General features: G+C 35.9%; 5 protein-coding genes and 1 long non-coding RNA gene across 8 annotated transcripts; 4 read left to right on the forward strand and 2 right to left on the reverse strand.

The window, feature by feature from the left end:
* The first annotated feature begins 53,424 nt into the window (after positions 1–53,424).
* On the forward strand, positions 53,425–174,422 carry ank3b (ankyrin 3b). Its single transcript, XM_051124506.1, is given in 49 exon segments — positions 53,425–54,012; positions 84,882–84,983; positions 85,631–85,729; positions 86,147–86,245; positions 89,463–89,561; positions 91,367–91,552; positions 91,985–92,008; positions 95,625–95,723; positions 97,666–97,764; positions 98,342–98,440; positions 102,885–103,082; positions 104,005–104,103; positions 104,995–105,093; positions 105,603–105,701; positions 107,562–107,759; positions 114,415–114,513; positions 115,543–115,641; positions 118,761–118,958; positions 119,531–119,629; positions 121,830–121,928; positions 122,062–122,160; positions 124,052–124,147; positions 124,399–124,471; positions 131,657–131,780; positions 138,462–138,564; positions 139,521–139,627; positions 144,326–144,550; positions 148,966–149,120; positions 149,540–149,751; positions 150,869–151,076; positions 151,666–151,762; positions 152,655–152,883; positions 152,997–153,122; positions 153,286–153,408; positions 153,829–153,855; positions 154,410–154,491; positions 155,595–159,070; positions 159,072–161,185; positions 161,187–161,413; positions 163,363–163,437; positions 163,751–163,882; positions 164,078–164,221; positions 165,979–166,651; positions 166,761–166,959; positions 168,639–168,725; positions 169,419–169,502; positions 169,606–169,743; positions 170,414–170,496; positions 173,174–174,422. Coding segments are annotated over 48 exon segments (11,814 nt in total). The 5' UTR covers positions 53,425–53,892; the 3' UTR covers positions 170,480–170,496; positions 173,174–174,422.
* LOC127174200 (uncharacterized) lies at positions 54,028–88,403 on the reverse strand. The gene is made up of 4 exons (XR_007828852.1): positions 88,268–88,403; positions 88,038–88,089; positions 87,827–87,954; positions 54,028–54,190 (listed from the first exon to the last, which is right to left on the reverse strand). It is a non-coding gene; the product is annotated as an uncharacterized LOC127174200 (long non-coding RNA).
* A 2,392-nt stretch (positions 174,423–176,814) lies between the features above and the next one.
* Positions 176,815–195,134, forward strand: ccdc6b (coiled-coil domain containing 6b). Its single transcript, XM_051124517.1, has 9 exons — positions 176,815–177,068; positions 180,257–180,406; positions 183,446–183,574; positions 183,662–183,765; positions 184,018–184,178; positions 185,569–185,725; positions 186,086–186,186; positions 187,936–188,057; positions 192,066–195,134. The coding sequence occupies exons 1-9, from the start codon at positions 176,835–176,837 to the stop codon at positions 192,246–192,248; spliced, it is 1,341 nt and encodes a 446-aa protein (XP_050980474.1). The 5' UTR covers positions 176,815–176,834; the 3' UTR covers positions 192,249–195,134.
* Positions 195,135–198,888: 3,754 nt separating this feature from the next.
* On the forward strand, positions 198,889–207,704 carry slc16a9b (solute carrier family 16 member 9b). 2 transcript variants are annotated; one of them, XM_051124514.1, is made up of 6 exons: positions 198,889–199,574; positions 200,193–200,411; positions 202,041–202,184; positions 202,758–202,853; positions 204,284–205,120; positions 206,508–207,704. In XM_051124514.1, the coding sequence occupies exons 2-6, from the start codon at positions 200,207–200,209 to the stop codon at positions 206,690–206,692; spliced, it is 1,467 nt and encodes a 488-aa protein (XP_050980471.1). In that variant the 5' UTR covers positions 198,889–199,574; positions 200,193–200,206; the 3' UTR covers positions 206,693–207,704. The 2 variants fall into 2 exon arrangements, with proteins under 2 accessions (XP_050980471.1, XP_050980472.1); XM_051124515.1 differs by lacking the exon at positions 198,889–199,574 and adding an exon at positions 199,662–200,033.
* Positions 207,705–231,519: 23,815 nt separating this feature from the next.
* Positions 231,520–248,529, forward strand: fam13c (family with sequence similarity 13 member C). The gene is made up of 10 exons (XM_051124516.1): positions 231,520–232,038; positions 237,148–237,340; positions 238,483–238,624; positions 238,832–238,913; positions 240,721–240,917; positions 241,027–241,110; positions 241,229–241,324; positions 243,028–243,212; positions 246,597–246,698; positions 247,060–248,529. The coding sequence occupies exons 1-10, from the start codon at positions 231,870–231,872 to the stop codon at positions 247,172–247,174; spliced, it is 1,365 nt and encodes a 454-aa protein (XP_050980473.1). The 5' UTR covers positions 231,520–231,869; the 3' UTR covers positions 247,175–248,529.
* On the reverse strand, positions 246,721–284,442 carry phyhiplb (phytanoyl-CoA 2-hydroxylase interacting protein-like b). 2 transcript variants are annotated; one of them, XM_051124519.1, is made up of 5 exons: positions 284,153–284,442; positions 254,708–254,904; positions 254,393–254,567; positions 252,791–252,908; positions 246,721–249,602 (listed from the first exon to the last, which is right to left on the reverse strand). In XM_051124519.1, exons 1-5 carry the CDS (start codon positions 284,256–284,258, stop codon positions 249,065–249,067), a joined length of 1,134 nt encoding a protein of 377 aa, XP_050980476.1. In that variant the 5' UTR covers positions 284,259–284,442; the 3' UTR covers positions 246,721–249,064. The 2 variants fall into 2 exon arrangements, with proteins under 2 accessions (XP_050980476.1, XP_050980477.1); XM_051124520.1 differs by lacking the exon at positions 284,153–284,442 and adding an exon at positions 263,256–263,525.
* Between the last annotated feature and the right edge of the window lie 3,916 nt (positions 284,443–288,358).

Here is a 288,358-nt window from a genome sequence, read left to right on the forward strand (position 1 = left end):
TATTGGCCTGGCTGATTATCGGTGACGATATATAGCATTTTAATGGTTATCGTAATCTGTCATTTTCAAAACTGATTTGCCACTAAAATAATTTAGAAGCATTTAAAGAAAGTTTTTGTCAGAGCCCTTGTTATTCCTAATTTTAACACTAATTTTCATTTTTACACCAGACATATATATTGGTATCGGCCTGGCCGATTATAGGCACTGAAATGAAGCATTTTTATGGTTATCGTAATCTGTCATTTTCAAAACCGATCTGCCGATAAAATAATTTAAAAGCATTTAAAGAAAGTTTTTCTTAGAGCCCTTTATTTTTAATTTTGACATTAATAGTTTTCATTTTTACACCAGACATATATATCAGTTCAAAATATCAGTAATCGGTCTACTTGATCTGTAGGAATCGACATCTGCATTGTCCCTGAAAAACACATATCGGTTGACCCCTAATGTATACTTAATATTCATTCAAATTTTACGTCACTCAGAACCACTGATAGTTAATTAGCATTTAAAACAAAAATGCACATAAAATTAATATGCATTGGATTAATTGCTGCTTATTCAGATGTGAAAACCTGAATTTCCTTGTAAAATTTCTCAGAATATATATCATAATTATTAACGCATTAGTTTGTTTTACAGGCATATGCAATATTTTGGGTACCTTTTCTATTATAAATTTGGTCTCATTCTGTAAGATGCAGTTATCTTATCTGATGACATTTAGAATAATATGTTTTCGCAAATGCAGTGTTGTAAATGTCGATTCATCGCTGATTGATGATTTTATTTATGTTTTAGTTATAGCTGATGTTTCAGTTTGCTTGGAAGAAACAGTGTTTTGTGTTTCAGCAAAACATCAGCACTAACTAATGTGCTCCTAGTTTATGTCTTTATTAAAGTAGCCTAATGACGGGAAATTAAAATGCAATGTTTCCTGTAGACAGCAACGTTAGCCTCAAGAAATTTGCCCAAAATTGCCAGATGCTTTGAAGTGTTTAAAAAAGCGTGTGCAATATTGCTTTCCAATTGTCAAGTCTAATCTCTTTTCCCATAAATCTCCATGCTCCAGTGTGAGCCGCCCAGCCCTCAGAGGTGTGGCCATAATAAGCAGATTAGGGTGTTGATAGTGGAAGCCAAAGGCATGAAGTGGTGGAGCGGCTGGGCTTGATGTGACCTCAGGGGACAGAGGTGCATTTCTGGAGTTCAGCCTACATGTACAGTCATATGAGTACATGGCTAGATGGCTGGCGTGTTATGTCCATAATAGCCATTTTAATTGTGGTAAAAAAAGTCTTTAGATGTCTCAGAATTGCTGTATTTTGTGTGTGCTGATGTGTGTTTTTCCAGCACAGGCAGGGTATTCAGTGACATCACCACTTTAACCGCAGTGACATCATCAACAACATTGAGATATGTTTAATTACTTGCTGTCGCGGCTGATGTCAGGGGTTACTGTACATTATGAGGTTGTGCGTTAAGTAATGCCTGAACTGATGACCTCAGTATCACAACATCATTGTTGAAACTCAAATGTGGTGTCACATTTCTTCCTCTTTGAGAATAGTCCATTGTACAGCGTAAAGCAATACTGGAGTACTGCTGGTCGAAAATAAAGCCATTCTGTTTTAACAATTATGCAGGCTAGTCAAACATTTAGAAACATTAAAGGGTTAATTCACCCAAAAATGAAAATTCTGTAATTTTTTACTAAAATAGTCTGGACTATATTAACAATGTCCTTACTACCTTTCTGAGTCTTGAATGTGGTAGTTGCGTTGCTGTCTGTGCAAGGTCAAAAAGCACTCATTCCATCAAAAATATCTTAATTTGTGTTCTGAAGATGAACAAAGGTCTTTGGAATGACATGAGTAGTAATTAATAACACTGTCCCTTTAAGATATTTTAATGCTTACTTAAATGTAATGCTTTATTTTAATGCTTACCAAGGCTGTATTTATTTGATCAAACATACAGAAAAACTGTAGTTTAGTGAAACATTATTACAATTTAAAAGAACTTTTTTTATTTGAATATATTTTAAAGTGTAATTAAGACCGTGTGTCCACCAAAGCGTTTTTTTCAGAGGCTGGCATATTTTTTCAATTGTTCTCAATGGGAGCGCCGCATTTTTTAAAACGGCAGGAGCATGCTGAGCTCTGAGCATCTTTTTGTGCTGAGCACTGAACGTTCGGGCGTTTTTTTCTAGTCAGCTAACCAATCAGAGTGGAGGAGGGGCGGGACTAAAACCAATCACGCAGCTTGTACTACGACTAAACAACATTGGAGAAGTTAATATTGCTTGTCTCCAAGTATTTATGGCTTTACCAGATGGAAATGCCAGACTACCATATTATTGTTATGAAAAATAATGTTGGGAGAAACATTTTATTTGTGACGCGTCTGCCATATTCAGAGGTGGGTAGTAACGAATTACATTTACTTCGTTACATTTACTTGAGTAAATTTTTGGGGTAACTAGTACTTTTAGAGTATATTTAAAGATAGGTACTTTTACTTTTACTCAAGTACATTTTTAGTGAAAAAACTTTACTTTTACTTCGCTACATTTGATGGCGTTCCTCCGTTACTGACAAAATTGTAATAAATATTATATATATAAAATAATAATTCGTTTACGTGACTTGATCTGAAGTCTCGCGAGACGTTGGAGAGGCTGCTTCGCGAGAGTCTGCTACGCATCTCCGCGTAAGTTCAGCGCGCGTTTAGAAAGATGATGGCTGAAGCAGAGGATGACGTGTGTGAGCTATCGGGGGCAGATCACCCGTGGCCTCAAATCAACTCTATTTTTCCACTTCAAGATGTGAGAAAGAACAGTTTCATAATGCGATGCAGGCTGTGTGCACCAAAAAAAGCGACATCGCTGCGTACAAAAATTCCAGCTCCAACATGAAAAAACATGTAGCGGTAAGTGTCAATAGCCGCTTTTCCACTATCGGGCCGAACCGTTCTCTTCGCTTAACCGTTCCGTTCCGTGCCGATCCGGGCCAGTCAGCACGGATACGGTTTCATTTTCCACTGTGGTGCCGATAACGGAACTCTTTCGAATGTAAATACAAATGCGTCAGTCGTTGCCTTGGTAACGCAATTGTAATATAAACAGAGAAATGATCAGATATTTCTGTTTTTGGGACTTTGTTAAATAACAGAAAAAAGGACACAACTATAAACAACGCAAAAAATAAAATAAACAGAAGGCGACGACAGGTATTACCAACAAATGCTGAGGGGATATGCATGCCAACGGAGACAAACACAGAAGGTAAAACCTTTCTGAAAACTAACACATTTATTGACAGTATTAATGCATGAGCTATGAACGCAGCGTAACAGCTGTTTACTTGGCTATTTGATCATACAGCGCGCTTTCGCTTAGCACACACATTCTATCACGATAGTGGAAAAGCGGCTAATATGATGATGCCTATTTGAACCCTATTAATGGTAATTTGGTAACTATGGGCACTTTGACCTTATAGTACCATATTTCACACACTGTCCGAATGTTTTTCCTCATATGCGCGCTTGTGCAAGCAATGACAAATATCTTGTGAACCTTACAAACAACACACGTTCGTAAAAAACGTTCATTCTAAACGTCTGCATGTTTTCATATCCATTTTCCAAAAATCGAAATAAATTGAAGTGCATACTGTGATGTTATACACAAATTCGTACACTAATGTGCCCATCACAGGACTGAGATAGGCTACTTTACTTCAGCCTATGTTTCATATAAACAAAACAAAGAGACTTTCAAGGAGAGGTGTGTGGAAGCTTTCCAAATAGTTTGAAATTCAAGGTTTTCGCTTCATATCAGTCAGATCAGAAGTAACTAGTAACTAGCTACTTGAGTAGTTTTTCCATCGGATACTTTTTTACTCTTACTCAAGTAACTATTGGGATTGTTACTTTTACTCTTACTTGAGTAAATATTTCCATAAGTACTTTTACTTTTACTTGAGTACAGATTTTGGGTACTCCACCCACCTCTGGCCATTTACTAAAGCATATTTCATATCATAGCAACCACAACATCTTAACAGAAAAAAAACGCTGTGCTCTCAAGAGCTCCCAGCTGGGTGATTTCAGCAGGGCATCTGGTGTGGTGGACATGCAGCCTTATTCCTGATGCAAAGCTGAATTTATTAGTAGCCAATATTGCAGCCGGGGGGTGAAAACTTTTGAACAGAATGGACATTTTTCTTATTTTGCCTAAAAATCATATGTTTTCATTTAGTACTGCCCTTCAGAGGCTGCAGAAGATAGTTCGATGTTTCAGAGCAGACAAAGTAAGTTACATTTTCCCTGATCGTCTAATTCAAAAAGTTTTCACTCCCCGGCTTTTAATGCATGTTTTTTCCTTCTGAAGCATCATAAGTGTTTGAACCTTCTGTAATAGTTGCATGAGTCCTTCAGTTGTCCTTAGTGTGAAAAGATGGATCTCAATATCATGCTGTCATTGTAGGAAAGGGTTAAAATACACAAAAATGCTGGAAAACCAAAGAATTTGTGCAACCTGAAGGATTCTTCTGAAGAACAGCAGGCAGTTTAACTGCTCAGGACAAACAAGGCACTCATCTATCAACTATCACTAAACAAAAAAACACAGCTATGGATCATTCAGTTAACAGCACAGTATTAAGAAGCAAGGGGATGTGAACTTTTGATTAGGGTCATTTTTATAAATTCAACTATTATTTTCTCTTGTGGACTATATGTAAACATCTTTTATGTGAAATATCATATTCAGGTCAGTACTAAATAAATAATAACATTCGTTTTGTATGATCCCTTTTTATTTTGGAAAAATAATTAACATTTAGCAGATTCTGAAAGGGGGCCGTGTAAACTTTTGACCTCAACTGTAGTTCACTAAAAAAACAAAATTGTCATCATTTACTCACCCTTAAGTTGTTCCAAACCTGACTGAATTTCTTTCTTCTGTTTTTCTTCTGTTTTTACAAATTTTATCTACTGTGACTGACAACAAAATCAACAACAACAGCGAAAATTTAAATCACCCTTGTGCTTGAAAATCTAGAAATAGCAAAATTAAATTTAATGACAACAGTGTAAACATTTCTTCATTTTTTCTTAATATATTTAAGTTATTTAGTACAGAAAGTGCAATATGTTTTCTGATGATTTTACTGAACCCCAAATCGGTCGCTGTATACTGTAATATATAAATCTGGCTATGAGATAAAAGCCTAAATGTAATTCATGAAGACATAAGTCATCACTGTGGATTGATGAATGCAAATCATTTAATGTGAAGATAGGCAGTTTGTATGACATATGATTCTCCTCGGCGCCAGCCAGTGAAATCAAATTTTCCCCCCATAGTCTGATCTGATTATATGTGATGCGCCATGTCATATTCTGATATCCTGAGCTGCTGCAAGGACATTTCGAAATCCTGTTGTTCAGTGTTGTGTAATCTCTCTTGCTTAATACAAATTGCAGGTATTAATAACAAAATATACAACAAAATCGATTCATTTTTGAAGCATGGGAACTGACTCTTCTGCCAAACTCCCTCTGGCTGTCTAACTCACTGATTCTTTGGAGTATTTGGTAATTAACTAATGCCATTTCTTTTGCTTCATCAGCCATCTTGGAAGAACTTGTTCACTGAGCTTTTTCAATGAATGATAGAAATTTGGACAAAAATTTAGGCGTAATCTATTTTTGTACTACACTGTAAAAAAATAGTTGTTTCAGCTTAAAATAATTTGTTACCCTGCTGAGTTAAATTTTTTAGTTTAGTCAACTAAAATATTCCAGTTGTCACTTAAATTAACATTAAGTAACTTAAAATTTCAAGTTGACCAAACTAAAATTTTTAAGTCAGTGGGGTACCAAATTATATTAAGTTGAAAGAATTTTTTGAAAGATTTTTTTAACAGTGTAACAACATTTTGCTGTCCAGGTAGTCTAGGCTTGCTAGGTTTCAGAACAGATTTGTGATTTGTTGAACGACATGCCATGGCAAATATCAAAGATTTACTTTTAGTGAGACTTAGTTGGTCAGATTCATTTCAGTTTAGTCAGTTTGAGTACAATTATGGATTTGAATGAACTTGACTTCCAACCTGCAAGTCGTGACCAGTTTTATAATGCATGCCTATGCAATTTGTTATTCAGTTATTTAGTTTCACTTTCATATTTGTATTGTTCTTGTATGTGACACCGCTCTCAAATCGGAAATGCACACATATACCAGTCAAAAGTTTGGAATAATTCCGATATTTTGAATATTTTTTTTTTTTATTTTTTTATCTTTCACTCACCAAAGCTGTATTTATTTGAGCAAAATCACAGGTAGTATGATAATGAGTAAATCCACCTGACGTATTTCTTTCAAATTAGCATTTCTTTCTGGCTACTTTGTATAGGTTTCTGTGTAGGTAGTGGTACTTCTAATTGGGCTGAGGCTGGAATTTAGTGAGTTTGAAGTAAAAGTATTTGATGGTCGTATACTATGTGTCAGGAGCATTCACTTAGTATTATTATCTCATTTTTTAGCGAGACGACTTTTAGCTGGTTTTGCATCTGAACTCTTCATATTTATTCCAATATATATAGTGGAATAAATCAAAGTTAAAATATATTTAAATGTGGCAGGAGGAGAAAACGACAGACACATTGGGCGTGACGTCAGGCCTCAGAGAGGCTTTTATTGAACATAAAATAACCAAAAGTGTGCAAAAAGGGGGAATAAAGTACAAAATAAACAGAGGATCTGGTGTCCTCGTCGTGCTGGGGGTTCTGTGAAGGAGGCGCAGTGTTTGAAAGGGAAGGGTCCAGGTAAGGGGCGGAGTCCGGCGGCCGCATGCACTCCCCTCTCAGGTCCACAGCTCTAGGGACGGCGACTCTGTCCTCTTTGGCTCACGGCACTACTCGGGGGTTTCAACGGCTTTTTCAGCCATCTCACGGGTGTGGTCCGGCAGCTCGTTGCGCCCTTCCTGGACCCATGAGGACACCAGCGTGCATGCACGGGGAAGAGACCAGTCTCCCAAGGACAGGTGCGCTCGGCATTTCAACAGCGGCGGTGATGAGGCTTCATTCACTTCAGGTGTGCCGCCAGACCTGGCTGTTTCGGCGTCCCTCCTCTCCCGTCAGGAGCCTGGTGATGGGCGGCGATTACCGGACGGGGTGACGATGATGAGCAGGGGGAGGCAGCTGACTCTGACTCGTCACTATATATATATATATATATATATATATATATGTATATATAGTGAAAAATAAAACACAATTTGTTGAGTCAGCTTAAAATAATTTGTTACACTGCAGCCTTAAAATTTTAAGTTCAGTCAACGCAAATAAGTTTAGTCAACTTGAAATGTTAAGTTGTACTAAGTGACAACTTAGATATTTGAGTTAACAAAAAATTTGTTTGTTAAACTTAAAAGCTGGGTAAGTAACGCAGCTGCCTTAAATTTTTAATTAAATCAACTCAAATATCACTTAGTACAACTTAACATTTCAAATTGACTTAACTTTTTTTGAGTTGACTGAAAATAAAATTTTAAGGCAGCCGGGTAACAAATTATTTTAAGTTGACTCAAATTGTTTTTTTCCAGACTTGTGACTGATGGTGTAATGATATAATCCACCTGTGCTGCCACCTGTAGACTAGACTGCATACTCCAGGTGATGTTTACTGCCTCTGTTGCATATTTTCAAATTCATAATTAAAGATAATCCTCAGCACAGATATAGTATAATTAAACAGATCAGATATTTCTGATAGGTGTGATGGAAAACAGCCCCTGTGTTCCCAAAAGACTTTGGGAGATGGTGAACTGCAAATGACAGATAGCGGAGACATGTTAAGTCATGCACAGGACATTGGGCTTTTTGCTTATCAGTAGCTTTATTTCAAAAGGATAGGGGCATGTTAAATTGCAGTTACCTTGTCAAAACAAATTACGTGATTAACGGCTTTGTTCGTCACTTTGTGATTCATTCCAGAGCTTTAGCTGCATACACATTTCAAGTACTTGTAGCCTGGTGCAATGTTTCTGGAGTTCAACTCAAATCTGCCTTGGATCTTTTGATTTTTGTTGTGTTTTTTCGTAAGTAATATCAAAAAGCCTGATTTTCATTTCTGTGTAGTGCAGGACTTTGTCAGTTTTAAGCTGCAATGTGACATTCCACATAGAAACGTGTGGAATTTGACATGTGAGCAGCTGCAAACTGCCCAGCATTTCTGTTTTACACACTCTTAAATGTTAAGTAAACCTATGAGCTTGGCACATTCAATATGTTGCTCTAGATATTTTATGGAGTTCAAGGTTTTCCGGAACGATAAGAGGTGTGTACTCAACACTTAACACAGATCACTCGCTCCACACCCTGGAGAAACTGTAGCTGTAAGAAAAGAAAAATCAACAATGAAATCTCAATTGTTGAAGTTTATTTATTTGCTTTTACTCTCCAGTTTTTTTTTTTCCAGGAGATGAGTTCTCAGTATAAACTCAAATATTTCTCACATTTAAAAATATCATTTTCTGAGCTACTTTACACATTCATTTTATAGCTATTTCATTTTATAGCTGTTGGTTCACCAAAACATAAAAATGTAATATATGAATAATTTATTAATTTATTTTTTGTTCATTATTTATATAGTGTAGTCTATTGTAGTTATAAATCACATTATATATTATATCATGTCAATATGTATAAGTCAAAAATAATGATTTTTATATATATATATATACGTTTTCAGTTTTTTAAATTTATTTACGTTCAGTTAATATTTGTTTCAACCAATGAGGCTGGTTTTAGTTTCAGTTTTGATATGATAATAACCGTCATGCAGAGTCATGCAGTTTTGGAACAACACAAGGGTTTTTTGACTTTCGGATGAACTTTATGTTTAATGTCAACAATTGTTTTATTTGTTTGTAGTGAATTTTCAGGTGAAACATTAAGCAATATTTAAATGAAAACATACCATTTTTGTCTACACTGTCTGAAAAAATAAATCAGATTTAATTAGTTGTACAATTGTAGTGAAATGGCTTTTGATTTCTTTGATTTGATTTGATTTATGTGCATGTGTGAACAAATGCATAATGCTGTTCTGTCTTTTGATTTTTGCTATTGAGTGTGTAGCTGCATTTGTTTGCACGGTCTGACAAGTACATTTTACATTGTATGCTCAAAAACTGTAATAGCTGGAAAAATTTGTCAGACAAGCTTTTTGCAAAAGAACTGTTTTAATAATTTTTTGGAGAGCTGCCTTCAGTGATTTGCAAGTTTTTTTTTTGCTTATTTAATAAATTGTCACAGATCTAGCAAGTGATGTAGTTTACGAGAGTATTACATCAAAAATACTTTTCTAGAAAGCAGTTTCATAGGTCAGTAGAACCAAATTCACAGAGTAGTGAGATATACAAAAACACTTCTATAATAAATGAAGACCAAACGGGCAGATTGACAATTTTTGCTCAGAGACATCTGTGCTATAACACACAAATATTCTGGCTGCTTATATACTCTATAAGCAGCCAGAATATGTGTGTGTGTGTGTGTCTGTATTACTTGATTTATACCTACAGTAGCACTGAACATTGACAAGCCTTTTTTGTGCCATTGAAAATCTTTTTTTTTTTTTCATTCATCAGAATATGACATGTCTTTTGTAAGTGTACATGTCAAAAGGATGTTGTTGGTGTAGTGTCTTTTAGCATTTTATTATTTAATGTACCATGTCAAGGTACTATAAGGTACTAAAAAACATCTTGAGATGCCTCCAGTTTATTTGGTTTATCCCGTTGCGCTCTGTCTATCTTGAATGCAAAAACACGTTCTGTGAGAATGACAGTGATTTGAAATGTTATGCATTCAAAACAAGTTTGATCCATGCACATCATCTTTAACATTCTGTTGATTACCACTCAACCCTGAATCTGTGTGCAGTAATGCTCTTACATTGGAAGTCAAGGGTGCAAATGTTCCTGAGATATTATGGGTGCCGTCAAAATGAGAGTCCACACAGTTGATAAAAACATCACAATAATTCACATGTAATCCAAATTAAGTGAAAGGCTGAAGGTTTGTATAAACAAATCCATCATTAACACGTTTTTAACCATTGCTTCTGGCTAAAATAGAAGCCCTTTCTCCATAATATTACTTTATCCAGTAAAAAAAAGTCATCTCGCCTGAACCAGGTGAGAAATATGCACACACTGTGTAAAAAACTATTTGTTGAGTCAACTTAAAATAATTTGTTACCCGGCTGCCTTTAAGTTCAGTCAACTCAAAAAAGTTATGTTGTACTAAGTAACAACTTAGATATTTGAGTTGATTCAACTTAAAATTTTAAGGTAGCTGCACAACAAGCCCAGCTTTTAAGTTTAACAAACAAAATGTTTTGTTTAGTCAACTCAGATAATACTTCAAGTTGACTAAACTTAGAGTTGACTGAACCTAAAATCTGAAGGCAGCAAGGTAACAAATTATTTTAAGTTGATTTAACAAATTGTTTTTTTTTTTTTTTTTTTTTTACAGTGCAGATCAAGCGCTGTTTACAAACAAAAACTGTTTTAAACAAATATATAAAGAAATACGTATTACTTGTGGATTTTATTTTATTTTTTTTCATTCTGACGGCACCCATTCACTGACATTCATCCTTAAAAATAACTTGTGTTCGTGGAATCTTATGTACTAATGTTAAATTGTATTTTTTAACGTGAATAAAACCAGCATTAACATTTTAGGTTCAGAAACACTTTTTAAGTCACCTGACAAGACATTTTTACCATGTAGATACTAGGGATGCACTGATGTTAAAATTGCTGATACCAGTACCAACAAGATAATTATGTTATGACCGATAACTGATAAATGGCCCATATTAAATTTCCATTTTGCCTAAATAATCTAAAATCTGTTATTTTAAATGTGCAAGTGAATTTAGGCATCACAACATTGTAATCTACAATAAGAAAAACGTATGTTCATTTTAAGATTTGCTAAAGATTATATTTAACATTGTATTAAATTATTATTTTTGACTGTCAGATAATGGCAAATCTTATCTACATGTTATCTCTAATAGTATGTTATATTTAATATTAATAATTATAATTACCTGATATGGTAACTCATATTGTGCATCCCTGTTTACTTTGAAACTGTGTGTATTTTAGAGTTTATTCCAGTGGCATTCTCTGCCCTGATGAACTGAAATGATTGTTTGTAGTAACTGTTGGCATTTCACACACTGTCAGTAGAACATAACCTATTTTGAACCTTGAACATTTCTTTCAGCAAATAAAGGCTTATCTCTAATTGCCTGTTTATTATCCTTTCAGCAGTCATTTTATAATAAGATACATGTAATGGAAGCTCATGTCCTATTGGAACGGTATAAGAGGAGGTTAACAGGGTTCAGTAAGTCTGGGTTTTGTCACCTTGTGTTGGGTGTGAAGCTGTGCTTCTGCTGCCAGATTGAATTAAGGGTGAGAAACTGCACTGCAACTACTAGTGAAGCTGCGTGTTACTGAGACTCCTTAGATTTGCTGCTTATTTGCCTCCCTTTTTAATCTTTTATGAATTCACTGACATTGGCAGCTTTGCTTTTCTTTATAGAATACGTACAGTTGATGTCAAAAGTTTACATACACCGTGCAGAATCTGCAAAATGTTAATGATTTTACCAAAGTATTTGGTATTATTTAGTACTGACCTAAATAAGATAGTTTACATAAAAGATGTTGACATATAGTCCACAAGAGAAATAATAGTTGAATTTATAAAAATGACCCTGTTCAAAATTTTACATACACTTGATTCTTAATACTGTTGTTGTATTGTTGTTACCTGAATGATCCACAGTTTTTTTTTTTTTTGTTCAGTGATAGTTGTTCACGAGTCCCTCGTTTGTCCTGAACAGTTAAACTGTGTGCTGTTCTTCAGAAAAAAAAAAATTTAGTGTTTTTTTGTGTATTTGGACTCATATGCAACTATTACACAAGGTTCAAAAGCTCACTGATGCTGCAGAAGGAAATACAACGCATTAAGAGCTGGGGGATGAAAACTTTTGAACAGAATTTTTTTTGAACAGAAAGTTTTTTCTTATTTTGCTTAAATATCATTTTTTTTCATTTAGTACTGCCCTTCAGAAGCTACAGAAGATACTTAATGTTTCCCAGAAAACAAAATAAGTTACATTTAGCCTAATCTTCAAATTCAAAAAGTTTTCACCCCCCAGCTGTTAATGCATTGTTTCCTTTTGAAGTAACAGCGATGGTTGCATATGCGTCCCTCAGTTGTCCACATTGTGAAAAGATGGACCTCAAAATCATACAGTCATTGTTGGAAAAAAAAATGCAAAAAAAAAAAAAATTGTGAGACCTAAAGGATTTTTCTGAAGAACAGCTGGCAGTTTGACTGTTCAGGACAAACAAGGGATTCATGCTATCACTAAATAAACTATCACTAAATAAAAAAACAAAACAGCAGTGGATCATTCATGTAACAACACAGTATTAAGTATCAAGTGCATGTAAACTTTCAAACAGGGTCATTTTTATAAACTCAACTATTATTTTATCTTGTGGACTATATGTAACCATCTTTTATGTGAAATCTCTTATTCAGGTCAGTACTAAATAAAAAATAACATGCATTTTGTATGATCCTTCTTATTTTGGTAAAATAATTAACATTTTGCAGATTCTGCAAGGTTTATGTAAACTTTTGATCTCAACTGTACACACTGTGCAATCAGAAGTAGGTTTTTAAATTCGAAATCACGATGCCTAGTATAATCCAGACACATATTTGATCCTAACAGAAGGATCTCAACATATCCCTGATTTCTGTATAAAGAACAGGATGGTGTTGTTTATGTCATGACACTCATTGGCCAGCAGAGGACAGACTAGAGAAGCTTCTCTTTGATATACCTGTTTTCATTTTAAACCATAATGGACATACAGCTACAAAACCACTCAGCTCTCTACACCGGTTAATATTAATGGAGATGGGGACCACAAACCAGAAAGAGCAGACAGTTGCTGTAGCGCTCTGTTACAAACTCGCTCACACAGAATGAATCCATTGTTATTGGTTCTGAGCACATTTGTGGTATTCGTGAATAGTAAATGGCACTGCACTCAGAGACACAGCTATGAGTAGGTAATTGTACGGCATTGTTCAAATGGTGATTTTTTTTATTGCATTTTGATAATGCAAGTGATGTTGAAGCAAAATGTTGTGTGATATAAACAACCCACAGTGTACTTTCTCTATATCTCCATCCTCCATCCAACTTCTTATCACATGCTGTGCAACTGGAAAGTCAGATCACATGATGCTTTAGCAGCTTCTATGCTGGTTCCTCTCTGGAGGTTGAGTAAGCTCTCCAGTTTATTGTTCTCTGGCCAGAGGCGTTGCACAGACTCTCCGACTAAGCGATTTCCTTCATTTACTACTGCTGTAATACAGCACGGCAGTAGGGGTCTGCAAAGTAAAAATCCCATTTTTTTTCTATACTGAAATTTTACCTTAAAGGAGAAGTCCACTTCCAGAACAACAATTTACAAATAATTTACGCACCCCCTTGTCATCCAAACTGTTCATGTCTTTCTGTCTTCAGTCGTAAAGAAATTATGGTTTTTGAGGAAAGCATTTCAAGATTTTTCTCCATATAATAGACTTGATTGGTGCCCCGATTTTGAACTTCCAAAATGTAGTTTAAATGCAGCTTCAAAGGGCTCTAAACCATCCCAGCCGAGGAAGAAGGGTCTTATCTAGTGAAACGATCTGTCCTTTTTTTCGGAAAATAAAAATGTTTATACTTTTTAAGCACAAAAGCTTGTGTAGCACAGGTTCTGGGATGCGCGTTCACGTACTATTGAATCATGTCGAAAGGTCACGCTGAACGTAGGCGGAACTATAGACCCAGTGTTTACAAAGCGTTAGGTTTCCTAAAACACCAGTGTGAATGTAATGTAGACTGAGACAGTATACCACAAATAAAAAAAAGGGTCAAGTCCCCTTTAAATTTCAATTCACTTTTTTTTTTTTTTACTTAAGTTTTCTTAGTTACTTAAGAACATGGGTTGAGCTCTTAATTTTGAACTCTCAAAGTGCATTGGACAGAATAATTCAACTTTAAAATGCACGAAATGCTTTTTTACAAGTCTTCATTTGTCTCTTTTTTAAAAATATTGCAATAAATATAATATTGTGAACTTCATGTTGAGATATTATCATATTGTGAGATTTTTATATTGTTACATCTCTACAAGGTAGCATTTCTCATTTTTATTTGGTTAAACTTGATGTACTAAAATAACTAAAACAAATAATAAAATAAATATATTGAAAACTATAGACATAAAACTAAAAATGTAACTTTAATAAAATGAAAACAAATACAAACAAAAAAAAAATCTAATAGTGATGCTAAAATAACATACTTGTTACTTGTATACTTGTTGATATTGGATATTTGTTCATGCTTGTTTGTTTATGATATTTTTACATTTTACGTTTAGATTACCTATGCTGGCATCAAGTTAGTCTTTAATATTACTAATAATTTAAAAGAATTGCACCTGTAGAAGAAAATGTATATTTCCAAATTATTTAATACTTTTGATTATATTGAAATTTATTTTACTATTTATTTTTTATATTTAATTAATAATGTATTAATTTATTATTCATGTAAAATTAGTTACACTAAAATTTATTTAAATGTATTTTAATTGTTCTCAAAATATACATTTTTGATATTGTTCATTATAACGTTGTTGGGATTTCTAAATTCACTTGTAGCATTTTCTGTAAATTTCTAAAAGCAAAAATCAATGTTTATTTAGAATTTTATTGTCATTCATTCATGCCAGCTCTTTATTAAAATAAAATATAAAAAATGTTAAATCTATTTTATTTCAGCTAGTTTGCAAGGCAGCATTTTTCATTTTCATTTAGTTGAACTTGATATACTAAGATAAATGTTAAAAAACAAAAAACAAAAAAAAAACAAAACAAACTCAAAACTGACATATAGACATAAAACTTAAAATGCAACTAAAATAAAATTCTAATAGTATCTCTGTGATGCTAAAATAACATTACTGGCTGATATTAGTGGTTTAATTTTTTTAACGTCGATACTGAGTATTTATTCATGCTTGTTCATTTATAACAAATACTAATATTAGTCTTTAATATTACTAATAATTTAATAGAACTTCAACTTTAGAAGAAAATGTATATCTCAAAATGAATATATATATATATTTACTTTTGATTATATTGTTGCAACGCTTAGCATTTAAAACTATCTATTTGTTTTAATTCATATTTAATTAATAATTTAGATTAATGTATTATTTTAAATTATTTACAAAAAAATTATTTAAATATAAATAATTTATATTATTTTTCTCAAAACACAAATCACTTTTAGCATTTGCTGTAAAATTCTAAAAACAAAAATCAATGTTTATTTAAAATTTTATTATCATTCATTTATGACAGCTATCAACCAGAATGTCAGAATAATTTAGGCTTCTGGATATCAGCCAGAATTTGAATATCACTGCATCTTATGTAGTAGTTTTATTTTTGATTACATCATGGTTTACAGCATGGATTACATCATTTCATTACAGCTTTTTATTGAGATTTGAGAAAACGAAAAGGAAAATGACTTGGTGGATGTTCACAGTTGCACTCTTTTGTTACATCTCCACGAGAAGCTGTGCGAAATAAAAGAGATCATCTACTGACCAGTAACCCGACCCCGGTAGGTTTTGTCTGTGAACTCTCCTCATACTGGCATTTCACTAATGGCCACGCTCAGAGCCGGCGGGTGTGCAATTTCTATCAGCAGGCGTTAATCAACCGTTAATTAACCATTTCTTCCAGTCTGTGTTCAGTTCACCCCTCTTATTTGTAAAGGGGGGGTTTCTCCATGGCAATTGCTTCATCTTTGCGCTCCTTCTCCGCCGCCCTCTTTCTCCACTCCCCTCTCTCTCTCTCATTCTCCCTCCCTCTCCATGTTTGGCTGCTAGGGAAGAGCGCGTGTCTCCATCAGCACCATTTAGTCTGTGCGAGGAGCACCAGTGAATCAGTAGACCCAACTGTGTTGGTCAGGGAGAGGTGGGCAGCTGGGTCAGAAGAAGCAGCCCACGGATCTCTCAACCCACTTCAATAAAAGCTCCAGTGATTTCTCCTCCCCCATCTCCCTCACAGTGACCTGTGGCGTGTGTAGGAGCTGGCACCAACCAAACCACCCAAAGCGCTCAAGTGCTGTTTTGGACCGAGTTCTTTGAGTGCGTATTGACAGTCGAGAACAAGAGGGCACCAGGTATTAGAGCGACTCGCTTTTCATGGACTTTTCTGTAGTTCTCATCCCTGCTCTCTCAATGTTGGATTAAATGAAAGGATCTTTTGTATAAGATGAGCGAAGACGCCAAGGAAAAAGGGACCGGAAAGCAAGCGCTACGCAAGAAGAAGGGCAAAAAGGTAACTGGAAAGCTGCTTTAACATATAGATCTTTTCAGTTTGACGCTCGGGGCTTGTTTAAATCCTCCTTTTGTGGCGGTTAATGGTGGTTGTTGATGTTGAAAGCGCTAGACGGAGGTCTGAAGGAAGCTTCTCTTTTGTTCTAGAGCGTCTGAGGGGTGTGTTCAGGGTGGCATGGTTTTGTTTTGAAGGTGTTGTGACAGTACACTTTCAGGGGGAAACCAGCTAGACGCTGATTCTGGAACAGGATCTTCTATTTGTTTGGGTTTGGAGTTTAAAAAGGGGTTAGTTTTGATTATTAAAAAATATACATATTTAAAAAGTCTTGCATATTTCATCTAATTATCTGTATATGCACAACCTAATATTATATTGCTCCATGAAAATGCTGATCTGACCTTTAAAATGACTTTTTGTGTTTGTGCCATATTAAGCTTGAACATTTTTTTAACATTTTATTTATATTTCTGTATTTTTTCAATCACTGGCGTATGAAGATATTAAGACTAGCGTGATGCACTTAAATTTAATTCTGATTCTTTGTATACATACTCTAGACAGATGTTTTTTCTGTCTCTCTCTCTTTCTCTTTCTATCTTTCCCTCCACCCACTCCTTCTATTCTCTGCACGAGCAGTATAATCTGCTTAATTGCAGCCATTCAGATGCATTGGCAGGAGCTGTATCTGAGTCAGCGCTGGGTGGTACTAGCTACGGGTCAGCTCTGCTGGCTTTATAAGTGTTTGCTTTAAATGTTTCTGAGAATTTGAGGAATTCCCTTTTGTCCCATGTAACAGGTGCCAGCCGCTCCTTTCACGTAGTGATTCGAAGGCAGCATTTAGTAAATTAAAAGACATTTTTAATCAGAAGTGAAATGTGTCTGTGTGTGTCTGTTTGCCAGTTGCGCTGATAGCGCCGTCTCTCTTGGTTTCTTTATGGTACCCCAACCTGTTGCTATGCACACTGGGAATGGTAGGAAAATGGCATAAATTATAAGACATGACTGAAAAAATATTTGTATATTTTTAAAGATTCAAATAACAATGTGCTATTGCATATTTACGCAAAATCCAGTGCTTTATTTTATTTTATTTTTTATTTTTTTTGGCAAATGAAAGATAATGCCACAAGATTTTGTTGTTTCAAAAATGTACAGATAATGTGCTCAGCCCCTTGTCATCCAAGATATTAATGTCTTTCTTTCTTCAGTCGTAAAGAAATTATGTTTTTTGAGGAAAACATTTCAGGATTTCTCTCCATATAATGGACTTCTATGGTGCCCCCGAGTTTGAACTTCCAAAATGCAGCTTCAAAGGGCTCTAATCTAGTGAAATGATTGGTTATTTTCTAAAAAAAATTACAATTTATATACTTTTTAACCTTGTCTAGCTCTGCGTGAACTCTGTGTATTCCGGTTCATGACAGTTAGGGTATGTCAAAAAACTCCCATCTCATTTTCTCCTCTGTTTTTAAAATTGCAGTTTTGCCTTTTTTATGTAAAGGGCGTTTGACCATCTTTGCATGTTCACTTTGTAAACACTGGGTCGGTACTTCTGCAGCGATGTAGGATGATTTTAAAGTTGGAGGAGAAAATAAGATGGGAGTTTTTTGACATTCCCTAACCTTCATGAACTGGAATACACAGGGTTCACACAGGGCTGGACAAGGTGAGCGTTTGAGGTTAAAAAGTATATAAATTGTCCTTTTTTTTTAGAAAATAACCATTTGTTTCGCTAGGTAAAACCCTCTTCCTTGGCTGGGATCATTTAGGGTCCTTTGAAGTGGCATTTAAACTGCATTTTGGAAGTTCAAACTCGGGGGCACCATAGAAGTCCACTATATGGAGAAAAATCCTAAAAGGTTTTCCTCAGAAAACATAATTTCTTTACGACTGAAGTAAGAAAGGAATGAACATCTTCGTTTTCGTTTTACTTCATGTTTTCATCAGTCTTACATGCAACTAATGTAAAGCATCTAAAAGGTACATGAATATACACTTTCAACCATGGTATAAAAATGGCATAATTGTTAAAGCTTTAATGGAATAGTGGAGAAATTCTGTCTTCATTTAATCTTAATTTTCTATATATTCTTCTTCTGTTTTTTTGTCCATCCATACAAAATCAAAGTAAGGGGTCTATTACTTTTGAACCCCATTGATTTTCACTGTGTAAAAATGACATTTAATAACAATATTTCCATTTTATTGGTCCTTGAAACTTGGGACTTCACCAAAATTATATTAACACTTACGAATTAACACTTTTTTTTTTTTAATCATCCTAGCCAATATGGTTATCCAGAGTCCTCAGAGCATATGGGGGTTGAATGGGTCTATTTAAGCATTAATTGGTGTTCAGGGCGACACAGAGGGCATGAACCATTGCAGGGCTTTGTCTTGTTTTTGTATTGTTAGAGCTCAATAGAGCAGGAAATCAGACAGCGTGCAGGTTTGTCATAGCTTGTTTTCTGGTTAGACTCGTCTCTGTCAATGACTATTATTTTTTACCACTGATTTGAAGAAACAAAAGATGAGAAACAACAGTTAGAGATGTTTTGTCTTGATAAATGCCTTGCTAGAATACAAATACAACAGCTTCGATAGTTTGAGTAGTGAGCTGAACCTGATCAGGAGAAAATAAAATCACATCTAATATTGTTAGCAGCTGTGCTTTATCAATGTCTGATTGCCAGTTTAATTGTAAGAGATATAGAAAACACTCAGATCAGATTTGCATAATGAGAAAAATTGGATGTGCAATGTAAACAAAGCCTTTGTCACTTTCTTTCTTGCTATCAGTAACTGTACGTCAGATGTAGCGATATCATTTAATTTCAGACAGTCAACATGGCTGGTCGCTCCTCCCCACATGTTGGTGGAAAGAAAATGGCCGTGCGGTACTGATCCAGATCATAATCAGAGAAATAGAGAGAGCTGAAGAGTGTGTTAGATGGGTTGCTAGCTCACGTTATCTACAAGAGATGCTTTGGCGGCCGATGGATTGAGATTTTCGCATGTCATTTCCCGTTCACTGCTCCCGAGTCAAGAAGACCCCAACAGTAAACCATGGGGGGAGTTTTTGGGTCAGTGGCTGTGAATAAGCGTGCGTCTTAGCTTGAGAGCGAGAGAGAGGGAGCGAGAGAGCTGTCTGGACACTTGGGAACCTGAATCATTGGCAGGTGTGTGTAATGGGTGTCGCCATGGCAACCGAAGGCCTGCTGAGGAACGGAGGAAGCTGCCGTTTAGATGACTGAGCTGGGAATCCCTGCTGGTCCCACAAGGAGCGTCTGTTTTTTTTATATTTAGCATTTCCATTGCAAATGTTCGTGGCAGCATCACTGTTGTTTTTGGTGCCTTACTGTAATTTTAATGACTTGTTTATATAATGGATTTGTTTCAAAACCTAGTGAGCTGGCTGGCTGTCTACTCGACAGCTGTTTCCGAAGGCAGAAACCATAACTAAAATTGTACCCTAAATAGTGAACATTTTAGAATGTGCAATGAGCAGCAAAATTTTGCTTTTGGTGAAGCCATCAGTTCATAATATTTCAAACTATACAGTTACGTTTAACATTGTCTATGATGCTATAAAAATTCCACCAATCAGGATGTCATGACATAATCATGCCAGTATACTTATGCTAGCAACTACTATTGTTTCTATGTATAATCAGCCTATTTAAATCAATAGTTTTATAATTGTCATTTGTTTTTATTTTGATTTTTGTCATTCGCAGTGTTTCATTGTAGGATTGTAGTTTTTTTCCCCCTTACAAAAGCCATTAAGTACACACAATTTTTGCTTCAAGTCAAGTCAAGTCACCTTTATTTATATACCGCCTTTAACAATACAGAATTGTGACAAATAAAAGTTTGTAATTGTGTGGTTCACCTCGTAGGTTGGTTTGGTTCATGGCTTGTAATTCTTCAACCGAGACTTTTTAAAAAGAAGAAAATGAATGGAAAAAATACTTGCAGAACCAAAGCCACTGAAAAAAATGTGTTGGCACTAATGAACTCTATGGGTGTGTTTAGATGCAATAATTTTTGTCAGTTGTTTAAAACAATGGAATCCCATTTAATTTTCTATGAACTAAAATTTTTATCTAATTTACATCTTTGTTTACATGGTGTTCAACCTAGTAAAAAAGTAATTGCTGTTTTTGCCTTGACAATAGGGCTGTTAAGCGATTAATTGCGATTAATCGCATGCACAATAAAAGTTTGTGTTTACCCAATATAATGTGTGTGTGTACTGTGTATATTTATTATGTAGATATAAATACACACAGATGCATGTATATATTTAGGAAAAAATGTATATTTATATACAAAATATGTACATATAATATATGTAAATATATATATAGATATACAGATAAATATTTTTAAATTACATACATGTGTGTATTCATACACTAGCAGTCAAAAGTTTTTGAACGAAAGATTTGTAATATTTCTTTTTTTTTTTTAAGTTTCTTCTGCACACTAAGCCTGCATTTATTTGATCCAAAGTACAGCTTTATTTATTTATTTATTTATTTATTTATTTATTTTGGATAAAGAAATTTATAATGTTACAAAAAAAACTCTGTTTCAGATAGATGCTGTTCTTCTGAACTTTCTATTCATCAAAGAAACCTGAAAAAATCTGCTCAGCTGTTTTCAACATAATAATAATAATAATAATAATAATGCTAATAATAATGTTTTTTTGAGCAGCAAATCAGAATATTACAATTATTTTTGAAGGATCATGTGACTGGAGTAATGACGCTAAAATTCAGCTTTGAAATCACAGGAATAAATTACATTTTAAAATAGAATCAAATAGAAAACAGTTGTTTTAAATTGAAAAAAATAATCAAAATTTTGCTGTTTTTGCTGTACTTAAAATACTTAAAAATCTTACTGTTCAAAAACTTTTGACTAGTAGTGTATATACATAATATACACAGTACACAAAAAACACAAACTTTTATTTTGCATGTGATTAACATTTGACAGCCCTACTTGACAACATATCTAAACGTAAAACTGACATATGTCAAGTTTTTTTTTTTTTTGGTAGCAGTAGAATTTAGAAAATATTCAGTGTCCTCCACTGATCAGTTTGTAAGACCTGAGTTGTAAAAAAAACATGCACATTTGAATTACATAAAACATGGAAACACACACATATGGTATTTTTGAATCTGACTGAGAAAATAGTTGCATTTAGGCATTTTTATGCTTTATTATTCTTATTCTCATTCTCATTATTTATCCTTCTGTTAATTGAATTATTTCAGGTCTACACCGTAATTTCAAACCGGATGAAATTTAATTCGGATACAGCTTAGCTGGATTGATTGAGGTGAATAAATGAAGGCTTTCAGTCCAATTGAACCATCAGTCTGGTTATAAACAGATTATTTGAGTGCACGTAAATGTAGCTAGTTTATTACAGAAACGGTGCATCTCATATGTAGTTCACAGGAGACTCCACGCAATTGATTTCAATAGAGTTTGGCCATAGCGCTTAGGCCTTGGCGATACTACCTTAGAATTATGCCAAAAGGAGGAGTCATAGAAGGCAGCAAATTAGCCTTCGCATCAGGAGTGTGCCTTTAATGCCTTAATATCCTGCCTACATAGGGAGCTCAATGGTTTTGGAGCTAATATGTGTCCATTTGGTGCCTGCATTTGTCATTGACACCAGCCCTATAGCCTTCTGTAGTGAACATGCTCAATTTGCTGAGACCAGCATAAGTTTCAAAATATGGCTGAAGACACCTCTGCCACAAGCACTTTACTAATTCATAACCATAAATCTAGTTTTCTCTCTTTGCTCTGTTATTCTGCAGTATGACTGTTTATTATATGTACATAGACACACAAACACATATTAGGCATTCTCCAACTCAGTTTTGAATGACGCACAACCCTGGTGCATGCAACATTCTGTAAAGTGCCAATGGAACATGATAAATCCTTGACCTCAACTCGAGTTACTCTTTCACAGTTATAGGAGCATATGTCAAATCAACACTCTCTTTCAAAACAGCAGAACAAGCTGATAGCTGGGCTTGTCTAGGTTTTGAACCCAGGGCATTTCACACCCAAAGCAAGAATTATAGACCAACAAGCCAACAGGTCTGGCTGCAAATTTTCCCCTTATGCCTTTACGTATTTCAAAAACCACCAATAGCTTTGTCAATGGACTTATTATTATTAAAAAAATATATAATAATAGTAAATGGGACCTTAGAGGAACCAAACAAGAGGTTCTTCATTGTCAAAATGATTTGATTTGGATCACTATTTTGAAATAATATCGTCATTTCTGTGAAATGATCATTATGTCAAGAATGTGGTATAGGGCTACTGTAAACAGGACTGAAAAGAAACCCTTGGGGTTTAATGACTCATACTTCCTGTGAACCTCAACATGACCCTGTGCAAGGTTGACATTTACAGTGTAGTTGAAAGCTAATCTGGATCTTCCACTCTAATTGGAGAATCATTCAGGAAGTGAGCCTTGGCACGTCCCAGCCATCCGGTGATGTGGAAAGCACAAATGCCACACATACTATACAGTCAAAGATGCCTGTTGAAGACTCTCACAACCCAAATTAATCAAGAAGTAAAATGTCTTGAGAACACAGCATACACAAACACTTTCTTGTTAGGCAGTCTCAAATAATTTTATACTTGATCAAATTCAAGCTCAAGACATAATGGAAAATGCAGCGTTATGCCAGCAGACCAAAAGAATGAGTCTCTTTTTATGCTCGCAAATGGTGCTGTGGAGCATCTCTTGCTTTTTGTTCATCCTACAGAGGATGAATCATATTTCAACACTTCGGAAAATGATTTCTAATAGCTGTTCTCTGTAGCTGCCAGGACTTCTGTCTTTTTCTATTCAACATTGACTATAGTGCTTCACATCTGAATACATTTCATGCTTTTAGTCGGATGTCCAGCTTGTATATGTAATATTAGCATAGAATTATAGTGATGCTTTGCATCTGTCGGAAGTCATCCATCTCTGAAAAAGGGTACCAGCTGTAAAGACTCTTCAAAAAGACTTTGTCCCTTTGGAAATAAGATTGATTTTAGAACAGGAGGAAATTAGGGGTTCAAGCATGTAGCGCTGAAACACCTAATTGTTAGAATGCTCACAGATCAGTGATCTCCACATAACTGATCGTGCAGACCAAACCAAAAGTCGTAGGGACTTGAAACTAGGAGGGATGGTAGTACTCACACCGCCTACAACGTAACCAAGGCGGGGGCACTACAGCGATCAAAAGTACGGAATCACTCATAACTACTAAACCGTCTACTTAATCACAGACTCAAGTGTCGTATGTCGTTGGAATCCTTAGCTTATGCCGGATAAAATGCATGACATCAGATTCAATCATAAGCTGGGAGAAATTTTCGGGTATTTCGCATTTTTTAAACAACCTACTTTTGCGAACTGGACCTAGGTTTTTCATCTGATCGAAACCAAACCAGCGCAGAAAGATTCTCTGGAGAGGGAATATCAATAATTATTAAAAAAATAATAATGAGGCACCAAAACGTTCAAAAGGGGCAGGGCCACTTTTAGTAAAATGCCTATAACTCCTGAACGGAATAAGATATCTCTGCCAAACTCAGAACACGTATGTAGGAGCTCAATCTGAATCTCAACATTGTGGAGCTTGGCCACTTCGTGGCGCTAAAAAAAAAAAAAAAAAAACATAAAAATGGCTATAACTACGCAGCCATTTGTCCTATCAACGTGAAAATCTGTATGCACAGTCTTGGTCTGAAGTGCCACAAGTGTCTACAAGGATATTTTGCGCATCTCAAAAAACATGTCCGCCATTGGCCGATGAATTTGAGCACCTGTTAGACAAGGTTAACGGAGACCAATCTGAACGAAACTTGGTGGGCCTGTTCGATTAATGGCCCCAAAGGTCTGAGAGAAATTTAAAAGAAATCGGCCACTGGGGCCGCTTCATCACTGAACAAAGAAATCGTCTGTTCAATGATGAAGAAGGTGTAAAAAAACCTACGTTTGCAAACTAGTCCTAGGTTTTTATCTGGAAAAAAAACACTGCAGTGCAATTCTCTGGACTCCCTAAGCCAATAATTATCAAAAAAATGTTTAAATTTACCCATTGGGAAGCTATAACAGGGACATTTAGCAAAGTGGCCTGTCCAAATTTACCCAAAATCCTATAAAGCCTAAAGGAAAACTCAAAACTACACAAAACATGCTGAGCACATGCAACAGGTGATTCTAAACAACCGTCCAAAGGTTTAAGGGTAATTGAACCACAGCCGCCGCTAGTCATAAACATTAAAAAACATCATATTTCTATTGTAAATTGCCTGGATTTGCCGAAAATGCCTTTTTAATCATTAATTTAGGTGGGTACAGCTTTGCTAAAAAATATGTAATGTCTTTTTCCTTATATGCTTAAATGCCTTAAGCGCTTTAACCTCGGTATTGCTGCTTGCAGCTGTATTTCTTTTTTGAACTTGTCACATCTGACTTTCACACTTGAAACAAGCAGAACGTACAGTGGCAATAAATATGAATTCAGTCATCATTGCTTGGAAATTGTTTAGTGATTCTGCATTTTCAGGCACTAGTCAGGATATTTATTGGTATTTGAATCAGAAATGTAACTTGCTTACAAGGAGAAACTGCTCCAACAATTGCTGTAGGGCCAAGTCAAGAAAATAAAACTAACATCCAAATTCTACATCCAAATGGATTAACTGGTAAAACCACCATTACTGTATAATGGAAACAACATCTACTGTATGCTTCATATTTTGCCAGTGCTATTACATAGAAAAGAAAATTGATATGTGTGTGAGATAATGGGCCAAATGTGTGTGAGATAATCTTGAAACCGTGCTGGTCAAAATGTACTTAAAATATCTTGGCATTTCAAACTATTTGAGTGTAATACATCAACTAATTCAACACTGAAGATTCTTTGCATTTTTTGTCATTTTCTTGTAGTGATTGACCAGGACAACGGTCAGTTGAGTTGAGTTCTTCATGTCTTGAGACTGGAAAATTACCAAACAGTTGTTTGTATCTTGTCCTACCTGGCTGATACAGACAAAGGATGTCTTGATGTTAATCAAAGGCATATGTCATAATCATGATGCAGAAGTGAATTATCTAATGCATTTTCAGACATTACTCCAGAGAGATGATCAATACCCATCATTCAGGGCATTCTTTCAGCTCCTGTGACAATGGAGGTTTCAGCCACAGAATATACAGCGTGTCTTGCTGAGGGAAGTACAGCCAGTCTCTCACTGTGGAGTATATCATAGGCGTCTTTGTCTAGAGTCATGGCTTTCTGAGGAATTATGTTACAAGCAGGATGGCAGGTAAAGACAATGGGGAAAAAAAGTTGTGCCTGGAAAACTTGGCAGTTGGTTACACATTTCCAGCATTTCTGCACCTTCCAGGCAATATTTTGCACTCTTTTGTGCAAAATAACTGTAAAAGATCCCCAACAAACTGGCTTTCCAGATTTTGATCCTGTAATCCTAGTTGGAATGTCCAGCGGCAGGCACAACGGAACTTGGCCTCAAGCGTTCAGTTTCCCAGGCTCTCTGATATCCGAGGAACCTGATACTTTCCTCATAGTTGGGAGACCAGTAAGAGTCTGGATATACTCGAGATACTTGAGAGTTTTAATGCATTCTGGGTTTCCCAGGCTTCTGGAGATGCAGTTTTCATAGCAAAAGTAACAGAAGACTGGTGGAAAACCACCTGAGATATTAACTAGAGGTGATCCAGCCCACCCAAACCATGTATCTGTTTATCTTCTTGTGGTATTGCAAATTGTTTTGCATTTGAATCCCTCCATTTTCTGTTTTAAATTCCTCTAGTTAGCTTGGAATATTTAGTACATATTTCATATTGTTCTCATTGAGGGAATGCTGTGGTAAAATTACATTGATAATATCATCTCTTTAAGCCATAACTTTACATTTGAGAGTATCGAAGTTATTAAGTATCTGGAGCAATATTAATAAAAGTTATTGCATGAGTTATAGTCAGATTGCTCATTTTGTCAAAACATATTGAATTCTGCTGAGGCCAACAGTGTTCCTAATGCTGAATTTGGCCAAGGATCATGGGAACAGAATGAAGCTGCAGTGCTTCTCTGGCCTGATCACTGAGTTAAATCAGCAGGTCCAAATTTCATAACAAATTTCTGCTATAACAGCAAACTTTACTGCCAAATGACAGTGTTCCATGGTTCTTACTCAACTACTTAGATGGTGTAGGACTCATCAAGTATTAGTGACTGTGATAGTTACTTGGTTATTTATTACCAAGTCAGAAATCTTTAAAAGAAACACTGGGTATCAAGACTTATATTGCTTAATAAAATGTAAATGATGTTTTTTACTGAAATATGTAGTAGAAAACCTAAAAAAGATTTACATTATTTAAAAAATCCACGTTTTATACATATTTTGGATTATGAGGGGTGCAATTATGATGTCAAATGTTTGCCTCTGTGAGGTACTGGTGCTACCTGTTGCTAATTTTTACCGCAACTCGAAGTAAAGTACTGATACGGTGCCACATTGTGCAGCTTTTGGTTGTAATTTTCAGTCGAAGGGCAACACGAGAGTGATGTAAGTCTTCATTGCCTTCCTAGTGATAAGGGGAGAAAAGAATGGGATGAATAAAACTTCCTAAAGACCCATGTCTTTGTTCTCTCCACTTTAGCCTTGTTGCCTTTGAGGCTTTTAGTAGACCACAACTACTGAAAGAGCTTACGGATGCCAGTGGATATAAGCGTATTAGGCTTGAACCAAAAACCATACAAGGAGTCTAAATGCCCCTGTATATTGAGTGAAATCCACGCTGCGAAACTTCTTCAGTGGCTGTGGCATCATGCTAAGTGTCAGCATGTTTACATCCAGTCAGGATGGCATCTAACGTTTCTTGTCTCTGCCATTTGTAAGCAACAGGTAGTGCCAGAGTCCTAGAGTCTTTTGGTTTGTTGGCAGGTTGGTTTACATATTCTGGGTGCTTGACAGGGCATTGTTAAATGATTTACTCATTTAACTCATTTACTAAATTTTCGGGTATTTCGCATTTTTTTAAAAACGTACTTTTGCGAACTGGACCTAGGTTTTTCATCTGATCGAAACCAAACCAGCGCAGAAAGATTCTCTGGAGAGGGAATATCAATAATTATTAAAAAAATAATAATTTCTGGATTTCATATTTTGGATTATGAGGGGTGCAATTATGATGTCAAATGTTTGCACTCTGTGAGATACTGGTGCTACCTGTTGCTACTTTTACCGCAACTCGAAGTAAAGTACTGATACGGTGTCACATTGTGCAGCTTTTGGTTGTAATTTTCAGTCGAAGGGCAACACGAGAGTGATGTAAGTCTTCATTGCCTTCCTAGTGATAAGAAGGGGAGAAAAGAATGGGATGAATAAAACTTCCTAAAGACCCATGTCTTTGTTCTCTCCACTTTAGCCTTGTTGCCTTTGAGGCTTTTAGTAGACCACAACTACTGAAAGAGCTTACGGATGCCAATGGATATAAGCGTATTAGGCTTGAACCAAAAACCATACAAGGAGTCTAAATGCCCCTGTATATTGAGTGAAATCCACGCTGCGAAACTTCTTCGGGGGCTGTGGCATCATGCTAAGTGTCAGCATGTTTACATCCAGTCAGGATGGCATCTAGCATTTCTTGTCTCTGCCATTTGTAAGCAACAGGTAGTGCCAGAGTCCTAGAGTCTTTTGGTTTGTTGGCAGGTTGGTTTACATATTCTGGGTGCTTGACAGGGCATTGTTAAATGATTTACTCACAATAACAACAAAACATTGCGCTTTTGTAAAATAATTAAATGCGCTTTCTGCTGTCTCTGTGAACTTGAGAAAGAAACTCAGAAACTCAGTGTAATCTTATTCTACAGACATGAAAAATATATCTATAGAGAGTGAAATGCCCACTTTCAAATAAACCAAATGGAAAACAAATATTATGAGATTATGTATTCCATATAAAACATGCATACAGGCACATGTATGCTGTGGAGATGACGAGTCAGTGTCGCTGACTTAATCTCTTAAAGTCATTGGACACTGAGTCTGAAATTTCCATCCGAAATTTTTGCACGTTAAAAAATAAAGCCTCCCAAACTTTTGTCCGTCATAAAAAAGTTCGGATCAGGTTCGATTTTCTACGTTTTCGCATCCGTATTATGCATTTTGATAGGAAAGGAAAGCGAATATGAAAAAAACGGAAAAAACACCCCCGAAAATTTCTGCCTCAGTGTGCAATGACCTTTAAACCGAAAACAAAGAAAGCACTGGTTTATGAATAAATGATTAAAATGTTAATGCAGCCTCCTTACTGTTTTGCCCTGACACATTCATAATCATTACTTCTGCCGGTGTGCTGTGGCAAGTTTTATGCGTGTGCTCAAGCACCTCCTAGCTATGTAGACAATTAAAGGCTCATTGTTGTGATTTAACCGGTTTATTAATAAACATACGATTAGTTGACTAATGTTTAAAATGAACAACTACTAGTCAACCAGAAAAATATTTAGTCAATGGCAACCCTAGTTAATACAATATGAAATTGTCCCTACAACCTTCTTCTGTCTAGTTATGACTTGGTTTCCTCCTTCAGTGTAAGTCCATAACATGCCAGAAGAAAATTGTTAATCTGATCACTTAGTCTCAGCATGACTCAACATGATTTGAGCAATCATTCATGTCCATAGCACAGATTGTGCAAGATGAGTTATGTGCCAAACGTTAACACTTAGCATTAAGGGTTTGTTCAAATGGCTAACCCTAAATATGAGTAATAATGATAGTGATGCCAGCTTAAGCGAACTACTATGGAGAGTGTCCACATTTTACCCTGTTTGTCCCTGTTTTACCTACTATCTAACATTTATGGGTTTGTGCCGCTGTAAAGGTCAGGGGCTGGACGTCTGGCATTCCCTTCTTCCCTTTTCTGGAAAAATCAAACCATACAACCAAGTGCCATTTTGAAGAAACTCTCTTGAGAACGCTAACAGAGACTGGCACAGCTCTCTTTAGCTGCACATATGTGTGAGTGTGTGTCTGAATGTGAAGACTAGACATGTCTGTCAGACGGCACTGCTTTCACCACAGGTCTCAGCGAGATGCTGTTATCTCTGCTCTCTCTGGCAGAAAATGAGAGGTTTTATTTAGCACTAAAATAAAGTAAATGCCAACAGAGCATTTTTGCAAGTACACTCAAAAGCATTGTTAGGATGCTGACTTAAAACCAGAAAATAATTGCAACTGTAAGGTAATTGTCAACACTTCTGTCTTGATGTTTAACAGTGTTTAATTGGAAATCATACTTTGTTGGTCTACTAAACTTACTATATCACCACTGATTGGTAATGTAACCTCAAACTACTGTCAATGTAAAGCATGTTTATTTATCTTAGCATCAGCATAGCTTGAAGTATACGCACACACACACACACACACACACACAAGATTACTTTCAATCTTAATAGACAACAGCCTTCAAGACACTGAAGCTCCAGGGGGCACCTAACAAAATCAGAAGCCTCTCCATACTAGTAAAGTGCTGTGTCTGTATCTGTGCATGGCCTTTCAAATCAGGCTAATGCTAACTGACTAAGCATTAGTGTGCTGTGCAGTGTGCTGGATGTGCAGAACGAGCCCCACATTGCGTCTACACCATAAAGAAACAAGAAAGCTCTGATATGTTTGTCATGATACCAATTTTGGTTGATATCAATGTAAGTGAAATGTAAAGATTCTCAATACTACAGAAAAAACTAATTTGCTACTGAACACAGTCCTGTTTTATGTATATATTAACAAGTAGAATGTAAACAATGACTAATGTCCAATGTAGCCTTCCAGAATTTCTCAATTTCTCAACATTTTTAAAAAATTCAAAAGAAATGACATGTAAAATAAAAAAAAGACAGTTTGTCAGTTGACAGTTGCATTGTAGACAGCATCACTGATTTTTATGGGTTCTATTGTAATTTGTCGCACAGAGCTGCTTGCATCTGGCGTAGACACGGTGTCAGGGTTATAGATATGGACAGAATGAGTTTGCTCAGAGCGCAGGGCAAAAAATGAAGATGATGCAATGGTGAACAGGAATGCTAGTGAGTCTGAATATGGAAAGTGATTCATTTAAAAACCGCTGCTGACTCACTGAGAAACTTGACTGAGATGTCAGATCATGCTTGCCATCTTGCCAAGAGATCTGAATCCTGTTGAAATTATAACAGATAAACAGTAGAAGTAGTATGGTGTTATTGTATTTGTTTAGTAATTTTGAAAAGAACAGTTCACCCAAAAATGAGCATTCTGTTTTGGTTTAGGCCCTGTTTTTGGTTTACGCTGAAATGCAACCCCGGAGTTTTCAAACTAAAATGGGGTCTACAGTGTTTTCAAAAGTCTCAGTTTTCGAGGGTCAAAAACGCCGGAGTAGTATAAACGACAGGTTTAACCGTAGCAAAAGTTATGCATTTTAAAACAAAAACGCACTAGTGTAAACGTAATCTTACTCACCTTCATGTTCCAAACCTGTATGACCTTGTTTTAAATCTTTCTTTTGTGAAACACAAAATTAGATATTTTGCAGAATGTTCATGCTGCTCTTTTCTATAGAGGGAAAGCATATCTACCAGGGGGTATCTACTTCCAAAAAAAAAAAAAAAAAAAGCCCAATAAATTTATCATAAAAAGTAGTTTTATTAAACCCATGTGCTAAATTTTAAGTCTTCTGAAGTCCTACACTCTTAAAAATAAAGGTGCTTTAAAAGGTTCTTCAAGTGATGCCATAGAAGAACCATTTTTGGTTCCACAAGGAACCATTTAGTCAAAGGTTCTTTAAAGAATACCTGAAGATATCTGAAGAACCAGCTTTCATCACAAAGAACCTTTTGTGAAACAGAAAGGTTCTTCAGATATTTAAGGTTCTTTATGGAACCATTTAGACAAAAAAGGTTTTTTTATGGCATCGTGAAGCACCTTTATTTTTAAAGTGCATGATAGCTTTGTAAGAAAGACAGACTGAACGTTAAGCCATTTTAAAAATCTTTTTTCCTGTAGTAGCATTTATTTCAATATGACACATGAAGCTGAATAAATTATTATGATTTTTTATTTTATTCTGTACATTTTTAAACCATTTTAGCAAATCCTTTTTCTTTTTAACAGCTTTAAAGGAATAGTTCACCCAGACACGCAGACTTTATGAACTGAAATCGTGGGGATTATTGTGATGTTTTTATCAGTTGTTTGGATGTAATTCTGATGGCACCCATTCACTGCAGAGGATCTATTAGTGAGCAAATGATGCTAAATTTCTCCAAATATGTTGCGATGAAGAAAATAACTGCATCTACATCTTGGATGGCCTGAGTGTTTTTCAGCAAATTTTCATTTTAGGTGAACTTTCTCCTTTATTAGAGAGAATTTTATGCACTATTCACAGTACAAGTCCAAACAGCCATACAGGAAACTTAAAACACCTCTATAAAAAGTTTTTGTTCAGTGTGTTTTGTGCCAGCTAAGACCGGTATGCCCTGTGGTGAGCGGGCCGGACCATCGTGTCTCTGGCACTGTTTTGCTGCAATAGCCATTCTGCCTGCTGGAGATGCCCCGTCTGTCCCGGGAACAGCACTCCTCCTGAGCATCTCCGTCACACACCTGCGGGACGGTCACATTCCAAGCCAAGCACACAGATCTAGTTCTTAGTTGAGCTTCTTTTTGGATGCCTCCGAAGAGTTGTATTCACTCTGAATAATGGGAAATGAGTTTAAGTTTTAGAATTTAAACTTAAATTTGAAGTGAAAGCTGTGTCATAAATTACAGTATTTTTCTCAAACAAAGCTATTGTATGATTTCATACGGTTTGGAATATAGTGTGCAAGTCATGATGACTACTTATGTTTTTATGGTGCTTTTATGATGCTTTTTGTATCTTGACAGCCTGTTGTCATTGTATGCTTTGGTTGGAAAAGAACAGAGTGAACATTCTGCTAAACATCTCCTTTTGTGTTCTACAAAACGAAAACAATAAATCACCATAACTTTAGTGTTCATTTTTATTATGTATATTACTCACACTCGGGTTTGGCCACTGTAGCACGGCCTCTCACTAGCATGAGTTAAGTCCTCTCTAAATCCCCAGTTAACTTCCTCCAGGATATATTTTAGTCACAGTTACTGTTATATGTGGGTGTGAGCAGCTCCTTATCTGAGAGCAGTATTAATGTGGGCGATTACATGCGATGTCTAACAAATTGTTATGTGCAAGATCATGTCGGCGTGACACAACACTAATGTATGGACATGGGCTTAAACTTACTTATGCTTTATTTAGGAAATGATATCATCAGTTGTAAGGATTAGTTAGGATTGGGAATAATTCCAGTGTCTGGAGAGCATGTGGAGAGTCTGGAAGACAAAGTGTTAATGCTGCATTTTCAGTGTCCCATTTCCCAGATCAGAGATAATGAAAGAGCCTGGATGGGGCCTGTAAATGTTGGCTGCTAGAGCATCTCTGACTCGACAGCTATTTCCTCCCCTGGCAGCGGCGCTCCCTCGGCCCGTTCGCCATGCACACACACACACACACCCGAGGAGGTAGTTTTCATTTTGCCATTGACCACCAAATACTGCTAAATAACCAATGAGAGCATAAATGTATAGAAAGTACAGCTATAGGTAAAGAAATGTAAAAGCATAATTGTACAGCTATAGATGAAGAAACAACCAAATAAATTTCCTAAACAAAAATAGTTTAATTTAATTGCTGTTGCATTTTTACTACAGTGAGTCTCTGAGGAATATTCAAAGAAGCATCAAAAACAAAACAGTGTGTGTTTATGTGCATACATGGAAGAAAGAGAGTGTGAGAGTATGGGGTGAGATATGGGTCAAACCCGTTCGCACTTCCCTTCTTCCATAACCTCTCCATCGTCTCTTTCTCTTCCTGTCCTGGCACTATAGCTGAGTTATGAACATCTGCCTCTCTCCTCCCTGAAGCTGCCACATGTCGTGTTACCATGACAGCAGAGGTGTCATTGGTTTAATTTACATATTTGTAGCAGTCTTGAGGCTGGATCCACAGGCTGTGATGTTCATGTGAACATGTGGCGTGTTGTTTTGTCGAGGCCTCAGTACAGCTCAATGGAAGTTCGGAATCTGTTGTAGACAGAGTAAGCCACGTAATTTTACCAAGATTAAGGGTTGTTGGTTAGACATACAGCAACAGCAGCAATATATTAAAAGACAACCAAAGTGTGCAAAAATTAGTAACTTGTAAAATCATGTTATGCATCAGTTATTAGGGGCAAAGCTTGCCCTATTGTATCCGTTAGTTTTCTTCTTCTTCTTCTTACACTCTGGGAGTCTATGGCACCCCATAGAACCCCATGAAATTTGGCACACAGATAGAGAACAGTCTCAATATTAACCATAGCAAATTTAGTGTCTCTATCTCAAACTGTGTAGCGCCACCAATAGGCCAACGCTCATGTTTCTGCTAATAAATTTTCCTTAGCTCATGCCAAGCTGAATGCATTCCAAAATGTAAATTTAAAAATTTGCAAAAAATGTACTTATTCAAACTCAAATTTCTATGAAAATTGGCTCAGATCATCGGAAAATGCTGGGAAAAAAAAATCAAAAGCTTTTTATTTACCAAACCGTTTTCATATAGCGTGGTAATAAGTTTTATGAATTTTCATGCAAAAATTCACACGAGGCTATATTTTCGCAATGCTTTAGCGGATTCAGACCAAACTTGGTATGTGTTATACCAAGAATGACCTGAGGGCACAAGCGTAAAAGATATAACATTTTTACATTTTTGTTTATCAATAATCATAAGAGTGATCTCGTTAGATTTGGAGCGGCATACCGAATCAAACGATACCAAATTTTCCAATGTCAGTCATTTTAAATGTTTACCATTTCAAATTTTGTAGTAAAATGCAGTATTTTTTCAAATGCTTCAGCATACTGTTATGTATCTTATAGAACTGCTTGCAGGAAAGTTATTAAATTTGGCACATGGATAGAGGACAGTCTCATCATTAACCACAGCAAATTTGGAGTCACTAACTCAAACTCTGTAGTGCCACCAACAAGCCAAATGTGCACTTATGTTTCTGCTACTAACTTTTGAACTGTAAGGTCTAAAAACAAAATTATTTTTTTCTCTGATTCAAATGCTGAGTCAAATGCATATAATAATGTACATTTCTATTTTTTTTAACTTGTCCTAAAAGGTTTATTATCAGATTATTTTAAGAGACAAAAAAATACATGAGATTATATCTCCGCAATGCTTTAGCGAATTCTGACTAAACTTGGTGAATGTTATAAAAAGCATGACCTGAGAGCACATGAGTAGTTTTGGCACAGTGCCACCTACTGGTCAAAAGGTATATAAAAAATTACATTTCTGCCCATAACTTCTTACAAGTGACCAAAATCTGCTCCTGGAGAGCTACCATACTGTAAAGTTCAACTTCAACTTGTATCCAACATACCTGGACCAGCTAATCAAGATGTTCAAGGCTACTAAATTACAGAAAGGTGTATTGAACCACGGCTGGAACCAAGTTTTCAGAAAGGTATCTTTCCAGGAGAAGGGTTAGAGTAATCTTTGAGTGAGTCATTGAATCATTCATTCAACTGATTTGTTCAAATACACAAAGTCAATAAATCATTTAGTCAGTGAATCATTCACTCAACCAGTTTGTTCAAAACACTGATTCGTTTATGAAAACAATCCTTTGTGCTGTTTATAGCTTTGGTGCCAACATCCCTATTTTCATAGAATTAGAATGATTATTAAAACGTTAAAGTTGTAGTTATCGCCTATAAGAACAATAACTATAACAATATTAGCATCCACACCATTGGATAATAACACATTGTGTATTTCAAGCATGCAGCTGCAATTATGTTGCTTTAAATGCTCAAGCTCTTTTGTAAAGTCAAGTGGATTCTGATTGGCTGGCAGTGTTTTCAGTGTCATAGTAATGCCAACAATATCATTCCTCTGTGTTGTTGTTGTTGTTATAGTTGTGGTGACCTCATGGTGTGTTCACACCAAAAGCAAATTTAATTATTAGATTACACAAATAGAAGTGAATTTGCACTGGGCAGTGCTAATGATGTGACGCAACTGCTGCAAATGCGCAATATATTTTTTTATAAATAAAAAAATTCAATTTGAGCGGAAAAATTTCGCGTTGTTGCACAAGCCAATCAGCAGAGAGCTTACTGACATGTCCGGTTCTATCAGAAAATGCTTTTTATGTTTTTATTTATGCAAATGATGCAATCCCGCATGTAAACTAGAGTAACGCAATGCAAATGTTCACTTTGCGTTTGGTGTGCACACACCATTATATTATATTATATTAGTCTCTGTAGTCTCTGACAAGCTACAATAGAGGTTTTGTCTTTTTACATGAATCTTTAGTGCTGAATCATTAGTTATCATCTTTGGTGTGAATGGCCCTTTAGGAGTTTGTATCCTTAATTATGAGTATCAAACAATACTAATTACTGTCAGTAGCATTATGTTATAAGGCAACCTGGAATTTTAGTCTTAGGTCTTAGCCAGTGATTATAGAAGGCGCTATGTGTTTGTGTGTAGTAGTGTTGCCTGTGGAGTGGTTCACGGTTTGAGTCTGTGTGTGTGTGTACGTGTGTGTGTGTGTGTGTGTGTGCTGTTCTATTTGTAGCTGCTGTGTGCTCATGTCAGTTGCCTAGGAGACCCTTGGCGGAGTCCCAGCAGGGTAGAGGAGCTGACCTCGCCCATGGAGCAGAGATACTGAAAGAGCCGGGCATATCCGTCTAGTGCGCCTGCCTGTCCTTCCGCAACATCCTTCCCCCTCCTGGGAGTTCCCGTTCTGTGACACACACCCAGACACCTGCTCTCCTTGGAGACATGAGAGTGCAGCGCCCCCAGAGCTTGCTTTTACAGGCTAATGCCTGCTTAGCTCCATGTTAAGTTGTTTATCTCCTTATGGTATGTCCTGGTATCATGATAACTCCTCACTCTCCATATGTACACTATAAGTGGGCTGTGTCTGGAATACACACCCTCCGTGTTACACACCAACCTACACACCGCGCTCATCCCACGTGTTATAACACTTCATAGCAAACTCAGTCATGTAAGGGCTTGTGATTAGAGATGGTAAGTCATTTCAAATGGGCTAAATATCAGTAGTGGAGCTTGAAGGCTGTGTTTGTGGTTGGGATTTAGTTTATTAATATATCCAATCAAGCTAATAAGGGACATAGAGCAATTGTTTGTTACTAATTATAGATGCTTATAGTAGATACTTGCTTAATGATGTGAAAAATTACAGTAGTGGTCATCTAATTTGGGAGTTAAATGAATTTTGTTGATACTGGTAAAATGCAGACAATTATAAGATCTACACAAATTTCCTCAATTAAATGAATTTATTTTTATGTTATGTTTATTGTCCAATATTTCCAAGATTTCTTTCCGTGACTGGGTTTTTCTTTGATATCCTCATCTTTCCATTTTCCAGGACAGTGAGTTTTGCATATGCAAGCACTACTCACATTTTCTTCTGAACATGTACAAATCTAGTTACTTTTGCAATTGTGTTTGGTGCAGCTAGGGGTGCAGAAATCGCTTACAGCAGCTTTCAGTTATTCTTCTTTACTGCAGATATAGATCCTTCAATATTGTAGTTGAAAATGGTATGAATAAGCACAAGAAGAATATTTTGCTAGTTTTCCAAGAGAGCATTTGAGAAAGCACTTAGGCTGACACAGCACAGGCTTTATTACTTCAGTGCACATTATGTTCCCAAGCCACAAGGAAACAAATGCAGGTATGACATACCTCTTTTTTCAGAGCGCTGGTGTAGTTTATTTATGGACCATAGATCTGTTAACCATTCACTCTCAGGTTATGTTGAGACTGACTTCACTGTCTCAGAGATATTTTCTTCAAATTCTTTGTTCTCAAAACACATTTGACAGATATTACTGTAGCTTTAAATCTCTGTTGTATCCCAGAGGCATTCTCTATTCAGGCAACCAATACAGTTACAGTGCTTCTGTTTAGGATTGAGTGAGGGAGGAAGTGAGGTAGTAAGCAGTTATTAATGTCATAGTGGCATAAAGGCCTTTGGACTGAAAGCAGAAATCATAAGAGCAGCTTTTGAAATGCTGATGGGCTCAGTGAGGTGTGATGTGAGGGCATGTTACTGTACCTGGGTTGGAGTCTCTAGAGTGAACATGAACTCACAAGTTCTGCTCTGCTGTTTCACTGACTATCTCACTTCCTGAGTGTGTGTCTGAGTGGTTTTTTTTTTTTTTTAATTTCTCGTTCGTTTCGTTTCGTCAAGTCAAATTTATTTATTTTTTAGCATAGTAATTCAGATTACGTTAATATTTTAAAACATTTTAAGATTTGCTGGGGCTCTCTGGAAGTTAGTCTTAATAAGATTAAATGGAGAGCAAATGTAGACTTTTGCTTTTTTTTCAGTATGGAAGCCCATTTCCACCACTGAATAAAAAATAAAAAGGTAATTGCGACTTTTAACTCACAATTCTGACTTTTTTCTCAGAATTGTGAGATTTATACTCACAATTGTAAGTTGTGCACTGCAAAAAATGTTTTTCTTACTTAGATTTTTTGTCTTATTTCTAGCCAAAATATCAGAAAATTAGGATCTATTTCAAGATGAAAACAAGATTATTTTCCTTACCCCACTGGCAGATTATTTTGCTTGCTTCGAGCAAAAACTCACTTAATTTTGACTTGTTTTTTCTGAAAACAAGACAATCATTTTCGCTTTTCTAAAAAATCCTTCTTGATTTAAGAATTTTAAGATATTTTGGCTGGAAACGAGACAAAAAATCTAAGTAAGAAAAGCATTTTTTGCAGTGTGATGTCAGAATTGTGCAACTGGATATAAACTCAATTCTGACTTCTTTTCTCAGAACTTTAGAGTTTATTTAACTTTCAGAGTTTGAATCTCACAATAGTGACTTTTTTTCTCAGTTGTGGAAAAAAGCCAGAATTGCGAGGGAAAAAAATTCTGATTGAAAAACTGCAAGAAAAAAGTCAGAATTGCAAGTCACAAACTCGCAGTTAGGAGAAAAAATGTCAGAATCGCGAATTTTTATCTTGCAATTCTGAATTTACTTTTTGCAATTATGTGTGCATATCAAGCAATTCTGAGAAAAAGTCAGAAATGTGAGAAAAAAATCTGAATTCCAAATTTGTATCATGCAATTCTGAGATAAAAAGTAGCAGTAAGCTTTTTTTTTATTCAATGGCAGAAACAGGCTTCCATATTTCAGAGAAATCTCTGCATACCCAGCATTATTACGAATATGAAATATGAAAGAGCAGTTTTTACCATTAATTACATTAAGATTAGTTTAAAAGAATATAATATAATTTAATATATATAATTTTAAACATTTTAAGACACAACACAGAATTTTAATTTCATTTTAAAAGTATTTTAATAATAAAAATGTAATTGAATAAATGTTTTAATAATTTAAGTTTCTGTTTTTACAATACTACGTGATGCAAGACATTGTGAAATATAATGATGCATTTTTTTACTGTAATTTTAATTAATTATTATTATTATTATTTTTTTAATTTTAATGTTTTTTACCAAAGGTTTTTATTTAGCCAAAAACTGAAACTGAAAATAAAAGTTTATTTAATAATCAAATAAATAATTATTAAATGTATTTAATAATTATCATCCATCAACAGGTTAAATAAAAACATGTAATACAGAAAGAAGGGGTCACGTGTGAGTTAAAGGCTGTCTGGGTGTTGACGTGGACAGAGATGCGAGGTCATGATGGGGTGTTTGATACGTTACGTGAACGGACATGACAGCACTAGAGAGTGTGGGTGACGGCTGACTGCTAACACACACACACGCGCCGCCTGTCCATGTAACAGTCACGCTCCCGCAATACTGTGGCTATAGAAACTAAAGTAATACTGAATATTTAGTACCATAATATATAACTGTAATACCATAGTACTACTATCTGATACTATCATTAATAATTTCCTTTAGACTTCACAAAGCATAGTCGCATATGTGATGAGTTGGTGCATTAGCTGGTTCTAAGGCCCAGAGCACCTACATCAGCAGATTAGCTGACTGTTTCATTCATTTAGCTTTTTAGCTAATCTAGCTGTATTGGGTGTTAGCTCAGCACCAACGCCGGATCACATCTAATTCCATTTTAGCCAGCAATATAAATCTTCGCTTGATAGATCTACTTTGTTACATTGCCTTTGTTAGTGATAGCATATATTTCAACTAGTTTTCTGGAAAGCTGCCACACTGGAAGCTGAAAGAAAAGCAGCTTTAGCCTGTCCACTTTCGTTCTGCAGTTTAATGTCTTTAGATACACATACACATACACATACATTAAATGCTGATGTATGGGGACTGGAGAGTGATTGTGTTATATTTATGGGTATCTTAATTTGTATTCATGAGTTCCTGGACAATAGACTAAAAGCTACTCAGAACAATGGAAAATGGAAAAAATAGATATTTTCAGTATGAGTTCCAGTAAAAATACATAAACATGACTGGAACAAGATGCATTTACTGGAGAAGCAAAGCTTTATGAATTATTACTGGCAAATGTTTTTTTTTTTTTTTTTGAAAGAAAAAAACAAAAACAAAAAACATTCAGTTAAAAAAAAACATTCTCAATTCTCTGAAAACAATGTTTGTTATATAAAAAAACTTTTAATATGTTATGCAGTTTTGCTTAATATGTTTTTTATGGCAAAACAAGAAAAAAATAATGATAAATTAATGTATTTTTAACACACTTATCACAAAATAAGTTATTTTTTAAAATAATTTAAATTTGTTTGAATTTTTATATTTTGTTTTAATTTTAGTTAAAGTTGTAATAATTTAGTTGTTTTAATCGTTTTTATTATTTTAAAAAATTGTTTCTATTCATTTTTATTTCAGCATTAATTTTAGTTATTTTAGTAAATCAAGTTAAATTATTAAATCATTTAAATAAAAATAAGAAATTTTGCCTTGACAACTAGCTGAAATATGCACGCACATATATACGTATAAATATATTAGACTTTTTCCATTTTTAAGTGCTATAAACAGGTCCCCGGTGCATCTACCAACCCAGAAAACGTGAAAAAGAACCCAGTAACTTTGTTTTGGTAAGCCTTTCTCTGCAAGCATGTGAAAAAACAAGGCGCTCAGATTTCGCTCCACTACTGATGTAGGAAGGGAATCTTATTATAATATTAACGCCCCTTATTCTGCATGTTTCCACCCACGGCGCCACTATTTTGTTTTCGCAAACAACAATGGTGTACCAGTTCTAGCACTATGACCTTCACAGACATAACCGACTGCGTTTTTATAACCTGTGTTTTTAACATAAACGTGTGTATTTGACAGTTTAAGCACAGTAAGACATGAAAGAGAACTTAGTTTAGTACTCATCTGCCATGTGACAGCCGCTTTTTGTGTGCATGCATTGAATGTGCACTCAGAAAACCCTGTTTTAGAAGTTTAAATGAATATGGCTTTAAAACACATGATTTCAGCGTAATAGACGTGATAATCAGAATCAAACAGATGTTTTTGTCAGAGTATCTGAGTTACAAGCTATAAACGCACAGCTCTATTCTGGTAAAGGGGGCGGGGAGCAGCAGCTCATTTGCATTTAAAGAGACATCCATGAAAACAGTGTGTTTCTGCTTCTACTCAAAATGGGCATTTTCAATTTCATCTAAAACAACGTTTTTATGGTTTTGGTTTTAGTTAACTCTAATTACGCTGTCTCAGAGAGATCTAGTTGAGACCATCCCAGAATTAGTCACTTAATTTAATCCCATACAGCTGTGCTGTGCTGTTTTAACTGCTGAGGTTTTCCTGCACTGTGATAATATGTCAAATTCAACCTTCCCTTGATTCTGTGCTGAGCTGCCAGTATTGATAACTGCTGTAGTAGCCTTCCGGCATAATTCAGTATTTCGGACTCTTTTCTTTCTTGACAGTCAGGTCTGTCTTTGTGTGACCGATAGCAGTTTGGATCTTGTTATACGCCAAACAGGGTCACCCCTGTTAAGGCACATTGATGGGGGCGTGTTACCATGACAATACCTTGAAGGTCCAGTCGTGTTCTTCCAGTCTTTGTTTGTTTGTCATCGGCACCTCTGTTTGTCCTGATAAAGGAATGTCAGAGATGACAAGCCCCGTCTGAAAAATGAAACAATCAGAAACTTTGCAGACATGTGAAATGACAGGGGTGTCTCCTTGAACACAGCTGAAGGAGGCTGGGAGTGGCCGGCCGTCAGCTGTCTGCCCAATAGAGCACAACAACAGAGCTCCACAAGTGAAAATACCATGTTTTCTTCTTCATAGAAAAAATACATTGTTAGTGCTGATGTACATTTTGTGTGATCCCTCTTATTTTGATAAAATAATTAACATTTTAGCAACACAATAGCATGTTATTTTTTATTAAGTACTGACCTGATTAAGATATTTCACATAAAAGACGTTTACATATAGTCCACAAGAGAAAACAATAGTTGAATTTATAAAAATGACCCTGTTCAAAAGTTTACATACACTTGATTCTTAATACTGTGTTGTTACCTGATTGATCAACAATTTTGTTTAGTGATAGTTGTTCATGAGTCCCTTGTTTGTCCTGAACAGTTAAACTGCCTGCTGTTCTTCAGAAAAGTTCTTCAGGTCCTACAGATTCTTTGGTTTTCAGCATTTTGTCCCTTTCCAACAATGACTGTATGGTTTTGAGTCCCATCTTTTCACACTGAGGACAACTGAGGGACTCATATGCAACTATTACACAAGGTTCGAAGGCTCACTGATGCTTCAGAATGAAAACGATGCATTAAGAGACGGGGATGCAAACTTTTAAACGGAATGAGCATGTGTACATTTTTCTTATTTTGCCTAAATATAATATTTTTTCATTTAGTACTGCCCTTCAGAAGCTACAGAAGATACTAACATGTTTTTCCAGAAGACAAAATAAGTTAAATTTACCCTGATCTTCAAATTCTAAAAGTTAAATTCAACAATTATTTTCTCTTGTGGACTGTATGTAAAAATCCTTTATGTGAAATATATTCAGGTCAGTACTAAATAAAATATAACATGCATTTTCTATGATCCCTCTTATTTTGGTAAAATAATTAACATTTTGCAGATTCAAGGTGTATGTAAACTTTTGACTTTTTTGAAATTTTGAGAGAAATTAGCAAGTATAGCCTTTCCTAGTATGTCACCAGTGTTGAATAGTGAATAAGAATTAAAGCAATCATTATTTTAGTGAAGTTAAATAAAAGCATCAGGCATTATATCATTGGGTTCTGTCTGTGGTCTTAGCCAAGATGCCACTTGGCTAAATTTGATTTACAGAAAAAAATGTTGGATGCCATGTAAAAATTCTTTCAGTGAAATTATTTCAGTGAGCTCAAACCATCTTGAGATGAGATATTGAGCTTTCTACATCCATATAACCAAAATTTGTTGTGGGCCATGACAGATCGCTGTGGTTAACTGAGTTAAAAAAAATTACTGGAGGTAATCACTCAAAAAGTAGGAAAATGAAAAATGGTTAAGCAACCAACTTCTGTTGGACAACTTGAGATGGAATGACCCATAATAAATGTGCATACATAAATGCACATACAAAATCTGACAGATTAGTCACATAAACACAATAGTTATTTTTGTGGTTTTGAAGATAGATACACTATTGGTATGCTGTTCCAGTGCTTTCAATGATAATGTGATCTACTAAAGATCAGGCAAACTTGGCTGATGGTCAAAATTGCTCTTATTCTTAAGTGGCATCTTAAGCTAACGCATGCAACTGAAAGCCTCTTTAATTTCATGCTACAAGACAGTTCAAAACTAAGCTACCACTTAAACAAGGGTCACTGGTTGTGAGAGCAGCAATAGTTCAGACAGCTAGGTTAAGACTGTCACCATCAGTTCTTGTTGGATCTCTTTTGATTTATTTCTTCTGGCAAGCAGAATCTGAGTTTAGAGTCAACGTGAAATGGAAACTGACACTATTACTACCTAATACAGTTCTTCTTGGTCTTATTGTGCACAGTAATCTCAAAAAAAAAAAGTTTGTCTTCATAATCTTAGATTAAAATGTGTTTGCCCTGTCTTAAAAATGACTTATGAGACGTCACCAAGACTGCTTACGTAAGTTTCAACCAGGATGCGTTGACGGTGTTTCAGGAGGTGAACAGTCCTCTGCGATCACATTTATGTTTGTCTCTTTTCTGCAGGAGAAGTCAACTTTTTACAATTCAGTCAATTTTTGATGGATAAAGTCAAGTCCTACTTCTTTTTATTTTTTTTATTTTTGGAAATGCACCACACTATGGGCATGAAATGGGTTGCAACTGCCTTTTCATCTTGACTCTAAACTTGACAGGACTTCAAACACTGGCATATATCTAGTTTACAGTCTACAAAGAGTTGATACACACACACACACACACACACACTCAAACCAATTGGGTTAATGGGCCGGAAGGTCTGTGCAGTCTCTCTGCATGCAGCCATTGAATTTTTTCTTTGCAGGCCATATCCTGGTGTTTTGCTTCCTATGCTTTTGTCCCAGATTGAAAACGAGCGGATAACTCTATTATCGCTGTTAATTTTTCCTCATTACTCATAGTAACAGCTTTGTAAGCTTAATGACTTTTTGTTATTCATGAAGTTTGGAGATTGTTTTATTTCGTGGCATGTTGCTGTGAGATGATGTTCATACTAAGCTTTCTGACAGGCTTTCTTGACCTTTGTTTTACATATTTACACCTACAGAAACATAATCTCATCTAGATAAGTCCCTATCTTTAGCTGCAGTAGTATTTAAACAAGATAACAGCCATGTGAAAGTTTGATACGCCTCATCTACTGTTTAGTGGAAGAAATAAACATTATAGACTGAAGTAACCGGTTCAAGACCAGTTCTTGACATCTGATGGTAGTTGCATCAGCATCAGCCATGAGAGACCTTAAATGCCCTCTCTAACCTTAGCTGAGTCACATAATTTCAAAGAAAAAGCAAAGAAGGTTTAGAGAGTTGTGCAGTTAGTGCTTTTTTATTTGATTCTGGATGACATTTTAATAGAGTTTTGATCGAGTAGATCAACCAGAAAAATTTAATTGTTGCCATTTACTCATTCTTATGTCATCGCCAACCTGCATGACCCACAGAGCTCATACACTATTCTTTATTACATTTTCTGAAGCCATATAATAGCTTTTACTGAGGAGCTAACTGGTGTTATATCATCCTTTTAAAACTTGAGAGCTACAGCAGAAAATTAGAAAAACTAATTTTGGTCATTTTCCCACACAGTGTGGTCATAACATGAGACGTTTTTGAGGTGGGCGACAAATTTGACAGACATATTAATGAAACTGTTAAGGTCATTAAAAATGTTTTTAATGTAACGTCAGATGGAACGTAAGTGGGTCATTCTATAATTGTGGGTAAATCTCATCTCCATGAAGTATATTTTTAATATATTTTCATCAATATAAAGGCCAGATGCTTAATTTTCTAGTACACAATTATATTTTTCCCAATCACACTACTGAAAAAGCCATATCTTTTGTTTAAAAATGATGTTCATATCACATACAACCTGTTATTCAGCTGTCTGATTTTGTAAATTTGCTCATTCTACTCTGCATTTAGGCATGAAAATTACCTCAAATATAAATTAATTTAATAGTTTTCCCTTTAGTTAGATCAGGTTATTAAGACATTGGGACATTTAAGACATAATAAAAGTGTTTATTGTGATAAAAATGATGAAACACTAGAATTTATGTTCTCTCTCTTTCCCCTAATATTGGTTAAACTAGCAAATCTGTGTCAAGAGTGGATTAATTGACTGTCAACAGTGTTACACAAGTATTATTACTGCAAAAGACAATTTAACTAAAACTTATAAAATATATTTCTAAACATACCATATGCTCAGTAGTTCTAGGCTTCCATGTTGAGTATAGGCCCAAAACACTAAAAATGTCAACTAAGTTACCTGTCAACTGTGTTACCCAGTAAAGGAAACATGGTGGACAGTAGCAAACATAGATGGTATTTTATGCACATATTCCTACAGATCACCTTTATACAGCACTTTATACAATATAGATTGTTTCAAAGCAGCTATGTAAGGTCACGTTTGGGTTTTTAGGGAAAAAGGAAAATTTTTTCTTCACATTGTCAAATTCTAAATGCACCCCTAATTATAGAATGACCCAAGTACTGGTTCTCAATTCCCAAACCTAATGCCCGTTTACACATTTTTGACTAAGAATGCTGGTCTGATTTTACATACAGTATAATGAAACCTGGTGAATATGCTGTTTTACTTACACTATGCACTTTTGCTGATGAGGTAACGCGGTGTGAAGTGCTTACTCGGGTGTAGTGCTGATTGATGCTCCTCATTGAGGTGTCTGACTGTCGTCAAGCCAGATAACTTGACTTATGTTGACTTAATCCGTCCAAATTTGAAGCACCAGGCATCTAATGGCTGTCAGAATCCTCCAAGGGCTCATTAATCAAGCCATTCTTTCCATTGTTCACTGTTGTGTGTAAAAAAACAGACTTTGCTGTGATCTTCACTTGATGTGTACTGCAGGACTGGATACTGAATGTGTTTTTTTTAGATCTTTTTTTTTTCATTGTCTAACTTTCAATATATGTTTGTTTCTGTCTGTCTATTTTTAGGTATTTTTTTTTATTAGCAATCACCAATGCATAAAAGAAAATCGTTCCTAATGGACTTTATCGGGTTATTGGTTCCCTCTAGTGATTAAACAGTGGTAATGCATTGAGTCGTGAACGTGTCTCACTTGTAACATAATTGTGACCCTGGACCACAAAACCAGTCTTAAGTCGCTGGGGTATATTTGTAGCAATAGCCAAAAATACATTGTATAGGTCAAAATTATTGATTTTTCTTTTATGCCAAAAATCATTAGGAAATTAAGTAAAGATCATGTTTTATTAAGATATTTAGTAAAATTCCTACTGTAAATATATCAAAACTTAATTTTTGATTAGTAATATGCATTGCTAAGAACTTCATTTGGACAACTTTAAAAGTGATTTTCTCAATATTTTGATTGACTGGTTGTATCTCAGCCAGATATTGCCCTGTCATAACAAACCATACATATGTGGAAAGCTTGTTTATTCAGCTTCCAGATGATATATAAAGCTCAATTTCAAAAAAATTGACCCTTATGACTGGTTTTGTGGTCCAGGGTCACAATTGTAAACGATGTGAAATGTCTTCAACTAAAAGTCAAAGCACTGCTGTAAGCAATTAAATTAACCATAAAAACGATACCTTTTCTTCCCTAAAAGTCACAAATGAAAAGATGACGAATGAAGATATCATTTTTTTTTTAAAGCTGTAGCTACTAGCTACTTTTTTGTCATTAACTCCTTTAAATGAGTCCATTGAGTGTATTTGCAATATAATTGTGTGTTTTATTAATAATTCCCCTGAAAGAATGAATGTGTAAGGACGTAATGTGAAACACATAATGAAGCCATTATTATAAGGAAAATACTAAATATGCACATATGCATACGAAATGTTGTACATATACATATTGTACGTATTCAGAACAATCTCTTATGGTGTATTTAGGCCTAAACTGTCTGTTCAATGTATCAACAACTGAAACAGTCAAATCAGGGCAACATATATTGCTGATGAGTCAGAAAAGCCTGTTACAGCAACACTGTTTTGTGTTAACATTGTTACATAAGCAGTTTCAGTTACATGTTTGGAGCATTTGCTGCCAAAACACCCTTTGTAAATGAAATACTGTGTGCAGTTCTTTTGTTGTTATTGTTCGTCATGTAATGATGTATTTCTCCAGTCGTCCAGTAGAGAGAGCCAGAGGTACAAATGAGTTATTGTATGTCTTTGTCTGTGCTCTAGATCGTTCTCACTTCAAAACACTGATTATTCTAGAATATATCTAGTGGGCGGTGGTTATGCTGCTTAGTGGATTATTAAGGCAGTGACAAGTTATAAATAGCTGTGACAATGAACAGAAAATACAGTATCATTCAATCCATTTGATTACATCAGTCACATAGGTGGAGCTTATCATGTTATGATGATGTCATTGCATTCAGAGAGAATGGCCTCAGTAACCACGGCATGCTTTGTCATGCTGTTACAATAGGTTTATGGGGTGATTATTGCTAGTGCTGTTTTGATCCTGGGATTGGCTGATTTAATTCTAAAAAAACTCAGGCCACTATCGGATAAAGCGGTTTAATAAGACATATATTAAAAAATAAAACTGGTTGAGGGTTTGTAATGATGCAAATGTACTAATATGAATTCTGTATTGTATATCTAATTACACAATTGCCAGTCTAGTCTTTCTGCAGACCTGCGCAGTGTTGTGCAGAAATACCCGGGACATTTTCTATTCAGAGTCTTTCCCAGTCTGACCTACTTTAAATGCAGCTTCAGTAAAATTTGCACAGATATCAGCTGGACTGACGCCTCTGCAGTCTTTAGGTGTTTATCTGTAAATGTCTTACTGTAACAATATTTACTTCATAGCTTCACACTGATATGTGTAAATAAGTGTGATTCTGGAGTGAATATTTGATTGATGTTTTTGATTGTTGCTTAAAATTTAATGAAGGCATCTCGTGGTTCACTGGATAGAGAGTTTTTGGTCATATAATATGTCTGATGATATGCTGTAAAATTCTGGTGGTCGTGTGGTCACAAAGTACATTGTTTAGAGCGTTTGTCATTGTATGAGTTATGTGCGTGTGTTGACATCCGGATGATCAGTGTGCTTTCACAGTAGCAGGTGCTGGATATCGTGACTCATGAACTGTGTAGTCATACATGTTCCAGTGCTCTGGTCTTCTGCTTTCAGGAGCTAATGGTCAATATTTCATCATGAATTATTGAATCTCTTCAAGCGATGTCTGAATGGCCTTCTACTATATCTAAGCCCAACATAAGCTCATTGGAAAGACATGCCTCTACCCACATATCCCGCTACAATTAAAACTAATTTTATGCCTTTTCACACAAACTATAATATAGATTATTTAAAGACTTATTTTTGCACAGTGCCTTGCACAATACTATGCTATGACCTCAAAACACCTTTACTATAGTGTGTTGAATTGTAAAGTAATACATTGTGATGTTTGCATCACATCAACAGCTCCATATATGACTTTTTCTGATATAGTAAACTTGCTTGGTAGCTCACCTGGTACACTTAAAAAAATCTAAACTTGTAGTAAAAAGGAAACAGTCAGTAGTGTTTCCAGTAAATATATCTAAACATTCATAAAACTGAAATTATTTAAGTGTTAAATTAATTAAAGGGGTCATCGGATGCTAAGTTCACTTTTACAAGTTGTTTGAACATTAACGTGTGTTGGCAGTGTATGTACAAATCTACCCTATAATGATAAAAATCCATGCAGTGGTTTTTAATTAATCTGTAAAAATAATATCCCCTTTTTCAAATCAAGCCATTCTCAGATGCCTGTCGTTGTGGCGTCACACCCACAGAGGCCGCTCCCACGATAGTTGATTGACATGAGCTCTTACCTCAGATCAGCTGTAACAGTCCACCCTCTTTGTTTCAATGCAGAAGCAGGGATGTAAATTAGACAAGAATATCTCCAATTGAGCGATTGAGGTGTTGATGCAGTGGATTACGTTTGTTTGTGAAGGGAATATATCTCCCGATCTACTTATATCCGTCTATGTTCGCGCGAATCATTCGTGATCCAGCTTCATTTACAGCAGAAGTGAGTATAAGGTTTTTTTTATGAATCTTTGCGATCACCTTTCCTAATAATGTGCTAGTTACCAAGTTTGTTTGTTTTTATTATTCATTAGAGGCAAAGGATTGTTTTTTTGTCAGTAGTTTTTCCAGTAAATGTATCTAAACATCCATCAAATTAGATTTATTTAGAAGCAAATTAATTACTACATGTTTACAGATAATATGTCATATATTTTGTTTTCTGACTTAATTGTTTCTTTTTATTTCTTGTTTTAAGCATAATTTAAAAAAAAATGAAATCATGTTTTGTAAAATAATGCATTGTGATGTTTGCATCACATCGTCAGCTCCATATATGACTTTTCTGATATAGTAAACTTGCTTGGTAGCTCACCTGGTACAGCATTACATTTGCAGTGTTACTGTATGGAAAAAAAATGATCAAAACAAAGCAAGTGAAAATGGTATGGTTGCTTTAGCAAATGCACTTTTATGCTTGTTTTTATTATCCATTGGATTAAAAGAAAAAGGATTGTTTTTTGTCAGTAGTTTTTTAAAGTAAATACACCTAAACATCCATAAAACAAGATTTAAGAAGCGAATAAATTAATACATGTTTACAGATAATATATAATATATTTAGTTTTTCTGACTTATTTTTTTTTTTCTTGTCTTATGCATAAACATTTAAAAAAAATAAATCATGCCTTGTAAAGTAATACATTTTGACGTTTGCATCACATTATCAGCTCCATATATCATTTTTCTGAGTAAACTTGCTTGGTAGCTCACCTGGTACAGCATTACATTTGCCATGTTACTGTACATAAAAAAAAGATCAAAACTTGTAGTAGGAAGTGAAAATGGTTGCTTCAGCAAATGCATTTTTTTATGTTTGTTTGTTTTTATTATCCGTTAGATTTACATTTGGGTTTTGTGTAGGTGGTACATTCATTTTAAACACGCTAGATCATTAGCCTTTTAGTGACATTCACTGGGCATTTCATTTCCAAACTGCAATATGTACAACAGCCAGAATATATAATTATTTGTAGCTGAATTATTGGATAACAGCTTATTTGATATCAGCTATTTTACAAAAAAAAATATAAATAAATAAATAAATATATATATATATATATATATATATAATGCATTTATTAGGCACATAATAAATTTTAATGCATTTAGACTGTCTCGTCCTGTCTGGCTAGGAGGGTTTTGGCTAGAATAAGATGTAAAGTGGACCAGACTTTATGCTCTTAGTCAGAAATCTGGATAATAAAGTCAGAATTAAGCAGCCAAATCTTTCTCTCCCAGATTTTTTTCTCTGGCCTTTATATCCTATTAAAAGGAATCATTCTTTAGAAACTTGTTAATGTGCTGAAAAGATGTAATTAGGGATTTAATTATTTAAAACACATTTGCATGCAAGCTACATGTAATCTCTTTGTTTTATCTCTTCAACAAGCGGCCTGCTCTAAATCCCTCTTTTAAAGAAACAGATGGAGGAAAATGTGACGGAGATGACATTTGCCCAGCAACACACTGGAATTATGCTCTTAAATGCTGGACCGACTGAGATACACAGTTAATGTGCTTTCACTTGGCGTTGGCTGCTGTGTTTCCGCTTTCTTGCGCTGTTCTCCTCAGCCAATTGCTGCACAGCTCTTTCTCATTCATCCAATCAGAAGAATGCATCCCACCCCATGTCACTTTATTAATATTCAGCGACTGCAGTCCCCCATCATGGGCTCAGGTGGTGCACAGAACAGAGCGGGAACATGTGAACAGTGTGAATACATAGCACACAATGCTCATGTTCATAAAATGACACTATCAGCTATCAGCTGCAGTAAGGCTTCGATCGTGTTTCATATGGTTTTGTTTGTCTTAGAATGAGGTGTAAAGCAACAGTGGGACTCATTGCAGAATGAGTTTCTGTGTTAGTTTCTATGTCAAATCCATTGCTAAGAATTTCATTTGGACAACTTTAAAGACAATTTTCTCAATATTTTGATTTTTTTGCACCCTTAGAATTCAGAATTTCAAATAGTTGTCAAATAGGAGTCCTATCAAACTATACATAATTGAAAAGCTTATTTATTCAGCTTTCAGATGATTTATAAATCAAAAATCAAAAAATAAATAAATATATAGACCCACACTGCAAAAAATATTTTCTTCCTTAGTATATTTGTCTTGTTTTCTAGTATTGTATCTAAAAGTTCTTGAATCGGGATGCATTTACTTGATAAGTAAAATGACTTAAGATTTTATGTCTTGTTTTCTTAAAAAAATATCCAAATTTTGCCTAAAATATCTACCAGTGCGGTAAGAAAAAATAATCTTAATTCTAAGGCTAAACAAGATTATTTTTCTTGCCCCACAGATACTTATGCTTGTTTTTAAGTAAAAACTAAAAATTGGATAATTTTTTCAGTAAACAAGACAATATCTTAAGTCATTTTACTTGTCAAGTAAATGCAACCTTATTTAAATTTTTTTTAGATATTTATACTAGAAATCAAGACAAAAATACTAAGGAAGAGAATCATTTTTAAACATCCATAAAACGAGATTTATTTGAGAAGCAAATTAATTAAGACTTGTTTACAGATAATATATCATATATTTTGTTTTTCTTACTCCATTGAATTTTTTTCTGTTTTAATCATAAAAAATAATTTATGTTTTACAGACGTGTTTTTCTTACTCCATTGAATTTTTTTCTTGTTTTAAGCATAAATTTAAAATGAATTTGTGTTTTACAAATGTGTTTTTCTTACTCCATTGAATTTTTTTTGTTTTAAGCATGAATTTGAAAAATGAATTTATGTTTTATAAATTTTTTTTACTTGATTTAAGCATAAATTAAAAAAAGAATTTGTTTTACAAACGTTAATTAATATACAAACATTCATTAATGTTTGTAATGAGTATTTTTGATGTGCTCTGTTACTTTTTGACGTGTATATATATATATATATATATATATATAAATCCTATTTTAAGTATTAACTTAAATTTATTAGGTATAAATTGTTTATTTACTAAGTATAAACAAATTTTAAAAAGTAAGTAAATAAATAAATTCAGTAAATACATAAATACATTTTTTGCCAGTGTTATTTTATTTTATCTTATTTTATTGCCAGTCTGATGAATGACAGGACATCTTGTTGATTGATTAACTTCTATAGCATTACGATGGGTAGCTCCGCCCACTGTGACATCTCATTGGTTTAAAATCCTGCTCCACACAACTATATAGTTAAACAAAAAAAATCAAATATGTTCTGACTGGATGTGACTACACTGAATATCATTTTCACGACTGATGTAATTGTGGACGACAAAATATCTTGACTGTAAACATGCTGCATTGATTCAAATTAGGACACGGCATTACACTTAAAGGGATAGTTCATCCAAAAATTAAAATTCAATAATCTACTCTCCCTCATCTTTCTTTCTTCTGTCTTAAGACATAAAACAGGCACAGAATTTAAGTCATTATTAATATTATTATTAGAGTCCCTTTTGCTGCTTGAATGCTTTAGATTTATTGTAATTGTACGGAAAAGAGCAGCATGAACATTCTTCAAAATATCTTCTTTTGTGTTCCTTAGAAGAAAGTATGTCACACAGGTTTGAAACAACATGAGGGTGAGTAATTTGCGTTCAAATTTTAATTTATGAATAAATTATTATTTTGAAATAATAGATTTACTTCTCTAAAAACAAGTCAATATCATACACAGTTTTGCATCTCAGGTAAATTGATCTTGTTTTCAGCCTATTTTAACTGGGAAACAAAACCAAGCCAGTGATCATTTCCACATAAAGTAATTTATTGTGCTCCACGGGAAAGCTCAAGACAGCAGTGACGGTTCAATACAGACGTCCCCCTCTTTCCACACACACACGCCTGCGTGTGTATTTGTGTGTGTGTACGCACGCATGTGAGGGCGTGTTAATCCGCACACAGAACCCATCAGCATCAACCCCCCCATTCCTCCCCTCACTTAGACACTTCCAGCTGGTGGCGAAGGATCCGCGCGTAAGATTCTCCATCCCAGCTGCCCTCCACCCATTCTCTTTCTCTCATCCCATCCCTCTCTCCGCTGCGCTCCGTCCCGGCTGACTGCACGGCGGGGATGGGTTCAGGTAGGGCCAGAAGAACCCAGGAAAAGAGGAAAGCACCGTCTCCTTGAACCGTTCACAAATGCAGATTCCCAGCCTCAGCTCTCCGGTGGCTGCTCACAGGAACACATAGACTCTACAGAGGGTGTCTGAGAGAGATTTTTTTGTCTTTGTGCTTCAGAGGAATCTGCTCAGTCTTTATTGACTGAGAGACACTTTATGAAAGGATATCTCACTTGAGCTTTGCATCATGGCACACGCAGCATCCCAGCTGAAGAAAAAAGCAGATTTGGAACTTACAGCTGCCGAGGAAGAGAAGGAGAAGAAGAAGAAGAAGCCCAGAAAAAGGTCCCGGGATCCAAAGAAAAAGGTACCATAGGTCACAGCTCGGAGGGTGGCGTGTTTTGGCGCTGGCATGCAGGTTGGGTGGGATGTCTGGAAGCATCTTGAAGGTCTGGGATGTTACTTTGATGAACATTACAGTTCAGTTTTTGGAAATAAAATAAGGCAAGTGGCTGGCTGTTAGACTGCAGTGATGCTGCCGAGTCCTGTGTGGATAGAAAACGCTTATTTATAGGATGAACATGTGCCTCACAAAGAAGGCGCACACTGAAAATGCAGAATGTACACTTGAACGTTCTCACAGCGTTTCGAGGGCAGATTTTTAGCTTTTTTAACTCTATATTGTTAACACTTCCCTAATGCTTTAAAATCTCACAGTTGTTTATTGAACTTTAACAGGTTTGAAACGCCAGCTCATGTTTTGGCCATACGATAAGAGGTTTTTGTAGATTGAAGTGGCGGTTGTCTTTTTTTTCAGATGCGTGTGGGTGAGTGCGTTTTTGTCTTTGATCCGCGGTGGGATTCGTTCTCCACGCTGATGCGTGACTGGTGTCATTTTTATCGCGGGCTATGCATCCAGACCCCCGGGGGCTCACGAACCTTCTCCCACGGGCTTTATGAAAGATCACCCCCCCCCCTACCCCCGTCCCAGCCAGCTTCAATCCCATTACAAACCCACATCAACCCATCCCATTAGTCACAGTTCAGCGTTCGGCAGCTCGACCTATCTACATACGCATCTGCTTCTGTCTTAGCATCTTAGAATGAACCAAAGAATAGATGAAAATGGTCAGAATACTTGGATATTTGGCATCCCGTCTTTTTGTTTATGAGTTTTGGAGTCGGCTTTGTACATTTCTGTTGATTATTGGTTATGTGTTAAAAGAAAATGCGATTTTAGTCTTTCTGCTTCTAAATTTCATGTTTAATTCAATGCGCAACTTGCATTCGGTGTAAATATTTGTAAACTGTACTAGCATATTTGTACTGTACTGTGAAAATTGAAAGGAAAAGAAATATGTGTAGAGTTAATATCATACATTCCATCTTAAAGTGGCTCAAATAACACCAATGTCCTACCAAAGATGATGAACGGTTTTAATATCAAACAGTGTATCACCTTTGGGTAAAATTTATAGCCAGTTCTGTATGTAACCTGGCAGACAACAGCATATGCATATAGTGTTAACAAGCCAGATTCTTTGGTTTGTCCCTCACGGGACGTTGTGTCGTGATTGAAAACCTCGCTTCACCCTTTTCAAGGACTGAGAGCTTAACTCTCAGTGACCTCTGTCATTCATGTGCGCGTGTGGCTGAAAATCTACACGCTAGAACTTTATACAAGTCATTGAGTCAGAAGAGCTGATTCACATTCTGATGGCCCACAAGGTCACTTCTCATTACAAACTGTTGTGGATGTTGATAACTTGAATAACAAACATAGAAACATGTACTTGTAAATTTATTCTAGTAGACTAGATGAGTTTTGCTAGTTGTACAGAGGGGTCTAAATGTTTTTTTTTTTTTATTAGGTTTTTGCAAAATGTTTATTTTATTTTATTTTATTTTATTTTATTTTATTTTATTTTATTTTATTTTATTTTATTTTATTTTATTTTATTTTATTTTATTTTATTTTATTTTATTTTATTAATTGCTGATAAAAAGCCCAACTGCTTCAGTTGGCCAGCATGAAATCTGTCTTTGCAGAAAATTTTTATTATTATTATTTTTAATTTAATTTAATTTAATTTTACTTAATTTTATTTAATTTTATTTCACATGAAATCTGTCTTTGCAGAAATTTGTATTATTATATTTTACATTTTATTTTATTTTAAATGTAGATTTAAAATGTATTATTTTATTTTATTTCATTCTATTTTTTTATTTATATTATATTTTATTTATTAATTGCTGAAAAAGCCCAACTGCTTCAGGTGACCAGCAAAAAAAATGTTGTTATTATTTATTTTATTAATTGCTATTTTATTTATTTATTTATTTTTTATGTATTTATTTTTGTTATTGCTAAAAAAGCCCAACTGCTTCGGTTGACCAGCATGAAATCTGTCTTTGCAGAAAATTTAATTTTTCTTAATTATTTTATTATTAATTGCTGAAAAAAAATCCCAGCTGCTTCAGGTGGCCAGCATGAAATCTGTCTTTGCAGAAAATGTTATTATTATTATTATTATTATTATTATTACTGTTAATTCAAATTTATTTTATTTTAAACTTCTATTTATTTTATTTTATTATATTTTATTTGTTATTTGCTAAAAAAGCCCAACTGCTTCAGTTGGTCAGCATGAAATCTGTTTTATTTTATTTTATTTTATTTTATTTTATTTTATTTTATTACTGAAAAATCCCAACTGCTTCAGTAGGCCAACATGAAATCTCTCTTTGCAGAAAATATTTTATTTAAATATTACATACAGTATTTAATTTATGGAATATTTAACTTAATAATTTAATTTTACATTGACCTAAATACTGAGTAAATAAATGTTCCAGTTGTGACATTAACAACGGTCAGATTTTCTTACTTTCTTCTCAAATCATGTGGATTCATTATGTTTTATACATCAGCTTGAGTACTGCTAAAAAGAAATTGTAAAATTTGTTAATTTTTAAATTCAGCTTCTTACTCAAATTGTTATGCTGATAATATAATTTGTAATGACAGATTCAGTTTTAAATTAGTAAATAATCCCTTGAAAAAAGTAGAGGGCTGTAGAAGTAGACATAGAAAAGTAGAAGACTTTTGGACCCAACTGTAAGAAACATCAATCATCACATGATTGAAAATTTCTTGAAATATTTTAAACAACAGTGAAACACTTCCAGCTGACCAGAAAAAATCTAATATGACATTCATACTTGTAAAATGTGCTCAAAAACGTCTTAGCACTTTTATGTGCTGTTGTGTTTAGCTTTCCTCACAGGTTTATGAAATTTCCTGAAATTTTAGGAGATTGTAGGCTGTTTTTTTGAGACTTTGCAGAATTTGCAGTGAACCTCTGTGTGGTTCTATAATGGGTGCTGACAGTAAACGTTTGCTCAGGGTATCAATACCTGAGAGGACTCCCAGTATAGCTGTGGTCAAGGAGAGATGCTGCTGGGTTATTGATTGTGTTGAGATGTGTGGTGCTCGTAGAGGAAAACTGTGAGCCAAAGCACTAGTTCTGGACTTGTTTATTGGCCTATTGGGCCGTTTATGGATCTACTTCTAGTGCTCCGTCTGTGTTCAGATACATTGATTAGCAGCGCTGCAGTCTTGATTTCACTACTAACATTTACAGAAAATGTGAGTATTACACATGCAAAAAACACACTGCCATGATATTGGGGTGTTGCTATGCAGTTGCTAAAATAATAAAAGAAAATTTTACTTTTGTGTCTAACCTGTTGTCCGTGTAGTCACAGGGACATGATGTCCTCATGTGCTTCAGGTCTAGGACCTGTCCTGGGACGCTGACATTACTGGAGATGATGAGGACTGTATGCACAAACGCTTTTGGCAGGGTATCCGGTGTCGTGCTCAATGCACGGTTGAGGCACGCAGACAAACCAAAAAGGAAAAATCCATACTCTAGTCTGATGCCTCCTGGCTGTTGGCAGCTCTTTGCTTTCGCCCTCTGCTTGAACGAACGAAAACAAACACTTAGGCAGCTGGACGACTGCCCGTTTGTGTCATAGTCACGTATGAGTTTACTAATTTCTTTATTGTGCATTTAAAGCCCACCTTATTGAAACAACTTGTTTTCAGACACTTCTCCTGTCAGACAAGTAGACATATAATACGCTCTTAAAAATAAAGGTTCTTTGTTGCCATTTGTGGGTTCTATAAAGAACATGCTTATTTATTTTAATACATTTCCAGTAATTTCATTAATTTCCAATTAGTCTGTAATTTTGAACAAATGTTCAATTGTATAATATATAAAATTAAATAAATAATTATATATCATTTTAATTTCACATATAACACTATTGTAATATTATAAACAATTAAATGTTTCATGTTAAGAATAGTTTAAATAATACTTTTATTTAATTGAATAATAGTTTAATTATTATAATAATATTCTAGCAATGCATTTACTATGAAACTCTTTAAAATGGCATTTCCACTGCTGAATTCTCTCAAATTAAATTACTTTAAAAATAAATGGAGATGTGTGGAAACAATACTGCGGTAGTTTCTTTGTTACTTTTCTTTGTTAGTTTCTTGCCACATAGGCTTCCACTGTAAACGCTTTACAGTAAACAGTTTTTGTTTGCTTTTACAATCTGAGGAGCAAATCGAAATTTTACTAATGTAACACTTTAAGCCTCATAATGGATTGCTTCAATTTACATAGAGATTGCAGGAGCGCTTATTTGAATCACTAGATTTCGCCACCAGCACAAAAACATTAACCCCTAGCTGTTAATTAATTTTAGTTGGAGTGTCCTTCACCCCACCCCGTCTCGTTTCCTTCCACCCCCCTGTCTTTACCTCTTTATCTTTTTTGATGTGGGTGGGTTGAGTTCAATATTGCTTCCCGCCATGCATTACTAAATGCACGTTTTAAAGGGGGATGGGGTTTGGACCCCAGATATACACACATGAACACATGCTGCCACCAGCAGCATCATCACCCCCATCTTTTTGAGCAAACATGCCAAGCTGCTTCATTAATCCCCCGTCACTTATTAAGAGCCAACCTCATTTTTCACAGTCTCCACCCTCTTTTGCTTGCATTGTTTGAGGAGAGAGCACCGGGCTCCCTCAGGACCTCCAGCCCCCTCTCCTCTTTTCCCCCTGGAGCTGATGGGATACTTTGTCACCAGATACTGATTATTTTATTTTTTTCTCTCATCCCTTCATTCAGTCTGTAATTGGTGTTGGAAAGGCAATTAAATAGTTCACTCTGAAATTAAAATCCTGAATACAAAGGGAGGTATTTTGAAAATGTTTTTCATAATTACAGCAGCGTTTTAGCGCCACGTTAAAAAATAAAAAATCTAAAATTACGAGATTAAAACCATAATATTTTGAGGATAAAGTCAAAATATTTTGAGAACAAAGTCAAAATTACAAGAATAAAATTTAAATGTTTAAAGAATAAAGTCAAAATGTTTCTAGAATAAAGTCGAAATTATAAGAATAAAGTCAAAATGTTTAGAGAATAAAGTCGAAATTATAAGAATAAAGTCGAAATGTTTAGAGAATAAAGTCGAAATTATAAGAATAAAGTCGAAATGTTTCGAGAATCAAGTCAAAATATTTCGAGAATCAAGTCAAAATTCCGAGAATAAAGTCGAAATGTTTCGAGAATAAAGTCAAAATTCCGAGAATAAAGTCGAAATGTTTTAAGAATAAAGTTGAAATGGTTTAAGAATAAAGTCAAAATGTTTTAAGAATAAAGTCAAAATTAAGAGAAAGTCGAAATTATAAGAATAAAGTTGAAATTAAGAGAATAACGTTGAAATGTTTTGAGCATAAAGTCAAAATGTTTAGAGAATAAAGTCGAAATTATAAGAATAAAGTCAAAATGTTTCGAGAATAAAGTCGAAATTATAAGAATAAAGTTGAAATTTCAAGAATAAAGTTGAAATGTTTTGTGAATAAAGTCGAAATATTCTGAGAATAAAGTCGAAATTTCGAGAATAAAGTTGAAATATTTTGAGAGTAAAGTTGAAATTTCCAGAATAAAGTCGAAATTACGAGAATAAAGTTGAAATGTTTTGTGAAGAAAGTTGAAATATTCTGAGAATAAAGTCGAAATTTCGAGAATAAAGTTGAAATATTTTGAGAGTAAAGTTGACATTTCCAGAATAAAGTTGATATTACGAGAATACAGTTGAAATGTTTTGTGAATACAGTTGAAATATTCTGAGAATAAAGTCGAAATTTCGAGAATAAAGTTGAAATATTTTGAGAGTAAAGTTGAAATTTCCAGAATAAAGTCAAAATTATGAGAATAAAATTGAAATGTTTCATGAACAAAGTTAAAATATTCTGAGAATAAAGTCGAAATTTCAAGAATGAAGTTGAAATATTTTGAGAGTAAAGTTTAAATGTTTTGTGAGTAAAGTTGAAATTTCAACATCTTACTGGGATGAGGAAGAGTGAATTTTAAAGACTCACGGAAACTTAATATCAAGAATATGATATTTATTAACAGACTGAACAGGAACAGCTTTTTAGAGCCTGACAGATCGCTGTATTCATGTAAATCAATTCATTAAATTATACTGTTTTCTTTGTGAAAATTCCACCACTCACCACCTATTTAATCTCGTAATCTTACATTTAAAAAAAAAAAAAATTAACGTGGCACTAAAACGCTGTCGTACATAATAAAATTGGAAAATAGTGACTTTTTAATATTTCACCGCCATGAGCGACTTCCTTACGCCACAAATTCAAATTTTAGAGTTAAAACGTTGAAGTAAACTTTCAAATAGATGCTATCTTTATTAACAAACTGCATATTTAAACTCCGAACAACCACGTTCTTGCCTATAAAACTCTTTCAAATTACATTCTATGACACAACAGCAAAATTAGATTTAAAAAAATTATATTTGTAAAATTATAATGGATATGATTCTCCACCATGATACTCGCTGTGATACAAATGGTGAATTTTATTATAATTTTATATATATAATCCTAGTCATAGTATAGCAATGCACGTCCTGACATTGTTTTATGTACTTTAAACATTAGTCCATATGCAGAAAGACACATCAGTTTTCAGTTAATCGTGAAACATCTGCAGTAACATCATTAAATACTTCAAATTTATGTAAAAACAAATACTTTTGGATAGCTACTTTTGGGTGGCTGTCAACAGAGATTTTTTTTTTACCCCTATAAAGATGTAGTTACAATATCCACCAGCAGGGGACTATGCTAACTAGCCAAACCTTTCCCCCTTGATTTAAATGAGTGAGAGAAGGACAAAGACAAAATATCTGAGATACAGTGAGACAGAAAGCTGAAGGAAGCAATACAGGAAATGAAAACGGGGTTAAGCCTGAAATGGAGAGAGAGATTATAAAACAGAGTGAGAGAAAGAGAGATGTTCTAGGTTCACATTTAAATCAGTGAGGACAGAAAGCTGATACAGCGTAAAATAGAACACGCAGTAAAATGAAAGAATCGTGATTCATTTCCCAGTGCTCAAACAAACACACACACACACAGAGTCACGGACAACAGTGCGTAATCTGTCTTTATCTGCATGAAATGAAGGGTTACTGGTGTCTGTTGTATGTAAACAGTGATTAGGTCTTGAGGTGGCACTGCCGGCACAGGCTCTGTCTGTTACAGCTCATTATTTCAGCTGGAAACGAGTCCCAGATGATGTCACAGAGGTGACTGCAGCTCCCTGAGACTTATTAAATATGTATATGTATATTTATATTTTATTACATGTTGTTATTTTGCACAATTTTGTTTTTTAATAAAATGCCATTGATCCTATTTCGACATTTCTTTACAATATTAACTACACTATTGACTATTGGATGTTGTCCCAATTGTCTTCCCCTGTGTCTATCCCAAGATGCTCCTTAAATAGCTCCTGAATATATAGACTACCAGCCAAATGTCAGGACTTTGAAATTTCAATTTTATATTCATATGTGTGTGTGTGTGATTATATGAAATTACAGAATGATCTTTGTAATTTATTTAAAGTAGTAGTAGTAATTATGTTATGTTCTGGTCATTTTTATTAGTTTTTTTCTTGGCTACTGTTTTAATGTTTTTATTTATTTTATTTATTTTTAGTAATTTAGGTTTAGTTTATTTTAGTATATCGATTTAAACTAAATTAAAATTAGACAAGTTTTCTTAGCAACTAGCTAAACTATTTTAGTAAAATAACCTAAACCTAAAAAAGGATCTGTACACAATGTCCTGTTACAGGATGACCCTGAAAACAAAATTACAAAATTATTTAAAAAAAAATGCATTGCAGATTAGTGAGATGCTACAAAATTCAGACACAGCAGAAAGCAAAAAGCTGCATTTACTGGTTGATTTAAGATCTTTGAGATCAGGTTTGACTGGCGTCAAAAAGCAAATGATGATGCTCAGTCAAGTGCATTGATTTTATCCAATAGTGCAGATGAGTGTAGTTTGCTGGAGAATGCAGGCATGTTTCTCCAGAGCTCCTGTGAGCCGCCCACTTTCTGCTGAACTCTACAAACTTCAGGGACAGAGATTGGCCTTATTTTTCTTCTGTTCTGGATTGCTATTCATCAGCAGACAGGCTGAGTTTGTACACACTTCCTCCTGACTGTGAACTCTATGACCTCCCTAGTAAAGACCTCATTACGTCTAGGGGTACGACGATAAATTAATTCGTGGATTGATTCTGCGATTTTCTGAATGCATCACAATTCTCTCTAATGGATTCTGAGCTTAGTCTTAACAGCAGATGGCACTGCATGCTTTAGAAACAGCCGTACTCTGCTTGCTTCCAGTTCACACAGCACTTGAATCCTAAAATAATCATTTATAAAGGTTGAAGCGAATTACAAGAGTGTCCACAGTAGGCTGTGTTTACATTAATCATGCATCATAAAAGCATAAAACCCGAGATGCAAGTACATTCAACCACTAAAATAACTGAAAGCACAAGTGCGCAACTAGCCAAGAGCGCTATCTGCTGTTAAAAACTAAGCTCAGAGAATTGCATTGCATTCAAAAAATCACAGAATCGCTCCACTAATCAATTTAACGTTGCATCCCTAGTCTCATGATTTACCATCACTGAGATCAAATCTGACACATGGAATGATATTTATTTTCCGTCCAAACAGAATGTGTATTTTGTTTTGGTTGTAGCATGTGGAACTTTGGAATGTGTTTCTGGACGTTCTCTGTATCCTGCTGTACAGCTCAGCATGGCCACTCACCAGCATATGTTGAGATTTGGATGCTCATCTCCAGCATAGGATGTTCTTGTCTCCACCAGGCTTCTTACTGGCTTAACCAGCAAGACTTCTGGCTATGACTATACTAATCCATCAGTCATACCAGTACCAGACCAGTGAATTTTTAACTCATCATTATATGCTGTTTGTGAAGTTTGGTTCACTTTTAATTAGAGCTGTGTATTGCCAAGAATTTGGCAATACGATACGTATCACGATACAGGGGTTGCAATACGGTATGTTGCGATACGATATGTTGCGATACACTGCGATACTGTAAACAAGGCGATATATTTAGGATATTTCTTATTTTAAAAATAGGATATACTTTAAGGAAAGCTGTAATTAAGAACATATGCAAACCTTAGCAAAGAGTTCAGTTCAAAAAGTTCAAAAGATCAGTCCCTGTAACATTCTTATTGAATTACTTTTTGTGCAGTACGAGTAAAGGGGGAAATTAAAATGCCTGCAGGATTCTATAGTTATTAAAGATTCTTTAGTTATCTGTACACCAAGCAAGAGCAGGAACTATTCTTTCATCCTCCATTTCTAGCAGCGAACTATATTAACGATAACATCAGTAGCGTGCTTTTATGCTAATATTTCCTGTCACTGTTTAAGTTCAAAGATAAGAAGACTGCCATCTAGTGGTCGGGATATAAACGAAGCATCTGCCATGAATCTTGTATGTTTTTTTTTTTTTTTTTAAATATCGATATTCCATTTTTGAGAATCAATACAGTATCGCCAAACAAAATATCGCAATACTCGCGTGTATCAATAATTTCTTACACCCCTACTTTTAATTCTAAAGGCCAGATTTACTAACAGCTTGCACCAGCGCAAGCCATTTTTTGGTGTTAAAATAATACTGTCAAGATTTACTGAAGACGTGCAGTGAAGAATTAGTGCTGAAAAGGCGTGGACACAGTTATTTTTGTGCCTGACCTTATTGAATATGCATTTGTAGGAGTTTCCCTTTCAGATGCAAAATATGTGGGAGGAGAATCACGCAACGCTATTTATTAAAGTTTGCGCACATAAAATTACTGGTATTTGCGCCATTATTTAACGCCCAAAAAAGCATGTCTTAAACTATTTTGTGCTTGAAATGGCTGCAATTGTTGTTGCTAGGAGCAGGCACCACAGAGAACAATTTTTCAATGAACAATACTTTTTTAATTGTCAATGTACTGTGGCTTCTTAATTTCGTTATTCTATATTTGCAACTACACTAATTTGCACTGTGCTTGGTATATTGCTTTGGTCGATAAGTAAATGAGATGTTGATGGTGCTCTTTAATTTGCTCGTTGTCAGGAAATCACCCACAAAAAATTCCACAACCATCAACTCTCGACCTTGCGCTCTCACGCTAATTTGCCTTGTTTAGTAAATCTGTCCCATAAGCACTAATTGGTTTGTTGCCAGATTTTATCTAATGGTTACAATCAGCTGACAGATTTTTGTTTGTGCCTATAAGTCAAGGACAAGGGTTTGGAAAAAAAGGCTTTCGCATCATTTAATTATTTTTCTTCAAAGTTCAGTTAACTGTAAGTGCCTTTAAATTGTATTAGGACTGAAGTCATCCAACTTTTGTCATGGAAGATCTTGAAATGAGTTCTGAATTAGAAACCTGGAAACTAAGTCATAAAAAATAGCTAAAAAGTAATTTTCTACAGTAAATACAGTAAATGTTCTACAGTAAAAATTTTTGTAGCATTTTACTGAGCTGAGCAGCTAGAAATTCTCTTATGCTCACAAAAGCTGCATTTATAGTATAAATACAAATTTATAAATACAGAAAAAAACTATAATATACAGTACAATTATCATTACAGATTAAAATAAGGTTTAACTATTTTAATATACTTTAAAAAATAATTGATTTATGTGGTGTAAAACTGAATTTTCAGCAGTCAGTACTCTAGTCTTCAGTGTCACATGATCCTTTAGAAATCTTTCTAATATGCAGATTTATTATCAATATTGGAAACAGTTGTGCTGCTTAATATTTAGTTTGGAATCTGATATGTTTTTTAGGATTCTTTGATAAATAAAATGTTAAAAAGAACAGCATTTATTCAAAATACAAATCTTTTCTTACAACTGAAGTCTTTACTGTCACTTTTTATCAATTTAACATATCCTTGCTGAATAAATGTGTTAATTTCTTTTAGAAAAACAAAGGAAAAAAAACTTCATGATACCAAACCTTTGAACAGTATTGTATATTGTTACAAAAGATTTCTGTTTGGAATAAATGCTGTTATTTTAAACTTTTTATTAATCAAAGAATGCTAAAAAATAATAATAAAATGTACATTTTCAAAGTAAAATAATAATAATAATAATAATAATAAGCAGCACAACTGCTTCCAACATTGATAATAAATTAGCATATTAGAATGATTCAAAAAAATCATGTGACACTAAAGACTGGAGTAATGATGCTGAAAATACAGCTTTGCATCACAGGAATAAATTACTTTTTAAAGTATATTAAAATAAAAGACTGTTTTTTAAATTGCAATAATATTCCACAATGTTACTGTTTTTAAATGTCGCTCAAATAAACACAGCCTTGATTAGCATAGCGAATGTATTTTAAAAAATACATTAAATCTTACTTATCCCAAACTTTTATTTTTGAGGAAATTTAATGCATCCCTGCTCAATAAAAGTATTAATTTCTTTCAAATAAAATCTTACTGACCCCAAACTTTTGTGAATAGAAAGAAAGAAAGAAAGAATCCTTATTAAATCCCTATCCAGTAATCCTGAACAGAAGCAATTTCAATTCTTTGGTCAGAAAGAGTGAGAACCCTCAATGTTTTATGCTGACATTTTGGCTTGGGTCTCTCATGAAAAAAGTAATTTAATCTCAAAGGACTAACCTTGTAAAGTAAAAATGTAATAATAATGTTAATAATAAATCTTGGATCAGCCTGGACATTCCTGCTGGTTGAAGCTAATCTTTTCAGCAGGGTTTTCCTTCTCATGCTAAGGCAGTGAAGTCATCACTCCTGCTGTGGGGGAGCTCAGATTGACGTAAGAGGGAGCAGAGCTGCTGCTCTAATTAATATCCGCTGCCAGTCACAATGTGTGTGTGTGTGATAGGTGAAAGCTACACTGTACAGAGAGTGCAGAAATATCTCCACCTCACTCCGGTGTCCCACGAGTGTCCAGACTGTCTTGTTAAAGCACCGGGCATCACTGTGTCCTGATGAAAAGAAAGTCCTGCACTTTTCATACTGCGTGCACCTGCTGTCTTTGTTCTTGAACTACACACCAGTGTACGATGGGCCTTTCTGCACTGATTTTTAAGTCTTTTATCTGCACTGAACATTCGTTTTTCTCTTTCATCGGAGAGGAAATGTTCAAATGGATACAGCCTGATGAATTGCAGGCGGACATGACCGCGCGTGTGTGCGTTTGTGTGTCTCTGACCAGTGGTGTGTGAAAAATGGACGCTGTGATTGGGTGCAGAGGGGGCAGATGAACCGTGAGACGCCCATCTGTGAAAACGCGGGTGGCTTCTTTACCACACACACCCAGCATTGCTTTTGACGCACAATTTATTACATTTTTGCACTCGGATGTCCTGAGAGTTCATTGGACACAAGCATTGTTTATTACACATTTCTGTTGAAATGAATGTTGAATGTCAGTCTGTGTTTAATTCTGTAGGCAACACACACAAAAATGTAATAAATTTCAGACCTTGGTTTTGGATCAATGAGGCAGAAGTGGTGTTTGTGGGAACAGATTGGCGGGTCTGCAGACTTGATTACATGCACTATCGAACCGCACCAGTTTGAGTATTTAGCATTAAGTGCATCTGAATATATAAGTGAAAACTGGAATTCTCTCTGAAGCTTCATCATGGCTTCCCAAGAGAGTTTAAGTGTCATATATAAACATTTATTAGTTTAGCATCATCCACTATTTATGTCACAGTTGACCAATCAGAATCGAGTATTCCAGATTTGGATTTTGGACATACAACTGAATTCTAGCTAATATTGATAAAGCAATCTAAGGTGTTTGAAAAAAGCATTATGAAATGTTTTGAGCCATATGGAGTTTATGCGTTTGTTATGAATAATGCAATGCTTCTATATTGTGTCAGGCTCTGGTGGACGTCTGTGTTCAGACCGCTGGCTAATATGAGCTGACTGGTGTTCATTAGTCCAGGCCAGATCTGCTGGGACGCCTGCCGTCTCTTGAGCTGGAGTTAATGAGCTTTTGTGCCTTGAACGGAGTCGTCCTCTTATACTGTGCTGCGAGCCAGTCAGGACAGGGATGTTTCGGTAATGATTATCAGTCCTAATGGGCTTCAAATGAGCAGAGAGTGGCACTGTACAACAGCGAGGTGATGATGATTGTGTGATCAGCTCACGGGTCACGACGTACGTCATAAAGTCTCTGATGTCGTGCCCACAGTTTGTTCTCTGAGGCCTGGTGCGTAATATATACAAAACTGGAAAGCTCTTGTGACAAGTGCAAGTGCAAGTGCAAGTTCCAGTCAGATTGCTTCACTGGCTGACTGGAAACGTACTAAAATTAAAGCTGAAAAGCTTTTTATCTGTCTGCTGAGACACAAAATAGGGTTTAAAGGTATCTGGTTGATTGGATGAGGAATTCAGACTCTGAGGAATTAATCATTGGCTTTGCTAATAATTATCAACTTAGTAACATCAAATCTTTTGAAAATAGTAAAAATGAGAGAGTTTTGTTTGAAGGACTCAGTATCAAATAAAATACTGTAGATTTAAAAATTTGGACTTGGTAAGTTTTTGAAATAAGTCCTTTTTGGTCACAGAGGCTGCTTTTGTTTATCAAAAAATACTGTAAAAACAGTAATACTGTGAAATATTATTACAATTTAAAACAACTATTTTTATTTTAATACATAAAAAATCCTGTTATGAAAAAGTAGATTTTTTAAATAATTTCTAATACGCTGATTTGGTGCTCTCAGTAACACTTTATAATAAGGTTCCATTAGTTACTGTTACTTAACGTATTAATATGAATAAACAATAGACAGTACATTTGTTTCGATATTTATTAACCTTTATTAATGTTAGTTAATGAAAATACAGTCATTCATTGTTAGTTCATGTTAGTTTACAGTGCATTAACTAATGTTAACAAACACAAGTTTTGATTTTAATAATGCATTAGTAAACGTCGAAATTAACGTTACATTAACAATAAGATAAATAAATTCTGTAGAAGTATTGTTCACTCTTAGTTCATGTTAACTAAAGTAGTTAACTAATGTTAACTTATGAACCGTATTGTAAAGTGTTACCAACATTTCTTCTTATTATTCATGTTATTATTATTATTCATTTTCAGGATTCTTTTATGAATTGAAGGTTCAATAGAACAGCATTTATTTGAGATATAAATCTGTTATAACATCATACACACATTTACTGTCACGTTTGATCAATTTAATGTATCCATGCTCAATAAAAATATTAATTTCTATTAAAAAATGACAGTTTTGTGATCTAGTGTATCAGTCACTAGTGAATTGCTTAATTTCTGTTTATGAAATAATTTTTATTTATTATATTTTATATATTTGACTTTGAATACAAGAGTAGATATACTATTTTCTCTTCCTCTCTACGAAAATGTGTTTAAACAGAAAGGATGACTTGAATTTTTTTCTTCTTTTTATAGAGATAAAGTTGAGGAGGCACTTGAGATTATTAACAAGATGATTTCCAGGCCTGCAAAATGAATGCCAATTAATACAATATTAAAAAATCATGATCAGAATTTAACTATTTCATTGGCTAGAAATTATGCTTTGTGAGTTTGATAAATGATATTATTTTTAGAATAATCCTCAACACAGACAATGTGAAAAGTCATGAAAATTAATTGATTGTAGAGTGTGAGAAACCTAAAAATTGTGCTTCTGTACTTTGTAACGTATGGAGCTATTACCTGTAGACATTTAACTACCATTTCCTGTATTACTGTTTCCTGTAGATATCTAGTAAAGCAAATACTCTGTTAATTTTTGTAACTTGGCGGTGTGGCAAACAGTGGTCTTCCGGGTGTGCGTTTTGCAGTTATTTGGTTCTCTGGAGATCCGTCAGGGCTTTACTCCAGATGTACACTGTGTGTACAGACCACATCTCACAGAATCATGGGAGTTTGTGTCGTACATATCTAGAAGTTCACACAGGAGCACAGAGCAGCAGAGGCAGCTGGACTGGCTCACAGATGCGTGTACAAAAACATATCAGTGTTATTATGAAGAAAATTTAGTTCTGAGTGAAAAAACATTTATTTGCAGATGCCACTTGGATGTGATGTGTTTTTCTGTGAGCGTTATCTGAGTTGGAATCCCTCAAATAATGGCACACAGTAAATCTGATACATACGGTGTCCCTTAACAGCAGCCCAAAAGATACGTCAATATTGATTGACCTGACCTGGAGAGGTCAAAACCTTGCTAACATAGTCCCACACGGAAAATATCCTGAAAGGCAACATAAGGATGCCATAATTCACTATTTGTCACTATTGTTGCATGCTATATTTATGCACAAAACTGTGAGGCTTACTCAGAACCCACTAGCAGCCCAACATAACCAGCCTGTAATACCATATGCATAATATATGCAATGTTATTGCCCTGCATCATGGACAGTTACCAGTGATCATCATGGCAGTTACTTGTTAGAGAATTTTACCACTCTGTACCACTATGTATCAAAGATCAGCACTGTTTCGGTTGTCGAGTTCGGTGTTCAAATAAGGCATTTTTAAGTTCCAGGGGTTGATTTTTATTGACCCTTATGTTGTGTTCTGGTCTTTTTGACCCAGAGAGAATTTTCTGTTGTCCAAAAATGCTATTTAATGTTATCAAATTGGACTAAAACTTACTGACTCATAACCCTGTCTGTGTGGCGTCACACCGACAGAGGCCACTCTCCCGATAGTTGATTGACATGAGCGTCTTACCTCAGATTAGCTTTAACAGTTTGACCTCCATTGCCGGAGCAGGGATGTAAATTACACAAGAATATCTCCGATTGAGGTGTTGTGTTGCTGGATGTAATAATGAACATAGTGGTCGTCATTTACTCCCGACATCTGAGCCGCTGAAGATGCAGTGGATTAAGTTTGTTTGTGAAGGGAATGCGCCTCCCGATCTACATGAATGTGTCTATGTTTGCGCAAATCATTCGTGATCCAGCTTTACCTACAGCAGAAGGGTTTTTTTTAATGAATCTCTGCAATCACCTTTCCTAATACCGTGCTAGGTAGCAAGTTTAGCAGCTAAACGTGGCTAAATGTGGCTAAAGTAAACAGGCTCGTCACTCCACAGAGAGAAGAGAGGGGCGGGGCGAGCAGAGCTCATTAGCATTTAAAGCAGCCTCGACCAGAACAGGATGATTTTTGGTAAAAAGGGGGTTGTTTTACACAACCATTGAGAATTTTTAACCAAAGTATATTATAGACTTTATCAACTCATATCAACTTATGGAAAAAACGGGCATCCGATGACCCTTTTAAGAAAGTTTATTCTCTAAAATAAAAATGAGCTACTCTGTTGAACAAAGAACCAATTCCTTTACTGGAGCTAGAGCTAAAAACAGACAGCATGGGCAGTTGAATTCAGCTCTCAGTGGGAAATTCATTCTTCGTTAATTCCCCCTAAGATCGATTTTGAATTCCTGCTAATTTTCATTTATGTCCTAAGGGTCACTGTGACCAAACTTCTTGATTGTTGGTGTTTGAAAATGGTGGGACTAAAGGGGACAGAGTGTACTTACTGAGGCAGACAACTGATTTTCCAGACTGATAAAGCCTTCTTTCTAAACATTGCCCACTAATTGTCTAAATGAAAGGAGTGGAAAGGAAGAGGTCTTGACAGGAAGTGCTCCTTCAAAGAGTAAGAGATGAATATTAGCAGATGTATATTGCGCTAATGCACACATAACCACACACTCATGTTTCCAGAGTTCAAAAATGATGGTTACATTTATACAGAAATATAAATAAGTTAGCTAGTGTGGCAGATCACGTCTTCTCATACTGTGTTTGTGTGAAGGCAAATTTCATTTCAGGGCTCACATCCCCTCTGCAGTGAGGGATGGGTTGCCATGGCAACACTGCACTACTGAGGAGACGTATAGATCCTCAACTTGCGTCCCACAGTATTCAAGCACGCGTTTTTTGAGGTCAGTGTTCAGTAAAAACAAACATGATCATCTGTCAATGACCATCAGTGGACCATTGATTTGGTCATTTAATACTGGTCTTTGGTTTGTGGGCTATTGACCAATCAAGAGGACAAGTCTCTCCTTATCACTCATTTTGCCCTTTTCTGATTGTTTAAAGGTCATTTGTATATTTTTTGTTATAATACTAGCTTGTAGAGACAAATGCCACGTTCTGTCATGAATCTCTAGATGGTTCAGGCTGATGGGACGTTAACACAAACCGATGATAATCACAGCATTAAACTTCTTGGCACAAGCTGATTGGTTCCTGTTGCATTTAAATAGCTGGTTAGCATTCACTAGAGATTTTCCCAGCATGCTTTTAGAGTTTCTCTGAAACCCTCCACCTCCCCAGCTCCACCTGTATAGATACCTGTTATTATATACACTACTTGTGCAGCAGTAGTATGTCTTAAATACTTACAGCACTGTATTGGCGTATGTATTGGCAGTAGCAAGTTCCTGTACTTGCTTTGCAGCAACAACAGCAGTAACCACCAGCAGCGTAGCAGATCTATTTCACCAAGACCAAATACATTAACATTGTCATATCCATTGCCAGGCTAAAATCTTCAGAGAGTTGTCATGATAGAATTATAAAAACTAAAAACCAAGTGGCTGTATTACTCAAAACATTGCTGTGTTTGTGTAAGAATCCAGTCAACCTGACACAGAAACACTGGCTCAACCAATGGTGTTAGTTTGGGGCGGGACTTTCTGTTTTGTTTTACCAATGGCAGACAGCAAGTGTTCAGGAAACATGTTTGAAAACAGTTCTTTTGATATTGACCCTTCTGTTGAGCTCTGCTCAACTTGGTTATTGTTATTTCATGCTTAACAGAACTCTCCATAGTAATAAATGTTTTGTTTTAGTATTGAATTGAATTTATATTGCAAAATATACACTGCCGTTCAAAAGTTTGGGAGCAGTAAGATCAGTAGTTTCTTATGCTCATCAAGGCTCCATTTATTTGGTCAAAAAAAAAAAAAGTATATTGTAATATTGTAAAATATTATTTTTTTTGTAAATTAATGGTTTTCTATGTGAACGTATTTTAAAATCTAATTCATTCCTGTAATGCAAAGCTGAATTTTCAGCATAATCACTCTAGTTTTCAGTGTCAAATGATCCTTTAGAAATCATTCTGATATACTGAAAAAAACAAAAAAAAAAAATCATTCTAAAATCATTCTAAAAATCCAGAAAAGCTGTAATATTGTAAAATATTATTTCGTTGTAAAATAATGGTTTTCTATGTTAATGTAATTTAAAATCTAATTAATTAGTGTGATGCAAAGCTGAATTTTCAGCATCATCACTCTAGTTTTCAGTGTCAAATGATCCTTTAGAAATCATTCTAATATACTGAAAAAAATCTAAAAATCATTCTAAAATCATTCTAAAAATCCAGAATAAAACTGTAACATTGTGAAATATTATTTAATTGTAAAATAATGGTTCTCTATGTGAATTTATTTTAAAATATAATTAATTCCTGTGATTTTTTTGGGAAACTGTGATACTTTTTTTTCAGGATTCTTTAAAGAATAAAAAAGTTAAAAAAAAAAAAAGAAAAGCAATGTTTCGTAAACAATATACACTACTGTACAAAATTTTGGGGTCAGTAAATTTTTTTCTTTCTTTTTTTTAAAGAAATTAATATTTTTATTCAACAAGGATAATAAAGACTTTGTTACATTGCTATTCTTTTTTGAATAAATGCTATTCTTTTACATTTTTTATTCATCAAAGAATCCTGAAAAAAAGTGTCACAGGTCCAAAAAAAAAAAAAAAAAAAAATTTAATCAGCACAACAGTTTCCAACATTGATAATAAATCAGCATATTAGAATTATTTCTGAAAGATCATCTGATGTACAGGACTGAATAATGCTGAAAATTCATTATATTTAATTAATTATATTTAAATAAATTATATTTTAAAATATATTTAAACCAAAAACCATTATAATATTTCACAATATTACTGTTTTTTGTGTATTTTTGATGGAGTAAATGCAGCCTTGATGAGCATTAAACACTTCGTTAAGAAACATTTAAAATCTTACTGATCCTAAATTTTTAAACATCAGTGTACATATTTAGTACATAAACACGAAGATCCACAGCATTACACTGAACAGCAAAAGCTTTTCTGATAATATGTTGCTAAGACAGGATTGGCCAGTAATGTTTTTAAGGCGGGGCTTAGCTCAGATTGGTGACATTACTGGTGCGGAAAAGTATACACTTTAACCTAAAGCTCCTATTTAAGTTACATTGTCTTCAAAGATCTTTCTTTTGACAGTATAATTTAATATCTAGTCTCTGCGAATAGATGAGGCTGTTTCAACTTTCCACAGTGAATTACTGTCGGTGGCATTGATTTAATTAATGGGATGGGCAACTGGAAGGGCACGAGGGTAGGAATGTGTGTGTGTGCCGGCGGGGGGGCTGGCTGGTGCTGGTGGTGTAATGTTGCTGATGCGGGCAGAGACTGCTGCAACCTCCCAGAGCACTGCGAGCAGGAGAGAGAGAGATAAAAGACAGGGGCAAACTAGTCCAGTCTAGTCCAGAGTCACCGAGGTGCTGATTGGCAGAGCCAGGATCAGGGCAACACCGCAAGCGCTCATAATACCTGGGGAAATGCCCCCAAATCCCCCTTAAGCTGGGTTGCTGTACTCCAGCATGGCTGACTGGCTCCTAACAGTAGCGGCGGGTTGAGTTGTGCTGAATCTGGCCGCCTGTGCCGGGGTATTTGTGCAGCGGAGGGGACGGGAGGGGGGTGCGTAAAAAGAGCTGATAAGCAGGATGACAATAAGACTCGCGCAGGACAGATTCCAGTCGGGGAGGCCTGCCGCACGGAGGGGCCCGCTGCTATTTCGGTCCACCAGATCATGATTACACTCAGCCAGGAGAGAGACCACTGGTGCCTACAAATATGGTAAGTGCCGTCCCATCCGAGAAAGTATGCGGAGCCGGTTGGTGACAGCTGGGAATGGCTAGCGGTGCTAATGTCCCGCATCCGTATTGATGATAAAGTGGATTTGTGCGGCACATAGTGTAGAGTAAAGCTTCTAGACTGCGTCCGGGAGCGTCCCAACTTCATTTTTACATAGTTGCAGTATCTCAGAGTTAACAAGGACATGTGTTTGCAGCTTTAATGCACCCCCGGAGTGCCCGATTCCAAACTCTAGCATATTGATTACCAGGATCATTCAGGACTGCAGGGTGAACATTGCAATGGAGAACGGGATAGATGTAGAATCAGTAAGTTCCACTTTGAAACAATGTTAAAAGGCTGATGCTGGTGGGTTTGATGTTGTTCGGGATTGGCGCTTTGGCTGAGTGCAAATGGTGTGGTGTTTACGGGGCATGGTTGGAGTGTAGTGGTGCATTGCTCGAAAGGGCTCCAATTTCATCTGACAGTGCAACAGGAAGGCAGTGCGATACGTTTTGATTGCAAGCTTTTAATTTGGATTGATGTAAATTCTCCACTGCTGGGGTCATTCACTGCAGAGACTGAATTTTGCTTGTGGTCCAGTATGATTTGGATTGTGCATCAGGTTCTGTTGAACTGTCACGGCATGCTGTAGACTGACTAACCTGGTTCTCTGTGGTAGTGGTTGACCGATATTGGCGTATAAATGGCTTTAATAAAATTTTTTTTTTTTTTTTTTTATAAATGGATTTCTAGAGACCAGGGGCTAAATAATATGTGACCCTGGACCACAAAAACATTGTATGTGTCAAAATTATAGATTTTTCTTTTATGCCAAGTATCTTAATTTTCCATGAAGATATTTTGTAAATTTCCAACCATAAATATATCAATACTTAATTTTTGATTAGTAATATGCATTGCTAAAAACTTTTGGAAAGCTTTAAAGGTGATTTTCTCAGTATTTAGATTTTTTTGCACCCTCAGATTCCAGATTTTTAAATAATTGTATCTCGGCCAAATATTGTCCTTCCTAACAAACCATTCATAATATGACTTTCATATGATGTATAAATCTCAATTTCAAAAAAATGTACCCTTATGACTGGTCACATACAGTATATACATTATTGTTTTTCAGATTAAAACCAATATATATATATATGATCATACTGTACATTGTTATATTATATATACATATATTACAAGAATTTAATTAACAAAGCAGCAAGTTGTTGTCTAACCTAGCGCAAACTTTGATGCAAATTTCTCAGATCACTTTCCCATAAAATATACTTTGACAAAACTGCTTCAGTACTTATTAATATTAAAAACAAAAGTTTGTCCATTGATCAGTCATGTGGTGCAACCAACACGCAGACAAAACAATAAGAAATGACATCATAAAGAGACTATGTCAAGGTCAACAGGTCCTAAAGTGATAGTTTACCCAAAAATTAAAATTCAGACATTATTTACTCATCCTCATGTTGTTCCAAACCCGTAAGACCTTTGTTCATCTTCAGAACACAAATTAAGATATTTTTGATGAAATCCGAGGGCTTTCTGACCCTGCATAGACAGCAACTGACACAAAAAAGAAGTAATTGTTGAATAAAGTCATTATTTTTGTTTTCTTTGCACACAAAAAGTATTTTAGTAGCTTCATAACATTACAGTTGAACCACAGATGTCACATGGTCTATTTTATCGATGTCCTTACTACCTTTTTGTGCCTTGCACGTGGTAGTACTATTGCTGTCTATGCAGGGTCAGAGAGCTGTTTATTTCAATTGTTTAATATCCAATTTTTTTTGTTACGGGTTTGAAACGACATGTGGGTGAGTAATTGATGACAGAATTTTTATTTTTGGGTGAACTATCCCTTTAAAATATCAGGTAATTTGTCTTTTTATGACAAGGTTAGTTGAAGCTGTAAAATGTCACGTGGTGCAACTCCCCAAAATGCAATGATAATTATGAATTAATTATACATGGAAAAAATCCTGAGCACATATAAAATAGGTTTATTACTTTTTATGTGATGGTTACACCACATGACATCTTAGTGTCATTACATACAAAGTTTTTAACCACATGAAATCAATGGGAGCGCAAAAAGTTAATTTCTAAACGCATCTTTTTCTTTATCATGGCAACCTGTTGACCCTAATGCTAGTAATCTCAAAATAACAAACATTGGCCTATCTCTACTCTGTGGCACTTGTGTGTTTTCACAGTTGTCAGTTGTTTTCCTATTTGTTGTTCTACAGTTGTCAGGATGAACTAACTTTGTAAGCTGCTCTCCCACGGTTTGGCCTGCATGAGGATTTCCTCAAAGCATTTCCGCTACAGATTTGCCCAAGATCAAGTAACGTGGAATCACGTCTTATAGCAGTGCATCTGTGTACATTAATGTTTTCAACAGCTGCTTGACACCACAAATATTGTCTGAGAGGAATGCTGGATTTAGTATACACAATTGCCTATACTACTCGCCCACCCACTCCCTGGGTCAACTGGCAAAAGGCTCTAAATTTTCTATAACATTTCTTATTGTGCTGATAGAAGGTTTGCACTTTCAACACAATTTGGTCATGTACCCAGATACTTGGCCATATTGCTGATAGTTGGATGTAAACAACAGCATGGTTCGCACGGTTAATGTACTACTGAATTTGTTGGTTTGCTAATTTATGCTGTCTAAACCACAGAAAAAACATGTGGAAGCTGTCAAATCATATAGAGAGGGACTTAGTAAGTGGAAAATGGCACAATATTTTGACAAACTAAAGTTAATAGGTGGTAAAGATACGTACAAGCAGTATTATTTAAGATGTTAGCCTAATATTTCACCTACCTGACTGTATATGATAAGAACAAATGTGAATGTTGTCAAGATTCTTGCCCTGAAAATCCTGGCTCAGTTTGGCCAACCACAAATGCCAGTTTTTTGCACTCTTCTGCTTGATTTGTTATAACTTTGGCAGTCTGTAGTGCTCCAAATGTTTGTCCTGGTCCGACCGATTAGTACAGCCCAAAACATGACGAGGATTGACCATTTTCGGCAGCAATAATCAGCAAAATATGCGAGTTTCGTTTGATTCAGTGGCATTGTTTACATTCAGTGCTGCCAATATGACCGTTTGATGATGCGTCGTGAAAACACTCTATTCATTAGTGCAATTTATTAAAAAAAACAGTGGATTTTAAAGAGACACTTGAGGGGAAAATTGACCTTTAGCTTCCACATCAAATAGCAGGGTCAAAATTGGGCTTCAAACCTATAGCACCATGCAGTCTTTTGATGTAAAGCTGAATATTCAGCAGCCATTAGTCTTTAGTGTCACATGATCCTTCAGAAATCATTCTAATCTATAATAAAGCATAAATAAGGATAAATCCCTTTTTTAAAGACAAGATGTTCTGATTCTGCTTGGGCCGAGGGATGTGAACACCTACACCTTTATTTTCATTCTCCATGCTTGATGAGATTTGAATGTGCTAACGCTTTATCATCAGAAAGCGTGACACAGGACGCCGTTTCATTCTGCAGTCCTGCTCTATCTGCACTCTACACTGAAGAGCGTCAGGAATGAGGACAGATACATCACACACTCAGCTCTCTTCATGCATGCGCCGTTATCTGAGCACGCTGCGATAGTGTGTGTGCAGTGTCAATTGACAGCTTTTCTCTACGGCTTAAAACACTGCACTGCACTCGCCTCCCTGCAGACAACTCCCATTATAAAGACAAACAACCACGTGTGTGTAAAACAATCAGCGTTTGTGCTCAGTGTTGGTGCATAGGAAATGTTTCTGACTGGATAACTGCATAATCTCTAATAATTTTGTTACATGCTTTGCTTGTCGTGTGGATGAAGAAGGCAGCTAGATACAGATCATGGCTTGTACTTATCATACATACTGATTTACATGAATCTAGAGTCATCTAAATGCTTCAAAGAACAAGATGTTCCCAAAGAGATTTTATATGATCGCAGTATATTGCTCATGCAGACAAGTTCTCAAAGGTTTCACTGCTTAACCTGTGTGGACTTGCATTAATTAAAGACTGGGGATGCAGGGGATTCTGGTTGCATAGAGGCCCAAATCAAAAGATCTCACCCCTAAGGTCTTTGAATTTTTTTTTTTAACTCTATGATGAACATTTAAAATTCTTAAATGGTTAATTGTGATAACTTAAACATAATTCAAAACTTATTTTTTATATTTTCTGTAAGCTTTTTTTTGTTTAATATTTTGTTGTATAATTAATAATTAATAATTTAAATAATATTAATTGATTATCTTATTAATAATTGTTAATAATTTAATTCGCAATCACTTTATTTTTAATAATTCTATTATTAATATTTTATTCTGCTCATTTTATTATATACATACATATATATACAGTCACAAGTGTCAATTTTTCAAAATTGAGATTTATATATCATCTGAAAGCTGAATAAATAAGATTTCCGATGATGTATGGTTTAGGATATAATATTTGGCTGAGATACCACTCTTTTAATATCTGTAATCTGAGGGTGCAAAAATATTGAGATATTGAGATATTTGTTTCTGGTAGGAAATGTACAAAATATTTTCATGGAACATGATCTTTACTTAATATCGTAATGATTTTTGGCATAAAAGAAAAATTGATAGTTTTGCCCCATACAATGTATTTTTGGCTATTGCTACAAATATACCCATGCTACTTAAGACCAGGTTCATATATATATATAGATACATATATATGTATATATGTGTGTGTGTATATATATATATATATATATATAGGATACTGTTTATTTTACTAATTTACTAATACACAGTTTTACAGTTTTAAATGCCTTTAAAGTTGACATGAAATGCAAATTCACCTCATATATTTTCTAAATGCTTGTTATTGATATTACTGTGATTTGTGTATGCATGTTTCATTTTATCTTTTTGTTTGCCTTTTAATTCATAATCACAGTTAGTCTTCTCTCAAAACTAATAGTGCTACTTGACTTCAGTAAACACCAGTTAAAATACATCATAACATCATAACGCTGACAAATTAGCATTAGAGATCTGTGTATGAGCCCCTCTAACTGGCTGTAACTGGCGTCGTTGTGGGAGTGTGTTAGCATGTGTGTTCCTGTAATGCTTGTGCTTGGCTTCTGCTAATGCTGGCTGATGATCAGCCCTGATAAAGCCCATATCTATTCAGCGCTGGGCTGCAGGACGGGACATAGCCTCACTCTGATGATCCGAGCTGTCTGTCAACTATAGCAGCAGGACAGATCTCTGTGTGCTTTGCTGTGTTTCAGCCTCTCAATTTCATGTCACCTTTTTGTCCTTTTTAAATGTAGGTGGCTTTGTTGTAGTGATGCATCGATCGACTCCCATGTTCTTTCTAAGAAAAATCCAGTTTTCTAAGTCTATACATGAGCCTGTGATATCCGTTCCTTGCCAGGATATTGAACAAATAATTTAGTATTGAGTTTTACGTATACTCTACAAAATGCTGCATGACACCCACAGGTAAATCAATGAGCCAGGGCCGAGCTTGTGAAGATTTTCTTGTATAGGATTAATCAGTTATGTCTATAGTAGCTAGAGCTGGTCAATATAGCTTAGATTTTTTATATTTGACACCAATTAGCATTTATAGCATTTATTACTCTTATTACTTTTTACTCTTTGTTACTTTTTTTTTTAAAATACAGTTGAGGTCAAAAGTTTACATCCCCCTTTCAGAATCTGCTTAATGTTATATACCAAAGCAAAAGGGATCACACAAAATGCATGGTATTGTTTATTTAGTACTAGATCTGAATAAGATATTTCACATAAAAGATGTTCACACATAGTCCACAAGAGAAAATAATTGAATTTAGACAAATTACCCGGTTCAAAAGTTTACATCCCCTTTATTCTTAATACTGTGTTCTTACCTGAATGATCCACAGCTGTTTTTTTGTTTTGTTTTGTTTTGTTTTGTTTTGTTTAGTAATAGTTGTTCATGAGTCCCCTGTCTGTCCTGAATGGTTAAACTGCCCGCTGCTCTTCAGAAGAATCCTTTAGGTCCCACAAATTCTTCGGTTTTTCATCAGTTTTGTGTATTTGAATCCTTTCCAAAAATGACTCTGTGATTTTGAGATTTAACTTCTCACACGGAGGACAACTGAGGGACTCATATGCAACTATTACAGAACGCTCACTGATGCTCCAGAAGGAAAAAAACAATGCACTAAGAGCCAGGGGGTGAAAACTTATGAACACAATGGAAATGTGTACATTTTTCTTATTTAGCCTAAATATCATATTTGTTTCATTTAGTACTGCCCTTCAGAGGCTACAGAAGAAGAGGCTACAGAAGATAGTTACATGTTTCCCAGAAGACAAAATAAGTTAAACTTACCCTGATCTTCAAATTCAGAAAGTTTTCAACCCCCTGCACTACAGAGGAATGTAAACTTTTGACCTCAGCTGTATCTGAATATTATGAAAGAACGTGAATTAATTAATAAAAAACATTTATTTATTTATTTTTTGTTTCTGTAGTATTTCATTGTTTAACTATAGAACTAAAACTAAATAAAAAACTAAACAAAATGTATTAAAAAACATATTGACTTTACAAAAATTACAAAAACACAAAGAAATAGCAAACTAAGAACAGAAAATACAAAAATTCATTAAAAATGTAAAAAAAACTATAGTAGTATCTACAGTAGTGATACTAAAAAAACACTGATTAAAATCGGCCCTATGTATGTTAACGCCTTATTGTGAATTATTCTTGAAAGCATGTTATAAATAAAAATGGTTGTTCATTATTAGTTTATAAAACCTAATGCAAATTTTAACAAAATGAGTCTTACTGTGAAGTGTTACCAACCATTTGTATTGCGCAGTCATGTGTTCTAATGAAGAAAAAGATTTCAAGCAGGTTTTGTTGAGGCTTTTCCAGAACATATTGTGTGCTTCCTGATAGAGAGAGAGAGAGAGAGAGAGGGAGGCAGACAGACAGAGAGAGATGTTCAAAGGAAACTCCCACACACTGCAGAGGTTGAGCCCACATTACACAGACAGAGGATGACATTTCTACATGCTAGACTATCTAGACAGAAGCCAGGGACTGATATTGCTAGAGGAAGTGAAAAACTGTAGAATAATTAATGATTAACCCGAAGGAAATATTTACAGCCTTATTTGTAGTTTGTTTGGGTGCATTTTGTACGCCGCCTCCATAGAGTTGCAGTCTTTTATTTAAAGGTGAAGTGTGTAATTTCTGCACCAATAGCATCACCAAACAAAATTGTAAAAAATAATGGTTTCAAACTGATTTTTGAACATTTCCCTTCACCTGCTATTGGTCAGACTAACAGATGGCCACGCCCCAAACTCACTCCATTGGTTGAACCAGTGCTGCTTGTGTTGCTATGATGTTCAAACAAACAAGCAACCATTTGATAGTGCCACATTGTTTCTTTTTTTTGTCAACACTTGAATATTGATTCCATCAAAAAATAAAAAATAAATAAACACAATAAAATGCAATTTCAAACACCTGAGAAAATTGCATTTTGGTCAGGTTCAGAAAGATAATCAAAACTTCTTCTTCGCCGCTTGTTTTTGGATTCAGAAGTGCTGTACTGTTTTAGAGAATTCATAACAGCGCCCCCTACCATATAACACTAAAAACACATATTGCCAGAAAAGCATTGTATTTTAAATCAGTGGTTCCCAACCCCGTTCCTAAAGTGCCCCCCAACACTGCATGTTTTCTGTGTCTCCTTAATCAAACACACCTGATTCAGATCATCAGCTCATTAGTAGAGACTCCAAGACCTGAAATGGGTGTGTCAGACAAAGGAGAGATGCAAAATGTGCAGTTTTGGGGGGGCCTTCAGGAAAGTGGTTGGGAACCACTGTTTTAAATAATGGAAAGTGTCATGATAGTGGTGGGGAAAAAGCTAATGAGGAACAAACTTTGTGACCATTAAAACTAGGGATGCAACAATACAGTTGGTCCATGGTTCAATACGTACCTCGGTTTTTAACCACGGTTTTCGGTTCTGATAACTTGCCACATCAGTGTTTTTTTTTTTTTGTTGCATCTAATTAACAACAAAATACCCCTGTAAACCTCTGTACACTGGAAAAAGCATGGAGAGAGGTATTATTTTTCTGATTTTTACACAAAATATAACTGCATCCTGGGGATCTCCAAATGGGGGCGGGAACTCCAAAACGGGTTGGGAGTTTCAAAATAGGGCGTGGCTTCTTCCCATTGACAGGCAGGCACATGACACGCATAGAGTGATAGAGTAAAACCTTTCCCCTGCACTGCACTGTGATGCCTCGCGGGAGACCCATGAGCTTTTCTGCTTTCACTGAGCATATTTATTTATCTAGCATACTTTATTTTATCAGAAACAATAAAACAATGTCTAATTTATAAAGTTTTATTTATAAATCAATAACAGTTGGCTGAAGCCAGAGCCAATGGTGAAGGTCTTTGCGTGACGAGACCCCTCCCGAATAATGATTAAGTATATTTGTAAGACATTGCTAATCGACATACAGTATAGAATATTATTGTCTGCCTCATTCTATATTAAGAAGCCACACTCAAACACTCGACTGATGCTGTGTAGTAAAAATAAGTTATAATGTTCTCTTTTGTTGGACATCAAGTTTAGATTGTAGATTGTAGATCAAGTTAGGCTTATTTCATTAGAAGGGAAGATGCTCTGCAAATGTTGCTTTTTCAGATATAAGCGGGAAAGCGTTTCCTCATCTCAGTGTGTGAAATCACGGGCACACACACAGCAAATTTTGAGAGAAATAAAACAAGGAAATTATTTAAATGCAAAACCGAAAAAACCCTTTTCAATTATATTCTACCGAACTGTATTGAAACTGTGTTTAAAAAATTTAAATTGGAGGAATATAAAAGAATCAAATCTGGAATATCAATATAAAATGTTTTGAAAATTGATCTCCAGTTTGAGTTATGTAAATCCTAGATGTTGTAGTATGTGGTAACTCCTGTGGGTTAGGAGGGTATGTGAATGGATTGTGATGCAGTCAGCATGTGTTCATGTATGTGTCGGGGTGTGTCGGGACTACAGCACTGCAGCAACAGCAGACACACCCTCTGTCTGTGTCTCTCTCTCTCTGTGTCAGTGTGTGAATATCTGGACTCTGAACTGTTGGTCTAGACCACTCCTTATTCTCAGATCCACAGTTATTACATACTCATTTATGTCATGTTTTGTAACTGCACTTAGCCAAGTGTTGAATTATTGGACTAGAGGTTTTAGTTTTACCTCATTCATATTTTTAGAATAAAAATGTTAGCATTTCATGCATCTAAACATGTTAGTATAGAAATGCACAGAGAGATGAAACAGTAAATGCATGTGTGAAAAGTATGTCTGGCATTGACGTAGGACGGGCAGCTGCTGTTAAATGCTCTTTCATTACAGTTAAAACATAGTGCTGAAATTAGCATGTGGCTGGATGATCATACAAGGAGTTTGAATGTCATTTTATGCTTGTAATATAGAGTTGCTATAGTACATAGATAAGAACTTAAATCACTGTGAGATTTTCTATGTATAAACTGTTAACCAGTGCAAAATGATCACAAATTAAAAAGGAATCATGCCAATATTGTCCAAAACCCCACTTTTCTAGGGTGTTTCCAAACTTTTGGAGGGCTGTGTAGGTCTTGTTTTCAGTCTTATCTGTCTACAGCTATTTTTAGCTGTACAAAACAGCTCATTTTGCTGCTTGATATTGCAAATTGGTGTGTCTTACCATATTTTTTTAATGTATTAATTATGAACATACCAATTTGTAGTTCATACATTTTTACCGTTTACTGCACATTGTTATTCTTTTTGTTATTTCCTAATGAACCGTAAGTCTCATCCATAGGCTTACTTTCACATTGAAGAATAAGGTGGCTAAATTGCTGTGGAATCTAAGTCACAGCACGTTTTAAGAAACATGACTTGTATTCTGAAAAATACGGTATATGTATATTTCATTGTGAGATTCCACATTTCACTAATTCAGCAAATGCACCTGCAAATTTCATTTCCAAATTGAAAAAAAAATGATGAGCAGGATGGAAAAGACCAGCATACTCATGTAATTTCAGTGTGCTTAGTCAGGTGTGTGACGTCTTTACTGACAGGATGAAAGCATCCATTACGACTCCTCACGCTGATCACTTCCTGTGTGAATGCCTCTAGAATCCCACTCTGTGACATTTCCTTGCTGTTTTACATAACAACAGCCAGATTATCCACAGAATTACTGTTTATTTGTGTTTCTGTTATTAGAAATGTCAGCTAGCCCATTATCAGACACAAAAGAGGCAGTGGGAATCTTGGAAATGACCTGCTGCACGATCAGCCGTTTGTTTACAGTTCTCAGTGGCACTTTACTTTTCAAAGCACTTGATGCAAAATCGTTCGATTTTTTTTTTTGGTGCTTGTCTCTAAGTGGTTGCCATGTCCAGTCAATATACTGCACGCTTCATCTCTTTCTTTTGTCTTTTTGGGTTTTGCTTAAATGCAAATGATGCCATAGGTTGGATTTTGTTAACAGTTCTTTTTTGAGGACTTCCTTCTCCTTCTTGATAATTGAAAACATCAGCTAATCATGTTATTGGTTCCTCTTGATCAGTCCGGGGTTGTAAAAGATCTGATTGTTGTTTCTCTCTCTTTCAGACTGACAGTAATGCCAGTTACCTCAGAGCGGCCCGAGCTGGAAACCTTGAGAAGGCCCTTGATTATATAAAGTCTGGTGTGGACATCAACATCTGCAATCAGGTCATACATCTTCCTTTTTGTAAAATTAACATTTAAATTTGTACTGTATACTACTATTATAAAGGCTGAGGTCAACAAGGTGTTTTTTTTTAAGAAATAAATACTTTTTTATTTAGCAAGGGTGCATTAAACTGAAAAATAGGCAGTAAAGACATTAATAATGTTACAAAAGATTTCAATAAAAAATGCTTTTCTCTTGAACTATTCATCAAAGAATACTGAAAAATGATTTCCACAAAAATATTAAGTGGCACAACTGTTTTTAACACTGATAATAATAAGAAATGTTTCTTGAACAGCAAATCAGCATATTAAAATGATTTCTGAAGGATCATGTGACACTGAAGACTGGAGTAATGATGCTGAAAATTCAGCTTTGCATCTCAGGAATAAATTACATTTTTAAATATACTGAAATACAAAACAAATTTTTAAATTGTAATAATATTATTATATTATATTTTAATAATACTGTATTAATCAAATAAATGCAGCCTTGAGTCTTTCTAATGTTGAGTAGCCCTGATTTAGATATCATAAACTATTAAAATAACATTTTCCATCTGTATGCCTCATTATAGTCTTAAATAATGTAAATAAACAGTCAAGAAAATATTTTCATGATTTGTCTGTTTTTCTGGATGCAGAATGGGTTGAACGCTCTTCATCTAGCATCTAAAGAAGGCCATGTGGAGGTTGTGGCTGAGCTTATTAAACTTGGTGCCGCTGTGGATGCAGCAACAAAGGTAACACCTTATTCACCACATCAGATATTATAACACACCACTATAAAGGCACTATTTGCATTAGTGTAGATGACTGAACATATGAATTAAAGATGACAAGTGTGTTGCTCAGCTGTGCATGACTTCATAGACATGACTTTGCTGCATCAGCAAGTCTTCAAAGTCACCGTTGCCTGATGTCCAGGTTGACTTTGAGCTTCTACCAAAAGCTGGATCTACTCATTCACGCTGAGGATCTTCAAGCAGACGATTTCCGTAAAGGCTTTAGAAAAGGGGATTCTTCAAAGTGATATTTATGTAATAGAACAGTGACAAAAATAGCAAGGAAGCATTCCAAAAGACAGCTGGTGTATGTAAAAACACTGGGTCACTGTATACACTGAGTCAAAGTGTTCTCTCATGTTCTTCTGATTCTAGAAAGGAAACACCGCTCTGCACATAGCATCACTCGCTGGACAGGCGGATGTTGTCAAGGAACTCGTGAATAGTGGAGCAAATATCAACGCACAGTCTCAGGTACAGTCAGCACTATACTGTAAAACATGTCCATTCTTATGGCGAGTTCAAGTTATGTCAGAAAGATTGTATTTACGAGTTGAATGCGAAAGTGAAACTTTCTTTAAACTCAAATTTTCAGAGTTGGGAGCATGTCAGTGAGAAAATATGGTGGATTCAATAGATGTAGCATCTGTATTTACAGTAAATATGTTGAAATGAATTACTTTCATTCAGAATAGAACTAAGTTGCATGTACAAAATACAATAGTAACTATAGCTGCAAGCTATAGGTTCAAGCGCAGGGATTTAAGCACATATAAAAAAAGACAGGCCTGTAACCACCAAATCAATTATTTAAAAAGGTTTTTTTGGCAAACAGAGGTAATTTACAATAGAAATATTATGTTTTTAATGTTTATGACTGTTATAGTGCCAACTGTGGTCTGATCTCTTTAAAACTTTGCATGCTTAGAATCACCTGTCGCATGTGCTCAGCAGGTTTTGTGAAGTTTTGAGTTTTCCTTTAGGCTTTATAGGATTTTGGGTAAATTTGGGCAGGTCCCTTTTCTAAACAACCCCGTTATAGCTTCCCAAAAAGTAAATTTCAACATTTTTTTTTTTGATAATTATTGACCTAGAGCAGGGGTGACCACACTCGGTCCTGGAGGGCTGGTATCCTACACAGTTTAGCGCCAACCTTAATCAGACTCACCTGAATCAGCTAATCAAGGTCTTAATAGGTATACTTGAAACTTCCAGGCAGGTGTGTTGAGGCAAGTTGGAACTAAACTCTGCAGGACACCAGCCCTCCAGGATCAAGTTTGGTGGCCCCTGATCTAGAGAGTCCAGAGAATTGTACCACAGAATTTTTTTTCCAGATTGAGAGAAAAACCTAGAAGTAGTTCGCAAAAGTAGTTTTTTTTTTAAATCTTCTCGATCATTTAACAAATGATTTGATATTGCCACCCCATGGCCAATTTCTTTCAAATTTCTCACAGACCTTTGGAGACATGAGTCAAACAGGCCCACCGAGTTTCCTTCCGAACAGCCTCCGTTAACCTTGTTTAATAGGTGCTCAGACTTCATCGGCCAATGTCAGCCATGTTTTTTGAGATATGCAAATGTCCTTATAGACACTTGTGGCACTTTGGACCACGATTAACAGGACAAATGGTTACGAAGTTATAGCCATTTTTAAGGTTTTTCCCTCTTATAGCGCCACCAAGTGGTCAAGCTCTGCATTTTTTCCTGTGACCTCAGCCCTTACAAAAGTGTTCTGAGTTTGGCAAAGATATCTCATTCTGTTTAGGAGTTACAGGCATTTTACTAAAAGTGGCCCTGCCCATTTCGAACGTTTTGGTGTCCCTTTGTGACGGCGGGTCGAAAGTTCATCACTCTCCAGAGAATCTTTCTGCACTGGTTTGGTTCCGATTGGGCGAAAAACCTAGTTCACAAAATTATTTTTTTCAAAAAATCCAAAATACCCAAAATTTTTAATCACGATTAAATCAGTGTTTTGTCCGCCGTGAGCCTAGGATTCCAGCGACATAAGACACCAGCCTGCGACTGACAGTGTAGGAGTTATGAGCAATTTCGTACTTTTGATCATTGTAGTGCCTCCATCAGGATGGGCGAGTTCTGGTCACGTTGTCGGCAGTGTGAGTACCACCATCCCTCAAGTTTCAAGTCTCTACAGCCAGCTGGATTTTGTTGTAAATTTTCAGTACCTTCAAAACACACATCAAAAATATTTTTTACAGTTACTTTTTAAGAGATATAGCCAATGTTGCAAATGTTGTACACAACTAACTTCCTAAGCAAGATTCTCTTCAGACTGTTGCTCTGTCATGCCAGCTGTTGATCTGAAAGAGAAGACCAACCATGAAAGTTAGTTTATGCTAATATCCACTGTAGCACCAAAGAGAATGCAAATTTCTCCAGCATTGTGATGCAGTATGAAGTTCTGATACTAAAGTTCTCAGTTTGTCCTCAAATAGCTCTGAAAGAATTTTGAAGTGCTGCATTAAATATATAACCTACTTGTGTCTCCATTTTGAGAAGAAACTGTTGGGATTTGAGAGCTGGTATGGTTGATAGTTATAGTAGTGCATGCATTTTTGCCTTGTCACCGAAACGATCCTCGGGGAGTCCAAAATTAAACACACACACACGTGTACGGGAGACTAGAGACAGACCGTGTTTTATCTCAAGAACTTATCACAAGTGCAGCCTGGTTCTGCTTTCTCACACTGCAGTGCTTAAAATAGAGACACTCACTTGAATGAGGAGGCTGATTGCAAATTGTTAAATGTTTGAAAAAAGGTTTGCTACAGGGAATCGCTGGATATGTTTGCAAGGGTATTCTTTTTGTACCATAGTGTAAAAAATGATGTATACTATGTGCACTCCACATTTATCAATATTAGCTAGCTAGCAACTTTTATAGCTGACTCATTTCAAGTATGCTGCTATATGTTATTGCATAACTCTACAGAAAGCTCTACAGAATTTTCTCTACAGAGTTTTCCATAGTTAGAAATGTCAGCAGATTCTGTCTGGGCCTGCTAATAACTATGCTAGCTAATCTTAGCTAATTTATGGTTAACTACACATTTAACAATTAAAACATTATTTATTCAGTATTACACATTTAGCTAGGTGAAAATGTATGTTAAGATAGTGTTGTCTGCTACTGAAGTGATAAGCTAACTAAGCTATATATATATATATATATATATATGTAAATATTATATATAAATTAGCTTTTATTTTGTGAACCAAGCTGGTAAAAAACTTAATTTTCCAGAATGCCTCAAGTTTTGAGGTCAGTATTTATTTCTATAAAGCTGAAAACAATGCAATGAATATTTTGCGTTAATTGTTTTGACAATATTGTACTTACAAATTAACCTCTTCCTATCATTTCAATTCAACTTCCTGTGGGTGTGGCCAATTCAGTTCACACTCATGAACTGAAAAGAAGTTAGCTTCCCGTCCCGTGTTCGAATCCCGACTCGTAGACCTTTCCCGATCCCACCCCTCCTCTCTCTCCCACTTCGCTTCCTGTCAGTTCTAGTCTGTCCTGTCACAATAAAGGCAAAAAATGCCAAAAAATAAATCTTTAAAAATTCTGATGACCTGACGTACTGTATATTTGATGTGTAAAGGTATATCAAATAATATGTTAAACTTGTTATTAAAACATATTTCAAAGCCTGTTTTGTTCCTGCTACAGAATGGCTTCACACCACTCTACATGGCTGCCCAGGAAAACCACCTGGACGTTGTCAAATTCCTCCTGGATAACGGATCCAGTCAGAGCATTGCCACAGAGGTGAGCGTAACCTTCGCTTCCTATCCATCCATCACTTACCTCACTGCAATTCCCAGCAGCCCTCTGAAACAACATATTTCTAGCAATAACACATACAAACCCAGCTCAGAATACCCAGTGACCTTGCTGTCGTTTTCAAGGCAGCAGGCAGACACTAGTTGCGCAGTGAGGGTATTGAATGCCTGGTTTGAAGTGTGTGTGTGTGTGTGGTGTGTGTGTGGGTGCATGACAGAGCAGGGTGCCAGACGTCACTGTCCTTGAGAATGTACCAGGCCCTTGTGTCTCTCAGACAGCGATTATGCACCAGAGAACACTTCCATGTTTGAAGAGCTGTTTGCATGTTAATGATCCGTATTGGTGAGAATGAAGGTCTGCTTGAAATTCAGACTTGAACTATAAAAAAGATTACATGCATTACAGCGTTTTGATGTCAAGCCGTTCTCTGAGAGTTTTCAAAGATTTTTGTTGCTCTTATTTAACCCTGAAAGTGTGTAAGGTTTTCTTAAGGAGATTTTCTTTTTATTTAGGTGTTTATATCAGATTTCCAATTAATTAAGAAGCTGCTCATCTAAATAAGCATAAAATATATTAAATACAATCATAAAGTTAATTAAATGCAACAATTCACAAGAATGGTCATACATGTGTATGTTCATGCATATTAAGACATTTTAAGGTGTTCATCCCTATATGCTTGTACCTGTATGTAGAACTACATATAGGCTCAAATTTTTGATTTTGCTAATATTTTTTTCTAAAGAAAGAAATACATGTATAGTGATAAAAGCCAAAATATTAAATATCTCGCATTAATGCTTACTGAGTAATCCGCTATTTTGTATAGGGGGTCAAAATGCAGTTGATTTTGATAGAGGTAAACAAGATACAATTGTAATTTCAACATCATCAGCTGTATACAAAGTGACCAATATTTGGTTTTCAACCACTGAAAATGGGTAATATTCAACAGTCTGGACATGGAGCCTCATTGAGATCCCCATATCTCTGGGAATGAACATTGTATGGCCTTGAAAATGAAGATTCCAAAAGAAAAGAATATTCATGGCACTTAGACAGATATGTTCAATGCAGTTGTCTTAAGAGAAAAAACGAGGTACATCTCTAGTTTCAACATTATTTGTTCTTCAGACATTCCACTTCAAAAGAAAAGAAGTATCATATTTTTGCAAACTTACCCACATTTGGTTTTTGACCACTCAAATGTGTACATTTGAACTATTTACTCCTGGTGCCATATTAAACTCTATTAAACTCTGGAACTGAACCATATAGGGCCTGAATAATAAAGATGCCAAAAGAAAAGTTTGTTAAGAGCCAGTATCTAAAAGGGCGTTAAGATATTTTTAGTACTTCTTGAGTTACAGGCATGCAAACTTTGGAGAAAAACTTGAAAAGGTCTGCTTCCCAATTTTTTAAATGGCCACCATTGGCACATAATGCAACAAAGATTGCTAAAGTCAGCAGATTTTACTAACAGACCTACCAATCCCTTTGTAAAAAATAACATTATGATGCATTATGAAAACATTATGAAAATTTTGACTCCCCTCTACAAAATAGTGGACTACTCAGTAAATTTTCATCCATGAAATTTAATAGTTTGGGTTTCATCACTATACACTCTATTTTTCTTCAGAAAAATATTAGCAAAAATTAAAAATTTTGAAATTTGGTTTATTTGACACGGAATGACCCTTTTATTATTCTGGTTGTACCTTGTAGTGTACCTTTAAGATTTACATCTCTTTGGACTACTCAAGGATTCTTGTGTTGTGTGTTTGTAGGATGGTTTTACTCCACTGGCTGTAGCTCTTCAGCAAGGTCATGATCAGGTGGTGTCTCTGCTCCTGGAGAATGACACCAAGGGGAAGGTACGACTACCTGCCCTGCATATCGCCGCCCGTAAGGACGATACTAAAGCAGCGGCACTGCTCCTGCAGAACGATCACAATGCAGATGTCGAATCCAAGGTACCTCAATCAATATACAGTCAAGTCTTTCTATTAGTTTACATCTAGAACTTGATGGTGCTTTCCATTCAAACACATCGAATGATTATTATATTTTGGAATTAATACAATGTAAAACAACATACATCTAAACAGACTTTGTGCATGGTGGCTGTAATTAAATGGTGCATGATGGGAGATGCTCATTGTAAATGTACTCAAAACTCAATTGTGTCATCTTCAATCAAAAGCCAGTTTAAAGCAACTACCAAACAGTTAAATCATAGGTAACTAGTAGATGCACCATCCAGTTAAGCCCTTGTGGTGTCGTGTGATGTGTGGTTTGTCGCTCTCCCTCACGATGTAGCCACCGTACAGCTTGATGCTCCCATTGTGACTTTGTGAACACTAATTAGAACATTCTTTCTCCTCCCGCTCTGGTGGTCCTTCTAGATGATGGTGAATAGAACGACAGAGGTATACATGTACAAATGCTACACACCTCACAAAGCGTCCACATCACGCTGCTGCTGTGGCTGCCACCCCGTCCCCTTCTGCCCCTCGCTCATTGCTTTTTTGTCTCAGTAATTGGTGCTTCTATTACTAATGGGCAGCGGAAAACTAGCATGGAGAAACACTCTGGTTTAGCCGGTCGAAGTCTGCAGCTGAGAGAGTTACTTAAAGGGATAGTTCTCCCAAAAAATGAAAATTTTGTCATTAATTCCTCACCCTCAAGCTGTTTCAAACTCACAAGATCTTCGTTCATCTCTGAAACACAAATTAGGATATTTTTGATGAAATCTGATGAAATCTACCACAACGCATGGGCCTTTCTGGGCCTTGAATGTGTCAGTTGTGACGCTGTCTATGCAGGGTCAGAAATCTCTCGGATCTCATCAAAAGTATCTTAATCTGTGTTCCAAAGATGAACAAAGGTCTTATGGATTTGGAATGACATGAGGATGAGTAATTAATGACAGAATTTTCATTTTTAGGTGAACTATCCCTTTAAATACAAAATGTTATTTTTAGTAATACATGGCTGTGTTTTTGTTTTGTTTGTGAAATTTCTGTGCCACTAGTAGCACAAAATGGAATTGCAAGATCATGGCTGTGTGTTTTCAGAACTCTTGACATTTGCTCGTCCTGCTCAAGAAGTCATCCTACCAGTGGCCTGTTTGTTGTTTATGCATATTAAACTGGGATAGTTTAGACAATAAAAATGAATCATTTGTGCTAAAATGACCAGCCTCGACCAGTAGTTTAGTTCTGGTCTTGCTGATGGACCAGTAAAGTCATGCTATTACTACTTTAAACCAAAGGCCAGACATCTACTGTCCTGCAAGTTAAAGTAGTAAAGGATCAGACTCCTCAGCTGCAGAGCATTCGTCCCGTCTCATGCATGACATTCCCCTCCTAGCAGGTGTCAGCAGAAAGAGCTACTGACCGTCTCTTCTCTTTTACTCTCATCTCTTTATTTCTTTCCTCTTATACTATCTTCTCATTTGGTCTCTTCTTGTCTTCATTTTGTTTTTTCATCTCTTAAACTTCAATCAATTCTCAATCTATTCTCTCCTGTTTTATTTATTCTGCTCATTTTGTCTCTTCTTATTTCTTTACATCATGTTTTGTCTATTTAATTTCTTCTCTTTTCTTCATGTGCTGTCTTGTTTCTTCTCATGTAATACTGTTTAATTGCTTTTCTATTTTGTCCTTCCTAACTCGTCTCATCTTCATTTGTATTCTTTCCTTGTTTTGTCTCGTTTTGTCTTGTCTTTTTTGTTATCTAATTCCATTTTTCATTTTGTCTTCGCTTTTCATCTCTTCTCTTCTTGTTTCAACTCTTCTCATTTAATATTGTTTCATCACTTTTATCATTTTGAGACAAGCAAAAAAGAGAGATGTCTTTTTTGTTTTTTCGTTTATTTTAATTTCATCTCTTTAATTTTGCCTTGTCTTATCTCTTCTCTTCTCTTATCTTCTTTTCTCTTCCCTTCACAGTCAGCATGGCTTCCAGATTTCTTCCAGCTGTCCTGCAACTTACCAGCTCTGATTTGCACTGCATGATATGTAACTTAAATACAGTATTAACCACTTACAAAACTGAGAATAATAGTATGATATTCATCTACAGCTACGGCTCAACTGTTCTCTACTATGTATCTCAATAATGTGCTGCAATTTGCTTTCAATTAATTGAAATTGAATTTGTGATTGGACAAAGAAGTTTTTGTGGTTTTAACAGCACATTGTTAAATGCAGTGCACTGTATGCATGTTTACGCACATACAGTGCCTTGCAAAAGTATTCATACACTTCAATTTTTCTCAAGTTTTGTTATGTTGCAGCCTTATGTTAAAATTACTTTTTTTTCACATCAATCTACACTCCATACACCATAATGATAAAGCAAAAACAGATTTGTAACAATTTTGCAAATTTATTAGAATTAAAAAACTGAAATGATTCCATTGCATAAGTATTCATACCCTTTTCTGGGACACTTGAAATTTAGCTCAGGAGCATTCATATCACTTGTAGATGTTACTACACTTCAAAGAGCATTAAACTGTGGCAAATTCATTTGAATGAGTATGAGTTGGAAAGGCACAAGGTCTTACAGCTGAAAATGCATATTAGTGCAAAATCCAAGCCCTGAGGTCAAAATAACTGCCTGTAGAGCTCAGACACAGCCTTGCGCCAAGGCACAGATCTGGGGAAGTGTTCAGAAAAAATTCTGCTGCATTAAGGTTCACGGAACCATGTAGCCTCCATTTTGCTTAATGGAAGATGCTTTCAACAATTAGGACTCCTTCTAGGGCTGGCCTCTTGGCCAAAGTGAGCGATTGATGGAGAAGGTGCTTGGTTATACTGCTAACCAAGAAGCTAATGGTCACTCTAGTTGAGCTCCATGATCATATGACCAATCCGATCTTTATGGCTTTATGACCAATCCTCTCCTCAGTGAAGACACATGAAACCCACTTGGAATTTGCAAAAAAGCACCTAAGGGGCCCTCAGACTGTGAGAAACAAGATTCTCTGCTCTGATGAACCTCAATTCCAAGCATCATGTTTGAAGGAAACCAGGCACTGCTCATCACCTGAACAGCAGCGTCCCAAAAGTAAAGTGTGGTGGTAGCAGCCTCATGCTGTGGGTTTTTCAGCGACAGGGAATGAGGGACTCGTCAGAGTAGAAGGAAAGCTCAATGCTCCAAAATATTGAGATAGCCTTAATATATTTCTGGAGAAACCTGAAAATGTCTGTCAACCCCCATCAAAGCTGACAGAGCTTGAGAGGTGAAGAGGTGAGGCGAAAAATGGCAGGTAATTGCCAAACTCAGATGTGCAAAACTTATCGCATCATACCCAAAAAGACTTGAGGCTATAAAGGTGCTTCAACTAAGTACCGGGCAATGTACTTATCTTAGAATTGTATTTTGTAATAAATTTGTAAAGTTGTCACCAATCTGTTTTTTGTTTTTTTCATTGTGGTGTATAGAGTGTAAACTTATGTAGGAAAAAGTAATTTAGCCTAGTTTAACATAAGACTGCAACATAACAAAATGTGAAGAAAAAAATAAAGGGGTGTGAATACTTTCGCAAAGCATTGTAACGTCATGAGTTCACCCTCCACTAAAGCTTTGTATGTATGTTAATTCACTTTTGGGATGAAGGTTGCGGTTGTAAAGGCTGTTTACCTGTGAGGAAAGCACATCCTTTAAAATGGAAAAAAAAAATCCCACCTATTGCAACAACAGCATGATGTGTAACTGGAGAGATTAAAGTATTAAATATTAAAGATTAATGTAAAGAAATTAAACTTAATGTTCAGAAGAGATCAAAAGAATTAATCAGCTAGATTGAGCTCACATGGTGCGAGGCATCAAGTGAAGGATGTGTCTTCCCTCAGTGTTATGCTAAGGTCATCTGTGTGGATCTGTTTCAATGATTTACTGCACCACGCCTGGCCTGGTGTCGTCTTTTCATATGTAAGGGATGAGGTCAGGTCAGGTGACGTGGGTTCACGGCCTTCAGAGTTCTGTATGTGACGTTTTGACCCCTGTGCTCTGTTTCTCTCTGTCCCTCTCCAGAGTGGCTTCACCCCTCTCCACATAGCAGCTCACTACGGTAATATCAACGTAGCGACCCTGCTCCTGAACCGCGGGGCTGCTGTAGACTTCAAGGCGAGGGTAAGGACACAAACTCCAGCTGTAGTGTTCTGTAATGGTGGAGTGCATAGATGTACTGGGGTCAGAACAGGGTCATTCTCTATATGCAGTGCTATGTTGTCCCTGAGGAAAACCGTTTCATGTTTTTATTTAAAGCATGGGCTGAAATTGCTTCAAAAGGATGGTGTTTAGTTTTATATTTACATGTTATTAAATGAAATGATGTCACAATTAAATTAAATAATGTGCAATATTCTATAGGTCTGACATCTGAGGTCTTTGACTCCATGTTTTGGAAAATACTACATCCCTGAGTGTCAAAGCCTCCGCTATCGTGTATTCAAAAATTCAATCCCAGTTAGTTTTAGCTTATTATAAGTGACATAACATTGTAGTGTTCCCATGATGCCTCACATCAGACTCAGTTGGGTCCACCATGTTTTAGAAAACACTAAGCATAATTAGAGATTTTGTAAGCTATCACTAGAGGGTGTTGTATCCCAATACTTCTGTCTGCAGTGTGACGATGCGCTATTCATCTGTGCCACTGTAGCTATAGACAGAATCTCTAATTTGTGTAAAATTATTCAAAATCTCTAAGATGGAACACTGAAGACTTAATATCATGCTTACATTTCACCAGCAACATATTATCACAGACACAGACAAATTAAGATATAATAAAAACCAGACCGTATGCAAAGTTAACATATTTAGAAATACTTTTATTTAATGCTATGTTAGTGTATGTATGATTTTAGAAGATTGGTATAATTCAACCACCAATAAGTTACATTTACATTTAGTCATTTTGCAGACGCTTTTATACAAAGCGACTTACAAATGAGGACAAAGGAAGCAATCAAAATCAACAAAAGAGCAATGATGTGTAAGTGCTATGACAAGTCTCAGTTATCTTAACGCAGTACATGTAGCAAGGTTTTTTTTAAGTTATAAAATAAATAAAAAGAAAACAGAATAGAAAAGAATAGAGTTAGTGTAGAGTTTTTAAAGAAATATACATAAGTAAACTATATCTGTTGATACATTAAAGGAGAAGTCCACTTCCAAAACAAAGATTCAGATATAATGTACTCACACTCTTGTCATCCAAGATGTTCATGTCTTTCTTTCTTCAGTCGTAAAGAAATAATGTTTTTTGAGGAAAACATTTCAGCATTTTTCTCCATATAATGGACAGATATGGTGCCCCGATTTTGAACTTCCAAAATACAGTACGATCCCAAATGCGGTTGTAAACGATCCAAGACAGTTAGGGTATGTGGAAAAACTCCAATCATATTTTCTCCCTCAACTTCAAAAATAATTTATAAATCATCCTACATCGCTGGAAAAGTACCGACCCAGTCTTTGCAAAGTAAACATGCAAAGAAGATCAAACACCCTTAACAAAAAAGGTAAAACAGTGATATAGGATGATTTTGAAGTTGAGGGAGAACGTGAGATGGGAGTTTTTCGACATACCCTAACTGTCATGAACCGGAAAAAACAGTCCAGGCAGAGTAAGACAAGACGAGCGTTTGACATTAAAAAGTGTATAATTTGTATTATTTTTATGAAAATGACCTATCGTTATGCTAGATAAGACCCTTCTGTCTCGGGGGATCATTTACAACCGCATTTGGGATCGTTTGAAGCGGCATTTAAACTGCATTTTTGAAGTTCAAGATCGGGGCACCATAGAAGTCCATTATATGGAGAAAAAACAAAATAAGTTATATTTAAAGGGAAAGTGCTATTTTTTAGCAAAATAAACATAAATTCCTCGTTTAGAAATAGCTTGTTGTAGTTCATCAAATATGCAAAGTCTTAAAAGAAAATGCCAATTATACAGTCACACAACACCAGTATACTAGTATCTGTTTATATTGCATGTAATCCAACTTGTTGTTTGGAATGTGATTTTGTTCTGACACTTAGTTTTATCTTTTTATTGTGGCAGAACGACATCACGCCTCTCCATGTGGCATCAAAAAGAGGAAATGCCAACATGGTCAGGCTGCTGCTGGAGAGAGGAGCCCGAATTGACGCCAAAACCAAGGTCAGTGCCGCAAGCAGTCGAACCACACAGACTGTCTTTCTTTTCCAGCTCTATATTTAACTCATCAGAGGAAGTGAGCACATGGTTTTCCCCAATGCATTTATTGAACAATGGTATGCGTATATTGTATAGACTTGGAAAGAAAAAGCTGTAATTTCTGAGCAAATTATATGCAAATTTTCAAAAGAAAACTAATTCAGTTGCTGTTAATTTGTGGCTAGCTTCAGCTGCTTCCTTAGAAACACAAGATGCTTTTCAAGAAGAACAGGGAATTTATTTAGAAGGGATACTGTAAATCAGGGATACATGCCGTTTGATTCTAATAAATGATAACAACCAAAGCCCTCAGGTTACATGTGTTTGGCATCATTGTTGGAGAGAAATTGCATGCAGATGTTGCGCTCTTCTCCGTCTCCAGTAATGGAGCACTGTCTTTCATTGCGTGTTTGACATATTGGCACATGCCTGTTATATTGGGAGGGAATGTAATGTTAATGATGGCTGATGTTTGAAGATTCTGGCACCTGCCGGTTGGGCAGCGTGTAATATATGTGTGTTTGTTTTTTCAAATCTCCAGGACGGCCTGACACCTTTACACTGTGGAGCGAGGAGCGGTCATGAGCAAGTAGTTGAGATGTTACTGGATCGTGGAGCACCCATCCTCTCTAAGACAAAGGTTAGGCTGTTGTGCACTTAACCCTTTAACTGTCACCGTCCCCTCTGTGGGACGCCTAAGTTTGCTTCACCATATTACAAATAAATCCTAATCTAACCATTGACAAACTATACATCATTGGATAGATATTTTACCATATTTTTGTGTTACAAATTATGTAGGAAAAGTAATAGATTAATATATGTCAAGAGTGCAACTTAAAAAAATCTACATCATAACATGAGTTCTGACCTTTGTCACAAAAGACTTTCTTTGTTGCCTTTTTCCTTATCACGTTTTAGAAATCATAAGAAATTATATATCAGTTCAAATCTTAAAATCTTAAAATTCATCCTTTGAAAGGCATTTTAAAGCCAGACATTGCATTACCATGGAAAATGTACATTAAAGTCATATTACAAAATGTTTTCATTCATGAATTATAAAAAATTAAAAGTCAGGATTTTTATGTCTGTGTTCAAAAATGGGAGTGACAGTTAAAGGGTTAAAAATGCATTTTCTATTGTAATTTATTGATGCTCATGTCTTTCCAAACCTGTGTGGCTTTCTTTCTTCTGTGGAACACAAAAGGAGATATTTTGAAGAATGTTCATGCTGCTCTTTTCCTTATATGTGACCCTGGACCACAAAACCAGTCATAAGTAGCACGGGTTTATTTGTAGCAATCACAATCAAAAATTCACAGTCAAAATTTTCACTGGCCCTGACACAAAAAAATAAAATAGTTACTGTTATCATTGTTTTTGGCCCATGCTATCTTATATTTAATAAATAAGCTTGACTTTAACACCAAACTTTTATATAATAATTCAATTGTACAGCAAACAGCAAACAATACTAGCCTAACAAATATAAATTTCAAACATTATTTGTTTGTTCAAAAATTATTTTATTATTAGTTTATTAAAAATGAAAAGATGCTTTAGGGAAAAACAGCAGATGGGACTGAAGGAACGCAAACTCAGTCTCTGCCAGCAGGTGGCGCTTATGGAACAGTGATATTACGTTTGCCTGGTTAACGCTGTAAACACAGCAGCGTCGTGCTTATGCACGCTAGTTTAAATGCATTATACAGAGGCAAATAAAGAGAAAATACCATGTAAACTTTTCTTAAAACAGTCAGTTCCCATCAGAGATACATTCATATAACCTCCCGTTTCAATATTTAGGATAATACTTCCAATATTTCGCACATTGTGAACCGCGATCTTGCTCTAGCTGCTACAGTATTTTTACCTCTTAGCGTTCGTCTTTATGGTCTCTGGCCTCTGTTAACGGATGTTTAAAGAGTTCGTAATATTTCCACACACGTGACATTTTGAAAAATGATTGCATACAGTTCGTGTGCAAGCCCGGAAAAGTTACTCTACTGTATAAATTAAATACAGTATCATTGTTAAAGCTACAAAGTTACTTGTCAAGACAGGTAATTTGACATACTTTTGTAGGTTATTCGTATGTTAGAAACGTGTCTCTCTGTGATTGCTTGAAACTTTAAATGAACAAGGCTTAAAAACACATGCAAATGATAAACTTTCGTGACAGCGCAGCAGTGACAAATTCGTCAAATGTCCCTAGCGTCTTTCACGCTGGCCCCGGGCCATCGGCACTTCTTATTGCCGAGCCCTGCATTGATTTTTCTTGTCAAAAAACATTAGGATATTAAGTAAAGATCATGTTCCATAAAGATATTTTGTAGATTTCCTTCCATAAATATATCAAAACTTAATTTTGTTTAGTAATATGCATCGCTAAGAACTTCATTTGGACAACTTTAAAGGTGATTTTCTATGGGATTATTTTTGTGCCAATAAGAATGAACGTAACTTTATAAAACTGAACGTAACTTTCCAAGAAACGATCAAAAATATGCCACTGCCAAAAGAAGAAAAACACAATGAAAATGAAAAAATGAACTCAGTCGCACAAATTTAACATGCTCTTCAAATATGCTTCATTCTTTGTTAATGATTTTCAAAGAATCGTTTTTGCGAATCATGGATTCTGAATGCGTTGCCACAGCTTTCGCTTACGCTTCGCAAATTTTCGTCTGCTGTTTTGGCACAAACCTCTCGTGGGGGCGGGCTTAACAGCGATCTACTCTGATTGGCTAATGAGCTTTTGACGGACAGTTGCTCTCTGACCTGGAAGCACGGACGGTGACGTCAGTGGCGCACATATTGGAAAGTTGTTGCGGTGTGCAATACGTCGTGCTTTGTTTATATTAAGTATTAATGTTATTAGTATTTCACCTACGGTCGTCTCTTAGTTTCCAAAGATGAGCTCCCAGGAAAGACACGGAGCGGCATCATCTTCCACCTCAGCTTGTCCCTCAGGGCAGCTTGAAGTTCGTGTTGCTAAAGTAACGTTAATCAATAACATCGATAAAAGTTTTATTCATGTACAGTGTGCAACAGTTCTGATATTTTCTATAAACAAAGCACGACGTATTGCGCCACTGACGTCACCGTCCGTGCTTCCAGGTCAGAGAGCAACTGTCCATCAAAAGCTCATTAGCCAATCAGAGTAGATCGCTGTTAAGCCCGCCCCCACGAGAGGTTTGTGCCAAAACAGCAAACGAAAATTTGCGAAGCGTAAGCGAAAGCTGTGGCAACGCATTCAGAATCCATGATTCGCGAAAACGATTCTTTGAAAATCATTAACAAAGAATGAAGCATATTTGAAGAGCATGTTAAATTCGTGCGACTGAGTTCATTTTTTCATTTTCATTGTGTTTTTCTTCTTTTGCAGTGGCATATTTTTGATCGTTTCTTGGAAAGTTACGTTCAGTTTTATAAAGTTACGTTCATTCTTATTGGCACAAAAATAATCCCATAATTTTCTATTTGGATTTTTTTTTGCATCCTCAGATTCCAGATTTTCAAATAGTTGTATCTCAGCCAAACTTTGTGCTATCCTAACAAACCATACATCATACATACAGTACATATTCAGCTTTGAGATGATTTATAAATGTCAGTTTCAAAAATACTGACCCTTATTATCCGGGGTCACATATTGAAAGTGAATGGGAACTTTGTGTGCCAGACAGAATAAAATGCTGAATGCAAAATGAAAAGCTTGTGCCCGTTCACTTTTGTTATATGGAAAAGTGCAGCCTGGACATTTTCCATCAAACATCTCCTTTGTCAAGTCAGGTGTATTTATATAGCACTTTATGTAATACACATTGTTTTAAAGCAGCTTTACAGTAATAAACAGGGAGTAGCAGTTAATATGTTAATGTTGCAAAATTCCTCAGTTATGAAAAAAAATTGGATCCTGGACCACAAAACCAGTCATCATCTGAAAGCTGATAAATAAGCTTTCCATTAATGTATGGTTTGTTAGGATATGACAAAATTTGGCCGAGATACAGCTATTTGGAAATCTGGAATCTGAGGGTGCAAAAAAAAAAAAATCTAAATATTAACAAAATCATCTTTAAAGTTGTCCAAATGAAGTTCTTAGCAATGCATGTTGCTAATCAAAAATTAAGTTTTGATATATATATAGTAGGAAATTTGCAAAATATCTTCATGGAACATGATCTCTACTTAAAATCCTAATGAGTTTTGACATAAAAAATAAAAATCATTTTGACCCATACAATGTATTTTTGGCTATTGCTACAAATATAACCATGCTACTTAAAAAAATGCTACAAAACAGCTCTACAGAAGATAGTAGTGTCATTATTCAGTTTAATTTAGTTTAATTATAATTCAACTCAATTTAACAGCAGTGTCAAGGTTCCAAAGTTCATCAATTATGAAATGAGTTCAATTCAGCTGTAAGCAGCTCTACAGTCAGTGTTTATTGTCCAGGTCAGCTTTTGTTACTCTTTCGTAATTTGCTTTGAATCAAAGTGTCTGCTAAATGCATAAATGCACATATTACTGACAAACTGTCTTTTAAACTCAGACTTTTAAACCAACATTTTTGTGTTCTGGTAAGGGTCATATGGGTTTGGAATGACATGATGGCATATGAATGACATCATTTTCGAATGAACTGTTCCTTTAAGTGTATGCAGATGTGACATTATCATTTTTTTCTTCTTTTTTCCATTGCATCACTGCACACTTTCCTGGAATCTGAAAGCAAAGCAAAACATGGTCACAGACTTCTCATCCAAATTAGATAATATCCCAGCCGATTAGTGTCACAATGGAGCAATTGTTTTAGTACAAATAGTGACGTATAAATACACTCTCGCTGTTCTTTTACCCCAGATGTCCTTTTTGAGGGGGGGCTATGGCTCAATTAGATTGTCAAAGTTTACTTTTTTCTTCTCTCTGAATTCTTAGAAAGATGAAAAACTGTTTTAGATTTGATCCATCTGTGATTCCTAGGTGCCAAGTGGAGAAATAGACAATAGAGAAGTGAAAGTTCTTCAGTTATTTGATTTCAGCATAACCCAAATTGTTGTGTGTTTCAACAGAACGGCCTTTCACCATTGCACATGGCCACGCAAGGAGACCATCTGAACTGCGTTCAGATTTTGCTTCACCATGACGTGCCCGTGGACGACGTCACCAATGATTATCTGACAGCCCTGCACGTCGCTGCACACTGTGGACACTACAAAGTTGCCAAGGTCCTTGTGGACAAGAAGGCCAATCCTAATGCCAAAGCACTGGTGAGTCTTGCGTTAACACGTACGATGTACTTGGATCAGCATCTTTTCGAACCCTGTGTAACAAACAAAATGTCCTAACCGTAGTCTCACATAGACAGACCTATAGGCATAAGGTCTGGTACACTTTACAGCTTATTTTGGTCAAGAACTGTCCAATTAAAGCTCAGCAGAAGAAGGAAACATACAGGTTTGGGAAAAAATGATGACAAAATTTCATAAACAGTTACAAAGAAACAGCAAATAACACATTTAATTAAACAGGAAATTTTGAAGTAGCAGACCTGAAATGGTATTTTCTTGTAAAACTTACTCCAGTTTTATTTTTGCAATATACAATGAGCAAGACAAAAAAAGGGCTTTCCAGCTTTATTTCCACTGGATGCATCAGATGTTATTGCAGTCCAAACCCTGATTGGCTGACAGAAATGTTACTCCATAATGATGTTGACTTAGGAAACCTTTCTGCTTAAATATGGTCACTGAGGTAAAAAAAAACCAGAACTTACTAGTCTCATAAAATCCCAGAATTCCCTTTCTCCCACCCTAGATGGTACCCTCCAAATTTTATGTGTGAGCGCTTGGAGGGAAAGCTATGACATGTAACATGTTTTGTTTCTGCACAGCGCCATGGCGATCTGTAAAAAGCCTCTTTTGGCAGAGAGCGCAGTGAATACTGTCATGCTCTGAAGTAATGGTTACAGAACGGGCGTGTCGCTGCAGTTTATGAGGAAAAAAGGAAGAAAGAAAGAAAACTGTAGAAAGACAAGTCTGCCAAGCATTGAGCAGCAGGAGCCACGTGTTTTCATTCATCTGGAAACAAAGCTTTGTTAACTCTTCAGTCCTCTGGTTATGGGCAAAAAGCAACCAGATTTTCTTACTAAGCTGGAGTAAAAAACACCACAATCTGTTTTTCTCTCTGTAGAATGGTTTTACACCACTTCACATCGCTTGCAAGAAGAACAGGATTAAAGTGATGGAGCTGCTGCTGAAACACGGAGCGTCCATTCAGGCTGTGACTGAGGTGAGAGAACAAGATTTTTGCTTAATACCTATTTGCAAAGTTTGCTTTACCATGCACTTTGATCTATTTTAATCAACAGCTTAATAACTCCGAATGCAAGAAACATTGCTTAGATTTTTGCAAGAAATTTTATAAATTGAGGGACGTTTGTCTCCCCCACTTTTCAGCACATAAGTGTTTTTATTTAAAGTTTTAATTAGCTTGCATGTGGTGTGAAGAACAATGACTTCAAGACCACCCGGCTGCATTTTCAAAACAAGCAAGCTTTGGTTGGAATTTTTTACAATGGCTACTGCCTATTTACTTGCATTTTACCAAATCAGCAAAATATAAATGTTATGTCACCTACTTAATATTCATGAGCCAAGTTAGTAAGTGTCCCTCCCCTACTTTTCCAGTTGTTCCTCAATTTGTGAGATTACAAAATCTGTAATGTCTCAAAAAAGTTTTTGCAACGTTATAGCTCACTATAGCATGGCTGATATCTGTCAACTGTATCTTTATGAATTTATGTTTGACAGTGCAACTTTAAAACACACAGTGTCCATTTATAATTCAAAATGTGACTTATATATCAATACTACTTCTTAGTTTCTTATAATTTCTACTTTTAAACTCATGTGTTGCTTTAAATCTTAGTTGTTTCTAGTCATTGTATTTGTAATTGAGACTTTATGCATTATCTCTATAACTTTATATCTCACAATGTGAGGCACAAATGGGTTTAATACATAGCAATGAAGCATTTCACCATAGAGTTAGACGTAAAGCGTTTCAATCAAACATCCAGTTGTTTTGAAAAACAACATGTGCGTTTTGAAATGAGGTAACATTTGCTTTAGCATGCAGTTCCCAGTGATTCAAAGCTGCATATTTCTCTGTCTCTGGCAGTCTGGACTCACGCCGATTCATGTGGCTGCTTTTATGGGCCATGAAAACATTGTGACTCAGTTGACAAATCATGGAGCGTCTCCTAACACGATGAATGTGGTGAGTGCAGCCATCTCCAACCCCACCAGCACCAAACAAACCATTTCAGAAGTTTCCTTTTAATAATGAAAAAAAACAAAGTAAAATGAATCATTTTAGCGAAGCCCCATAGGCCAGCCGTGTTCCTCACTGGAACGTGTCATTGCTTGCCACATTGGTTTGGTCTCCCATTTCATAAAGCCTTTTAGGGTAATAACAGTCTCTGTCCATGTGCTTAAACATACGTCTGACCGCAGGTTGGAACTCCTCAGTCTACTGTAATTAGAGTACAGTCAGACTGTAATCATGCTCGACTGTTCCCCATCAGACAGACGGTGGGCCAACAGCGAGTTGCTGTTACCGTAGAAACACACTTTAGGCTTTGTTGAGGGGCAGCTCATTGAGACCGACAAAAGAAAGCAAGACGGTTTTGGGCAGAGGGGCGAATCTGATGAAAGACACAGACAAAGGCTTACTGTCCAAACACAGTAGTACCTTTTTTCCAGAAGCTTCCTCTGTGTGTGTTTTAGAGGGGAGAAACGGCGCTCCATATGGCTGCCAGGGCAGGACAGGCGAACGTGGTGAAATTCCTGGTGGCGAATGGAGCAGATGTGGACGCCAAAGCCAAGGTGAGTGAGAGATAAACTGTAAAAGGTTTTTACCAGTTTCAACTTAAAAACTTAAGTTTAGCAGCTGTCTTAAATTTAAGTTAAATCAGCTTAAAACTACAGGTCATTTCAACTCACTGCAATAAAGTGAGTTATTTTTAAGTTGATTTAACTTACTAGTTAAAATGACATGTTGATTTAACTTAAAATTTTAAGGCAGCTGCTTAACTTAAGTTTTTAAGTTAAAACTGGTGAAAACTTTTACAGTGTATGAGTCAAAGTATGTGCTGCTTTATTTGTGGTCTTTGAATGAAGCTCCGAACCTTAGTGTTAAAGTTCGGCAAGTAGTTTGGTCCAATCGTGCAGCTCGTTGAAGAAAGGTGTGCTGTTGTTTTTTGGAGTGAGTAGATTTATATTTTTTGTCTGCAGATGATAAAACAGGTAAAACAAATCCTGCTCGCATTGAATGGAGGCCTTGAGAGAGACATGAGCGTGGGCTCTTTTGACTTGAGTCACAAAGCTACCAATCAGAACACGCTAACATTTACATAGCCACATACAACCACCCAATCAGAACACTAAAAGCCACCAAACAACACTCTAGTAAAACTCTCAAAACACTTGAAACTGCATAGCAACACCCTAGAAGTACAGCGATACTTAGCCCAAAAATGAAAATTCAGAATACAAATGAAAATATTTTCGATGAAATCTGAAAAAATGCAACTACTAGGGTAGTAAGGACATCGTTAAAATACACTAATGGTTCAACCGTAGTGTTATGAAGCTACGAGAATACTTTTTGTGCGCAAAGAAAACAAAAATAACTTTTTTCAACAGTTTCTTCTCTTCCGTGTCAGTCTTCGACAAGCATTCACAAGGCTACAACAACGCATTCTTGAAGCTTTATAAAATTAAGGTTGAACCACTGTCATCACATGGACTATTTTAACTATGTCCTTGCCAGTGTTGCCAAGTCCGTGGTTTTTCTGCGTACTTGGGCTACTTTAACACTGTTGGCGCGGGTTGTTTTTAATGTCCGCAGGTTGAAGCGACCCCAATAACAGCATATTTAGCCCATGACATGTGAATTTACCAGGGGAACCCCGACAAAAAATGTGTATTTTATTCCTTGGAACGCGATTTTTAATGGGGGATCCCCCCCTCGAAAAATTGTTGGGCTAGTTTTGAGTAACAATTGGGCAGGTTTTGTTGTGAAAACCTGCCAACCCTGGTTCTTGCTACCTTTCTGGGCCTTGAACGTGCCAGTTGAGTTGCTGTACATGCAGGGTCAGAAAGCTCTCAGATTTGATCTAAAATATATTAAGATGAACCAAGGTCTTACGGCTTTGGAACGACTTGAGACTGAGTAATTAATGACAGAATTTTCATTTTTGAGTGAACTATCCCTTTAAATCCACAGAGAATACCTTAGCAATCACATAACACCATCCTTGCAATGATCTATAATACCTTAGAAACTGCAAAGCAGTTGTTTTTTTCAGAAAATGTATCAATCTGGTTTAAAAATTCTAGTCAAACATTAACCGCAGTATATGGAAAAGTACAATAGTCAAGTACCATCTGTAATGTCAGGGTATAAATGAAACACACTTGTAAAATACTGCTTTTCTTTAGATGCACACACAATGTAATGAACCAGTGTGGTGAAACTACTGTATTGTTCAAAGCAGAGTGTAATAGCTGTGGAATGCAATGCAGTCAATCTATACTAATAAGAAACAGTTGCTTATTTGTTCGCGGTTACATTGCCCCAGTCCTCTTTAGCGTTGCCTACGTTTAATTGAGTTCTGCAGTCCTGTCAAGAAATATTAAAAAGGTCTAGCATAAAGGTCTTATACTGTGTGTGTGTGTGTATAGGACGATCAGACCCCGCTGCATATATCAAGTCGTCTAGGAAAGCCAGAGATAGTCCAGCAGTTGGTGCAACACGGGGCTTCACCCGACGCCACCACCACATCCGGATACACGCCGCTCCACCTGGCTGCTCGCGATGGCCACAAAGACGTGGCATCCATCCTGCTGGACAACGGAGCATCTCTTGGCATCACTACCAAGGTCAGTCACACCAACAAAGGACGATTCGTAAAACTTGTTGTTTGTGAAGAATTGGCTGCCAGCTAGGCTATTTTTAACCTTTGATGCTAGTCTTTACTATAAAGACTATACTCCATAAAAGGTATAATCGCTGTGATAAGGGAAAAACCATTTACCGTTTATGTTGTACCATTTAGGTGCTAGTATGTACATTTTGAGTACTAATTGGTACCTTTAAGGTACTTAAATGCAGACTTTAGGGGTAAATAAGGTACAAAGGTGTACCTTTTGAAAAGGTACTGCCCAAGCGACAACTTTCTTACCTTTTTCTGAGAGTGCACTATCCGAAAAGGGAAATTAAAGGTGACAAATTATATCTTTTCAAAGATCTAAGGGTTAAGCAGTAATATTCAAAACACAAGACTTAAAACACTTTTATGGTGAGATGAATCCAATCTGTCATACTGGAATAAATTGTGTGTAAAATGACAAGCATTCAATGAAAAAATCCACAGAAAGTGTTAAATCTGAGAAATAGTGATTGATCTGATTTTGCCTGAAAGATTTATCCTCCCTCTTCATTCTCCAAGGAATTATGCAATCTGAGCACAGTTCATGCAGTAAAAAAGTATGTGATTTTACTAGACTCTCACAAACAAAATTACTTATAATATTTCATATTTGTAATATAATGTTTACTTGTAATATACATTTCTGATTATTTTTATTTATTTTTTACTTGTAAAAAAAGAATGAACCCATCAATATTTCCAATTTCAGCTTCCTTTTTCGATTAACAATGATATTTCAGGAAATACATACATTACAGCACGGGAAAGAAAATAGCATTTGCCAATTTTAACGATCCCTACAATGACGTAGTGTTACAATGCATCATATTTCTGTGGTATATCTTGTTTCAGAAATGTATTTGATTTCAAATAGGCTAACGTTGATGTGATTTCAATGAATCAAAATAGATCGTACTTTGATCGCACTATTAAACTGATCCACTTTGTCCTGTTCAGTGAGTCCTGTTCGCTATTTTTTAACGGTCTCGTTCCACTCTGTGTTTCTTGAACAAGATTGTTTGATTGCATCCATTCCACAAGATCGCCACCACATAACATCCCCTGTGATGGGATGTTGATTCTTTCCATTTGGTTTAATGAAGCAAACAGCCCCCTTCCTCGTCAAGCTGCAGTTGTGTTTGTAATGAATCAGTAAATGAATTCAATTATGAATAAATTGAGCATGTGAGCTGCGTTCTGCTGACAAAGTCTTATGTTATATCACTCAGGCAGGAGGCTGTTTCAAATTATTTATTACATTGACTATTCAGTAAAACTAATCACTATGCAAATGTCTTGCCCTTTACTTTACAATGAACAAGCCCAAGAAATTATATCTGAATAGTCATAATTGCAAATTAAAAGTGCTACATTAGAGTAAGGAACCTATGATTTCTGCAACGCAGAACACATAGAGGAAATGTCCAGTCGGAAAAAAATAGGATTTATTGTACAGTATAATGGGGAATGTCAGAGTTTGGCTAAATGTAATCAAATTGCAATATGTACTAGTGACTGCGAAAAGCCTGCATGTTCTGCATGTCTCTGAATGAATTAATGGCGCAGTTTTGTCTTCTACAGTAACCCAAACACGCACTATATAAGGACATGAACATGTAAAGTTCAGCTCCAGAGCTGCTCCGAGAGTCACTTCACTTTTTAATTTTATAAAACTATCGTCAGATACACACAGAAACTTAAAGGTCTTCACTACAACCCCGCTTGGTTAAACTTGTAGGCAGACTATTACTTTTGTATAGTAGAATGTACTTAAAGGAGAAGTCCACTTCCAGAACAACAATTTACAGATAATGTAGTCACCCCCTTGTCATTTGAGATGTCCATGTCTCTCTTTCTTTAGTTGTAAAGAAATGTTTTTGAGGAAAACATTTCAGCATTTTTCTCCATGTAGTGGACTTCTATGGTGCTCCGAATTCCAAAATGCAGTTTAAATGCAGCTTCAGATGATCCTAAATGCAGGTTGTAAACGATCCCAGCCGAGGAAGAAGGGTCTTATCTAGCGAAACGATCGGTTATTGTCATAAAAATAATACAATTTATATGCTTTTTAATGTCAAATGCTCGTCTTGACTCGCACTTCCCGACCTCCCATCTCATGTTCTCCCTCAACTTAAAAATCATCCTACATCGCTGTTTTACCTTTTTTGAATAAGGGTGTTTGATCTTCTTTGCATGTTCACTTTGCAAAGACTGGGTTGGTACTTCTGCAGTGATGTAGGATGATTTTGTAATGATTTTTGAAGTTGAGGGAGATAGCACAATCAGAGTTTTTCTGATCGTTTTGCTAAGGCCCTCCTTTCCCCGGCTGGGATTGTTTACAGCCACATTTGGGATCGTTTGAAGCCGCATTTAAACTGCATTTTGAAAGTTCAAACTCTAGGCACCATATCAGTCCATTATATGTAGAAAAGTCCTGAAATGCTTTCCTCAAAAAAAAAAAAAAACACAATTTCTTTACGACTGAAGAAAGAAAGACATGAACATCTTGGATGACAAGGAGGCGAGTACGTTATCTGTAAATTGTTGTTCTGGAAGTGGACTTCTACCTTTAATAATAACAATAGTAATATTTTTTTGAAGGAATATCACTATAGTACACAATACCCATGTTTTAATTTAAAGAGTAAACATCTGTTGTGCAGCACTTTGTTTGCCAAAAAAAATGAGAGGAAATTTGTGCACATTTAATTTGATAATTAAATCAAACAGATTACGTTGAGCCATTACAGTGAATATACAAACATAACATTAATAAGCATTTTATATCTGCACCACTGGATGGTTAAACATTAGTTGTGGGCTGTTATAATTTTTAAACATCCAATCACAAATAAGATGATAAAAGAAGAGTAATTTTATTTTGACAAGCTTTGATTTGTGAAACCTCTCTGAGTTAAGTTCGGATAGCTAGATAGATATCTCAACACTAATACACAGCAGTTCATCACTGGCATAAATCATGCGTCCTGACACATTTAGTATTAGCATTTATCACCCAGCAGCGTTAAATCACGGCTTGAACGTAAATCAACGTTTACTAAATGTTTTCTATATGAAATGCTTTACTTCTCCACTCGGAGCATTTTAGCTGAGCAAATCAAAGTCGGTGATGGACTTGCAACTCTTGCACATTAAAAAAAGTGCATCTCATCTATCATGATAGCTGACAGAGGATTTTGCTAGCAGTATGTTGTTATTTTCCCATTACATGGAATATATTACAAAATGCTTTTACAGAACATGATGTTGACATTATATCTGTTATTAAGGAACATCTGATGATGTTTAGGATCATTTGGAGTTGCAGCATGTGGGATGTATTAGTGTTTAGTGTTTGTTCTCATTATATTATTGAGCACAGGGCTTTCATTTTCCAAATTTCACAGTGAATAAAGGTCCGTGGACCAGAATGGTGCTCACCTGCACTCATACTCAAACATATTTTGAAACATCTGTCAGATTACATGGATAACAAGATATCTCTTCTCTCTCAAGTTAAGACAGGAAATATTATATACAGGCTTTATGTTAAAGACCTTATGTAATGGCTTGGCAAGTGAAGTTTATTTATTTTGTAAATTATAATATTGCTAAAAGCAATATACTAGAATTACCTTTTTGTTGTCCAATAAAACCTTGACCAAGTGACTCTCAGCATTATACTCTCAGCATTATATCTATTTTCAGCTATTTTCAGTAGAAATAAAAGATTCCCCCAGTGTCCTGCTGTGCGATTGTGATAGACATAAAATACTAGACAAACGTAACTGAGAGGCTGCCAAGTGTTACAGTGTGGGAATGTGCTGAAGAAGGACAATGAATAGATGGTGTTTTCCAGAGTTTCCCTTCGATAACACAGCTGTCACTGGATATGTTTGTTCTGTGTCTGTAATTGTTCAGGTTACTAAGGCATATGGTATGCTGGCCTTCAATGAGTCAAAGGGAAACTGCAATCTCCAGATCAACTAAACTTTATAAATGCAGCAAAACAACCTGAAAATTAAAGGATTACTTCACTCCTGAATTAAAATTTCCTGATAAACTCACCTTCATGTCATCCAAGATGTTCATGTCTTTCTTTCTTTTGACGAAAACATTCCAGGATTTTTTTAATATGGTAAACTTCAATGAGAGGCAAATGGTTGAAGGTCCAAACAGCAGTTTCAATGCAGCTTCAAAGGGCTCTACACGATCCCAGCCAAGGAATAAGAGAACCGCTTCAACGAGCCACAGCGCGGCAGGTATAAACACAAGCATTGACTAGAGTTGCTGCTTCAGAGCTGTGACGTGCCGCAGACATGTGCAGTACAGGGGGTCAAAACACATACCGAAGCCGTGATCTGTTCCACTTGCCCCATTGGAGTCGTAACGCGTCGTGCGCAGTGTGTAGTGAGAGATTTATTCATCATACAGTGTAGATAGCTTCACAACGCGAGTGTTTTTTAAAATGCATAAACTTGCACTAGAATAGGCTAGGCTGATCAGTGATGATGTTTTTTGATAATGTTAGGCTGCTTTTAGCCTTATGCTGGAGCTGGTTTCGGCCAATAAAACTAAGTATGTAAAATAATTAAATAAATTAGCATGATAATATCATGTATCTGCGATCTCGCAGGCTGAGGATGGGACTTAACACTACCTAGCGTATTATTTACTCACCCTCCATGCATCCTAGGTGTATCCACCTTATTGTTCAGTGCGGAAGTAAGCTGTTTTCTGGTAATGTGTTAGACGTCCGGTAATCCACCGTAGGGAAATAACGAGAAGAATATCGAAGTGTAGTAAATGGTAAAACAGTTCGCACTACAAACCAGTGTGTTCATAATTAAGATAATACGTTAAAATAATATGGTAAGACACACCAGTTTGCAATATCAAGCAGCAAAACGAGCCTTTTGTGCAGCTAAAAATAGCTGGAAGTGGATGAGACCGGAAGCCAGAGACAAAAAATGTACAAATGGCTGCACCCACTCTTATGGGAAAAATAAGATGTATATGACTTCCTTCTTTCAGACGAATGCAATTGGAGTCTAATAAAGTCTAATGAAGTGCATCGTGCCTCACACGGCTCAAGGAAGTCTCCTGTGGCAAATCGATGTTTTTGTAAGAAAAATATCCATATTTAAAATGTAAGATTCGCTATTAATCTAACTTGTGCCAACTGCTTTGACAAGGGGCGTGGCAGTACTGAAACACAGTCTAAGGTGTTCGCCAATCGCAACGTACTGGATAACTAACCAATCATAACACATTTCCTTTTTTCGGAAGGCTGGCCTTCATTAAACCCAGAACTAATCAAGTTATTTGTGCCAGGCTGGGAGAAAGGTATTGTAATAATGTAAATTATGTGAAAAATAATCCATTTTTCGAACCACCAGGCCTGAGAGCATGTTCTAGTACATCCCCAAAACAAAATCAAGACTTTAAAAAAGAGCATAATAGGACCACTTTAATTTTATGCTTGTCTTGCACTAGCTCTGCATACACGACTTGCGTAATCATGTTGAAAAGGTCAGATGTGGTTACTTCTTCGACTACTTCAGTTAAAAAAGGGAAGGTTAGGGCACAACAACTCTGTCTAATTTTCTCCTCCAACTTCAAAATTGATGTTGTTTTACCTTTTTTTGTAAAGAGCGTTGGACTTTCTTTGCACGTTCGCTTTCTAAACACTGGGTCGGTACATCTGCCTACGTCACACGTGACCTTTTTAACATGACTACGTAATGCATGAAGTCAAGCTAGTGCAAGACAAGAATTTATGGTAAAAAAGTACAGAAATTTGTATTTTTTTTTTTAATTGACGCATCATTTCGCTAGATAAGACCCTTATTCCTCGGCTAGGATCGTGTAAAGCCCATTGAAACTGCAATTTGGATCTTCAACCTTCTAATCCCCATTGAAGTCCAGTATATGGAGAAAAATCCTAGAATGTTTTCCTCAAAAGCCTTAATTTCTTTTTGGCTAAAGAAAGACATGAAAATCTTGGATGACAGGGGTGAATAAATTATCAGGAAATTTAAATTCTGGAGTAAACTAATGCTTTAAGGTTGGAAAATAATTTAAAAAAAGAATACGACATTAAAAATTAAACATTATGACACCAAATTATTAGTATCAGTGATTATGAAAAAAGAAAGGTGGTTAGTAATCAATCAGTGTTAGTTTTGGATCTATAATGTGTGTATATGTTTATAAAACAGGTCAAGATTTTCAGCTTGTTATGCATTTGATAGATCGACTTTGTCTGGTCAGAACAGCAGGACACTGCTGTGTTCATACAGCCAGTCTTGTGTAAAACCACATTGGTTACAAGAATTCTTCATCTCTAGCTGGACGGAAGTTTATTCTTTAGTGTTACTTAACAGAAGGAAACTTGTGCAACACAGATCAGTTTTTTTCCCAATGTCAGTTGCAGTTTATCAACCCCACCCGAAATGACCTGTTTTCTAAAAGTTGCAGCAATTTTAGTTGCAGTGTCACAGTGAATGACTTGTCTTTGAATTCTAGAGGGTAAATATCTCTCTTTTTTAATTCAGCATACATGTTTTTCTTTGTTTCTAAGTATGAACTGTTTGTCTTTGCAGAAAGGATTCACTCCCCTGCATGTTGCAGCCAAATACGGGAAGATTGAAGTTGCTAATTTACTGCTACAGAAGCAAGCGGCACCTGACGCAGCTGGAAAGGTAAAAGTGTGTATTTGGACTTATTCTTATAGGTTGATGATTACTATCCATAATGTACAAGATTTATGGTACGAGTTGTTATCACGGCCATACTTCGGTTTCTGGTATGGGAACATGACCATGGTAAGAAATGAAGCATTTATTTTTCTTTCTAAGCATCTGTTGAAAAGAGGGATTTTGGATGAGAGACATGGGTATTGGACACATTTAATCTAAATTCTTTGTGTAATAGCTAAAAATGGTTACATCTGTTTCCCAACTCATCTTATGGCCAGTTGAATTCAACACAAAGAAGAAATAGCATGCTTATGCTGGCTAATCTTCAATTTGACATTATAATTGTGCTTTAGAAACATACAGACAGATGTATTCCCATTATTGAATGTTATTATTAAAGTAAGCTCTCATTCCAACTCTCATGCTTTGCATGTGTATGAATGGAAGTGAATGAATCACAGAATCAAGTGTGACCGCACTATTAAAAGCTCAAGAAATTAAAAGCATCTATATGCATATAAAACATTCATTTCATGTAGACAACAACATGTGTTTAATGTTAATATTTTGTAGAACTGTTTATGAATACACATTCCTCTTACCATTAAAAATGTAGTCATGACAATGTAAAATGTTAAAAGTTTTGTTATCTAAACACTTATGTTGCAGAGAATCTGCAAATCCATACATTCTGTATTCAACATCTGTTACTGCATCAACATCCTTTAAGAAACTGTTTTACACATATTCTGTATCATAAATGTTGTAAACCCATCTGGTGAATGTCTTTCTAATGGCTGACAGCTAGTGAATGCTTTAAAAATGACATCTTCCAGATGAAAAGAGGCGTTATCATTTTCCAGTTCCAGAGGTTTCATTCACTAATGTGTAATGTGTGGCTATATATACTCTCCTGCAATGTCCAAATGTAAAAGCTGATTGATTTATGATGGCACCTGTTTCACACACCCCACCTTTGAGCTCTTGGCCAATAATAGCTGTATATCTATGTGTATGTGTGTGTGTTTTTAGAGTGGACTAACACCACTGCATGTTGCTGCACACTACGATAACCAGAAAGTGGCCCTTCTTCTGTTGGACCAAGGAGCGTCTCCGCATGCTGCAGCGAAGGTATCAGGAAATCCTTACAAACCGCAGTTTCTCAACTAGTACACACAAATCTCATCCAAACACAACCACATGCACACACACACACAAATGGTGAACAAACATGGCTGCAAACCAAACGGCTACACACATGCTCGCACAAAACCACCTCCACCCCGCATTCTTGATCCTTTTCGTCATTTTACATCTAGTCCACCCACTGTAACCACAGAGGATGGTAAGCTTGTACACATTTTAACACTTTGAAAGAAGGAAGTTCTTGAAAACTGATGTGCTTGGTGGTTGCAGAAACAAATTAATTTACATCTTAGATGTAATATATTCCTTTCAAAGTGACAGATGACTCACTATTTACTTAACTTCAAATCAGTTTGACTTTATTTCTACAGCAGAACGCAAAATTTAGTTCTTTTTGGAAATTGAAAGTCATTGATCACTGAATGTTTTCACCGTATGGAAAAGAGCAGCATGATCATTTTTCAAAACAGCTCATTTTGTGCGCCACAGAAAAAAAAAAACTCATGCAGATTTGGAATGACATCAGGAACTTTTTTTGGGTGAATTATGCCTTTAATTATCAGTCCTACTTCCGCTCACCCGTGCTTCTGGGGTTTGTCATGATTTCTGTCTGATCTGCCAGTCAGTTCTGTAATCTGTACAGGAAATGATTTCAACCTAAAAAAAACATGCAAAAATGCTTTTTATCAAGTTCCAGCTGCTTGCATTGAACACACTATCAATGGAAAAACGTGGTCTGATTCTTCTGTAATAAAAATGTACCATAGACTCTGTTCTAAAACCTAGAGAGCTGCCTTGCTATTTTCTGCCTACATAGTTAAGAAGCATCCTAACCAAACATTATTAAAAAAACGGACTAATTTAGACATCAACATAGGCAACAACTTGTGTTTTGCAAAATATCACACTGTACAGGAGACAGTAGGGTCTGGTGTTAGCATGTGGCTAAGCTAATGATGTAACAATCGTAAGAGACCCAAGAAATACAGTGTAAAGTGTTCTACTTTTTAACAATATTTGTCTATGAATTATGCAGTAGAGTATGTCTCTCTCACTTAGTAAATCTCTGATTTGTTTTTCATTGAGCTTATGGGATTGATTTTTCTGTGAATCATACTGTGTATTTGATGTGATTTTTCTCAGAATTTGACCAAAAGAAGTTTCTTTAGAAGCAGCATAATTTTTAAAGTGCAGGTCATATGGTTTTTATGAAGTGTCCTGAATCCTGAAGGTTTAAATGCATCTAAAGTCAGAAAACATTGTAATTTTCTCAGAATATACATTTATATAGAGAGTCATTTGTCAGTGATTCCAAAACAGTTAGTTCAAGGCAGCTTTGAGCATAATGTAATAAACCCCTCCCTTCCATAAGCCTACTCTGCTCTGATTGGTCAACTGGCCAAGCCTGTTGTGATTGGCACAGAGAGGAGTACTTGAGCAAGTTAGCAAGCGCTAATCTGTGTTGCCAAGTCTGCGGTTGTTTGTGATGCCTGCGGGTTAAAGCGACCCCAATAAAGTCATATTTAGCCTCTAGAATACGAATTTACCAGGGAAACCCCTACAAAACACATGTATTTTACACCCCGGGAATGTGATTTTTAACGTGGGACCTCCCTCGAAATGCGATTGGCCTAGTTTTGAGTAGCAGTTGGACGGGTTTTGTTGCAAAAACCTATCAACCCTGAAGATAGCCACAGAAGATAGAAGCCAAGATTAAAGAAGCAGTCCTTGGTAAAATGACGAGCACACAACAAAAGGTTTGAATTGTATTGCTGTGGTATCGTGGAAAATTAATTTTAACCACTTTTTCACAAGTTTCAACTTAAAACCTTAAGTTTAACAGCTACCTTAAAATTTTAAGTAAAATCAACTTGAAAGTATGAGTCATTTCAACTCACAAGTTAAATTAACTTAAAAGTACAAGTCATTTGAGCTCATTTTATTGTAACTTTTTTTTTGTAATTTTTTATTGTGGTTTTAAGTTGATTTAACCTAAGTTTTTAAGTTGAAACTGGTGAAAACTTTTTACAGTGTAACAGGCAGAAGATTTGAAAATATGATGACTCAACTGAACAACTTTGCAGACTGTTAACATTGAAGGATATATACATTACAAACTGCAAAAACAACATTTTTCAAAATATGACCTGCTCTTTAACAGCATACATATCAGGAATAGGCCTATGATGTCATATGATGTTGTTTACACAGGCTGTTCACTATCTTTTGAAACAGAGCATAGAGATATGGAAGTTTACAGAATCACTTCTCTCATAGTCCTAATTCAGAAGCCTGCTTGATTGTATCCATCATGTTTTTTACCCAGTTTTTTTTTTATGTTGTTAGAAACTTGAATAGAGAGTCCATGTGTTCATGCTTTTAAAGTGTTTGCTTTGTTTTGTCCATCCTGAAAGGGCTCAATGTAAACCCTAAACAAATACGGTGACCCAGATACTGCTTTTGTCCCTCCACAAAGAACAGCTAGATCTGGCATGTGGAGAACACTAACTGACTTGCGGTTTGGAACGGGACCGCTGTCTATTGACCTCACTGGCTGACACCTTAGAGTTCGTTAGCTATTAAGAAACAAGACTGTTTTCGTGCATTCAGACGGCATTTCTCCACCATCGTTCCGCTCAGTCTGTGAGGTTAGAAGCAAAGCACTGCTGTCAACATGTTTCTGTTTTGGAAATGTCATAAATCTAAGGTTTTAGTGTGGTTATAGTGGTTTGGCAGCCATGTGAGTTAGTGCTGTGTGTGACTGGACAAGCAAAAAATGTAGAAATATTGACATTTTTCAGTCATTTTACCCTTGAACCAACTTGAACAGTATTTTTATGTATTTTTATAATTATACTGTATATAGTTATATATTTTATTTAATATATATTTTTTAATTTATTTAGTTTATTTAGCACATTTTTGTGAATTTTATTTTATTTTATTTTATTTTATTTTTCAGTGCCTAATTCCAAAAGTTTAAAAGTTCAGGGGGTGTTCAGAGAGAGAGTACATGGATCCAGGGAAAGCTCCTGCATGCTATCATTGATATAATTTATTGATATTCATTTATTATGATCTCCTTCACTTGCCTTCCCTCCCAGAATGGCTATACTCCACTGCACATAGCTGCCAAGAAGAACCAGATGGAGATCGCGACCACACTGCTCGAGTATGGAGCAGATACCAACGCCACAACACGCCAGGGCATCAGTCCTCTCCACCTTGCAGCCCAGGAGGGCAACGTTGACATGGTCACGCTCCTGCTCGCCCGTGAAACTGCCATCAATCTGGGAAACAAGGTGAAAAAAGAGCCCAATTACATTATAATGCTAATCCAAGAGCATATTCTACATAATTAGAATATTTGTAATTTTATCTGAGGTTTTTCTTTTGGGTGTAACAGGAAATGATGTAGACTCATGCAACCTTAAAAACCTTCAGTTTTGACTTTTACTAATACTTTAAAAATGCTAATAAAAGGTAGTAGCATAATTAGTTACATTATACTTAAAAAAAACTTATTTTGATTATGTACTTTTTTCAGTATTTTATTTATTGCTTAATACACATTGCTGATCTTATTCAGAAAAAAAAAAACTGTCAGGATGTTTCGAGATGCACTTGATGGTGAATTAGACTTTCAACCTCCATCCACAATTTTTCATATCCAATAAATATGTCACATAATGGAAGTAAAATGGGTTGTGGATGCTGTTTGATGTTGACTTCAAGGTCACCAGTGTCAAATTATGGCTATAATCAGCTTGGTCAGTAGTGTGACCTCCACTGATTAATGGTTGCTTCATTTATGCATGATGTGTCACATCTGTTTGGTTATGTCACTAAATTGGTTAATGAATGTCTGTGTCAGAGTGGACTGACCCCTCTTCACTTGGCGTCTCAAGAGGACAGAGTCAATGTATCAGAAGTGCTGGTTAATCAAGGTGCCACAGTGGACCCAGAGACTAAGGTAATTGCCCCACACAAACATATATTGGGTTTCCATGTTTTATGGGGACATTCCATAGACATAATGGTTTTCATTCACCTTCACAAACCTTCCCTTCACACAAAACTTCCTGCATTTTTAGATTAAAAAAAGATCATTCTGTATGAATTATAGGCTTGTTTCCTCATAGGGTCCAAAAAAAGGTTAAAATTTACTGGTATTACTATACATAATGTAGAGAATAGAGAATTTACATACAGCTTGCAGAATCTGTAAGATGTTAATTGCTTTACCAAAATAAAAGGGATCATACAAAATGCATGTTATTTTTTATTTAGTACTGACTTGAATAAGATACTTACGTGAAAGACAATTACATATAGTCCACAAGAGAAAATAATAGTTGAATTTATAAAAATGACCCCGTTCAAAAGTTTACATATGCTTGAATCTTTATACTGTGCTGTTACCTGAATGATCCACAGCTTTTCTTTGTTTAGTGATAGTTTTTTAGATTTAGAAACACAAGGCATTAATAGCCGGGGGGTGAAAACTTTTTGAATTTGAAGATCAGGGAAAATGTAACTTATTTTGTCTTCTGGGAAACATCTAAGTATCTTCTGTGGCTTCTGAAGGGCACTACTAAGTGAAAAAAAAAAGATATTTAGGCAAAATAAGAAAAATGTACACATCTTCATTCTGTTCAAATATTTTCACCCCCCGGCACTTAATGCATTGTTTTTCCTTCTGGAGCATCAGTGAGCATTTGAACCTTCTGTAAAAGTTTCATATGAGTCCCTCAGTTGTCCTCAGTGTGAAAAGATGGATCTCAGAATCATACAGTCATTGTTGGAAAAGGTTCAAATACACACACACACAAAAAAACAACAAAAACAAAGAATTTGTGGGACCTGAAGGATTTTTCTGAAGAACAGCAGGCAGTTTAACTTCAGGACAAACAAGGGACTCATGAACAACTATCACGAAACAAAACAAAACAAACACTGTGGAAAAAAACACACACAACTGTGGATCATTCAGGTAACAACACAGCATTGAGAATCAAGTGAATGTAAACTTTTGAACAGGGTCATTTTTTAAATAAATTCAATTATTATTTTCTCTTGTGGAACATATGTAAACGTCTTTTAAATTAAGTATCTTATTCAGGTCAGTGCTAAATAAAAAATAACATGCATTTTGTATGATCCCTCTTATTTTGGTAAAATAATTAGCATTTTGCAGATTCTGCAAGGTGCATGTAAAATTTTGACCTCAACTGTATATTACAGTTTAAATGTTTGGCATCAGTAACTTTTTTTTTTTTTTTTTAGAAATTAAAAGTTTTGTTCAGCAAGGATACATTAAACTGCTCAAAAGTTACAGTAAAGACATTTATAATGTTACAAACATTACTTACAAACATACTTATCATCAGGGTTTCCACAAAAAGTATTAAGTAGCACAAACTGTTTTCAACATTGCTGAGGATACAAAATGTTTGTAGACCAGAAAATCGGCATATTAGAATGCTTTCTGAAGAATCATGTGATACTGAAGACTGCAGTAACGATGCTGAAATTTCTGAATTAAATTTCATTTTTAAATAAAAAATTGTTACTTTATTTCACAATATTACTCTGATTTTGATCAAATAAATACACAGACCGACCAAAAGACAGATGGGTAGATAGATAGATGTGCGACACATATCCGTGCACACCATGTCTGGCCAGTTCCTTTATTGGTCAATCATGTATAAACACTGAGTGGCCCCAGCTCAAGGTCGTTCAGACAGTGACAGAGTGAGTCAGACAGCAGCACACAGATCAATACTCTACAGCAAAATGACCCACACAAAACACTCTCTCTCTGAGCACAGGGAATGAGGCAGAAGAATGAGAAAGAAAAAAGTGAATTCATTCTCATCTGTGGCATTTAGAAAGAAATTGACACTTTCGCTAAACTCGTCCTCTTAGTTAATATTGTAGAGAAAAGTAAAGCTTTCGGAGCATAGAATTGATCTGGAGATTTCTGTGATGCATATTATACTATCCAAAATTAATGAGTATATCTCAAAAACTTCTGAATCTATGGTTAGGTGTAATTGTATTATTAGACACATAAGAGCACTCTTTGAGTATTTCAAGGCCTTTTTATGTGTGCATAATTTATGTGCTTGACTGGAATGAGTAATGTGTGTCTCTGTGTTCTGGTTCAGATGGGATATACGCCTCTGCATGTGGCCTGTCACTATGGCAATATAAAGATGGTGCACTTCCTCCTGAAGAACCAGGCTAAAGTCAATGCCAAAACTAAGGTAAATGCTCACAGAAAGCAGTTTGCAGTATGCTTGAGGCTTAGAAACTACATTTCTTGTTATAGAACAGCCTTTTTTGATTGTTGGTGGTTCCAAAATAAAGATTTAAGCCTGGTTTGTCTCTCATGTTCAGAATGGATACACACCTCTTCATCAGGCTGCTCAGCAGGGTCACACACACATCATTAACCTTCTGCTGCAACACGGAGCCTCTCCTAATGAGCTGACAGTGGTGAGTGTGTCACAACAGCGCTAGGTCTGAATTGCTAAGCCTTTTCTAAACAAGATGCACAAGTCATGTTAAGAAGAACTTTTTTTAAAAAAATCCCATAGATTTACAAAAATCTTGGAATTTTCTGGGAAATTTTCAACTTCAATTTCATCAAGAGCAAAGGGTTGCCATGTCCACTTATTATACGCTATGATTATTAACCGTCTTTGTTTTTGCGCTCGGCTCATAACTTTGATATTATGTTATGTGGCTTATTTCCAAGGTAACATGCTTGATTTTGAATATATTATGGCCTTGTTCTTTTTTGCTGTTTTTTCATGCAAGATCTGGCAACACTAGTCAAAATGTAAATGACTTGCACTTTTGGTATCTGCTGATTTTGACCAAACTGATATTACAATGACAAAAGATTTACATTCAGAGATTTTAACTAAACCACCATCGACAGAGCCATCATGTTTTGCGTATGTTTATAAGGCTATTTTGCAGAACAAGCTCTTGAAGGGTTGCCATGTCCACTTATTATAAGCTATGCTTATTAACCTTATTTGGTTTTGTGCTTGGCTCATTAATTTTGATATTCTGTTATGTGGCTTATTTCCAAGACAGCGTGCTTGATTTTGAATATATTATGGCCTTATTATTTTTTGCTGTTTTTTTTCCTTGCAAGATCTGACAACACTAGTCAAACTGTAACCGTCTTGCGCATTTGGTAGCTGCTGGTTTTGAACAAACTAATATTACAGTGACAAAAGATTTACTTTCAGAGATTTTAACTAAACCACCATCGACAGAGCCATCATGTTTTGCGTATGTTTGTAAGGCTACTTTGCAGAGCAAGCTCTTGAAGGTTTGCCATGTCCACTTATTATAAGATATGCTTATTAACTAATATTACACTGACAAAAGATTTACTTTCAGAGATTTTAACTAAACCACTGTCAACAGAGCTGTCGTGTTTTGCATGTGTTTGTAAGGCTATTTTGCAGAACAAGCTCTTGAAGGGTTTCCATGTCCACTTAATATAAGCTGTGCTTATTAACCTTCCTTTTGCTGTTTTTTCTTTCTTGCAAGATCTGGCAACATTACTTGGTCAAAATGTAACTGTCTTGTGCAACTGGTATTCACTGTTTTTTGACCAAACTAATATTTCGGCGACAAAAGACTTATGTTCAGAGATTTTAAACAAACCACTATCGACAGAACCATTGTGTTTTGTGTATGTTTCTAAGGTGCCTTTGTAGAACAAGCTCCTAAATGGTTGCCATGTCCACTTATTATAAGCTATGCTTATTAATCTTCTTTTGTTTTGGGCTCAGCTCATAATTTTAATATTCTGCTCTGTGGCTTATTTCCAAAATAACATATTCGATTTTGAATATATCATGGGATTGTTTTTTTTTTTGCAAGATCAGGCAACACTAATTTGTCAACCGTCCTGCACATTTGGTATCCACTGCTTTCGACCAAAGTATTATTGCAGCGACAAAACCTCTTATGTTCAGAGATTTTCTGGGAATCAACTTCAACTTTCAACTTCAGTTTCATTTTGCATAGGCATGCATTATTCACTTTTTTAACTGAAGGCAATATAAAAATCTAGGTAATTCATTTTTATCTTTGTTCATTGATCTAGACATAGATCCAGAATTTTATTTTATTATTTTATTTTATTTTAAATGGTATATGTTATAAATTGTAATAATTGTAAATTGTAATAATTACTTTATATTCTAAAACATCATCACAGAATTATTTAATGATATGCATTTGCCAATTTGTTTTATAGATTTAATGAGTTAATTAATTGTTATACTTTGTAAAGTCTTTATTTATGTATTTATTTGTTTATTTATTTTCATTAATATGTATCTTTTTCCTTAACCTACAGAATGGAAACACTGCCTTAGCTATCGCCAGGCGCCTGGGTTACATCTCTGTGGTTGACACGCTCAAAGTCGTGACAGAGGAGACGCACACTACTGTGGTGAGGGACTTTGTGTCATAATAATATTCTATTCTGCAGAAAACCATATACCAGGTGTTATTGTGCTTCAGTGTAGTTGTTTTCAGCTGGTGGATCGAAGCACAAAAGTTGGTTGCAGGTCTGTTCTGATAGTCACAGATAGCAGGAAAAAAACAATGCCACATGCTTTATATTTGACGCAATGAAAAATGAAACCACATCAACAAATCATTTATTGCAAAGTGTTTTTTTTTTTCTTTTTGTCTTGTCAGACGGTGACGGAGAAACATAAATTAAATGTTCCAGAAACGATGAACGAGGTTTTGGACATGTCAGATGATGAAGGTAATTACTCTGGTCCATTTTTTTCTTTTCATTGATGTAAATTTAAGTTTATTTTTGTTCACTTACATATTATTTCTAACACTTTTTATTTAAATTACACAGTTCGTAGAGCCAATGTGCCTGAAATGCTCAATGAGGACTATATTTCAGATGTTGATGAAGGTATCTCTTATTTTGTGTGGTTTGTTCTTATAGCACCTGCTTTCTTCTTCCTTTTTTCACGTTTTCCAACTAACCTGATTTTCTTATTCAGCCTTTTTTCTGTTATAAACTCTTTTCACAACATGGCTATCTCTTGCTGGCTTTGTACTAGTTGCTAGGCTACTCTTTATGAATATGAAATTCTTCAATATGCAAATCTCTGTTGGCTTGCATATATTAAATCTGGGGTTTGCTATTCTATTAACAACTGTATGCGTAATTACAATTTCACACATACTCTCTTTGTAAATCCAGCCTCTATGTGAAAGATATTTTTTTCTTGGATATTTGGACAGACGTTTGTTTGGCTCAGTTTGTTTCTGTTTTGCAGTCAGAACTCACAGAGCTTCAGTGTAGGCTTGAAAGACTGAATAGAAGTTTTCCAGTCAGTGCCATGAATGACAATTTCATGAATCTGTTTATTTGATACTGTAATGTGATAGTTATGAATGCATTTAATACTTGATAAAATAGGGTGCTAGGGTGTTGCTATGTTGTGGCTATGCTTGCCCAAATCAAAAAAATTTACCCTCGAGTCTGTGATATTTTGGTCACATTACGTTGTTTATAGCCGTGCGTAGCATGCTGTCTGATCTCTTTAACAGTTCTGACATGTGGTGAATATAGTTTATGCTTATGTGTAACAAGACTACAGCCCTCATAAAATCTGTGTGTGTGTGTGTGTGTTGTAGAGACTGGAACATGGTGTTTAATTACTGTAAACTGATATTCCTTCATACTCCTGACGCATAACTGACATAACTCACATGGCTTCTTATTTACATATTAAACCCATGTGCCCTAAATACACATGGTCACATGAATATAATCATATAAACATTCTGACATTTAGTTCCTGTGTGAAGATGTCTCTTTTACATTATCTTTTAGTTGGATGCTGAAAAAATTTGATGAATCAATACTGCTCACATCGCCAATTGGCAACTGAATGAGAACGTCTGTCTGGCATAAAACCTTTTGCCATTGCTGACGCTGCTTGCTTTTTCCATCTGATTCTCTCCCTTTCTTTCTGGCAGCGTGAAAGAGCTCAGCTCTGTTTATCCGGGCGTGAGGTGCAGTACTAATAACTCAGATCCCAGGCAAACAACGCTGGTATCTTACATTTCAAGTCCATGTTTACGTTTTTCCATTTAGCACATGCTTTTATCTATTAACAGAAAATCAAAAATGAACTTATATACTTATATACTTTCTTATATCTTTTAACAAAAAGATATTTCCATGCTTCCATGCATCTTTTTAATGCTCATAATCTTAAATGAAGTGAAAGCTTTAGCATTCACTCTGATATATGTGGTCGTAATTCATAGTTTTTTGTCGTGTGACTGGTACGGAGACCTAGAGGACTAACCAACCGTAGAACCGCAGCCCAATTTTCCATCTGTCAAGCCACAAATATTTAGATCACATCTTAGAAGAAGAAAGACAAGATATCTGAATAATCTACAAGTTTTGGCCACTTTTGATTCATATACAGCACCTGTCGCAGTATTCTATCATTTTTCTATGGAAAAATGCTTAACGTGAATCTGTGCGCCTTGCTTTTTATACTGTGTTGAGGGTTTACCTAATTTGTTGAGGTTTTTTTACTGATTCATTAAAATATTAATTTGTTTGTGAATCAGACTACCCTGGTCGTACTTGTTGTTTTTTTGCTTGCCACATATCTAAACGTGTTTAATTTTGCAATGAAACAGAAGTAGCGACAGATCTTTTCTTCTATATTTTCACTTATATCCAAGTCTTGACTTATATCCAAAAATTGTAGGGTGGGGACTTGGTTCTACTTTTCTTGATTGGATTTTACACCATGTACGCATTGTAAAGTTTCCGGAGAGACAACCACATTCAAATACTGGAGTGAATCCTCTAAATTACAGTTTCATGAACCGTAGCAACATTTTGCCGTCTTGTGCATTTGGTATCTGCTGTTTTTACATTCATAGATTTTAACTAAACCACCACTGACAGAGCCATTGTGTTTTGCATATGTTTGTAAAGCTACTTTGCAGAGCAAGCTCTTGCAGGGTTGCCATGTCCACTTATTATAAGCTCTGCTTATTAACACTCTTTGGTTTTGGGCTCGGCTCCTAATTTTGTGGCTTATTTCCAAAATAACTGATTTGATTTTGAATATGTTATGTGCTTTTTTTTCTTGCAAGATCTGGCAACACTAATTAGTTGAAATGTAACTGTCTTGCACATTTGGTATCCGCTATTTTTGACCAAACTAATATTACAGCGACAAAAGACTTATGTTCAGAGATTTGAACTAAATCACCATCAACAGAGCCGTCGTGTTTTGCGTATGTTTGCAGAGGTGGTTTGGGCTCAGCTCATAATTGTGATATTCTGTTATGTGGATTATTTCCAAGATAATGTCTTTGATTTTGAATATATTATGGGCTTGTTCTTTTTTGCTGTTTTTTTTTTCATTGCAAAAACCAGGCAACACTAATTAGTCAAAATGTAACCGTCTTACGCATTTGGTATCTGCTGTTTTTGACCAAAGTAATATTACAGCAACCAAACCTTTATGTTCTGAGACTTTAACTAAACCAACGTTGACAGAGCCATCGTGTTTTGTGAATGTTTGTAATGCTACTTTGCAGAGCAAGATCTTGAAGGGTTGCCATATCCATTTGTTATAAGCTATGCTTATTAACCTTCTTTAGTTTTGGGCTCGGCTCCTAATTTTGAAATTCTGTTATGTGGCTTATTTCCAAGAAAACGTATTTGATTTTGAATATATTATGGGCTTGTTCTATTTTGCTGGGGGTTTTTTTCTAGAAAGATCTGGCAACACTAATTAGTCAAAATGTAACCGCCTTGTGCGTTTGGCATCCGCTGTTTTTGACCAAAATATTATTACAGTAACAAAAGATTTATGTTCAAGAGATTTTAACTGAATCACCATCGACAGAGCCATGATGTTTTGCATATGTTTGTAAGGCGACTTAGCAGAGCAAGCTCTTAAATGGTTGCCATGTCCACTTATTATAAGCTATTCTTATAAAGTTGTTTTGGTTAGGTTTGCTCATAATTTTGATATTTTGTTGGGTGGCTTATTTCCAAGATAACATGTTTGATTTTGAATATATTATGGGCTTTTTTTCTTTTTTTTTTTTGCTTTTGCTGTTTTTTTTGGAAGATCTGGCAACACTAATATGACAATGTATTCATGTATTCTGTGATTTCTGTGGTGGTCCCTACCTGAAGTCAATTCGGTTGTGTAATAGGGTTGTCACTCCTGTAAACTACTGAAATGTGTGCATACAGAATTAAGCACTAAAGGGTGAAATGACAAACAAATTTAGCTACGTTGTGTACTTGGCTTTTAAAAAGTGGGCATTGCACTTTAAAAGTGGAGGCAGACGAATGCGAGCTTTGGGTTTAAGTGGACTAAATGACTGGAGAATGCCAGTAAAATAAAATTAAAAATGTTTGCGGATGAATTGTTCATGATAAGATCTGTAATATCCATTTAGAAAATAGACAGCATGATTTTTCATTTCACGCTGACTTTAAAATTGCAGGGATTATAAGCAGGTGTCGCAATGTGTTCAGTGATTCCCGAATGGAATGGGATTGAGAGTTCCTGGAGTTTGTACTCTGGCAGCTCAAGCGCGCTGTTCCCGGGGGGCCGTGGTCAGGTGGCAGGCGGCCTTTTTCCGTTGGTCTCCCTCCTTTTTTACTATTTGTTCTGCTGGCTGTAGAAGGGCTCTTTTGTTGTCCCTCTGTTGTACAGGGTCTGATTACACAGAGCACCTCAGCACCAGCACAAATTACCATAGAAATACGCCCCCTTCCACTTCTATTGTGTCCCACCCCAGCTGGGGGCTCCTACGGCATGAGGAATGCCGAGATCCGATCACCACACTCGCTCTGAAAGTGCCTCAAGTGTTACCTCGCTCCCGCGATGACCTCACACGGATCAGACTCGCGCCGGCCCCTCACCGTTTGAACGCCCTGTCAGGCCACGGCAGAGGGGTGTGTGTGTGTGCACAGACAGAGGCAACCGGATCGTTTCAGACACTGTGGACAGGGCCGTGGTAGACATGTGGAAGTAATCGTGTCGTTTGGAGTTTTACCGGACTGAGGAAGTTTGGCTTCTGGGAGAGAAAAAGGACAAAGAGGACCTGTAAATATTTTTAAAGCTCGTGGGAAGATGAAGGATGGCGTTGGTTGTTCAGTGTAAGAGAACTTGCTAGTTATGATTCAGTCACACTGTCTAAAAACACACAGCACGATAGTTTTAGAAGTAGTAGGGAAAGTGTGAGAAAGATGATATCTATGTCTGTGTGTTTAAGTTTACCTACAAAACTGTGACCAAAAGTTTGCTTTAACCTCCTTTTTGGGACGTCCTTAATAAAGTAAAATTTTAACGGTTAGTTTTAATGCAGTAAAACTTCTAATTAGCTTGGTAAGTGTGTTATGTTAGTGTTTTTGCTGATCTGTTAAGCTGTGCTAGTGTTCAGGGTGCTAGTGAATAACTTTATTGTGTAAGAGGCTGAACTGATTTGGCTTTCTTTTTAGGACATTCCACAGTTTAACTGTGTAAATATGATTGTGTGTGTTTGCATGAAAGAGAGTGAAAGTTGCCGTGGGGCTTATTTTGGGGGGAGGTGGTTGCCAGGGTGATTAGGACTGGAGTGGAGGGAAGGGGGGGTGTCGATGTTGGAATGCTGTGCTCCCCAATCTCTCTCCTAGCCTGCATTCACAGCGTAGTTGAATGTGGCCCAATTATGATTTTTATGTAAACGTTACGTGACAGAGGTGTTTTGTGAATGACAATGTGAACAGAAAACATATAATGTTGATTTTGGGCCACTTCCAAAAGTGGAAGTAAATCTGATTCAAAGCTGATCGTACATTCTAGCTTTGTTCTAAATCATTAACCTTAAATATTTACCTTATCAATTTAAGTTAGTGTGTGGATACATTTAGCTATGAAGTACAAAAAATAGTAATCAAAAATGGTGACATCTAAATACCTACCTGGTTTGATTTAAGTCAAAAATATAATTTAAAAATATTTATATTATTTAACTGAAATATAATTTAACCGAACCAACCTATATAGATCAATTTATACAAACAAAACTAATTTAATGAGTGAGATTACTTGAGAAACTCACTGTTTTTCTCTTTAAAAATTCTCTTTTTAAAGAAATTTAGAATGAAATGTTTTGCCAGTTTGCTATGTTCAGTATATGCTGTAAAAAGGTTTTTAGGTTTTACAAGAGAATACTATTTTAAAATATGAATTTTTCTACTTCAAAATGTAACTTAGTTCAGTGTGGTACTGGCTGTTTCTTTGTACAAAATGGGATGACATGAACATGATATTATTGATCGTATTTCTTACAGTAATGTGCATATGAAATTATCTTTTTATGTATTATTAAATAATTAAATAATCATTTATTAATATTATTGTAAGTATTATACAGAAACATACATAAATATTTGTTTCTTTATATACATTAAATGATCAATATAACATGAGTAACCATGCGATATGATTGTATATTGGCAGGTAATCAATACTAAATACTATTATTAAATACTATTATTATTATTATTATAAAATATTATTTATTGAATAACAATATTTAATAAACAACAGCAACAGCCAACGTATTATTTGCTAGCCAATTCACTCAAAAATACTCTGATATGCAGCATTAAATTTACGTAAAATATGTGACCCTGGACCACAAATCCAGTCATAAGTAGCATGGGTATATTTGTAGCAAATAGGCAAAAATACATTGTATGGGTCAAAATGATAGATTTTTCTTTTATGGCAAAAATCATTAGGATATTAAATAAAGATCATGTTCCGTGAAGATATTTTGTTAATTTCCTATCATATATTAAAACTTGCAGTGGTAAGAATAATGTAAAGGCAGTTTTCTCAGTATTTTGATTTTTTTGCACCCTCACATTCCATACTTTCTAATAGTTGTATCTCGGACAAATATTGCCCTATCCTAACAAACGACACATCAGTGGAAAGCTTGTTAACAAACTGCATATCAAGTCTAAACAAGTATGTTATCCCTTCAAAGCTCTTAAAACTACATTCTGTGACTCAAAACCAGTATTAATTATCAAATGATGGTGGATTTTTGTGTCCGCCATGACACAGTACAAACGATGAAATGGGTTCTGATATCACTAGAATACCACACTCCTCTCAGCCAATCAGATTTGAGGACCAGAAAGAACTATTGTATAAATATAAATATCTTTTAATCTTATGTAAAATATATGATTGTTTATACTGTATTAATAAGAAATGATTCATATGTATTTATAGATTAAGTATATGTTTTATTATTAAAAGCAGTAGTATTAGTGTTACCATGTAGGTGATATGAAAATTCAGAAAATCATAATTGGGTGCTTTTCTCTTGCAGTGCTTTTTCTTGCAGTCTTCCTCTCTCTGTTTCTGTGACCCACTTCACCGCTGCTCTGCTGTAGAGTCCATTACTGCAATGTCTGAGGATGGATGGCCTGTTTGAATCTATCTTGTCAGAGATGCATATTAAAAACAGATTTATGGTCACCATGAGCGAGCTGCAACATATGGTCTTGATGTTCTCTAAGTGGCTTGCTTACATTTCTGTGCTTATAATAATATAATCTAAACAAAAATTGCATGAATCTGCAGCCATGAAAGAGCTTGGGAAGCGTGCCAGTGACTGTTGCGGGATTGGTGGGGGGCATTTTGGTTGGATCCAGCCATTCATTCTTAACCCCAACATGAAATCAAAATTTACCCTATTTACTTTATCTTATTCCCCATGATTCATCGGTGCACGGTTTTCCAAAGAAAAATTGGAAACATGACGGAAGTAAAATGGGTTTTGAATGCCATCCATGTTGACTCTGTAGGGTCATTGTTGTAGTTCTCTTCTCTCTGAAGGGTGTAGTAATTCTTTCTTTTGCTGACAGGTGAGGATGCAATGACAGGAGAAACGGACAAGTACCTGGGACCGCAAGATCTGCGAGAGCTCGGAGACGACTCTCTCCCTCAGGAAGGATACGTGGGATTCAGTGTTGGAGCCCGTACGGCCAGGTAATGTGCCCTCACCACATGCAGAAATTGAAGTCCAAACAGCTTTTTACATTATTTTGAAAATTGCAGTTTATCTGTTACTGTTTTCAGCACGACTTACACCATGGAAAGGTGTGGAAGCCTGTTTCCCCCACTGAATTAAAAAAAAAAAAAAGGTTATTGTGACCTTTTTCTCAGAATTGCGTGATACAAACTTGCAATTCTGACTTTTTTCTTAGAATTACAAGATATAAACTCAATTGCGAGAAATAAAGTTAGAATTGCAAGATAAAAGCTCACAGTTGTGAGTTATAAAGTCAGAATTGCAAGATATAAACTCACAATTCTTTTTTCTTAAAAGTACGATATAAATTTTAAAAAAAAGTCAATTGCAAGATAACTCATAATTTTGACTTTTTTCTCAGAATTACATGATATAAATTCAACTGTGAGAAATAAAATCAAAATTGCGAGATAAAACTCACAATTGTGAGTTATAAAGTCAGAAATGCAAGATATAAACAATTATTTTTTCTTAAAATTACACCATTTAAAAAAAATAAAGTCAGAATTGCAAGATAAAAACTCAGTTCTGTCTTTTTAACTTGCAACTGCGAGTTTATGTCACACAGTTCTGACTGTAACTTGCAGTTGCAAGCTTGTATTATGCGATTCTGACTTAATTTCTCAGAATTGTGAGTTTATATCTCACAATTTTGACTTTCTATCTCACAATTCTGACTTTATAACTCACAATTGTGAGTTTATATCTCCATTCTGAAAAAAACTCTGAATTACAAGTTTGTATTACCTAATTGTGAGAAAAAAGTCAGAATTGAGAGATATAAACTCACAATTACCTTTTTAATTTTTTATTCAGTGGCGTAAACGTGCTTCCATAGAAAGCTGTAGATGCTACTGCACCCTGAAATTTATGTATTTGAGTTGCATATAACATTTCCATCCATTGGAATAATACTGTTTTAACAAATAAAGTTAATATGATACTTATTTGTCAGTCATACATAAATAAAACAGGTAGGATTTCATTAATAGTAATGGTAAAAAAATGAAATTATTTTAAATACACGATAACCAGGTTTATTTAACATGAATAAATCAGTTTCTTTAAATATCATACTAATGCTCATACTTTGAACTAATTAAATATTGCTTGTTAGCTATATTTTAATCATGTTCATGCTTTTTACTGAAGAAAATTAATTTTCACAATGAACAGATCTTAAGCAATCTGAGTAAGTGTATTTTGAAAATGATTACAATTAATCAATTAAATGGAAATAGTTCATAAACTGAAATCTAAACTTATTTTTTTCTTTTTTTGTGAGTGCAGATTGACAAATATGTATCACATTAAGTAATAGAAATAATGAAAATTTGATACACAATTTTAATTAGTGCTGTCAAATCGATTCATCGATTAATCGCAATTAATCACATCCAAAATAAAAGTTTGTTTACATATTGCATATACATATTACATGTAATATGTATATAATATGTATATGTAATATGTAAACACAAACTTTTATTTTGGACGCGATTAATCAGTTTGACAGCACTAATTTAAATACATAAATCTTGAATTTCTGTCTAAATATTTTTGGATTGTAAAGTCTGTAGGTTCAAACCCCACGAGTTCTGAGTCATGTAGTTATGACCATTGAGTCATTCTCTTAACATCAGTATATCTGTAGGAATCTTGCTGTAAGTTGTATTGCCATCAGTACTAATTTCCTACTATCATAGTTTAAGATTATTACACATATTAGGTATCTGGGCGACACCGTTTCACAATATCTGGACTGTTGGACCAGGTTAACAGACCACATAAGATAAGAGAACACATTAGACTATTTAAGGGATAGTTCACCCAAATTTTGCTTGTCCTCTTGTTGTTCCAGACCCATGTGACCTTTTTTTTCCTCTGTAAAACAAAATTAGATGTCTTGAAGGATATTAACTGACACTATCATCTAAATGATGTGTTTTGTGAATGGAGAGTATTCATGAGCGCAGTACCCAGCTGTTGGTTCCTGATTCCTGTCTAATCTAGAGGCTGTACACTCTTTATTTACATTGTGTGTTGGCCGCCTGCTGTCATCTTTTGATTCAGTACCATGTGCTGTTGAGTGAGAAGGCCGTAGCTAATGTTTAACCTACATGTAACTCGCTTCAGGGTATTTTCCCTCCAACAAACAGAAGTTTGACAGCATTCAATAATCGAAAGGGTTGAGTGAGATTTCAAACTACTGTACTGTACACGCAAGCCACAAAACAGGAAATTACAATCACGTTCAATGTCAGCCCTCAGCATTTGTCACTGAGAGGACACTGTTTATTTAATGACTTGACATTACAGTGTGAAAGCACATTTGTGAACCTGGACCACAAAACCAGTCATAAGGGTCAATTTTTTTAAATTGAGATTTATACATCATCTGAATGGAATAAACAAGCTTTCCACTGATGTATGGTCTGTTAGGATAGGACAATATTTGGCTGAGATACAACTATATGAAAATCTGTAATCTGAGGTTGTGAAAAAATCTAAATATTGAGAAAATCACCCATAAAATTGTCCAAATGAAGTTACTAATCAAAAATTAAGTTTTGATATATTTACGGTAGGAAATTTACAAAATATCTTCATGGAACACGATCTTTACTTGGCGTAAAAAAAAATGAAATGTAAAATCGTGTTAGAAATGGTTGGTTTGGATGTCAAATGTTGCCTTGTGATTATATTTAACCTTTAACCTTTTTATAGGCATTTATCGTATATTTTTTTTTTCGACCAATATCTGTGATTATATTTAGTTTATTAGTATCATCCAGTATTGGATGTTTATTGGCCAATATTTATAATTAATCACTAATTTTAAAATTTTACTAGGGCTAACGATTAATCGTGATTAATCGCATACGAAATAAAAGTTTGAGTTTACCTAATGTGTGTGTAGTGTGTGTAATTATTATGTATATATTAATACAAACAAATTCATGTATTTATATATATTTATATTTATATTTAAAAAATATTTACAAGTATATGTATTTATTATAATTTTTGTATAATTTATATTATATATAAATAAAATATTTTATTAATAACACATTTCTCTTAAATATATACATTAATTTGTGTGTATTTATATATACATAATAATTATTACACACATTTATAAGGCAAACTCAAACTTTTATTTTGTATGCGATTAAACACGATTAATTGTTTGACAGCCCTAATTTTTTTTAATTACTTTTCTTTAACTTTGTACCTATTATTTGTTGTTTTAATTTTTTTATTGAGAAAAGTATTATTTATTGTAGTCTTTAGTGTTTTCATTTTTGATTTAAAGCGGTATTTATTTACTGCATTTGGTTATTGTCCATAAAAAGAAGATAATTACCATCCTGTCACTACTGGTAAGAATTTCAGTCTTGTTTCTCACTAATTATTATGTATTTATTTACACTATATTATGTGAAAATAGTCATATTTTAGTTTCTTTGTGCAAATGCTTTATGAAATAAATTAGCTGATTTTGTGCCTGCACCTTTAAGAAATGCTTCAGATGTGAAATGAGATACAGCACTTTGCTTTACTCATGTCTTGGGAGTCATAGGATTCTGGCACAGGACCTGGAATTATACAAGGAATAACAAATGTAGCAACACCATAAACATAAATATGATCATAACGGTTGAATATTCAGGCACATGGGTTAAGGAAAGCGTTTTCAGTTGTCATACAAAGAATTGCTTGAGATTTAAGCATACTCCATAATGACTTCTTCAGCGTTTAGGGTATCCTATTTGTGTTCTTTTCTTTACATATACCAAAAATCAGAGTAAAAAGTAAAATAAAAAAGCTCAAAATGCAGGCCCAGACATGAGATTCTGCCTCATTCAACCTCTGCATTTCTGATTTGTTGCCTTCAATTTCCTCTGTTCTTCCTCTTTCATTCCAAACTCTCACCATAGTCCCAAAGTCAGGTAAGAGGGCATGATGCTTCCGACCCTTCCCATCCCTTATCCCGAGTCATTCTAAAACCATGGAACGTTGTCGTGTACTGTGCTTTGTACATTGTTTTTCATTTGATGAAGAATACACATTCTTGCTGTCTGTGGACTATGGTTTCATTTCGATTTTAGGTTTGGTGTGTGAACCTGATTTGTCAAGTTTTCTTTTTCTTTTCAGGTTTAATTGCCGTAAACATTTCCGTTTTTGTCCTCTTGAGTCCAGTTACTGTACCAAATTGTTTTTCAATGTAGCTTCCAGGGATGCATGAAGAGCCTCATCAGCTGAATCAAATTTCATTCATCTAAACCGGCAAGCTCGCAGACCACAGTACATGCTCACAAGAAACCTTTGGCAGACAGGCAGTGCCAGATTTTGCTGTGAACTGAGAACCCACGTCATATTGATTTCTGATTGGGCACAGCCTTTGGAAATAGCACGCACATGTTAGCTCAGTCTGCATTAATGCACCTGGCCTTACTGCAAATAGAAATGAAAGCTAGAGTCAGGATACAATAAACAACTTCCAGATCTGTTTTACCTTTAGTATAGTTTTATTTCATTTTATTTAACTCGCTCAAACAGCTTTAGAGAATGTCCCATATAAACGGTAGGTTTCCATGAACAGAGTGATATTTTTGGTCAAATAAAAACAGTTTAATCCATGGTATGAACTTCTTAAGGGAGAAGTCCACTTCCAGAACAACAATTCACAAATAATTTACTCACCCCCTTGTCATCCAAGATGTTCATGTCTTTCTGTCTTCAGTCGTAAAGAAATTATGTTTTTTGAGGAAAGCATTTCAGGATTTTTCTCCATATAATCGACTTGATTGGTGCCCCGATTTTGAACTTCCAAAATGTAGTTTAAATGCAGCTTCAAAGGGCTCTAAACGATCCCAGCCGAGGAAGAAGGGTCTTAATAAAAATTTGTATACTTTTTCAGCACAAAATCTCATGTAGCACAGGTTCTAGGATGTGCGTTCACGACACTACGTACTATTGAATCACGCTGAAATGTCACGTGGAACGTTGGCGGAACTACAGACCCAGTGTTTACAAAGCGAACGTGCAAAGACTAAGAAAGTGCAAGTAAGTCAAACGCTGTTTTCAAAACAAAAAGGCACAAGGTTGTCAGACGATTCTAAAGTTGTAGGAGAAAATAAGATGGTTTTTCGCCATACTCTACCTTTTTTAGCCGGAGTACACAGATGATGAACGTAGACTTGATTCGTAGTAGTGATGGGAAGTTCGGATCATTTTACCGACTCAGACCTTTGAGTCTCGTTCAGCAAAATGAACAAATTTTTTGTCGAGTCATTTCGTTCATTTTAGCAAAATGTAATTAAAATGTTATATGTTACTTCCCTAACACATCTACTGCTTGCACAAACATTGATCACACTACAAACAAGACAAATCTATAATGCTATAAGAAACAGAAAAGATGCATTCATTGCTTACTTGGGTCTTTAGTCTATGATTAGCTCACCTCACCTCTTATCTGACAAGTTTTCGGGTTTGTGTCGTTTGTTCATCACGTGACAGCCCCATAAGCTCAACCAATGCAGTGTGAGTCGGAGAAAGAATTGATTAGTTCATCTTTGGAGTCTTCAGGTTCGAGTCATTCGTTCATCTCGTGACAGCCCCATAAGATGAACAAACAACTTGAAACAGGTGAACTAATTCCAGTACAGAACCTAATAGGATGTTGCGCATGCGTGAACAAATCACTCCCCGAGATGACTCGTTCTTCCCAAGTCACATTAAAGATTCGTTCAAAATGAACAAATCGATCAAGAACGACCCATCACTAATTTGTAGCATCGTGAACGTGCATCCCAGAGCCTGTGCTACACAAGCTTTTGTGCTTAAAAAGTATACAATTTTTTATTTTTCGAAAAAAATGACAGATCGTTTTACTAGATAAGACCCTTCTTCCTCGGCTGGGATCGTTTAGAGCCCTTTGAAGCTGCATTTAAATTATATTTTGGAAGTTCAAAATCGGGGCACCAATCAAGTCCTTTATATGACGAAAAATTCTGCAATGCTTTCCTCAAAAACCATAATGTCTTTACGACTGAAGACAGAAAGACATGAACATCTTGGATGACAAGGGGGTGAGTAAATTATTTGTTAATTGTTGTTCCGGAAGTGGAATTCTCCTTTAATATGTATTTAAAGTTTTGGAAAGGAAATAAGCACCTTTTTATTCTCTCCAACTATTACTAGATCCTCCTTAGATTTACTTTATAAAAGCGCCAAAGTTTGTCTAATAATGTGTTACAATATGGCAACAGTTGCTAGTCTAAAAACATCTGAAGTGGGGTTTAACAAAGGACCAATTGCATAGTTTTTAAAAAGCAGTCTGGCGCACATTTGTGTCTTCTTTATTCAGTGCTTACAAATATTCATTGAAGATGCTGCACATCTGTTAATTCATCTCTAGACATCTATTCTCCTGTTTCTCAATGTCTAACCCATCACACCACTGTCAAATGTGGGTTTGATTTTTGTTTTGGCTATTGTGCATCAATTTCCCTGGAAGTTGCATGCAATAATGAGTGTTTTTGTTTTGTGTGTGTCTGTGTGTGTGTTTTGTGTGTATTTCACTGTCACTCCCCCGCACTGTATGGTATTAATGTAAATGCCAACAGCCTGCGCTCCTTCAGTTCGGATAGGTCCAATACACTCAACCGGAGCTCCTTCGCCCGTGACAGCATGATGATTGAAGAGATCCTGGCGCCAAGCAAGGACACGGTACGCCCTCTTTCTCCTTGCGTTTTCAGATTCTATGTTGCCTCTTTGCTGTCTTTTGAGTCTTATATCACATGGTTCATAATTTGTGAATTTAAACAATTAAAAGCATCCAGACCATAATTCAGCTCAGCTGACTTGACTCTAAACTCATTTCAACAAAGAAATGCCATGGTATTTTTGGAGTACCATGGAAAATACCAGTAATTGTTCAATATCATTGTATATAGCGAATACCATGGTGAGTATGCAAATAAAGGATTGAATGGTGGGCCAAAAAAGAAAGATTCCAGAGCAGAAATGATTTTATTACAGCAATGTAATTGTATTCACACAGTAAAATATACAACTAGGATGAAAAATTCCACTTTGTACAGTGGTTAATCTTGAAGATCTAATCAGTGCATTTGGAATGATTCAGAATCTGTCTCTTCTCTTCAAACGCTTCAGGGGGTCTGTAGAGAAATGCCCACCCTTGTTGACTCCCATTATAAGGTATAAAATGCATTGAGGAATCTGCATTGTTTCTCAATCCACAACCCAATGCAGGCAAACATGAGCTTTGCTCCACAAGATGCATTTGCTATTCTTTTACGTTCTGCTTTTCAGGCCAGGTTCTTCCTTGGTTCTCATGCATTTCTTTATCTGTTGAACTTTTATAGCTTAGCTTTTCATATTATTTTGGCTGTTTTGGTCTTGCATCAAGGGTTTTCTTCCATTATCTTCCACCTCTTAGAAATAATTCTCCCGCATGTTGTTTTGTTAATTGCGATTTTCATCAACCACAAGACAAGGCGATAATTGTGTGGTCGAGCTGTTAATTGCAGAGAGCCGAGTCTCAGTCTCTTATGAGAGGACTGTGAAAGCACAGGCCGTTTACCGTGGTTCACCACAGAACTGCAGTGAATGGAAATATGAGTAGTATGTTCAGTTCTGAACAAGCTTGTTTTGTGTTTCAGCACCTGGCTTTAGCAAAAGATTACAACGCAGACTCAATGAGACGCTATAGCTGGACGCCGGACACTCTGGACAACGTGAACATGGTCTCCAGCCCCGTCCATTCAGGGTAAAGCCAGCATCATCTTTATTATTCTTACAATTATGGTTAGTGATTTGAACAAGACATTAAACTTAAGTATTAAGGCCCTGATATACAAAGTTGGTTTTGGTTCTTCGCTTAAGGGTTAAAAGAAGTTCAAAGCATCTGAATTTATATAGTGACCACCATAGTGATTTAGAAATGTTTGCACCAGCTCAGTACAGCACTCCAGTCAAATCAAGTTACATGATGTTTACTTATATAGCATTTATGCAATAGATTGCTTTAAAGTGGGGCTGTCAAACGATTAATCGCAATTAATCGTGATTAATCGCATACGAAATAAAAGTTTGAGTTTGCCTTATATATATGTGTGTACTGTGTGTAATTATTATGTATATATAAATACAAACACATTCATGTTTATTTTAAAGAAATATTTATAAGTAGATGTATTTATTGTAATTTTTATATAATTTATATTATGTATAATTACAAATATTTTGTACAAAAACAACATGTTTCTAAATATATACATTAATTTGTATTTATATATATATATATAATAATTACACAAGTACACACACATATATTAGGCAAACTCAAACTTTTATTTTGTATGCGATTAATCGTGATTAATCGCTTGATAGCCCTACTTTAAAGCTGACAGTTTTTGAGTATTAAACATGAAATGTCAGTGTTGGTTTCAATTAGAATCACAACTTCAGTTGCTATTATAAAGCAGCTCTCCGGTGTGTTCATGTTTTTGCTTGCATCTGATCTCAAAGGACTAAACTGAATTATGTAATCACCCCAGACCAAAGCTAATTCGAAGGTGTTTACCAGCCCAAGCCATGTTCTCTGGAAAGTTTGCTTTGGCAAGCTGTTTTGAGTTTGTAAAATGAACATCAATTTTGGCCGATTTTGTTTGAAAAGACATCACAGCAGTGTGTTTCTTACTTTCACTTTAAAAGGAATCCCGGGTATTAAGATTTGTATGGCTTAATATAACATAAATGATGTCTCTTTTTAAAATATGTAGTAGAAAACCTGTGAAAGACAGGTTTTCTACTACATCATTTTATACAACCCAGGCTCACTGGAAATACATGCCTTTATATACATTTCTGCAACACTGTAATTATGTACCTCACTGCACGTTTCCAGATGTCCAGAGAGTGGTGCTAAAACACACGTTCAATACGTGACAATGGCATGTTTTTATTGCGATGGTACAGGCACGTATTGCTGCGGTTTTATTACGCTGCTTAAGGTACGTATTATGGCTATTCAGAATTTAAATATCTGGGTAGTGCCGCTAAAGGTTAACGCTCTATCATGTTGGAAATATCCTCTACACCAAACCCAACCCTAAACCTAACGATATTGTTAACAAATGCAAAAGTGATATAAAAATGCAGTTTTTTGATGCAGCTGTGCTATTTTAACTTCCTTATGCGGATTTGAGTCTTACTGGAGCTCTTCATAACTCAAGTGCAACGCCGGATCACGTGAGCTACCGAGCAAACCTACTGAATTAGAAGACTCATGCATATGAAGCTGTACATGTGACGACCAGTGTTGGGGGTAACGTATTACAAGTAATGCGAGTTACGTAATATTATTACTTTTTCTAAGTAACTAGTAAAGTAAGCATTACTTTTTAATTGACAAGAAAATATCTGAGTTACTTTTTTCAAATAAGTAACGCCAGCTACTTTTCCCCCCATTTATTTGATTAAAAGCTCTCCTTTCCCCATGTTGAGAGAAATCGGGAGTAAGATGTTAGTTCTAGAATAAATGTGAACATGCATTAATTCATCTTACTCACAAAAAACAGATTCAGTAATCCACCAAATGAATAAAAAACAGTGAAATTCAACTCAGAATATGATGCAAACCTGCAATACCCTTTATGCATTTAATCCCATTTTATTAACCGATGTCATTGCTGCCGACCTTTGATGATCCAATTCAGCCATACTAATAAGCAAAAATGACTCAAGATAATCTAACATTTGTTTTCCTTTTTTTTATTGCTGAAGAGTTGGTATTTTTATCTTCTGCAGTCTACTGTACAGACGTGAATTTACTTTTCTCAAAGCCTGAGGCTTTTGGTGTGAAAAGGCTTTTACATTTGCCAAAAATAGAACTTTGTATATTAAAAACAAACAAGCAAGCCCTGCCCTGATTTGAAAAGTAACACAAAAGTAAAATAATGCATTACTTTCCATAAAAAGGAATACAAGTTGTCAGAGTTTTACTGCGTCTAGTGTTCATTTCAACTGGAAACTGCGGTGATTTGTACATATAGGTACATTTTTTCAGTTTTGCATAAATGTATATACAGGCACGTATTTCCAATAAGCTTTGGAATATAGGGGCACCATTATATTGAATGGCTGAAATGGCTGCACTCAGTGAGCTACTGGCACTACCTGTTGCTATTTTTACTGCAACAAAACTCAGAAAATAAAATACTTATATGATGCCACAGTGTTCGACATTTGGCTGTAATTTTCAGTCGAAGGGCAACAAAAGCAGCAATATAAACCTTCACTGCTTTTCCTAGCGGTAAGAAGAGGAGAAAAGAATGGGAAGATGCCTGTGGACAGATAAAACTTCCTAAAGTCCAAGGTCTTTGTTTTCTTCACTTTAGCCATGATGCCTTTGGGGATTTTAGTAGACCACAGCTACTGAAAGAGCTCATAGAAGGCAGAGACAAGAAAAGCTAGATGCCATCCTGGCAGGATGCAAACATGTCGATGCTTGTCATGATGCTGCAGACACTGAAGGAGTTTCTCAGCACCGTTTTCACTCGATATCCAGGGTGTTTAGACTCCTTGTGGGGAAAATCGATGGTACAGCATTTAGTTTAAGTCTACGTTTATACCCATAACCACCAACAAGCTCTTTCAGTAACTGTCGTCCTCGTATTAGTATTTTATTTTTAGAGTTTGTTGTGGTAAAAATAGCAGCAGGTAGTGCCAGTAGCTCAGAGAGTGCAACCATTTTACGTGGCACCCTAAAACGATGCGATCAGTGAATCAGACTGAATGAAAAATATAATGGCGTTAATGGGAAAACTATTTTTAAAATGTGGATTTGTTAAATACCATAAATCTTTCATGGGTTTTCTACTACATATTTAAGTAAAAAACATTATTTATTTCATATTAAGCCATACAAGTCTTAATACCCGGGGTTTGCTTTAAGTGTATCAGGGCCTTTAAAATTCATTGCAAATTATATCTCATTTGTGAGACTGAAGAAGTATGCTGTTGCTTGCATTTTTAGTGAATGAGAAACTGAAAAAATCCTACATACATTACACGAGGAACCATAATATCACAGAGAATTGGAGGTAGGGTTGGGTATTGTTTGAATATTAGCGATTCCGATTTCAATTATGCTTATCATTTCTGATTCTTTGATTCCAATAAGGTATAAAAAATTAAGAGTTAAACATTTAGATATCAAACATTTATTCTTTGTCTTCTGTGACCTTCTGTGGCACAAACAGCAGCAGAAATATTGGACTGCTGTCACTTTAAGACCTACTGCACAGATCTAATATACTATTACACATGCTTTTTCTTTCTCAACTGTTTACATTCACTTAAGACAAAACCAAATGTGTTTACGAAGCTATTTTGACAACTCAATTCAGTATTTCAGTACAGAAAAGAGAACACAAGTGCCGATTTGAGTTCTCTTCCTACGCTTGAATGCTTTAAAATCACATTGAAATGAACACACTTGAATCAATCAATCAAAATGTGCTTGTTTTAACAAATCCACAGTTCTCTGAAATTTAAAGCTTCAACTTCAGAACTCAGTTCTTTTTCTTTCTTTCTCAGATACATTCCTTCTCAATGCATTATATAATAATACATAATACAGAGATACAAATAAACATGTTTTTGTGTTAGTGCTAATATTAAAGTTCTTATATATTTTTTCGATATTCCATATTTCCACTTGTTTCTTTGCAGCGTTTCTCCCTCACCCCTTCAGTACGACAACAGGTGACGGTTGATCATGTGATCACAGTTTTTCCTCCCTGTGTTTGTGTTGTTGCTGTTTTCAACTCTACTTCTAGGGAAACGCAGTCCAGGCCGATTTATCAGTATAGATCACTATTTGATAACATCTTGCTGTACACATGACTATAATTGTCACTTATTCTTTTTAAATCCTTTTTATTATCATGTACTGTATACAGTAGTCAACATTTGAAGTGTATCAAAACCTTTCAGCAAAATACCTGTTTTGAATCTTAGGACAATTTTGAACTATTTTGATCCACTTCCAGTGTTGAGTACTATACTATAATGTTAAAATTGAAAGAAAGATTTCATTTTATATTCAGTGTTGTTTTTCATTATTTCAGTAGCAGTAATGTTTTAGCAATACAAATTGTTGAAGATAGATCTTAATACAAGATTTACATTACAGCACCTTAACAGTTTTGTTAAATTCTGATTCTGAACTAATTGTAACCGTCTTTCTTAATGCAGTGCCTAAATATCCAACCAATATTCTCTACCTCACTAACTTCTCACCAGGTGCATGGACTGATCCCAGATCACTTTTTCTCCTCTGATTTTCTCTCTGAAATTTGTTTGTGAGTGTGTTTTTATCACAGCATGGGACAGCTCATCTCTGAGAGCCTGTAAAATGTTGAATCTCTCTTTATCTAATCGCATTGTTTTCCTCCTGCAGGTTTTTGGTGAGCTTCATGGTGGACGCCCGTGGCGGTTCCATGCGAGGAAGTCGCCACAATGGCATGCGCATCATCATCCCGCCTCGCAAGTGCACCGCGCCAACCCGTATCACATGCCGTCTGGTCAAGAGACACAAGCTGGCATCTCTGCCACCCATGGTGGAAGGAGAAGGGCTGGCGAGCCGGCTAGTGGAGGTGGGCCCAGCGGGGGCTCAGTTTCTGGGGTAGGTTTCACCTTCATGCCCTTTTCACTCTAGCTTTTTCTTATCATTTCCATGGAAACCATCTGTGTTTGGTAGTGTGTGTCGGTGAAGTGTTTCAGCAGTGATATATAGAGAATCTTTGCCCACCACTGTTATCATGCCAATGCCCCGATACGTGGCAAGGACTCAGCGATGTACAGTAAAGCACCTTGACTTTACCCTTTGCTACAATGGAATCCTGCAGGTCGTCAAACATCAAAGTTTCCTAGTAAATATCTCAAGGACTGCTGAAAGAGCTCCACCATTACAGTAAAAAGTGTTTTGAAATGACACATATTTGCTCTGTTCCAGAACTTGGTGAGCTGCCTACATAAACAATATTTTAAGGCCAGGCACCTCAGGTGAACAGGAAAAAAATGTATATCTATAGGTCCGTATTTATATATGTCAGGGGCGTTTCCAGGAGGCAGTGTCTCCTCAAAATGGATGAGAAAAAAAACTCGATAGTACAAAAATAAAATCCTGAGCCCAGTGAGTTTTAACAGACCCCCTAAAGTGTGCGGTGAGTTTGGGTGAGGGTAATTGGTAATTTTCATTTTTGGGTGAATTATACCTTTAAAACAATAGTTTTGAACAAAATTTTCTGAAATGTTTTTAAATATGCAAATGATTTATTGTCTAATTAAATAGTCATTCATTTGCATACATTTCCATAACAGAAATTTAAAAATTTGATAAAGCCATTTTTACCATTTTGTTGAAATCAGAAATAAATCAGAAAATACTTTTAACAGCCAGAAAAAAAGCACTATGTTTTTAGAAATAAAATGTTATATGAATTACACAAAACCCCTCTGTAAAAATCTTCAGAATATAGATAGGAATAAGAAAAAAAATGAATGCAAAAATATGCAAATAGATAAAATAAACACTTAAATGTGTATTTTGCATGTTTTCCCTAGTAAAAAAGTAATAGATTTAAAATGCATTCATTTTATACTAAGTATAGTTCAAGTCTATTTACATATTTACTGACAAATCGCTCGAGACTGATATAAAAATTGTAAGTACATTTTATTTGGAGTACTACTTGTGCAAAATGCACATTTCATTAATATTAAGCCTAAAATATGTTTTAATGTCACTACTGATGAGGATTGTATGATCTGTAAATAATATCGATCTTTAAATGCAAAATAAGTTAAAGTGTACCTAAAGTGTACTTGCAATAGTTCCACTTTAACACAATCAGATATACTTAAGTACATTTTAGTTGGACTTCAGCACTACTTTCACACAATTAAAGTGCATTAAGTACAAAATTAGTTGTTCTAATTTAGCAGACTTTAAATATACCAGTTTAGTATACTAAAGTACAATTGAAGGTTTTTTTTTTTTATTAAGTACATAATATGTAAATGTATTTGTAGTAGGGCTGTCAAACGATTAATTGCATACAAAATAAAAGTTTGCCTAAAAAAATGTGTGTGTACTGTGTATTTATATGTATATATAAATACACACAAATGAATGTATATATTTATGTATAAGAAACTAGGGTTTCTTTGCATTAGTCTGAAAGAAGGCATGTTTTAAAAGCAAAATCACAAAATTGACCATTGCACTGCAAAGTGTCCTGCCTTTAGGTCATAAGCACATTCCAGATAGGAAAAAAAATGTAGGCAGTGTGCTTATGCTGCCTTCTTAGATTACTACTTCTTGGCCAAAATGTATGTCCTTCTTCATGAAGAATGCAACCCCAGAGTACACTGTGAGATGGTGGACAAAGCTAGAGAAAATTCATTCAGTATTGAAAGACTCAATAAAAACAGTCTAATCTAAATTAAAATCTACTGTTCACCCATTGTTTGTGTGTTTATATATGTCTATGTTTATTAAAATATAACGCTGTTAGATTTACAGCATGCTAATGGCAAAACCTGCTGAAATCAGTTATTAGTCAAGTCTCCTGTGTGCTCTTTGTATATGAGTAGTTGCGTATGAGTGTGCCAAATAACTCACTCATGTCATTTTGGATGCATAGTAGATGCAAGAAAGCTCACTAGGTTTTGGAACAAGCTGCTGTACTTGGAACAGGGTGAGCTATAGCTCACCGGAACATTACAATGCTAGGGCTAGTCTCCCATCCTGCAGGAATGACAAGTTGTTCCTCCTTTTTGTTCCTCTAAATGCTGCATGGATATAATTCAGTAAACTCCATCTACCTCGAAAACTCCCCCCTCTTAGCGAGGGCGAGAGCTACATTAGCCGAATCCTGCAGCTCGGGCCACGAGGAACAAAATTTTCTGGGTAGGAGTGTGTGCTTAGTGGAGTCACAGCACTTCATGTTGATTTCAACTACTACTGTTATTGACGCCATAGCTGATGTTTCCTTTGTTTCCTCCTTTACGTTCATCACACCTTTTCCTTTGAGCTTTCGGTGAATGTACACATCGCTGAAAGTGACTCATACTGGCTGTCTGGGCTGGTTATGCAGTGCTTGGTGAGCATGAGTGTCTGCAGTCATGGCTGCTGCCTTAGCCCTGTGTTTTTACGCTAAGAGAGAGTTTCATTTAACCTTTTAGTTGTAGAGAAGGTATCAGTGTTCATTTAAAGGTAGGGTCGGTCACAGAATATTCTTGAGCTTGTATTGGGATTAGGCTGTTTAGCGTCTAATGTGCCCTGTTTAACTCACAGTTCTACTGGGTCTGAGTCTGGGCCTTCAGGCATGAAATTTTCCATGGTACCTTCTCTGTCGACACATTAAATGTTTTCTTCCATGATTCCATGTTTGTCTGATGTTACTGTTTTCTTACATTGTGTAACATTAGCTATTTGATTTAAAGGGATAGTTCACACAAAAGTGAAAATTCTGTCATTGATTACTCATCCTCATGTCGTTCCAAACCCATAAGACCTTCGTTCATCTTCGCAACACAAATTAAGATGTTTTTGATGAAATCTGAGAGCTTTCCGATGGTTGAACCAGTGATGTCACATGAACTATTTTAACGATGCCCTTACGACCTTTCTGGGCCTTGAACGTGTCAGTTGTATTGCTGTCTATGCAGGGTCAGAAAGCTCTTGGATTTTATTAAAAAAATTATATTTGTGTTCTAAAGATGAACGCAGGTCTAACGGGTTTGGAATGACATGAGGGTTTAATTTTGGGGTGAACTATCCCTTTAATTGCTCCATATTAGTATAGGGCCTCTTATGTACTGGCCAGAAGAGGTTGCTTGTAATTTGTAATGGTTTCATTAACAAATTCTTAGTAATAGTTATGTTATTAGTTATTGGTTATGCCCCAGACTGCAAGAAATGCCCAACTTGAAACACTCAGAACTCTCACTTAAATAGAAAATATAGCAAGACCTTCCTAAAGTAGAAGAACCTGCCAATGGGATATGCTGTTTGCTTCTTCAGTGAGAAAAACAACATACAGACTAACCTTAAATTGAGAACCAAATTCTTAAAATAAGATTTTTTGATGGTACTTGTACTTATAATCTAAAAACAATTAACTTCAATGTACTTATTTGGCCTGAAGTGCATTCAGGGTATACATTCTGTCAGTACATGTGTTTCCTGGGAATTAAACCCTTGACCCTAGCATTATTAGCACTATGTTCTACCAATTAAATTATACAAGAATCATTGCACTCATTGCACTCTGACTCTGAAATAAGAATATATTACTAGATTTAATGCTTGAAATAAGAGCACAGAATGTATTGTTTTGTTTCTGAATTTCTAAAGCTGCACTAAAATTGTTTTGGTCATTTTATAAGCATTTTTGACTGTTATGCTATTAAAATAATCTTTACCCCACTGGCAGTTGTTTTGGTTCATTTTAGGGTTGTTTTACTATATTTAGGTGTTTTGCTTGTTTCAAACTGGCATTTCTGTGCCAAATTTACAAATTTCCTTTATCAAGCCTTGTCTTGTTCTTAAAACAAGATCGTCTGTTGTATGTTACCTCACCAACACTGTCACTCAAAACAAGAGTTTAATAAAAAAAAATGTACTCAATATTTGAATATATTTGACTGAAAATAAAGACAGATACTGTTTAAGTATAGGATCTTGTGCAGTGCATCTTTGTTTTGCATCTTTCTTGGTGTTTGAAAGATTTAATTTCAAAGCATGAAGCAGTGACGCTTGGTAAAAAAAGAAAAAAATATATATGCTAAACTAAACCATTGATTTAATCATTTCTGCATCTGTTCCCTTGGGTTCAGAATAGGAACCAGTGGTGTTTAACTGTATTAATATCAGATGCATTTGCCAAGTGCCCCTCTTTTGCACTAATGTTCCATGAATGTTCGTCATCACCATTTACTAAAGTCATCATCAGCATTTGTGTGTCTCGTTGTCTCTTGCATTTATTAGTCTAAGAGGTTCCACTGATAAAGGCCTGCGATGTGTTTTCACAGCCCTGTGATTGTGGAGATCCCTCATTTCGGCTCCATGAGGGGGAAAGAGCGAGAGCTCATTATGCTCAGGAGCGAAAACGGTGAGACCTGGAAAGAGCATCATTATGACAGCAAATCTGAAGACCTCAGTGAGCTCCTCAATGGCATGGAGGAAGGTAAAATGACAGCTATTAAATCTGCACTGTTACTGACCTTACAGGTACACGATGAGATTCAGACAAGCCTCTAGTGAGTGTTGATTACTGCTCGACGGATGTGAGTTTTTCAGTGGTGATGACAATATCTAGATTGCAGGATGGCCAATATCTCTTATAATGTGTATATATTTAGGAACAATACAATTTAGAGAGCATATGACATACAAAAACATGTTAAAATTAATTGCACAATTATTATAATCACATAGCAACACATTCACCAATGCATGCACATTTGTCATGATGCCAGCTTTTCCGTAGGCAAACATCACTCACATTTCCTAGTTTTTATGTTTGCTCCTGTAAAATATGTAATTTAAATAAAATCAAACTTACTTCCTAAAATCAGACTTACCTAATACTTATGTACTCTACAGAGCTTGAAAGTACAGCAGAGCTGGAAAAGAAGCGTATCTGCCGGATCATCACCAAGGACTTCCCACAATACTTTGCGGTGGTATCACGGATCAAGCAGGAGAGTAACCAGATGGGTCCAGATGGAGGGGTCCTGTCCAGCATGACAGTCCCTCAGGTCCAGGCCTCATTCCCTGAGGGTGCGCTCACCAAGAAGATCAGAGTTGGACTGCAGGTAAATAACAGTTTAAATAATTCCAAATTTCCATTTTTTGTGTAATTAACATCCTTTAACATCCATAAAACCTTGCAATTTCACAAAAAGGTTCTTTATAGCTGAAAAAGGTTCTTTAGCTTTAAATAAAAAAGGTTTTTTATGCTGTAAAGTCTTTTATGAAGGAAAATGGTTCTTTTAAGGCATCACTGCAAAAAAGGTCAATTTTTAAGTGTAGTGTAAGCCATTTGTAGGTTGATTCCTTTGAAAAGTGTAGCACCCCCCTATCAAAATATTCCCTTTCCAAAAAGTAGTATACTTCAAGTTTATTTTATTAAGTATACTTAAGTAAAGTTCAAGTATATATTAAGTATACTTTATGTAGTAAGTATACAAATATCAGTGTACTAATAGTAAGTGTACTATTTTAGTACCCCTTGGGATTAAACTGGCCCACTTTCTAGTATATAAGAATATTCTTCAAGTATAAAAGTGGTAAACTTTGAGAACACAACTAGTTTACATCTAAGTTTTTAGTTTGTACTGCAACTATACTAAAACTGAACTTATAGATATACTGATAGTTTACTAATTAAATACTTGTAGCATTTTTTGGTAAATTTTGAAGTATAGTCTCAGTAAACTATTAGTTTAGTTGTTTACTACTTTAATACTGTATACTCATAAGTTTTCTTTAAGTGAACTTTAAATCAGTAGTTAAGTATATATTAAGTATAAATTTAAGTATACTACTATGTCCTTATTAAGCTATTATTTTTGTATATATTTTGTTTTATGAATTGGATTCATAATGATAATCAAAATGTAGATGGAATCGATCAACACCCCAAAGCCTGACAGTCATTATTACCTTTACATTTGACATTTTATTCCATAACGTTACACACTTTTGATGTTTTTTTTTTATGTCTGATGATCCTGTTAGATTACAAGTGGAATCATCTATTGTTTCAGTTTCTTCTTCATTTGTGTTTTGGAAAATCTGTACAGAAGACGATTATGTGGGAAAACAGACATGATTTTCCCATTTGCTGATGCTATCAGTCAAAAATTGCACACTTTAATAAAGCTCATTGTGTAGATGTGTCACTTAAATGTTCTTGCTTTCTCTTAACAGGCTCAGCCTGTTCCAGATGATGCTGTGAAGAAGATCATAGGAAATCGTGCCACCTTCAGCCCAATAGTGACAGTAGAGCCTCGCAGGAGGAAGTTCCATAAGCCCATTACCATGATCATACCCGTGCCTCCGCTCTCTGGAGAAGGCGTGGTGAATGGCTACAAAGGAGACCCAACACCAAGTCTACGCCTGCTCTGCAGTATAACTGGTAGGATTGGCTTGTAGACATCATTAAACAGATATTATTGCTGATAATTAGGGTTAGCCAAAAGGCTGTTCACACCAAGAACAATAACTATATAGATAACTTACTGTCCTGTCTCACTGGACAATTTAGATTTTTTGCAAGCAAATAGGCCAATTCCAATACCAACTACAGTTTTTTTTATGCATGAGTCAACAAAGAATAAAAGAGTACAAGGACAAGATATTTATTTGCACTATTACAGGCCAAACTGGCCTTAACCAGAAATATCTGTAGCCATTTGACACTAGAAGGTTCAAACAAAGATGCTATATACATGTAGAATGAGCAGCTGTTGTTGATTAATTGTTTACTACCAATAAATGGTAGATTTTTTTTAAGATTTAAAACACAAACAAAATGGTCTAAATTTAGCTTTGTGAAATTAACTTACATAAAACATACCTGCACAAAACAAAAACAGCAGATTGATGGCCAGTCAACTGGTGCATCTCTGTTTGTCTTCTTGAGGAGGTGAATTGTAGACAGGCAAGAGCACTTACAATTTTTTCAGAAAATGTACAAATCATTTTAATGAAGCATCTCATGACAGGTGGCACATCGCCAGCTCAGTGGGAGGACATCACTGGCACTACACCTCTTACTTTTATGAATGACTGTGTGTCCTTCACCACAAACGTGTCTGCCAGGTACAAGAACAACTTATAAACTTTTCTTTTCAGATTCTCTTACCTGCTTTAATCAATTTTCAATATCTCTAATTCTAGAAAATATTACAGGATTAGGTAACTTCCAAAATAAAAATTTTGGAAAATATCTTTCTTTCTTCGGTCGAAAAGAAATTAAGTTTTCTGAGGAACACATTACAGGATTTTTCTCCATGTAGTGGACTTTAATGGTGGCCAATGGTTTGAAGGCCCAAACTGCAGTTTCAGTGCAGCTTCAAATGGCTCTAAACGATCCCTGCTGCAGAATAAGGATCTTATTTAGCAAAATGATTGGTCATTTTCTAAAAAAAATAAAATGTATATACTTTTTAACCACAAATACTCATCTTGCACTAGCTCGTCCTCACACATTATGTAATCATGCTTGAGTGATGTAGGCGGAAGTACCAACCCAGTGTTTACAAAGCAAACGTGCGAAGAAAGTCAAACACCCTTTACAATAAACAACGATTTTGAAGTTGGACGAGAAAATGAGACAGAGTTTTTCACCCTACCCTACCTTTTTGAACCGAAGTACACGGCCCTAAATTCTCATTTTTATGGAAAATGACTGATCATTTTACCAGAGAAAACTCTTTTTCCATGGCTGGGATCATGCAGAGCCCTTTGAAGCTCCATTGAAACTGCAATTTGGACCTTCAACCCGTTCTCCACCATTAAAGTCCACTATATCCTGGAATGTTTTACTCAAAAGCGTTATTCCTTCAACTGAAGAAAGAAAGACATGAACATCTTGGATGATATGGGGGTGAGCGAATTACCAAGAACTTTTATTCTGGAAGTGAACTAATCCTTTAAAGTGTATTATCAAAATCTCACATTTTCAGCTTGTTTATGTTAAATTTGTGTCCAGGTTTTGGCTTGCAGACTGCCATCAGATCCCAGAGACTGTAGGTTTGGCAACGCAGCTCTACAGGGAGCTCATCTGTGTGCCTTACATGGCCAAGTTTGTAGTGTTTGCTAAAATGAATGACCCTGTGGAGTCCAGCCTGCGGTGCTTCTGCATGACAGACGATAAAGTAGACAAAACCCTGGAACAGCAGGAGAACTTTGAGGAGGTGGCCAGAAGCAAAGACATTGAGGTGCATTATTTTTGCATGTGTATCACTAGATTCTGATGTATTGTATTACATTCAATGCTAATTATATATTTAATAAAAATGTGGTTTGCGTGACACGGCTGGCTTTTTTAAAGGTGCTGGAAGGGAAGCCCATCTACGTGGACTGCTATGGCAATTTGGCCCCTCTGACCAAAGCCGGACAGCAGCTGGTTTTTAACTTCTATGCTTTCAAAGAAAACAGACTCCCGTTCTGTGTGAAGGTAGATCATCTTTTCTTCCAACGATTTCCACATTTTCAACCTTGTACTTATTTAAATCAGATGGGCTGCTCTGTGGTTTTCTACAAGCTGTGATCCAGCAAATCTGGATAAGTCTGACCTAAAGACTAATTCGTTAGCAGTAACATTTGTTTGTCTTCTGCAGGTCAGAGACAGCAGTCAAGAGCCGTGTGGCCGTCTGTCCTTCCTCAGAGAGCCCAAAACTTCCAAGGGTCTGGCTCAGACTGCTATTTGTAATTTAAACATCACACTGCCAGGATTCAAGAAGGTAAGGCTGAACTATGATCATCTGCGTCATATCATGCCATCTTCATACTCAGGAAAGATAGAGCAGTGTTCCTAGTCATTAAAGGTCGAACTTGGCTCAAACTGCCTGAGTGTGTCTTTTATCTGTTTCAAGCTTCTTTCAAGTTGTTGTTGTTGTGGCTGACCCAAATCACACTTTTGATTTGGATCTTGCTTTGGCTGAAGGTGCACAGGCTTGTGCTTATTTCAACAGCTTCTGTGGTTGTGGCTCTGTGCTTTGTTTTTCTTTTTATGTTTTACCCCTTTATGTTTCTTCACTGTGGCTTCGCGGTAACTTTTACTTGTGCTCTCAATCGCCTTTTTCACATCCTGATGTTTCTTTCCCCCTGCTCTTCATTACGTAATCCCCTCTGTTTCTGCAATGCATCTTGGGAACCAAAAGGATGTGGATTCAGATCCTGAGGAAGAGGTACTAGTGCTGTCCCCTCATTTCCATGTGGTGTGCTAGTTGCTTTAGCTTTGGGTTATTTGTTCGTTTAAGACGGCTTTAACTTGGGTACACATACAGTACATAAACTGCATGCTGCTGCAACTTTCTGCAAGCTGATTTTTTTTTACTCATCCATGCACCAAGTACTGTTTGCTTAGACTTAGGTGGATCACATATCAAAGCATATCAAGTTTAATTTATAGGAAAAAATAACATGTTTATATTGCGTAACAAAGTACTGGTCATCGGCGCCTTTGATCTCACTGACCCAGACGGTCATAATTATTCTTTTTGTCTATGGCCTTTAGAATAAATTAAAGGAAATCAATGTAGCATTGATTTCCTTTGATGCGAATAGAAACTATACAGGCCAACCCAATTTAAAGAGTACAGTAATATAAAGAAATTTTTAAAAGTCTATAGTATAGTCGTAATGCCTCTTCAGAAGGAAAGAACAAAAAAGAGATTTAGCTGAACTTTAAGTAGGGTTGATAATGGGAGAACTGATAGGATTCTTCTTGTTGTTGTTACAGACTGAAAAGCCAGAACGACGTCATACCTTTGCATCTCTAGCCTTACGTAAGCGCTACAGCTATCTGACCGAGCCTGGAACGAGTGAGTTTGATGTTTTCACTAATGTATGAACTTATATTAAGAACCAAATTCTTGGGAGTGATTAAAGCTAACATGTGACTTACTGTGACCATCTATGATATATTAACTGGCATAAACATTGTTTTATCTGCACATTCTTACCATACATGAACAGAGTCCACATGCTTGTTTTTCATTTGTTTTTGTAAACTTTAGTTTGCATGTAAAATTTGATATTTCAGTTGGTGTGCCGTGCTTGCCCTGTGCTTATGAGATATTGTTTACCCTATTTGTTCATTTTTACCCACACTAGCAAGAATAATATTTTGTAACATCCATAACATTTTACTTTGAGTGACTTATTAATGCAAACCTTATGCACTATGGCATCAAAGTAAAAAAAAAATCATTTACTTTTTTACTTTTTTCCTGTTTACAACCAGTCTTGCTCCTTTTGGCTTTGTGATTGTGCAGAATTATTTAATGCATTTTTGACGGAAATGCATGAAGACTCACAGGTAGATTCTCTCGGGTACTTTCACAGTTTGCACTGATTTGCCTGTCACTAAGGTTACTCAGATCTGCATGATGTGCGCGATATTACGAACTTTTAATATTAGTTATTTAGCCTGCATTCATCATGTTATGCTGTAGCATAGGAACAAGGATGCTTTTTGTTTTGGAGTCGTCTGTTACACGAATTGGGGAAGGATCTGTTTTTTTTTTTTTTTTTCCCTAAACCAAACAGATAAAAGGCACTGTAGCAAATGAAGGTAGTCAGTCACAGGAAAATTTAGCACATCAAAAGTCAAAAGTGAAATTGTTTTACTCTGGTCCTGTGCATTTGTCTTGCCATTTTAAGTTTTGTGGTTCATCGTTTTTGTCATACCTTTTGCGTGTGTGCTTTGTTCATTATTGTTTTGTGAACCCTTTGTGGGCGACGAATCTCTTTTGGATCGTCTTTATTTTGGCATCATCCTCATCTTCAGTTCCATTTCACGTCATAAAACTGCTGTTCTACTCCTTATAAGACAATCACCACTGACCAATTTTCCTTCTGGTCTCTCTGTTTTTCCACCATTTTTTGTTGCTTTTATGTTCGATTTTCATTTGTCTGTTTAAAGAAACAGTTGAACGAAGTACAACAAGAACACTGCCTGCTGGTTACGCTCACAAACCTGTCTTTTCAACAAGATCTTACCAGGCATGGTCGACTGCTCCTATTACCATCCCTGGGCAAACAAAATGTGGACTGGGTTCCCTCTCCAGTTCACCTTCCAACACGCCATCTGCTTCGCCACTAAAGTCCGTGTGGTCCATTTCCTCTGCTTCTCCAATCAAGTCCACCCTAGGAACATCAAATGCTTCCCCTGCAAAATCAGTTAGCGATGTAGCATCACCCATTAGAACATACAGATCTATGTCATCTCCAATAAAGACTGTGGTTCAACAACCCCAAAACCAAGTTCAAATTTCCTCCAGCCTCCTGTCTTCGCCGGGTAAAACCAGCACAGATCCAGTGTCCATTAAGGGGCTCGCTGCTTCATTGTCCTCAAGAGCTAACTTGATTTCATCACCTGGATCCATGCTAGACAGAACTTTCTCCACAGCGACGCAAGCTGATTCTATAAAGTCTACCACAAATACATACATGTCTTTATCATTCAAATCCACCCTGGCCCCCACAAATATAGCAGTGTCCTTTCCCATTCGAAACATAACAAGCTTGTCCTCTATTAAAACAACCACAGATGCAGCTAGGGGTACAATTCTGTCATCGCTTTCTTCATCAGCTAAGCCTACAATATCCAGTACTGAAACAGTCCTGTTAAACGGATCCATTTCACCGATAAAATACCCCTCGTCCTCCACTACATCTTCCCGTCTGTTCACAGGAGGGGCTTACAGCTTACAAGAACGGATACAGGCCACAACGCAAGCAGCTACGGCCAGTGTTGGTGCAGTCTTCAGTGAGGCTGAGAGAACACTTACTGCTGGGTCAACGTCAAGCTATAGTGCGCTAAAATCTGTATCTTCACCTTTGAGATCAAACTTATCAAGTTCTGTTTACGATACCCTTAGATCACCAGCCACCACCACCACATCAGTGTCATCCATTTCCATGTCTGTTCCAGTATTCTCCGTGGTCAATGTGCTCCCTGAACCCCAGGGCAAGAAACTCCCAGAAAAAATAACAATCACACCTCAGACACACACCCAAGCACAGTCCTCTACGTCACGAATTAAACCCTCAAAACCCTCACTTTTTATTTCCCCAACAGTCCTCAAAGCAGCTGCCGCACCCACACTGACATCCAGTCAAGAGATTCTTAAGGACGTAGCAGATATGAAAGAAGATCTGATAAGAATGACTGCAATCTTACAAACGGACTCATCCTCATCCACAGCCAAAAGCTTCCACTCGCATGTTTCTAAAGAATCCAAGATGGAGGATGAAGAGCCTTTCAGTTTGGTTGAGAAAGTTAAAGAGGACCTTGTCAAAGTTAGTGAAATTCTCACAAAAGATGTCCTGAGTGAAGCCAAAAGCGCAAGTAAAGACAGGGCCTCAGAGGATGAATGGGAAGAGTTCTCCAAAGATGAAATTGAGGAGGCAAGACAGAGTGCCCTGCGTTCCCTGCCAACATTTGAACCAACCCTTCCTGTTGGGCCACAGTCAGTGCCAGACAAAGATCTTAATTTAGCTAAAGTGGTTGATTACTTAATGAATGATCTTGGTGCCAGTTCCCTTTCAAAAATAGCTGATGTAAAGAGCAGATATGATGAAATAAGGAAGGAAGGGGAGGAAAAACAGAAGCGTACTATAAAACCAGAGCACAAGCTCAAAATGCCACCCACAGGTATGCGGACCTCTCCCTCAGAGAAAGACTTGAGTAAATTAGCTGACTCCTATAGTGGCGGCACAGATGCTATCCTGGAATCTCCTGATGACTTTTCCCATGAACAAGACAAGAGTCCCCTCTCAGATAGTGGTTTTGAAACCAGAAGTGAAAAGACCCCATCAGCTCCTCAAAGTGCAGAGAGCACAGGGCCCAAGCCCCCCTTCACAGATGTGCCTATTCCCCCTGTCATAACAGAAACCAGAACTGAGGTTGTTCACGTCATCAGGAGCTATGAACATCCTGAGGAGGTCTGTGAGCCACTAATGGATGAGGCAGCGGCTTTGAAGCCTCCGGTTGAGCCTGAGCCAGTCGTTAGCTCGATCAAAGATAAGGTAAAGGCCTTGCAGATGAAAGTCAGCTCTGAGGAACTGGCATGCGTCAAAGAAGAAACTCATATCACCACTACAACTCGAATGGTCTACCACAAACCTCAGCTGAAAGATGTTGGCTCTGACAGAATCGATGAAACAATGTCAGTCCGAGACTTAATGAAAGCTTTTCAGTCTGGAAGGGACCCTTCCAAAGAATTTGCTGGTTTATTTGAGCACAAAGCTGGCCAAGATGCCATTAAAGGAGATGAGCTGTCCCCACGGTTCCTCGAAAAGGACAAAAAACCCAAAGTTGAGAGAATTATAGAGGTGCACATAGAAAAGGGCAACACAAGTGACCCGACAGAAGTTATAATCAGAGAGACTAAAAAGCATCCAGAGTTTATATGCAAGAGTGACCGAGGTCTCAAGGAGCTTGTTGAAAGGGTTGATGGCGATTATGAGGTTCTTCAAGATGAGGAGGAACTTAATGCTGAGGAATCACTGCCATCCTTCTTAGACACATCTAGAGTCAATACGCCTGTTTCTCAAGAGGAAGAGTCTCGTCCCAGTTCAGCTCAGCTTATTGCAGATGAGTCATATAAAGCTTTAAAACTTCTAAGTCAGCATTCTATTGAGTATCATGACGATGAGTTATCTGAATTGAGAGGGGAGTCATACAGGTTTGCTGAGAAAATGTTGCTCTCAGAAAAATTAGACATATCACATTCTGATACTGAGGACTCAGTGGCAGACCAGGCACATAGCGTAGCCACTGAGGTACAAGGGGCAGAAGGCGTATATGGAGAAAAAGTAGCTGGCCCCAGGAAGGAGTCCAAATTAAGGTCAGCAAGGGATGCATCAGAAAAATCAGGTAAATATCCTCCACAAGATGAGCAATATGACAAAGTAACAGTACTACATTATACCACAGAACCCGGTAGCCCTAAACATGCAGTCTGGATGAGATTCACTCAGGATAGACAGGACAGGAATAGAGAAAAACTCATATATGAAGATAGGGTAGATCGGACCATTAAAGAGGCTGAGGAGAAACTGAGTGAGGTTTCACAGTTTTTTAGGGACAAGACTGAAAAGTTAAACGATGAGCTCAAGTCTCCTGAAAAAAAGAAACCAACAAGATTGTCACGAGAGACGCAGTCAGGGCCGAGCTCAGCTTGCAGCAGCCCTGAGAAAAAGCAGAAGAGTGCAGCCGAGGAATGGGACAAAGGCAGACAGAAGATGTTTGGCAGTGCAAACGAAAGGAAAAGTGCAAGTCTGCCAAGCAGTCCCGAAAGGCATATGCTGTCACAGTTCAGTGAGGACAAGCCAAAACAGCAGGATGATCCTAAGCAGGCAAAGACAGTTGATGCAGCCCCCCCCAATCCCAGTTAAGACTTCTAGAGTGAGTTCTGTTCGACAAAAGTTTGAAATAGAAGCACAGAAACAGGATCAGAATGGGCCACTAACACAGTCAATACAACCAGTTAAAAAACTACCTGAAAGTAAATTACCAGTATATCAGTTTATCGCTGGTTCAAAACCCTCAAAAGCTGATTCCACAGATCAAGGACACCCACCTCCTAGAAAACTAACAGAAACTGATAAAAGTAAAGTAGCCCCTCACAGTAGCAGTAGTACTGTTGTCTCAAAGCAATGGAGTGAAAAATGTTTACCTGAAATGTCTGCCACATCAGATACTGTTGTAAAAAGAGCCTTACTTTTTGAGAAAACTCAAGAGAGCTCTACTAAAGCTCACTCTCAAGATTTGAAAGATGAAAATATTGCAGACAGGCATAGTGTAATTAATGATATTAAAGAGCAGCATTTAAAAAGTGACATTAAAAATGAGACCGTTCAAACAGCTTCCTTGTCTATTGATAATATCAGTAGGAATGACTTTCAGATGAAGACCCTGAAGAAAAAGACAGAATCTCATATTCCTGTAAGAACATTACCTGGTTCCTCAGATAATAGTCAGTCAAAGAAGGCAAGCCAAGACACATTAACTAAATTATCTGAAAAGAGCCCAACGCACATACCTACCCTGACCAAACCAAGGGTTCAGGGCCGTTCAGAGTTACAGAGAGAGGAAGCTGTAACAAAAAAGTCTGAAGACGTCTCTGTTGAAAGTAGAACAACAACTGACACTAGTTCGGTTGAAAAAATATCCACGGTTACAACAAGAGAAAGTTTTAAAGGGCTTAAAACTTTACCAGTCTATGTAAGTGTTCAAGTAGGGAAACAGTCTGACAAAGATATGGGAGGAGGAGGAACCAATGGAACTTTCAAAAAGATGGCTGGCTCAGAAACTCGAACAATTTATGCAGTTAAACAGAAACAGCCCACATCTCCTCAAGGCAGCCCAGATGACGACACTTTAGAACAGTTCTCTTTTATCGATAGCTCTGGCAAAAGTCCTATGACTCCAGAGACACCGAGCTCAGAAGAGGTCAGCTATGATCTCACCTCAAGAACCCCCGATCCATTTATCACATTTATGCCAGGTATTGCAAGCCCAATAGCTGAGGTTTCAGAGGAGTCAGAAGATAGCGAACAAATCAGAGCTACTCCTTTGAAAGAATCTGGTCCAGAAAAAGGAGACAATGGTAAACAGGAAATTGGGCATGAGGCAAAAGACAAAAGAGTTGCATATATAGAGTTCCCTCCTCCACCACCTTTGGATTCTGATTCCTCACAGCCTGAGAAAAAAGGGTCGACTCCTTCCTCAGAGGCTGAGACTGAAATGATGGAAGTAAATCTCCAAGAGGAGCATGATAAACATCTTCTTGCCGAACCTATAATAAGAGTCCAGCCTCCATCTCCTGTGCCCCCAGGAGCTAATGATAGTGATTCAAGTGAGGAGGAATCGGTCTTTAAACCTATTCCAATAAAGAAATATACCTTTAAGATTGACGAGGACAAAGATTTGACGAAAAGCCCATCAAAAAAACATGACAAGAATGGGAATGATAAAGAACCAGGGGCAAATGGTAATGGAAAAGCAGAAGATTATGATTATGAACAAAATGGCAATGATCAGTCCATCACAGACTGCTCAATAGCGACAACTGCAGAGTTCTCTCATGACACCGATGCCACTGAGATTGACTCTCTGGATGGATACGAACTTCAAGATGAGGATGATGGCTTGAGTGAACCTATTGTCAAACCTTTTGGATTTCCCAATGAAAACAGAAAGGATCTTTGGGCCCCAGATAATATGACTAGACCAAGTGACCGTTGCCAAAGTAAACTTGAAGTAATTCAAGAAGAATCACCAGCTGAGGACTGCAAAAAGACCAAAGCTAAGACTGACGCCTCAAACAGAAAGAATGGAAAGGACAGTGAAAAGGATGGAAAACAATCTGATCAAGGATTGTCAGAGACTTACTTTAGTTACAAGCTAGATGAGGAGTTTAATACTCCGTTTAAAACTGTTGCAACAAAAGGCTTTGATCCTTGGTCAAGCAGGGGAGGAGAAGACGAAGTAGTGGATGCTAGAAGTTAAAGACGATGAGCCCAAGCCATTTGGGCTAGCAGTAGATGACCGGTCTACAGCAACAACCCCTGACACAACTCCTGCAAGAACTCCAACTGACGAAAGCACACCAACTAGCGAGCCAAACCCTTTCCCCTTCCACGAAGGGAAGATGTTTGAGATGACCCGCAGTGGTGCGATTGACATGAGCAAGCGGGATTTTGTTGAAGAGAGGCTGCAATTTTTTCAGATCGGTGAGCATACATTTGGAGGGAGGATAGGGGATGGGGTCAGAAAACCAAATGTAGTCACCTCAAATCCACAGATAGTTCAGAGAGCACAAGTTAAGATGGAGGACAACACGGTTATGTCATACAATATCATTCAGATATGCACTGACCAGTCTGACACATCTCATGACATGGAGCCTCCCCCCTATTCAGAAGTCAGCTCTTTATGTTCTTCTTTTAAGATAGGACCCAAATCTTCCAACACTGAGAGGAGGGATTTTGTTTGTGTAGACTGGGATAGTTCTCAAGGTCAAACACCAGAGACTGCACATCAAGTAGGACCAGAAACCTATAGAACAAGCACGTACAATCAAAGGACAGACTCGTCGAGGACAGAGTCACAAACATACCTCCAGACAACTTCCAGTAATTCCAGAAACTGCAGTAACAATGATAATCTTGAGGCCTTAAATGCTGGAACACATTGCTTGCTTGAAACCAAACAGCTGTTAATGTCTGATCTTTGCTTAGTTCAAGTAATGAACCCATCTGAAGATTCAGTCAGAAAGGACACTGGTACTTTCAGGGATGGCAGTACAGAGAATAATGACGTAGTCTACCAATGCAAAGACATTACAAGAAAGCCACCAAGGTCTAGATTGCCAGTGAGAGCACCTCATCCACCACTAGGGTGTAAAAAAGATCTAACATCTACGAGATTAGTTCAAAAGATTAGACCAGTAGCCAGGAATCGATTAGATCCATTCCCAGATGTGAAGCCTAAATCTAGAATCCCAATGATGAAGGTCAAAACTGTTAGTTCCTCATCAGTGGGGAAATGTAGGACCACCACAGTGGCCAAACAGATAGGTAAAGCACAGCCAACCAAACTGGTAACCATCAACAAAAAATCAAAAACTGTTCCAGTTAGTAGATCAGGCAACAAACGTGAGGTTGGCAAAAGGTCTAGTAGTCATTCAAAACCTGGTAGTGCAGTAAAGCTTGTGGACTGCCTTTCCAGTGAAGAGAAAAAGATGCAGGCACATGATAAGGATGAAGAAAGCAGCACATCAAGGAACACATCTTTATCAGAAGCATCGCAACCATCCAGTACATCCAGGTCTGCTAGAGACGTGAGATCACAGGTTGAGCAGTCCGGCAGAGACAGGAGGAGGAGGAGTAGGAGGACTGATGGAGGTGAAGGCAGTCAGGGTGCTGGGCCTCAAGTGGCCCCCGGCGTGGAGATCGAGCCTAGTTTGTAAAACTTTCCACTTGTATGATCTTAGTTGCATGAGCCGTTGTGATTGCCTGTGGTGTGACCTGACTGTAGATGTCATCTCTGTCATTTGTCATTTTCTCTCTCTTTGTGTACTTGTGTACTGGTCTCCAAACCTGTTTTCAGATCTCTTTCTATGGATAGTCAGTTTTACTGTAGCATGTCAGTGTGAGTGGGTTGCTGGCCAATTTTATTGGTTCCTAGTTTTCGTAAGGTGCTAAGGAAGACTGTAGATCTCGTGAGCCCACGCAGACACAATCAAAGATGCCGCATGTTCAGTTTCATTTGATACTGTGAATTCACATTTGACCCTATGCTGTAGCTGTAGAGACATTTGAATTGTGTCTTCTTTGTGATTCATTTGTTGTGTTTCAGGTAAGGTTATACTGTCAGAGGGTTTAAACATTTCCAACTAGAATGATTAGATGCATTCTTCACAAATCTAACCTCTTAAAACCACTAACAAGTTAACTGACTATATCAAAATATGTTTGATAAAACTCTTTTCTGATCAACATTCCCTAACCTACTATTTGGATATATACTCACTTTGTTGTAGCTTAATATGCAAAAACCTCCCCCAAACTTTTAATTACCTTTACTTGATCAGAAAAGGGTATTCTGATTTATTACTGTTCTAACTTCTCTGAATATGATGTTTTTGAAGTTTTAATGACCTTCCATCTTCTGCTCTCAGGCCCTCAGAGCCCCTGTGAAAGAACAGATGTACGTATGGCTATTGTGGCGGATCATCTTGGACTGAGCTGGACTGGTAAGAAATTACACCACCTAGAGGACAAAGTTTTGCATTACACCTTAGCACAAATATACCCTATATGCTTATATTTCTGTAATAATGTAATCTGTGAAAGTGATGTGTCAAATTTTTACCCCAAAATGCTACTTTTTATTATTACTGTTGTCGTGCACATATGGCTTTGCCTTATATGTTGTTGTTTCTCAAAGCATCGATGCTGCAATGATCAGTAGGGTGTGCCATCTGCAGTCACTGCAGTACTGCGCACATGTGTACGGGGGAGTGGTAAAGACAGAGGAGTTGTTAATCTATTTTTAATGTGTTGCAGAGCTGGCCAGGGAAATGGAATTTTCGGTTGATGAGATAAATCAAATCCGTGTGGAAAACCCCAACTCATTGACAGCTCAGAGTTTCATGCTTTTAAAGAAATGGGTTAGCCGAGATGGTAAAAACGCTACAAGTAAGTGTGCCTGTGGACTACACATTTTCTGAATAAGGGTAAATCATACGGAGAGGAGAAAGGTGGGTGGGGTTTGGGCAGGGACAGACTTCATATTCTCAGCCACTGTAAGAGAAATAATGTTGTTTATCATTTTTAAAGACATAATTTATTGTTCAGCTAATATGTTCAATCTTTATATTTTTTTTCTTATAGCGGATGCCTTATCTGCAGTCCTGTCTAAGATCAATCGGTTGGATATTGTGACATTGCTGGAAGGGCCGATATTTGACTATGGTAACATTTCAGGCACAAGATGTTTTGCAGATGATAGCGCAGTGTCCCAGGAGCAGGCTGATGGTAAAGTTTAGCCCCATCTACCTGAACTCTACTTTTCTATGTCTCTTACAAATCTGTAGATTCATAGAACCATCATGGCAAAACACTTATTGCTCTAAATTCAAACCCAGTATAAACTTAAACTCAAGTTTAAGTTTAAATCTCAATCTTTTCTAATCAGTTAAATTCGCCAGTTAACAACACTGCTCTTTCCCAGCCTGGTGTTGGACCAGTCAGGGATCAGTGTGATCATATATATATTGAATTATTATGATTGTATGTTTGTATGAAAGCATTAGAGCATGCATCTTTGTAGTATATAACATACAGTATGCTAATGCTGAATCAAAACTTAACCCCATCTTAATAATAGTGGAATTTACAATACATTTACATGGCGCACAATTGGGATCCGTTTTTACCAACGACTATGTATAAACCTTTCAGACTTTTGAGATTATTAACTGATGATACATGCTTTGGAAAAGACAGTCTGATGGGTTTAAGATTTGGCTCAAACTGTATTAAGATAAATATTATGTTTATGTGTATACAAAGTATCCTCTCCAAAGTATACCAACTACTCTAGCTATTAGCAATGGCAATAGTGCTCTACTGTTTTCTCACTGTACTTTCTGATCCTTTCTGAGATATTGAACATACATGAAAACATAATAATAGTATCCAACCTGCTTTTACAGCATGATTGCCCTATGTCTCTCTCTGTGTAGCGCTAACAGTAATTCAGTAGTTTGGAAGCAAAATCAATAGCATGGCTCTGGCTACTATGGAATGTCTGCTTGCTGTCAAGCTGCCTGATCCTCCAGTATCCCAGAATCCTCTGAACCTTCCTGATAGAGTGCTTCTGCTGCAAATCCAGACCAGCTGCTTCTCCACTGCCTACCAACTTCTTTCATAGCAACACTTTTGCCTCATTTCAAAGCACAGTGGGGTAGCACTGTTTAGCATAGTTGCTATCTCTTGCTACAGCTCTTCACTCATGCTATGGTAACTCGCTCTGTTATTAACACTGCATTCTTATCTTCATATAACAACATCATCCTGATAAGTCTCATAATATCTTCAATATCTTGTCTTGCTCCATTTTTATGTAACCTGGTGTCCATGACAGTTTCTACTACCCCTACTTCATCTACATCATTTGTATCTCCTATCCCTAAACTGTTGACCAAGCAGTCTCAGTCTGTTTCCTTTTCCTCATCATCATCACCCATCTTCCTCCATTTACGTCAGGACCCCACTGTTCCTGAACTTTATATTTAGTGTTAAAATTACCTGCCTTTGAAAATTACATGGTGAAGTACACTATCAGATATCTATAACCATACTAATTATACTATACAGTATTTTACATACCTTAATGGTATACAGTATTTGTAATGGAGTATTCTGGGTTAACTTATCCTTTCAACTGCCAAAAAAAAGACTTTTCCTTCATTTGTGAAAACAAACCTAAGTAATCCACCTACAATGAGAGTCAGAAGGTTTTAAGGCTGAAATATAAAGCTTGTATTTTTGCTAAAGAACTTGAATTTAGTGAAAATGTTTGAATTTAATATGGGATTACTCTAAAATCTGCAAATAACCCAGAATATTCCTTTAAAGCAATAAAGTTAAAGCTTATTAAATTCAGAATGCCAGCCTAACATCAACATGATCCTCCATGACATTTTCAAAGGCCTCTGTCATAACATCTGTTGCTGTGGTGTTGTGCACTAGTGGTGTTCGCCTCCATCTCACTGTGTTGTATCACTCAGGTTACCACAACATTGAGCTGGAGCTCAAGAGTCCCTCAGAGCTGAACTATGAGCCCCCTACCCCTCTGCGCCAGGATGATTTCTTTAGCGAGGACGGTAGGCTAAAGTTCCCCTCTAGTTCCCCTGTTAGACCCAGTGAACTGTCCTTGCCAACCACTAGTGGCCCAGTGTCTGCAGATGCCAAGCCGCCTACTGTTATGGCGGAGGACACCTCTATTGGAGGCCGAGAGTCTTTTGGGTCAGCTGAAGATGACTTTGGTGTCAGCAAAGAATCAGCAGCCCCCTCTGAACAACATGCCAGTGAGGGAACTTCAAAAGAATCAGATGTCTTCCTGAGAAGTCCAGAAAAGGAGCAGAAGGAACCAGAGCTTCTCATTTGTGAAGCCAGCGAAGCTCCTGGAGACAGTGGCAAGTCTGGGTTTGACGAAGAAGATGAAGAGATGACCCAAGAGAAGATAAAGTCTCTCTTGGAGAACATTAAGTTGGAGGAAGGCTCAGAGGATGAGGAGATGACTGAGGAGAAGCTGCAAGCGATCCTCTCTCAAGTGCAGCTGGTAGAAAACGACATGTCTTCAATTTCAGGTCTGCAGAGTGAGACATCTGGTGCCAATGGGAAGACCGCAATTTCTGGCCAAGGACTAGATACTGAAACGCAAGGACAAAGAGAGTCCAGGTAAGAACAGTGACCTCTACCGACAAACTGTAGGCCTATTTTTATTCTGCAAGCTCAGCAGGTTAGGTATCAATCAAGTAATGTATTTCAAACTTGGATGCCTCCACAGCCAAGAACTAATGTCCTCGACACCTGGAGTGCAAACTGAGAAGCAAAATGGGGAACATCCAGAGCTCCAAGCCCAAGCTCGCCTGTCACCAGACGCCAGTGAGTCTTCCAGCAAACCAAAGGGCAAAGTGAGCAGTGAGGCTCTAGAGGATAGAGGACCAAACAACAGGGAGGAGGACATTTCCGAGCCTAAAGTCCAGGTAACATTTTTAATTTAGAGACCCTAAAAACAGAATCAATCAGATTTTCTAAAATAGATGACGTTTTTAACCAAGTATGTATTCAAATTGCTCAGGGGGTCTTGATCTTCTCCCTTGTTCAGAACTAAGTTCACTGCCCAGGTGGTCAGCAATCTCTTTTGGGCTCTTCCTTTGTGAAAAGGGGCTTTGGCACAATAGCACTATTGTTGGAAGTTCCTGCTTTTTGGCATGTTCGCACCGCAGGAACTAGGAACATATTTAGTTCTAGGATCTCCATTTGCCTTGTTGAAAAAAAACTGTATATGCTGATTAGGTAAGTTTTGAAGCATGGCTGCTGGTTTAAGCTGGTCCTTAGCTGGTCATGTGCTGGTCCTTAGCAACTAGTTCCTGCTCAGGACCAGCTTAGGACCAGCACATGACCTGCTTAAACTAGCTCATGACCAGTTTTTTCAACAGAGTGGGGGAAACTAAATTAGCTTTTACTTCAGAGTAGGGTCTAAAAGAGTTCTTTAGGAACTACCAGTGACATAAGTGTATGGTGATTGGCCAAACGCATACGAAACACCAGCTACCCAGCATTTTTAAAAAGCTGTGTAAAAATATTTACACCACAACCATACAAAACAGCGATAACGACAGTACCTGTTGTCTGCAGCATTGTGTTTTTTCTCAGCCTCAACGATATGTAACACTGAAAGTTGTCATAAGAGGTTTAGCCAGAGTTTCGTGCTCTTTCAGTCGTGTAATTTGTGCGTTCTCCATTATCATGAATCCCACGACACACAACATAACAGCTCCAATCATGGCAACCTCTATTCACGGTTGTTGACGTTTGTAAATGCCGCGAATAAAGACATCACTGTCGGCTGCTTCAGAGTTCCTACTGCTGGTGCGAATGGACCCAAGGGGGAAATTGGATCTCTAGGAACCACCATGCTGGCTAATTCCTAAAAAGTTCTATGCTGTGTGAAAGCCCATAAAGTTCCACTGCACTAAAACTTTTGCACAATAGTAATTTACACTGTAAAAACAAAACAAAAAAACAATTTGTTAAATCAGCTTAAAATAATTTGTTACCCCGCTGCCTTAAAATTCAGAGTTCAGTCAACTCAAATAAGTTTACTCAACTAAGTGAAAACGTAGATATTTGAGTTTACTGTTTGTTAAACTTAAAAGCTGGGCTTGTTACCCAGCTGCCTTAAAATTTTAAGTTGAATCAACTCAAATATCTAAGTTGTCACTTAGTACAACTTAACATTTCAAGTTGACTAAACTTTTTTGAACTTAAAATTTTAAGGCAGCCAGGTAGCAAATTCTTTTAAGTTGCAATATTTAAAGTTTACAGTGTACTGCAAATGCAGTCATGTCTTCTCCAGTTTCGAGCTGCAACAAAGATTAACAATACGCAAATTGAATAATAACAAAAGAACATGTGTATTGTATTTAATCTTTGAATGCATCATACCTCAGCAGATAAAGAATGTAGCTTTTTTATAGCTATCTAAGCTATAGATTGATTTACATTGCGAATGTAAATATGATAACTATTATCAACATTGAGTAACCATCAGTGGTATCAGTGAAGATTTGTGACTTGAAGAACATTAGTTGAAGGTCTGAAGCACTACATATGAGTTTGACGGCCCATGCACTGCTGTAATGTGCTGACCTGACTCTAGCAGGAAGCTCGTAGAGATAATGAATCCAGCTCTGATGAGGAAGAAACTGTCACCACCAGAGTGTATCGGCGAAGAGTGATTCTAAAGGTACTATGAGTGGTACTCTTGTAGATTTGGGTCGGATTGTGTGCTACAGATGTTGCGTGTGCTTTAGTTTGTGTGCTAAGAAGGAATGAAGTAGCACACTGCCACTTTTCATAAAAACGTTGCTGTGATTTCTGAAGTGTTTTTTCTAGCGTGATCTGTTTTACTGCTTTCATCTTTTAATTTTATTCTCCTCTATTTTTTTTTTTTATCTTTCCCCTATCTTTGATTAATTAAAGATGCTTGCTATAGTTAGCAGCGCTACTAACACTTCATGTTAGCATTACATTTTGCTGTATAATGAAACCTCATTTTGTGTGTCTGGAGTTTACAGATTTTGTTTTGATTGAACCAAATTTTACAAACACTGACTTGTTTTTGGCATGTTATTTGAACGACGCAGAAGTCATTTAGCTCATGCTAAATTGGATTGACCAGTTCATTTATATGTTTGTTTGAATGACTAAATGCATCCAGCTGCTGTCATCAGCATGTTTGGCTTAAAACTTTCTCTCAAACCAAAAAAACATTTGATGAAAGCTCTCATTATTTTTCTTTTTTATTGGTCAAATTAAATTGGAATTACAAGTCACTAAATGTCCTGATAAATCTTGTGTGTGTGTGTGATCAAAGCTTTAAGTAAAAAAGTAAAAGTAAAAAATCTGTAATGTCTCATCATGCATCCTAACTCTGTAGGGTGATCAGGCCAAAAACATCCCTGTTGAGACTGTGACAGAGGAGCAGTACACAGATGAAGATGGAAACATAGTCACCAGAAAAGTAATGTCCATGCCCACCCCGAGCACATCTTTTCCCTTCCCTTCAGCCCCTGGTGTGCGTATAAACCAATGCCATGAGACGTGACTTTACCCCCTTCTCTTAGGTCATCCGGAAAGTGATCCGTCGCACAGCTGGTGTGGAGGATAAAGGCAGGAGAAAGCATGGAAAACGTTCCCAGCAGGCCAATAGGGCCGAGCAGGAGGAAGAAGGGGGCCCCGGGCCCCATAGAGAGCACACTGAGGTTGGATTCGTGTGCTGTGCTGGACTAGCTAGTGTGGGCCTGCAGTGTGCACAACATTTTAGAACAGCCTGCTGTATTCGAAATGTAACCCAAGTTCTGATTTTGGTTTGAAGTGGCTTTATTAATGAAAAACTGAGTGAACATCTGTGGACTGATATGTGTTCCCTCTAGCCGTGTGGCCGCAAACTTTTGTTCTTTTCACATGCAGACTTTAAAAATGTGTGGGAAAAGCTTGAATGAGCTAAACTGTTACAACTGGAGTCCATTCGGATGCCCATTGATTTTCTGTATGGGAACTGAAGCTATGCTGATTTAATTTAAGCTGCATCCTGCAACAAATTAAACTGAAAAATGATTTTAAAATGTGTTGTTTACCCATGAGCATAACTTAACTTTCTCAGAATAATACAATGTATCTTGACTAACCTAGAATTTCTTTAATGAGACTGAGTGCACAGGAGGTGTTTCTGCTGATGTGGCTGAAAGGTCTAATTAATTGGTTTTGAAAAAATAGTGAACATTGGTCTCTCACTAATTAAATGTTTTTTTCATTTATAGCATTTTCCATTTGTTTCCATGGACGGGCATTGGGAATAACATTCCTATAGATGCCGTGATGTATAATACATCTTTTAGAGTCGTCTCTAACTTTAAGCTTTTGTTGTTTCAGGCTGGAGAAGGAGGCAAGGGCATAAAGAAGGAAGGAAGACAACGGGAGAAAATGGGTCAATCGTAACAGTTGTGCTCTTTTTGGTAAGTCCATAGGCATAAAACTAGGATCAGGGGAAGTCAGGGGGTAAAAAGCAGAGCGGAGTGGAATCCTGCCAGTTCAGGCGGTAGCTTTTGTGTATAGTCATCAACACAATAGTCAACGGAGAAATGTGCTTTGTAACAGCGCTTTTTCCAGTACAGTTGAAATGCACTCCACTGATGACATGCAGACACAGCAAATTAGTCCATGCAATTGTTTCTTACTCATGCCATTTTGTCCATACCAGGACAAAATGTTTTGAAGGGTCATTTGGGTCTTGCATTGTGAACCTACACAATGAATGGACATCTAAAGTCAATATGAAATGGCTTTCACAACTCGTTTTGCTTAAATAATGTGACATGTTTTTTGCTTAGATTTTATTAGTGACCATACATATTTTACACATATTTTACAGCATAATATTCTTTGCCGTACACGTTCTAAAATTGTATGCTTATTTGCAGTTTAAAATTAGATTATGGATCCCAGATTTTCAGTGTGCTCTCAGACTTTGACTCCACTGTTTATCAATTTAAAGGATTAGTTCACTTTCAGAATAAAGAAATCCTGATAATTGACTTACCCCCATGTCATCAAAAATGTTCTTGGCTTTCTTTCTTTAGTTGAAAATATTTTAAGATTTTTGAGGAAAACATTCCAGGATATTTCTCCATATAACGGACTTCATTGGGAGCCAATGGGTTGAAGGTCCAAATTGCAGCTTCAAAGGGCTCTACACAATCCCAGCCAATGTATAAGGGTCTTAAGTAGTGAAACAATCGCCCATTTTTGCTAAAGAAAAAATACAAATGTATACACTTTTTAACCACAAATGCTCATCTTGCACTAGCTCTGCGATGCATGTCCGTGACTTCATGGATTACGTAATCATGTTAAAAAGGTCAAGTGTGGTTAGTTTGTCTGTGTACTTTAGTTCAAAAAGGTAGGGTTGGGTGATTAAACTCCATCTCATTTTCTCTTCCAACTTTAAATTTGTCTGACATTGTTGTTTTACCTTTTTTAGTAAAGAGCGTTTGACTTTCTTTGAACATTGGCACTTCCACCTCCATCATGTGTTACCTTTCCAACGTGACTACGTATTGCGTGTTGAGCTACTGTAGTGCAAGACGAGCAATTGTGGTAAAAAGGTATATACATTTTAGGTTTTTTTTTAGAAAATGACACGGAACACGAGGCACGATTTATCGCATGAACCAGTCACGTTTGAACATAAGTCATATCCAATCATATCGCGATGGAGGCATTGACTCCTCTTATGTGACTCCATTCATTCTCAGTTACCCCCCACCAAACTCACTACACGCTTTAGCGAGTCTATTAAATCTTAATGGGCTCAAGGGAGGCAAGTACAACGCTGTTTTAGTGCCATGTTAAAAAAGATTACGAGATTAAAGTCGTAATATTTCAAGAATGAGGTCGAAACATTACGAGACTAAAGTCGAAAAATTTCAAGAATAAAGTTGAAATTGCGAGATAAAGTTGAAATATAACGAGAATAAGGTTGAAATATTATGAGAATGAAGTCGAAACATAACAAGAATAAAATCGAAACATTACAGGAATAAAGTCTAAATATTTTGATAATAAAGTTGAAATTACAAGAATAAAGTTGAAATATTGTGAAAATAAAGTTGAAATATTTTGAGAATAATGTAAAAATATTACTAGAAACAAGTAAAAATTACGAGACTATATTAGTAGAAATATTACGAGCATAAAGTCGAAAAATTTTGAGCATAAAGTCGAAATATTACAAGAATATAGTAGAAATATTAGAATAAAGTTGAAAAATTTTGAGAATAAAGTTGAAATTACAAGAATGAAGTTGAAAAATTGTGAGATAAAGTCAAAAGTACGAGAATAGTCAAAATATTACGAGAATAAAGCTGAAATATATTATGAGAATAAAGTTGAAACATTATGAGAATAAAGTCGAAATATTACAAGAATAAAGCTGAAATATTACAAGAATAAAGTCGAAACATTATGAGAATAAAGTCTAAATATTATGAGAATAAAGATGAAATATTATGAGAATAAAGTCAAAGGATTACGAGAATAAAGTTTAAATATTGCGAGAATAAATTTGAAATATTTTGAGAATACAGTCAAAATTACGAGACTATAGTAGAAATATTACGAGCATAAAGTCGAAAGATTTTAAGCATAAAGTCAAAATATTACGAGAATATAGTAGAAATATTAGAAAAAGTCGAAAAATTTTGAGAATAAAGTTGAAATTACAAGAATAAAGCTGAAATATTGTGAGAATAAAGTCTAAATATTTTGAGAATAAAGTCAAAATTCCGAGAATAAAGTCGAAATGTTTCGAGAATTAAGTCGAAATTAGCTAGATAAGATGCTTATTCCTTGGCTGGGCTTATGTAGAGCCCTTTGAAGCTGCAGCAAAACTGCAGTTCGGACCTTCAACCTCTTGGCTCCCATTGAAGTCCACTATATGGAGAAAAATCCTGGAATGTTTTCCTCAAAAACTTTTCAACTGAAGAAGGAAAGACATGAACATCTTGGATGACTTGGGGGTGTGTAAACTATCAGGAAGTTTCTATTGTGGAGTGAACTACTCCTTAAAAGCAATGCGATGTTATTAGATTAATAAAATAAGTGAATATATTCCTGTATGTCACTGTGTTTCAGATCTGAAAGTGTTTCAAAACCATTTTCCTACAAGGAGGATCATTGGAAACGCGCAGGAGGTCAGGGGATGAAGATCGTGTGTCTGCAGCTTTCATAAAAACAAATGGTTTTCAGTCTGACGACTTTTGATTTCGCATGAGCATGAAAAAAACTTGTTTCTGTCAATAACACGGAACGACTAATGGTCGAGAGGACTTTGTTGGTGCAGCGTTTCGATCGACTGGGGGCGTCCTATGCGAGACGCTCCACGGCAGCGCCCAAGCACTTCCGTGACCAAAGAGGCCACGAAACTTACTGCAGATTGACAGAAAAGGAGGGACTCGTTTGAATCACCTTCTACACTCGCCTTACATTTTTTTCCTCTCGGACCCATAATGTCGGGGTGTATAATGCTGTTGGAGCTTATGATGTACATAAATTACACTGTATAAATTCGAAAGTGGCTCACGATATTGTTAATGCACTGGCAAGTGTGTAGGAATGAACTACCAATTCTGATTCCAATTTTAAGGGAACGCTTCGGTGTAACTTCACATGCACTTGTATAATTATAAGCAAGAAAAATGTTTGTAAATGAAAAAAAAAAAGCCAGCTTGATTTTAACAACGGATGTTTCTTTCAAACCTACGGCGGTTTTCGGTGGTACGAACATTGGAGCCGTTGTAGTTCTGTTCAAAGACTTCTTCAGAGTACTAATATTTTCATGCATGTGATTCACTTTATTTTGATTTTTCTAAACGGCATAACACAAGAAAAGGGGAAATGCTGTTCTGTATGTATACACTCACAGCCTTGCTAATGCTCACGTTTTTTTTAGAAAGATGACACTATCACAGCACCATTGTTCAGCTTCACTAAAATACACTGTGTCCCATCACATCACAGCGGCGGGTTCCCTATGCAGTTACAGATACAGATGAAATCTGAACGATCACCGGTATGCATCATGTTGACTGACGTGATGCACTTTTAACTGTTCTCATGTGTATTGGCTCTAAGATGTAGAAGTCTTTCTGTCAACCTGTCATTTGTAATCATTCTAGCAGTGTATTACTACTTTTTAAGGCTGCTGTGGTTTTGGGGGAAATTTTACTTTGATTTTGGTGCATTGAGAAATCACCCAAGCATTCATGGATGATAGATCTGGTAACAAACATATGTATGGGAAAAAACAAAAAACAAAAACAAACATACACTGGATGATCAAATTAATTATTTAAGCTTATAATAAATTGTGTTCAAACCCTCACTGTGTTTTCTTTCTTGTTCAACTTTGGAAGCTTTGGAACATTTAAGGGGAAATCTTGAGATAAAAAAAAAAAAGTCATGTCCTGGACATATTCTAAAGAAATAAATATAAATATTTTAATATTTATTTGTTGGATTGTGACATTATTTAAATTAAAATTAAACACATTTTCCTCATGGTGTAACTGAGTAATAAAAATCATAAATGTTGCCCTATTATTAGGTGTACATAGAATTGTACTTTACAAATATACATTAAATGTTAATATATTGTACCTGTTGTTTTTTTTTTCTTTACAGTAGATACACAGAATCTGGGGAAGAGTGGTTAAAATGTTCTTGATCACCATAAAATGTCACTTCCTAATTGTTCTTAAAGTAGTCTTCACTTTTTTGACACTTCCAGTCAAAAGTTTACCAGTAAGATTTTGAATGTTTTTTAAAGAATCCTCTTCTGCTTTCCAAGCCTGCATTTATTTGATTCGAAGTACAGTAAAACAGTAACATTTTGAAATATTTTTACTATTTAAAATCTTTCTATTTGAATATATTTTAAAATGTATTTTAATCCTGTGATTTCAAAGCTGAATTTTTAGCATCATTACTCCAGTCACATGATCCTTCAGAAATCATTCTGATTTGCTGCTCAAAAAAACATTTATTATTATTATTATGAAAACAGCTGAATGGATTCTTTTTCAGGTTTCTCTGATGAAAAGAAAGTTCGGAAGAACATTTATCTGAAATAGAAATCTTTTGTAACATTATAAATGTCTTTATCATCAGTTTTGATCAATTTAAAGCATCCTTGCTAAATAAAAGTATTCATTTCTATAATAAAAATTACACTGACTCCAAGCTTTTGAGTGGTATAGTGTATAATGTTACAAAATGCTGCTCTTTGGATCTTTCTATTCATCAGAGAATCCTGAAAAAAATGTATTTAACTGTTCAAAAACTATTGATAGTGTGTGTGTGTGTGTATGTATATATATATATATATATACACTTTAATCTATACTTTATATATCAGGGGTGGCGAACATCCGCAGCCCTGCACAGCTTTGCTTCAACCCTAATCAAACACACCTGAACAAGCTAATTAAGGTCTGAAGGGTTAACAGGAAGCTATAGGCATGTGAGTATTTATTAAGGTTTAAGCTGAACTCTGCAGGCCTGCTGCTCTCTAGGGCTGTTGTTTGCCACCCCTGTTATATATAGTTTAGATTTTGAGGTGCAGTTCACACATTAAAAATAAATATTGTGTCATGCTTGAAGCAGGCACACTCAAGCTTCCTTTTTCTATATTTATGAGCACTTACATCTTAACTGAAGTCTAACTTTTTGAATTTTGAACATTTTGGTCGCGTGGACTTTATATGTACGCACAAAAATGATGGGAGAATATTAAAAATATCTTGTTCTCAAAAGATAAACAAGTTGGAATGACAAGATGAGAGTGAATGACAGGATTTTTGGATTAACTAACCCATGTTACTTAGTTGAACATGTATACGAGTTAAATCTTTTATCTGACAAGAATTTTATAACTTTAAAACATACCAAAAACAGGCCCTGGTGTCCAGCTTCCTTTGGCTCAACTAGTCAATCTGTAAAATGTAGGTTCAGGTATATATATATATATGACCCTGGACCACAAAACCAGTCTTGAGTCGCTGGGGTTTATTTGTAGCAATAGCCAAAAATACATTGTATGGGTCAAAATTACAGATTTTTCTTTTATGGCAGAAATAATTAGGAAATTAAGTAAAGATCATGTTCCATGAAGATATTTTGTACAATTCCTACTGTAAATGTATGAAAACTTAATTTTTGATTAGTCATATACATTGTTAAGAACATTATTTGAAGAACTTTAAAGGCAATTTTCTCCATATTTTGATCTCAGATTCCTGACATTTAAATAGTTGTATCTCGGCCAAATATTGTCCTATCATAACAAACTATACATCAATAAAATTTTTCATAAAAAATGACCCTTATGACTGGTTTTGTGATCCATGGTCACATATATATATACATATATATATTTGAAACTGACTAATCCAGTAACCAAATATCATTGTGATTGGTCCATCCATATCAGCGCTGAGAAAATTAACATCTACCACATGAGGGCTAGCACGCTCTCTGCGTGCTAGTTCAGTAAACGCTTAAGCAATAATTTACACTTTTATAACGATGTTTTGAATTCGAACTATAGTAAGGACTTTAAACGGCAGAATTATTACCAAGCCCCACTATGTTTCAAAGTCCCGCCCACTTCCAGAGCGAATCGTTTGAAAGAACCGATTCGCTCAGATGAATCGAATCACTAGAGGTCGCTGTAGCGACTCGCATCCTCCAGCAGTATTTCATTCCTCATTCTCTCATTGACTCATACTGATGCTCAATGATGGCGGATAGTGCGAGTGAGAGCGACACGGACGGAGCCACCCCTCAGTGCTCCTCATCCTCGTCCTCCTCCATCCTCATCTCTTCGTTCCGTCTAGAGGAGTTGTCGAACCGCCTGGCTTCTTTACAGCAGGAGAATAAAGTGCTGAAGATCGAACTCGAGACGTTTAAACTGAAGTGTAAAGCACTGCAGGAGGAGAATAGAGACTTGCGCAAAGCCAGTGTCACCATAGTGAGTCATTCACAAATGTTTTTACACTGAATACTTATTTACCTGAATGAAACTTTAAGCGAATAATAAGGAGTTTAACCATTTCGTGTGTTATTTAAACACATTAACAGTAACTGTTACAATACATTTACGGTTCACTGAAGCTAATGTGCTAATGATTAGCTTTTATTGTCTCTTATTTTCCGTTACGTCTTGTTAATAATAATAATAATAAAAAAAAAAACTAAACAAGCACCTTTTTGTCCCCTTTTAGTGACTCTGTTGATGTTTTGGTTGTGTTTAGAGTTTAAGAAACTGTCAGTGAAATTGTAATACTAGCATGAGCTAGCAGCACATGAATTAGTTAATTTGGGATAAGAATTACTCAGGGAATATCAGCTTTATTTTGATACAGCAACGTTATATAACTTTTCCTTAGTTAAGTAAACTAAATCAGTATCTTTATAAATAGTTAACAGAACTAGTGTGAAAACGTGGTATTTTGAATTGACATTACAGTTAAGTACAGTAGCATGTGCCAAATGTTCACGATCATTATAACTCATAATATATTAACATACGCAGTATTGCCGTGTTAAAAGATAGCTCGCTTTGGTTAGTTAGTGATTATTCTGTGGGTACGTTATGAGTCATCTGGTCTCTTGACTATTAATACGTAGTAGTACAGTTTACCCCTGTAAAGCTTGACATGAAATAATAGTTAGAAATATATATATATATATATATATATATATATATATATATATATATATATATATATATATATATATATATTTATCAAGTTTCAATTTATTGAACGTATAGAGAAAATATAAAAATTAATCTAAAAAAAGGTTTCACATTTTGGATCATATAACCTGATATATTAGAATTTGTGGTGCGTATAGTATGAATGTAGAGGTTTAGAAATAAAAAAAATGCCTTAATTTTATTCAGAAGACCAAGCTAAGCAAAAATATTCAAATTGATGTTATTGCTTATATTTTTATGGACAAAAAGTAAGATGAAATTCTGATACCTTGTAATTTAAACATTTGAGATCTATAACAGTATAGCAGACTACTTACATAGAGTGCGTATAAATGTCATATTTGTCACTCTATATATCCAAGTAATGTCTTATTAAGATGATATTTAAATGCTTAATTTTATTATCAATTTATTATCAGTTGTGGGGACAAAACACATTGCAATCCAATGTAATGATGATTGAGGGATGATGTGCATTTTAACATGACTTTACAACAACAACAAAAAAAGATTTTTTGCTAAAAAAAAGCCTAAGTTGCTTCAATGCAGTACCTTTCATCTTGAAATATTACCAACAGTATGAAAGTTATTCTTACATTTACTGTATAAGAAATGTTTAAAACTTTAGAGCAAAAAGACAAATGTAATAGATTGTGTAGAACAGGTTTTTTTTAGCAAAGTTTTGTTTATGTCAATAGTTTAGAGGCCTTAGAAATTCATGTATCAAATATGATACTGTAGACTTTGTAGGGTTAACCAAATCTAGCATGCTCATTGAGTAGGTAATGCAAATCATCATCTGAATGATGGTTTGATTTATATGAGCATGAAATAATGATGATGTACTTGTGCTACAGTACTGTAAAACAGTACAGCATAATCTTTCATGAGTTGTTTTGGTTGCTAGTTAATATTTGATGATTATCTGACAGTTGTTCTTGTGTGTTGTCAGCATGTGTTTATGAGTTCAATCAGAAGTGAGAAAGCAGCTGGTCTCTGGCTTGATAAGGTTTTTTTCACCCCAGCACTGAGTTCTTTATCATCATGCATTTTTTTTTATTCTCTCAGGGTCTGCAGATGGCTTTTAATAACACCTGTATGTAGAAGTAACATCTTTTCTGTTAAACTTTCAGTTCCTTATATGTCATGCACATGGGTTTTGGAGTGCATTGTGAATTGGTTTTTACAAGCCAGATGAACTTGGCTTGCCTGTATAAATTGTCCTGAAATGCCGTCGATTTATCCTCATTCATGATGTTTTCCCAAGCCCAGTTTTGCTGCTTTCATCATTTCTTTAAATTGTTGCAGCTGCATTTAGAAACCGACTTCGTGCTTGTAAGGTTTTTGTTCTGCATTCATTAGTCAGGAAGGCCATTTTATGCTTGTTATAAGTCAATCTGATTCTATGCAGGTTGTGAAATATCAAGAAGTGTTGCTTTATGATTCACCCAGTTCTAGTACCATATGACACTAAGAACTCCACTGTCACACAGTTAAGCAATTCTTCACAATATGCTGTGCTGGTAAAAGGTCTTGAGCAAAAATGTGAATCCTTGTCTACACAATGCACAATGGCTTGCACAAGATACAATGATATTTAGAGGGACAACTCTTAGAGAGCAAGTTAGGAATAGTTTACCCAAAAATGAAAATTGATTGAAAATTTACTCTCCCTCAGGCCATTCATTATGTAGGTGAGTTTCTTTCTTCATCAGATTTGGAAAAATTTCGTATTACATCACTTGCTCGCCAATGGATCCACTGCAGTGAATGGGTGCCGTCAAAATGACAGCTGATAAAAACATCACGATAATTCACAAGTAATTCACACAACTCCAGTCCATCAGTTAACACCTTGTGAAGCAAAAAGCTGCATGTTTGTAAGAAACAAATCCATCAAGGTGTTTAAACTTTAAACCATTGCTTGTAGACAAAATAACAGTCCATAATCCATAATAATGCTTCCTCCATCTGTTGTCCTCTCACATCAAAATCCACCAACGTATTTGTTTAGAACTGTTTTAGACTTTTTTGTTTTGTGATTGATCTGTTCATATTTTTCAGAAGACTTTTTAAATGTAATTTATGGATAGAGTTTTCATATTCAAGCTGGAAGCAGCAGTTTGAAATTAAAAAATATCTCAATTAAAAATAAAAAGTTGCTCCAGATCCATTTTGATAAAGGAACGAACACATCTACATCTTGGATGGCCTACATTTTCAGCAAATTGTCATTTTGGGTGAACTATTCTTTAAACAAAAAGCTTTTTGTTCATTTGTTCAAAGTATGCCCATTGTATACGCATGCAAAGTACAGAAATGTGTTTGTTGCTCAGATTCAACCATATAAGGTTAATGAAACACAACTAACTGTTACTGATGTATTTTCAGCAGCTGTTGACTAACATCATTGTGCTTTCTAAAATATATTTTTTTAGCAAGCGAGAGCAGAACAAGAAGAAGAGTTCATCAGTAACACCCTGTTCAAGAAGATTCAGGCCCTGCAGAAAGAGAAAGAAACATTAGCGGTCAACTATGAGAAGGAAGAGGAGTTTCTCACCAATGAGCTATCTCGCAAACTTATGCAAGTAAGTGCTCAGCTGTTGTTTGGTATGTGAATAGGATTTGTTTTCTGTGCTATGCACTAAAGGATGGGCGCTAACATAGCTACATTTTCCACTTTCACCAAAGCATTGAGGGTTGCATCAAAAGAGCAAATGTAGAGCACAAGTTAAAGTAAAAGAAGATGGTTTACACCTTTTGCGTTCAAAGTCCTAGTGATAAGTCACTGAGGGGGAGTACAGGAAGTGTTGTTCAAGGTTTGCTCTGTAAGCGGCCTTGACCAAACCTTCTGGGATCATTTAAACACACACAGCCTTGTTAAGAGTGATAGATTGCAGTTTCTGAGCTCACCTACCAAGGACAAAGCTTCCTCAAAAAGCCTCTCCCAGTTCCACCATGCTTTTGAGGTTTATACAGCTTTGCGACAGTGATTCATGCACTTTAAAGGGAACTGCTTTAGCAATGCCGTCTTTAAGGAACTTGTTATAGCTTACAGGGTCAGGGGAATTCTGTTTGTCCTCAATTTTTGTGGAACATGAGAGAAAGAGACAGAGATGGATTGGGGAGTAGAGAGCTGCAGAGAAGCATATGGTCACCTGTGGTTATACACATTTCATCACAGATGGGAAAATGTTGAGTCATGGTTAGCAGTTTGTTGGAAGTGCAGCTGTAAGCACTCAGACTCAACAAATTCCAGCTATAGTTGGAATTGGAGAGCGGTTTTATTTGAAAAACCAAAACCAAATGATTTTCATGATGTCAGCTCCAATCTTCAGTGTCTCATGATCCCTCAGAAATCATGCTGATTTGGAGCTCAAGAAAAGTTTTATTATAGGGATGCACGATATTGGATTTTTGCTGATATCCGATACGCCAATATTTTTTTTAACTCGTATATCAACCCAGTATATTTCCTTTTGTTTGGAAACAACACCAAGTCTCTTCTATGTGGAAATTATAAGCTAATTATTTGTAATTTTGGTTACTTTTAAACTTGTGTTGTCACGCTACGAACATTTTGCCTTTGATACGATACCGGACTAAAATATCACAATACTAATACTGAACCCATACTAAGAAAAAAAAAAAAAAAACAGAACAACACGAAAAGTAACTGAATCCAAATGGAGATCATAGTTTTTTTTTATCTATTAAAACAAAGCATTTCATCCCCACTTTAAAATAAAATAAAATAATAAAACCTATTTTATGATATAGTAATTTAAATTTACAACCACAGTTTATATCATAACATAGTCATTTGTTGTTATTTTATCTTTATCAATAAGAACCTAGATGCAAGGAACAAACTAAAGGACAACTACAATAAAACAAAAACAATGAAATAAAGAGGGCCCTATGAAATCGGTTTTATTTTTTCCTCAGATTCCATTTAAATTTTTCTAGACTCTATTTTAATGGTTGCATAAAAAAATATTTAGCAAAAAGCATTTCTAATTAATTTAAATCATGAAACTTGCAGAATTTAACGGCAATTTATTAAAAGTTTTAAAAAATGATGTTTTTAAGGCCCTGTGAAATACGTTTTATTATTTTTCTCAAATTCAGTTTTTTTTGTGAATCTCTGTTTTCCATTAATTTTCTGGATTCTATTTTAATCGTTTCATTACTTTTTAATAATCAAAAGCATGTATAATGAATTTATCAAGGCGCTACAGTGAACAAAAGTACAACAACGCTCATAACTCCTAAACTGTCAGTCGCTCAGGTGTCTTATGTTGTTGGAACCCTTGGCTCATGCTGGACAAAACACACTCAGATTTGTTTGTGAGCAAAATTTTCTAGTATTTTGGATTTTTGGAAAAAACTACTTTTGTGAACTATTCATAGGTATTTTGCCTAATCGGAACCAAACTAGTGCAGAAAGATTCTCTAGAAAAACGTTTAACTTTTGCCCCGCCGTCACAAAGGGGCGCCAAAACGTTGAAAGGGGCAGGGCCACTTTTAGTAAAATGCCTATAACTCGGCATGACATATCTCCGCCAAACTCAGAACACTTATGTAAGAGCTCAGTCTGAGGTCACAGGAAAAAAAAATTGCTGAGCTTGGCCACTTGTTGGCGCTATAGGAGGGGAGAAAAAACATAAAAATGGATATAACTGCACAACCATTTATCCCATCAACATGAAAATTGGTGTGCATGGTCTTGGTCTAAGTTTTTCAGTCAAACTGGAAAAAGCCACTGCAGTACAATTCTCTGGACTCTCTCTTATCAAAAATGTTGAAATTTACCCTTTGAGAAATTTAACCCAAATTTACCCCAAATCCTATAAAGCCTGAACAAAACCCCAAAACTATACGAAACCTGCTGAGCACATGCAACAGGTGATTCTAAACAAGCATGCAAAGTTTTAAGGGGATCGGAAGACAGCTGGCACTATATATATGTGTGTGTATATCTATATGTGTCATGTTTGTGATTTATTTTTTTATGTTTTTTGTTTTTTGTTTTTTGTTTTGTTTTTATTCATGTAAGCTATAGCTTATGACTTTTAAATCAAAACATACTCATGATTTTATGACATCAATTACTGCTTTATTTAATTAGAAACAGTCTAAATGTTATTGGTGTATTTTACTTTCATTTTATTAGAAGTAGGCCAACAGCGCCCCCTGCGGAATTAAAACTTCTTAATATCATGCATCGCTAGTTTGTTACTATAATCAGTGTTGAAAAGGGCTGATAATATACTATATGGAAAAAAAAAATATTAGCACTTTGTCTAAAATTGCCCCCTATACCCTTAAATAGAGTACTATTGGAGAGGATGGCCATTTGTAGTGGCCTCCGAAACCATTGTGGATGTTATCGAGTGCACTCATTTAATCCTATAATGCACCGCAATAACAAGTGTACAACTGATGTACACTCAGCAGCTAGAGAATACCCAAAATGCTCTGTGAAAAAGCACTTTAGTAGTGGAGCTGCCAGTTTGCTAAGTTTTGCATTGATTCCAACACATTCTTCGTTTCTTGAGCAGGTTAAGTCTGGCACGCATTATTTTCACAGTTTTTAAAATCCGTTTTCTCCATTTCTTGCTCAGTTGCAACATGAGAAAGCCGAACTGGAGCAGCACTTAGAGCAGGAGCAGGAGTTTCAGGTCAACAAACTGATGAAGAAGATCAAGAAGCTGGAGAACGACACAATCTCTAAACAGCTCACCTTAGAACAGGTAACTCCATCTGATTTTTCGTAATGAATGCTAACTGATTGTTTTCAGTTCTTTGCATATATTTAAACTCTTTTTGTGTTCTTTTAGCTTAGACGTGAAAAGATCGACTTGGAAAACACTTTAGAGCAAGAACAAGAAGCTCTTGTGAATCGGCTATGGAAACGCATGGACAAACTGGAAGCAGAAAAAAGGCCAGTACAGTTTTGTTGTCAGAAGCTGCTGCTTTATGTAACACTGCCACGGCTCACCTCAGATATATAAACACCTTGTAACTGAGAAAGTAGTGATGCCACTTTGAATATTTGAAGTGCCCTACATGTGCTGAACACCTGCTTATGTGTTTTATAGGTTAGTTATATGTGTACATTTTCTTTCCATCCTGACTTTTAGTGGTTAGGTTGAAAGAAAGAGATTTACAGATCTGTTTTGTTCCAACCCTGCAGGATTCTTCAGGAGAAGCTTGACCAGCCTGTCTCTGCGCCGCCGTCCCCAAGAGACATCTCCATGGAGATCGACTCACCTGAGAATATGATGCGACACATCCGATTTCTCAAGAGTGAGGTGGAGAGGCTGAAGAAGAACCTCCGCACTGCAGACCTACAGCGTAAATACCAGAATGCATTACACTTACTCTTGGCCTTTTGGCAATTTTTAAAATAAAAACTGCCCATAATTACGTCAACAGTATAGCATGCAATTAATCAAATTCATTCTTTCATGAATATTCTTGCAAAGAAATTATTTGTCTTTATAATCTTTTATCAAAATGTAATAAATTGCACTGCCCCAGAAACAATGTCACCTAGACCACAATGTATTAAAATGATCAAAAGTGACGGTGAAGTCTTGTTTTCACCATTGTAGCCTGGTGTTGTTGTTTTTTAATGGTATTACATTTTATGCCCACTAGATGGCAGTATATACCTGAACAAGAAGAAAAGTGACCAGGTCTTGTGGCCTTTTGTATGTTTAAGTCTATGACACCATATGGTGTCAATTATATCAAAGCGTGGATTTGTGAAGAGTTGAAGTAATCACAAGTTATGCTGATCTGTTATCACAAGACATTTTCAATGTTTCAGCAAAACCTCATCAGTGTCAACTACAAAATGCAACCTTGGTGACATTTAAATAAACTTGCATATGGTTAATAAATGTAGGATTCGAGCGAAAACATTTTTCGTTACTTGAAATGATATATATATATATATATATATATATATATATATATATATGTATGTATGTATGTATGTATGTATGTATGTGTGTGTATGTGTATATATGTATATGTGTTTATTATTATTATTTTTATTATTATATATTTTTTTACTTTTTTAACACATCAGCCAATTTAAAATTTTATTTAGTTTAACTTGATGTAATAAAATAACTAAAACTAAAGTAAAATCAATTCAAACTATATTACATATTAAAAAAGGAAGAAAAAATCCTAATAAAAATGACAAAAACGCACAACAAAAAAGAAAAAAAAAAGAAAAAAGACATTTTAAAATATATTCAAATAGATAAATGTTACAGTGTTTCCTGTACTTTGGATCAAATAAATACAGGCTTGGTGAGCAGAAGAGAATTCTTTATAAAAACATTAAAAATCTTAACGGTGTAAAAACATTTGACTGGTAGTGTAAATATAATATTAAAATATAAAGGACAATAAAAAACACACAACTCTTGCATGCAAGTCATTAGTGCCCAAAAGCCGTGTTTCCACTGAGAGCATTATTGCATAGAATCTGTTATTGTGCTAAACTTAACAAAAACTATAACAGTTTTTCAAAGATTCTAAGATTCTATTGTTGAACATGCGGTATGCTGTGTTGCGGCAAGTGAAAGTTCCAGAACTTGCACACGGTCATATGCTTTTTGTCATATTGATCTCATTTGGTTGTCTCATGGTTGTGAATGTGAACAGGTGTACTGTGACTTTGCCATAAAGATAAGCTCTGCTCATTGCAGTGTTTGTGTGTTTATAGATACAGAGAAGAGGGCTCAGTACATAGAAGAAGAGCGTCACATGCGGGAGGAGAACATCCGCCTGCAGAGGAAGCTCCAGAGGGAGGTGGAGCGTAGGGAGGCATTGTGCCGGCAGCTCTCTGAGAGCGAGTCCAGCTTGGAGATGGACGATGAGAGGTACCCACAGCCCAAACATCACATGTAACACTAGAGCCATGCATATGTATTGTCTATGACAATGGTTGACAGCTACGTTTCTGGAGCCCCCAATACTGCACTTCACCTAATCAAAACTGTGATTGTAAGAATATAGAAGATTATGCAAGGCTTTTGGAGTCCGCTGCCAACAACAGGCCTGGCCTAACCAGCCAATGTACCAGCACGAAAAAAACATTCAACATGGTACTATATAATTATCATTTTTGATGAAATCCCAGAAAATATTGTCTGTGTCACACCTACTGCTTCACTTAGACGCTCTGTTTTATCAGTTCATTTTCCTGATGAATATTTTAACCTTTACTAATTGTTTTGCAGGTACTTCAATGAGATGTCCGCTCAAGGACTACGTCCCCGTACTGTATCCAGCCCCATTCCCTACAGCCCATCCCCATCCTCCAGCAGACCCATCTCACCAGGTACACCACACTCGCTTGAAAAATATTAAATGCATCTTTGCTGATTCACTTGATCATTTTCATTTGTTTTTGAAAATTGTTTGAGTGTATGAGTCACAGATTCTATCGTGGTATTTTGTAATAATAAAAACAATACACTGGTTACTCAAATTCATGAGAGAACAAAAGTAAAATTTTTCAATTCTTCATAAACTGACATAGTCAGATTCAGTCCCCACCTGTCTTCAGGTGCTGGCCAACATTTCTTAAAAGAACAGAACATTAAGGACTGGATCTTTCAAGGTTCAAAGTTACAAAATGCATCAATAAAAGTGCTTCAGATGACTCTGTGTTACTATATTGCTAGTGTTTGATAGATGTTGGTCAATTCTTTTTACAAGGCTATGTTGTTAACATATTCAGTTTGATAGCTATGTTTCCATTATTCTGTTTTTATGCGGATTTTGAAGTATCGCATCAGAAACAAGTGATGGAAATGCCACATTTCGAATAAAAATCCCTTAATTTGCAAAAATGTTTTTACGCTCGATTGAGGTGGTTTTTGACTTGTGTAAAGAAGGGTTAATGCGAATAATGGGAGATGGAAACGTATTTGCCGAATAAATTCCTTCATACGCATCAAAAAAAGTCATGACTGCGCTATGGGACGGCAGAACCCATCTAACCAGTGGACCGATCTTGTTCCACAGCATCTGAAATGTTATGGTCATTCTGAAATGCCTGAGCAAAGTCTGTCGTCAAAGTATTTCTGTATAATTGCCTCCCAGAACTGTCTTACACAACTGCATTCCCAAACAGTAGGGCTGTTCGATTCTGAAAATTTTGGAATCAAGTCCAATTCTGATTCCTGGTTCTGGAATCGTTGAGATTTGATTCCAAGAATCGATTCCTCACGGTTGTTTTCGATTCTTGTTTTCTTTTTAGATTGGAGGAACCTAATTTCGCCATGACTATAGGATATACAGGTCTTAGAAAGTAGCCTGATCATAATATTAAGCTTTATTTTTAAAAATTAAGATACATTTCTGTATTTAAATTGAAATTTTGTCTGCATTGCACATGAAATTAGTCATAGCCAACAGCGCAGCAGTGGACAACTGGACATGCGTTTATTGCATGAATAGAACAAGGCACGTTTCGGCTGAATGATGTGTACTTCAATGCCGGTAGCCTATGCTTTGTGCAAAATTAACAAACTGAAACAAAATAACCAGAACAACAACACTGATATAAGAGCTAGTAGTTTATCTGTCAAATCAGATGAGCTCTCAGCCAATGATCTGTGCTCTCTGCGTTTTCTTTCAGAATTATCATTGAATCGTTTTTAAACTGGTGCATTAAAATGATCTGTCTGAAAGAATCTTATTAGCAGGCAAGGCTGCATCCACAAACTCAAATGAGCTCAGTACCGACTCCTTTCATTCAGTTTATTTTCGTGAATCGATGTTCAGCAACGTTAGTAATTTTGGATTTAAACCCGATTTATGTAGTGATAGCCAATTTGAGTATGAATGTTCTTTTAGATCAGATATTTTCAACGCATTAATCAAAATTGCAAAACTGAATGATCCACTAATGTTAATGTTTAGTTAACTTACTGGCTCAAGTATGTACATGTATTTGTGTTAATTTGAACACAAATACATGAGGATTTGAATTTCTAATCTTACAGAACTCCCTATGTATTGTTGTTGCCTTGAAAATGGCAACCAGTATATCGCTGATTTCTGTACATGGTTTGTTTTTCAGGGTTGTCATATGCAAGTCACACAGTGGGCTTCACCCCGCCAACTACACTGACCAGAGCAGGCATGTCCTACTACAATACACCCGGCCTGCACGTCCACGTAGGAGCCTCACACGGCATTGCAGTGAGTTTCTTCTGGTCTGCGCCATCATGATTGTCTGTTTTCCCTCACTCTCTCTCTTAAGCCTTCTTCCCTAGTGTGTGTACTATACTTGTTCAAGTTTGGTTTACTTAAAGCGCACATGACCCTTGTAAGTCTACGTACTTGGCTGTACGTATGCACAGGCATTCACGTCAAAACTAACGGCACATCACACTATGAAAAAAAAAAAAAGTTGATTCATTTACAAAGATTTTATTTTGAATAAACAGCTGTTATTACATCTGTTCAGACTAGATATTTGCATACTGTCAGTGTAACAGTTTTTTTTTTTTTTTTTTTTTTTTTTTGTATTGGGGGGTGTTCTAATCGCTTTTGTCACACTACAAAGAAAACTGGCCAACCAGTAAGATTTGGGATTTCAGCCACAATTTGGTGGCTCAGGAACAGAGTATTGTACTAAGTGACAGTCATTATCAGTGGAAGAATCCAGAAATGCCTCCCATTAGATGTTGTTTAATACATGAAACATCATGGTAAATACAACATTTCCTCAATGACAGTGCTGCTTTGTGTACCAGTTTAACTGGTTTCTTTCTGCAATTCAGTATGCATCACCTAATGGCAGAGAGTAAATTTACATGTTCATTTAGCTTGTCTGAATAGATAAATAGCATGGGTAAAATTGTTGTGGCAAACATTTTGCATTGATATGTACAGGCCTTAAAGGTTCACTGAAATGCTAACGCAGCATCGTTGGCATCATTTTAACTGAAACAGGAAGACAGGATGAGACATGTCAAGTACCCTCACCCTCTTTTTTTTAAATAGGCAGTAGTGTTTTGTTTATATCACAGTTTTACCCAGAGCTGTTGAGCTCAGTAAAGGCGCATAGAATGTGCTTTTGTGTTGACAAAGATGCATCATGGGCAGTGGAATAGGAAAAACATTTAAGAAGATGGTAGTTAACTTCTTTTAACTTGAGCGTCGTGTTTTTGTAATGCCATTTAATGCATGGGGTGCTACAAGAGACATGATTGCAACAGTCTAACGCTTCTGGGTTTACATAGAATAAACAATGGAAAAGCTGCGCAATCATGCAGAAAAACCCGTGAAGAACTACGTATGTCTGATATTTCATGTTTGCATCATGGTGACAGGCTGAAAGCTGCTGTTCATTGTTTTTACAGAACATGTATAATTAAAAATAGTCTACTGGTGTTACACCTTCAGTCAATTACCTTGACTTTTGAGATTTTATTTTTTTTTAAAGCATTTTCTACATATTATGTCTGAACATATCATATGTATGAGACAAGTTTGAACAAGATATAGTTGTAGTTCATGCATCTTTTCTGCAAAGATATTTATCAAGTGATTTGTTTAACATTTACATAATGTTGACAGCTTCATGTGTGGTGCACGTGGAATAGAACTAAAAGCACTAGTAAAGAAAAGGTTACTTGAATCATGTTGTAGTTACATTTTCAAGTTGACTAGTTAAAAATCGTAAAAAAAAATCAAGATTTAGTCAAACGTTCTGAAAAAAATGAAATTTAAATTGAGAGAGCAAGTGAGTTTGCCACAAGATTTTGCTAGTCTTTACGTTGGCAATTCAAATTTGCCACATGTACCTACAGAAAGCTGCTTGATTTGAAGGTGACTTGTACAGTACGTGAGCTGTGCTTCATTCATCACAACATTATCATCAGTGTACCGTGGAACCTTTTTACCCACCTAATTTTACTTGAATTTTGCTAATGTGACCACGCCTTAATAAACAACTTACCTAACAGTTCATCCAGGACAGCTTTCTGCAATTTTCTGCAGAGTCATTTGAGTAGGTAGCACGGTTTCTGTGTGTGACAAGTCTTTACTTTATCTTGATGTGATGTGTTTATTATATGCAAAAGGTCATTTGGATTACATTTCAAACGTTTGTGACCTGGTGTTTTGCAGAAAGCAGCCTTTGTTTCCATTTATCTGAGAGCCATAAGATGATGTAAATGACTACTTTACTACATAACCTGTCCAAAAAACAACCATAGCTCAAGCCAAGTGTTAAGAGTTTGAGAAAGTATTTTAACATCCAGGTCATTTAAATTCAGCATCACAAGTTATAGGGATAGTTCACCTAGAAAAATTAAAATTCTGTCATTAATTACTCTCCCTTATGTCATTCCAAACCCATATGACCTTTGTTTATCTTCGGAACACAAATTAAGATAATTTTTATGAAATCTGAGAGCTTTCTGAGATAGACAGCAATGCAACTGAGATGTTCAAGGTTCAAAAAGGTAGTAAGGACATTGTTAAAATAGTCCATGAGACATCAGTGGTTCAAGCTACAAGAATACTTTTTGTGCGCAAAAAAAACAACAACGACTTCAGAAATTTCTTCTTATCCATGTCTTCAACCCTCAAAGACTGAGACAGCCGCCCGCGGCTAAAAATAACTATTGTTCTTAAATATTTAATAACCGCTAATCCAATCTTTTTCTGTATCACTTTTGTCATATTTGGATATTCAGAGGCTCCGTAGTAAATGTGATTATTTTGATTGCATTGATTTGTCAGAAGAAACCAGTGCATTTCGTTCCTCTGAGCTAAACTGGAATGATTGTTGATGCTTAGTCCCACCCCCGTGCCCAGATTGGTTCAAACTCTCATCTATCCCACCAATAAACATAGGTTTTGGACTTTTGAACCAAGAATGTTTCTTTGGAAATTTGAACAAACTCAAAGAGAAAGAAAAATGCATCACGCATGCATGAAAAAACACAAAATAACATGACAGCATTTGCATGACAGCACTTGCATGACTGCACTCTCTGAAAAAGCACAGAAAAACAAACGATAGAGCACTTTGACATAAACAAACCAAAAACAAGGATAAAACAGTGGTACATATCTGATAAAGCACTGGAATTTATGTTTTCACGTGGCCATGCGTTGCCTGGTAACACGCGGAATACAGCCAGCGGATTGATCCATTTGGCTGTTATATTATGTAAATTATTCTTACATAGTTTAGAAAGATCATTTACACACTTTTATCTGTTGCACTAGTTTTTCTGTATATTTTCCTCTCGTTTTGTGCATAGTTTGTGACTCATTTGCACTGTTTGTATATTTGTTGCACAAGACTTTTTGTGCAGTTGTTTTCACTACTTGCTGCACTGTTTGCGTTTGTTGTTCATACTCTGAAATTATATTCCTCTGGAAAAAAAACCCACAAACACTCTCTTTGTTATTATGTAACACTGTTTTCATTTACTTTACTTTCTAAACCTGTTTGAACACGTCTATATTGTCAGTAAACTAAATAGACCTGGTTTTCACTGAAAAGCACCTTTAACAATATTGTAATAAATGGCTATAACTTGCTTGGGGAATGTTATATGTGACCCTGGATCACAAAACCAGTCATAAGGGTCATTTTTTGTTAAAATTGAGATTTATACATCATACTTAACTTTCTAATGATTTTTTCCATAAAAAACAAAATCAGTCATTTTGACCCATACAATGTATTTTTGGCTATAAAACTTAAGACTGGTTTTGTGGTCCAGGGTTACATATGTAGACACGATTTTATTTGGAAGTGTAAAACACCCAAATACAACTTTCTAAAGAAAAAAATCCAAACTTCAGGACTTTCTGTTTGAGCACACAGTAAAAAACCTCCAATTGTTGCTTGCGATTTTCTTAAAGATTCAGAAATTCATTCATTCCTAGAGAAGACAAAAGAAAAGTTGGGACTTTAAATGAGCTAGACTGAAACTTCAGTTCTCCTGTTTACAATGATATATAGCACTTAATGCTGACTGCTAGAATAGGTCTAAAAAAGCAAAGTGCAGGCGTGTCAGGTGCCCCGAAAATGTTCTAGGTCTTTAAGGGTTAACACATGTTCATGAGAATACCACGACGCATGATGTGACAGATGACAAATATTTTGTCATATTGTCATATCTCATTATCTCATGACCGTTTATAGATTATTGATTGTATTTATTGTCCATTCTCCCACAGAGACCCTCCCCAAGAAGAAGCAACAGTCCAGACAAATTCAAGCGGCCCACACCCCCTCCTTCCCCCAACACGCAGGCTGGCGTCCAGCCCCCGCCTCCCCCTCCACCCGCCTTGCATCCGACATCATCCCAGGCAGCTCCACTGCAGCAACAGCAGCCGCAGCAGCAGTCCTTGCAGCCATAGATCAATGAGCCATCGGAGGGACTCGAAACAGAGCTGCTTCACTGTAACATCCCTCAAGCCAAAGGCTTAACAATCCCCAGTGTCTTCATCCTCTCGCACTGAAACCATTCATCTGTCTTGTGTTCATAGTTGTGTGTATGGAAGCGTTTATCGTGTCCACTTAAGATGGAGTGTGAGATGAAGGCACTGAACATCTATTCAGTGTATAGCACAGATTTAGCAAGTACTTACTGCTTTGGCATCGGCGTGTGTCAAGCGATCTCTAGGAGGTTGCTTCGTCTTATACGGACAAAAAATACTATTATGGAAATGATGTGGTCATATATTTTTCATAGTTTAATATTTTTCCAGTGTTCAGACCCTTTAAAAGTGTCAAGCAGAGTGGACCAGCAGGACATTACAGAAAGCCACAGCTGTGCTCCTGTGCTCTAGATGGAATCGTGGTCAAAGCAGCTAATGGACTTTTAAGGATAAAACTGTGGCTCTGTAACCAATTCTTGGTTAATAATTCATAGTCAAGTGTCTCCGAAAGTGATAAAAACAAATGAATCATCCTGCTTATGCAGCAATATGCTTTTGGGAATTACCCCATAAACGCATTCAGAAAGCAAGATAGCAAAATACTTTCCATTTGCGATGAGTCTCCCAAAGAACTGTCCAGGTCATAGTTAATCCTAAAATCTGAAAAAAAAAAAAAAAAAAATTACAATTATTTCACACCAAATTCCTATTACTATAATACAAAAAGTCCAATTTGTCATGAAAATAACTATGAAGGGAAAAAAACAAAACAAAACATATATATATATATATATATATATATATAAAGCCTCCATTTATTTGATTTAAAGTATAGCAAAAACAGTAAAATTTCACGTTTTCTGTTTAAAATAACTGTTTTCTATTTGAATATATTTTAAAATGTAATTTATTCCTGTGATCAAAGTTAAATTTTCAGCATCATTACTCCAGTCTTCAGTGTCACATGATCCTTCAGACATTCTAATATTCTTGCTGTTCAAGAAACATTTATTATTATTATTATTAATATTAATATTATTATTATTATCAATATTTAAAGCAGTCAAGTACATTTTTTAGAATTCTTTGTTGAATAGAAAAAAACAAAGATCAGCTGGAAATAAGCTTTTGTAACATTATACACTATACCATTCAAGAGCTTGGAGGTCGAATAATTTATTTACTTGGGGGAAAAAAATATAGAAATTAAAACTTTTATTTAGCAAGAATGCTTTAAATTGATCAGAAGTGATGATAAAGACGTTTATAATGTTAGTGGTTTCTCTTTCAGATAAATGCTGTTCTTCTGAACTTTCTATTCATCAAAGAAACTTGAAAAACATTCTACCCAGCTGTTTTCAACATAATAATAATAATAACAATAATAATAAATGTTTTTGAGCAGCAAATCAGAATATTAGAATGATTTCTGAAGGATCATGTGACTAGAGTAATGATGTTAAAAAACAGCTTTGAAATCACAGGAATAAATTACATTTTAAAATATATTAAAATAGAAAACAGTTATATTAAATGGTAAAAAATATTTCACAATTTTACTGTTTGTGCTGTACTTTGGATCAAATAAATGCAGGCTTCGTGAGCAGAAGAGATTTAAAAAAAAAAATATTTACAAATGTATTTAGATTTAGGAGCAATACATTTATTTTTACATTGTGGCATCATTTTAATGGCAAGCACATTTTCCTCACAGATTTACTGTAATGGAAAAAATTATTTGTGCAAAAAAAGAGTTGCTGATTTTTTTGTTTTGTTTTTGAATCGATTTTGAAGTGAAATATGACCTGGACAGTACGCAACACCCTAGTAAGTGACTCACATGAGAACGCTCTGCGGTAGATGACTTGTTGTTTTGCTCTGCTGTGGATGCGATACATTGTTGGCATCTGCCAGACTTTAATCTTCCAGGTGGGTTCTAAAAGTTTTTTTTATATTCGAGCAAGACACTTTAAATGGTGTACATTAGAAAAGACTAGTATGTGTAGGGGGTTTGTCTAATTTCTCATTTCAAACACAGTGATAAACAGATGTCTGGTACCACTGTTCATTTTTTTTTTTGTTTTGTTTTTTTTCTTTTCCCCTGAATATACTGAGTTATAAAAGTGAGTTTGAATAACTGTGCAAGGAAGTGAGTTAAACCATGTGTAAATAGACTTTTGTATTCTTTGGAGGTACTTTTTAAAAGCGTTTCCTCCACTAGTGTGTGTTTGTGCACTTAGACCTTCCTGTCATTGGTGAGCTTTAGTTTTCAACCATTGTCAGGATTCTCTCAAGAGTTACCAAATAAATCGCAAATTGAGTTGGTGCAGCTGAACATGCCGAATGAGAAAACGAGGAAGCGCTTCACATTTACTGTGAACAGCCCTCATTTAATGCGGATCAAAGCAAACCAATGATTCATTTCCTGGTACTAACCAGCTAAGTCAGTTTGCGATAGGCCAGGTGGACGCTAGGCCATGAACAACCTGTCACAAAAACATCACTGTGTTTTGCTGCAGCAGTGCTTTTCATATATATAGTACAGGGTGTGTCTGTAAAGTCTTTTCATCTTTTATTCTTTACCGTGTATTCTTTGAGAGCACAATTCATTAGATTAAGCAGAAGAACCAGGAATATATTTACCGTTTCACTATTGTTTACCTTTTGACTGTCGTCATTGTAAATATTCATGTCTTTGTATAGAAACTGAATACTTTGTTTTAAAATTACACGTTCCTGCCGATTTCAGTTTTACCAGAGCTACGTTTTGTCCTTTCCCGCTCCACCCAGCTTTTATTTTTGAGACTGTTGACGAATGAATGTATCGTTTGCTTATTTTACTGCTATCATAAATAGATGGGACACCTTTGAGCCTTAACTTACTGCGGTATTGCTAAATGTAAGCATCGTCTGGCTTTCCCCCCACATCAGACTTTTAAAGCCTTAATGTGTGGTTGAGTTATTCCGTGGTTAGATTCAAATTTTGATCCATTACAAGCAGGTACAAATTTTAATCCATCATTTGTAAAGCAAGAACATGCTACATGATGTCATTTTGGTTATTAAAACAAACATTATAATCGTAACTGAAGAATTGGTGTGCAAACTCATGACCCTGCACTGTCTTTCCAAATATTTCTTTCCTTTATGAAGCTAAAGCACTTTTTAAGTCACTCTGGATAGAAGCATCTGCTAAATGCCTTAAATATAAATGCTTTGACGTGATTGAATTGCATTGCAAATGCATCACCTCTTCACTGTGTCAGCTGTCAACAGATGATATTGTTACATCAACTTCAATCTCACTGTTTTTCCCCATGTTGCAAAGTAAAAGTTTCAACATAATTCACATAACGTTTTCAAGAAGTCATGTATTCCTATAGGTATTTGAGAGATTTTGTGGGAGTATTGTGAGGAAACCTTTCTGGCAGCCTTTGATCTTTTTTTTTTTTTTTTTTTTTCTTCTTGTTCCCACGATCTGTTTGTTGCACTGAGCTTTATCTTTGCCGTGCATTCCCGTTTAAAAGACCTTGGTTTGATACTGTGAGAAATTTAGCAAAAGAGCAACGTCAGTGTCTGTCCCACTGGCAGAATCTCAAGGGCCTGCTTTGATGAAGATGGATGATTTGAAATGTGCATTTTAAAGTTTGTGTTTATGTGTGTGATCACAAAACGGATAGTAAAGAGCTGGAAATTGCATGAGAATAGCCTGATCTTTTGATCTCAGTTGCATGAGAATTGTAATAATACAGTACACTCACACTACAAAATCCTATTGCTTTTCTATTTAAGTAGAGATATTTGGCCCTTGAATTCATATTTATCTTTATTAAGGCATTTTTGTAGCCATATACAGATTTTGAGGGGTTAGTTTAATCAGATGTGTAAGATAATTGCATCTTTTATCTCACAATTCTGACTTTTTTTTTTCTTCTTCAGAATTACGAGTTTATATCTCGCAGTTTTGTAGTCAAATTCAGCGGTTCTGACTTTTTTCAGAATTGCGTGACACAAACTCACACTTGCGAGTTATGACTTCAGAATTGCGAGACATAAACTCGCAAGTTTATGCGAGTTTTTAATATGTAACAAAAACTGAAAGATAAACTCATAATTCTGAATTTGGAATTGTGAGATATAAACTGAGATTTCTGACTTTTCTCAATTCTGACTGTTCACAATTGTGAAATTATATCTTAGGAAAAACCAAAGTTGTGGGATATAAATTTAGAATTGAGAAAAAGACTTAAGTGACATAAAAATGCACAATATTCTTGCTATTTTATTTTAGATGTTATTATTATTATTATTTTTAATATATATATTTTTTTATTCTGTGGGAGAAGCAGGGTTTCAAAATTTTCCTTACACATTCATTATTTGTAAAAGCACAGCATAAACATTCTTCAAAATATCTTCTTTTGTGTTCCATGGAAGAAAAAAAAAAAAGTCTTAATAGGTTTGAAACAACATAATGGTATGGAATCATGTTTCCACCACTGAATGAAAAAAAAAAAAGGTAATTGCGACTTTTTATCTCACAATTCAGACTTTTTTCACAATTGCTTGTTTACGTCTTGCAATTCTGACTTTTTTTCTCAGAATTGTGTGATATAAACTCGCAGTTGCGAGTTATGAAGTTAGAATTATGAGACAAACTTGCTATTCTGAGAAATACAGTCTGAATCAAAAAGGGTGGTACTATATGTCCGCTAATTGATTGTCTAAATGACATAAAGGCCTGGATGGCTTTGAATTTTTTAAGTTTTAATGATAAAAAGACAGAGGTGATGGTTTTTGGTGGCACCACTGAGACCATCCTGGTTGACTTGGGTACTTTGGCTCAGCACATCAAGCCAACCATTACTGACTTAGGGGTGAAAATTGACTCTGAGTTAAAGCTTGATAGACAGATCAGGGCAGTTGTCAAATCAAGTTTTTTCCAGCTAAGGCAGTTAGCAAAAATAAAGTCATTTCTCCCCAGGCAAAATTTTGAGGCAGTAATCCACGCCTTTGTTACCACTCGGCTGGATTACTGTAACTCATTGTATGTGGGGGTTAGTGGATCTTCTGTCGCCCGTTTGCAGATGGTGCAAAATGCTGCTGCCCGTCTTTTAACTGGTACACGTAAATATGAGCATATTTCCCCCATTCTCGCTTCACTTCATTGGCTGCCTGTACATTTTAGGATTCAATTTAAAATTCTTTTATTTGTTTTTAAATCCTTAAATGGCCTTGCCCCAGTATACATTTCTGAGTTGCTACACCCATACACGCCACCTCGTTCTCTCAGATCAGCTGATCAGTTGCTCTTGAATGTGCCCAAAACAAAGCGCAAACACAGAGGGGATCGCGCCTTTGCTGTAGCAGCTCCTAAACTGTGGAATGCTTTGCCTCTGTTTATTAGACAGGCCTCTTCATTGTCTGTTTTTAAATCATATCTTAAAACCCATTTTTCTTCATTGGCCTTTGACACCTGTTGACATTGTTCTTATTTGTTATGTTTGTTATGTCTTATTGAGTTTTTAGTTTGCTGTACAGCACTTTGGTTCACTTTGGGTGTAGTAAAGTGCTTTATAAATAAAGTTGAGTTGAGAGTTGAGAATTGCGAGATATAAACTCACAATTCTGACTTTATAACTTGCAATTGTGAGTTTATATCTTACAATTTTCAGAAAAAAGTCTCAGTTGCGAAATTTAAACTCACATTTGCAAGAAAAATCAGAATTGTGATTTTATTTAGTATTTTATTTTATGATTCAATCTGATTTTACAACTCGCAAGAAATAATTTAGAATTGTGAGTTTATATCTCGCAGTTCTGGCTTTATAACTCACAATTGCAAGTTTATATCTAACAATTTTGAGAAAAAATTCAGAATTGCACGTTTTTATCGCTATTCTGACTTCATTACTCACAATTACACATTTATATCTCACAATTTTGAGAAATAATTCAAAATTGCGAGTTTGTATCTCGCAGTTCTGACTTCATAACTTGCAATTGCGGTTTTATACCTCACAATTGTGAGAAAAAAGTCAGAATTGTGAGTTTTTATTGCTATTCTGACTTTATAATTCACAACTGCAAGTTTATATCTCACAATTTTGAGTAAAAGAGCCTGAATTGTGAGATAACTCGCATTTGCAAGAAAAGTCAGAATTGCAAACTGACTTTATAACCCACAATTGTGAGATTATATCATGCAATTCTGACTATATAACTTGCAATTGCAGCTTTATATCTCGCAATTTTGAGAAAAAAAAAGTCAGATTTGCATGTTTTTATTGCTATTTTGACTTTCGTGCTTGTGGGAAAAATTCTGAGAAGAATTGCGTGATAAAAACCCATAAAAAGTGATAAAAAAGGCCCGAATTTCACGTTTGTATCATGCAATTCTAAGCAAAAAAGCCAATATCCGCAATGACATTTTTTTTTTCAGTGGCAGAAATGGGCTTCATATAATGGTGAATTTATGACAGACTTAATATTTGAGTAAGATTTAAATTAAGAGTCACATTAAGAGGTAGTTTTTTTTTTTTTTTTTTTTTTTTTTGGTGCAATGACAAATATTCTAAATAGACTTGAAAATGTAAGGTATAGACTATGGTCCCTTTAAGATGTGAAAGGAGGCAGATGATCCCGGTAACACGTGTCAGTGCTGTATTGTCATCAGCAACTGGTTTGGACTGGAACTGCAGCGCACATACATGGCAAAGAGAGATGCACGTGGCATGTGTTTACAATGCAATTTACAGTAAGAAAATTTAAATAAAAGCAATCCGATTAAGCAATTTCCATAAACGCAGTTTACATACATTCTCCGTATCACAGAAGACTACCCATCATGACAACTACCGGTTCGCCACACAGATGGTTCCTTTAAATACAGATTAATGCAATTTAAATGGAAAACAGTCACTAAAAGTCTTTTAAGCGTTGACGGGAAATGATCGATGTTGTGTTGATACTGCAGGCAGGCTGTGCTCATTGTCACTGAATAAGAAAGGAAGTTAGAGCATCGAAATGTGAAGCTTGGACCAGCGAGAACAGCTTCAAACCGGTTTAAACGCCTGGCAACAAAAGCCAGAGCTCGTACAGAACACACCGCACAATGATGAAGGACAGACCGGGATGTTTCAGCTCAGCACATCCACAATCATTCATGTAGATCATAGTGGTCATCTCACATTATGACACAATGATTAGACATTTCAAATCATAACGCAGGATTGTCCAAAGAGCCGGTTCAACATCCTGAGCTGAATTTACCACGGAAATCATCATCATTTCCCGGTTGGTGAGGTAAGAGATTTTGTTCGTTTAGTTCAACGTAAGGAGATGTTAAATTGTTTAAATAGAATATTCTGTAACATACTGGGTATTTTCACAAGCATGTCTTCGAATGAAACGTACGTTGTTGTTTTCCGTTATTTTTAATGCATTTTACCGTTGGTAATAATCACAACGACAGTTTAAAATCTAAAGTTGTGTACAACTTAAAAAGGAAAAATATATATATGCAGAATATAAACCTGTAAAAAGTATTTGTGTAGGGTTCAGGAGCGCGCACGCGGTTGCAGTTGTACGCTCTCCGCAATCGTGCGTCCGTGCGCGTCTCCGCAACATCCGTGCGCTGTTTTGATTACGCGCGTTCTTCACATCCTGCCATAGCTGTTGTTCTTTAGTGAAGAACTTTGGTTGAACTAGAAGTACTAAGTTTTCTTCAAAAAATAAAATGCAGGGCAAATTCTGTTTTGCATAGTAAGCAGCATTTTCCATACAACTGACTGAGATTGCTGAGCTCAAAAAGACATAATAAGCATTATAAAAATAGTCGTTTTTGTATGCGCACAGAAATTAAATGATAACAGAATTTCATTTTTAGGCTGAACTGTTTCTTAAATATTTTTTTCACCACAGGAATCCTTATAAATATGAGTGCCCGGAACACAAAGCAAGCCCCGGACGGTGGATGGGGTTGGGCCATTGTGGTTGCCTCTTTCATGGGTCAACTCCTGGCCTACGGGTCGCCCCAGTCAGTGGGGGTGCTTTACCCGGAGTGGCTGAACACCTTCCAGGACGGCAAAGGCATGACAGCGTTGGTCGGCTCTCTCGTGTCTGGGGTGGGCCTCATCGCTAGTAAGTTTTCAACAGATCAGGGCTCTACGCTTACTTTTCTTTTTAGGAGCACTTGTGCTCCTAACTTAAACATTTTTGGAGCACAGTCAAAATTTCAGGAGCACCTTCTAATCAATAATCAAAAACTCTGATAAAAAAAAATGTGCCTTCCCATTATGAGGTGATATTTGACTCCTTAAAGTGATTTACAGGGGCATTTTTCTAACTTTATTAAAATTGTCATATTTTGTCAATTTTTTAAAAAAAAAAAATTGTTTTATACGCTTTTAAAAATTTCTAAATAAAACAACAGAATAAGAATTACCAGTAAATGAAATCAGTATTAACAAACTTAATTTGTACTACAGCAGTGGCACAAAAGAACACAAAAGTGTTCAGAGGTGGCATGAGTGAAAATTCATGTTGAGAATAATGTTTTAAATATAACATTTTGAACACATATTAAATGATTTAAATAACTGAAAAGATAACTTTAAAAATAAAAACTAAAACTGCCAGTAGGTGGTGGCATGTCACTGATTTAATTACTGAATCATTCATTCATTTGATTCGTTCGAGCGGCTGATTCATTCAGGAATAAAGCCAGTGACTTTATGTATTTATGAATGGGAAATTGAATCATTGACTCACTAAATCCATTTAAAATTGCACATTCATAAACGAAACAACGCTGTGAATGGATATTATTAACTTCTTGTTTATTTAACTGTTGTATTAAATCAGTATCTCATTTACAAACTCCCTTAAAAATCGTTAAAAGCTGTCACTCATCTTATTTCATCGCAATCTCACAAAGTTCCATTATAATCAACGAAGCTCTCTACACTGCACAATGAATCTCTTATTTACAGTCTCTTTACACTGTTTATGAAAGGATTCGTGAGATATGTCTGTGATACACTACTCAACGTTGCAAAAACACGTAGAAACCTTTGATGCTCCCCACAGCGCAAACACAAATATGCTGATCGGGTCAGTCGCACTGATGCTCCTAAATGTTTTTTTATAGTCGCACGCAGTAGTTTTCAGTCGCAAGGAGCCCTGTAGATGCATCATGCTTAATAAATCTGCATAAATATATGCTTTCCATTGCATTTCCACCCTTTTTCTTGTTAAATATACGTGGTAAACATAAACCAAGAACACAGTTAACCACAATGAATGTAATGACTGCGCTTTCCAACTCCATATGATCATAATTAAACTTCAAACTGCACTGGAGAAAAATGGTATAGAAAGAGTTTTCAAAAACCTGCTCGTAAATATCATAATTAAACAACAATAGAAGGCTATTTTCTTGTAAAATGTCAGTAGTAAACTAAAATATGTTTCTCATCTTTGTGTTATAAGCCTCGACCTTGTTTTTCATTATGAAACTTGTTTACCATTATATGTGAGATGAAGAGCAGCGTGTCAAATCAATAGGGCTACAATTGCGACTAATGATTTTTTGTTTGTGTCAGTGGGCCATTTGACGTCATGTCCTGTGTCAATCAAAATCTGCTCTTGGTTATACATCTAGTTTTATGCCTCGGCTTAAAGCAGATCATTTTTAAGCAGCTACTGATTTTATTTAGATTTTGAGTTTCCCATTTTCTAACAGGATGATGTATTCGTTCTTTCGCACAGGTCCCATCTGCAGTGCCTGTGTTGTGAACTTCGGGGCCAGACCTGTGACCATCTTCAGTGGGGTCATGGTCTCTGGAGGACTTATGCTTAGTGCTTTTGCACCCAATGTTCAGTTTCTCATATTTTCCTATGGGATTGTTGTTGGTGAGTATCTCACATTTCCTCCTAGAAAGAGTTCCCTTTTCTAATTTGGTTCATTGCGCCACTCGTGTGTAAATGGTGGCTACAGAAAATTGCTCAAATTAATAGAGATTGGTGGACACTGATTTCTAAAACGAATACAATGGCAATTATTCGTATGTTTATGTGTCCGATGACATAATTGATTTTTGATCTGTTAAATTTCATCTTCATATCACAACAATAAAACATAGCATGTTTTTTATAACAACAAAAGCAGCAGGAGCAATAATAACAACAGGCAAAATAAATGGATTCATCCTGTTGATCAAAGTCAAGCCTGAATTACATATCAAGCATTTATGTGACACAAAACTGAGTAAGGAAAAATACTTAAATATAGAAAAATATTTGTAAATCCGATTATTAGTCGATCTCTAAAAAGTAAATGCACTGTGGTTCGCTGTATATTTAGAATTTGAGAATAGTCTTGTGCTCAAGCTCCCTCCCAAATCTGTTCTATCTTCATTATTTTTGATTATATAATCATCATAAATCTTTAGGAGTTTTCTTTAACTTTGCTCTTTTATTATACAGGACTAGGCTGTGGACTTGTTTATGCTGCTACTGTAACCATCACATGCCAGTATTTTGACAAGAGACGTGGTCTTGCTCTCGGCATCGTTACAACAGGTAAATATATGATCAGTCAAAAATAATACACTATCAGTCCAGTGTTTGGACATGCTTAATGTTAATTGTGTTAATGTTAATTCTCAAAATTATATAATGAAACATGAAAAATTTGTTTATTTATTTATGAATGAATAAATGAATGAAAGAGTTGGATCAAAGGCTTCGTGTGTAGCATAGGAACTCTAATACAGTTTAAAAGCAAGTAAAAAAAAGAAAAAAGTTTTTATGACTTATTTGTCAAGAAAAGGCATATCTAAAAGCATACCTATAACTTTATTTATTTATTTATTTATTTATTTAAATTGATGCAATTTCTAAGCCGTATTAGATCTGGAAGATTAAAAAAAAAAGAATCAAATAGCAATTTTTCTGTTTAAAAAAAAAAATTGCATTTGTGATTTATAGTCCATTTAAAATATATTGTTCATGATACACTTGTTTGTAGGGCTGCACAATTTGGCCAAGATTTCTTTTTATATAAATATGGCTAAATTATTAACAATAGTAATAATAATAATAATAATAATAATAATGCTGTCCAGTCGTGATTAATTGCATCCAAAATAAAAGTTTGTGTTTACATAATATATATGTGTGTAATGTGTATAAAATGTGTATAATGTGTATAAAATATACATTACACTCATATATATTATGTAAACACAAACTTTTATTTTGGATGCGATTAATCACGATTAATCGATCTTTCTTAAATATACACAACTTTAACTAAAATCTTTATATTATAAATACACACATATAAATGTATATATTTAAGATATATATATAATAACAATATTTCTTAAATATATACATATATGCGTGTGTATTTGTATACATTTGTAAACACAAACTTTTATTTTTGATGCGATTAATCAATTAGAACTAATAAAAAGAATAATAATATTAATAATACTAAATATAAAAATGACTAAATGAAAATAAAAGTATTTTTTACTGTAATAACTGTTATATTTCACTGTAAAAATTAACAAAAATATTATTTAATATCATTTTATATAATATTTGACATTAATATTATGTTATTTTATATTACATCTGTAAAATTGCAATACTAATATTTGTTAAATTTATGTTATACTGTTGTCTTAATTTGTGTTAATTTCTTTATTTATACCATCAAACTTTTATTTTGCCTACAGGAAGCTTAAAGCTTCTCTTTTATTGACAAGCACTTCTTATTGACTGCAAACCAAGTTGTTCTGAGATGCTGAAAACACGGCAGATAAAGAGAGGCTCACAGTGCTGCGATTATATTCATTCAGTTAAATTGCAGCCTTTGTGATTTGGTAATCACAATAAACCAGATCACAGTTTTGGTTTTATTTCAATTAATTGTACAGCCCTAAAACTACAACAGTTCAATACCAATATTAGTAATACTTAACCATCTCATTTTTTTTCAGGTACAAGTATTGGAGGTTTTCTCTATGCTACTGTGCAGAACGAGTTCATTGCACTCTTTGGACTTGACGGCTGTCTTTTGCTTATTGGCTGTTTTGCACTAAACATCATCGCTTGTGCTGGACTCATGAGACCCCTGCATCTGCCAGCCTACTACCTGAAACAGAGAGCAGCACTGGCCCAGAAGGCCGAGGAGAAGGTTCTGGAAAAGCCCCCTGTCGTTGAGGACCCAATCAAGAAAAATCAGTCCGTCAACGTACTAATCACAGGGGAGACGAAAGACCCTTCGTCGTACGAAAAGAGCCTTGTGAGTTATGCGGCACTGGTGCGGCTCGTGAAGAAGAAGCAGAAGGAGTACTCCGAATACTTGCACTCGATGGCGGAACTGTTTCAGAACTGGGTCTTCATGGCCATGTGCGTGTCTTTGTTCGCATACTGCTTGGGAGCGTACACTCCTCTACTCTTCCTGGAGGATTTGGCCCAGAGCGAGGGTCTGATCAGCGGCATCAGCACCATCCCGCTGGTCTCCATCATGTCCATTGCTGCTGGAGTGGGGAAGCTGCTGCTGGGCGTCATGATGGACATCAGCTGGATGAACAGCATTTTTCTTTACGCTTTCACCCTGCTGGGAGCAGGGGTGGCTCTTCTCATCATCCCTGTCACCAAGAACTACGCTGGACTGCAGGTCATTTCAGCGCTGCTGGGTTTTTTTTCTGGAAACTGGTCCGTCATCCCCTACATGACCACTAAGGTTGTGGGAATGGATCGTCTGACTGAGGCATATGGGATCTTGATGTTCTTTGGTGGATTTAGTATAATGCTCGGACCACCAGTCGCAGGTAATTTTTTAACCTGTTTCTGATTTCAGATCTGTTAGATTAGAGCTCAGATGCTTTGCAAAGCCTTTAAAGTTCACTTCAGTAATTTGCAAATGTATTAGTACAGACTAGAGGTTGGCAGTAAAAATGTGAATTTAAAACTTAAATTCTTTTCAGTTAAGTAATTAATTTGAATCGATGACATAAAGCCCAGAAAGTTTATTTTGAAGACATAAATTAGACCTTTTAAGGACCTTTTTTAAGTTTTGCAAGAGTATAATATATATATATATATATATATATATATATATATATGTGTGTGTGTGTGTATATATATATATATATATATATATATATATATATATATATATAAATTAATTTACAAAAATATTTTTAAAAATTTAACTCAGCTAGTTGCCAATTCTCATTTTTGTTTAGTCTAACATAAAATAAATAAACCTAATCTAATAAAAAACAAATAATAAATCTATGTATTTAAAAAAGTAGTAAACAAAATAACATAAAATAAAATAGAACTCAATTAAAGTATATTAGAAAGTCATTAAAAAAACAATATATATATATTTTTTTTTCATATAGCATATATATATATATATACATGCACATACATACACATTTGTTATTTGAAATAAAATATAAAAAATCTAATAAATAGTAACTAATAAAAACTGTAAAATTAAAAATTAAATAATCTATGTATTTAAAAAAAAACCTACAAATTAAATCTAATTCAAACTATTACAGTAAATAACATAAAATAAAAGTCAATATATATATATATACATATGTATATTTGGTATTTGAAATTAAATCATTAAAAATTATATATATATATATATATATATACAAATTATATATGAATAAAATATTTTAAAAAAAAAAATCAAATAAATTACATTTTAAAATAGATATACACTGAATCTAATAAATAACTAATAAACAAAAAAATTAAAATGTTAACTGAAACTAAAATAACAAAATAAAAAAGTATATATGTCTGTGTGTGTGTTTGTGTTTGTGTGTGTTTCTATAGGCGGGTAAATTATCTGGTTTATTTGTCTTGATCTATTTGTTTTTTCAAAAATACATTGAAATGTTAATTGTAAAAGTTGGTAACAATTTTTAGACTTTTAGATTTTTAAAACTACATTGTTAAAAGATTCTGTTCTCTATTTTGGCATTTGCCACTGGCCCAGGTGACACTTCAAACATGAACGAAAAATGAAATGCGTTTCTAAAAACTACACTTAAAGCAATTCAATTTTGCTCTTAAAAATTTAGAAACAAAATAGCATTGTCATTTAAGTTCTGAATGTGCAGACAGAAGTGTACAGATCCAGAATGTTTACCTGTGGAGTGACATACAGTATATTATGTCCCCCTCCAGGCTGGATTTACGACTGGATGCACTCTTATGATCTGGCGTTCTACTTCAGTGGAAGCTTTGTGCTGCTGGGAGGAGCTGGCCTTTTCCTCGCTGCCTTGTGCTGTTGGAACAAGAACCAGGATGAAACCAACACGCCAGACACAGAATGCATTAATGACTATGACAAAGTGGCAACGGTTGCCTGAAGCACGACTACAAGATGAACTGCTGTTCGCCGGGTGAATTCCCACACTCTCTCAATACAAAAAGCTGAAGCATACTTTTTTACTCAGCATATTACACTGAAGAATTCTAGCAAATGAGGACAGTCAGACTTGTTTTTGTGGCCTTGTTTTAGGAGGCTCCGGATCTGCATATACAATTCCTACGGTTCCTTTTAGATTTGTTTTGTTTACTGTACAGATGGTATTGAAATATATGGAGATGGTGGAGCTCTCAGTGCCATGTTTCATCAGTCGTAGACAAACAATGTTTTCAAACAAATCTCAAGTTTTATGAGATGGCTGTATTGTTTTTGGTATAGACACGCAAGACTTTACACTGCAACACTACAACTTGTACTGGTTATGATTTAACAATCTGAAAAACGTTGAGCAGTATTTGGACGGGTGATAATGTCTTGTGTTGTTGGTTAATTTATTGTGTCTGTAAATGCTGTTCATAAGGGTCAGGCGTGCAGCACTAGACTAACTGTGCTTTTATGTTTATGCCTTGTTTTCAATGCCTTGTTATGTAAAATGTTGGATTTTCTTAGTGATACAGACTGTAGTCTGTAGTTGAAAACCACATGCTATAAAGCAATATGTATCTGTGAAATTGCTGTCAGGTTATTTTTATGGCAGTTTACCTAGCTTTTAATTTCCTTATTTGTGGACTTTTTGAAAAAACAGCTTATATTGACAGTTTTACACATTTTGCTATATGTGTATGTTTGTATTTGTACTGCTTTCTGTTTGTTTCACTTTTTCCGACCTTGGCAAGACATTGTTACTTGAAATAAGTTTTTTTTTGTTATATTAATATTGATGGAACAGTAAAAAGTGAAATGGGACACTTTAAGACACACTTCACTGTTTATATTGTAAAAAACCATCACAGTAAACTTGGTTATGACACCTTTAGGTGGTGTTATTATTTATGTTCCTTTATTGTTTTATTTTCATTTTTATGGTTTGTACTATTAAAGTATTGAGGATATTTAAATGTGTGTTTGTTGCTTACTTCATAGCCAGTTTTCTTTTATAGCTTTTTCAACACTAGTCATGGTCTGTTGAAAGTCAGACTTACTGTAAAGATTTGTCCTGGGTTTCATTAGACTGCCATGATGTGAGGTGGCCTTGTGGTCTCCATGGATACAGTAACCATAGTGAGTGCAATCAGAGGTCTATTTATGCAGTCTCCAGTGTTTGTTTACCTGCGGGTTTTGATAAAGGTTGTACAGGAACATGTCTCATAAAACATATGCATTACTGTGATAGATATTACTAGCAACAATCCTTCTTTTAACCACAAATTTAAGCCAAATTAAATCTTAAATTAATCTACATTTGTGACCCTGGACCACAAAACCAGTCATAAGGGTCAGTTTTTGGAAATTGAGATTTATACATCATCTTTGAGGTTGAGGTTGCCAAAAAAAAAAAAAAGTAAATATTGAGAAAATTGCCTTTAAAAGTTATACAAATTAAGTTTTCAGCAATGCATATTACTAATTAAAAATTACTTTTTGATACATTTATGGTAGGAAATCTACAAAATATGTTCATGGAACATGATCTTTATTTAATATCCTAATGATTTTTTGGCATAAAAGAAAAATCGATAATTCTGACACATACAATGTATTTTTGCCTGCTGCTACAAATATACCCGTGCTACTTCTGACTGGTTGTGTGGTCCAGGGTCATATTTATAAAATATTTCCAAATGCAAAATGTCTGTTTCTTACTACAAACATAACACTCGGTCACAAAAGCAAATAGGGAGATATTAAATGCAACTCTTCTACAGCTTACAATAAAGACAATGCATTTAAGATGTATGTATGTATGATGTAGTGTTATATTTACAATAATAAGGGTTCAATATTGCAATGAGATGTCATTGTGCACAGATAACTAGTTTAAAGGTGTGATTATAATGACATAGTGACTGCATTAACGTTATTTCCCTATTGAATGGTGAACAGGCAGTGTCAAACTGGTTTTTCATATAAGCAGTAAAACCTTAAAACCTAGCATATAATCATGGCAAAATTACAACACCCATACAATCTTTTCTGAAACATGAATCAACATGAATTAAGTGACTTTAAAAATCACTTAAAAACTACTTAATCAATACTGTTGTCTTTTTCAAAAATAAAAAAACAAAATACATGAAAAAGAAATTCCAAAAAAAATGATTTTTTTTATAGATAGAGGACTCGTATTTTAACCAGAAACAATGGTTTGAAGTTAAAAAAATCTCAACTATGAATTTATCACAAACACAAAGCTTTTCGCTTCACAAGTGGTGTTGATTACTTTTGGATTATGTGATGTTTTATCAGCTGTTTGGACACTCATTCTGACGGCACCCATTCACTGCAGAGGATACATTAGTGAGCAAGTGATGTCATGCTAAATTTCTCCAATCTGTTCAGAAATATAATCATCTATATCTTAGATGGCCTGTTTAAAGGCAGCGTGATTGTAATAGTAGAGTGACTGCATTAAAATGTTAGTTCCCTATTGAATGGTGAAGTGAATAGGCAGTGTCAAACCGGTTTTTCATATAAGCAGTAAGACCTTAAAACCTAGTATATAATCATGGCAAACTTACAACGGCCATACAATCCTTTCTAAAACATGAATCAACAGCTATTGTAAATAAAATATGAACTTAGGTTCATGCTTTAGTTAATCAAAGCAAAAGTGAGATTATGGCAGTGTATATAAAATGGACATTCAAATATATATCCACTTTAAAACCACTTAAAAACTACTTAATCAGTACTGTTGTCTTTTCCCAGTGCAATATCTTTAAAACAAACTACATTTACTTATAGTGAAAGTTTTTTTTAAAAAAAAAAAAAAAAAAACAAACAAATGAAAATCTTGTGGATAGAGGATTCGTATTTTAGCCAGAAACAATGGTTTGAAGTTAAAAACATCTCAACGATGAATTTATTACAAACACAAAGCTTTTCACTTCACAAGATGTTAACTGATGGAGTGGTGTCAATTACTTTTGGATTATGTAATGTTTTATCAGCTGTTTGGACTCTCATTTTGACGGCACCCGTTTACTGCAGATGATCCATTAGTAAACAAATGTGATGTAATGCTGAATTTCTCCAAATCTGTTCACAAACAATCATCTTGGATGGCCTGTTTAAAGGCAGTGTGGTTGCAATAATATAGTGACTGCATTAAAATATTATTTCCTTATTTAATGGTGAAGTGAAAAATTAGTTTTTCATATAAGCAGTGAGACCTTAAAGCCTAGTATATAATCATGGCAAAATTACAATGGCCATACAATACTTTCTGAAACATGAATCAACAGCTTTTGCAAACTTAGGTTCATGCTTTAATTAATCAAAGCAAAAGTGAAATTATGGCAGTGTATATATATCTTTTTTCTCAACAGTTTGAAATTAAAAACATCTCAGCGATGAATTTCTTTATTACAAACACACAGCTTTTCGCTTCACAAGATGTTAATAGATGGAGTGGTGTTGATTACTTTTTATGTGATGTTTTTATCAGCTGTTTGAACTCTCATTCTGACGGCACCCATTTACTGCAAAGAATCCATTGGTGAGGAAGCAATGTACAACGTAATCATAATCGTACAAACATAATCATCTACATCTTGGATGGCCTGAAGGTGAGTACATTGTCAAAAAAAAAAATTTGGGGGTAAACGATTCCTTTAATAAGAAATAATTTTTCTCAAAAATAGTTCTTGAATTGTTTTTCTTACCTCAATGGCAAAGTCATTATTATTAATATTTATATTTGTTTGGTTTTAAGTATACAATTTCATACAATTTATGCTTATGAACTACTTTGCTGAGAAGTTTATAATGAATAGTAGGTATTTTTCTGCCAGTTGGAAATAATGGAGCTGACTAAGAGGAAAGAGTGTAATCCGTCTGACTTTGCAGAATATCTAAAGAGGAGGGAGACTAAGGGCAGCCAAACATTTCATCCATAAAACACTTGCTCTATAAATAGAAGATTGCATGCATGCAGAGTTTAAATAAGTAGTGATGCTTCATAAACACAACTAATTATAATTTCTACACAAAATGTAATGTATCTGCTTATACTGTAGTTATTTTATACAAAAGCACAATATTCTAATTTGAAAACAGGTAAAACATGTACACCTGCAGTCACCAGAGGGCATCAGTGAACCAGGTTTGCAGTCTTGCAAGCAACTTCTGTCTGAAAAAAAGTCAACATAAATTAGACCTCAATTAATAAACCGACAACATGTGTCAAACATTAAGATATGTATATATGTTGTTTAATGTTATTTCATCTTACCATAAAATACACCGTACAGGGTAGACCGACATTTCAGTTATGTTTAGAAGGATTTGAGAATGGCGAGCCATTCTAATTTGTCTTTAATTAAATTAGGCAGAACATCAGAGACAAATATTCTTGGCTTATGAATACGTACCTGCAAACCCAAAGTGTATCACAATAAGTGTGCAGTTGGTGACCATGGTAACTGCTTAAAGGATGCTGGTGTCTTCCACTGGTGCGCTGTTTAGATTGCTATATTTGATGAACTTATAAATAGCCACCGTAAGCCCAGTGTTTTTGCATTGGTCTCCGATTCTATGTGCACACAAATGCTGTTTCTAGTGGGTAACTTAGTTAACAATGGTTTTTCGGACACAAATAAAACAAGTTATATCACAGTAAACACGCACACCCAAATATCTTGATAAACTAATCTAACAGAAGGCAAAACTATGAAATTACTTTATATTTAAGGTAATTTTCATGTTTAAATGTAGAGTAGTAGTTTTTGTAGCTCGCCAGCCACCCATTAATTTGGAGGGAAAAAAACAAAAACAACTTAAGGGAGAAGTCCACTTCCTGAACAAAAATTTACAGATAATTTATTCACCCCCTTGTTATCCAAGATGTTCATGTCTTTCTTTCTTCAGTTGTAAAGAAATTACGGTTTTTGAGGAAAACATTTCAGGATTTTTCTCCATATAATGGACTGATATGGTGCCCCGAGTTTGAACTTCCAAAATGCAGTTTAAATGGGGCTTCAAACGATCCCAAATGCAGTTGTAAATGATCCCAGCCAAGGAAGACGGGTCTTATCCAGTGAAACGATTGGTTATTTTCATTTAAAAAAAATACAATTTAAATACTTTTTAATTTCAAACGCTCCTCTTGTCTTGCTCTACCTGAACTCTGTATTCTGCCTCAAGACAGTTAGGGTATGTCGCAAAACTCCAATCGTATTTTCTCGCTCAACTTCAAAAATCATTTTAAAATCATCCTACATGCAGAAGTACCGACCCAGTCTTTGCAAAGTGAACATGCAAAGAAGATCAAACACTCTTAACAAAAAAGGTAAAACAGTGATATAGGACGAGTTTGGGAGTTGAGGGAGAACATGAGATGGGAATTGTTCGATATACCCTAACTGTCATGAAGCAGAGTAAGACGAGACGAGCGTTTGACATCGAAAATTATATAAACTGTATTATTTTTTATAAATATAACCAGTCGTTTCGCTAGATAAGACCCTTCTTACTCGGCTGGGATCGTTTATAACCGCATTTGAGATCGTTTGAAGCTGCATTTAAATTGCGTTTTGGAAGTTAAAACTCAAAAAACAATTTCTTTACGAGTGAAGAAAGAAAGACATGAACATCTTGAATGACAAGGGGGTGAGTACATTATCTGTAAATCTTTGTTTTTGGAAGTGGACTTCTTTAAAATTGCTGTGGTGCAGATAGAAACACCGCACTTTAAAGACATTTTCGAAAAATCTACTTAAATCACATTCAAATAATAAATACAGATTTTTTAAAATTATTTTATCCTTTGTTTAGATCACATTTTTAAACGTTCTATAAAGTTTGAAGAGTAAAAATTAGAAGAATAAAAAATACTATTAATACTATTAATAGTACGCATAAACGGCATTCGAAAAAGTAACAAAGCAAAAAAATAAAAAAATAAATAAAAAATAAAAAAATAAAGATTTTAGGCTTCTTCTTCTTTTTTTTTTTTAATTGGAGACATTACGTATTTATTTAAAAAAAAACGGCCTTCGACGACTTAATATGATGTCATAAAGAGCCTTTAAAGCGATCTGTTCTAAATGACTCTTGGTAAGTTCAATGTTACAGTTCACCGGATAATGTACCTCTCCTTGCTGTTTTACTGACAGGTTTCTCTGTCGTAACTCCGTGGTACTGTAAGCTCCTCCTACACCTCCTCCTAATGCAAACTGCATTCAAGTGCAGACCACTTGCAGAATGTAAAAGCTCGTTAAATCGGTATAGTTGGCCCCCCCCCTGCCGGGCTGTGGTGAGCTGTAGGTGGGCAGGGGGGACCGTATACAGTCGTAAATGACCGGTGTGGTGTAGTGCGTTGTGTCTGGTGGGGGGGTGTGACAGGGCGATTGACAACAGGAGGGCAGGGTGTTTATTGTCTCTAACCAAATGAGTTTTAATGGTTTATAGCAACCCCACCCGACCCTGCCCTTCATTAATAATGGTTGTTAATCACTTGTTAAAACCTGCTATAAACCACATTTATGAGTAGATAGAAATCAAGTACATATTAAAAGTAATGAGCAAAAATAAATTACCAAAGAGTTCAAAATTCAGTAAATGATATTCAGTGAAATGCAATAAACTCAGAGCTGAAACTGATTGATTTTTGTGTTGTTGTTGTCTTATCTGAACTCTTTAAACTCATGATTTAAATCCAGCAAGATGTGATGCAGCATCCAAAGAAGAATAAATCTTCCACTGACTGAACTGCTGTGGACTGTAGGCCAGTGATAGGCCTATGTGTTCAATGATATGTTCAAGTCATTGGCATTCACTTAATAATTACTAGTTACTTTTAATATAACACAAATCGTAGCCTTCAAATCTGTCAATCTGATCACAAAATACAAACAATAAATGTGTTTTTCCGCTCTTTAATGTGGTGTGAGATCACTGTATTCGCGTCAGTTTAACCAGTATGTGAATCAGTTATCTTTTTTTCTACTAGTTACAGCACAAAATAAACATGAATGAATATCTGAATACATGTTAAAAAAAAAAAAAAAACAGAACAACTTAATAAATCGAATGTGTCATGTAATCAATAAATCAGTGTTTCGAACATTAGAAACGGCAACAATATACCTTTGCCAATGTTGTATTGAGTAAAGACTCATTATGTTCAGTGATTTTAACTGAACCACTATCAACATGCTCTTGAAGGGTTGCCATGTCCACTTTTTATAAGCAATGCTTATTAGTATGTTTTGGCTTGTTGTTTGGCCTTGGCTCAGAAGGTGATCCAATTTATGGAGTTAATAAAGTAGGCAGGTGCAAATCGCTATAAAATCAAAGTTATGTGACTTTTATTCGAGATCTGGCAACCCTAATGAGTTAAAATACACCCTGTGATTTCTTTCACCGCACTTAGAGAAAAAATAACAACTTTCATATGCATTTAAATATATCATCAACAACTAGTTGTTCAGTTCATTTCTGTACTGCGTCAAATTTCTGTAAATGCTGTTGTCACTACCTGAATTTTTCAGGAGTCAGTGCAGTTGCCACTCCTAAATTACTGAACTGTGTGTACAGAACAGGCTTCAGCACTAAAAGGTGAATTTACTGAATTTAGCTGCAGTGTACATGGCCAATAAGTGTTCTGAAATCGGCTCAAACTAACAAACATATTTGATATCCTCCAACTGGATAGAATCATAGTGTTAAGCTAGAAAGCTGTCAACTTCTGTCCCAAAATCTGCAGAATGGCTCTCTTTAGGCAACTAACATTCTCTTATCCAGATTGAGACTGCAAATTGAAGCAAAAATCTGGACAAAAGTGTTAGCCTTTAAGGAACTTCAAGTCTTTTTTTGGACCCTTTGTTGCCAGTTCACCTAGATTAAGGCTAGTTAATCAGGTCATGTAAAGAAATTATGCTAAATGGAATAGATTGGAATAAATTATATAGCCTAAGAGCTGTTTCTCTGTGTCTGTACTTATTTTATGCTGAAAACACTTGATTTGTTTTAAAACTGAGGTCAGTGAAAGGGTGTCCATTCACATTCCAATGATCTTGAATGTGTATTAGCTTCACAGTCACATGGCAAAACAAGAGCTGGGTGCATTTGGAGCCCTCTAACCAACACATCTTAGTGTAAGAAATCAATAATCTCTACAGTAAATGAATATAAGAACTCTATTTCTGGCTTTTGGCCACTGACGAAATATCCATTAGCTGAGTCACTCTGTAATCCCATATTGCACACAGTGTAACCAGATTTATATTTATGGTCTTGTAATAATACATCAACGTGAACTGCTTCTGTTTAACAGAACAGTTAGACTGAGGTATCCCAACTGTCTTTTAATTTTATGGAAGCCCATGGGATGATCTCCAGTACTGGATATTAAATTTTCATGGGGGTATTATATATATTCATAGGTATTTCCTTGTGCAATATCTTTGCAGTGGCATTCATCAATGTCCAGTGCAATAATTCAGCACTGTAACAGATCAATCAGTTAAATCTCCTAGCAAGCCGCCGCAAAGCATCCACTAAATATAAAAATTGCACTGTGTTTGCATCATATTGTTCTCAATAATAATAATAATAATAATAATAATAATGCTGATGTCAGCTTAATAAGAAAATAAAACAAAATAAACAATGTGTAATTTTACAGCAAATTTTCTTTTCTACAGCCATAAGTAAGCACAGCTGTGCAGATGCTGAGAGCAACAGCATGATTTCAGGTATAATATTGCTTTTATAACATTTAATTAAACAAGTTAATATTAAGTAACTACATTATTGCAAATTTTCAGCGCCGCCAGTGGTTTCGAATGAATTGGTTGAGTGAATGATTCAATGACTGAAGCTGAGTCTGAAATGTCATACTATCTAGATGTTTATTTTGAAGAATAGGTATTTTTAATAGCTTTCAGTTCAGTTCGATTTAGTTTTTTTGTTTGTTTATTGATTGATTAATTGTAACAGGTTGCGCAATTACAGCATCTACCAGCAGGGGCTCACTTGACTCTGCTAATCAGGCAAATCTTGACCTCTTCTTTTGGATTAACTTCTAACCTACATTTCCAGTATATGAAGGCGTTTTTTATTTTTTGACTTGGGGCCTTTCTGTCACTTACTTTGCCTTGGTCTGTAAGCTGTTTTTCTTGACCTTATTCTTTTGTCAGACCAGACACTACTATAAGCGGGGCAATCTCTCTCATTCTGTCTCTCTGTTCCTCCAGCCATACATTATTCATGCGTTACGTCCACTCGGCAGAACTAATCTGGCCTGCTGGTGATGACTGCACATTAAAATCCACCAAAATGAGCATGTTTCTTCTGTTAGGCCATTAAAGACCCTAAAAGGATGGGAAAGATCTCTGGAGAGCACTATAAGCGTGTTCCCAAAATAGAAGGTTTTATGTTCACATAGTACTGAAATGTTGACATATATACACTAAAAAAATTTATAATGGTTTCCACAAAAATATTAAGCAGCATAAATGCTTTTCAACGCTGACAATTATAAGAACCGTTACTAATAACTGATAATAGTGTACCTTATTAGCATATAAGAATGATTTCTAAAGTATCATGTCAGTAATGATGCTGAAAATTCAGCTTTGCTATCATATATATATATATATATATATATGTGTGTGTGTGTGTGTGTGTTTGTGTGTGTCTGTGTACTTGTTTTTGCTACATTGTGGGGACCAAATGTCCCCACAAGGATAGTAAAACCTGAAATTTTTGACATTGTGGGGACTGGCTTGAGGTCCCCATGGGTACAAAAGCTTATAAATAATACAGAATGAGTTTTTTTGAGAAAGTAAAAATGCAGAAAGTTTTCTGTAAGGGTTAGGTTTAGGGGTAGGGTTAGGGGATAGAAAATACAGTGTTAGAAAATAGAAAATACCATTGCACCTATGGAGAGTCCCCACAAGGATAATAAACCAGACTGTGTATGTGTGCGTGTGTATCTGTGTGTATCTTCTAAAATGCAATATTATGTTACAATATTACTATTTTTCAAAAAAAAAAAAAAAAAAAAAAAAAAAAAACCAATGGTAAAGCATACAAGACTTCTTTTAAAAACATTAAAAAATCTTAATCTTTCTAAACCTTGAATGCTGGGAGCTGCTAAACACCCTGATGATATTTCCACTGTCTCCCACTGAAAGGGAGGTGCTATGCTGTTTTTGGGCCATTTTCTTGGAATCCTTTTCAAAGCAAATGTTTGCAGATGAGTCACTTCCATCAAAGATCCGTTCTGGGAATGACTCAGGTCTTTGCTCTGAGTAATAAGCTATACCATGGAATTGCAGTAGAATGGAGCAGCATTCATACAAAGGTGTTTCTTAAAGTAGGAGAACTTTTTGTACCCTGAAATATAGATTCTAACAGTTATTATACATTTTTAATATTAAAAACGTTTTACATTTTAAACATTTGTCAATCTGTACGTCGGTGCGGATTTTTCTGCAGGTTACAATGTTACACCAGTTGGTGGCTACACAGTCTTTATGAATGAGGGATGGAATCCATTCAAAACAATGATTCCACTTTTTTCTTTAACGTGGAAGTAAGGAGAAGAGTAACAACGTGCAGTAAACTGTAAAACTGTTTGCACTACAAACCAGTGTGTTCATAATTAAGACAATACAATAAAACAATATGGTAAGACACACCAATTTGCAATATCAAGCAGTATAACGAGCTGTTGTACAGCTAAAAATTGCTTGATGCTGATTACACCGGAAGTCACACCCATACAATTTACAAATGGCCGCACCCTGGATAGGTGGATCTTCTAGCTACAACACACCACTGCAGTGGCCTCATTGGAGGTGTATTCGTTGGCAGAGCAGGCGATATTGCGTTTAAAAAGTAAGTGTATGATATGTCTTGTTTATTAAGCTGTTCCATTTATGCAATATCACACTTGCACCTGAATTGTGCAGCTGTTTTAGAATAGCTGTTTCCCGCTTAAATGAATTACTGGTTTATCTGTGCACTTTATTCTGAAGGAAAATGTTTGTATTCATAATCATCTATCAAAATATAACTTGCTAAGCCTATAATCTAATTTAATATAGAGACTTTACGCAATCCAAACAGTTCCTTGTAGAACTCATGTTTGAACATTCCTTCTCACTCGGAAAATGTATTTCTAGAGAAATACAAAATGCTGCAAACATATCCATTCATATCCTTTCAGTCTCTTAAGTCTCTGTATGTTTAATGTCAAGATATTTAGACTTCTTGACTTTAGATAAAGTAACAGATGGTTATTTTTACGTCACAGAGCAAGGGTTGATTATGTTCTGCACAACACCATGTTGTTTCACTGTTTTTAAATCCAGATTTAGTATTACACCTCCCACCCTTCCTTAATGTACATGTGTTCAATAATTCAACCCTTGATTCCTCTGAATAACCAAGCTAAGTCCGTAAATCCAAGCTATTCCTGTGGTTTTAATTTAAAATATGGTAGCAAAATGTTTGTCTAACTTGTTTCACAATATTACAAAATAATAAAAAAAGAAAGTAGGTGTTTTACTGTTTTTACTATATTTTTGAACAAATACATGCAGACTTCATGGGGTTTGTCACTGTTAACTTAAACTAAAACCAGAAACTTAAACGCTGCTTGATAAGCATAAGAGACTTTCAAAAACATTAAAAAATCAAGCTAAATTGTGCATGATAATAAAGCTTGTTTGCAATATTTTATTTCTGTTTCAAGCATAAACCTCATTACATTTTTCTTAAATTAATGCTTTAAACAAGAACAAAAATGTTGGCATTGCCTTGTCACTTTAGCAAATTGGTTCAACTGTGCTAAAACCATGCAGACAGTAGCTGCAAAAAAAAACAAAAAAACACTATCAGCAAGCACAATTCATCCTTAATTAAATTCCCTACCTCATAGCAGTTCTTAACTATTTTACATTTTGGCAAATTGGTAGCTAATTCGTATTAGATGAATTGGTGGTGAGTTTGTATAATATTATCATCTCTTAAAAATTAATTTCTGATGCTGTTGTTGACTCAGTTCTCAGAGTTTATCCTCTCGCTTGGCTGGTTTCACACTCAAACATTTCTTCCTGTTCCACAGGACCTGGTCTGGACAGAGTACCCACAGTACAGCTACCCTGATTCTGCCAGTAGGCATGGGTCACCATCTCTACACGTGAGTCCTAGTGCACCAGATCTGTCAAAACACATCACACCATATCGAAAGCTCGTCCTCTCTGTCTCTCTCTCACACACACTCACGGGATATGTGGGACTGATCAAGACCTGTTTTTGTAGATATTTTTCAGTGCATGCCAAGTCAAGCCTGGGACATCCGCACCATGCAAATAAGAGCACTCTGAGGCAATCTATGGGGATTTCAGAAACAACAATACCAAGTGACCAATCCAGTGATGCTGAAATCCGTCATCCTTCACTGAGGTAAGACCTTTCCCACAGGAAAAACCAAATGCTTAGAGGTTGCTCTTTCTTAGCTTAGGAGTCTTAACCCTGTGAAGTCTGCTGTATTAAATATGAGTCTGCACGCAAACAGCCTGTAAATTATCAAAATGTTGTACACAATCTATTACATGCCTTCTGTTGTCTGATTGATAGTTTGTACTATTTTGCAAGTAAAAAAGCCTTTTAGTAGTTATAATAATGTCAACTCAGTCAGGTTGTTGTAAAATTTTTAATTGATTTTTTAAGAAGTGAATGTACAAAATATATTTTATATTGTTTGTAATGTTTCAAGATGAACTGGGCTGAAAGCATGTAGGTTTACTTTATTATCCACTCATCATTTTTTGGAAAAATCATGTTATCAAATGTGATACATCGTGTTTTTGAAGTCATCATTGTATTGAATTGCATTACATGATTTGCTCCTACAATGAAAACAACAGAACTTTAAACACAAAACTAAGCATTAAAATATCATCTTATTGAGATGATATATTATTGGGAGATGTAGAATGACAAGTGATTTTCATATGCATTTTTTGTAAGTAGTCTGTAATACTGTTATAAAAAATTCATTAATTTGCATTTCAAGCTGTCAGAATTTCATCTTTTAGGCCATATAAATATCAGCAACTGCACTAAACTGTGTATTTTTGCTCTGCGCCTCTAAATAAAAAGATGATTGATGTTTTTTCCTCCTCAAGTATGAGCACTTTATTCATATCATACTAGATTGGCCATAAAAGCGTTTTTTTTGTTTTTTAATTATCATATTATTAATTAATTAATTATCAGTAATCTCTCACATTTCCAAAAATTACATTTTTCAGGCTATCATATATCAGCTTTTACAGGGTTAATGAAGGTTTCGGTTAGGTCTCTTTTTTAGTTTGGATAACCTTGTCAGTCTTTATCGGAATCTCTTGAGAAACTCAAGAGAAGACATATGTGAGCCTTTTTACTTTGGAGACAAAAAATTGAGTGTTGGGAAACAACACTCAATTTAATCTCTTTGCCATGTAGGAGAAACAATTCAGATCTCATTAATGATTTTTCTTCAATGCTAGCACCAAACAAAGTATCCCTGATAGCACACGTACATCACGGAGATGTCTATTTGATGTCTGCATTTACATTTGGAAGACGTGTTTGCTCATCTGCCATACATCTATAGGACGTTTCCTATCTGATGTCAAACAGGCGTCTATTAGATGTTATTAAGTTGTTCATACTGTGCTTCTAAGCTTTTATTTTGACAGAAAACTTCAGCTTCAGTGAAAACAGGCTTACAAAAATGCATCTCACTGCAAATTTAGTGAAAAAGCTGTAGTCATCTGCCACGAAAATAAATCATAACGGTTGCCGTTCCCATTCCTAAATGCACGCTAAACTGACAGCACATGCAATAAATGAGTTCACTGTGAAGGGAGACGTTCTGAGGAGTGGAAAACATCGGATCATGAGCTGATCGCCTGAGCAAAGTGCGTGCTTTGCTTTAACACAACTTTAAAGACCCTTCATGTTAGAATATTTTCAAAATCTACACTTTTTGCCCGGAAGACCTATATTGTTTGATATTGTCATGTGACCACGATAATATCGAGACAGTTTTGCTATCACGATACCACAATATTGATAATATCGGTATATATTGAAGGTATCCCTCAATATCATGTTCCAGTAGACCTGGTGGAGTTGATTAGTTTGTGGTAGCTGTGCTCTATGCAGATATGCAGTACTGGTTATTAATTGCATTAATTATTCATAATCTTTTGAGCGGATGTGCTTTTAAGGTATGTGCATGCACTGAGCTACAATCACGAGGTTTGCGTGACAGGAGTATGTGCTGTGTGAGTGTGTGCTCTGATTCCTTTCTGATCCTCATGGGAGAGTCCTGAGATGTGAGGAGAATTCCAAGGAGGGAATCTGCGGGATTTTCCCACATCGGCAGGCTGATCATGATTCCCACTTACACATAATCCAGAATCCTGAAAATATGTTTTTTAAAAATGGTTGTGCTTCTTGGAATGTGTGAGATTATGAAAATATGTCTTTAGACAATAAAACAAAATGATTTTAACATTGCTTCAAATGAAACCTGCACAAAAAATATTATGGACATCTTCTGATGTGATTATAACCCTGTCCACTTGTTTTTGAGAGATGGAGACTGTGTGTGAAGAGAGAGATCCAGGTTTGCACGGATTTGTGGGAGCTGTGCATGTTGATTGGAAGAACCGGTTCTATGTCACCCCACCTAATATAAGGTAAGACAACAGCTTACGGTTGAGGTCAAATGTTTACACCCCCCTTGCAGAGTCATTAAAAATGTTAATTATTTGACCAAAATAAGAGGGAACATACAAAATGCATGTTATTGTTTATTTAGTACTGACCTGAATAAGATATTTCACATAAAAGATGTTTACATATAGTCCACAAGAGAAAATAATAGTTGAATTTATTAAAAAAAATGACCTGATTCAAAAGTTTACATCCCCTTGATTCTTAATGCTGTGTTGTTATCTGAATGATCCACAGCTGTGTTTTTTTTTATTTAGTGATAGTTGTTCATGAGTCCCTTGTTTGTCCTGAACAGTTCAACTGGCTGCTGTTCTTCTGAAAAATCCTTCAGGTCCCACGAATTCTTTGGTTTTCCAGCATTTTTTGTGTATTTGAACCCATTCCAACAATGAATGTATGATTTTGGAGCATCAGTGAGCGTTTGAACATTGTGTAATAGTTGCATATGAGTCCCTCAGTTTTCATCAGTGTGAAAAGATGGATCTCAAAATCATACAGTCATTGTTGGAAAGGGTTCAAAAACACAAAAATGCTGGAAAACCAAAGAATTTGTAAGACAAGAAGGATTTTTCAGAACAACAGGAGGCAGTTTAACTGTTCAGGACAAACACACATCTGTGGATCATTCAGGTAACAACACAGTATTAAGAACCAAGGGGATGTAACGTTGCACTGGGTCATTTTTATAAATTCAACTATTATTTTCTCATGTGGACTATATGTAAACATCTTTTATGTGAAATATCTTATTTAGGTCAGTACTAAATAAACATAAACATGCATTTTGTATGATCCTTCCTATTTTGGTAAACTAATTAATATTTTTTATGATTCTGAAAGGGGGATGTAAACTTTTGACCTCAACTGTAATTGCTGAAGCAAAGATTAATTCATTATCTACTGACTAAAATCATCAGCTTTTTACAGTCACATTATAATTAAATTGTTAGTAAATAGATGAAAACACAATACAGGTTATATTACATTTCTCAGACCTGCTTCTACCCACTTACCAGGTCTTCTTTCTTCTCTCATTCTGTAGCTTCACATTATTACTGACAGAGGAAGACAAACCTCAAGAGCCTGAGGTAAAACACTCCACGAGTTCCTTCTAAAACGGCACATCACCTGTTCATAACTTAATTTTACATGTCATAAAGCTATTATTTTAATTTGGATTCAAATGTAATCTTCATCACTTAAAGCAAACGTTTAGCTAAAGATGAAGATTAATTTACTCACCCTTATGTCATTCAAAACCTGTATCACACGAAAGGTACATGTTTGAAGAATTTTTTTTTTCTCAATACAATGAAAGTGAATAAGTACTGGGGCTGTCAAGATTTAAATTGACAAAAAGAAATTTCATTATACTGGTTTGTATGACTCATGAGCTATATTCTGTTTCTTCTAAAGTCATATGATTCATAATTTAAGTAATCATTCACTGATAATCTGAACATTGACTGTTGATCCAGTTCGCAACACAAGTCTGAATAATTGATTTTATTAGTTAGACTGATGCTTCTCGATGCTTATATCACTGACTCAGTTATCCGATTGTAACGGTTGGTTACCAGCTCATTGGAGGAGAAGATAAGTTAATTTCATTGAAGTTAATCAGTGAATACATTTCAATTTAAATTTAAAGGGGTCATCGGATGCCCATTTTGCACAAGTTGATATGATTCTTTAGGGTCTTAATGAAAAGTCTATAATATACTTTGGTTAAAAATTTTCAATGGTAGTGTGAAACAACACCCTTTTTACCTTGTCAAAATGAGCTCTGTAAAAATCAACCCATTCTGATGGATTGTTCCTTTTTTGAAAAAAAGGACCAGTTTGTTATTTAGTTGCATGCTTTTGTGTGAGGTATGAAAAACAAATATTTAAAAATCGACATTTGTTTGTCTCTTAGTTTTACATGCTAAGTGATATTGTACAGTACTCTGTTGAGGACACATAACTGTTTTTAAAGTCACATTCAAAGTGATTAAAACAGTTTCAGCTGGAAAGAATACGCCTTCATAAAGTCAGCTTCCAATATTGATAATATCGTGAATGAGGTCTGAAAGATATTTCAGTTTTGAGGTGAAATCTGTCTTTTGAATTTGCAGGTTGCAAATACACCCCCATCCAAACCTGATAATTACCTGCATGGATTCCATGGGCATCTGTCAGTACATTTTGTCCAGTGAATGGTCCATGAGTGCTGTTCCTGTTGCCCTCAAATTTAGACCACCTGCTCTCGTGTGATGTCATTCTGAGTTTACATGACAAATGGCAAGGAACGCCATCAGGTCACCACTGACGCCACAGACAAAATCAGACCCCCCCAAAAAACCTGTCCATGGACCAAGAGATTCTTCAAGAGTGTCAGCTTTGTGCCTAGACCTTTATATTATTAGATTATTTTCATAAAGTAGACAATAGACAACAGTCAGCTTTTGTGTAAACCACAATGTATAAAAGACACAACTCATGATCTCCATTATGTCACACCCCTGGACTTTTTAGTTGTTTCCTCCCATCATTTCCCCCTGCAGCTCTGTGTGTTTTGGTTTCTCCCTCATTGTCTGCACCTGTGTTTGTAATCAGTCTGTGTGTATATATAGCGTGTGTTTTCCCTATTGCCTTGTCAGACCTTGATGTTACCACCCTGTGTTCCAGTGTTTCCTGTGTTTCCTGTGTTTCCTGTGTTTCCTGTGTTTCCTGTGTTTCCTGTGTTTCCTGTGTTTCCTTGTGGATTATTAAAGACTGTTCGTTTCACTACGTCGTTGTTCGTCTGTTCCTGCCTCAAACGTGACAGAAGGTCTGACCGAAACCTTTTTTTTTGCGTGTTTCCCCCGTTTTGTTTCTCGTTCGTTTTTTCCAGTCTTTTGGTTCCGTTGTGTTTTCCCCATTAATCCCCTACTCCGTCCGGAATTCATCCTCCTCCGGCTGAAGCAGGGGGATCTACCGCTCGAGGGATATACCGTAATGTTCCAGCCATAGACTGTAAAAAGCATGGACGTAGTGTCCTTGACGTCACCTGTAGATTTCTGAAAAGCATTTTTGAAGCTCTTAGTGGGCGGGAGTCGGCCATCGCCATCTTGGAATCGCGTCATTGCATGTCACTCCCGGATAATCGAAAATGGGCAAATAGGCGGGACGTGGGTGGAGCTGGTTGCTGAAACCACGCCCACCTAGCGCGACGATGCTGACAGCAGCGGCAATCCACCTGTCACTTAAATGGCCACGCCCTAAATTATGCAGAACTTTAAGGCTTAATATAAATTAAACGGATGAGTTATAAAAAAATTCACCCCCTCACAGTTGACATGAAGGGCAAAATTAGCTATATAGACCAAAATCACTTTTTGCACCAGGTTGTAAACATATTTTTTTCTGCTGTGAAGTTGGGCATTTTAACATGGGGAGTCTATGGGATTGACTCCCTTTTGCAGCCAGTCTCTAGCGGCCAGTCGATGAATTGCAGTTTTAGTCACATCCGTGTTGGCTTCAAGAGGGAGACCGGGAGGTTGCCACTTGGTTCCAGCTAGTAGCTCACACCACCAGCTACCCGGACGACGTGCTCTGTGCGTTCTATGACGCCAGCCTCAACGCGTCATGCAGAGCGCCGTCGTCCGAGGACGGCCCTCGAGCGGATTTCGCCGCGTTTGTGGAGTGGACACTGGCGAGAAACAAACCCTCGTTCCCCGCCTGCTCCATGGAGATTCTCGCTAGTGCCACTCCGGACCCAGAACCCAGCCAGCCACCATCCCGACATGCGGAGCACGAGCACGAGCCCGAGCCCGAGCCCACCGCAGACAGATCTCACGATATCAGCGCGACCAAGGAGCCATCGCCAACTGGAGCGACAGAGCAAGAGATCGCCGCTGAACAGGAGGAATGTACGTCTGACCAGGTGCGAGAGCCGGCCAAAATGCCTGCGACGGTGGGAGTATCAGTGGGGCATGAGAATGCTGAGGACCGCACCACCCACTGCACCGCTGCTGAGGGTGAGCTTAATATGGATATGGGTCATAATGTTATGGACTTGAATATGGAACTGTCAGCCTGTTTGGATTTCGCACCCACCCTCCCTCAGTCACCTCTGCTTCCTGTCAGCACCTCTGCTCACCCTCAGCTCACCATCTGTGTGGTGGGTTCGCTGCGGGTCTGCCAGTCTCCATCGGTGTCATGGTTGGAGGATCCCTCATCGTCGCCTCCAGCCTCAGAGTCCTGGACTCCACCTCGGCCCTCCGACCCTGCGGCTCCACCCCGGCTCTCAGCTCCCTCGTCTCCACCGTCGCCCGTCAGTCTACCAGCTCCACCGGGCTCCATCGTCCCTCCGGCTCCGCCCTGGTCAGTCGTCGCCCCACCTTCGCCTCGGGACTATACTCCTCTGGCTGCGCCTCGTCGCTCCGTCCCACCGGCTCTGTGGACCTCCTCCCTCCCGTGGGCACAGCCTCAGTCCTCTGTCGCTCCGGCTCCGCCGCGGACCTCCGGATCTCCGTCTCCGCCTTGGTCGCCAGAGCCTTGGGCTCCGCCTGGGCCCTCCGGATCCTCGGTGTCGCCAAGGATCATCGGCTCTCCGTCTCCGCCTCGGGCTCTACCACCACCTGCTCCGCCTCCGTCGGTCGGCCCCATGGAGTCGTTAGCCTTTCCTTCACCATGGCTCCTCCCTCCATCGGCTCCACCGTGGGGTTCCATCATGGCTGCGATCTGGGTCTCACCTGGCTCCTCCTGCTCCAGCCCCCTCCTGTCACCTCCTTGGCTCCTCCCTCCGTCATCACCTCCATGGACTATTCCGTCACCACCCTGGACTCCATCTTTTGCCCTCCTCCCAGGAGTCCGTCCTCCGCCGAAGCCCCCTCCTAAGACTTGGTACATTTTGTTTTCCCTGTTTGTTGGCGCGAGGACGCGCCTTCCGGGAGGGGGAGGTAATGTCACACCCCTGGACTTTTTAGTTGGTTTCTCCCCCACCCCCATCCAAACCTGATAATTACCTGCATGGATTCCTTGCGCTGCAATCATATGTAGAGGTCCAAAGATCAATTTATATAATGGTTAAAGGGTTGTGGGCATCTGTCAGTACATTTTGTCCAGTGAATGGTCCATGAGTGCTGTTCCTGTTGCCCTCAAATTTAGACCACCTGCTCTCATGTGATGTCATTCTGAGTTTACATGACAAATGGCAAGGAACGCCATCAGGTCACCACTGACGCCACAGACAAAATCAGACCCCCCAAAAAAACCTGTCCATGGACCAAGAGATTCTTCAAGAGTGTCAGCTTTGTGCCTAGACCTTTTTAGAATATTATTAGATTATTTTCATAAAGTAGACAATAGACAACAGTCAGACGTCAGACATTTCCCCCTGCAGCTCTGTGTGTTTTGGTTTCTCCCTCATTGTCTGCACTTGTGTTTGTAATCAGTCTGTGTGTATATATAGCGTGTGTTTTCCCTATTGTCTTGTCAGACCTTGATGTTACCACCCTGTGTTCCAGTGTTTCCTGTGTTTCCTTGTGGATTATTAAAGACTGTGTTCGTTTCACTACGTCGTTGTTCGTCTGTTCCTGCCTGAAACGTGACACATTAAGTGATGATATGCTTTATTTTGAAGTCAACATTTGAAAACAAAATCCTGTTGAATTGTCAGATTCCTAGTAAATAACTACACTATCCATAATTCTGAGGAGTGATCCGCCAATCACAGAATGGCTGCATGGAAACTATGAAACATTGTATATAAATATGTACTTTGTGTATATAAGTTTTCTGATAAAAATTGTGATTTAAATGCCATTAAAATTTACTGTGCTTATTGTAGGGATGCACAGTTTTGAAAAAAAAAAATGGGATTATCAATATGGCTGTAAAATGACATTAATAATAATAGTAAAAATATATATTAAAATTATTTTATTATTTATTTATTATTGCAACATATTAAATAACAAATATTGCTATTGTAATATTTAACTGTAAAATAAAATTAATAAAATATTTACGAAAAATAATATAATGTTTATTTTACATTACAACTGCAGAATTACAAAACTAATATTAGGCACATTTTGCTTTGATTTCCCAATGCTCAGCTTGTCTGACACAATGTCATGTATTACATTATCTTATATATTTCTAAACAAATATTCATATAAATGATTACTTCTGATTAATTTGATTAATTAATAACTGTATTATGTCATTTGATTAAAAACACTTTATTTGGTATATATCCTGATTTTCCAGTATTATCTTAAATTAGAGTTGTCAATGTTGTTATTCTTCTCTAAGCTGGTTAGTTTGATTACAGGCTTTATTTTATTAAACTTTTTATTGAAGCATTTTTAATGGAAAAGTCTATGGAAAAATTAATTGAGAAAGAAAATACTAGGATGCTGAAAATAGGACAATAGTACTAAAAAAAACAAAAATAAATGGAATAGTAAAATAGGATACTGAAAAAAATTGCTGCTTTGTTGCGCTTTATTAGGATGCTCAGGTAAAACGTCAGATTATGTCAGTGATGTCCATTTTGATGACTGATTGCATTCCAGGGATATTGATATCCTTATTGGTCAATGCGCGATATCAGCATGCATGAAGTCCTTCTTTTTCCACACACCAACACTGTCATTTTGATGAGCGTCAGTGGTGCTTGAGGGGGCGTTACCCTTTCCACACAACCACGCAATCTATTCCCCCCGGAAAAGAGGGGATGAGCGGGGAGAAGATGGATGGAGGAGAGGAAAGGGGAGGGCAGGGATGACTCATCCTCTGTGAGAGGAGCAGTGCATCAATGTCTTAACCCACAGACTTGCATTTACAGTGAACACACAATACTGACAGACGAACCGTGAGATGAGGAAAGATGATAATAGAAAGATGGGACGGCTCAGGGCAAATATGCCCAGATATTTATATTGTGAGGACTAAAATGTATTTCATAGTATCTCATTGTGGATTTTGACCAGACTTTTATATTAAAAAATAAAGGTTCCAAAAGGGTGTTTTTGTAGCGATGCCATAGAAGAACTGTTGTTTTTAAGATGTTCAGTTAAATTTATTTTACATACACACCAAAAGTAAAGGTTCTTTACTGGCATGTATGGTTCCATGAAGAACCTTTAACAGTCATGAAATCGTTACATTCCACAAAAGGTTCTTTATAGTAGAAAAAGGTTTTTATATTATTAAAATGGTCTTCACACTAAAAAAAAAGATTCTTTTAAGAACTGTTGGTTGAAAGGTTCTTAAGGAAACCCAAAATGGTTCTTCTGTGGCATTTCTGTGAAAACCCTTTTTGAATCTTTATTTTTACATGTGAAATGGGCACAGTTTTAAACTTTAGAAGCAAAATGCATCCTCAAAAAGATAAAAATACCCTTGAAAATCAATACCATGAACAACATGGGCACATTTCTGACATCAGTAAATAAAGTCAGTAAGTAAAATAGCCATTTTCCAGAAGGGAAATTTTGCAGTGATTTCATTTAATCATTATTTTGGGTTCTCCAGTGAACAGTTCTAAAAAGAGTTTTTATTTCGTACTATAAAGAATATCTTTTTACTGTAAAAACCTTTTGTGCAATGGAAAGTTTCCATGAATGTTAAAAGTTCTTCATGGAATCACAGATTTAAATTAAGAACCTTTATTTTTAAGATTGAAAATAGTTTAATTATATTTCTTTGACATATAATTCTAAAAAATTAAGGTTCTTTACTGGCAACTGTGGTTCCATGAGGAACCTTTAAAATCAATACCTTTGACAAACATAGACAGCACATTTCTGACATCAGTATACATGCATATATGCATCCGTAAGATCAGTTAAAATAAACTGAACCATCATTTTGGGTTCCCCAATGAACCTTTCAGTGAACAGTTCTTGAAAAAAACATTTTTATTTCTTTGGGGAACAAAGGGAACCTTTAACAGTCATGGAACCTTTCTATTCCACAAAAGCTTCTTTAGATATTTAAAATGTTCGTCACACTTGTTCCCTAGGGAACCCAAAATGGTTCTTCTGTGGTATCGCTGTGAGAAATCATTTTTGAACCATTATTTTATAGTAAAATAGGCATAGTGTTATTATTAGAAGCGAAATGCATCCTCAAAAAGATGAAAATGCCCTTGAAAATCAATACCTTTGACAAATATAGACAGCACATTTCTGACATCAGTATCCGTGCATACATACATCCATAATATCAGTTAACAGTTCCCAAAATAGCCATTTTTTTTCTTACAGTCTTTAAAAAAATGGTTTCAGAATGGAAAATTTGCAGTAATTCCATTAAACCAATAAACAGCTCTTAAAATAAACATCAGTTTGGGTTCCCTAATGAGCCTTTCAGTGAACAGCTCTTAAAATAAACATTTTTATTTCTTACCGCAAAGAATATTTGATCAAATTTCCACTCTAAACAACCTTATGTGCAATGGAAAGATTCCATAAATGTTAGGATTCTTCATGGAACCTTAGATGCCAATAAAGAACCGTTATTAACATGTTCAATCAAATGTATTTGACAAATACTCCTAAAAATAAAGGTTATATGGTTTAAATATACTTTTGACAGTTATGGGACCTTTCCATTCCACATCAGGTTGTTTAGATTTATAAAACATGCTTCTTTTTTTTTTTTTTCTGTTCATTGAAATGTTCTTTGGTGAACCCACAATGGATCTGGCACCAATATGGCATCACTGTGAAAACCCATGTGTGAACCTTTATGTTTAAGTGTGTAAATGGGCATGGCATTATACATTAGAAGTAAAATGTGTCCTCAAAAAGATAAAAATGCACTTAAAAATCAATACCTGGGACAAATATAGACAGCACATTTCTGACATCAGTATACAGTAAATTAAGAACTGTTAATTAATAAGTTCCTTAGGGAACCCAAAATGGTTCTTCTTTGGTATCACTGTAAAAAATCCTTCTTAAATCTTTATTTTTACAAGTGAAATTGGCATAGTGTTATACATTAGAAGTGAAATGCATCCTCAAGAAGTTGAAAATGCCTTTGAAATCAATACCTTTGACAAACATAGACATAGACACATTTCTGACATCAGTATACGTGCATATGCATCCGTAATATCAGTTAAAATAGTAATTTATTTCTTATACTCTCAAAAATAAAGGTTCCAGAAAGGAAATTGTGCAGCGATACCACTGAACCATCATTTTGGGTTCCCCAATGAACCTTTCAGCGAACAGTTCTTGAAAGAAACATTTGTATTTCTTACTGTAAAGAAGATTTTATCATCTTTACACTGTAAAAAAAACCATTTTGTACAATGGAAAGATTCTATACATGTTAAGATTCTTCATGGAACCTTAGACCGTTATTTTAAACATGTTCAATCAAATTTATTTGACAGATACTCGTAAAAATAAAGGTTATATGGTTTAAATATACCTTTGACAGTTATGGAACCTCAGGTTCATTCCACATCAGGTTCTTTAGATTTGTAAAACATACTTTTTTTTAAAGAACTGTTCATTGAAAGGTTCTTTAGGGAACCCACAATGGATCTGGCATCACTGTGAAAAACCATGTGTGAACCTTTATGTTTAAATGTGTAAATGGGCATGACGTTAGAAGTGAAATGTGTCCTCAAAAAGATAAAAATGCACTTAAAAATCAATACCTGGGACAAATATAGACAGCACATTTCTGACATCAGTATACGTGCGTATATGCATCCGTAACATCTCTGAGCTGCATGATTCTGCTGCCTGCAGCTGCGTTGGGCTGTTTTCTATTTTATGAATGGATGCTGGGAGGGGCCATGATGTCAATACTCTCAGTGAGAACCTCCCCCCCACCTCCAGATGCGGGAAAAGCCTTCATAACCGCCGAGCTAAATCTGAGAATCCCCCCCGCCTCCCTCCTCCACGTATCCCACGCATCCGTCCGCAGGCACTCGCCGCCCCTCTCCCTCCAACCACACCTGTTCTCCTATCAGAAGAACCAGCTTCAGCCAGTCTGCTAAGGGGCTTGCTGACGCCAGAAGACCCCCCTTTCTTCTTTCTCTCTCTCTCTCTCTCTCTCTCTCTCACTCGTGCTGCTTTTTCGCCACTAAAAGAGTGGCATGAATAATCCATGCCAGATAAAGAACTGCAGCAGAGAGGGACGTGATCACAAGCCTCGCTCGTGCACGTACGCACACCCTCGGACACACGCGTGTATCGTGAGCAGGGCTGATGGAGGCAGAGCGGAGGGGCGTGTGAGACTGCAGTGGCATCCTTCTTCTCTGCTCGACGCGTGCAGAACGATCTTCCTCTTACGCTTTGAAACCTGAAGCTGGCATGTTCTGCTTCTGCTTTCAGGGCTCGTTGCTGAAGCTCCAGGCTCTGGAGGGAGACACCAGCCCTTCTTCGGACACCTCTCCCGAAGACAGTCCACCCTGCCTGGGATTCAAAGACGAAATCCTGATTCCTGCATGCAATGGCGTTAGGGAAGAGCACAGCCCACCAGGTAAGAGAGCCGGCATTGCTTTTTGCAGTGCTTTATGGGTAGCATGTGAGTGTCTGATGGTGGCTGCTACGTTGCGTGAATGAATGAATGTGTTCTGCTGATATCCAAACCCACTGACCGACTAACATGAGTGATGGGAGGGCTAGGCTTATTTGTTTATGGGTTTTGTGAAGAAGATGGCTCTTGTTTTTTGGGCACATGTGAGTCACTTGCCCGAGCCGCTTCACACTGGCATCTATTAATAACACAGGCACTGGGATAGCAGGCACCTCCTCACAGCACGACTTTAACACACAAACACATGTATTCATCCCACAATTTGGCAAAATTCTTTATGCGCTACCTCTTGCGTACGTCATTTCACTGTTTTATCTCTGCTCTAAAAGCTAACAAGTGATACTGGAGCTTTTTTTCAAAGCTAACTTCAGTGGTGATTTTTGAGCCCTCCTCAAGTTCACACAGGTGTCCTAGCAGAGTAGCCACACTTGTAATATATGTTCAGGTAATTTTGACAACCATAAAGTAATTTTCTTAGTAAGCGTTCCATGTCATCTAACGTAGTGACATTTATACATTACTGTTCAAAAGAGTTTTTGAACGTTTTAGAAAGAAGTGACTCATCAAGTCTGCATTTATTTAATAAAAAATACAGTAAAAACTGCAAAATTGTGAATTAATATTATACATTTAAAATAAGTGGTTTATTTTTTTTATATATTTTAAAATGTAATTTATGACTGTGATGCAAAGCTGAATTTTCAGCATCATTACTCCAGTCTGCAGTGTCACATGATTCTTCAGAAATCATTCTAATATGCTGATTTCTCAAGAAACATTTATTATTATAAATGTTGAAAATAGTTCAACACAGTTTTGCTGTCACTTTTGATCAGTTTAAAAATGCAAATATTTCAAAAAAGAAAAGTACTGTCTCTAAACTTTTGAATGGTAGTGTACATTTTTAACCTTTACTGAACTACTGAAACCACTGTTTGTTAACTTTTTTTTGGTTTACAATCACTATATGCCTCAGTCTGAGGATTGTCTTGTTATGGTTTCATTGGGTCAGTGTGTTTACAGTGACTCAGGTTCAGTGTGTGTGTGTTAAGATCAGCAGTTTGTCAGTTGTTCGCTCTGTTCATTTCCGCTGTCTCTCTGCATCTTTGTTTTCATTTGTGTCTGCTATTGTTCTTTTTGGAAGTGTGGAATGCTGAAGTTTGCTTGAGTCAGTATGAATGTTGAACTTGCTTTATTAATCATGCTCCAAAACTTCTGCGTTTTGAGTTATCCGATCCAAAAATGTTATTGAAAGATCTCCTTTGCTCTTTTTATGAAGTTAAACAGTTTATCTTTTATTCAAGGTATGGTAAAATGCTATGGTATAATTATACTATGGTATAATTATGGCATTGGTGCTTTATAAAGTGTTTTGAACCTTTTGAAACCATATTGCAAATCAATATAATTTAGAACAAATAGGCAACTCTCTAAAAACAGCCCATAATATTTAGTAACTGCATAGTAACACATTACACCACATCTTAGTAACAGCATCTCCCTAGCAACAGCACAGAACACCTTTGAAACTGCAAAGCAACACACTATCAATAACTAGAAACAAATAGGCAGTTGCATAGCAATACAGTAATATTTACTTGTAACATCTTAGCAACTACATATAGACACCCTGGCAACCGCATACCAACTCCCTAGCAATAGCTCACAGCACCTAGAAACGGCATAGTATCACAATAACAACCCACAAGGGCATCTTAGCATCCACATATAAATATCCTGGCAACCACCCACTACACCCTAGCAACTCTATAGCAACACATTCCACACCTTTGAAACTGCATAGCAAAAGAATATCAATCACTAAAACCAAATGTGCAACTGCATAGCAACTCTCTAGCAACAGTCTAACAACTCCATAGAAACACAGTAACAATCCACACAGAGCATCTTAGCAACCACACATAAAAAAATCCCATCAGCTGCATAGCAACACAATAACAAACACTCAGAACACACTAGGAACGACACAGCAACTCTCTATCAACAGCCTACAATACCTAACGACTGCATAGGAATATTGTAGCAACCCAATGTAACAACATAGCAACTGCATACATTATAAACATTGTGGCATCTTCCCACAACATCCTAGCAACTGCATAGAAACACAATCACACACTAGTAACTGCATTACAACTCCGTAGCACCTCAGAACACCAAACATCCTGGCAACCACCCACAACAATCTAGCAACTCTACAGCAACACATTTCATTTGCACTTTAGCAACCATATAGCAACTCCCAAGCAACAGCCCAAAACACTTTTGAAGCTGTATAGCAACTCTTAGCAACTGTTCCTTACACCTAGAAACTCCATAGCAACACATTAACATCTACTCAAAACAACTGTGCAAACAACATAACAACTCCCTACCAGTAGCCCAGAATGTCTTTAAAACGGAATAGCAACACAATATCGCTCAAAACAAATATGCAACTGCATAGCAACTCCTTAGCGATAGTCCATAACATCTAGCAACTCTATAGCAACACATTCTACTCAAAAGATATTACCAACTGCACAGTAACTCTCTAGCAACAGAACACCTTTAAAACTGCGTAGTATAACAATATCAATCAGTCAAAACAAATAGGCAACTACATAGCAACTTACTAGCAACAGTCCATAACACCTAGCAAACTCCATAGACACAGTAACAATCCACAAAGAGCATCTTAGCAACCACATATAAACACCCTTGCAAACACCTAAAAAATCCCATCAACTGCATGGCAGCACAGTAACAATCACTTAGAACACATTATATAGAATGATATAGAAACTCTCTAGCAACAGCCTAGAATACCTAGTAACTGCACTGGAATATTGTAACAACCAACTCAGAACATCTTAGCCACTGCATACATTATAAACATTATAAACATCTTGTCAGCCACCCACAACAACCTAGTAACTGTACAGAAACACATTCCACTCAGAAGACATTAACAACCACATAGCAACTCCCTAGTGACAGCCCACAACACCTTTGAAACTGTATAGCATCTTCTAGCAACTGTCCCTAATATCTGGCAACTCCAAAACAACAAATTAACATCCACTCAGAACATCTTAGCAACCACATATAAACACTCTGGCAACAACTCACACATAGCACATTACCAACCGCATAGCAACTCCCTAGCAACAGTCCATAACACCTTTGAAACCAACATAATATCTCTCAAAATAAATAGGCAACTCCATAGCAACTCCCTAGCGACAGTCCGTAACACCTAGCAGCTCTGTAGCAGCACCTTAACGTCAACTCAGAACATCTTAGCAAACACATATAAATAACCTGGCAACCACTCATGCGTAGCACATTAGCAACCACATAGCAACTCCCTAACAAAAGCCCAGAGAACCTTGAAAACTGCAAAGCAACACAATATCACTTAGAACAAATAGGCAACTGCATAGCAATGCCTTATCGACAGTCCGTAACACCTAGTAGCTCTAAGGCAACACCGTAACATCCACTCAGAACATCTTAGCAACTACATAAAGACCCTGGCAACCACTCTCACATAGAACATTAGCAACCACATAGCAACTCCCTAGCAACATCCCAGAATACCTTTGAAACTGCATAGCAACACAATATCACTTAAAACAATTAGGCAACTGCATAGCAATGCCTTAGCAACAGTCCGTAACACCTAGCAGCTCTATACATGTAGCAACACCGTAACATTCACTCAGAACATCTTAGCAACCACATATGAACACCCTGGCATCCACTCACACATAGCAAATTAGCAACCACATAGCAACTCCCTAACAATGGCACAGAACACCTTTGAAACTGCATACCAACACAATATCACTCGAAACAAATAGGAAACTGCATAGCAACTTCTTAGCGACTGTCCGTAACACCTAACAACTCTGTAGCAACACCTTAACATCAACTCAGAACATCTTAGCAACCACATATAAATACCCTGGCAACAACTCACACATAGCACATTACCAACCACATAGCAACTCCCTAGTAACAGCCCTGAACTCCTTTGAAACTGCATACCAACGTAATATCATTCAAAACAAATAGGCAACTGCATAGCAGCTCTCCAGCAAAAGTCCATAACACCTAGCAACTCTACAGCAAGAGCTTAACATCAGCTCAGAACATCTTAACAAGCACATATTAAAACCCTGGCAACCACTCACGCATAGCATATTAGCAACCACATAGCAACTCCCTAACAACGGCACAGAACACTTTTGAAACTGCATACCAACACAATATCACTCAAAACAAATAGGAAACTGCATAGCAACTCCCTAGCGACAGTCCATAACACCTAGCAACTCTACAGCAAGAGCTTAACATCAACTCAGAACATCATAACAACCACATATTAAAACCCTGGCAACCACTCATGCATAGCACATTAGCAACCACATAGCAACTCCCGAACAACAGTCCAGAGAATCTTGGAAACTGCATAGCAACACAATATCACTCAAAACAAATAGGCAATTCCATAACTACTCCCTAGCAACAGCCCGTAACACCTTGCAATTCTGTAGCAACATCTTAACATCAACTTCTCATATAAACACCCTGGCAACAACTCACACATAGCACATTAGCAACTCCTTAGCAACAGCCCATAACACCACTGAAACTGCATAGCAGCACAATATCACTCAAAACAAATAGGCAACTGCATAGCAACATATAAACACCTTGACAATCACTCTCAACATAGCACATTAACAACCACATAGCAACCACACAACACTCTAGATTTGTGCTGGCAGATTTTGCACAGCAAGCACAACTCACATTTTTATTTTTTATTATTTGTTCATTATTTTTTCCCTGAGAATTTAACTGTCTAGTTGTGTTTGAAATTGGTCAGATTGGATATCAGGCAACTATGAGAAAATATTGTCTTTTCCAGATGAAGTGCTCAGTTTAAATTGTAATCCCAGGGTTAGCAACAGTAGGACACAGTGCTTTTATCCCAGCATGGCACTCTGATCTGTGTGTGTGTGTGTGTATGTGTGTGTTTAGACTTTAGGCTGGCAGAGGGTGACTGTAGCAGTGATTTCCAGCAGAGCCCGGGGCCCAGTCGACTCATCCAGCACATCACAGATGACAACAGCCCCTTGCCCTCCCCACGCTGCTCCAGCCTCAGCCAGAGCCAACGCTTCAACACAGACCCTGAATCTGCCCCGTCTCCACCCTGCGCACAGCATCTCATCATGTACGAACACACACACACGTTTCCATGTTTTATGGGGACATTCCATAGACATAATGGTTTTTATACTGTGCAAACTGTATTTTCTATCCCCTTACTCTAAACCTACCCCTCACAGGGAACTTTCTGCGTTTTCAAAAGAGATCATTCTGTATGATTTATAAGCTGTTGTCCTCGTGAAGACCTTTCACCTTCTTTCGTTTGGCCTGTTTAGTCAAAATATCTAATTTCTCCTTTCCTGGAGAGCAAGTCTCAGAATCAGCCGGCTGGAGCTAGTAACACAGTGACCCACTTTTTAAACCAGATTTTCATTTCTCATTATTAACATGAGTTTCCTGCTGACTAATGCTGTAGTGATGGAAACACCAAAATTTTCCACTTTTCCAAAATTATTTCACTCTTCTACTCTGTAGTTGTTTGTGATGCTCTCCCTTGTAGTCACTATTGCATTATTAGGGTAAATAAACAGTAAAAAACTGGACAGGACAGACAGGATTGCATTTCTGCTTAGAAAATGTTTTTTTTTTTTTTTTTATAATTTAGTTATCTAAGATGAAAGAGTACAGGATGATACAGATGAAATTAAATTATAGACAGCTTAATGTCATTACACAACTTCTTAATGCTCATGATCAAACAGAATCAATTATTCCAGAGCAATTTAATATAAAAGATAATATTTTATTCAGCAAGGATGAATAAATTGATCAAAAGTGACAAGTCAAAAAATTTGTTACAAAAGATCTGTTTTCAAATACATTCTGTTCGTTTAAACTTCCTATTCATTAAAGAATTATGAAAAAATGTATTATAGTTTCTACTACAATATTAAGCAGCTCAAGTCTTTTTAACATTGATAATGTTTGTTGAGAAGCAAATCAGTATATTAGAATGATTTCTGAAGAATGAAAATTCATCTTTGCTATCACAGTAATAAATTACATAAATGACAATAAATTGGAATAGAAAAGCTACTTTAAATTGTAATAATATTTTACAATATCACTAGTTTTGATCACCCTTAGCATAAAAAAACTACTTTTTTTGCATATTTAGTACTAAATATTGGCCATTTAATGTTGCCTGGTTTATGCTCTCACTGTAGTTGTATGTTAGTGTTTATATATGTGTTTTCTTCTCTTTAGGGCTCGTGGAGTTGTTAGAACGGAGGTTCCTGGAGACGCTAAGGAAGCTACTTCCATCCCACTCCTTACCAAACACATCCAAACTCTAAAGAGGAGAATACGCAAGTTTGAGGAGCGCTTTGAGCAAGAAATGAACTATAAGGTCAGAATAGTTAAAAATCCATTGTATTACTGTGGTACAAGTCAAAAAATTTTCATCGTTTAACTTTGTAGTTTATTGCCCTCTACTGGAGAAGAATAGTACTACTGTTTCATTCAGATGATATACAACCAGGAGAATCTGGTAAAGACTCCAGAGTCCAGATAAGAAGTTATAGCTCCTAAATTTAGTGTCTGTTCTCACCCACAGCCTTCACATAATGATAAATCAGCCAATCCAGAGATTTTGAGGCTCATGAGTGAACTAGCCAGATCTCGCAAGCAGCTCAAAGGTAAGACTGCCTGTCTGAATAATAAAACGTAAGGTGATTCATGGGCCTGTTTTTATTCATTAAAACAGTTTTATAAGATTAATTGTTACATGGCTCTCACAACATTCCTATATGTTTAATTTAATGTGTTTGTGAACCCATGTTCTGATTTAAAACAAACTCCTTAAAACATAGTCAGATTTACATATATAATCAGTAGATTAATTTTTTTTTCAATATCGGGTAAAAATACTGTTTTCATATTAATTATAATGTTATAATGTTAAATGTCAATCATGTGTGTGTGTGTGTATGTATATATATATACATATGTACAGTCAAAATATTTTGTTTTTTTTAAAGAAGTCACTTCTGCTCACCAAGACTGCATTTATTTGATCCAATGTACAACAAAAACAGTAAAATTTTGAAATATTTTTACTATTTATAATAAGTGTTTTCTATTTGAATATATTATAGAATGTAATTTATTCATGTGATTTCAAATCTGAATTTTTAGCATCATTACTCCAGTCACATGATCCTTCAGAAATCATTCTAATACTCTGATATGCTGCTCTAATAAAACAAACAAACAAACATTTATTATTATTATTATTACTATTATTAACAGCTGAGTAGAATTCAGGTTGATTAATAAAAAGTTCATAAGAGCAGCATTTATCTGAAATAGAAATCTTTTGTAACATTCTAAATGTCTTTATCATCACTTTAGATCAATTTAAAGCATCCTTGCTAAATAAAAGTAATAATTTATGTAATTTCTTTTCAAAAAAAAAAAAAAATGATTCCAAGCTTTCAAATGGTATAATGTATATTGTTACAAAAGCTTTTTATTTCGGATAAATGCTGATCTTTGCATCTTTCTATTCATCAAAGAATCCTGAAAAAATTACTTAGCTGTTTTAAATATTGATAATAATAAATCATGCAAATCATGCTGAATGATTTCTGAAGGAACATGTGACAAGCAAGACTGGAGTAATGATGCTGAAAGTTTAGCTTTGATCACAGGAATAAATTACCTTTTTAAATAGAAAGCAGTGATTTTAAATAGTAAAAAAAATTCACAATATTACTGCTTTTGCTGTATTTTGGAAATACATGAAGGCTTGGTAAGCAGAATTCTCATTAAAAAGGGAGTGTTTGTGTGTGTGTGTGTGTGTGTGTGTACTTGGGACCAAATGTCCCCACAAGGATAGTAAAACCTGCGGCCCCCACAAAAATTATTAAAAATAGTAAATTATGTTTATCTGAAAATGTAACGATGCAAACATGTTTCCTGTAAGGGGTAGGTTTAGGGTTAGGGTTGGGTTAGGGGATAGACAATATCGTTTAGTCAGTATAAAAACTATAGAAGTCTATGGAAAGTCCCCACAATTCACAAAAACAAACGTGTGTGTGTGTGTGTGTATGTATACACACATACTGCATTCCGTGACACAAAAACAGTATTATTTATACAATTACTGTGGATTTAGGCGTGCACCTGGACACTCACTGTGAGTGATACAAATGGTGAAATGGATGGAGTATCACTAGAATATCACACTCCTCTTAGCCAGTTGGATTTGAGGACCAGAAAGAACTGTTGTATAAATAAATATAAACAATGTGGCAGACATTCATGGTGCTGTTTGTCAATATTATTGTTTCGAGGAAGCCGAGTAACATAATAATCTGAATTCATAATGAAAACGAGTGTTGGACTAATATAATTCCTCTATTTTGTGACTGCTTTGAATTCAGTAAATTCCACTTCCTGTCATTGTCTCCAATTATTCTAACTGTATACCTGTTTCCCCAGATTTGAAGCTTAGACAGTCATTTGAGGAGTCCCGGAAACATGAGAACAACCAGTCCATGGATATCTGCAGGTACACTAACGGCCAGCAGGAGACGCCAGAGCAGCAGCACAAGCCCTCTCTGGAGGAGACGGTGGACACACTCCTGAAACGGCTACGGGAGAAACGCCAGGCCCTCGGCCTCCCAGACAACATGAAGGTGAGGCCATCTGTGGATGCATTCTGTTCGGGTGGGTGGGGATTTGATTGTGTGTTTGTGCGGCCAGGGTTTGCAGTGATTAACTCAACACGCGCTCTTCTGTCCACAGGAGATGACCCAAAGACAGATGGCCCTGGAGAAGATCACTCTGCAAAAATGTCTGCTGTATTTTGAGAGCTTACACGGCCGTCCTGTAAGAGGTTTTTTGCATTTAAATACAGAAATGTTCTAGTTAATTAGATACGGATTAGGATTATAGAATTAATATTTGAACAAAATGTTTGTTTTTTTACGTGATTTTGTCCCCGTAGGGCACCAAACAAGAAAAAAACCTGGTGAAACCTCTCTATGATAGATACCAGATGGTGAAACATCTCCTGTGTGCAACTCCCACTATTACAACTATAGTAAGTGTTATATTTACACATACACTGGCAGTCAAATGGTTGGAATAATTAATTTTTTAAAATGTTTTTGAAATAACTATGTTTTATTCACCAAGGCTGGATTTGTTTGATTAAAAAAAACAGTAAAAACATTTTTAAAGAAAAAATATTATTACAATTTCAGTGTTTTGGGGGGGTAGGGGAGGAGGATGGATGGGGTAGGGGTGTCGGTACCCAACGGTACTTTTTTCGGTACTTTACTCTCTGTATAATAACAAAAACATTTATTTCAGTAAAAAAAGGCCAAAACTCTCAATTTCAACGTTTTGAACAACAGGGCCCTACAGTCTTTTTCTTTCTTTTTTTTTTTCAAGAGATTTTTGTGTTTTAATTTTTCTGATAATCAAATGAAAACATTAAACATTTATTTATTTTTAATCAAATGAAAATTAAACCCTTTTATTTTTTGGCAAACAAACAGAGGTTTACTGTTAAAATTAATACATGCAAGAAAATTTGTGTGAATATTTTGTTAAAAAAAGTTTTAATAATAATTGTAGAATTTGTTTCTACAATTAAGTGGCTAATCTGGTTGTAATATTTATATTTATCATTTAATTGTTTTATTTAAATTGGCCAGAAATAGAAATATATAAAGACGTACATTATACTGCACAAAAGTATTACAAGAGTAATATATTTCTGTTACACGTTAAACCATTTATTTTTATTATGTGTTACAGATAGATACATACACAGCCAAGCGGAACATGCAGGATTCATATCTAAACCGCCTTTTTGGGTTTTAATGTTCATAGACATTAGTCTATATCGTGATTCGAATTAAGTGACAGACCCGATTTTGACTTATTCATCCAAAAATTGACAAATTCCGTGGCATTCCGCGCTACGGAATAAATTCTGTTTTTATGAATGGACTTCATGTAGAGACAGAAATTACATGCCGCTGTGTAAATAAGATAAATACTGTAGCATAAGACCATTTAGTTTAGTTTAGCTGTTTAATAAAATAACCAGGTATAGACCTGTTCTATAGGAAAGGTAACCTTAAATGACTTTTGTTGTGATCTGGCGCTATATAGAAAATAAAATTAAATAAAATTTATTTATAATGGCAGGGGGAAATGGCTTATAATGGCAGGGGAGGAAACACTGAATTTAAAAAAACTGTTTTGTATTTGAATATAGATGAAAATGTAATTTATTCCTTTAATGTGACAAAGCTGAATTTTCAACATTTTTACTCCAGTCTTCAGTGTCACATGATCCTTCAGAAATCATTCTAATATGATGATTTGCGGCTTAAGAAACATTTCTTATTATTACCAACGTCACAGTTTTTGGTGCTCATTATTTTGTAAGTAACTGTAAGTAAAAAAAGTAAAAGTAGGATTTTTCAAAAAGCAGGGATGCATTAAATGAATCAAAAGTCACAGTAAAGACATTTATATTTTTACAAAACATTTCTATTTCTATCCTGAAAAATGTATCATGGTTTTCTCAAATATTCAGCAGCAACATTAATAATCATAAGAGCCATTATTAATAATTGAGAACCAATAATAACTGATAGTTCATCACCAAATCAGCATAATAGAATGATTTCTGAAGGATCATGTGACACTAAAGACTGGAGTAATGGCACAACTATAATTAAGTAAGATTAAGAGTAAGATTCTATGGTTGTTGTGAATGTATCACAGGAAGAAGAAGAAGGCTCAGATGATGATTCCGTTCGGTACACACCCCCACCCGTGTGTCTCACTGATAAGAGAGGTTGTGGGGAGGAGGAGGGAGACAGCGACCCGGCCTTTGTGTCTCCGCTGGATGAGATCAAGACAGTGAGACATTCAGCCATAACCATGTCCAACCTCCACGAGGCCTCCAGGTACACAAGCCTTAGTCATTGTGGAACATCACATGCAATTAAAAATAATGAGGTAACACTTTGGTTTAGGGACTAATTTTTACCATGAACTAATGCTCGTTAGCGTGCATATTACTAGCATATTGGCTGTTTATTAGTACTTAGAAAGCACTACCCCATACCTAAACTTAACTACCTTACTCACTATGAATAAGCAGCAAATTAGAAGTCTAGTTAGTTAATAGTCAGAATTGGTGCCCAAACTCAAGTGTAAGCAATAATGATTAAGTTTTTTTTTTTTTTTTAAATAATGACAGAATGCTGTTCCAGAGATATGAGGAAAACAAAAGGAGGGTTTTAGCCGAATACCCAGTGTGCTGTTTTCCATAATGGGCTTCTAAGCTCCAAAATGGAGACAGAAATCACATCTAAAGTACTATAAAAGTAGTCCTTAGATTCTTGCTCTACAGTACTGTGCAAAAGTCTTAGGCCACTAGTATTTTCACCAGCTAAAAATGGTTTAAAGTAAGTTATTTCTATCTTTTGCTGTAGTGTGTCAGTAGGAAACATCAGTTTACATTTCCAAACATTCTGTTTGCCATTAATTGTAATAATCTAGTGAGATTTTTGTTTGCACAGGCAGTCTGACAACAGCCAGTGCTCCACACAGAGATCTGATCTCACCATCATCCAGTCTGTCTCTGGAATGACATGAAGAAACAGAATAACTGAAACAGACTAAATCCAGAAGAACTGTTTCAACATCTCCAAGATGTTTCAAGTAACCTACCTGCAAAGCTACACAAAGCTGCACATAGGGCAAAAGCTACTTTAAATGCAATGGATGGTCACATCAAATGCTGATTTATTTTAGTTAATAGAAGTTCATTGATGAAGAAAATCTATTTATGACATTGTTTTTGACAGCATCCTCATTTTATGTGCCTAACTGTCTAAAAATTTTAACAGTACTGTAGCTTTGTAGGTGTAGGTCTCTTAAGACATCTTGGAGATGTTGCCACAGTTCTTCTGGATTTAGTCTGTCTCTATTTTTTCTGTTTCTTAAGACAGACTGGATTGAATGATGGAGAGATCAGATCTCTGTTTGCACAAGGAGTTTGACAACAGCCTGTGCTCCATACAAAAATCTCACTGGATTATTATAATTAATGGCAAAATGAATATTTAGAAATGTAATCTGAGATTTCCTACTGACACACTACAGCAAAAGACCGACTAAAACTGACTTTAAACCATTTTTTAGCTGATGAAAATACTAGTGGCCTAAGGCTTTTGCACAGTACTGTATATTTCAAGTCTTCTGAAGTCATATTTTGTGTGAGGAGTAGACTAAGATTTAAGTTTATTCACAGTCATTTCAAATATGTTGCATTGAGACATGACATTTGAATTGACTGTGCACAATTGAGATTTGAGAACTAAAGCAAAATGTCAGTTTCTCTGTTTATCACACACAAAGCTTTCATATGACTTCAGAAGACTTGGAATGTAGCACAGTTATATAAACCACTTTTATGCTACTTTATCATTTTTTAAGAGTGTAACAGCCCCAGGTCCCATTTATTTTTGCTGCATGGTAGAGCAGGGTTGCCAGATCTTCCTAACAAAGCAAGCCCAGCGAATACTTAAACTAGCCCAAATACCAGAAATACCTAAAATACATATTTTACATTAACTGATAAAAAAAAATGATGATTGATTGTCACACACAGAAATCCTTTATGTATTACAAACACTTTCAACACAAGAAGTACTGTATAGTAGTAATGTATATGTACATCACAGTTTTCATAAACTAAAACATCTTACTTTAAGATTAACAGCTGGTAAACAAAATACTTTGAGGTTTGGTGAGGTTGTTAATCTTTTATTTAACTATTTGAAAATGAATGAAATGAGTATACAAAATAAACATTTCAAGATAATCCTAAAAGTTGGAAGATTCTTCTGTAGATTTTTCCATTTTTGGAAAAAGTTTTTTTTTTTGTAATTTACTAGAATGATTCCTGGAGAGACCTGGCAGTTACCATAGAAACATTTGCACATAGGCTCCCTTCCAGTGCCTTTCTCTCACAAAAATCTCCTTACTATGCCTCATCATAGCACAGATTTATTATTGTTAGAATATAAGATTTAACCTGTGGCAAGAGTTTAAAATTCTTCAGGATAACCAAAGAATTGGCAACCCTCTGTTAGCATGGATGCCTCTAGACATTTTGCAATATACAGTTGAGGTCATGAGTTTACATGCACCTTGCAGAATCTGCAAAATGTTAATTATTTTACCAAAATAAAAGGGAGAATAAAAAATCCATGTTATTTTTTATTTAGTACTGACCTGAGTAAGACAATTTACATAAGGGATGTTTAGATATAGTCCACAAGAGAAAATAATAGTTGAATTTATACAAATGACGCTGTTCAAAAGTTTACATACACTTGATTCTTAATACTGTGTTGTTACCTGAATGATCCACAGCTGTTTTTATTGATAGTTGTTCATGAGTCTCTTGTTTGTGCTGTACAGTTAAACTGCCCACTGTTCTTCAGAAAAATTCTTAAGGTCCCACAAATTTTTTGGTGTTTCAGCATTTTTGTGTATTTGAACCATTTCCAACAGTGACTGTATGATTTTGAGAAAAATTTTTGAATTTGAAAATCAGGGTAAATGTAACTTATTTTGTCTTCTGGAAACATGTAAGTAGCTTCTGTAGCTTCTGAAGGGGCGTACTAAATGAAAAAAAAAAAAGAAAAAAGTACACATCTTCATTCTGTTCAAAAGTTTTCACCCCCAGCTCTTAATGCATTGGGTTTCCTTCTGGAGCATCAGTGAGCATTTGAACCTTCTGTAATAGTTACATATGAGTCCCTCAGTTGTCCTCAGTGGAAAGATGGATCTCAAAATCATACAGTCTTTGTTGGAAAGGGTTCAAATACACAAAAATGCTGAAAAACCAGAGAGTTTGTGGGACCTGAAGGATTTTTCTGAAGAACAGTGGGCAGTTTAACTGTTCAGGACAAACAAGGGACTTGTGAGAAATTATCACTAAACAAACAAAAAAACCCCACAGCTGTTAATCATTCAGGTAACAAAACAATATTAAGAATCAAGTGTCATGTGGACTTTTTAACAGGGTCATTTTTATAAATTAAACTATTATTTCTCTTGTGGACTATATTCAGGTCAGTTCTAAATAAAAAATAACATGCATTTTATACAGTCCCTTTTATTTTGGTAAAAAAAAATAACATTTTGCAGGTGTATGTATGTAAGAAAAAAGGCCTTACAGATTTGCAATGACATTGGTGTGTAAATTTTTCCTAATGATAAACTATAGGGTGAAATATTCCTTTACTAATTGTTTGTGTCTAATTTAATTGCAGGTCTGAGTTGCTGGAGTGTTTGCGTGAGACTCGAGCCGAGAAGAGGAGAAGACGTAAAGCCATCAGAGACTTTGAAGAGCAGTTCTTCAGACAGATGGGAAGGTAAAACACAGATGCGTTACTGTGGCATTAACACATTTTAATGGTATTTTGTTACTTTTATCGTTTTGAACATGGACAGGAAGGAAAAAGGAAAAAAAAGATCAAAATAGTTCAGCATAGTTAGCGTAATGCACATCTAATCAATGATACACAAAATAATACCACCAGGAAAAAAAAAAAAAAAAGAAAACTGTTTCTGTACACAATATATGGATTAAGTTTTTTAAATAAAATACATTTCCATTTATCTGCTATCCACTGATGTACAAAACTGCTTCAGTAAGGCAACTCAAGGATTAAATGTGTTTTCTAATGATAATTTATCATTCTTTTTCTTTCCCTCTCCACTAAAATAATGAAGAGCTGCACAAAAAGATGACCGAATCCCCATGGCTGAGGAGTACCAGGAGTACAAAAGTCTCAAAGCCAAATTACGCTTACTGGAAGTGTTGCTCAGCAAACAGGAAACCACATAAACTATCTGAGTTAAAGAGATTCTTTCTGCCTTTCAGTGTTGAACCCAATGTTTGGACCAAATGGAGTTTTTACATTTGACATATTGTGCCATAATGATGCTAAAATGCACTTTAATATCATTTCTGACCACATTGGAAGTCCTAGACTCAGTGGGTTGGGCCGAACCGTTCAAGGCCTTTCGGTGACTACTATCACGTAAACGCAAACGTGTGCGATCTCTGTGCTGTGTACAGAGAGAGACGGATCAATACAAACCTCATTTAGATTTCAAAGGGCAAAAGGAAATATAGAGTACTCATCTATGTTTATGGAATATGGCACTTTATTTTTGGAGGAGATTTTTTTTAACCAAAGTCGAATCATATGCAATTTTCACGTTTTCTTGAAGCTAGTTTATAATTCTAATTAGGAACATAGTGACATAGTGACATTATGCACACTAATGAGGATCCATGATTCTCAGGGGCTAGAGACGATCTCTAGCCTGACAAATAATGCAAAGCTCTAGATAGAAAACAACTCAGAGCACTTAAAATAACGGTTTTATGCAAATTTCAATGAGCTCCCTAACATATGAATACAGCAGCAGCCAACCATAATTGTACGCATTGTATGAACTAACAAAACGTAATTGTTTATTTCTCATATATTTGCCTCTCGCATGAAAAAGGGAGCACAAAATGAGACATACTACCCAGAATTAAAAAGGTTTCTCCCAGGAGAGCTATTGTTAGATCTATTTTATTCAAAAATGTGTTAAAGTACGGTACGTGGCCATCACAGAGCACAGTTTTCCTCCTATACATGAAGAACAAATGATCTATTAAGCCAGTGGTTAAAATGAACACTGTCCAATCACGTCGCACACTAAAAACAATACTGAAGCCCAAAGCAGGAGATATGTTCATGGGAAGCGGATGTGCGCTTTAAGTGCAATTCTGCTCAAGTAGCTACTCTCTGGAAACGAAACAATCGATATCTTTCCTTTCCGACGGCTCTACTGCAATGAACTATTACAATCTTTGTGTAGTGTCTTTGCATGCCAACCAGCGTAAACTGTTGAATTGTGCTACAATCAGGTGTGGTTATTCTGTCATGTTATCGTCGTCCCAGAATTTATTATTTGCTGTACACATCCACAATGACAAATGTAGCTTTTGAATGTTAGCTATAGTGCACGTAACTCTACATTGGTTTATACAGTAAATATATATATATAATTATCTATATATATTTGCTTTATCGTGACCCTTTTCTTTTCCATCACCAAAGTCCTCTGTATTGTGCACTTCTGGTTCTGTCCATTTTCTATTCACCAGTTAAAAAATAAATATTTTTCTATCTACACGTCGTATCACATTTATTATATGTTAAATCACAGTATACTGGATGGGTTGGAATAGATAACATGAAACACTGCTGATGAACAGTTATGGATGTTTGCAGTCATGCTACAGATACGTCCGATCACATATTTTGAGATACCTCACTTGATATCATCACATTCATAATGCCTCATAAGAAGGGCTGTCTCGATTCACAGACCTCTGTGACTTAATGAGCGTTTAGTGTTAAATTTGTGTAAACTTTGGTAAACTGTTACAATGCCGTGTTCTAACAGGAAGGTCTGACAGCCAATAGGATTAAAGAGCAGTTTGATTGACAGGCGGTGATTAAGTAAACATCCCAACACAAAAATAGGAGCACGACATATCTAAACAAAAAAAAAATCGTCATTTTGTCAAAAGCTGTGAGACACATGCTGCGGAGGAGCCTTGCAGACACCAGAAGGAATTATGGATAAGTTCGATAATGGGTAAGGAGGACGGCTAAAGGAGAAGGCGATTTTCTGTGCTGTTCAAGGCAGCAGGAGGGTTCAGTTTCGTAGGTTAGCGTCCCACGCTGATGTTGCAGGTCTTGCAGCTGGGATCCTTCTTGGCGTTGACTGTGGACAGGCTCATGAGCTGGTGGCCGCTGATCTCGGCTACCGTGCCCAGGCTCAGATCCACGGGGTCGGTGTAGATGACCTCCAGGATAAGGTCCTGTGCGTGGTGGAACACCAGCCGGCCGTCTTCGTCTTCCGAGCACGTCATAAAGCGGTTGTTGCCGATATCCAGCGCTGGTAGGCGCTGCTTGCAGAACTCGTCTCCAGTCGAGCCCTTCGGCGCGATCACCAGGATGACGTAGTGATAGGCCGTGTACATGCAGTAGAAGTCGGCGAAATACAGGTTTGTCTTGGGACTGAAGAGCTCCTCGGCTGGCAGCTGGAAGCGGTAACGGCCGTACGGCGAGTCCTGTGGGGGTTTGCCCGTGTTGAACTCGGTGTTGCAGCTGAAGAAGATGCCCTCGAGCTTCCCGCTGATGGGCGAACCGTGGCTGCCGCTGTTGTCCTTCACCGATGGCAACATCTTGTTGTTTTGGGCCTCCCTGCAACAAGAAGATTTACTGTAAATGACTTCATGCAGATGTTCAGTGGCACTAAAAGATTAGCTTTAACAAGCTGTCTCCTGACTTTACTGGCAGTGACTAACCTCCTTAAATCAGTAAAGCCTGTTGTAGCTGGAGAACACATTACAGCTAATACTTTAAAATGGAAACTGGAACCATATCATATGGCTTCAGAAAACTATCATAAAGCAATTATATGGTTTTGGAAAACACTTTTATGGTATTATTATGATGCTTTTTGCATTTTTTGATCATGACAGCCATTGTTGCCATTCACTTTCATTACAGTATATGGAAAAGAGTAGTTTGAACATTCTGCTAAATGTATCCTTTTGTTTTATTTATTTATTTATTTATTTTATTTTTTATTTTTTTGGAGAAAAGCATTATATGTGACCCTGGACCACGGGTATATTTGTAGCAATAGACAAAAATACATTGTATGGGTCAAAATTATTGATTTTTGTTTTATGCCAAAAATTATGAAGGATATTATTATATAGGATATTATTATTATATAGGATACATAACGATTATGATCAAAACTTAATTTTTGATTAGTAATATGCATTGTTAAGAACTTCATTTGGACAACTTTAAAGGCAATTTTCTCAATATTTTAATTTTTTTGCACCCTCAGATCCCAGTTGTATCTCGGCCAAATATTGTTCTATCATAGCAAACCTTACATTAATTGAAAGCTTATTTATTCAGCTTTCAGATGATGTATACATCTCAGTTTGGAAAACTGACCCTTATATACTGGTTTTGTGGTCCAGGGTCACATATAGGTTTGGAATGACAGGATGAGTAAATTATGATATTTTGATATTTTTATTTGTCTTTTCTCCCACCGAAATAGAAAATTGGTAATTCTGACTTTTTATCTCAGAGTTTTGACTATATAATGATTTAATGTCTCACAATTGTGACTTTGATTCTCAGAATTGTGAGATTATATCTCACAGTTCAGACTTATTTTCAGAATTGTGTTTATAACTCTATATTTGACTATATTCTGACTATATTTTCTAGCAATAACCTTACAAAAAAGTTCTCAAAATTGCAAGATTATCTCATAATTTAAACTTTTTCAGAATTCTGTTTTCATAACTCACAATTCTGACTTTATTTCTGACAGTTCTGAGTTTATATCTTCCAATTATCTTGAAATAAGTTCTCAGAATTCCAAGTTTATATCTTACAATTTGGACTTTTAAAACACAATTCTGACTATTTCTCGCACCTCCAAGTTTATATATTGCAATTACTTTGCAAAAACATTCTCAGAATTGCAAGTTTTAAACTTAATATGTGACCCTGGACCACAAAACCTTTTTTTAAGTCTTAAGTAGCATGGGTATATTTGGAGGAATAGCCAACAATACATTATATGGATCAAAATTATCAATTTTTCTTTTATGCCAAAAATCATTAGGATATTAAACAAAGATCATTATCCATGAAGATATTTTGTAAATTCCCCACCATAAATATATAAAAATATTTTTTTTTGATTAGTAATTTGCATTACTAAGAACTGCATTTGGACAACTTAAAAGCAATTTTCTTAATATTTTAATTTGTTTGCACCTTCAGATTACAGATTTTCAAATAGTTGTATCTCAGCCAAATATTGTCATATTCTAACAAACCATATATAATAGAAAGCTTACTTATTCAGCTTTCAGATGATGTATAAATCTCAGTTTCAAAAAATTGACCCTTATGTCTGGTTTTGTGGTCCAGGGTCACATATCTCGCCATTCCAAGTTAATGTCTTGCAGTTATCTCACAAAAAAGAACTGGTAGATGTTAAATCAAAATAAATCAGAATTGCAAGAAATAAAATTACAGTGACCTTTTTTTTTAATTCTGTAATCCATAACAACCACTTTTTTATGCAAATTATCATTAACTGTATTCTGATTAATTCTCATTCTGATTAGAAATGTTTTTCTTTCCTGCTATCACCTCAGAGTTTACATGCGATCTTTATTGTTATTGCGGTAAATAGAGCTGAAATAATATAAACAGGTTGAACCACTATCTGAAACGCATGATTTATAATCCAGATATCTAATCAAGTCAGTGTGAAATTAATATTTGAGTTGCACATGGGGTAAGTACAACAACAATAGACGTTCACTCACTGATGTGAAACCAAATTTAATTACTTTGAATAAAGCAAGACAATGAATACTGTAAATCTCACTGAAGTAAGATGAAGTGGTACATTCAGATAAATAAACTAGAGTGATATTAAAAATATAATCAATTCTGAAAGGAAATGTATGCCTCCTGCTTTAACTACTTCAGACTGCAGTGAGCCTTTTCAGATGGATTTAATTTGATTCCACTGTGCCTCTTGCATCTAAAATCATATTCACTTTATACTTAGAAAAACTCATTATAGATTTATTGTATCATCCTAGATGCATTAAATTCAACAGCACAAATTGTCTTTTCTCCTATAAATATAGATGTAATGGCCGTTTTCATCACATTCTACTATACATGACTGTATTAGTTAAATAGAGAAGACATTTAAATCACTGGAGTTGCATGAAAGTAAATTCAATGTTAGAAAGAAAAATCATTTGCAATAGAGAGAACATTTAATTTTTTTTTAACAAGGATTTGAAGGGTTTCTAATATGACAAAAATGAATATTCATATGAAATGAAAACTATCATCACTTACAGTATTTAGCCTCATGTTGTTCTAAACCTGTGTAACAAAGAGTGATTCTGAACAATATCCTGGACCTTTTTCTAATTATGAAAGTGAATTGGGACTGATTTGATACCAGTGGTGCAAATGGCTACTTCACACGTCTCATGAACAATCTTCACTGACAACAAACCTGAAGCAACATATTTTCACAGTTCTATGTTTAAGAGCTATTATAAGTGGAAAAACAACTAATTCTCACACAAATTTATGACTTGGAATTTAATAATTGAAGTCATATGGCCTTTTTTTGTCTTTTTGAAGTTTACAGACCTAGGCCACATTTCTTACTGTAGAAAACATCATCAGGGAAGTTCTTCAGAATTGCACCTATTGTGTTTGTGTTCACATAAAAAGGTGTCTTAGAGGTCACAGAGGTTTGAAGGTGACTGTTTCGTTAATCATTTAGTGTTGCTATCCCTGTAGAAACATACCTTGCGTGGTCAAAGTACTCTTTGTGTTGGTTTCGATAAAAGACGGAGAACCGCAGCATTCTGCCGGCAATGACCTCTGCTTTCTCCAGCAATTGTGTGAGATGAACAGTGGAATAATCTGTACATACAAACAAACAAACACATATAAGTATTGAAGAGATTCACCATGTGCTAATAACAGCTTAAATAAGTTCATGGAGGTCATAGCAACAATACTTTAAAGCAGGGATTCCCAATCTTTTTTGTCCGCCAGACCTCTTAAACTTTAAAAAAATAATTACATAAAGTACCCCCAGAAAAAAAGCTGCATAGACAGTAACACAACTTTAAGGCCCAGAAAGGTAGTAAGGACATCATTAAAATAGTCCATGGGACATCAGTGGTTCAAACTTAAAGGAGAATTTCACTTCCAGAATAAAAATTTACAGATAATTTACTCACCCTCTTGTCATCCAAGATGTTCAAGTCTTTCTTTCTTCAGTCGTAAAGAAATTGTTTTTTGAAGAAAACATTTCAGGATTTCTCTCCATATAGTGGACCTCTATGGTGCCCCTGAGTTTGAACTTCCAAAATGCAGTTTAAATGCGGCTTCAAACAATCCCAAATGCGGTTGTAAACGATCCCAACCAAGGAAAGAAGGGTCTTATCTAGCGAAACGATCGGTTATGTATGTATGTTGAAAAACTTGCATCTCATTTCCTTTTCCAACTTCAAAATCATCCTACATTGCTATTTTACCTTTTTTGTAAAGGGTGTTTCAGCTTTTTGTGTATGTTCACTTTGTAAACACTGGGTCGGTACTTCTGCAGCGATGTAGGACAATTTTGATGCTTCAGGAGAAAATGAGATGAACTGCCTTGAACTGGAATACATAGAGTTCATGCAGAGACGCAGACAAGATGAGCATTTGAGGTTAAAAAGTATATAGATTGTAATTTTTTTATTTTTTTTATTTTTTTAGAAATAACCAATCATTTCACTAGATAAGACCCTTCTTCCTTGGCTGGGATTGTTTAGAGCCCTTTGAAGCCACATTTAAACTGCATTTTAGAATTTCAACTATATGGAGAAAAATCCTAAAATGTTTTCCTCAAAAAACATAATTTCTTATGACTTAAGAAAGAAAGCAATCTTGGATGACAAGGGGGTGAGTACATTATCTGTAAATTTTTGTTCTGGAAGTGAACTTTTCTTTTAATTTTATGAAACTCTGAGAATACTTTTTGTGATTAACGACTATTCAACAATTTCTTCTCTTTTGTGTCTTTGACTCACGTTCACGTGTGGTACTACCTTTCAGGGCCTTGAAGATAGTAGTTACATTGCTGTCTATGCAGGGTCAGAAAGCTCTTCGGATTTCATCAAAAATATTTTAATTTGTGTTCTGAAGATGAATGAAGGTCTTACAGGTTTGTAACATTGTGATGGTGAATAATTAATGAAAGAATTTTCATTTTTGGGTGAACTATCCTTTTAAATTGCAACATTTGATTTGCACTAAGCTACATCATGATTATTGTGCTGCCCTATTTATTTATTTTTACATGTACATGCATTTATTTTTCCATTTATTTTAATTTTTCATTTGAATGTGCTTCTCACCGGCTGTACAGAATTCAATGATCTCGCTCCATTCCGACACGGCGTAGTCTCCATCACCCTGTTTGGACGCGGTCTGAACGGCCACGGTGTATTCGGTGCGTGGACTCAGGAACCAGTGTCCTCGCACTGTCATGGGCAGAGGAACTGCTTTTGCTACCAGTTTAGTGGGGACATCCTAGAGGAGACAGATAATGAATGAGACTGGGCAATCATGTTCTTGCAGTTCTCTTTCTGCAAACACATGAACCTGAGAACATTAATGAATATCAGCTTTTGCCTACAACAGGTCAGATCAGCATGTGGCTGTAAACATACCTTGTGTTTGAACTTGTTGGCATTCTTGTTTTCTTTCTTGTTGAGGTCGATGAAGTAGTGTGTGATGCGTTCCTTGGACCTGGCGTCCATATCCCAGCAGATCTTAAAGGAGTCGCATGTGATGTTGCTGATTTTGATGTTCTGGGGAACGGGAAGTTCCTCCATCTCGGCAATGCCGCTGTCCAGGGACTTGTTTCCTGAAAGACACAGATAGAGAGATGTTGGGAGAGAGAACAGACAGTCTGAAGAAACTCTTTAAGGAAGATGCATTTTGCCTTATTTTGTCAACCTAAAAGTGGATAAAACTGTCTTTCAGAAGATATCCTTTACCAAAAAGAAGTATATTTTTTAGAAGTTTATTTCATTAAGTATATTACATTTTGAACAAAAAGCTAAGAAAAGAATATGAATTGGATTCAGAATGATAATTTAAACTGATGATCTGATGATTGTGTTAGATTACATGTGGAAGCATCTGTTGTTTCGGTTTCTTCTTCACTTGTGTTTTGGAAATTCTGTACAGAAGATGTGTAATAGCACCTCGTACCGTATAACAATGAAAACATGAATTTTCGCAGCACAGGTACAGCTTATATTTACACTTTTTCAAAGTGTAAGTCAAGTATACTTAAATGTCATTTTAGGTATAATTTTGAGATGTACATAAAGCACATTTCTGAGAAGAACATAAAAAATTGATACATTCCTATTTTAAGTTTAAAAGAAGTAACATTGACGATTAATCATGTATTCAGGGGCGTGTCCCAATTTTTGTCCAATCAGATGCTCTCTAGAATAAGAATGTCCCTCCCCTATACCACCTTTCTCTGGCTAGAAATAGCAAGTGTCAAGTCATCTCTGAGTTTGATATTATTCTGACACATTATTTTCTCCTCTGTTGCAAGATATAAGCAAGCACAGCACATTTACTGCATGTAAAATGATGAACTAGCAGCTTAATCTAATAAAATATTAATAAAATAGTGAATAATGTATGTTTTATACCCTTAGTATAAATAGTATTTTTACATTACAGTGACATGAGATGCATAATTAGGTTTACTTGGAAACAACAAGTATTTAATAATTAATTTACCTTGTGCATCTAACAGATTGTTTACATATTTATCAATTTCCAGTATGCTTGACAATTCAAATTGTTGCATGAAAGATAAAATATATGAGATTTCATACCTGGAACACCCTATAATGACAAACTGTCCAGGTAAAATGTTGAAAAAAATGTTGATGACTCATTAAGCACTCAGGGGAGTATCCAAATTTCTGTCCAATCAAATGCTCTCTAGAATAAGAATGTCCCTCCCATTTATACACGTAAGTAGTAGGTTCATGTAAACACAAGAAAGAGTCTTTTTATGTACAGCAAATGTTTTCATGAGAGCATTCCCTGTCTGAGTACTACTAGCAAACACTATCACGACTGACTGCAAGACTGCAAGATGTGCCACAGGGCAAAATAGTGAAGTGCTTTTAGAAAACTGGGTCATTTAATCCATGATGAGTGTTGATGGAAGTGCAGTGGAAGTAGAATTCAGTAGGTGCAGCTAGATTCAACTAGATTCCAGTGAGCAAGAACAGTTTTGTGGTACTTGCTTATGCAATACTCACCACCACAATGCTAATGGTTGCTTTGACTTTGCTAGGTGGTAAATTCAAAAGAACCCAATTAAAAAATCTCCATGTTTGGCTCAGGTCCCTCCTTCATAGGCATATTTACGTTTGTATGTCAGAGCAACATGCTCCTGCGTCAGCATTGTGGTACTCTCGTGAATGTGCATCGAAGACTGATACGTTAGAGATTAAATTGTTGCATAAAGTCATTATTTTTGTTTTCTTTCTGCACAAAAAGTATTCTTGTAGCTTCACAAAATTTCGGTTGAACCACTGATGTCACATGGAGTATTTTAACAATGTCTAATGTCTATGCAGTGTCAAAAGCTCTTGGTTTTAATCAAAAATATCTTAATTTGTGTTCCAAAGATGAACAAAGGTCTTACAGGTTTGGAACGACATGAGGATGAGCAATTAATGACAGAATTTTCATTTTTGGGTGAACTAACCCTTTAAGATTAAGCAGTAAGGCTCACCAATCAGTAATTATTGAGCTTTTGTTTGTGTTATGATTTGATTAATCATCAACTGCTCAACTGGATTTGCTGGAAAATTCTTTGGTTGATTCATGCTTTTAAATTTAGTAGACTTCCAGACTACAAATCACATATTGCACTACAAATTGCAATCACTATGTGTGGCTTTTTATCATGTAATCAACACACTGCACAATCAGAACCACCTCAGAGCATTTTCCTTTCAGCTCTGAAATCATTCAGAAGACAACATAATCATCAGTGAGACCTGTAGAAGGTCGAATCAGCAAAACAGCTTCCAGCCCTAAATGAAAACTAGCACACAGCATGACAACACCACAGTGTCTAGCCTCTTCAGTTCAGAGGCAGGGAAAATTAGTAATTTAATGAATTATCTATCTATCTATCTATCTATCTATCTATCTATCTATCTATCTATCTATCTATCTATCTATCTTTGTGTGTATATACAGTATATACGTATACATATGAAGAGCCATACAAGCCATAATTCATTCTGCTGCTCTCACACACTTACATTCTCCGTTCTCATACATATATTTTTGCTCTCATGGTCACATATGAAGAGTTCAGATGCAAAACCAGCTAAATCCATCTGACGTCTTTCTTTAAAAAATGCATTTTTATCAGGCTCAGATGTATAGGTTTCTATGTAAGTACCGGTACTTCTGATTGAGCTGAGGCTGGTATTTTAGCGAGTTCGAAGAAAAAGTATTTGATGGACGTATAATATGTGTCAGGAGCATTCACTCAGTATCATTATCTCATTTTTGACCGAGATGGCTTTTAGCTGGTTTTGCATCTGAACTCTTCATATTTTAATGCACACATTCGTACATTTTCCTCTTATGCAAATGTATTCAAAGCATACATTTAATATTATAAAAAAAAAACAGTGTAAGAAAAAAATGCATATGTCTAAAGATATATATTACTTTATTTTATCTTTTATTTTGTTATTTTCTCCACTGTTACAAGATAAAAGCAAGCACATGTACTGCATGTAACATGTTGAACTTCAGCTTAATCTGATAACATATTAATAAAATAATGAATAATGTATGTTTAAACACTTATTAGATTTTAGATTTATATATATATATAAATACAAATTATATATATTATATATATTACAGTGTCATAAAATGACTAAAAAAGTTATATTTAGAAACAACAAATATTTCATTTTTAATTTAACTGGAGCATCTAACATATTGCATATTTAGTCCAAATTTCCATTAGCTATACTGGATATACATTTCATATTTCATTTGGAATTGTAGTATGAAGAAAGTACTAATTTTACTTGAGACTAATATCTTGTAATGATAAATTCACAAAGATATTTCAGGCAAAAATATGCAATTATAAAATAAATAAGTATATAAATAAACATAATTATCACCCAGTGTGAAGCCTCATTCACACATGCTGCTATTTCTGATTTGATTTCTAAGCTGTAAAACACACACATACACACACACACACACACACACACACATATATATATATATATATATGGGTAGTTAACAAATAGCCAGTAAATTTTTTTTTTTTTTTGTAAAAGACCATTGTTGAAAAAGAAATGTATATATTTATGTAGTGTGAAGTCTAATCAATACTATCAATTTGTCCTATGGTGAATGCTGAAAATGATCAAAAAAGAATAAAAAGGAGTATTTAATTATTTAAAAAGCTTTTTAAAGAGACCTTCTCCTCTGGTGTGACACATTTGTCCTGTGGTGCAACATAACAGGCGTCACACCAGAGGACATTTCTGTCACACCAAAGGACGTTTCAGTCTTTTGTGTCAATTAATGACCTTGCTATTCAGAACAAGCCTGTCATTAGCTGTTTGCAAGACCCATTTGCATTATTTTCCATGATTAATGTAGTTTAACATACAGTTTTTAATTAAAAAATATAACTTAGGGGTGTCACACCATAGGACAACAAAATGTCACACTTTTGTAGAGACAAAAATTGATGATGTGCACACATCATGGGATTGACAAGGGGGCTTCAGTAACACAACCATGAATGGGGTCCTTCAACTAATAAAAGTTTTTTCTGAAATTGGCCGATTTAAAATCAGGATATGGTGTCACACCATAGTTTTCAGAGACAAAATGTTTCAAGTTCCTACACTTTCAGAAATATATGGATGAAAAAAAAAAGATTGCCATTTACTAAAATAGACACTTGTACAATTACGCCGGAGGTATTTATTAACATTTTTATGCTTTTCTTTTTCATTTATAAAAGTTGTAATTTATTGAACCATGCTTGAGACAGTTACTCCATAGGACAATTTTCACATTTGGCTCAAAAGGGTAAAATAAAAATCAAATAACTCTGCAGCTTTTATAACAACAGTTCCATGTAGGACAAAGAAATGTTTAATGATTTACAATGATTTATGTTTTAAATAACGACAATATTAATTATTTTTTTCTTGTGGGAAAGATAAAAATACACACACACACACACACACACACACAATCTCCCTACCAATTGATGAGTAAAAACAAACAGAAGTTGACTTGACAGCATATGTCAAGAAACTAGAAAAATTATTTAGCAGTCTTACAAATACAATACCCTTTGGCATCTTGGCATTTTTAAAACCGTTAGAGGCACAAATACCATGTTTTTGTTGTCCAAAGTAATAGATTTGCTTCCTGAACATTAAATGCCATTAAATTAATTACTAACAATGATTAAAATTTTAAACATATGAAATATCTGTATTCCCCCATTTATGCGGTGGTTTTAGCTTGCACAGTCTCTGAAGTACTCATCTGAATCTAACAATTAAAATCATGCAACAATATCATAATTTTTCTACAGTTCCTATTCAACAAATTGTATGAAAAATATTTTAAATTATCAAATAAATAATTGTTGTGTGTTTTGCATTAAATTCTTTTATTGCATGAATTTCCTCAATTAAAAAAAAAAAAGCCAAACATTCACACTCATTTAGTATTCAGCAAGGTCAGCCAAGGTTATTGTAAAATTAAATTACCAAATAAATATGTTTTAGAGAAACAAATATGTGAAATATAAGTTTGTCAATAACTACAAGCCAGCAGTTCCCAAACTAGCCACATTTCAGTAGCAGAGTTGCAAAAATTACTTCAGTAACAAAGTTTGACCTCCCAAATTTGACGATCAAGTTTAAGCACAAATTCTTTTGACTCTTTGTTCAAAATAAGACCTACAACAGTCCCTAAAATGTGTCTGGTATACTGTGCATTTGAACCGAGGAGGCTTAGCTATTCAAACACTAACCCTAAACTCTGTGTGTCCTGGCGCCAAGGTGGCCCGTCCATTCAGTCCAGCTCTATAGGGAGACACGAATGAATGAACTTAAAAGAAAGCGAGCAAAAAAAAGCCAGAGAATGCCTGCGGGATTGGTACGCAGACACATTACCTGCCCAGTCAGCTAAAACCGGTGTGTAAACACACACCAGAGAAAGAGAGATGAAGGCAGTCGAGTCAAAACTGGAGAAGCACCATAAGGGAGACGTCCTCCTGTGTCTCTTCAGATGCAGCGTTATAGATGAGCGAGCTCCTCTCAACCACCAGAGAGAGGCTGAATGAATGATTCATAGGCAAACCCCTTACTGTAGCTCCCAGCGCTGAATCATTTCTTGTTTTATCTCTCGCCTGCACTATGCGTTCTCAGAACAAAGACTCAGGATAACAAGAGATCGCCTACGTTAGGGAGGAGCGCTCTGACACCCGCTACTGTCTCACTGGTATACGCTATTATCTCAGCTGAGAATTACTTGTGGAACACTTTGTTACTTTCAAATGCAAAATGAAGAACTTGTTATGTGGTAGTTCTATCACAAGTGTTTCTACTTCACAACCAGAGGCTCTGAGAGACAAGAGAATAAGAAAGTCTACTTGTTTAGTGCAATTACTGCGATTGGTTTGTGCAGTTTCCAGGATCAAGTAGCTGTAAGATGTTAAATGTAGAGCAGCACATGTCTCCTAACACAAACCCACACGGCTCATATTAAATTCAAAATTGAATTCAAAATAAAAAACATTTAAAATTAGTTTTTAAAGTACATTTACATAATGTGGATGGGATGGATGGAAGGTTTAAAATGTTGTTTCAAAAGATTTTTCAAATAAATGCTGCAAGTTTATATTCATCAGGAAAATGAATAACTGTAATATCTCTATACAGTTTCTATATACAACCATTTTCAGCACAACCAACTTTTTTTAGGACCACTATGAGTTTTATTTTTTATTATAATTATTTTAATGTCTGTGCAAATACTCTTTGAACTTTAATAATGCTAATAATTATAATTATAATATAAAAATATAGTAACATATTCCTTTTTTGTGCAAATTCTCATTGACTTAATAATGCTAATATTTATTTATTTATTTATTTATTTATTTATTCACTCACCATTACATTATTTTTATTACTGTTAGATACATATTCCCTTTTTTGTGCAAATGTTCATTGACCTTTAACATTAATAATAATAATTATTGTTATTATTGTTTATTTATTTAAATTATAATTTTAATTTTCCATGACATTATTTTTATGACTGCTGGGAACATATTCCTGTTTGTGTACTAATTCTCATTGATTTTTAACAGGAATAATAATATTAATATTAATAATAATAATAACAACAATAACAACAAAATAATATTAATAACATTAATAATAATAATAATAATAATAATAATAGTAATTAGTATTATTATGTATTAATTAATTCATTACATTATTTAATATAAAATAAAATAAAATTAATAGTTGTTATTTTTTATTATTATTGTTATTATATTTTGATTTTAATTTTAATTTTAATTAAAGTTTTCCATGACATTATTTATATGACTGTTAGAAACACATTCTCGCTTGTGTGCAAATTCTCATAGATTTTTAATTTTAATAACAATTATTATTTACTTACTTACTTACTTACTTACTTATTCATTCAGTCATTCCATGACATTTTTTTTCATAACTGTTAGGAACATTTTCACCATTTTTGTGAAAAAAAAAAAAAATATATATATATATATATATTATTTGAGAGAATAATATTTCCCAATAGTAAATAAAAATATATATATATAAAAAAGGCTTAAATTATAATCAATAGTTGCTGTTGTTATTATTTATTATAATTATTATGGGGAAAACTATGACATGTTGTGGACATGTTTTTTAACATAAATAAAAAGCTCTGTGCAGATCTGTATTCATTAAAAATCATACTTTAAGTCGCCATTCACAAATAATTCCACCTCTGACGTAACCTGATTATGAAATTTTAAAGTACCAAGAAGCAATGTTGCATATAAAAATGCCATCAGTGACGTTTATCCAAAAACATTACTGCAAGGACACCGTTGTGGCATGCCGTAACTCAAATTACACCTAAAAAGCCTTAAGAGGATCAAAACGCCAAACTGCTCACAATTTAGATTCTCTGTGGAGGGGGGAAAGAGAGTAATCTCAGGCTTAATGGACAAAAAGCCATGACTACGCCACATCTTTCTGATTATGCCAAAAACTCACAGATGGCATAAAATCCTATATATATATAGTACCAGTCCAAACTTTGCACACACATTCTAATTCCTTAATATTACTATTTTGCATAATAGCATAATATTCTATATAATGATAATAATCACAAAATTATTATTATTATTATATTTGGCTGAATTTATATTTGTACACAAAGCTAAGCATTTGAACATATATGTTTAAATGTATATGTTTTGTATTTATTGTATATGTTTACAGCATGTATAATAGCACATAGGCATGCAATAGTGAATGACAACTCAAGCCGCACTAACTTTGTCATCTAGAATCATTGTCAAAAATCCAGACACACAGTCATGCTTAGCAAAGCCTCAGTTGCTATACACTAGGAATGGAAAACACTTCTAATTTCGTCTTTTCTCCTTGTAAGGACATCTGAATGGGTCGCTATGAAGCCATGGGGGACAACCTCCTTCTCCCTGAAGAGTGCTGTTGAAATCTCCATCCACGATTAGGGTTAGTGTGGTTACTCTTATGTTATGTTACTTACTACTCTATCAGTTGTGTAACTTAAATGAAGACGCTTATCTACGTAAATGAATCCTTAGCAACAAAAACATTTCTTTCTCCATCCTTCCATTATTACTGCATCAATAATATCTTCTGCTGGCTTTAATGGCTCTAAAATAAACTGCCCTCTCCTTTCAAAGATATCATCAGTAATCCATTAACACAAAGAACTCAATAATTACATTTCTGGAAAAGAAATATACTGAAGATGAAGCATTGAAGCGCTATCCTTTCATTAAAGGACTCGTTATTTATCAGTCACAAGGTCATAGCATCTGTTTCACTAATGAGCACAGATACTCACTCTGGCTTTCATCCGCTCTCCGCATCCGGTTCCAGGTAATCTTTGTTCACAACAGACTAGAAAAACAACTGGTGATGTGAAAGCCTAAGCCTCTGGGAGATTATATCCGAGGACAGAAACCGCTACCATTCGGACAGACGCTGTCCTCTCATGGACTCCTTCAGGCAGGAGCAGCAGGTTTGTGTAATGTATTCGCTAAGGCTAGTGGACATGGTCTCCTGCCCAGTCCCAGCGTATTGACCCATCTCCAACGCACCCTGAGCCTAAAGCGCACGCTATTGGCTTAGAGCAGCTTTAGTGTTTGTTGTACAAGCCTAGCACACTCCCATAGGAGGAGCCCGGATTATGTCATCCGCTGGACTCAGTGACTGACCGCGGGTCAGCACTGGTCTGAAATTTCAGAGCGATGAGGGAAGGAGAGAGAGAGATAGAGAGTCTCTCAGTTGGGTAATCTGGTCACCCGCTCCCATTAGGAAAGGGAAAAATATCTTTTGAAGTTGTGAATTCCAACCTCCCCTTCATCATGCCGTTTGCACTGTCTGTCATTTTTCCAAAAGATGACATCATTCATGTAACGGATGTCAGTGTATTAGAGATTATTTTCTATTGCGGTAAGAGGAGTCTGTCTGTTCTGTGAATGTGACACTGACATTTTCACAGTAAGTGACAGACATTCCATAAAGATATCATAGCTTCTGACACCTCCGGTTATAACGAGAAGAAGAAAGTTTGTCAAGATAAGTTATAAATGTTGGTTTGACACTGCCTTGCCTGGAAGATTACAGAATGTTACTTTAAAGGTTAAAGGGACAGTTCACCCAAACATAAAAATTCTGTCATGAATTAGTCACCCTCATGTTGTTCCAAACCCGTAAGACCTTCGTTATAACTGTAATGTTATAAAGCAAGAATACTTTTTGTGTGCGAAGAAGACAAAAAATAATGACTATTGTACAATTCCTTCTCTTCCGTATTTTTATACATACACCCTGCAGAATCTGCAAAATCTTAATTATTTTACCAAAATAAGAGGGATTATTTTTTATTTTGTACTGACCTGAATAAGATATTTCACATAAAAGACGTTTACATATAGTCCACAAGAGAAAATAGCAAATTTATAAAAATGACCCTGTTCAAAAGTTTACATATGCTTGATTCTTAATACTGTGTTGTTACAAGAATGATCCACAGCTGTGTTTTTTGTTTAGAGATAGTTGTCCATGCGTCCCTTGTTTGTCCTGAACAGTTAAACTGCCTGCTGTTCTTCAGTAAAAATACTTCAGGTCCCACAAATTCTTTGGTTTTCAGCATTTTTGTGTATTTGAAACCATTTCAACAATGACTGTATGATTTTGAGATTCATCTTTTCACACTGAGGACTCATATGCAGCTATTGCAGAAGGTTCAAACGCTCACTGATGCTCCAGAAGGAAAAATGATGCATTAAGAGCCAGGGGGTGAAAACTTTTGAACAGAATGATGTGTACATTTTTCTTATTTTGCCCAAATATCCTTTTTTTTTCCCATTTAGTACTGCCCTTCAGAAGATATTTTCATGTTTCCCAGAAGACAAAATAAGGTAAATTTACCCTGATCTTCAAATTCAAAAGTTTTAACCCTTCAGTTTTCACCCCTTAATGCATCGTGTTTCCTTCTGGAGCATCAGTGAGTGTTTGAACCTTCTGTAATAGTTGCATATGAGTCCCTCAGTTGTCCTCAGTGTGAAAAGATGGATCTCAAAATCATACAGTCCTTGTTAGAAAGGGTTTAAATACACAAAAATGCTGAAAAACCAAAGAATTTGTGGGACCTGAAGGAACAACTATCACTAAAAAAACAAAAAAAAAAAAAACCAGCTGTGGATCATTCAGGTAATAACACGATATTCAGTTCAGTACAAAATAAAAAATAAAATGCATTTTATAGTTTGTATGATCCCTCTTATTTTGGTAAACTAATTCATATTTTGAGAGCTCACTGAATTTAAGTGTGGTGTTGTGATAGGATTGCACATTTCAAGCATGGTATTGTGGAAGAATTGCACCTTTCTAATAAGTCAGTTTTTGAAATTTCATGCCTACTAGATATTCCACAGTCAACTGTAAGTGGTATTATTGGAAAGTAGCAGGTTTTAGGAACAGCAGCAACGAAGCAAAAAACCACATAAAGTCACAGAGCGGGTCATCGAGAGCTGAGGTGCATGGTGCATGAAAGTCTCCAACGCTCTGCTGATTCCTGAGGTGGAGAGTTTCAAACTTCCACTGGCTTTAAAGAGATAGTTCACGCAAAAAGGAAAATTCTGTCATTAATTACTCTCATGTTGTTCCAAACCTGTAAGATCTTTGTTAATCTTCAGAACACAAATTAAGATACTTTTGATGAAATCTGAGAGCTTATCCCTGCATAATCAGCAATGCAACTATCACGTTCAAGGGCCAAAAACATAGTAAGGACATTGTTAAAATAGTCCATGTGACATCAGTGGTTCAACCGTAATTGTATGATGTTATGAGAGTACTTTTTGTGTGCAAAAAAAACAAAAATAATGACTTTATTCAACAATTTCTTCTCTTTCGTGTCAGTCTTCAACATGCATTTACAAGAGTACCAGGATGCATCCATGTGCATTCTTGCAAACAAAGCGCATGTGGGTTCTACGTCAAAATGCCAGCTCCTGTGTCAGCTTGTGAATGCATGAGTGTTTTACGAATATGAGCAAAGGTCTTTCGGGTTTGGAACGACATGAGGGTGAGTAATTAATGACAGAATTTTCATTTTTGGGTGAACTATCCATTTAATATCAGCATAAAAACTGTGGCTGGAGCTTCATGCAATGGATTTCCATGGCAAAATAGCTACATGCAAGCCTCACATCATTAAGTACAATATCAAGCGTCAGATGCAGTGGTGTAAAGCATGCCTCCACTGGACCCTGGAGAGGTGGAAACCTGTCCTCTTTCAGTTTGGCATTCTGTTTGGTGAGAATGTTTTTTGGCAAATGCCAGTAGATTGTTACCTGCCTGACTCCATTGTGCCACCTGTAAAGTTGGTGTAAAGGGGTTGTTTTTCAGAAGTTGGGCTAGGCCCCTTACTTCCAGTGAAGGGAATTTGCAATGCTTCAGCATACCGAGACATTTTGGACAATGCTATGCTCTCAACTTCATGGGAACAGTTTGATGAAGACCCCAGTGCATGAAACAAGGTCGGATAAGTGTGGTGTGAAAGAACTTGACTGATCCGCACAGAGCCCTGACCTCAACCCCATCAAATACCTTTGGGATAAACTGAAACTGAGATTGTGAGCCAGTCAGACAGTTCTACATCAGTGCCTGACCTCACAAATACTCTACTGGATGAATAGGCAGAAAAATCCCACAGAAACACTCAAAATTCTTGGAAAGCTTTTTCAGAAAAGTGAAAGCTGTTAAATGTCTATATACTTAGAATGCAATCTAAAAGTCCCTATTGGTGTAATGGTAAGGCGTCCCAAAACTTTTGTCCGTACTGTGTTATATGGATAGATAGGAACTTTACCCCACACAAAATAAGGCCTCACAATGACGACATCCGCTGGCATCCTCACATGACCAGACAACAATGGACAGAGAGAACGCATGAAACCGCAGACAATGGGCATTTTCATCCTCAACATTCTCTGGTGGGCCACTCCATGAGCCCCACAACACCCTCATTGAGCTCAAAAAGACCCTCAGCAGCCCTCCACCGCTCTGGAGCATGAGGAAAGAGAGGGACTGCTTTGTTGCATTCATCCTAATGAATAATAAACGGGAAACATGATGCAGGAACAGAGCCTTTTAATGAAACACTTGTGGATGAAACCCAAAGCCAAAGTTAAACGGCATCACTATCATTTGTATTTGAGCAGTACTATTGTTAGAGGAAAACCTGTGATGGGTGGATTATAAAACATGCAAAACAAAATCTATGATGACTACATGATAACATAACACACTGACTGAACCTGGCTATCTATCTGCGTAGTCATGAATACCAAACACTGGCACTGGGAATTTACCGTAATATCCTGTAGTTTATGAAATGCTATAGCCTCACGGGTGATGTCTTGAAGCTACGGCCACCACTTCACTTTAATAAATCACACACAGAGCTCTTCCCCACATCCCAGTGGCTGTCCATGTTTATATAACCTCTCCTCCCTGAATTCCCGCTTAAGATGCAAGGATGATGGAGTTTAATATCTCCAGGGTGCGGGTATTACTGGACCACTCTTGTGTCTGAGGCAGCGCATTAAAGTTTCATCAGTCCTTGGTCCCAAGACTATAAATAGACCAGCATTTCATTCTTTAATGTGTTGAATCAGAGGGGAGCGATGCTGCAGAGATGAGATCTTCAGAGCTGTCTTACAGTGCAAATTCAATGACATATTGTTCATTTCGGTCAAGGAAGTGTTGACATGGGCGCTGACACGAAAACAGAGATGGAGAAATAAAAGTGCTAATTGTGCAGTGGAAGACACTGCAGCGTAAATGAAAATTCAGCTGCTGAAATGCAAAGCTCTGCAGTATAAACAAGAACCCAGAGGAATGTTTAATTGCTCAGAGTTTTCTCGTTCACAGCTCAACAGTCTTAAAGATGTTGTCTCATGTCTTTATCCTAAAATTGCTAGCAAAAAATAACGGATTCAATTGCTTGTAAATACATTTGTAAGGTCACAAGGGATTTCTATCCTAAATAAAAACTATTCTTTTGAATATTGTATTAATCAGTAATTCCTGAGAAAAATGTATAATGGTTTCTTTTCAACATTGATAATATTAGGAAATGTTTCTTGAGCATCAAGAAGACTGGGGTAATAATGCTAAAAATGATTGAGATATAAAATAGTTCTTTTAAATGGGAATATTTCACAATATTACTGTTTTAATGTATGTTTAATCAAGTAAGTGCAGTCTTGCATAAATAAATGAATAGGAAAAGGAGCTCATTAATTTATTACAACCAAGACCCCCTTAACAACTGCAAGGCCACATGCTAAAACACATTGAAAACACTTAGCAACAGGAAAGCAATAGACTGGTAACCACCCACAAGTTTCAATCTGTTTTAAATTGCCAATTTTCATGGCAGCCACAACTTTATTTCATGATTTTTATTACTTTGTTTGACCTTGCAGGTTATGTTGTCATTCTTATAACTATTTGAAGGGCTCAGCTGGTCTCTTGAGACCCAGCAGGACATTCTGATCTCAGGCAAGCAGAAACCGTATACAGACAGCATTAAATGCAGCCTGTCTTCCTTTGAGTTTAATGCATGAAGTCACATTTTCTCAAAGCTGTCAAGAATCAAAGGATCTTAAGCCATGGTAATTAAGCGAAACGCTTAATGATGCACTGCTTGAAATGCTCCTGAAGATTATTACCACTGTACTGGTCTCAGAGGGATTGGATTATTCTGTTAGAATGGCTGATTTCTTCTGTGTCTTTAGACCAAAGCTAAAGCATCATCAGAATGATGACAAGCGGTAAATGTGTGGACACATCCATTTTCACAGAGCTGTTTTGATGTTTGATGAGGCCACGAGTCATAAATAACTCTTGTAAGATATGCTTGTGTCTTAGCTGTGAGGTTTTCTGATGTAATGACATCGGTCAGTGTTTCAGGATATTTATGGGAACGTCACGTTTGTAGAACAATATTAGATCTTAGACTAATGCTTTACCCACATGAAATATCAAATAGATTGTAAAAATGTGTTATTTTGTTAGAAATATTTGTTTCTATCCATTTAATTCATTTTTAGCTCAATTTTCTTCATTGAAGTGATTGAAAAAAAGTGCAATGAAACACTTTAATTTGATCATGTCTGCACTATTTCACTACCAACAGAATTAAAAAAATAACGATCATTTTCAAACTGTTTTTCCAAACCAGAGTTTACACGAGTCCTAAAAAAATTAATTAAATTCAGATTGATCAAATTTTAGGCCATAAAAAGTATTAGGGTATGATGCATATTTTATTTTATTTTCCTCTAAATCACTAGATGGCACAAAAACATGGTGTAGCACTTTCCAAAACATCCGCTTTTTAAGATGCACGTGCAAATGTGGCTGATTCTTGAACATTCACTCACAGCAGCACAAAGCTGATTCTCTGCTAATTGTATCTAATATTTGATGTTTTTAAAAAGTTGTAGATTTAAGTAGCAAATCAGAATCGCTAAATAAATAGCACAAACTTTGCTAAGTAATTGATTGTCAACTTATCAACCCTATGCTGGTGAGACTTTTACAATGTATGATTGCAGAAAATACATGTTTGTATTGAAAATTTAAGGAGCAACAAACTGTGTGTGAAAATAAATCATGCAAGTGGATTATTTTGTTAAAAAATGAGGTGGCAAGGGGGACCTTTTACCCCACACATAGGCATAGCAAAAAAGCACATTTTTTCTTAAGGTGTGCCTTTAGCCCCGTTGTAGCCTACATATCTAGTCAAGTAAAACTGAATGAAGATGAGTACAAGTGCTTGATAAAGTCTGAAAGTTTGAAAAGGTTGAAAGTTTCAAATGTTAACATGTTTTAGCACAGTGCCAGCATGTTTTATCATATTGCTAAAACAATTTAACATGTTGCTAGCATGTTAATAACAAGTTTTATTGCGTTGCTTCCTTGTTTCAACACATTTTCACACATTGGTAGCATTCGTTAGCAACATGTTCTAATATGTTTTAACATATTTTTTTAATAAGTTGGAGGTAGTAAAGCACATTTCAAAATAAGAGTCAGAGTGTATTTTGGGGTTGTTTGTAATTAAAATTCAATTAATTCAACGTAAAACTCTCTTTGACCCACCCTGTCACAGGAAGAAAAGACTTAAAGGGGTCATCAGAAGCCCATTTTCCACAAGTTGCTATGATTCTTTAGGGTCTTAATGAAAGGTCTATAATATACTTTGGTTAAAAATTCTCAATGGCAGTGTAAAACAACACCTTTTTTACCTTGTCAAAATGAGCTCTGCAAAAATCAACCCATTCTGATGGATTGTTCCTTTAAATGGAAATGAGCTCTGCTCGCCCTGCCCCTCTTTTCTCTCTGTGGAGATTGTTTACTTTATCCGCATTTAGCGCGTTTAGCCGCGAAACTTGCTAACTATGATTTGCGCAAACATAGATGCATTTATGTAGATCGGGAGGCACATTTCCTTCTCAAACAAATGCAATCCACTGCATCTTCAGCGGCTCAGATGTTGGGAGTAAATGAGGACCACTATGTTCATTAATACATCCAGCAACACAACACCTCAATCGGAGATATTCTTGTCTAACTTACATCCCTGCTCCGGCATCAAAACAATGGAGGTCGGACTGTTACAGCTGATCTGAGGTAAGACGCTCATGTCAATCAACTATCGTGGGAGCGGCCTCTGTCTGTGTGACGCCACAACGACAGGCATCTGAGAATGGCTCGATTTGAAAAACGTGATATTATTTTAACAGATTAATTAAAAACCACTGCATGGATTTTTATCATTATAGGGTAGATGTGTACATACACTGTCAACACACATTAATGTTCAAACAACATGGAAAAGTGAACTTTGCACCCGATGAGCCCTTTAAAACATTAACATATTTAATGTACAGATTTTACTAGTATCTCCATAATTTGTTTATTGCTTCTCTTTAAACACATTTTTATTCCATCAGCACAATCCACAAGTTGATAATTCATACATATTGTCATATTAGTAAATAGTCTAATTTCAATACGTTTATATTTAATAAAACATTGCATTAACCCTGTTTTTATGGGTCAGTTCTGTGTGGTGATACATTATTCATTTTATTTGATGAGATTTTTAAAAATTGCTTTAAGAAACTTTAAAAGATACTCAGCTAACACTCCCCTGCCTCGTTGTAATTTTAGATTTTCTTTTTATAAACATACACTACCCTTTTGACCACTAATGTCAAGTTCTGTCATGAAACTCCAGATGGCGCAAGCTGATGGGCCCTTAATGCAAACTGATGATATTCATAGCATTGAACTACTTGGCACAAGCTGATTGGTTCATGTTGCATATGCAGCCAATAAGCTTGCTGCTTTACATTTAAATGGCTGGTTAGCATTTACAAGAGCATTTCACAGTGCACTTTCAGAGTTCTTCTAAAACCATCCAACTCTCCAGCTCCACCTGTATAGATCTGCTACGGGTTATTATATATGCTACTTGTGCAGCAGCAGTGGGTCTTAAATAATTACAGCACCATATGTATTAGCAGGAACAAGTTCCTGTACTTGCTTTGCAGCGGCAGCAATATTCTAAACTTAATTTGAGTTACAGTGTATATTAGTTTGAGGGAACTTTAGGTGTCAATAAGTCTTTTGCACATGTAAAACCTATTTGAGAAAGTACTTGAGAAAGGACTTGACAGAAATGGTTCCATGTTATTTGCAAACTCTGAGATACTGGCTGTTAAAGCAGCCCTTGCTTGATCTACTGTGCAACCCCACTGTGAGGCCAAGAGCGCGTACAGGAAGAGCTCATGGCAGTGATAGCACTGCAGGAACATATGGTCCTCACAGCAGGCCCGTCTCATCAACCTGACGCCACTTCAGAACCTCAGAACACGACCTGTCCAAACCAAAGCTCTCTAAACTCAGCTGAAAGACCTGCTGTGGGGAAAATATGTTATCTGCTAAGCGGCAGAGCGATAAATCACATGCACACAACACTTTTTTGCAGTCTAATTAGAACAAAGGTAATTGCAACTTTTTATTTCACAATTTGAGTTAATATTCCGCGGTTGCAAATTACAAGGTTGTAATTCCGAGTTTACATATTGCAGTTCTGGCTTTTTTTCACAAATCTGAGTACATCTTTTTCTTAGAATATATAAAAAATATAAACTCAGAACTGTGAGAAACAAAGTCAGAACTGTGAGAGTTGCAATTACCTTTTTTTTTATTTTAATTCCATGGCCGAAATAAGCTTCCTTATTCTAACTATCTTTTTTGTTTTTATTCCATAAGTTTCCATACATACCTACATACAGTAGTTTTAAAGTCCTATTATTCATTAACATGATAAATCACTGATATGGTGAATGCAGAAGTGTTTTTGCGAGCAAATACTTTACTGTAAATGCCTGCTGTGAAATGCTGACATAATTAGAAATGAATGACTCATGAAATCAGAGATCCTCCCCTTGATCAATGCCACACAAGCACTGACCCGGGTCTCCTCCATACGAACATCATCTTTACAGGTTTATTTTGGTCCTCATTGGTCAGACATTCGGTTAGCACTGGGAAATATAAAACCTTTCTGAATGGTCCATTTTGTTCTAAATGTGTCTTTGGTTAAGGTTAAATCTGGTGTCTGTTTCTGCAGAGTGATATTTCATACGTTTTATATATCACTGTGCTTAACTGTTGTTTTCAAAATCAGGTTTCTTGCTTTTTTACAGTTTCACTACTGATCATGGTACAATAAGCAATATCTATAAATATTAACTTAGTATTTAAACATGACTTGACCTAAACTGTTTTCCTTTTGCCAACTCCTAAATAAGCTGTGTTGCCTGACCTAATTTATTTCACTAACCCCCACGGTTTGTTTTTTATAATAACATAATCATATTAAACAGTCTAAACCCCATGGGGTATTCGTTGTAATCCTTGCAATTTGCTAAACCAACTTACTTTGTAAGAGTATGCTATTGCACTGACTGTTAAAGGGACAGTTCACCCAAAAATTTAAATTCTGTCATCATTTTCTCACCTTGATGTCTTTGCAAACCATTTTGATTTACTTTCCTCTGTTACATACAAAACTAAAATTTTTGAGATGTACTTGTTGATTTAAAGCTTCAAAAATGTCACAAAAGCACCATGTTGTGGTATTTAGTTCATGCTCTTATGATGACGTCCATTTTATTTATCAGTTTATTTATCAGTCCCCTTTTATAACAAGTTGATCTGTTTATACAGATCATCAGAGACATATTTTTCAGTATTTACAAATCTGCTAATCTGTTTCTGTTTGTAATCTGAGTCATCATGTGAATGGGCCGCAGACAGCAGGGAAAAACTATGCAATATGCAAATAATATACAGTGCACAGCATAAACGAGTACACCCCCTCTAAACGTAACAAATTCAGCAATTACTCTTAACTTGGATTACATGTTAGGGTTCTTTGGAGGTATAATGTTCCAAGAAGCCTGCTTGATCAATTACTGAAGAAGAATGTCAAAATTATTCAGAAAAATAAGATTTTCTTATCAAAGTGATAAAATGTTATGTACAAAAATGAGTACACCATCCTGAAAGTTACTGAATAAAACAAACAAAGAAAATGTGTGTATAGGTTTAAGGCTATTTTTGATCAACAGGTAAATATATTGAACCAAAACTTTTAAAGACAAGTAATTTCCTGCAAGTGTTATATAGCCTACTGAATCATACTCAGACTTAATGCTGGCAGCAATGGAACCACTTGGGAGAGAACTGTCAGGAGATTTATTTCTTAGCATAAAAGACGGCAGTGGTACAAGAGGAATATCAAATTATTGTTTTAAGTGTGAAAATATAGCAGAAGTAGCACTGACATTCAAAAACAATGGGCTCCTGAAATAATCAGGTCTTCACTTTAAGTTTTCATTTAAGGATGAGTGAATTTTTGCTAGAAAAAGAGCCGGAGAAATACCATGCAAGTGTCTCAGAGCCAGCAAAGCTATGAAAAGAGTGACACTTTATCTCACAGAGTACGACGCAGCCTGCAGAAGTGACATGGATGGTTGTTGTCACCACTAGAATTACCTACTGTAGCCAAAGCACAATAAGCTCATTTAACCTCTCCCAAGGCTCTTATTTACAAAATATAGACTTCTGGGAATCCACACTCTGGTCTCAAGTGACCAAGTCAGTCATTTCGGATCCAAAAGCATTCAAAATGTTCTGGTGTTGCTAGAGGAGGAGTACAGTGAGAAGTGCCTGGTTCCCACAGTGGCGTTCAGTGGTATTAAAGCTCTTATATAGGGATGTATGTGTGCTGAAGGTGTGAGGGAGTTGTGCTTTATCAGTGCTGTCATGAATTCACACACCGCTGTGTGATGTAATACAAAAAACTGAAACTGAAGATGCTACCCTTACCTCATTATTCACTGCATTTTTGTGCATTTTCCAGCATGACAATAAAGATATTTATTTTTCCAGGGTGAAAATCCTTCAGTGGACATGTATTTCACCCAGTCTTAGGACTCTTGAGCAGCTGTGGGGGATTCTGAGCAAAACTCCCCATTAAAGACAAAGGCATTTAAGGAGGTCATCCTCCAGGAGTTAAACAGGACAAATGTGAAAATTTGTCATGACTTTGTACACTCAGTGCCAAGAAGGGTCAGAGCAGTGAACTTAGAGTTCTGGAGGGCATACTAAGCACTAGAATATTATACATTTGCTCAATTAAATCTAGGGTGTATTTATTTTTGCAATCCTTCTTTTAAACAAAATTGGCTAATTTACTAATTTTACAGAAAATATTGGTATACATTTTATTGTTTTTGTATTGTATTGTTTTAAGTATATGTATAATACATTTAAATTTTGCCATCTTTCCATGATTATATTAGTGGTCATTAAGAAAATGCATCTTTTACATTTATTTAGAGGGGGTGTACTCATTTATGCCATACACTGTACATGTATCCATGTGATCAGGATTTGCGTATTGTTAATAAAACTAGGGAAAAAAATAAAGATTTGTCAGGTTTTAAAGACAAGAAGAAAACACTTTCATTATCTTTTGTTCTTGACTAGTCATACTCTGCTGTATGTTGGAGCAAATCCATCATCGTTAAGCCAATCTGTCATCATGAATATGGCTAACTTTTAGACATTGAGGATACATTTATGCATTTGGCAGACGCTTATATCCAAAAGAACTTACAGTACAATCCAAGAATTCATCCTTTTTTCTTCAGTTCGTGCATTTACTGGAAATCAAACCCAAGACTTTGGCATTGCTGGTGCCATGCTGTATTGTTTGAGCTACAAGAATGCTTATACAATATTTGGCCAGTGTTTGTTCCATGTGTTAGCCTGCTAAATCACACTTCTTTGTTGAATTTGTTTACACAATTGTCTGTTCTTTCAGTCTAAATCATGTTATTGTTTTAGATATTGTTAAGCAGTTATGTAAGTTTTGTACAATAAACAGTTTTGGTTCTGCATTGGTTCACCGCTTGATGTCCAATGTAAAATCTGGACCAAAACCAGTCCTAAGTAAGGTGAATTTCAACAAAACATGCAAACAGCACACAAATTGGCAAGAATTATGCAAACCTCTTCTCAGATGAGGAGAGTTAATGTTCAGTTTTTATCCATGAGTGAACGATGAGCCTGTCTAAGGAGCATGTAGACCAAGAGTGAATGATCACATGACTGAATCTCTTAATAGAGCAGCGATGTGGCATGTAACTGTCTTAACACTCATTCAGACAGACAAGTTGTGAAAAGCACACACACTGTGTGAAACCAGCGATGCCAGCGATATAACACCACCGAGAGAGACGTGATCTGAGAAAAGCAAGCCTGGCATGGTGTTTCTTTTGGTGTGATGTTTGTGCCTGAGGTGATGGAAAAACATACAAAGTTGGAGCTGAAGGCCACGGTGTTGAGCTTTTAATAGAAGTTTAAAAATTGTAACTGGAGTTTTGTGACTTTGCGTCTACTTCTGTTTTGGTGTAATGACCAAAAAAAAAATAAAATAAAAAAATTTATTGATTTTGGAAACAACATTTTTTTTAAGGGTTTTTAAACATGTTTGTATGTACTGTCTTTATACTTTAAGAACCATGTTTGAAGGTCTTTGCCTATTAAAACTTTTGAAAACTCTCCTAAACGTTGGTTAACTTTCAGATCTTTGTCTTCCAGGAAACAGACCAAAAATATTATTAACTAATCTTGCACTTTGGGTTGGATCGAAATTTTTGTCCAAATCAAGTTTACATCTCGTAATTTTGACTTTTTCTTAGAATTGTGAGATATATACTTAAAATTGCAAGAAAATAAGTCAGAATTGTGGGATATAATATCAGAATTATGTTATAAAGTCAGAATTGTGAGATATAAACTCGCAATTCTTTTTTTTTTTTGTGATTGTGAGTTTATATTTCGCAATTCTGACTTTCTTCCTTGCAATTCTGACTTTTCTCAGAATTGTGAGATATAAACTCACAATTGCTAGTTATTAAGTCCAATTCCCCTGTTGAAAAAAACAGCATATGCTGGTTAGGTAGGTTTTGAAGCATGAAGGATGCTGGTTTGAGCTGGTTTAAGCTGGTCCTTAGTAGGGATGCGATTATAGAACGATTATAGATTTTGTTGGTACGATTATTGTCCGATGTTGTCACGTGTTTCACGATTAAAAAAAAGGTGACCTCTGCTCTGTAAACATCCATGTCACTATTTTAAAAGTATTTAGTGTTTTCACTTTGTACATTCTTTACATTTTTTTTGGACCTGAGGTAGAGAACTTGAAAACATGGTGAAAAAAATCTTGTTGGTTTTTGACTTATGAATAAAACAGAGATAATAAATGACAATTGTCACGAGTCTGGTCCGGTCTGCCTGCCACCAGAAGTCACCTTGCCATCATATTGACACTATGATGCACGGATTGCACTTTCACCCGCAGCCAATCAGACACACTACATATACAGGGCCTTCACCATCATTCTGGGACGAGTACTGTATAGCGTTTATCACTCGTTTTGTGGTAGCTACATTACGGAGCCATTTCGAATTGTCAAGTATAGTTTAGTCATCAGTGCCTAGATCCTAGCCTGGTTATCTCGTCTTGTCTGCCTTCTGCCTGCCCTGGATTTATCGCCTGTCTTTGATTAACCCTTCGTCTTGCCGTTTCGGACTCGTTTGAACTATAATGTTAGACTGTTTGGAATACCCGTTTGCCTCGCCCCCTGGATTACGTTTGTCGCCGATCAACCCTCGCCTGTCCCTGGATTACTCTTGTGTCTTGCCCTGTTTGTGTCTGTTTGCTGGTTTCGAACCTGCCTGTATATGACCATGTCTTTGTTTATGAATAAAAGCTTGCATATGGATCTGCCCGCTTCTCATCTTGTTCGTTATTAATATAAGACTAATGTTAACTTTTTTTATCCCACAGAGAAACTGTTACTAATGAGGGGAATAAACTGAACTATTATGGTAATCAACTGCCATCCATGCATATTTATTTTAATAATATTTATACTAATTCATATGATTTTACATGTTGCCTAAAAATAATGTCTATTATTTTGGTTTGTGAGATTGGATATTGTGCTGTGCACACACAGACTTGTTGTGAATGCTGCCTCTCGACTTTTATTAATAAAATTGCTTAAATACTGAATCACTACATTATATTCATCAGCATTGAGGGGGAAAAATCGCTGTTTAAATAACAAAACTCACAGCTTCATACGTAGACTATTTCACTCACACAACTGTCACCTGTCACCTCTCTCTCTCTCTCTCGATCGATCGAATAATTAAAGAAGTTCACTTCCAGAACAAAAATTTACAGATAATGTACTCACCCCCTTATCATCCAGGTGTTCATGTCTTTCTTTCTTCAGTCGTAAAAAAAAGACGACTTGTTTTTTGAGGAAAACATTTTAGCGGACTTCTATGACTTCATATAGTGGAGTTCTATGGTGCCCGGAGTTTGAAATTCCAGAATGTCTTAATTCTGCCTTAAGCCAGAATACACAGAGTTCTGGCAGAGCAAGACAAGATTGTATTTAAATTGTATTTTTTTTTAAATAAAAATAACCGATCGTTTCGCTGGATAAGACCCCTTTGGGATCGTTTGAAGCCGCATTTAAACTGGATTTTGGAAGTTCAAACTCGGGGCACCATAGCAGTCCATTATATGAAAAAGATGTTCATATGAAACATATGAAATGTTTTCCTCAAAAAACATTATCTGTAAATTTTTGTTCAGGAAGTGGACTTCTCCTTTAATTTAAGTAGCTAAATGTTATAATTAATTAACATAAGTGTGATCTTACCGCACTATTTCATCTCTGATCTGAAGCGGGCAGAATGCTGAGCTAACGAGCTGTAGCTTCGCGTCAGGTGATTTTGGATTTTAAAATTGTTCAATGCACAGCTAGCCGTGTATTATCCCTTATGTAATCGCTCTTTAGCAGCATTTTTTACGGCAATATTTAAATGACACCCTGATCATTCTTGGTGTATCCAAAATGCTCCCACACTATCGACTTCAGGCAATTCTCTGGTGGAAATAAAGCTCCGCTGTTTGGTTCCTCTGATGCCGGTTAATCGCTGCATCCCTAGTCCTTAGCTGGTCTTGTGCTGGTCCTGAGCAGGAGGAACCAGCTTAGGACCAGCTAAGGACCAGCTTAAACCAGCTAAGCAGCAGCTTCCATGCGATACAATAAATTTAAATTTAATGTATTATTTAGCCAAAATCAAATATATATATATATATTATATATCTTAACTAGTTGCTTATTAGCATGCATATTACTAGAATATTAGTCATTTTTTAGTACTAATTAAGCACATATTAATGCCTTATTCTACATGACCTTATTCTACAACTACCTTACTATTAATAAGCAGCAAATTAGGAATTTTTATATATATATATATATATATATATTATACAGAATTTGGAATAACACCAGGGTGAATTCATAATGACAGAATTTTCATTTTTATATGAACTATCCATTTAAACTCTTTTGCCTATTTAAAAATACTTTTATGTTTCTGTTTAAGTTGCACTTGTGCAGCAATTTAATGGGTTTTTAACATCCATTCAGTTTGCTAAACCTCTTTAGTTAACTGTTTAATTTAGTTATGACATAGAAAACACATATTTAGCTTTACCCCAAAAGGATTTACATTCAGCTGACACTCTTTGCCCCAAATCACACTTATTCAAACAGCATTATAAGCATGTTCAGCTGAGAATAGGCTAATAATCATGAATCAACTCCATTATTTATCCAACCCACGTCTGTTTTGTTGTCGTTTTGCTGTGCTATATGTGCACAGTGGACACAATTAGCAAATTGATGGCCATGTTAAATCGTTCCTTTCACTAGCAGGCGGGCTTGGCAGATGGTGGCCCCTGTTTTGGAGCCAGTCCCCCCATACACAGCTGGCCAAAGCTGTATATTCAGACAGGAGTAGTGAGTTAGCACTGTCAGACTCCTGTAGGCCCTCGCACAAAGGACTCTCCATCTGAGGTCTGCCCCAAGGGGGAAGAAACGCCCCCTTTAATGCATGCTTATCAAGGAGTCCTGCAGCACAGGGGCGGCTCGTCCATTTTTTATCTTTTTTTTCACAAATGGAGGCCTGTCCTTAGTGTATTCTGTGTTTCAGAAGCAAACGCTTGCTTTGAGTGCATCTGCAGTTTCACTGATTATATATAATGGAAATATGGACATGAATCTTAGTAAAGGAAATACTATTGTAGCATCAAACATTAATGAGAAAATTATTAACTGGTTCCAGCACAAAAATGAACAGCTGAGTCATTCTCATTCTCTGGAAATGGTACGTCTTTGTGTCTCAGTGATTAAATTAACAGGACACTGGCCTTATTTACAAAAAAAGCTACATTTACCTTTTTATGATATTTAAGTAAAATTCTTTCACTGTTTGTTTTTTTTTGGCACAAAAAAAAAACTGTAAATGTAAGAAGTAAATGAAAATACATCTATAGAAAAATGTATGAAAAATCAATAGAGAAAAGTTTTGATTTTTTGAACAGTGAGATTTTAATGTTTTTTTTTAAGAAGTCTCTTCTGCTCACCAGGCCTGCATTTATTTGATCAAAAGACAACAAAATTACAACAAAAAACGTAAAATTTTGAAATATTTTTACTATTTAAATAACTGTTTTCTATTTGAATATATCATAAAATGTCATTTATTCCTGTGATTTGAAAGCTGAATTTTTAGTATCATTACTCCAGTCACATAATCTTTCAGAAATCATTCTAATATTCTGATCTGCTGCTCGAAAAACATTTACTACTATTATTATTATGTAGGATTTTTTCAGGTTTCTGATGAATAGAAGTTTCAGAAGAACAGCATTTAGATTAATGCTGATTTCATTTCAGATAAATGCTGATCTTTGGATCTTTCTATTCATCAAAGAATCCTGAAAAAATTACTCAGCTGTTTTAAATATTGACAATAATAATAATAAATGAAAAAAAATATACTGAACAACAAATCAGAATATTAGAATGATTTCTGAAGATCATGTGACACTGAAGATTGGAGTAATGATGCTGAAAATTTAGCTTTGGTTACAGGAATAAATTATATTTTAAAATATATTCACATAAACAACAGTTATTTTAAATAATAAAAATATTTCAAAATTGTACTGTTCATGCTGTGCTTAGATCAAATAAATGCAGGCTTGGTGAACATAAGAGTCTTCTTTTAAAAAAGATTAAAAATCTTACTGTTCAAAAACTATCGACTGGTAGTGTATATTATTTATGACACATAAAATTTGTTAGCTAAGGACATTTTTAGATTATTTTTGCTGCTATTCAACCCTGTAACATAACTTATTTATACCCATATCTATATTTATGTTAATATAACCACCGTAAAATATGCTGAATGAGAAATGTAATAGGTTATTACTATCATTTATTTATTTATTATTTGTGATAATGTGTGCTTAAAAATGTTGAAACTAAATGAAAAAAACTAGGCAATCTATTCAAGTGATAAATTCCAAATTTTACTGTGATATGGCTAAAATAACAGAGCTTTATGTTTTGGATTTGGCTTAGGTTTAGTAACAATAAATAAACTGGAACTTTGCAAGGCTATAATCATATTTTTAGCATTGTAGGTAATAGTTTAATAATCAGCCTCATTTGTTGACGACTGATCTGAATAATAATGGGAATCATTCCCTTACTGTGATTTCCAGTATCTACTGTGGTTATAGCTATGAAACACTGAGCCTTGGTAATCTTTTCCAATTAAATGATTAAAAAATTTGGAATAAGTTCACTTCATAACTTTATAAAACTGGTTCAGAACTCTCACACAGATGTCCATCATTATGCCAACACAAATGGAGAGGGGAGGTGAGTTGGAGTGTTAATATGGCATAAAACTGGACAGATGGGTCGGGACAGAATGTAACCATTGTGACTCAGTCATGTTCATCATATCTTCGTCATGTTCCTTCTTGGACCACATCTGTGCAAATTATTATCCAAGATCCATTAACCAATCCGATTTTTTGATTCTGTCCATGTGTTTAACATGTCTAGTGAAACAGCCATTAGAACATTAAAACAATAGAATGTAAATCAATAGAGTGGTATGTCTACACCCATTATATCACTCAAAGGACTGTGACAGCGTCGATGCTACACTGCACGGACCGTGTCAATAAGAACGCTCTCTCTTTGTTTGTCTCCCTCTGTCTTGTGACAGCATGGCTGAAGGGACTTCGAGTTCGTCTGCACAGTGCTGGTATAGAATACAAAACAGAGCATGAAGGAAATTTCGCTCAGCTCACACAAAGCATGTTCTTTTCTTTAGCGCTGGCATACTGATGCTAAACAACTCTACAGAAATCCACACACAGCTGTTTCTCTTCATGTTCTGATTTGCCTCACCTCTTGTTAATTGCATTAGTACTGATTAATAATGGTTAATAGTGTTTTTAATGGCAAAGCTATTACAGCTTACTAGAGCTGCAGGGTGGCAATAATAAAGAGCACATATTGCACAAAATCCACTTTTACATGGTGTTAGCAGTGTGTGAACACAACTACCCTAAGATTATAAAAAATTATTTTTTTTAATTCCCATTAAACCAAACCAGTCTCATTGGGTATGCGGTTTTGATTCTCAAAGCAATGTAACATTGTTCGTCCAGTAGGTTCATGATTAAAAATGCAAATGTGAACAAAAATAAAAGCAATTAAATGTCTTATTCTAATTCTAACATGAAAATTAAAATGATGGGTAATAATAGATTATGACGGAATTTTTACGACCCTGTCCGTCAAAAGGATGGACAATGTTAAAGTCTAGCGCAACTTCTGGACTAAACATAAGAGTTTTCATTTTCTCCCAACATCTAAGCTACTGAGGATGCAGTGAATTACATTTATTTTTAGAGGCAATGCGGCTCAAAATCTACCTAAATACGTTTATGTCTGTGCGATTTATTTCACTCCAGACTGCTTTGTGAATGTCATGTTTTTATAGCGTCATGTCGTTATTGAAGTATTTTAATTGATCAGCACTATGTTTATGAAACTAGCACAAAATTTAGGAGAAAACATTCCCAGCATTGTTGACTCTTTCAGTGTTTCGATTCCTATTTATACGACTGAACCCCGGTTCTCTGTTTTTTTGCTGTAGGTATGCAAGCAGAAATGTATAGATACACCCACTTCTGAAGATGGGGTGGGAATATACAGCTCATTTGCATTTAAAGTGATACACACCAAAACAGCTCTTTTTTTAGACACGCCCCAAAAAGGACATTTTTCATATGTTATAATAAATGATCTGTGGGGGTTATGAGCTGAAACTTCACAGACACATTCTGTAGACACCCAAGACCAATATTACATCTTGCAAAAGAGGCATAATTTTTACTTAAAATTCACTAAACAGCATTTGAGAAAAAAAAAACAAAAAAAAAAAAAACATTATTCATTAACTATATTATGAAACTAACACACATCTGTCAGTTACAGTTATCAACTTACTGCATGCAAAAATGTCAACACATCTATATATCAGACAATTAATTGGTTTGGCCAAAAATCAAATACTTACAAAGTACTAAATATTCTGAAATTATGATACAGAAGGAAGTAACATGCAATATGTTATTGTTTTTTAATATAAAATGCTTTGTATACATGTAACATATAGGCTGCTGTTCCAGAGCAGCATTAGGCAGAGAGCTTTCTCTGGAAAATCAATGACTAAGTATGCCTAGAAACGCACGCACTGGGATACACCCATGTAAATCCTGTACATAACCATTAATCATGAATGTAGTGGATACACAGTACGCGCATAAGACAATAAACAATACAGTGTCACCCAGATGAATCAGCATATTCAAAGTGTGGCTCGACTAAATATTTTGCTGTTTCATTACGATGTGAGTGAGTGAGTGAATTGCTCACTGGTCGTATAGCCTCAGATGCATGCAGCTGCAATCTGGTATTGTTTCAGTATGGTGAGCGCGCACTGACCGTGTCCATGGTGCTGAACGTTACGCGAGCATCATATTGAAACAAGCATTCAAGTGCATGGAATATTAATGCTCGGAGAGCATGCATATCCTTCTGTGAACCAAAGAAATATAATAGATTGCACCTAAGTGTGCATGCATGCGATTTAAAAGCATTTAATCGAACCGTCGTTTTTACTAAGAAACACAGCACGTGTGCCTTATGCTGGTGCATGAATTATAATAATACTTCCTTGTCTAGAAAGCGCAAATTCAGTGCTTGATGCAACCTTTCATGCATGCTTCTTAAATGCACGTATTTAAAAAAGACAAAACTGCATTTTAGCACGTGAGTAGCGTGTTTGATTTTGCGTGCATTAGAAGGAATTTCCAAGTGAAAGCTTCAATGCATTGACACCAAACCAGATCCAGCTAAATGATGCTAAAACCTATATGCATTAGGATTTTTTAAAAAGCGTAAGCCTTGCATTTGCATTTTGGTTTTTTGCATGTATTTAAATATTTCCCAGTCTTAAAATCTCAAACGCAATGGCACTGCTTCTGCACTCCAGTTCACCTGTCTGAGGACAAATGGTTAATTTAGCCAAAGCACTACTTCTTACCTTCTCTCTCACAAAGCTGGATGGCGTCCAGGCTGAGATTCTTCATCATGTCCTCACACGGGCTCGTGGGGCTGCTGACACTGTGTCCCACGCGTGGAACCTCCATCGTTGAGCCTTTAAATGAACGATATTCCGGTAGTGAGAGTGACTGCAGTGCCGCAGGACAGATCTTCACTCCGTGCTCTCTCTGTCTCCCACGGGTTTCCACAGTGTGGTGCTGATGAGAGCCACGTCAGCACATCGTCACAGCCGCTCCATCAGAGCCGATCTCTCCTGCGACACACACAGTCAAGGGCAAAGAGCAGCGACGCCTTTTCCCTAGTGACGTGTGCTACTGTAATTACGCTCCATATTCATATTTATATGGTCACACACAATTTATATGGTACTGTGAAATACTACTAAGCTATTAATATGCTGCTCTTTTATATCATTTTGATGGCACTGATAGACTTCACATCTGATACTGAGTTCAACAGCATTATTATAAGCGTAATATCGCTTTTACACAACAGTTCTATAAAGTAGTTCATACAGAGTAAGTTACATTTCAGTTTGGGAGTTCTATTCTTTTTTTCTTTGCCAGTGAAAAGAAGACAAAGATCGGCACCACTCACATACACTGTAAAAAATAAAAAACACAATTTGTTGAGTCAGCTTAAAATAATTTGTTACCCTGCTGCCTTAAAATTCTAAGTTCAGTCAACTAAAATAAGTTTAGTCAACTTGAAATGTTAAGTTGTACTAAATAACAACTTAGATATTTGTGTTTGCTAAACTTAACAGATGGGTAAGTAACCCAGCTGCCTTAAAATTTTAAGTTGATTCAACTCAAATATCTAAGTTGTCACTTAGTATAATTTAACATTTCAGGTTGAATAAACTTTTTTTGAGTTGACTGAACTTAAAATTTTAAGGCAGCCAGGTTACAAATTATTTTAAGTTGACTCAACAAATAGTTTTTTACAGTGTACTCTGGAATGTATGGAAGCCCGTTTCCGCCACTGAATAAAAAAAATAAAAATGGTAATTGCGACTTTTTATCTAATTTAGCAATTCTGACTTTTTTTCTCGCAATTGCGAGTTTGTATCTTGCAATTCTGCCTTTTTTTCTCGCATTTCTGACTTTATAACTTGCAATTGCGACTTTATTTCTCGGAATTGCGGGTTTATAACACGCACTTTGGACTTTATTTCTCAAAATTGCGACTTTATAACTCGCAATTGTGAGTTTATATCTCACAATTCTGAGAAAAAAAGTCAGAATTGCGAATTTGTATCACGCACTTCTGAGAAAAAAAGAATTGTAAGATAAGAAGTCGCAATAACCTTTTTTTATTCAGTGGTGGAAATGGGCTTCCATAGGGGGAATAACATAAACACTGAAAAGAATTAAACATTTCTGACAATTTCTAATGAAATTGTTTGAGAGACTTACTTATTTGTAGCATAAACACATTTTTAAGTTGATTACTACTTGTTTCAACGAATTTCAACATGAGTGTTGGATCCAGAACAAATTAATCTTATTTATTTTAGTTCATATTATTTCACCATCTATTCTCCTTATTCAGTCAGTATGCAGACAGCATGCAAAGCATGCTTGGAACAAGAAATCCACTGCCCAATTTTCACTCTTCACTCTTCACTCTTCACTCTTATTTTTAAGTTAAATTTTTGAGTTTATAACTTACAGTTCTGACTTTTATTCTCAGATGTGCAAGTTCATATCACAAAAAGCCATAATTGTGAAAGAAAAAAAAATCACAATAAATGACGGAAAAAAAAAAAACAGAATTGCCAGATGTAAACTTAGAATTCTGAGTAAAAAATTCGAAATTGTGAGCTATGATGTAAATGGAGAATTGCAAGATGTAAACTGAGTTTTCTAAACTGACTCTCACAATTTTAAGAAAGAAAAAAACATTTTTTTTAGAATTTTTAACTTTTCATTTTAACATAATTTACACCAAAATGAATATTTATCAGGCTAAATGTAAAATAAATTCACTCTGCTACAAAAAATGCTGCTGATTAACAAAATTTATTCTGCACCTTTCTTAGGACAGTTAATATGAGTCTTTAACACATGAGATTAGTTAAATATTTAATGCAAGTAAATTCTCATATCTGTCACATTTTCTTCTATGCTTAAAACAAAAATATTCAGCCTTGGGGTCAATAGGCCTTACTGCATAAGGCATGTGTTTCCACAAATTGAGAGTTGTGGGAATTGTTTCTGCTGTAATTGGTAACATTTCACAGATGCTGTCAATAGAGCTTAAGTTTGCTCACCCAGAACATCCTGTTATGCATTAAAGAGATAGTTCACCCAAAAATGAAAATTCTGTCATCATCTACTCATCCCTGATGCTCCAGGTCATGTAATGTGTAACCAAATCTCAAGCTGGAATCTAATACAGAAAGTATTATCTAAAGTGTTATCTTACAAACGCAGTGGAAAGCTACAAGTGTTTATTATGCTCCTGGGCGCATGGTGAACACAGAACGGATTAACGCTGAATGAAAAGTGAATTAAATGTTTTGTTATGTAACAAGATTACAGCTCGTCTGCTTTCTTGCTGTCCAATGGGTATTCTGGTACACTTTGTCAACCAAATAAGTTTGAAGGAGAGGATAAACTGCTAGATCTCTTTCTCATATACTCCTCTCTGAAAAACAAAAATCTAACACATGTGACCCTTGACCACAAAACGGGTCTTAAGTCGCATTGGTATATTTGTAGCAATAGCAAACAATACATTGTATGGGTCAAAATTATCGATTTTTCTTTTAATGCCAAAAATCATTAGGATATTAAGTGAAGATCTTGTTCCATGAAGATATTTTGTAAATTTCCTATCGTAAGTATATCAAAACTGAATTTTTGATTAGTAATATGCATTGCTAAGGACTTATTTTGGACTATTCTAATGGCGATTTTCTCAATATTTTCATTTTTTGCACCCTCAGATTCCAGATTTTCAAATAGTTGTATCTCAGCCATATATTGTCCTATCCCAACAAAGCGTACAATTATGAAAATCCATGCCATGAACCTTTTCAAAAGTTTACATTCAAGTTTACAGTATATAGCTCCTATGTATATTGTATGTATACAGTATACAGTCAAGTATGTCTAAAAAATAACTGAGACCTAGATAGCAAGAATGTTACATTAATACAGCATAAACATTTTATGCAGTTTGAATCATGTTTTTCAGATTTGCTAAATCTTAAGTGTGTAATCTTAATTTACCATGCAAAGGAAACCATTAGTAAATTGTAGGTTGATTCATTTGAAAAATGTAACTGCCTCTGGTGCTTTCAAAACATTTCTGTCTGTCTGAGCATCCAGGTGAGCCAACACTTGCTCAACCAATGCCGTAAGTCTGGGGCGGGACTATTTGTTTGTCCAACCAATGAAGGACAGGGAGTGTTAAAACAGTAATTCAATTTATCTCAATGATTCTTGTGTCTCAGGGATTATGCATCTCTACTTGAACATATCCACCTTATTCTTCAACGCAAAAGTAAGTCTTTGGGCGAGATTTTGGTTAATTTGCCAATAGGGAAATAACAAGAAGAATAACAATGTGCAGTAAACAGTGAATCTGCTTGCACTACAAACCCGTGTGCTCATAATTAAGATAATACATTAAAATAACATGGTAAGACACACCAGTCTGCAATATCAAGCAGCAAAACAAGCTGTTTTGTACAGTTAAAAATATCTGGACGTGGATGAGACCAGAAGACAGACTTTAAAACAGGGGTGCTCAACCCTGGTCCTGGAGATCGACTTTCCTGCAGAGTTCAGCTTTAACCCTGACCAAACACACCTGAACCAGCTAATTAGGATCTCAAGGAGCACTTGATAATTACAGACAGGTGTGTTTGATTAGGGCTGGAACTAAACTCTGCAGGAAAGTCGATCTCCAGGACCAGGGTTGGGCACCACTGCTTTAAAATTTACAAACGGACATGCCCGTTCTTATGGGAGAAATAAGGTGGATATTCTCAGTCTTACTCTTTGTCCTTGAAGTTAAACTTATGGTAGCAACATTAAAGATATGAGCATTTTATCCTAAAAGCATGAAGTTAAGGAATGCTTTTAAGTGTTAAAATTTCCAACTGTGCTCATAAAGTGTGAAACAAATTATGCACATGGTTAAGTAATTCAATAGGCTGTGCAATATCATGCTG

This window comes from Labeo rohita, chromosome 12 (assembly GCF_022985175.1).
Source record: "Labeo rohita strain BAU-BD-2019 chromosome 12, IGBB_LRoh.1.0, whole genome shotgun sequence".
NCBI lineage: Eukaryota > Metazoa > Chordata > Actinopteri > Cypriniformes > Cyprinidae > Labeo > Labeo rohita.

What these genes read in the sequence shown, in the direction of transcription:
- fam13c (XM_051124516.1), top strand. Translation starts at nt 231,870, where the DNA reads ATGTTCTGCTTCTGCTTTCAGGGCTCGTTGCTGAAGCTCCAGGCTCTG. An exon ending in GCCTCCCAGACAACATGAAG is followed by an intron (nt 240,918 to 241,026) that starts GTGAGGCCATCT and finishes TTCTGTCCACAG; the next exon opens with GAGATGACCCAAAGACAGAT. An exon ending in TTCTTCAGACAGATGGGAAG is followed by an intron (nt 246,699 to 247,059) that starts GTAAAACACAGA and finishes AAAATAATGAAG; the next exon opens with AGCTGCACAAAAAGATGACC.
- phyhiplb (XM_051124519.1), bottom strand. Translation starts at nt 284,258, where the DNA reads ATGGAGGTTCCACGCGTGGGACACAGTGTCAGCAGCCCCACGAGCCCG. An exon ending in CCAGCTTTGTGAGAGAGAAG is followed by an intron (nt 254,905 to 284,152) that starts GTAAGAAGTAGT and finishes TGTGTCTTTCAG; the next exon opens with GAAACAAGTCCCTGGACAGC. An exon ending in GAGTACTTTGACCACGCAAG is followed by an intron (nt 249,603 to 252,790) that starts GTATGTTTCTAC and finishes TTCTTGTTGCAG; the next exon opens with GGAGGCCCAAAACAACAAGA.
- slc16a9b (XM_051124514.1), top strand. Translation starts at nt 200,207, where the DNA reads ATGAGTGCCCGGAACACAAAGCAAGCCCCGGACGGTGGATGGGGTTGG. An exon ending in TTCCTATGGGATTGTTGTTG is followed by an intron (nt 202,185 to 202,757) that starts GTGAGTATCTCA and finishes TTTATTATACAG; the next exon opens with GACTAGGCTGTGGACTTGTT. An exon ending in GCTCGGACCACCAGTCGCAG is followed by an intron (nt 205,121 to 206,507) that starts GTAATTTTTTAA and finishes GTCCCCCTCCAG; the next exon opens with GCTGGATTTACGACTGGATG.
- ccdc6b (XM_051124517.1), top strand. Translation starts at nt 176,835, where the DNA reads ATGATGGCGGATAGTGCGAGTGAGAGCGACACGGACGGAGCCACCCCT. An exon ending in AAACTGGAAGCAGAAAAAAG is followed by an intron (nt 183,766 to 184,017) that starts GCCAGTACAGTT and finishes CCAACCCTGCAG; the next exon opens with GATTCTTCAGGAGAAGCTTG. An exon ending in CAGCAGACCCATCTCACCAG is followed by an intron (nt 186,187 to 187,935) that starts GTACACCACACT and finishes TTTGTTTTTCAG; the next exon opens with GGTTGTCATATGCAAGTCAC.